Source organism: Gorilla gorilla, chromosome 21 (genome assembly GCF_029281585.2).
Source record: "Gorilla gorilla gorilla isolate KB3781 chromosome 21, NHGRI_mGorGor1-v2.1_pri, whole genome shotgun sequence".
NCBI lineage: Eukaryota > Metazoa > Chordata > Mammalia > Primates > Hominidae > Gorilla > Gorilla gorilla.
Genome location: NC_073245.2, coordinates 62,994,409 through 63,257,349, shown reverse-complemented (window position 1 = coordinate 63,257,349; position 262,941 = coordinate 62,994,409). Strand labels below are relative to the sequence as shown.

At 46.3% G+C, this 262,941-nt stretch overlaps 7 protein-coding genes and 1 pseudogene across 11 annotated transcripts; 3 read left to right on the top strand and 5 right to left on the bottom strand.

Moving 5' to 3' along the window:
- Positions 1-29,812: 29,812 nt before the first annotated feature.
- On the bottom strand, positions 29,813-32,925 carry MOCS3 (molybdenum cofactor synthesis 3). Its single transcript, XM_004062367.5, has one exon. The coding sequence runs from the start codon at positions 32,826-32,828 to the stop codon at positions 31,446-31,448; it is 1,383 nt and encodes a 460-aa protein (XP_004062415.1). The 5' UTR covers positions 32,829-32,925; the 3' UTR covers positions 29,813-31,445.
- A 46-nt stretch (positions 32,926-32,971) lies between these two features.
- DPM1 (dolichyl-phosphate mannosyltransferase subunit 1, catalytic) lies at positions 32,972-56,730 on the top strand. The gene is made up of 9 exons (XM_019017071.4): positions 32,972-33,305; positions 36,375-36,474; positions 42,991-43,024; positions 45,730-45,806; positions 45,891-45,916; positions 49,496-49,591; positions 50,691-50,759; positions 55,334-55,448; positions 56,364-56,730. Exons 1-9 carry the CDS (start codon positions 32,980-32,982, stop codon positions 56,466-56,468), a joined length of 948 nt encoding a protein of 315 aa, XP_018872616.4. The 5' UTR covers positions 32,972-32,979; the 3' UTR covers positions 56,469-56,730.
- LOC109024361 (uncharacterized) lies at positions 46,480-71,760 on the bottom strand. Its single transcript, XM_063702245.1, has 6 exons — positions 71,718-71,760; positions 69,413-69,479; positions 62,322-62,405; positions 60,544-60,920; positions 60,151-60,225; positions 46,480-47,270 (listed from the first exon to the last, which is right to left on the bottom strand). Exons 1-5 carry the CDS (start codon positions 71,758-71,760, stop codon positions 60,152-60,154), a joined length of 645 nt encoding a protein of 214 aa, XP_063558315.1. The 3' UTR covers positions 46,480-47,270; position 60,151.
- On the top strand, positions 60,636-102,540 carry ADNP (activity dependent neuroprotector homeobox). 3 transcript variants are annotated; one of them, XM_031004709.3, is made up of 5 exons: positions 60,636-60,775; positions 62,793-62,967; positions 87,618-87,730; positions 89,522-89,614; positions 97,093-102,540. In XM_031004709.3, exons 3-5 carry the CDS (start codon positions 87,623-87,625, stop codon positions 100,198-100,200), a joined length of 3,309 nt encoding a protein of 1,102 aa, XP_030860569.1. In that variant the 5' UTR covers positions 60,636-60,775; positions 62,793-62,967; positions 87,618-87,622; the 3' UTR covers positions 100,201-102,540. The 3 variants fall into 3 exon arrangements, with proteins under 3 accessions (XP_030860569.1, XP_030860570.1, XP_055229189.1); XM_031004710.3 differs by lacking the exon at positions 62,793-62,967 and having other exon boundaries at positions 60,647-60,775; XM_055373214.2 differs by lacking the exons at positions 60,636-60,775; positions 62,793-62,967 and adding an exon at positions 72,384-72,938.
- LOC109024317 (26S proteasome non-ATPase regulatory subunit 10-like) lies at positions 77,352-86,667 on the bottom strand (annotated as a pseudogene).
- An 11,848-nt stretch (positions 102,541-114,388) lies between the features above and the next one.
- BCAS4 (breast carcinoma amplified sequence 4) lies at positions 114,389-196,454 on the bottom strand. 3 transcript variants are annotated; one of them, XM_055373211.2, is made up of 6 exons: positions 196,175-196,454; positions 173,419-173,490; positions 161,318-161,419; positions 149,756-149,890; positions 115,473-115,569; positions 114,389-115,080 (listed from the first exon to the last, which is right to left on the bottom strand). In XM_055373211.2, exons 1-6 carry the CDS (start codon positions 196,352-196,354, stop codon positions 115,031-115,033), a joined length of 636 nt encoding a protein of 211 aa, XP_055229186.1. In that variant the 5' UTR covers positions 196,355-196,454; the 3' UTR covers positions 114,389-115,030. The 3 variants fall into 3 exon arrangements, with proteins under 3 accessions (XP_055229186.1, XP_030860902.1, XP_030860904.1); XM_031005042.3 differs by lacking the exon at positions 115,473-115,569 and having other exon boundaries at positions 196,175-196,425; XM_031005044.3 differs by lacking the exons at positions 115,473-115,569; positions 149,756-149,890.
- On the top strand, positions 150,827-151,182 carry LOC109024294 (thymosin beta-4-like; the record flags this gene model as incomplete). Its single annotated transcript, XM_055373212.2, has 1 exon — positions 150,827-151,182. A coding segment is annotated over one exon (216 nt), but the record flags the coding sequence as incomplete, so codon positions are not given.
- Positions 196,455-238,134: 41,680 nt separating the features above from the next.
- On the bottom strand, positions 238,135-260,506 carry PARD6B (par-6 family cell polarity regulator beta). The gene is made up of 3 exons (XM_004062361.5): positions 259,807-260,506; positions 253,590-253,812; positions 238,135-242,027 (listed from the first exon to the last, which is right to left on the bottom strand). Exons 1-3 carry the CDS (start codon positions 259,870-259,872, stop codon positions 241,198-241,200), a joined length of 1,119 nt encoding a protein of 372 aa, XP_004062409.1. The 5' UTR covers positions 259,873-260,506; the 3' UTR covers positions 238,135-241,197.
- Between the last annotated feature and the right edge of the window lie 2,435 nt (positions 260,507-262,941).

Genomic DNA, 262,941 nt, shown 5'->3' with positions numbered 1-262,941 from the left:
TTTACTAGGATGACCAACCATTCTGGTTTTCCCAGGACATTCTTAGTTTTAGCACTCAACATCCTGTGCAAACCAGGATGATTGGTCATCCCTGCTACTGCCCCAACCACCTCTGCCAGCTTCTGGGGCCCTGGTGCCTAAAAATCCCAGTGAGAAGACCCTGGCTCCCCGACTGACTAAGGCCTAACAGTTGGCTGGGTGTGGTGGCTCACACCTGTAATCCCAACACTTTGGGAGGCTGAGGTGGGAGGATTGCTTTGTTAGGAAAGTAAGAGCATAGCAGGGCCAGAGTAACACCATTTTAAGTTCCGCTCCATTTGAGACTAGCAAAGCACATTCCTTGCTGGTCACCACCCATAGTCATGGGATGTTTATAGTAGAGGGAACAACTAAAGCTGCCTGCAAGGACATGACCCTACAACAACAGAGAATCCAAATGTCCCAATACCCATAACAATATATGTTTTCTAAATAATAATAGTTATGCTTTGATGTACCCACCCAAAAATGTCAAGGATAGTTTCCTTTAACTCAATAGAATAATAAATTTTGTCATGCTGTCTGCTCACCCGCATGCAGGCATAGCTTAGTTTAGTCTTTGCATAAACAAGACCTCTATATAAGCAAAGCTTAGGCCGGGCATGGTGGCTCATGCCTGTAATCCCAGCACTCTGGGAGGCCGAGGCAGGATGATCACCTGAGGTCAGGAGTTCGAGACCAACATGGTGAAACCCCGTCTCTACTAAAAATACAAAAATTAGCCAGACGTGGTGGCTAATTTTTTTTTTGTGACGGTGATTGGTACACACAGCAACATTTGAAAAGCTAGTATAAATCCACACTGGTGGGACCAGGAGCTGGCTGAGAGTAAGGTAAGGGAAGCTGAGTTTTTGCTAGGATGACCAACCATTCTGGTTTTCCCAGGACATTCTTAGTTTTAGCACTCAACATCCTGTGCAAACCGTCACAAAAAAAAGAAAGAGAGAGAGAGCAAGAAAGAAAGAAAGAAGGAAAGAAAGAAAGAAAGAAAGAAAGGAAGGAAGGAAGAAAAAAGGAAGGAAGGAGAGAGAGAAAGAAAGAAAAAGAAAGAAAGAAAGAAAGAAAGAAAGAAAGAAAGAAAGAAAGAGTAAAGCAAAGATGATGCATTCCTCTGCTTGCTTTCTGAGGACACCCTACTCTGTAACAGAGTAGCTTTCTGTAAACTCTTCCTCTCACTGCACTCTCCCACTCCCCTTGAATTCCTTCCTGTGCAAGATCCAAGAACTCTTCGTTGGGGTCTGGATCAAGACTTCTTTGTCCAGTAACAGCTTGAGCCCAGGAGTTTGAGACCATCCTGGGCAACATAATGAAAACTCCTCTCTACAAATAATAAAAACAATTAGTCAGGCGTGATGACATCTGTGGCCCCAGCTACTCAAGAGGCTGAAGTAGGAGGATGGCTTGATCTCAGGAGGTCGAGGTTGCAGTGAGCCATGGTCACACCCCTGCACCGCAGCCTGACCCTGTCTCAAAAAAATAAAAATAAAAAACATAAAGTCTAAGAGGTGTAGGGAGGCCTTGAGTTCTCTGTGGCTTGGTCCCAGCTCCCCTCCCCAGCCTCCTCCTTCTCTGCCTCTCCCTTCTCTCTTGGAAGCTCCGGGCACACAGTGGGTTTGCAATCAGCACATGAGCATGCTGAGGCAGGGAGGCCTGATCCGGAGAAGCTGCTGCTGATGGTATCGTGGTTCGTGTCTAAACCTTCCAGGGTCTCTTGCTGACAGACTTGTGCACATCCTGAGGTTCCTCTGGAATGCTCTTCCCTGCCTCCTCCTGACTCCCTACTGTGCTGGCAACCCCACTCTGCACTACCACCACTCTCCTGATGCCCACCTTGTGCCCTGCTCAGTACACACTTGCAAAGACCCACAGCCAATCCAGTGAGTGAATAGCATGCAATCAGAGGACTCATCAAACTCAGCTACCCTAAGACTTTCTTAAGCTCCCCAGTGGTTCTCAGCCCTGCTCAGGCTAGAATTTTCTGAGGGCTTTTAAAATTTATGAATGCCTGGGCCCTGATACCAGAGATTCTGGTCAAGAACCACAGAGCAGAACCCTTTGAATCCGCCAGGCGTTTCTCACCCACCCCACATTGACCCCAAAGGTCTCAGGGAACTGGGGTGGTGCAGGGGGAGGGGGATGGTTCAGAAACTCAAATGTAAAGCCACTGGGCCCACGCTGGCAACCCGCATGTGTGAATCGAAGGCTATCAGGAAATAGAGACTGCCGGGGCTGGAGCCCGAAGGCTGTCAACATGGCAGCCCAAGCAATGTATGTTCGAAGGACAGCAATGCAGGTGGCTAAGAAAGAGCTGCATCACCTTTCGGAGCCTCAGTTTCCTCCTCTGTAAAATGGGCATGCAAATGATAATACCCACCTCAGCCAGGTGCGGTGGCTCACACCTGTAATCCCAGCACTTTGGGAGGCCGAGACGGGCGGATCACCTAATGTTGGGAGTTCGAGACCAGCCTGACCAACATGGATAAACCCCATCTCTACTAAAAATACAAAATTAGCCAGGCATGGTGGCGCATGCCTGTAATTCCAGTTACTCAGGAGGCTGAGGCAGGAGAATCACTTGAACCCGGGAGTCAGAAGCTGTGGTGAGCCAAGATCACGCCACTGCACTCCAGCCTGGACAACAAGAGCGAAACTCCATCTCAGAAAAAAAAAAAAAAAAAAGTGAACCCCTAGCAGCACCAGGCCTGTATTCCCACTGGCTCAGCTGATAGGCATGGGCTGTCCCTTGACTCACTGTCCCAGCAGCTAGGGGCAGTCCCCGTCACTGCCTGCTCTCCAGCCAGTGTGTCTTTTGTAGCTGCTTAGGGCTGTGATCCTTCTTACAGTAGAAAAACATTCCTCTATTCTTACAGTTCTAACCCAAAGTGAGAAAATGAAAGTCATTGGAGAGAGCATGTGTTTCTTTACCCCACACCTTCTTAATTCATTTACATTCCCTGTGTGACCCCTGGTTTATATGATAGAAGGAAAGAGGAGTTTCCTTGTAAATGCAAAAAAAAAAAAAAAAAAAAAAAGCCTTAGAGTTCCTTGGGCCACAACACATGCTATATGCATGTTCATTCACTTCCCTGCTTTAGAGCTCATGTGTGCCCAGACTGGTTAATGTGCCAGAAACAGGCATTCCTATACTCCTAACCAGACTGGGGAAGCGGCTGGCTCAACCTGGATTGCAATGGCCTGGATGGCTTGGCAGAGGTAGTGTCTGTTCCTTGTCCTTCACCTCCACCTACTGGTCCTTTCAAGAACTACAACCTTGGGTCAAAACCACGCTCTCCCCTCTGACGCTGCTTGTAAATATCCACGTTTGTACATTTCTGCAAAGGAAAAAGGAAATGTTCTTTTGGACCGTCCGTATCGGCAGGAGAAAATCATTCAGGCCGCCTCTAACAGCTGGTCTATGCCATCCTTAGGCACTTGGTGGGATCTCTTCACAATAGTTTCATGGTTTCAACTTGGAATCAGAAGTCAATCCCAGCCGGACACGGTAGCTCATGCCTGTAATCCCAGCACTTTGGGAGGCCGAGGTGGGCAGATCACATGAGGTCAGGAGTTCGAGACCAGCCTGACCAACATAGTGAAACCACATCTCTACTAAAAATACAAAAATTAGCCAGGCTTCAGGGCACATGCCTGTAATCCCAGCTACTTGGGAGGCTGAGGGAGGAGAATTGCTTGAACCCGGGAGGTGGAGATTTCAGTGAGCCGAGATCACGCCATTGCACTCCAGCCTGAGCGACAGAGCGAGACTCTGCCTCAAAAAAAAAAAAAAAAAAAAAAAAGAAGTCAATCCCAAAACCTGGATCATGCAAGCATGAGAAGAATACAGCCTTTTCTCAGGTCTTCACGTGCCTGCCTGTTTCTCATTCTTCCTCGACTCAAATGTCACCTCCGCGGTAGGTTTTACCCTGGCAACCTTTTTAAAGAAGCCATCACCAGCTACCTACCCAGTCCCTCCTTACCACATCACCAGGACTGACTTCATTTATAGCTAAAATTATTGTTTATGTATTTTCTACCTGTTCATCACCTATTGACCCCAATAGAAAGTAAGCATCCTTCTATTTTTGGTCTAATTACATCCTCACTATCACTCTTCAGGACTAGTATTATCTTTCCAAATACCCACCCCCTTTTCATGTAAACAAAATGCTTTCTTATGGCAGAAAATTGAGAGTATACATGAAAACAGCGGGTTTTTTTTTTCTAAGTGAAAATAACCTGCAATTCCACCAACAAAAGAATAACATTTACTGATGGGAACACTTTTAAACTTATAAAACATCACTCACAAAACAAGAATGCAGTAAAAACCTACAGTGAAAGACAATTTTTCACCTATCAGAATGAGAGAATTCATAAAGCTTTATACTTCACTGTCACCAGGGAGTAGAGAAAGAGGTCTCCTGCACAATTGACACAAACTTTTTGGGACAATTTGGCAAAATTGATCCAAACATAACATGCATATGATTTCTGCCCCAGTAATTACATTTCTAGAAAATTATCCTATAGAAACTAGTGGATATATGTACAGAAATGTTCGTTGCAGCAGTTTGTAGTAGAAAAAAGCCTAGAAACTGGTTGGGATTCTTTATCTCAGGGCCACAGACTCTCAGAGGATTCATGGATAGGATTGTATTTCCACACAGTGGTTGGTTTCCCTTGCATTGTTACGTATTTTACTTTATGGATTTAAAAACATCTTCCTGCCAGTCACAGTGGCTCACAGCACTTTGGGAGGCTGAGGCGTGAGGATCACTTGAGCCCAGGAGTTTGAGACCAGCCTGGGCAACATAGCGAGATGCTCATCTCTACAAAAAAATTTAAAAATTAGCCAGGTGTGGTGGTGTACACCTGTGGTCCCAGCTACATGGGAGGCTGAAGTGGGAGGAACAATTGAGCCCAGGAGTTCAAGGCTGCGGTGAGCTATGATCTGGCCATTTCACTCCAGACTGAGGAACAGAGTGAAACCCTGTTTTTAAAAGAAAAAAGAGGCGGGCACGGTGGCTCACGCCTGTAATCCCAGCACTTTGGGAGGCCGAGGCGGGTGGATCACGAGGTCAAGAGATCAAGACCATCCTGGCCAACATGGTGAAACCCCGTCTCTACTAAAAATACCAAAAAAATTAGCTGGACATGGTGGCATGTGCCTTTAGTCCCAGTTACTTGGGAGGCTGAGGCAGGAGAATCGCTTGAACCCAGGAGGTGGAAGTTGCAGGGAGCTGAGATCGCACCACTGCACTCCAGCCTGGCAATAAAAAATAAATAAATAAATAAATAGTTTTAATACAATAAAAAATAAAAATATTTTTGGCTAGGCACAGTGGCTCACACCTGTAATCCCAGCACTTTGGGAGGCTGAGGCAGGCAGATCACCTGTGGTCAGGAGTTCAAGACCAGCCTGGCCAATATGGTGGAACCCCATCTCTACTAAAAAATACAATTCAAGAGAATTGTTGAACGCGGGAGGCGGAGGTTGCAGTGAGCCGAGATCGCGCTCCTGCACTCCAGCCTGGGCGACAGAGCAAGATTCCATCTCAAAAAACAAACAAACAAACAAAAACCTTTTCTGAGCAAAGGTCCATAGGTTTCACCAGACTGCCAAAAAGGAACTAGGGCACAAAAACAGACGAAGGGCCCATTTATTAAAAGGCACTGGTTAATCTGGTTACAGTGCATGCAGACAGTGGGAGGTTAACTGAGCTGTTAAAAATGAATTCAGTTTATCTACATGTTACTGATCTGGACAATCTCAAAAGTACATTGTTAGCTGGGTGCAGTGGCTCACGCCTGTAATCCCAACACTTTGGGAGGCTGAGGTGGGCAGATCACTTGAGGCCAGGAGTTCGAGACCAGCCTGGCCAACATGATGAAACCTTGTCTCTACTAAAAATACAAAAAAAATGAGCTGAGCGTGGTGGCACACGCCTGTAATCCCAGCTACTTGGGAGGCTGAGGCACGAGAATCGCTTGAACCGGGGAGGCGGAGGTTGCAGTGAGCAGTGATTGCACCACTGCACTCCTGCCTGGGTGACAGAGCGAGACCCTGTCTCAAAAAAAAAAAAAAAAAGTACACTGTTAAGTGAAAAAAGCAAGGTGTAGAATGGTGTGTGGAACAGTGTGCAATGTATGCTCACATTCGTATTGAAGAGAGGGATATCTGCATATCTCTGCTTGTGTAGGCACACACCATCTCAGAAAGGAGACACAGGACTCTAGTAACCATGGCTGCTCTGGGGAAGCAAGCTGGGGGTCTAGGAGTTGGGATAGAAGGGATACTTAGTTTTTGTTTGTTTGTTTCTCACCTTATCTTATGGTATTGAGATACTTACTTTTTACTTCTTATCTTTTTATATTGTTTGGATTTTTTTTTAACATGTACCAACATTTCTTTAAAGTTCAACTTGGTATATCTTAAAAAACTAAAAAATAGAAACAGAAAAAATAAAGTTCAACTTGGAAAGTTTAAATAAATCTGAAGTGTAATCCTTGAAGCCACAACATTTAGTAGACTCTCGTTACATTTGTTGAAGAAAAAAGAAATACATGACAAATCAAGTGACTACATAATTGCTTTCTAAAAAAAAGTTATACTAGGTCAAGTTCAGAGTCCTCCCTGCTCAGAATTCCCTCCCAGGTAGACAGAGCACTGCCAGTCTCTGCGCTGTCCTGTGGACACCCACTGTGGATTCCACAACACACGCCTTCTTCCTGTCGGCCTTGAACTTTTGTGTTGCACTGTCTAAATAGCTGGACCTCTAATAAGAAAAAATGTGATCCTGTCTACTTTTTTAAAAAAGTTAGCCTGATGTGGTGCACACCTATAATCCCAGCTACTGGAGCCTGGCATAGGAAGATCACTTAAGCCCAGGAGTTTGAGGCTGCAGTGAGCTATGATCAGACCACTGCACTCCAGCCTGGGCAACAGGCTGTCTCTTTAAAAAAAAAAAACATGGCGGGGAGTATTTGCCAGGCACGGTGGCTCACACCTGTAATCCCAGCACTCTAAGAGGCCAAGAGTGGATCACCTGAGGTCAGGAGTTCAAGACCAGCCTGGCCAACATAGTGAAACCCCATCTCTACTACAAATACAAAAATTAGCCAGGCGTCGGCCGCCACGCTGTCTGGGAAGTGAGGAGCGCCTCTGCCCTGCCCCCACCGCCAACCATCTGGGAAGTGCCGGGCTGTGCAACCCTCCAAGTGTGAACTGACAGCCGTGTGTGTGATCTTTCTGCCCTCAAGTTTGCATTTTTCACATTAAAGTTTACTTTTTAATTAAAAAAAAAAAATAGCTGGGCGTGGTGGTGGGCGCCTGTAATCCCAGCTACTTGGGAGGCTGACGCAGGAGAATCAGTTGAACCCGGAAGGCAGAGGTTGCAGTGAGCCAAGATTGCACCACTGCATTCCCAGCCTAGGCAACAAGAGTGAAACTCCGTCAAAAAAAAAAAAGTTTTTATCTGTGGTTTAAAAAAATGACCAAAAAATTTACCGTCTTAACCATTTTTAAGTGTGCAGTTCAGTAGTGTTCATACACTCACATTGTTGTGCCACCCATCTCCAGGACTCTTCATCTTGTGTAACTGAAACTCTGTATCCATTAAACGCTAATTCTCCCCACTTCCCCTAATCCCTGCAACCACCACTGAACTTTCTATCTCTGTGAATTTGACTACTCTAGGTGCCTTATGTAAGTGGAATCATTCAGTGTTTGTCCTTCTGTGACTGGATTATTTCACTTAGCATAATGTCCTCCAGGTTCATCCATGTTGTAGCTTGTGTCAGAATTTCCTTTATTTTTAAGGCTGAACAATATTCCATTATGCATATGTTATACACTTTGTTTATCTATTCATCTGTCAATGGATACCAAAAAGTTGCTTCCACTTTTTGGAAACTGCAAATAATACTTCTATAAACATGAGTGTGCAAATATCTCTCCATAATCCTATTTTCAGTCATTTTGATATATACCCAGAAGTGGACTTGCTGGAACATACGGCAATTTTACTTTGAATTTGCTGGGGAACCGCCATGCTGTTTTCCATAGCAGCCACGCATTTTACATTCCCACCCGCTATGCGGCCACGCATTTTACATTCCCACCAGCGATGCAGCCACGCATTTTACATTCCCACCAGCGATGCACATGGGTTCCAATTCCTCCACATCCTCACCTGTTATTTTCTGTTGCTTTGAGTATCTATCCTCATGAGTGTATAATCCTGTCTACTTTTGATAGATGGGGGCATCTGAAATCTCCAAGCCTGAGGCAGCCAAATTTCAAGAAAGCATCAATAATTCAGGTTCCTCTCTGAGAAAAAGAGAAGTGAATCCCTTGTGAGGATAACTCAAAAAATAATAATATCAAAGCTGGGAGAGAACTTACAGGTCTTCCAATTCAAGCCCTTCATTTTACAGATGGGAAAACTGAGGCCAGAGAGGAGGGGTGTTTAGCTCTGAGCACAATTTGAGCTGGGAACAAAGTGACAGCTTTCATTCCACGTCACAACACTGTGGCCCGGGTCCAAGATAAATTTGCCTCAGTATTTGACAAGAAGGTTGTTCTTTCTGTCTGAAGGCAGAGTGCCCATGTGACTAAAGACAGTATTTACAGTTGTCAGGGCAGCGGCAATGATGCAGCTGACGCCTCCAGGGCTGGGTGGGGCTCCATGGTTACAGTCAGGGTGGGGCTCTTGCTCATCCTGGTCACTGGCTGGGGCAACACTGGGGTGGGGATGGGTGGGGGGTCTCTGTCTGAAAGTTGCTGGCACATTCAGAGCCCTGAGCAAGGACTGGTTCCAATTCCCACCTCCCTGCTGTCTGTACACTGCTGGGTAGAGATCCACCTTCTTCCCCCAGATCCGATGCCCCTCGGCAGAGAGAGGGCTACCAGGTCTTACTTATCTAAGAATCCCTGGCCCCTTGCCCCAATCCCAGCCCCAGCTCCAGGCTCTAGACATGACAGCACCTAAGAGATGCCAGGTGCATACAGCTGAGCTTAGAAAAGGCTGGCTGCACACACCTGGGAACCACAAACCCCTCTGCTCCTCAATCCTTAGAGAGGCAACAGAGCTGAACCCTGATTCTAGAGCCTGGGTTCCAATCCCACCTCTGACACCTGCCACAGCAGGGACCGAGGCCAAGCCCAGTAACCTCTGCCTCAGTTTCTTCATCTGTAAAGCAGGGATAATAATAGTACTCACCTCATAAGCTGGTCTTGTGAATTAAATGAGTTAATATTTATGCAGCTGTTAGAACTGGCTTGCAGTTCACAACAATTGCTATGGTTGCGGTGGTTGGGATGTATTTATTTTAATGTCCATTAAGGGAAAAACTAAACCAGTACAGAAAATCTAAGACTTCATAGCCATTATGCTATAAAACAAAACAGACTAAAGTTGTTTAACAACAACAAAAAATGGATCTAAAGAATGTGCCTTTTTAAAGCACAAGTGTACAGAATGACAAATGTTTTAAAGTGATCTGGCGCCCCCTCCTGGTAATGGACAGTAGCTGTCCTGCCAATCCCCCCATTCTGAAACTGCGGAGGTCAGCGCTGTCACTCACTTCCCTCCGGGGACTGACTTAGGTGAAGAGTTGGTCCCATGGGAAGATGGGATGCTCCACATGGCCCGACCTGAGAAACGCATCCCTGCCGTGCTGAAGGAGCTCACCGGTGAGCCCACCCACCTCGCTGCCACTGTTCAATAGTTAAGGAAGCGCTCAAAGCTGGAAGGCGACCCAAACTTGGCCAGCCCCGCACTGTGCCCACCCTGAAATCCCTCTCCGGTTTCCCAGCCCTGCACAGCCCTGCCACAAGCTGGTTTTCTCCCAGGAACGTCTGCAGGATTGAGGAAGCCACAGGGCCCACCGAGGAGGCCCTCCTGCTCTGGCAGGGGTGTCCTGTTGAGCCCTGCTGGCCCAGTCCCAACAGAAGGAAGGAGTGTCCTTGGCTGGACCCCTGGGCTTTGCACACCGCACCGCCCAGTCCTCAGGAAGTCCGCAGAACACAGCCCACACTTCTCACAGTGGCCTGGCCCTGCGTCCTCTAACCCTGACTTTAGCCTGTCCCCTCTCTCTCCTTTCCAGACTCCAGCCACACCGGCCCTGCCTCTTCCTCAAACGCACAGAGCTCTGTCCCACTTCGGAGCGTTTGCCTTTGCCGGTGCCTCCACCTGCCTGGGCTGCCTCCACCCAGACCCCAGAGGGCTCGCTCCCACCCGCACGTCTGCGCCAGCTCCCGTCTCCCTCGAGGGTCCTGTTGGTGCCAGCCCCCACCTCCCTGTGCCACTGTCCTTTCTCATTTCCTTCAAGCCAGTCCCAACAGTGCAATTGTCTGTCTTTCCCAAAGTCTCGTCTATTTCTCCCACAAGCTGTGAGCTCCAAGGAAACAGGTGCCACACCTGCCCGGCTCACTCCACATCTCCAGCCCACATTGTTCCACAAATGTGAGTCGAAGAGATGAACACTAGCCTCACTTTGCACACAAGGGAACTCAGAGAAGTGAAGTGACTTGCTTAAGGACAGACAGAAGTGTCTCCGAAGGTCACACCCTTGACCTGTGCCACACAGCCCAATTTCAGCATGGCCTCTGAGTAGGGTAGGTCATCTCCCAATGAAGGAACTTTTCCCATTTGAGGGGGTCACCACTGGCCTACGAACCCTCCCACATCACTGACTCTGGTGACATCACACAGGCGAGATTCAGTCATTGGGTCAGCTGCATATGGTGCAATCCCTCAGCCCATGATTCATTCATTCCAACTGACATTTGCAAAGAATGTGTAGACACAATATAAGTGGAACGTTTCACTCACAGGGAAGAGGAACGAGTTACTCATTCCTTTAGCCACTAAATTGGCAAATGAATTTTTACTGCCTCCGAGAGCTGGAGACAAAGGAGAGGCCTATTCTAGATGTGCTTCTAGGCATACTCGAAAACTCAGACACATCACACAGGGGTTTTTTTTAAAGAGTCATCGAATATTCCAAACCTTATTCAGACTATAAGATGGTTGCCAGAGTGATTCAATCAATCATTCCACAAATAAACAAGGAAAGCATGTACTATGTCAGATGGTGACGGAGCCATGGAGAGAAACAAAGTGGGGAAGCCCAAGAGGAGATGCGATTGTAATTGGCATGTTTTAATTTTCAATTATTTAAGTTGACCTGGCACAGTGGCTCGTGCCTGTAATCCTAGCACTTTGGGAGGCCGAGGCCAGAGGACTGCTTGAGGCCAGGAGTTCAAGACCAACTTGGCCAACACAGTGAGCCCCATCTCAAATTTAATAATAATAAAAAATAAAATAAATGAATACATGATTTAAGTTAAGTAATGAAGGAAGGCCTCCCTGAGAAAGCGACATTTGGGCAAAGTGGAAGGAATAGCCCATGCAAAGGCCCGGAGGACCATGCCTGATGTGTCGGGGGCACAGACATAAGGTGGTGGGGGCAGGGCAAGCAGGGTGGTGAGGCTGGAGAGGAAGAGGGCAGATCGGAGTCCTCTGGGCAATGTGACTTTTACCCTGAGTGAGATGACAGCCAGCATAGGGTGGTTTTCTGTTTGATTTTTTTCTAGAGACAAGGTCTTGCTCTGTTTTCAGGCAGAGTGCAGTGACATTCTCAGAGATCACTGCAGCCTCCAACTCCCAGGCTCAAGCAATCCTCTGGCATCAGCCCCCTGAGCAGCTGAGGCCACAGGCAGGCACCACCACGCCTAGGTAATCATGTGTGTGTGTCTGTGTGTGTGTGTGTGTGTGTGTGTGTGTAGAGATGGGGTCTCGCTATGTTGCACAGGCTGGTCTCAAACTCCTGGCCTCAAGCGGGAGTCACAGGCATGAGCCATTGCAGCAGGCCAGAAGGGGGACATTTTGAGCACAGGCGTAAAAAGACACCCCTGAGGTGTTAACACGTTCCCTCTGGGAACAAGAGACCAGAGAGGAGGTGACTTTAACAGTTCAGCTGAGAGGTGATGGTATGTGGACCAGGTGAGTGATGAGAAGCAGGAAGATTCTGCATGTTTTGAAGGTACAGCCCATAGGGTGTTGATGGCAAATGGAATGTGGGAATAAGAAAAAGAGAGGGGCCAGGAGCAGTGGCTCATGCCTGTAATCCCAGCACTTTGGGAGGCCAAGGCAGGTGGATCACCTGAGGTCAGGAGTTCAAGACCAGCCTGGCCAACATGGTGAAACCCTGTCTCTACCAAAAATATAAAAAATTAGCCGGGCATGGTGGTGGGTGCCTGTAATCCCAGCTACTCGGGAGACTGAGGCAGGAGAATTGCTTGAACCTGTGAGACAGAGGTTGCAGCAAGCCAAGATCATGTTACTGTACACCAGCCTGGGCAACAGAGTAAGAGTGAAGAGGAAGAAGAAGAAGAGGAAGAGGAAGAGGAAGAGGAAGAAGAGGAAGAGGAAGAATAAGAAGAGGAGGAGGAAGAAAGGAAGGAAGGAAAAGAAAAGAAAAAAGAAAAAGAGAGGGGTCAAGAACAATTCCAAGATTTGTGGCCTCGGCACCTGAGAGGATGGAGGCTCCACTTTTGGAGCAGGGGATGGCCGTAGGAAGAGCGGGTTTGGCAAGGTGGGCTCAGGGGAAGTTTAGTGTATCAAACCAAAATTCTGTGGACTTAAAAAGATCAAGATGATCCCAAAATTATTATTCACAGAAACCCAGACATCGGCCCAGCACCAGGGGAAACTGCTCAAGCAGTCTGAGAGCAGAAAGGGAAAAATGTTAAATGGGTGTGCAGAAACTCATGCTGGAATGAAAGAAGAGATAAAAACAAGCTGCTAGAGAAGAGAAAAGAATGTGCCCCAAGGACCAGAGCATTGCTGGAGGAAGGTAGCACAGGGAGCCCTCCCTCCCTGCACACAGTCCGGGACCAAGCACAAAACCTCCTTGATTAATCAGTTCCCACTTCTGGTGCCATTAAACCACAAAACCAGAAAGGAGGCATCTTCTATTCTGCAGCTTCTAATGAATGCCCAGCTCCCTTGGGAAGGATCCCAATCAATAAGGAGTTGAGAACAAAAAGGGCAAAGTCCCTTAAACAGCCCAGAGTGTCTCAAAGCCTGACAGTCTCCTCTCAGCAGAAACGGTCTAAATGGCAGCTGCCTTGAATGGACGTCTCTCACATCGTACAGCGCCCGGCCCTCTAAGGTGACTAACGGTCCTGTTAACGCCTGAAGACAAACATCTCACATTGTTCAGATTAGCCCCCGCTCCTGGCGACAGCAGGCACAGTTTCTGGACGGTTTTAAATAAAAACAAGAGGGCCTGGTGCCAGGAGAAGTGAGAACTGCAATCCCTGTCAACTGTCACTTTTCCCGACAGTGATGAGGAATGAATGGGTGGCAGCAGATGCGGCTCCTCAGACCCAGTGACCTGGGGCAGAGAAGCCCAGAGGGGACCTGGACATATCGTCAGAAGTTCCAAGATGGGACTAATCAGGAGGTGTGTGGGTGCCGTAAATCCCAAGGACAAAGAAAGATGGTCCTTCTGGGAGCGTGAAGATAAGTACGGGCAAAGTTAGCAGAGTCCTCCCTTGGGGCCAGAAGCCTCTAGAATTGCATTTCTGTAGGGGATATCTTTTGTTTCTAGCTGCGCAGAGTCTGCCTTGACTTCTGCACGTAAAGCCTGGATTTTAATGTGGAGAACTATGTTAATCATGTCTTTTTATTATGTATTTTTGCTGCTTTGACATCTTGGGACCTTGCTGACCCAGAAAGTACATTTCCTCCCAGGGTTAGCCAGTTCCTAGAGACAGTAAACAATTGGACTGTGAACATGTCTTTCAAATACAAACCAACCAATCCAGAGCCAGCACCTGAAGCACCTCCTCTACTGGGCTGTCACACTCCTAGCCACTGTGTGCCTGCCCGAAGGCCACTAACACCCCGAGCCACCGGACAACGAGGGACCAACCCCACCCCCCACCCAGAGCTCACTGAAATTATTCAGATGAGCCGATCCTAAGCCTGCCTACCTGGGTCGCCTATTCCTTCCCACAGCCACAGCGGGAAGCTTTCTGCCCCTGTTTTTCCCTGGAAACCTCTGCCTCCCGACCAACCATGGTACTTCCAGGTGTGGCTTCTCCATGGTGTGTCATGCCCCTTCCTCTTGGGATCTGTGTATACAACACTCTTTTCTTTTTTTTTTGAAGACAGGGTCTAACTTTGTTGCCCAGGCTGGAGTGCAGTGCAGTGGTGCAATCACAGCTCACTGCAGCCTCAACTTCCCAGGCTTAAGTGATCCTCCTACCTCAGCCTCCCAAGTATCTGGGACTCCAGGTGTGCACCACCACACCTGGCTGATTTTTTTTAAGAGGCAGGGTCTTGCTATATTGTCCAGGCTGCTCTCAAACTCTTGGTCTCAAGCAATCTTCCCACCTTGGCCACAATCTTTTCCTTTTTTTGAGACGAAGTCTTGCTCTTGTCCCCCAGTCTGGAGTGCAATGGTGCAATCTTGGCCCACTGCAACCTCTGCCTCCCAGGTTCAAGTGATTCTAATGCCTCAGCCTCCCGAGTAGCTGGGATTACAGGTGTGTACCACAACACCCAGCTAATTTTTTGTGTTTTAAGTAGAGATGGGGGTTTCACCATGTTGGCCAGGATGGTCTCGAACTCCTGACCTCAGGTGATCCGCCCGCCTCGGCCCCCCAAAGTGCTGGGATTATAGGCGTGAGCCACCATGCCCGGCAGCAACAATCTTTTCAATAACAGGGCGTCTCCTGATCTGTTGGTCTCCTCATTTCTAAATAATAATAAAACCTACATTTTAAAACAAGAACCCCCTCTCCCCAACTTGCAGGCCATGGGACTGGATGGTGCTGACCCCATTTACCCAACCCCCAGTCCAGATCCAGGGATGGGCCTATGGCTGAGGCCTGGCCAATCAGAATACCCCAGCCCTGCTCGCTACAGTGTGCCCAGTGAGAACCTATCCTGGGCCCATAGTTAGACTAGCTGGGAAAGGGTGGCTGCCAGGATGGGCTCCACTCTGCTCTGCTCTCGGCTTCATTCTCAAGCAGGCGCTCCCGGGGGGCAACCCACAGGCCCGCTTGACTGAACAGCAACACAGTCAACTGATGTTGTTTCTCCTGCTGTGCTGAGCTGCACATTTGCAGGAATAGACTGGGAAGTTGAGTTTCATCAAGTCTGGGGTTTTGCCGAGAAACAAGGACACAGAGTGAGCAAGGAAGGGATTCTAGCAGTGGGTGATGAAATCTCAGCTGGAATAGAGGAAAGTGAAAACATGGGCAGGGTGCAGTGTGCAGGTGGTGGGATGGGGGATTGTAAAGGGCAGGGTGTAGTGTGCAGGCGGTGGGATCGGGGATTGTAATGGGAATGGGCAGGGTGCAGTGAGCAGGCGGTGGGATCGGGGATTGTAATGGGAATGGGCAGGGTGCAGTGAGCAGGCGGTGGGATCGGGGATTGTAATGGGAATGGGCAGGGTGCAGTGTGCAGGCGGTGGGATCGGGGATTGTAATGGGAATGGGCAGGGTGCAGTGAGCAGGCGGTGGGATCGGGGATTGTAATGGGAATGGGCAGGGTGCAGTGAGCAGGTGGTGGGATCGGGGATTGTAATGGGCAGGGTGCAGGGTGCAGTGTGCAGGTGGTGGGATGGGGGATTGTAATGGGCAGGGTGCAGGGTGCAGGCGGTGGGATGGGGGATTGTAGCGGGCAGGGTGCAGTGTGCAGGCAGTGGGATTGGGGATTGTATGGCCCCGTGGGTCAAGACGTTGCTGGAATTAAAGCTATGGAGGGAATTCGTTGAAAGGCTAGGGGCTGGGCACAGTGGCTCACACCTGTAATCCCAGCATTTTGGGAAACCAAGGTGGGTGGATCACCCGAAACCAGAAGTTCGAGACCAGCCTGGCCACCACGGTGAAACCCTGTCTCTACTAAAAATACAAAAATTAGCCACACACGGCGGTGGGCACTTGTAATCCCAGCTACTTGGGAGGCTGAGGCAGGAGAATCACTTGAACCCGGGAGGCAGAGGTTGCAGTGAGCCGAGATTGGGCTATTGCACTCCAGCCTGGAAGATAAGAGTGAAACTCCGGTTCAAATAAAAAGAAAAAAAAAGGCTAGGGACAGGTAGATCCAGACTTGGAGACCCTGAAGCTTAATACTGCAAAGACCCCCTCTGGGAAAAAGGTTACAAAATTATGAATATAAGACTGAGGGAGGCTGAGGCAGGAAGATCATTTCAGCCAGGAGTTAGAGACTCCGGTCTGGATGACAGAGCAAGACCCTGTCTTAAGAAAAAAAACCTCAGTCCTGAATGTGATCCTGCTGCTAGATCTAATTACCGGTTTATAGGAAATACAGAGGACAGAAGAACATGTTAAGCTACACAGTGGAGCTGCAAAATCTGGACTGTGGGAAACGCTACAGGACAGACAGCCCCATTTCTTCAGCAAACATACTGTCAAGGGAAAAGAAAAAGTGGAAGGGAAAGTCTAGAGATTAAAAGATACATAAAAGACAAAAAAAGTTTAAGAAAAAAAGATATACAAAAGACATGTCAATCAATTGGAATGTGTGGACTTTAAATACTCATTCAAACAAACCAGGGTTTTCTTTATCCTAATATGGAGCCTATTGGAAGTTTGAGCACTGATAGGATATTTAATGTCATTCAAGAATTATTGTAGGCCAGGCTTAGTGGCTCACACCTGTAATTCCAGCACTTTGGGAGGCCAAGGTGGGAGGACTACTTTAGCCCAGGAGTTTGAGACCAGCCTGGGGAACATGGCGAGACCCCTTCTCTATAAGAAATACAAAAATTAGCCAGGCATGATGGCATGTACCAGCTACTTAGCAGGCTGAGGCAGGAGGATCTCTTGAGCTGCAGAGGTTGAGGCTGCAGTGACCCATGTTCACACCACTGCACTCCAGAGTGGGCAATAGAGAGAGAAGCTGTCTCAAAAAATAACAAGTATTATTGTTCATTTTTAAAGTGGGTGCAGGAATTGTTTTGTGATATTTGCTTTTTTTTTTTTTTTAAACAGAGTCTTGCTCTGTAGCCCAGTCTAGAGTGCAGTGGTGTGGTCACGGCTCACTGCAGCCTCAGCGTCCTGGACTCAAGCAATTCTCCTGCCTCAGCCTCCCAAGAAACTGGGACCACAGGTGTGCACCACCATGCCCAGCTAATGTTTTAAAAATTTTTTTAGGGGGAGGGTTTTGCTATGTTGCCCAGGCTGGTCCCCAACTCCTGGGCTCAAGCAGTCCTCCCACCTCAGCTTCCTAATATGCTGGGATTGTAGATAAGCCATGGCACCCGTAGACAGTTGCTTTTTTTAAAAAAAATATTGACCAGGTGCGGTGGCTCACGCCTGTAATCCCAGCACTTTGGGAAGCTGAGGCGGGCAGATCACCTGAGGTCAGGAGTTCAAGACCAGCCTGGCCAACATGGTAAAAATCTGTCTCTACTAAAGATACAAAAAATTAGCCAGGCATGGTGCTAGACACCTGTAATCCCAGCTACTCAGGAGGCTGAGGCAGGAGAATCACTTGAACCTGGGAGGCGGACGTTGCAGTGAGCTGAGACTGTGCCACTGTACTCCAGCCTGGGCAAAAAGAGCGAAACTCCATCTCAAAAGAACAAAAAAACCTTATGTTTTAGAAACATTTATGGATAAAATTATGTGGCAGACAGAATTTTAAGATGATTTCCAATTGGCCATGCCCTTGTGTGGGTGAGAATAAATAAATAAATAAAAGAAGGGCAGTAGAAAGGCTGATTAAACCAAAGATGAATTAAGATCTTTCCCTAGGAAAAATATCAACATCTTAGAAGATAGCTGGACCATATGAAGAGGCAAATAAGAGCTAAAAGACCAAAATCTTAAAGGACAACAGACTACACCCAGGTTTCTTGGCTCCTACAGGGTTATCTGAAAAAGGGAGAACACCTGACTGCTACTAGGACCCAAACAAATCCTCCAGAGAAGAAAAGGTCAGATCTTGGCAGACTGGAGCAGCCTCTGAAGATGGAGGCAAGATAAGGAAAACTCTAAAAGCTGCAGAGAGAGAGAGCCCAAATAAAGAGCCAGAAGAGAACTGTCCCCTGAAGCTAGCTTGGTACTGACTGGAGAGGAGAATATCACAGTAAAATATCAAAATTACTATTGGATGATTTCCAGGTGATGATTTTTCGGGTGAGGACACAGGACTTGCCTGTGTCCAAAAGAATAGGCCTGAAAACCTTATGCAACCCCAGCTCTAATGACAGGTTCAGTAAAGATAAGACAAATCAAAGAGGAACCACAGACTGAGTCCAAGCCTGGTTCAGAAGTGGGTCTGATGGGCCAGGCGCAGTGGCTCATGCCTGTACGCCCAGCACTTTAGGAGGCCAAGGTGAGCAGATCACTTGAGCTCAAGAGTTCAAGACAAGCCTGAGCAACGTGGCAAAAGCCCATCTCTACAAAAAAATACAAAAATTAGTCGAGTGTGGTGACACAAGCCTGTGGTTCCAGCTACTCAGGAGGCTGAGGCAGGAGGATCCCTTGAGCCTAGGAGGTTGAGGCTGCAGCAAGCTGATTATGCCATTGCACTCCAGACGGCAAGACAGAATGAGACCCTGTCTCTAAAGAAATTTATTTATTTATTTATTTATTTTTTGAGGCGGAGTCTCGCTCCATCGCCCAGGCTGGAGTGCAGTGGCGCGATCTCGGCTCACTGCAAGCTCCGCCTCCCGGGTTCATGCCATTCTCCTGCCTCAGCCTCCCGAGTAGCTGGGACTACAGGCGCCCGCCACCACGCCCGGCTAATTTTTTTGTATTTTTAATAGAGACGGGGTTTCACCATGTTAGCCAGGATGGTCTCAATCTCCTGACCTCATGATCCACCCACCTCGGCCTCCCAAAGTGCTGGGATTACGGGCGTGAGCTACCGTGCCCAGCCAAGAAATTACAAAAATTTAAAAAGTAACCTTTTCGTGGGAGATTTCTCCCAATTCAGGGGTCAGGCAATTACAGGCCACCACCCATTTTTGAAAATAAAGTTTTATTGGAAATACTGCCATGCCCATTTGTCTAAGTATCGTCTATGGCCGTTTTCACAGTGTAGCAGTTGAGTTGTGTCATTGCAGCAGAGATCGTATGGCTCACAAAGTTGAAAATATTTTTATTCTGGCCCTTTACAGAACAAGCATGCTGACCCCTGTTCCAACTGGATTTACATTCACGGATTGTGGACATGTGGACACAAAACACAGACTGCCTTGCATCCTGATGAAGCTGGAACCAGTATTATTTTCTGCTTTTATCTTTAGCAATAATAACATGGGCCTGGATTATACCAGGAGGTGGGTTGTGGGTGTATCATTTTGCTTGTGTTAGGGGAACAGGGTCTGCTCAGGGCTGAAACTGGTTTCTTCAGAAAAAGTCGTGGGCACAGGGCTAGGGCTGCTATTTCCTTCTTGTGTGATCTCTCTTTCAACCCTTTAAGAAGGCTCCTGGAGACTCATTTAGCCTTTGAGATCCTAAAGGAATCACACCTGTTTAGGGTAAACAGCTCAGGTTGCAGCTACTGAAGGGTCCTCTACCTGACCATCATAATGAGACTCCACATGGCTGAGACTGAACAGATAAGAAATCAGGGAAGATGAATTTGGACTCTAATTGTTTTGGTCTTACAGCTCATAAGGGTAAAGGGGACCAGGTATGGTGGCTCACGCCTGTAATCCCAGCACTTTGGGAGGCCGAGGCGGGTGGATCACATGAGGTCAGGAGTTCAAGACCAACTTGGCCAACATGGTGAAAACCCTGTCTCTACTAAAAATACAAAAAAAATTGGCCAGGCAAGGTAGCGCATGCCTGTAATCCCAATACTTGGGAGGCTGAGGTAGGAGAATCGCTTGAACCCAGGCAGCAGAGGTTGCAGTGAGCTGAGATTGTGCCATTGCACTCCAGCCTGGGCAACAAGAGCAAAACTCCATCTCAAAAAAAATGTGGGGGGTGGGCAAGAGTATTTGAGTTCGGCCTTTAATTCCTTTGGACTTCAATTGTACCTTCGGTTACAAGGAATCTTTGGATATTAATTTGTCCCAGGGAATATAATGAAGACTTTATATTCAAATATGAAATATACTGTTGGCTTTTATTATGAGAGTATATTTAATCTCATTACCAAACCTCTGATGAGCCACACTGGACAACAAAGCTGCACATAATTTGAGATGGGAAAGAAATAGGGAATTAATTGTCAGTGAAGAGTAGCCTTTGGGTTGATTTAATGAGCATGCCTTTCCAAGCCCACTGCTGGGCCACTCTGTCTAGGAGGCTCCACAAGGAGCACTGGCTGGTATTGGAGTTCAAGAAGTCAAAGCTAGGAATGGCTTCAGAGACCACTATCACCCCATGGAGGCAACCCACCCTTGGGTGTCCAAAGGCCTAATAGTTATACCTAATGGGTCAAGAGAACCAACGCTGGAAGGGAGATTGTGGAAGGACACCTATTTCCCATTCTTTCTGTTTCCTTGGAGAGGCACTTCCATTAAAACAGCACTCAACTCCAATGTGGCTGCACACTGGGCTCATCTGGAATCATGGGGTCACCTGATTTAGCAACAATAAATATAAGACACCCAGTAAAATGGGCATTTCAGGTAAACAGCAAATACATTTTTAATGTAAGTATCTCCCATGCAATCTTTGGGAAATACTTGCATCAAGAAAAAAAAAAAGATGTTGTTTATCTGAAATGCACATTTAACTGGGCATTCTGTAGTTTATCTGACAACCTTGGGAGGGGGAACTCTTTAAAAAATAATAATAATACCAATGAGGCTAGCCACAGTGGCTCATACCTGTTACCCCAGCACTTTGGGAGGCCAAGGTGGGAGGATGGTTTGAGCCTAGGAGTTCGAGACCAGCTTGGGCAATATAGTGAGACCTCGTCTCTACAAAAAACAATTTTTTGAAAGTAGCTGAGCGTGGTAGGAGGTGCCTGTAGTCTCAGCTACTCAGGAGGCTGCAGTGGGAGAATTGCTTGAACCCAGGAGGTTGAGGCTGCAGTGAGCTATGATTGTGCCACTGCACTCCAGCATGGGCAACAGAGGGAGACAGTGTCTCAAAGAATAAAAAATAAATAAACTTTTAAATACCAACGTTTGACCCCTGAGATTCTGGCTTCATTGGGCTGGAATGCTGCCTGAGCAACAGGACTATTCAAAGCACCCCAAGCGGTGGGGCGCAGTGGCTCATGCCTGTAATCCCAGCAGGCTGAGGTGGGTGGATCACCAGAGGTCACGAGTTTGAGACCAGCCTGGCCAATATGGTGAAGCCCCGTCTCTAGTAAAAAGACAAAAATTAGCCGAGGATGGTGGCGCAGGCCTGTAGTTTGAGACCAGCCTGGCCAACATGGTGAAGCCCCGTCTCTACTAAAAAGACAAAAATTGGCTGAGGATGGTGGTGCTTGCCTGTAATCCCAGCTACTTGGGAGGCTGAGGCAGGAGAATTGCTTGAACCCGGGAGGTGGAGGTTGCAGTGAGCCAAGATCGTACTACTGCACTCCAGCCTGGGTGACAAAAGTGAAACTCTATCTCAAAAAAAAAAAAGTGCCCCAAGCCATTTTACTCTGCAGCTGAGGTGGAGTGGAGAGCGCTGCCCCAGAGTAAGTCCTGGTGTCTCTCTGCCTTGCTCCACCTTCCCACGCCCATCCAGGAAGGATGACTGATGTGGCCAGCTGGAGAGTTTGAGAGAAGGAACTGGGCATATGTGCTCTGCCTTGCCTCTTGCCTCTTTTTAAGATTGGCATGGGGGTGGGGGGTTGTCTGCTGAGCAGCAGGGCAGCTCTGTCCCTCTGGTGGACCTGCAGGCTGGGACAGTATCTGTGTGGGAAAGGGTGGGACAGCATGTTAGCAAGACTGGCCATACCTAAACATAGTCCCCAAATATTAGGTTGGTGCAAAAGTAATCGTGGTTCTTTCCATTACTTGTTTTTTTGTTCTGTTTTGTTTTGTTTGTGTGGTTTTTTTTTGACACAGAGTCTCACTCTGTCACCTAGGCTACAGTGCAGTGGCGCCATCTCAGCTCACTGCAACCTCCGCCTCCTGGGTTGAAGAGATTCTCCTGCTTCAGCCTCCTGAGAATCTGGGATTGTAGGCACCTACCACCACACCCCAACTAATTTTTGTATTTTTAGTAGAGACAGGGTTTCACAACATTGGCTAGGCTGGTCTTGAACTCCTGGCCTCAAGTGATCCACCCGCCTTCGCCTCCCAAAGTGCTGGGATTACAGGCGTGAGCTATCGCACCTGGCCCTTGTTTTTGCCATTACTTTTAATGATAAAACCACAATTACTCTTGCACCAACCTAATAGCTTTCTTACTCATAAAGGTGGAATTTTCATCATTGTCTTCCTAACTCAAGCATCTCTTTCTCACTTGGTTCTGAACCTCAGTATGAAAGAAAAGGATGCGAAGCATTGGCCCTCTAAAATCCCAACATCTGCTACCTCCTTTTCCTTTTTTTGGCTTGGCTAATTCGCTCACATTCTTCACGTCTCAGCTCAAAGTTCCTTTTCTCCAAGAGGCCTTCCCCAGACAAAGCAAGTCCCCCGGCAGTATGTATGCTCTCATAAAACCCTCAGAATTTCTTTTTTCTTTCTGGCCTACATTGAAACTGTCATTGACAAAAGCAGAATATCTCAACCTCGACACAATTGACGTTGGGGGTCCAGATGATTCTTTGTGATGGGGGCTGTCCTGGACATTGTAGGATGTTTATCAGCATCCCTGGCCTCTCCCTGCTGGATGCCAGTAGCACCTCCCCTCCCCCCGCAGTTGTGACAATCAAAATGTCTCCAGACATGGTGGAGGGCCCTACACTATATTATTGAGTTCAAGGCCAGCTGCATGAGTGCACGGCGTGTGCAGTCACAGGGCCGCATGCTCAGAGGGCCTTGTGCTTGGTTGAATGCTCCGCTGTCATCATGATATTCTTTTTGTTTGGTTGGTTTTGGTGCAAATTTAATTTTATTAAAGCAGCCTTGATGACAGCTTGATTTTAGGACTTCAACTTCCAGAACTGTAAGACAATAAAGGAGTGTTGTGGCATATCATTTTCAACTGTGTGACAATTTATTGGCTGGCAATGAAATTATTAGTAGTTTTTGAGCAGGGAACCTACAAATTATGTTGCTAGTTCTCACTGTGTACCTCGTTTTTTAACGCTACTCTCCTCATTTCAAAGCAACGATGGGGGCTTTGGAGGAGCAAAGAATGTGTCTACCTTATTCACAGTGCTGTCTTCCCGGTGCTGGTGAAGAAAAGGTGCTCAAAAACATTTGAGGAAGGCAGGGAGTGACGGACAAGCTCAATTTAGGCCCTGCAGCTACCCCTGGCTGAGAAACAGAAGGAAAGAATCACCTCGGTCCACTGGCATAAGCTGCTCTATTCATCAGCGAAGCCTTCCTTCCCGAGGCTGCAGGAACATTCTTCCAAACTCTTCAAGCGTGTCAAACGGCAAGTGTCCCCTGTGTGGTCTGTGGGTCTCTCCCTCGGCTCTCCATATGCCATGTCAGCTGGGCCAAGCAGAAATCCCCAGATGTAATAAGATAAGGCCGGGTGAAAGCCTTAACACTGAATTTCTGAGCTCGGCTCATTCAAGGCAGCCTTTCACTTTGCATTAATTCTGGCCAATTTAGCTTGTCCTCCCATCTTAAAATCAGTCTACCAGGATGCAATTCTCATAGCCAGGGGAGCTAAGGTCAGCTAGGCAAGTATCTCTAGCAGCAGGAAAATGCCATTTATAGTAAAGCCGCTTAAAGTGGGGACCCAAATTTCAAACTAAATAATGAAGGGGAAAAAAAATGTTTGATTGGGGCTGCATCTTGAAAACTGATGGTAAAATTTCTAAGAGTAAGCTTATTTCCTTTCATGGCTTTATTTTATAGGTTCACAGTTTGCAGGGCCTCTCGGGGGGTGGGGTGGGGGATGGCAAAGAGCATGACGGAGGCTCTGGGTTCCCCTACCATTATGTTTCTTGGTCTGGGAGGGAGATGGTGACAAGAGTGTGTTCAAGTTATGAAAATTAATCAAGCAGTACACTTAGAATTTGTGCATTTTTCTTTTTTAAAAATAGAGGCAGGGTCTCACTATGTTGCTCAGGCTGGTCTCGAACTCCGGGACTCAAGTGATCCCCTCATCTTGGCCTCCCAAAGTGCTGGGATTACAGGTGTGAGCCAACACACCCAGCCAGGATTTGTGCATTTTTCTATATATAATTTGTTCAATTAAAGATTTTTATAATGGTTCCAAATTTCAGGAATCTCGAATTACTCGCTTAGTAGGATACTAAGGCTACAAAATATAAAGTAATACTTTACTGTATACTTAAGTCTATGGAGTTGCTGTCTCCTATCTGTAGGAGTAGAAGACAATTACTTCTTGGCTTGGGTTGGTTTGCCCCTGGTAAGGAGGTTTCTCGTGGCACCAGGAAGGTTTCATGATTCTCCATAAAGAACAGATTTGGCATGTCTTGGTTGGTGCTTCTTTCATTGTGTGTGTAATGATTCCATAGACATAAAAGAATACTCTATATTGAAGGAGAAAGTATGTTTCTTACTTGCTGTCCTCAGTCCTCCCCCAGTGGCTCTCATCAGTATCCTCATCCCAGTAAATAACACAAACATCCCCCCAGTCCATCCAGGTGCTCAAGCCCAACCCTGACGCATCTTGACTTCCCCCTCTCCCTCCTCTGATCCTTCAAAGATGTCCACCTCCAAGTCACAGCGCCAATCTGTCTACTTCCCTCCTCTCCACCACCCATTCTAGTCCTAGTGTGGCCAGTTGAATAACAGCCCCCAAAGATGTCAAGCCTGAAACCCTGGAGCCTGTAAATATGTTACTTTCATGGTAAAAGGGACTTTGCAGGTGTAATTTAAGTTAGGAAGTCTGATCCTTTGAGCTGGAGCTGCAAGGTTAAAAAAAAAAAAAAAAAACCTGTGATGGGGAGTGTAGCTTGGATTAGCCAGGTGGGCCCTATATAATCACAAGCCCTTAGAAGAGGCAGACAAGGCCGGATGCGGTGGCTCACGCCTATGATTCCAGCATTTTGGGAGCCTGAGGCGGATGGATCACCTGAGGTCAGGAGTTCGAGACCAGCCTGGCCAACATGGTGAAATCCTGTCTCTACTAAAAATACAAAAATTAGCCAGGCCTGGTGGCACATGCCTGTAGTCCCAGCTCCTCGGGGGGCTGAGGCAGGAGAATCACTTGAACCTGGGAGGCAGAGGTTGCAGTGAGCGGAGATGGAGCCACTGTACTCCAGCCTGGGTGGCAGAGCCATACTCTGTCTCAAAAAAAAAAAAAAAAAAAGGAGAATGACAGAGTTTGTGAGGGAGAGTTGGACTGAGGGCATCACGACGGAGTTAGGGGTTGAAATTGATATACCACTGGCTTCGATGATGGAGGAAGAGTCGAGAGCCGATGAAGGCAGGCAGCCTCTAGAAGCTGGAAAAGGCCAGGAACGAATCCTCTCCCAGAGCCTCCAGAAAAAAAGCAGCCCTGATCACACCTTGATTTTAGGACTTCTGACTTACAGGATGGTAAGAGAATAAACCTGTGTCAAGCCACTTCGTTTGTGGTAACTTGTCACAGCAGCAATAGGAAACTGACATACTTAGGTGCCATCACTTTTCACCTGTGCCTAACTGATCCCCTGCCTCTGTCCTTGCCCCATAATCTCCCTTTTTCACAGAGGGGCCGGAAGAATCTTGGTAATATAGAAACAGGGTCCCTGCACACCAGCACATCCTCCTTTTTTTTTTTTTTTTTTTTTTGAGATGGAGTTTCAATCTTTTGCTCAGGCTGGAGTGAAGTGGTGCAATCTCGGCTCACTGCAACCTCTGCCCTCCAGGTTCAAGCGATTCTCCCGCCTCAGCCTCCTGAATAGCTGGGATTACAGGCATGCACCACTACTGCCCGGCTAATTTTTGTATTTTTAGTAGAGACGGAGTTTCGCCATGTTGGCCAGGCTGGTCTCAAACTCCTGACCTCAGGTGATCCACCCACCTTGGCCTCCCAAAGTGCTAGGATTACAGGCGTGAGCCACCGCTCCTGGCCACATCCTCCTTCTTAAAACCTCCCATGGGTTTCCATGATCCTTACAATAAGATCCAGCCTCCTCACCATAGCCCACAATGCCTTGCGCCATCTGGCCCTGGCCTCCCTCTTCCCATTCATTGTGCTCTGGCCTTAGCTGGCTTCTATGTGTATCCCAACTCGAGATGCTCTTTCCAGCCTCAGAACCCTTGCACTTGCTGTTCCCCTTGCCTGAATGCTCTTCCCAGCTCACCTCGTGGCTCCTGCCACCTCCTTCAAGCTTCTTGGCTGAAACGGCCCCTTGCCAGGGGTCTTCTCTGGCTACCACCCCAGCCCCCCAGCCATTATTGCTTCTTACAAATCACAATCTATGGCTGTATAACTGGTTATCTGTCCTCTCTCTCTTCTACTAGGATGTAAGGTTGTATGGACAAGACGCCCAGTCTGTCTTGTTCGTGGTTGTGTCCCTCTGTGTCAGGCATCAGTACCTGACCATTTGTAATGAGCATTAAATATTTCTTAAATGAACCCGTTGTGTTTCCTTGGCATGACCTAAATGACTTCCCCATTGCATGTCCTCTACTTATAATAAGCACTTGGGTTCTAGTTCTGATAGAATAGAAGCAAATAAATGGGAAACTCGGGCCTTTGTGCAAGGTCAGGGTTGTCAAGCCTACAGACATGGGCAGACGTTTCTCTACAGAGCAATGCACATGAGGATAAAATACATAGCAGCGTTGATTAATTAAATAGTCCTAAGCTGAGTTGCAGTGAGCCAAGATCATGCCAATGCACTCCAGCCTGGGAGAGAGAGACTCTGTCCCCCCCCACCAAAAAAAGGCAGCAGCAGAAAAAAACACCTAGATAATTCGCAACTGTTGTTTTTTAAATCGTGAATAATTGAACTAAAGATTGGAAACCAGAGTCAGTGTCAATCCACAGTACTTCACAATAAACTATCCTATTTTTCACCCAAATTCTGGGCTTGGTTTTTGTTTGTTTGTTTGAGACAGAATTTCACTCTTGTTGCCCAGGCTGGAGTGCAATGGCATGATCTCAGCTCACTGCAACCTCTGCCTCCCAGGTTCAAGTGATTCTCCTGCCTCAGCCTCCCAAGTAGCTGGGACTACAGGCGCACACCACCACGCTCGGCAAATTTTGTTTTAGTAGAGACGGGGTTTCTCCATGTTGGCCAGGCTGGTCTCAAACTCCTGACCTCAAGTGATCCACCCACCTTGGGACACTGCCTGTGTAATACACCAGTGTTACACAGAGGATTCCCCAAGATTTCACTCTGGAGTTCCACATCTAGAGAGAAGGAGGCATACCAAATGTCTCAGAGTACATTTCTATTGTATCTGGAATACACTTCCGTGATTGTCAGGACATAGATTGCTTTCTATGCCCTGACAGGGCATGAACACATATGAAGCAATGACAAAGTTTTGCTTAGAGTCAGTATAGCATGACACTTAGGGAATGGGCTCTTCAACCAGAGCATCTGGATTCAAATCCCAAATAACACAGTAAGTGCTCAAAATATTAGCTATTATTGTATTTAGAATAAAAACCAAACTACTATGGTCTACAAAGTTTATGATGTTCCCTGCTTCTCAAACCTCACCCTGTCCCACTCTCCCTAATTGTTTGCAACCCAACTTGCCTCTGCAGTTTCTTGAACGGAACATTCCAAGTTTATTTACCGGCTGGGCGCAGTGGCTCACGCCTGTAATCCCAGCACTTTGGGAGGCCGAGGCGGGTGGATCACGAGGTCAGGAGATCGAGACCATCCTGGCTAACATGGTGAAACCCCGTCTCTACTAAAAATACTAAAAATTAGCCGGGCGTGGTGGTGGGCGCCTGTAGTCCCAGCTACTTGGGAGGCTGAGGCAGGAGAATGGCATGAACCCGGGAGGCAGAGCTTGCAGTGAGCCGAGATCGCACCACTGCACTCCAGCCTGGGCAACAGAGCGAGACTCCGTCTCAAAAACAAAAACAAAACCTATTTACCTTGAGGTCTTTACAGTTATTTTTCTCCCAGTATAGAATTTTCCTCAGATCTTCTGTAACTGGCTCTGTCTCCTTTCAGGTTTTGGGTTTAATGTCATCTCTGAGGCCTTCCATAATTAAGCTATTCAAAACAGATCCCCTCCCCCACCCTAATATGTCACAGTTTCATTTCTTTTATGACACTTATCAGTAATTTACTTATCACCATTTAAATATAAACTCCTCTACAACAGGAAACCTCTTGCTCATTTTTATTCCAGGACCTAGAAAAACTAGTACACTGAAGGCATTTGATGTTTGTTATGAAAAGGAAACAAAAAAAAAATCAAGTTCAGGCTGGGCATGGTGCCTCACACCCGTAATCCCAAGCACTTTGGGAGGCTGAGGCAGGAGGGATGCTTGAGCCCAGGAGTTTGACATCAGCCTAGGCCACATATTCAGACCCCATTGCTACAAAAAAAATTTTAAATTAAAAAATGGCTAGGCATGGTGGCACACAACTGTAATTCAAGCTACTTGAGAGGCTGAGGTGGGAGGATCACTTGAACCCAGGAGGTTGAGGCCGCAGTGAGCTGTGATCACAACACTACACTCCACCCTGGGCGACGAAGCAAGACTTCGTCTCAAAAAACAAATTATGTTCAAATCCTATCTCACCATAAAAACCTAGCTACAATCCCCAGAGAAAACCAAATTTCAAATACTAATATATGCCAGGTGCAGTGACTCATGCCTGTAATCCTAGCACTTTGGGAGGCTGAGGTGCACAGATCACCTGAGGTCAGGAGTTCAAGACCAGCCAGGCCAACATGGCGAAACCCCATCGCTACTAAAAATAGAAAAATTAGCCAGGTGTGGTGGCAGGTGCCTGTAATCCCAGCTACTCGGGAGGCTGAGGCATGAGAATCACTTGAACATGGGAGGTGGAGGTTGCAGTGAGCCGAGATTGTGCCGCTGCACTCCAGCCTGGGGGATAGAGCGAGACTCTGTCTCCAAAACAACAACAACAAAAAACAAATACTGAAATAGATCTGGGTTGTGTACTGGGTATCTGTTATATTCTTAACAGCCCATCTTTTGAAAAATACTTCACTATTTGGGAAAATCCCACATCATGAGTTCTGTCTTCCTATTGTAGATACCAAAACACAAATTCCCAGCCTCTCTTGCAGCTAAGATGTAGGCATGTAATTAGACTGCCTACCAGGCACCCTCGTAAGGCTTGACTCAGAAAAGAATAATGTAGTGACTCTGTTTCTCGACACATGGACTGTGGCTGAAGTGTTGGGCTTTCTGGGAGAGTGGGGGGGGCACGTCAAGTGAAACTGGTGAGACTGTAGTGGCGTTTCCTCCGGTACTTGATAGGGCAGCACAACATAGACACTGTTCTAAGGCCAGTTTTGTGCATGATTTCGGGCATCATTCCTAGAAGTATAGCCTTGAATCTGTCCCCAAAATTCTCAAAAGCACCTCCTATCACTTTAGTAAACCCTTTTAACACTTAGCTAGTCAGCTTTTCTTGCCTGTCCCCAGTGACAACCAGGTTTATAGGAACTACAACTGTCTATAACTTTAGGACGTCAGTCTTTAGAATATGAAATTGTTCCTGTGTCTCACTATTTGTTTCCTGCTATGTATCAGAATCAGTTGTCCCTGGAAGAAGGAGATGAAAAACACAGGCCAGCCATCTTTGTTCTCCACTCCAGGTCACAGTCATTTACCTCCATAACTCGTTGGGAGGAACAGTCATAAGAGACCTGCTTCATCTTTATAACAGAAGGGTATACCATACTTTAAGTATACCTGTTCAAAGAATTAGTTACAATGTTTCACAGTTAAAAAGTGATGACTAATTTTGAATTTGTTAAATACAACCCTCTTATAATAAAACAAGATTCTATATCACAAATTGCAAACTGGTAAGTAAATCTGGTCTACAAAGGGTTTTTTCTGGCTTATGATACACTTAAGCTTTTAAAAAAAATGGTTAACAGAGATACAAAGATTTTATAGTTATATCTGTGATTTCTGCCATTCTTAAAAAACAACAGCAGCAATTGATGATTATAAGCCTGCACGCAGCAAGTAGGAGGTCACAGGCCCCCTTTTGACAAGCCATTAGTTCATCTGGCCACTGATAGGCACTCACAGATCAAATTTTTACTTATAATGTTGTTGTATATATTGGAAGTTGGTGAGACTACCTACTATTTTATGAAAATGTTAAGTAAACAAACATAAAAACATTTTACATTAGTATAAAATGCTGGAATAAAAAAACATTAAATCAAAAGAGAAAAGGCAAATTAAAGGGGGAGAGGCAAAGGGTTGGGACTTTGACTTGAAAATTCCAAAGCAAGTCAAACCATAGTATGCAATTTAAACGATGTGATATGTGTGCAACATAAGGTGGACCCTTAAGTTAACTTTAAGAAAACAGTAGCAATTTATAAGAGACACTGACAGACTACAAAGGTGGTTTCCTTTATTTTGGTAAACTTTAAAGATCTCGGGAGGGTGTGGTGGCTCACGCCTGTAATCCCAGCACTTTGGGAAGTCGAGGCAGGTGGATCACGAGGTCAGGAGTTCGAGACCAGCCTGACAAACATGGTGAAACCCCCTCTGTACTAAAAATACAAAAATTAGCCGGGCGTGGTGGCGTGCGCCTGTAATCCCAGCTACTCAGGAGGCTGAGGCAGGAGAATCGCTTGAACCTGGGAGGCGGAGGTTGCAGTGAGCTGAGATCGCACCACTACACTCCAGCCTGGGCAACAGAGCGAGATTCCATCTCAAAAAAAAAAAAATCTCATTTTGATACTAATTCAAAATGCCAAATAGAATGACCCTCTTTCTGAATAATTAAAACAATTTACATTTTAAACATGTATTTCTGTAGGATGTATTCTATCATCTGAAATATTAATAAGATCCAAGAATTTCTTAACTGAACAGTAAACAGATCCTAAGTATATAATCTGTGAAAATGATTTAGAAAGCATTTTGACTGGGGGAGGTGGAAAATAAGGACATGTAAATGATCTGCAGTTTAAAATACAAAATCCTGTCACGTTACATCTCACATGTCCAAGACATCCTCCGTGTGCTGAAAAAAAATGATGGTTCTCAGAAACGGTATAATCCATTAATAAGTCATTCATCCAATACATAATAATTTTTAAAACTCCTTATAAAAAGGAGTCCATGTATTCACAGATACTGTAGAATCCCCAGCTCCTATGCATATTACCGAAAAATGCAAACAAGTGTATCTTTGAGGTATTATGGCAATCCACATCTTTCTCATCAGACTATACCAGTCACCTCAGTACTGTGGAAATGTTCCATCGATTTTGGCAGCCCAGGCCATGAGGCCCCCCACGACATCCCGAACTGTTAAAGGGTCTAACTCTTGAGCTGCTGATAAGGACTGGAGGATCTTCACGGCTTTCTGTGAGTCATTTCCCAGTTTGCAAATCACATAAATGGGGACAGCAGCCCCTTCTTGTGTGCCCTGCTTCTCTTCACAGATTGCTTCTTTTAAGAGTTTCAGGCTCTCCGCATCCCTGCGTTCCAAATGTTTCAGAGGGATGTGTAGGGCATGAGGCAAACGACAAATGTCCACCTCCACCTGAGGCCTGACGTCCAGCAACAGGTGGAATGCCCCAGAATCCAGAAGTCGCTTATAGTCGGTGACAGAAACGCGCTCCTCTGGCCTCAGTAGTTGCAGGGAGCGGCATTTATCAGTGGCTGAGGAGCCACAGAAGGCTTCATAGTCCAGCAGATCAGTCACAGTGGGCCGTTCCCCGCAAGCTGCACAGTCGAGCCTGCGGCTCCGCAGCCGAATAGAGCGGAAATGCCCTCTCAGGGCATCAAAGAGCAACAAGCTGCCACTGTAAGAGGGGCCCAGACCCGCAGCGATTTTCAGCACTTCCAAGGCCTGCAGGCAGCCCAGGACCCCGGTAACGACACCGAGCACCCCGCCGTCCGCGCAGTTGGTCACTGTCTCCGCTGGGGGTGGTTGGGGGAATATGCAGCGATAGCAAGGCCCACCGTCATAATGGTAGACTGTGATTTGGCCCTCGAAGCGCAAGGCACTGGCTGACACGAGGGGCCGACCCGCCAGCACACATGCGTCATTAACCAGGTAGCGAGTGGGCACGTTGTCCGAGCAGTCAGCCACCACATCATATCGGCGGACCAGGTCTAGGGCAGTGGCTGGCGTAAGGGCCTGAGTGTACGGCACGCATTCCACTGCCGAATTGAGGCGGCGCAGCGAGGCGGCGGCCGAAAAGGCCTTGGCCTGGCCAGCCAGTGCCTCGCCATGCAGCACTTGGCGGGCCAGGTTGCTCATCTCTACCACGTCATAGTCCACAAGGCCAAGGCGGCCCACGCCAGCCGCTGCCAAGTACTGCGCTAGTGGACAGCCGAGCCCACCGCAGCCCACGATTAGCACGCACGCGGTCCCCAGGCGCAGCTGTCCGTGCACGCCCAGCTCGGGCAGCACTAGCTGCCGGCTATAGCGCAGAATCTCATCTCGGGACAGAGCGGCCTTCGGCGGCAGCGGCGACACCGGAACCAGCCGTTCTGGCTGCGGTTCCTGCTCAGCCAAAAGAGCCGACGCCAGCTTCTGCTTCAGCGAATTCAATTCCTCCTCACGTTGGGCAACTTCAGCTTGTAAGGCGAGTACCTCCTCCCGGGAAGCCATGGCGACCTCTTCCGGAAGTTGTGAAAGGCATTTCCGCTTCCGGCTTCTGTCTCCTAGCGACTGGGATAAACTAAAAAACTTTATGGAGCTTGGGAAAAGGTGATGAATAGATATTTACTTCCTGAAGAAACCTTCAGATTAAACTTCAAAGATGTATAAATCCAGAATATTTCTAATTGAACCATGCAATGGCCCTAGAAGAACTAGCGATCAATCACAGAGATCATCCCCCGCTTCCGAATTTGGTACGGTCCGACCCGTCCTTTTCCGCGCCACATTACGTAATTCCGCTTCCGGCATCTGGCTCAGTTCCGCCATGGCCTCCTTGGAAGTCAGTCGTAGTCCTCGCAGGTCTCGGCGGGAGCTGGAAGTGCGCAGTCCACGACAGAACAAATATTCGGTGCTTTTACCTACCTACAACGAGCGCGAGAACCTGCCGCTCATCGTGTGGCTGCTGGTGAAAAGCTTCTCCGAGAGGTAGCGCACCAGGTCTCCCTCCCCGAAGAATGAGATGAGCTGGCTTCCCCGGCCCGGGTGTCGGCAGCTGGCTGCGCGAAGCGGCCCTGTCCAGCCTTCTTTGCCTCACACAGGAAGGCCCGGGGAGAGGGCCACCCTGCGAGGGAAGCAGAGGCGGATGCTTGTTGGGTTTTCTTCGTGTCCTGGGTCTCATTCGTGCCCTTGGGTTTTGTGAGACTCTCATTTATCTTTATTATGAAGTACTCCCGTCCCCCGCCTTTCCGTAGAAAGGTTGGCCACTCTTTTACTTGGAAGCGAGGCTGAAAGCGTGATCCCACTCCTCCCTCTAGGCGGTCAGGATCTGCGGCAAGAGCCGGGAGTCCAAGCGAGAGCTCTCACTCCGCTCCGGTGCCGAGTGCTTACATAAGCATGAGGTTTGGTGTGTGTGGGTTAGGGAGCTATTGCTGGTCACGATAACCTTTCTGGAAAGGAGAAAGCGGAAGAGCATCTTCGCTGATCACTGGTGGATGTTTGGTGTGATTGTTAGAACCGGGATGGGGGGTGGGTGGAGTTCGAATTTGGAAGTCTTAATGCAGTGTTTTTAAAAACTGCAAAAAATCCTGGAGTCAGTACGAAGTAACTTGTTTTACGATTGCACAAATGGGATCATGCTGTGAAATCTTTGAAGACTTTTTCTCATATTAACATGTACAAACATAGCAAATTACTTTGGAAGTTAGGTAACATTCCATATGGCTGTGTTATTTATTTAATCAGGTCATGGCAATGAACTGGATTATTTCCAGCGCCTTTTGGTTGTTTCTGTTTTTTGGCTTTTGCTTTGCCGATGAGAACAAGGACTTTGTTCGCACCATATTTTCCAGCTAAATTTAGAAAAGTGCTTGACACATAGCGGTGCTCCTTTATTGCATCAGTGTTGGCAGCAGACACGTTCATACTTTTACTTGTGTACTAGGGATAAATTCTTCGAGGTAGGATTGCTGGGTCGACAGAAATGTGCTTAAAATGGATAGTTACTGCCAAATTGCTCTAAAGAAAAAAAAGGTTGTACAAGTTTGGACTCTCCATTCTTCAGAGTGCCTGTTTTCCTATCAACCAGCCCGCCTGAGCATTAAACTTGACATTGTTGGAAGTACTCATTTGTGAAAACCATTGCTGTTTTGATTGTATTTCCTTGAATAACTGCCTTCATATGCCTTGCCCCTCAGAGTTTTAAAATTTTTATTTTTCCTGTTTAATCTTTTAATTTTGATTTCTATAAGCTCTAAATTAAAGAAATTAACTATCATACAACCGATCTCGTTCAGGGCTTGTATTCTAATTTTGCATTTTTTTTTTTTGCTGTTTTAATTTTTTTATGTAGTACAATTTATGTTTCCTTTTAATGATTTGTGAATCAATCTTTTAAGATCAAAATGAAGTTTGATAAAGGAAACAAAACTTTTCAGATGCAATCAAATTACCTGAAGTCAACCCAGCTTGGTACCTTTAAGCTGCCTCACCCTCAGGTGGTGTAGCTGCTTTGAAGTGGTAGGGGACAGTAATTTGCTTTTAACGACCGCATTTTGTTTATGGAATTTCTCTTTCAGCACGTATATTAAAATCACCTTACATATTTTGGCATGTAAAGGCACCAGTGCCCAAATTTAAGGCACAGTGGGAAGCCAAAGTCATTGTTCTACTCTTGGAGAATAGATAACACAGGGGTTTGCTTTCTTGTCTTCAAAGTTTGCTGGGGCTGACTTGTTAAAGCCTTTAACAGTGAAATATGTTTTCTGGTTGATTTTCTTGTATTTGTTTCTTTTTTCTTTTTTTTTTTTTTTCTTTTGGAGACGGAGTCTTGCTCTGTTGCCCAGGCTGGAGTGCAGTGGCGCCATCTTGGCTCACTGCAGGCTCCGCCTCCCGGGTTCTTTTTAGTAGAGACGGGGTTTCACTGTGTTAGCCAGGATGGTCTCCATATCCTGACCTCGTGATCCACCTGCCTTGGCCTCCCAAAGTGCTGGGATTACAGGTGTGAGCCACCGCGCCCAGCCTCTTGTATTTGTTTCTTAAAGCAGGACCAAGAGAAAAGGGAATGTTATGTCGTAGGTATTATTTATCCACCAAGTATTGTGTTGGTTTGTTTTTAGACTAGAAACTACCACCTGAGATTAATGGGAAGTAACAGATGTTAATTCTGAAGCACAGTGGAATCTTTTGTAATGCTACTCTGCTTTTGTTTTTTTAATTTGATAATGTGAGGTAATAGGCACAACTATTTGAAATTGTGGTTTAAGATAGTGTCACCATTCTAAAATGGGTTTTTTTAAAGGTGAAATTAAATCAGATTTATACTTGATTATTCTATTTGGATCAGATTAACAAGAATAATCACTCAGAGTTACTCAGTTTGGTTTGAGTTACCATGTAAAGTACTTTTGAAATATTTTATGTAACTAAGATTTGCTATTAAGGTTCAGAATATTATTTCCAAATAGGTAATAAAATTTCATATGGCTGGGCACGGAGGCTCATGCCTGTAATCCCAGCATTTTGGGAGGCTGAGGCAGGCAGATCACGAGGTCAGGAGATTGAGACCAGGCTGGCTAACACGGTGAAACCCCGTCTCTACTAAAAATACAAAAAATTAGCCGGGCGTGGTGTGGGCGCCTGTAGTCCCAGCTACTCCAGAGGCTGAGGCAGGAGAATTGCTTGAGGCCAGGAGGCAGAGGTAAGCCGAGACTGCGCCACTGCATTCCAGCCTGGCAACAGAGCAAGACTCCATCTCAAAACAAAAAAAATTCATATGATACATAGGTCATTACGTGATTTTCTTTTGAACTAAAAAGTATGTTCTCTGTGTAGGAATTCTTTAATATCTCAGGACATTAGCATGTTTCAGCAACATACTGGGTTTGGAGGTAAAGTACTGAATGTTTGACATTTATTTCATTTGATAATTGAAGTTTTCCTCAACGATTAATATAACAATACATCTCCATTTATACTTTTAAGGAATTAGTAATTTTTAAATTACTTTTAATTTGAGAACACTGTCATCAGTCATTAATACAAATTTAATTTTTTTAGTGGAATCAACTATGAAATTATAATCATAGATGATGGAAGCCCAGATGGAACAAGGGATGTTGCTGAACAGTTGGAGAAGATCTATGGGTCAGACAGAATTGTAAGTTATAAGAACATTTTTCTGTGATATGAATTGCGATTATGTAGGGGAAAGATGAGACATGAACAATGCTTAAATTCAATCTATTTGTTTAGAAACTGAAAAGATAAAGAGCAACTTACGCATTTGGGATTTAAATGCATTTTTGTTGTCCGTAAAATTTTACATATCTTTGGTATGTTGGGTCAGTGGTCATTTTACAGCAAAGAGTGAGCTTTTGGATGAACTCTGTTTGTAACTAATTCTGCAGATGAATTTTCTTGAAGGGCAAAAATTAAAGCATGATACTGAATTGACAAGGAATATTATATAATTGGGTTATAATTGGTAGTGTGTGTGTGTCTTAATCTTTCTTGCTCCCTTTCGGTAAGTATTCTCATACTTTCATTAGAGAATACTGCCTGAAATTAAGAGCGTGTAGGTAGAAAAAGTTATTGTTTTCTTGTGAAACATTAATGACTTCTTAGAGTACTTGGCATTTTTAGTCTATAGAATAGTCTTGTGAAAGTAGATTGACTGTATTAGTCCTAAACTTTAGATTCACCCACTGCACCTTGAAACTTGTTATTCTAATGTAGAAGTTACTTAGGCAAATATAGAGTTTATTTTATAATGGCTTCATGAATTTTATTTTTGGTTACCGGTTTGTATTTACAAATGTTTATGTATACTCGAGCTCTTTTATAATTTATATTCACAAATTATTGCAGACCACAGTTTTTCAGTCTTGGCACTATTGACGTGTGGACAGATTAATTCTTTACTGTGGGGGTTGTCGTGTTTATTGTAGGATGTTCAGCACCACATCTGGACTCTTCTCACTAGATGCCACTAGAAACCCCCCTCCCCACTTGGCAACTGCAAATGTTTGGATATTGTGAGATATTTCCTTAGGGGAAAAATTACCCTTTGCCTCCAGTAGAGAACCATTGGTATAGAGAAAGAAGTCCCTTTGAGAACCTTTATTGTTATTTACAGTTCAAGAAATGGTAAATTAATCATTTAAAAAAAAGTCACTCAGTCTAAATATTCTTGATAAATCTCAGTAATAGAAATACTTTCTACTTAGAGGTGAGTGTCAGTTGTATGAGGTCTTGGTGGCAAGAGTTTAAAGGAACTGTGTTACTACACGGTAAATGTAGTTCTAGGAATTCTTTCAGTCTGTCTCACAGATGAGTAACTCAGGTCTGTCACACCTCAAGTCTTCTCTGAAAACCTTCTAATGGATGGGAATACAGAAAGAGTTAAAAAGTTGACAAATTTTCAGGCTTCTAGCAGAGGCTTTCAGTAATCCTAGGTTTGAATTTTTGGCCAGTAGTTCCCTGTTTTCTTTTAGAAGCCTAGGGTGAAGGCCACTGATTCACAACACTCTTGAGTTACGTGCTGCCATTTAATCTCGGACCATCAACCAGACAACATTTTGAATACTTTTGTCATAAAACCTCAGCCTTAGGATGTGATTGATTGATTTTAGGGAATGGTTACTAAACCTTTCAAATTTTGGAACAACATTGTCTTCAAAGACATTTTTCCTATCAACCCAATAAAATTCAAAATGAGAAAAAAAGTTGCATTCACTGTTATGATTTCTCTCTACTACCAGATAAAATTCCTTATTCATTCATTATTTTATGACATTTAAATAAGTTAAACTAGAAAATGACTTTTTAAAAAAACAGTATTAATCCATGCTAGGGATGACACTTGCTTTTAGTGACAGATGTATGTTTCGTTGAGAAAATGAAGGATATTGAAACCATGTTAGAATACCTCAGATAAAGTATTCACCACAGATGCTTTGTCAGCCTTTCAGACTGGCTGAAATGAATCTTTCAGAAAAGAAGCCAAAGAAGATATTTTTAAAAATTCTGTAGGTGACACAACTGAAGCAAGAGGTTAGGTCATTTTTAATGACCTAACTAGGTAGGACCATAGAGAAATTGGGGGCACTTACTCTGAACTATTCACAGTGCTTACAAGGCAGGGATCTGAAATTGTGAAGGACTTCAACTGCTCTGTGTTGAATGCTTTTATTATGTTTGGTTTATGTAGTTTGTTTCATCTCCCAACTTGAGATCAGATAAAGTCATTTATATTTTGTCATATTTTCTTCCAGCTTTATTGAGGTATAATTGACAAAGTTATATATATTTAAAGTATGAATACCACATTTGGGGAATGAACCTGTCCATCACCTCACGTAGTTACCCTTGGGGGCAAGTTGACAGTGATGAGGACAGTTAAGATCTGCTCTCTGTAAATTTCAGCTATATAATATGATACTATTAACTATAGTCACTGTGCTGTGTAGTAGATTCTTAGAACTTTGTCTTACATTTTGTCATTATTTTATAGTTTAGTATTTTAAAAACTTACTCTGATAATAAAATGTAACACATGTTTATTATTCTTAAAACATCAAATGTAAGATAAAAAGGTTTGACTACTTGAAAATATTAAACTTCTGTCCATTCCTAAATACCAAAATATTTCTAACAAGATCAGTACCCCAACCAACCAGATAATTCATAAGACCAAAACTAGAAATGGCCAGTAAACAAGAAAAAAATACTGAGCCTCACTGATAAGTGAAGATTTACAAAACAGGAGGAGAGTACATATTAGCCTTATTAGCTGAAGATTTATTTTTATTTTCTCCTTTCTTTTTAACCCAGTGTTTCTGAGAGTATTATAGAACAAGTCCACTCAAATACTGTTGATCCTAGTATAAATTGATACTGTTTTTCTGAAGTATCATCTGGCAGTAATCTCATGACCCTCAAAAATCCTTAATGCCTTTGTAATAAGTATAAAGCAGTTTATAAAACTGTATATGTAGTATAGTCTCAATTCTGTTTTTAAGTTAACTTTTTTCAAGATTGTCTGTGATAAGTTTTACAAAGGTTCTTGTGAAACAAATTATAGTTTCCCATAAAAGTATTTTATAAGCAGCTGTGGCAAACATACTTCAAAAAGTATATGCCTGTCATTCTTGCAAGCACTTTCTGTGAATCCACTTGCTTGTTCCTCATGAAAGCCAAGTGAGAGGGGGCTTTATATAAAGAGTCACGCCTCTATATTCTCAAGATCACATGGCAAATGAGTAGTGGCCAGGATTCAAACCCAGGCATTGTGGTTCCAGGGTTCATCTTCCTGTCTGTAATGCTATCCTGCCTCACATAGAAAGGGGCCATCAGATTCATATGAAGAGGCAAAAAAGGATCAGGGGAGGGTGGAGAGGTGGAATTAAGAGTCTGAAAGTAAAGCATACCAAATAGAAATAGTTTGGATTTCCTACATAAGAAATAAACAAGCACATCCTTGTAAAATATAAATGTTACCAGTAAAACCGAAGTTGCCTTTGATGACCATTTTCTTTCTTTTTTTTTTTTTTGAGATTGGAGTCTCGCTCTGTCGCCCAGGCTGGAGTGCAGTGGCAAGATCTCAGCTCACTGCACACTCTGCCTCCTGGGTTCAAGCAGTTCTCCTGCCCCAGCCTCCCGAGTAGCTGGGATTACAGACCTGCACCACCATGCCGGCTAATTTTAGTATTTTTAGTAGAGACTGGGCTTCACCGTGTTGGTCAGGCTCTTCTTGAACTCCTAACCTCAGGTGATCTGCCCACCTCAGCCCCGCAAAGTGCTGGGATTACAGGCGTGAGCCACCACGCCCGACCTGATGAACATTTTCTATTAGGCATCCCATTCCCTTGCACAGGGGAGACCCAGGTCAACAGTTTGGTGCGTTTTTTTGTGCATATATGTGTGTATGTGCATTTGCAGAACTAGGTAGTGTGGTGGTCTTGTTTTTTAAAACATAACTGCCATCTTCCTGTATCATCATTACTTCTAATTCTGTCTTGGCGATCTTTTGTCACCAGCTCACCTCATTTCTGTTAATGGCTCCATAGTACTCTAATATTTTATATAAACCTTTGAAGATTCTGAAAATTATAAGTATCATAGTCTCCTTGTCCATGATTTTGCTTTCCGTGATTTGTTACCTGCAGTCTGAAAAGAGGTAAGTACAGTACAAGAAGATTTTTTGAGTTAGACCAAGTTCACATAACTTTTATTACAATATATTGTTGTAATTGTTTTATTTTATTATTGGGTATTGTTAATCTCTTACTGTGCTTAATTTATAAATTAAACTGTGATAGGTGTGTATGTATAAGAAAAAGTATATATAAGGTTTGGTACTATTGGAGATTTCAGGCATCTCCTGGGGGTCTTAGAAAGTATCACTTGGGGTTAAGGGGGTGTGCAACTGTAACAGAGTTATCTTTGTTTGTTTGTTTGTTTTTTGAGACAGAGTCTCACTGTGTCACTGAGGCTGGAGTGCTGTGGTGTGATCTCAGCTCATGCAACCTCTCCTTCCCGGGTTCAAGCGATTCTTCTACCTCAGCCTCCTGAGTAGCTGGGATTACAGGCACGTGCCACTACACCTGGCTAATTTTTGTATTTTTAGTAGAGATGAGGTCTCACCACGTTGGCCAAGCTGGTCTCTTAACTCCTGACCTCAAATGATTCACCTGCCTCAGCCTCCCAAAGTGCTGGGATTACAGGTGTGAGCCACTGCATCTGGCCAAAGTTATCTTTTTTTAAAAGAAAGATTTTCCAGCTAAAACAGAGTTGTAGAAAATCTCAGATGAGCTTTAAAAGATTTGCTTTTTCAGGGCAGATACCAGATGGGGATCAGTATTTTGTCAGAAATTATTCACAAAATCAAATAAAATCTAGCTGTGATCTGATATATCCTGCTCCATTTTGTTCAGTGACTTGCAATTATCATAGATGCTTATTTGAATGTCTTTCCTTCCTGTAAGCTCTTACCAGACAGCAGTGTATTTTATCCATCTTTATGCAAGATGTACTTTGCTATAGATACAAATTGTGACTTAAAATTTTTTAAATGTGGGGATAGTGGAGTAAAAGGGTAGAGGATTTCTTTTTAGCAGTTAGAGTTAGATTGTTATCAGCTTAAAATAGCCTGTTATCACCATAAGATGGGTTTTGTAAGTCTCATGGTAATCATAAAGGAAAAGCCTAAAGTAGATTCACAAAAGATAAAAAGTAAGGAATCAAAGCATAATAGTATAGAAGATAATCATAAAGGAAAGGAGAAAGAGAAAGAAGCAAAAGATCTACAAAACAACTGGAAGCAATTAACAAAATGGCAGTAGGAAGTTCTTACATGTCGGTAGTTACCTTGGATATAAAGGGATTAAATTCTCCAAAGACCTGGAGTGACTGAATGGATTTTTTAAAAAAGAGCCAACTATATGCTTCCCACAAAAGACTTGACTTGTAAGGATACACATAGACTCAAAGTGAAGGGATGGAAAAAGACATTCCATGCAAATAGAAACCTCCAGCAGATTGCATATAGTGAAAAAAAAAAATTCATCTGCTTTAATTGAAAATGCTTTGTTGAGAGATTTGCAGTCAGAGGCAACCTGCTTATATACTGGCAAGTGTAGAAGGGGACAAGATAGACAAGACATGCTCACTAATGAGTCTCCCTGAACCCCATACCTCAGAAACGTAGGGCATAGTGAGAACTTTGGCATTTGACTTTTTAAGTGTCCAGCCAAAAGGAAAAACTAAGCAAGTAAAAGTCGGGCTCCAACTATTAAGCAAAAAGATTTAGGAGGACTAAGTGATTGACCAATAGTAAGAAAAGAGAAAGAATTTAATTAGGAATATGACATGTCCTTGGACCAGTAGAGGAGATGAGGTCATCCAAGCATAAGGTCAAGATAAGTTAATAGAGGAAGAGTGATACTAGTATTCAAAACCCAAAGGGAATCGAGAGAACAAACATCGGATTTCCCAAGAAGGTGCAAAATAATGAAGTAAGTCCTACATTTTTCTAGGAAGGAATCAATAGGTTTAAAAGGAAAATCAAATATAGATGTAAAGACATATTATTTAAAATAGAGTGAGTGACACCAGAAAAAAAAAGTTTAAAATTTTGATTGTAGGGTCGGGGTTAAAGAATGTTGCTTTGCTGGACGGGCGCGGTGACTCATTCCTGTAATCCCAGTGCTTTGGGAGGCTGAGGTGGGCGGATCACGAGGTCAGGAGATCGAGACCATCCTGGCTAACACGGTGGAACCCTGTCTCTACTAAAAATACAAAAATTAGCCGGGCATGGTGGTGCATGCCTGTAATCCCAGCTACTCTGGAGGCTGAGGCAGGAGAATCACTTGAACCCAGGAGGCGGAGGTTGCAGTGAGCTGAGATCATGCCACTGTACTCCAGCCTAGGCAACAGAGCGAGACTGCATCTCAAAAAAAAAAAAAAAAAAAGTTAGCTAAGTTAAACTATTTGGTTTGTTACCAAATGCTTTTTTTTTTCTTTTGGCAAAAAAATATTAAGGATACTTTGCTTTAAGTTCTAACAAGTGCAACTATATTTCTGTTAAAGTGAGTATGCACTTTTGAATAAAATAAAATTTAACATGGTAAGATTTCTGTTTCTTTGTGTAAAATGCTATTTCTTATTCCTACAGCTTCTAAGACCACGAGAGAAAAAGTTGGGACTAGGTAAGTCGTGTAATCTCTAACCCCTCACACCTGCTGCTTGCTTGGTGACATGATCCAGTGTGTATTTTCCCAGTTTGGAATAGGGCCAAAATACAGTAACTTCCTATGATGGTTTTTAATGATCTTAATGACATTTAAATGGTATAACTTGGGTCGCCTGTATAAGTCAAGACTCACTCAGGAAAACAGAACCACTGTAAGTCTTTCAGTGTAGGGAATTTAATACTGAGTCTCTGGTTACAACCCTGAAGGAGTTCCTGAGAAACCAAATGGAGCAGTGAGGCTACTAAGATTAGTAACAGCTGGAGGTCACTGCCACCCCTAGGGATGGAGCAACAGCAGGAAGAGATGTTAGAGCCCAAGAACCTGGGCTGCCCAGAGGGAGCTAGAATGATGGGGCAGGGGCTGCCTGGCAGGAGCTAGCACTGTGGGAAATTCCCAGTCAGAGGTAGGAGGGAGAGTCACAGAGGGAGGACCAGTTAGACTTTTCCCTTTTCCCCTCCCTGCAGTCTTCCACCTGTACCTCCCAAAGCTGTTTGGCAGCCAGTTGACAAGAGAATCTGGAATATGTAGTTCACCCAACATAGCACAGAGTAGGGAAGGGCCAGAGAATGGGTCTGAGGGCAAATATCTTGGACCAGCATGCTGCAAACCTTGGAACATTCTTTAAGTTACAAGTTTAAAAAGTTACTCTTCATTTAAAGCTGGGCACGGTGGCTCACAAATGTAATCTTAGCACTTTGGGAGGCCGAGGTGGGCAGATCACGAGGTCAAGAGATCGAGACCATCCTGGCCAACATGGTAAAACCCCATCCCTACTAAAAATACAAAAATTAGCTGGGCGTCGTGACGCGCATCTATAATCCCAGCTACTCGGGAGGCTGAGGCAGGAGAATTGCTTGAACTCAGGAGGCAGAGGTTGCAGTGAGCCGAGATCACACCACTGCACTCCAGCCTAGTGACAAAAACAGTTATTCTTTATTTTTAAAAAAGGAAGCTTTTCCAGCTTTTAAACATACAGCATTATTGAAAAGCTCTTATGAGCTCAGTAATTCTGAGAGGAAACTCTGCCTTTATTTGTGCTAAAACTTAACATGAAGAAAGCACAATGCTTAACTGGAGTCTGCTATCTTGAAGACCATCAATTCCCAAGGATCAAATGTTCTCAGTATCTGAACCCAGAAGATTCTTTGGGATTCAAAAAAATCTGGAAACTGCCATGAAACCAAAAAGTGTAAATATTCACTCCTTTATCTTTCTGAGACAGTCTTACTCTGATCCCCAGGCTGGAGTGCAGTGGCACAATCTCGGCTCACTGCAACCCCTGCCTGCTGGGTTTGAGCCATTCTTGTGCCTCAGCCTCCCGAGTAGCTGGGATTACAAGCATGTACCACCATGCCCGGCTAATTTTTGTTTGTTTGAGACGGAGTTTCGCTCTTGTTGCCCAGGCTGGGGTGCAATGACGCGATCTCGGCTCACCGCGATCTCTGCCTCCCGGGTTCAAGCGATTCTCCTGCCTCAGCCTCCCAGGTAGCTGGAATTGTAGGCATGCACTACCATGCCCAGCTAATTTTGTATTTTTGGTAGAGACGGGGTTTCTCCATGTTGGTCAGGCTGGTCTCGAATTCCCGACCTCAGATGATCCGCCTGCCTCGGCCTCCCAAAGTGCTGGGATTACAAGCGTGAACCACCGCGCCTGGCCAATTTTTTGTATTTTTAGTAGAGATGAGGTTTTGCCATGTTGGTTAGGCTAGTCTCAAACTCCCTGACCTCCAGTGATCCACCCGTCTCAGCCTCCCAAAGTGCTGGGATTACAGGCATGAGCCACCACACCCAGCCGATATTCACTTCTTAACAAAATAAGTTAGAAGAGTTCAGCCTTGCTCATAAGACACTTGTGAGGGGTCTGGACTAGAGAATGCAGGAATCCCCAAGTCCTGCTCCTGACAAGTTACCCTAGCCTGCCAAGTCCCTGTGGGACTTTGAGGCATGGAGCTGGCTGAGTAATTGTCACCTAGGCCTTTGGCCCCAAATACCAGAGCAAGGGTCTAGCGTACCAGGTTTACGGTGTAAAAGACAAGAAAAAGGGAATTGAAATGTTTTGGATGGAGAATCAGTAGGACTTAATTACAGTTTAGAAGTTATGGTTAAAGGCAGGAAATCAAGAATCATCTCTAGACCTGTGGATGGAGCAGTTGGATAGTTGGTGCCTTTCCTGGAGAGGTGGCCTGTAAGAGAGAGGTAGAGAATTGGAAGATGATTTTGCAATGTTATCTTTGAGATTTCTGAAATACCCAAGTGGAGATATTAAGTAGGAAGCTGATTTGTAAATGTGGAGCTCATCAGTGTCTTAGGGGGATGCCAAGGAAACACCAGATGGGTTTTTAAAGCATGAGAATGTGATAATTATGCTACATAATCTCAGACTTTTGAACTTACAAACTATTTCTTTGCTGTACTGAAATAGAGGTATGATCTATTGTATTAAATTGACATCTGAATGGGGGTGTGTGGCCAGCTACCTTCTTGATTATATATGTAATATACATGAACTTATGTACTTAAGGTGAAAAATACCAATTTATTAATCTGACTTGTAGAGAACTAATGTGTGCTCTTCAGGTGCTAAACAATTTCCTTGATGTGCAAATGTATATGTAAAGATTTCTGTTGATTTTCTTGAATGGATATACTTTCATTTGTAGGAACTGCATATATTCATGGAATGAAACATGCCACAGGAAACTACATCATTATTATGGATGCTGATCTCTCACACCATGTAAGTGGTATGTTTCTTTATTAGCTATTTATGGTAGTCTTAGCCTATTTTACTGACTTACTGTTTATTCTTTTCAAATTTCAGCCAAAATTTATTCCTGAATTTATTAGGTAGGTACTATTTCTAATATTTGAAAGAAATATGACTGGAAACATTTATCTTACTGGTTTTGGGCTTATTTTCATTTTTTATTAAAAATACACATACTATTTTTTCTATCAAAAATATAAACAAAGTTTGGGAAGTCAGGGTAGGAGGGTTGCTTGAAGTCAGCAGTTTGAGACCAGCCTGGGCAACAAAACAAGTACTTGTCTCTACAAAAAAAATAACAAAAATTAGCCAGGCACAATGGCATGCGCCTGTAGTCCCAGCTACTCAGGTGGCTCAGGTGGGAGGATGACATGAGCCCAGGACTTCAAGGCTGCAGTGAGCTATGATCATGCCTCTGCATTCTAGTCTTGGTGACCCTGAGACAGAGTGAGACCTTGTCTCTAAAATATTTATCTGTATAGATAGTAGACACACACACACACAACACACATTTTTTGAGACTAAATGATGTATTTTAGGAGTCCTGAGGAGCAAATCAACAGGTAGTTCGTTATCTGAATTCTTTCAGACCACAGAAAAAGGTGGAAGATGGCTTCTCTGATAAATGGAATTAAGCCTTGAGTTATTAGAATAAAACACCGTGAACAAGAGTTTATTCCAGGAATGCCAGAATGGCTCATTATTGGTAATCACTTATAATTCATTCATTATGTTAACAAAGTAGTGTGATTAAGTCTGTAGATGCTAAAGGAGATATTATTTACTACCATTTTCTAGTTAAAACTTTAAGAATAGAAGGAAACCTCTTAAGCATAATAAAAATAACCCAGTCCTAATACAAATATCACACCAAATAGTGAAATGCTGAATCATTTCCAATACATGCATTAATACAGGCATGCTAGCTATCATTAAACATGGAAATGTTAATACAGTAAGATAAGAATTTAGTTAAATGTTAGTAAAATATACACAATTATATTTGTTTGTAGGCAATATAATTAAATTCTTAGCCCAAAAGACCACAAAACCTCTGTGAATAAGATTTTGGAAGCTGTTCTGAGTTTAAGCTAGATACATAAAAACAGAATCAGATTATTGTCCCTCCAGTTCAGGGAGTTCAGGGAGTTCCCACTAACATCTAGGGAAAAATCCAAGTTCCTTCCCTTGTCCCTCAAGCCCCTATGTGTTTGTTGGCCCCTGCCTCCCTTTCTGACCTCTGCCTTGTGCTCCTTCCTTTTTGCTTTCCATGCCATAAGCATGCTTCTGAGTTCACAGAGTTCCATTTTCCTTTGCCTGAAATGCTGTTTCCATGCTCCTTGATGACCATCTGCTGCTCATCCTTCAATCTCTGCGTAAAGTCACCTTAGACCTTTTTTGGTTATATCTCCAGTATACAAAAGCCTCTTTAACCTGTAGAAAATGGGCAAAAAGATACAAACAGACCATCTATAGAAGAAATCCAAATGGCTAATAAAAGAAGACGTTCTTCCTGGGATGTAGTCAAGGAAATAAACACAAAATAACTGTGTGTGACCATTTTATTATCCATTAGTTTAACAAAGTTAAAAACTTTCAGAGCAGTAATATCCAGTACCAATAAGATGGTAAAAAATGGACACACAAATATTGCTGAAGGAAGTATAAGTTGCTATAACCCTTTTGGAAAATATGTGTTCAAATTTGGGAAAATATGTGTTAGAATTAAAAATACTCAGGCTTGGCCGGGCGCGGTGGCTCACGCCTGTAATCCCAGCACTTTGGGGGGCCGAGGCGGGTGGATCACGAGGTCAGGAGATCGAGACCATCCTGGTGAACACAGTGAAACCCTGTCTCTACTAAAAATACAAAAAAATTAGCCAGGCATGGTGGTGTGCACCTGAAGTCCCAGCTACCTGGGAGGCTGAGGCAGGAGAATGGCATGAACCTGGGAGGCGGAGCTTGCAGTGAGCCAAGATCGCGCCACTGCACTCCAGCCTGGGCGACAGAGCGAGACTCCGTCTCAAAAAAAAAAAAAAAAAAAAATACTCGGGCTTCATTTGGGCAATTCCAGTATATTCCATTTTGGGGAGTCTAAGCAGTAATACATTTATAAAAACGTTTATTGTGGCCAGGCACAGTGGCTCATGCCTGTAATCCCACACTTTGGGAGGCTGAGGCAGGCGGATCATGAGGTCAAGAGATTGAGAGCATCCTGGCCAACATGGTGAAACCCCGTCCCTACTAGAAATACAAAAAATTAGCCGGGCACGATGGCACTCGCCTGTAGTCCTAGCTACTTGGGAGGCTGAGGCAGGAGAATCACTTGAACCCGGGAGGTGGAGGTTGCAGTGAGCCGAGATGGCGCCATTGCACTCCACCCTGGCAACAGAGCGAGACTCCATCTCAAAAAAAACAAAACAAAACAAAAAAAGTTTATTGTAGCACTGTTTATTGTGGTTGAGAGGGTAGGGCACCATGGAAACAACCACAGAGGTGTGTGAGTTGAATATTCTATGAAGTAGTTTTGCAATTATTAAAAAGAAGGGAAAGAGCTCTCTTGACCTGTAGGGATGTCTATGATTCCATGATTTGCATTGTTTTTGTTTTGAGATGGAATCTCGCTCTGTCATGCAGGCTGGAGTGCAGTGGCGCAGTCTCAGTCACTGCAACCTCCACGTCCCGGGTTCAAGCAGTTCTCCTGCCTCAGCCTCCAGAGGAGCTGGGAATACAGGCACGTGCCACTACACCTGGCTAATTTTTGTATTTTTAGTAGAGACAGTTTCACTATGTTGGCCAGGCTAGTCACAAACTCCTGACCTCAAGTGATCCACCTGCCTAGGCCTCCCAAAGTGCTGGGATTACAGGCGTGCGCCACCACATCTGACCCCATGATATGTATTGTTAACTGACAAAAACCAGGTCACAAAATGTACTTTTTTTGCATCCCAATTTTGTAAATGCAACCAAAAATCCTAGGGGTGTATGTGTGTCTTTATCTTTCTCTAGGCAAAGAAAAGTGTGGCAGGACATCAGGCTGTTTTTAGTATTATTTGCTTCAAAGAAGGCAAGAACAGAATGGAAGGGTATTGGGAAAATTAATTATTTTAATTTGAGAGACAAGGTCTTCCATTGTCACCCAGGCTGGAGTACAGTGGCACAATCACAGATCACTGCAGCCTGAACCTCCCTGGCTCAAGCCATCCTCCCGTTGCAGCCTCCCAAATAGCTGAGACTAAAGGCATGTGCCACTGTGCCCGACTAATTTTTTTTTTTTTTTTTGAGATGGAGTCTCGCTCTAGTTGCCCAGGCTAGAGTGCAGTGGCGTGATCTCAGCTCACTGTAACCTGCCTCCTGGGTTCAAGTGATTCTCTGCCTCAGCCTCCTGAGTAGCTGGGATTACAGGCACCCGCCACTGCGCAAGGCTAATTTTTATATTTTTAGTAGAGATGGGGTTTCACCATCTTGGCCAGGCTGGTCTTGAACTCCTGGCCTCGTGATCCACCCGCCTTGGCTTCCCAAAGTGCTGGGATTACAGGCGTGAGCCACTGCACCCAGCCTGTGTCGACTTCTCTTAAAAGTTTTGTTTGTGTAGCTCATGAAAATGACTGTTGAAAGCTCAGTGGCTTTTTCTAATTGACAGCTAATTTATTCTACAGGAAGCAAAAGGAGGGTAATTTTGATATTGTCTCTGGAACTCGCTACAAAGGAAATGGAGGTGTATATGGCTGGGATTTGAAAAGAAAAATAATCAGGTAGGTACATGTGTTACAACTTCTTTATTAGTATAACTACTGGAAATGTATTCATAGCAAGTATTTAGATTAGCTATCATGCTGCCCGGGATTTGTGGGATCAGGTTATAACTTCCAGTAAATACTCCCAGATAGTTTCTTACAGTTTTTCCTGTGATTAGAGCCTGGATGTTTTTTATTAAGGAAAAATCAGCATAAACCTTTGGACCTTTGGTAGAAATGGTCTTATTCAGCAAAAGTTACTGTACTGGACCTTCAGTTTTAATTTATGTGACCTGTTCCATACTTTTGGACTAAATATGTAGGGTTTCTCCCCATAATTATAGTGTAATTTTAATTAAGATTGATTTCAGACAGACCTGGGTTAAAGTCTTAACTCACTGCAACCTCTGCCTCCCGGGCTCAAGCAATTCTCCTGTCTCAGCCTCCCGAGTAGCTGGGACTGTGGACCTGCGCCACCATGCCTGGCTAATTTTTGTTTCATAGAGATGGGGTTTCACCATGTGGCCCAGGTTGCCCTCGAACTCCTGAGCTCAGGTGATCTGCCTGCCTCAGCTTCCCAGTAGCTGGGACTGCAGGCACGTACCACCATGCCCAGCTAATGTATATAATATGAATATATATATAATATGAATATATATATGAATATATATATGAATATATATAATATGAATATATATGAATATATATATGAATATAATACGAATATATATGTATATATAATATGAATATATATGAAGATATATAATACGAATATATATATTATATGAATGTGTATATAATATGAATGTATATATATATATATTCCCTTTTTTTTTTGTAGTGATGGGGTTTTGCCATGTTGCCCAGGCTGGTCACTCCTGGGCTCAAGTGATCCACCCATCTTGGCCTCCTGGGATTACAGGTGTGAGCCACCGCGCCTAGCCAGGTCTCCTTTCATTGACTAAAAATTTCTATTTTGTTCTAGATAAACAACATTTTTATGAAATTAATGTTACATTTATGAAATTAGTATAGCATTTTAACACTCTTTTTCGATGTGTTTCTCTTGTTTATAAATTGTATTTTGTAAAGAAAATCTGATTGTTTTATTTGGCAGCCGTGGGGCCAATTTTTTAACTCAGATCTTGCTGAGACCAGGAGCATCTGATTTAACAGGAAGTTTCAGGTACAGTGAAAATTTCCACTACTTTTATGTAACTTCTTGGCTGACTTTCTTTACAATGGATATTTTAAAGAGACACTTTACATTTCCACCTTGTTTTTATTCTGGGATACTAAAAAGGCAGACTAAAATTCCTAGAAGTTGCTAATGAAGCCTAAACATCTCCAGGAGACATATTGCGCTTTTCCTTTAAAAAGCTGAAGGCAGTTAGGTTTGTGTGCTTGTTAACATTAGTATTAAGGCTCAACTGCTCTTTGGAATGTTGCTATTACTGATAATCTGTTCCAAACAATAGCACGTACTTAATTTTCTGCATTTCATATGAATACTTACAGCATTGTCTACAGAAAAGGTTGAACTCTTTAATATTTATATAGAGCTCTCTCAGTTACCTTGTTCTCCATATGTTTGAGGAAATTTTTGTTGTTCAATTTGGACAAAGCTTCGGTCCCTCTGAGTTTTGCGTGTCTGTTTCTGGGTGTGTGGGGTGGTGGTCTAGATTTGCTGTAGTAGATGTGAGCTGCTTTGTGTGACTGACCATGGCAAATGACAAAACTTGCCAGATTTTTTTTTTTTAAATCTCTGAAACTATAAAATGCCCCTGCATCTACTTTAGTGACCCCCAAGCCCCCCAAACATTACTTAATAATTTCTACTAGTTGATACTTTTTTCCACTAAATAATGTTGATTCTTGGGTCCTTTGCTTAATGCAGGAAAATCTAGGTCCTTAAATGTGAGAATTGACACACACACACACACACACACACACACAAATTAGGACCTGGCTGTTGACAGTCAAAAAGAAAAATGAAGCCTCTCTAGAACTAAAAAGCAAATAGACTGGAGAGTTGAACTTGGGGATGAAAGAGAGGGGAGGCTATACCCTAAGGCTAAAGAGTCATTTGTGATATGATTAAGATCTCTGATTGCGGATGGGCATTGGCTGGTGGATGGGCAGTGGCTTGCGCCTATAATCCCAGCACTTTGGGAGGCCGAGGCATGTGGATCACTTGAGGTCAGGAGTTTTAAGACCAGCCTGGGCAACGTGGCGAAATCCTGTCTCTACTAAAAATACAAAAATTAGCCAGGTATGGTGGCGTGCGCTTGTAATCCCAGCTACTCAGGAGGCTGAGGCAGGAGAATCACTTGAGACCCAGAGGCAGAGGTTGCAGTGAGCCGAGATTGCGCCACTGCACTCCAGCCTGGCGACAGAGGAAGACTGTCAAAAAAAAGCCAGGCATTGTGGCTCACACCTGTAATCCCAGCACTTTGGGAGGCCTAGGCAGGTGAATCACAAGGTCAGGAGATCGAGACCATCCTGGCTAACAGTGAAACCCTGTCTCTACTAAAAAATACAAAAAATTAGCCAAGTGTGGTGGTGGGCCTGTAGTCTAAGCTACTTGGAAGGTGGAGGTTGCAGTGAGCTGAGATCGCGCCACTGCACTCCAGCCTGGGCAGTAGAGTGGGACTCCGTCTAAAAAAAAAAAAAAGATCTCTGATTGCCATGTGGCAACAATGCAAAGAATAGTGGCACTCACAAAATCTCTGTACAGCGGGAAGGGCCAGTGTGGATTTCACAGGCCACAGTTTTGATGGTTTTGAATAAAAACCTAGGGTAACTGGTAACTAGTTGTGAAGATAGAGGCTGTGAAGAAAAACACAGCAGGGAGAGGAATGGGGTGAGGGTGCTTTGCTGCAACAGAACCATACAAGGATTAGTGGAGGGGGTGGGGGTTGAAGGATGGCCTGGGAGTTCTGGATTTTCATGTATTGACAGCAATGATTAGCTGTGTTCTGTATAAATGACAGAGCAGCCAAACAGACAAAAGTGAACCTGTTAATTGCACAAATTTTTTTTCTTTTTTCTGAGACAGGGTTTCGCTCTTGTTGCCCAGGCTGGAGTGCAATGGCGCGATCTTGGCTCACCACAACCTCCGCCTCCCAGGTTCAAGAGATTCTCCTGCCTCAGCCTCCCGAGTAGCTGGGATTACAGGCGTGCGCCACCATGCCTGGCTAATTTTGTATTTTTAGTAGAGATGGGGTTTCTCCACGTTGGTCAGGCTGGTCTTGAACTCCCGACCTCAGGTGATCCTCCTGCCTCCGCCTCCCCAAGTGCTGGGATTACAGGCATGAGCCACTGCACCCAGCCCAAAAAATTTTTTAAATAGGCCGGGCGCGGTGGCTTACGCCTGTAATCCCAGCACTTGGGGAGGCCGAGGCAGGTGGATCACAAGGTCAGGAGATCGAGACCATCCTGGCTAACATGGTGATACCCCGTCTACTAAAAATACAAAAAATTAGCCGGGCGTGGTGGCAGGCGCCTGTAGTCCCAGCTACTCAGGAGGGTGAGGCAGGAGAATGGTGTGAACCTGGGAGGCGGAGCTTGCAGTGAGCCGAGATTGCACTGCACTCTAGCCTGGGCGACAGAGTGAGACTCTGTCTCAAAAAAAAAAAAAATTTTTTTTTAATAGTTAAATCTCATTGTCTTCTCATAAGAGTGGTGGTTTCTTAAATACATGCATTAAAGTTCACTTGTCGCTAGACAAAGCCCATTTTTGTCATTAAATCCCTAGATTTAGGAAGCAGGTGCTTTTTACAAAATAAGAAAAGGAATCCTGGAAAGGCTACAGTCAATATAAAGCCATTTAATAGCATAGACCACCTGGATCCTAATCGCATTTATGGGATTATATGGCTTCATGTAACATTTTATTTTACTAGCCACAGTGTTAAAGTTACCATGTGGATGGGGAGGAAGGAGGTGGCAGTGAAAAGAAATATCTTAGAAAATGATTCTTAAGGGGAATAAAGCAACTCTTAAAGAGAGGAAATATTTCATAGCCTAATCCCAATTTTAAAGGTAATGCTGGCTGGATGTGGTGGCTCACACCTATAATCCCAGCACTTTTGGGAGGCCAGTGATGGAGGATATCTTGAGCCCAGGAGTTTAAGACCCCAGCTCTGGCAACATAGTCTCCATCTCTACAAAAACTAAAAAAATAAAAATAATAATAATAATAGTAACTTAAAAAGTTATTCTAAGTTATTTAGCAAATATTTAATGGCCTTTCTTGCTTAGCCTGGCATGGTGGCACATGCCTGTAGTCTCAGCTACTTGGGAGGCTAAGGTAGGAGGATCTTTTGAGCCTGGAAAGTTGAGACTGCAGTGAGCCATGGTTGTGCCACTGTACTCTGGGCAACAGAGTGAGACCTTGTCTCCAAAAATACAAATATATAAATAAAGGTAATGCGGAAACATAGTCCCATCAGTATCATAGTTCTTCCCACCCCACAATCCCAGTGCTCCCTCCCCTAACAGCATCTGACATATTATATATCTTCATTGAGTTTTTAAGTTCACTCCTTAACCCCAAAACATAAAAAAAAAACCTGAAACCCAGTACATTGGTCAATAAATATTTATTATTGAATAAATATTGCTACCATCAGATTCTCCTCTCTCCATATTTATTCCAAATTGATTCCTTTGAATCCTTAAGGAAACTATGTGGATAAAGGAGTGCACACACTAAGCTGTCAGTTTCTTCTAAGGGCTGTGCTGTCCTATACCCACTTCATAGTCAAAAGATAAGGTCGCCTTAGAAGTCTGAGGGGAAAAAATGTGGATTCAGGGTGAAACCCTGAGGCACAGTAGGTCCAGATGGCCTTAACTTTGAAGAGAACAAAGTTACACCAAACTGCCTCTTCTTGCTTTCTCCCCTCTCCCCACAAAAAAAAGGTAGAAATTGCTGCCTCCCTATGAACTGAGACACTGATCTTTAAAAAAAAAAAAAAAAAGTGTGACTCTGAAAATACGGAGCTCCCTGCTATTTAGTTACTGAAGAAAGTGCTTGGGTTTACCCACTGGACTGCCCAACTCCGCTGTCTTTGTAAATCTGGTGTTTGGCCTGCAGTCCATCTAAAGTTAGGCTGCACATTCATCCACTGTTAAGTGTCTAACTGTGACCTCAACTGGTGATAGGTGAATCCCACCAGGATTGTTTCTATCCTGTGATGCCTCGTTCCTGTTTTAACCTAGCTTCCCAAGCTCATCCTAGAGCAACTTAGTTTATCCTGGGGAATTTATAAAGGAAATCATGAGAAATCAAAACTCATCATAAACATTTATTGGAAAATGACTGTGAATTATGAGGTTCTTTCTTGTCATCTAATATATAGTTGCTTCATAATCATCTGTCCACCCTGTTGTTTCAATATTTGGAACAGTTTCTTTCAACTTTAAATTTTAGGGAAATCTTAAATAATGGATGGTTCTGCATCAAATGATTCATTTTACTGTATTTCACTAATTTCTGATAGTATGCTGGGAAAATAATTCTATAAAAGATACTGAGAATTCATTTTCACAATTATTCTAAGTTATTTAGCAAATATTTAATGGCCTTTCTTGCTTAGGACAAATGTATCATAATCATCAAGTGTGCGAGCTTTTCTGTTTACCAATGGCCAGTGAAAGTTTTAGGCTTTATACATACCAGTGAACTCTTTGAAAGGTCAGGATACATAGGCATGTGTATTTATCCAGAAGTTGATATATATTTTTAATTTCTTACAGATTATACCGAAAAGAAGTTCTAGAGAAATTAATAGAAAAATGTGTTTCTAAAGGCTACGTCTTCCAGATGGAGATGATTGTTCGGGCAAGACAGTTGAATTATACTATTGGCGAGGTATGCAACTGATGCTAAATAGTGTGTCATGTTCCTGGTAAAGGAGCAGTAAGGTTTAGAATTTTTATAATAAAAAGTTTAACTTTCATAACTGCTAAATTGTGGAGGTGTTCTAGTTGTTTAGAATATTCATGCACAAAGGGTAAAAATTCATATTAGTACATTTGAACAGTAAGATTTAAAACATTAACAGTCAGCATTCTCTTTTAAATAATTAAAAGTTCCTGGTACTTTTTCAATCCTAGCCCTTTCTTCTAACTAATCAGCATTATGGACTGAGTCTCTTTGCTTCTTTTCCTTTTGTCACCGCCAGTGACCACCATACTTTAAAATGAATGATGAGTTCCATATGTCCATTTCCTGTTAGTAAGTGAAGACCAGGAATTACAGAGCAAGGAGGTGGTGATCTGTAATATTTAGGGCTAGTTAGTGAGCTCTTAGGGTAGGGAAGACTCTCCTCATTTAATAGTAAAACTCTTATTCAGAGCAAGAAAATAGCTATGGAATGTCACTTCTCTTGTGGAAGTTACAAGCTATTTTACTTAATGCTAAACCATTGTAGCTAAATTTGACAAGTGAAAAATCTACGCAAAAGGCCATTTTACTTTTGGAGTATAATTTTTCCTTGAAATGCAAACTGAAACTTGAGTAAACCAAGGTAATACCTAGAATCAGTGCTTTTTAAACAGTTGCAGATTTGGTTCATGTGACCTATCTTTAGATAATGCATGTTTAATTTTAAAGACTTGGAGATACACACAGTTGCTTTCATAATCCCCTAATTTTATACTTACTTTAAGGACCTCTGTTGTAGGACTAATCCTATTTCTGTTGTGTTGGTAATGTGGTATACCGGCTAAGCTGCCTAATTGTTTTTAAAGACTAATGTTAATTTTTTTTTTTTTTTTAAACTAGGTTCCAATATCATTTGTGGATCGTGTTTATGGTGAATCCAAGTTGGGAGGAAATGAAATAGTATCTTTCTTGAAAGGATTATTGACTCTTTTTGCTACTACATAAAAGAAAGATACTCATTTATAGTTACGTTCATTTCAGTTTAAACATGAAAGAAGCCTGGTTACTGATTTGTATAAAATGTACTCTTAAAGTATAAAATATAAGGTAAGGTAAATTTCATGCATCTTTTTATGAAGACCACCTATTTTATATTTCAAATTAAATAATTTTAAAGTTGCTGGCCTAATGAGCAATGTTCTCAATTTTCGTTTACATTTTGCTGTATTGAGACCTATAAATAAATGTATATTTTTTTTTGCATAAAGTATTGCTGCCTTCATTAGAGTATGTGAATGTAGAATTTTTTACATGGGGAATAATTTGAAATAGTCTTTTTAAAAACTGGAATCATAGATCTTTATACCTAATAGATCTCAGAAGTAAGATAATGTTAACTGATGAAATGTTTATGGCTGTGTCTGTATGAATTGAAAAAGAAATACACACCTCTGCCCTTTCCTTAAAAATGTATCTCAAATTTCTTAAACTAGAAAATACATTTAGAGCAGGCATTTACAGTTCGGTTCTTTTCAGCTGTTGAATTGATGAAACATTTCATCTATCAAAGCAGGTCTATTTAAAATGCATATTGTGAATTGGGAAACAATTTGACAGCAGTTGATTAGATAGCCGTTTTTTTCTCTTTTGAGCAATAACCTCTATCAGTAAGGAAAAATATTAATGACACTGAGGCAGAAACTTAGCTGCTACAGTAATTTTTAAACATCTTACTGAATTGTATAACATTTTTTTCTCAAAAGACTTGTTTTCATATTATTTAAAGACCCTCAGCAAAGCTCACATCCCTACTAATTTGAAGAATCTCTGCCTTAAGCTCTTCTCTCCATTTAGAAAAGTGTTCTGCCAGTTAAAATTTGGGCTAAGCTATCCAATAAAGCCAGGGCAAATATTATGTTTACCCACTTTCTCTAAAGTAGGTATTTCAGAAGAGATCAGTTAATTTCTAACTGTAGCATAGGTTATGGTCATGTAGTATCTTTTAAAATTTGAGTAAGGGCATGCTTTGAGCAATTAAGTTTAAGTTGACTTTCTTCTGGAAATAAAAGTAAGAGGTGTCTCTAAATTATTTATTGAACAGTATTCCTAATTACTACATTTTCCTGGCTTAATTTGGCTGCTGAAGAAATTGAGGCCAGGCACAATGGCCCATGTCTATAATCCCAGCACTTTGGGAGGCCAAGGCAAGAGGATGGCTAGAGCACAGGCATTTGAGACCAGCCTAGGGAACGTAGGGAGATCCTGTCTCTACAAAAATATAAAAAAATAAGCTGGGTGTGGTGGCACTCACCTGTGGTCCCAGCTACTTGGGAGGCTGAGGTGGGAGGTTCACTTGAGTCTGGGAGGTCGAGGCTGCAGTGAGCTGTGATCATGCCTGGACAACAGAGTGAGACCCTGTCTTTTTTAAAAGAAAAAAAAAATGAAAATCTGATTTTTCATTTGCATTTCTGACAGATTCTACCAGAAATGAATCCCAGACTATAAAACCTGTGGTGTCATTTCGAACATTAAAACCACCCCCTCCCACACTTCTATAGTTGAACCCATAGTACACATTCCAATAAGGGCCACTCTTGTTCTGTTTCCCTTATGTCCAGAACTGTCCAGCTGGCCAGTGAGGGAACTGCTTTCCTTGGGGAAGAAACTTCTCTCATTCATAACAACAAGAAATTTCATCAGTGCTTGATGTGAAATTAGTTTTAAGCTAAGATAATAGAAATGTAATATTCTCAGGTTTTTTGGAGTGGTTAGAATTTATTTTTTCTTAACCTAAACTCAAAGTTGAGTTCTCAGTGTCAAGTATGTGGAGCAGAAATTAAGTAACAACCTTAGAGAACCTAATATAGATAGTACTGCCTTCTCAGATACTCACTAGAGTAGATAATGTTTGCCCTTTAAATCTTTTTAGTTATTCACACAATCATTATCACAACACTGTCACTCTTGGAATTTACCATAGAGTATTTGAGCAGTGAAGACTCATAGCATTTGGAAGTCATTTAGAAAAGAATCTGGAATATTTAGATGCATGTTTGTAGTAAATCTGGTGCTTAAACACTGTAAAATTAAATATTTACATCTGAATCTAGCATCCCATTTTGCTTTGTAAATGAGGCCAAAGATGAAATCCAGATGTTTTCCCTTTGTATTTGTATTATCACTATATGGAATCTAAGTATATCTAAGGAAAACTAAACTTAAACTTACTTTGCTTATTTCATATTAGTTTTTATCTGTCTTCTGCAGTGTGTAATTAGATTCTTTAGTTTTCTGAATCAAATGCTTTGCCCCAACCCCTTTTTCCACGACTTTTTTCAGCTGTTTTCCCTTGAAATACTGACTTGGCTTTTAAAGATACATTTTATCACAATTGCAGAAATGTGTTGTATAAAAGTTTGTTAAACAGGGCTAACTGAAGTCTTAGATGTTGAACAGCTATGTGTAACCACAATTTATACTACTTGCAGCGAACTCAGATTATTTTCGGATGTTAAGTATGGCTTGAAACTATGTTAACTTGAAATGTAAAGAAACAGGAAAAGACAGGTGTATTTACCTAAAGATCACATATTAAGGAAACAGGCTTGGTTAATTCCTCACTATTGACATCTATTACTTGTCAATACATTTAATCAACCAATGATACTTTAAATCATAATGTTACTTTAAACAACCTACTTTAAAAGGTTGGTTCAAAAATGTTGAGGAGATAATGTATTGGTTGGGATTGACCTAAATTTACAAAGCAACCATGTGCTGTCTTATGCTACCCAGATTGTGGGAGCACCAAAAGCTATGTCCCTAGGACTACAAAGTGTGTTGTTTAAGGATCTTGCAGAGAGCCAGTGCCCCTATTGGCAACATCACTTCTCATCCTTAAGTTTCACCAGTTGGGTGGCCTCAAGGCACTAGGATTCCCATTTTTTTTTTTATTCAGGTCAAAGAGAAGAGTCCATCACTGTGACTGGGAAGAATGTCAAGTCACAGGGTAACGGCGGACCTTAATAAAATCTCGGCCCCTCTGCACCGAATACCCCACCAGGAAAGGCTAAGGCATCCATGGGGTTGTGTCTCATCTCAAGTCGCTGTGTGAAGCACGAGGCCCTCACACCTCATTTAAGGCAGGAGGCATCAGGGGCGACCGGCCAGGTGTCCCGGCGCCTTCCCGTCGCTTCTCAGCCGTGGAAGCGCGGGCATCTGAGCACGTGGAGCCGCCCCAGGCCGCCCCGCACACCCCTCCCGCCAGATGTAGTCCAGGCCCAGCTGGGCCCGCGCAGGGATCCCCAGCACGGCCACCTGACTGAGTGCTGGGCGTGCTGCGGCCCGCTGCTTCTGCCTCCGCCGCCGGCGCTGCGGCCAGAGGAAGGCGCCCGCCGAGCACACGGGCCCCGGGAGCGCACTGCGGCCATTATCCGCGGCGCCTCCTAGTGGGTCAATGGCAAATCCGCCTGGTTCTCGCGAGAGCTCCCCCCTCAGTGGGGATTATATAATTTCCCTCAAGCGGGGGTGGGGGTGCTGAGAGCACCCTCCCTCAGGAAAAGTTAGGTGCAAGCAGGGGTGGGAGTAAGAGGAACCCCCCTGGGGAAAAGGGGGTTAGGGGTGCTGTCCCCACTGCCCCCCCTATTTAGCTGGACAATGAGTCCTCTTATGCTAATGAGGCACTTACGTCACTTCCGCTCTTTCTCGGCCGCCATTTTGGCTAGGGCAGGTTCGGGGACTCGGTCCGAGGCGCTTGTATTGTCTGCTGAGGGGAGACGCGGGATCAGCCCCCTCCCCCGCCCGTTGCCGCCGCCGCCTCCGCCGGTCCGGTCTCCCCTCCGCCGCCCGCCGGGATCCATGAGCTGAACTCCCGCCCCCCCCCCCGGCCGCCGCCATCTTGTGCCCCCTCCCCCTCCCGCAGGCAGCGCTAAGGGGGATTTTGGCGTCTTCTCAGACACAGCTCCCTCTCTCGGTCCCCGCTGCTGAGGAGCGAGAGGAGCGCGGCCGCCGCCGCCCGCGCCGGTGAAGCCGCCTCTCCCACACCCTCCGTCTCCTCCCTCCGCCCCTCCTTTGTCTGCACCGCTCGACGACGACGCCGCCGCCGCCCGCCGCTCTGCTGCGCCCGCCGCGCCCCCCGGCAGCACCCGCGGCCGCGGCGCGAGCCGGAGTCCGCCGAGCCGAAGCGCGACGAGGCCCCGGGCGCGCCCTCCCCGCTGCCGCCACCGCCGTGCCGCCGCCATCCGCCCGCCGCCGCCGCCGCTGTCCGGCCCCCGAGCACGCCGGCCCCGCGCGCGCCTTGAGGCCGAGTCAAGGTAAGCCCGGCGCCGCCGCGCGCGGACCCGCGGCCCTGCCCTGCCTCGCCTCCCAACCCCGGCCAGCGCGGCCGCCAGTGCAGCCTGGCCCCGGGCGCGGGCGCATTGTTGTTCGCATCGCCGCCCTCCAGCCGCACACACGCTCCTTTGCACACCCCGGCGCCGACGGGTCCCCCGTCCCGGCACGGACCGCTACCCGACTCTGCCCTGGAGGTCCAGGCGCTTCCTCCTGCAGCCCGACCCCCTTCGCCCCGTGAGCCCACCGAGGCCAGCAGCCTGCCTGGCCGCCCGGAGCTTTTGCAGCTAAGGGCATCTCCCCCACCCCGCCCCCAGCCAGAACCGAGCTTCTCCCATCCCTGGAACTAATCCCGTCCGCCCCCCACCCCCAAAAGGAGACCCCCCACGCACACCCCCATGCCTTGAACCAGCCTTCTGCCAGGTCTGCCCACCCTTACCTGGGGGAGGGGGGACGGGGTTGGGGGGGGCGGGGAGCATGCATGGCATGGAGTGAAAGTCTTTGCCTCCCCTGTGCAATCCTTCTTCCCCAACCTGCCAGCTTCCCTCCTATCCTGACCACAGTTCACCACCATCCCTTTTCCCCAATCTCAGCTGCCTGGTCAGCACCTCTTTCGAACATTCTGAGCCCCAACTTTGCAGTAAGGTGGTAGAAAATGGAAATCCAGAGAGCTGCGAAAAGATTTTCTTTTAATGTAATGAATGGGGAGTAGTTTTGTGAACACCCTCGTATTCACCTCTTCTTTCCTCTGGGAGGCCTGCCTGCCTTCCCCTCCCCCCCAACCTTGATCCCTGTCTGCTGGAAAAGGCGCGATTGCTTCTCTTCCTCTTCTGCCCAAGACCAAGACTCTAGGTCTGATATCCTTTTTAGCCACACACACACACACCCCCCACACACGAAGTCTTCTTAATCTTCTTGAATTTACCAGTTACTCTGGACACTTCTTGCCATAACCCCATTTCACAGACAAAGGCTTAGGAGGGAGAAAGAGCCAAACTGTTTCTGTGTTTGTCATGTTAATGATGTCCATCCCCACACACCCAGTTCCCATCCCTGATGCTTCTTGTGCCTGTATCTTGAACCTTCAGAATGAAAAAAAAAAAAAATCTCTTGGATAGCTTGATACAGTTTCTTTAGAAATCTGCATTGTTGCTTCTGGTTTATGGCCATGGAGAAAATACCAGCCCCCACCCAAAATGCACCGCAGCCAAGTCGGCTAAAGGCGATGAGTGTTGGAGTCAGTAGGGGGCGCATTCTCTGCACTGGGTAAGGCTGCAGAGGGGGGAAGGGCCCCCGAGCTAGAACAGGATGTGCTTCACAGCGCCTTCTACAGACCATGGGAAAATGGGCCCAGCAAGACACACTCGCACTCTTAGTTGGTGAGCTGACAGCAACATGGCGAAGGATTAAGTGAGTCAAGAGCAGTGATTTTACTTCTTTTAAAGAGCCCACCCTGCATTTTAGAAGTTTTCTCCTTTTACTTTTTCAAAACTGTTGGCCCCCAGTCCACATTTGTTCTTGACGAATCACCTTGGCACATCCTTGGTTCGGATTCCCTTCCTCTGGAGTTCTTCCACCTCAAGTTTTGAATGTGTCACCATATCTTTCCTAAGTCTGGTGGTAAAGGAGAAGGTTTGAAACCTGAAAGTAACAGGTTTGGGGGCATAGCTGGTTAACTCCCTTCTTCATATGCCAAATCTTTCCAATTCTTTGAGAGTTAAAAATCATTCTTGAGAGATGTTGGATTAAGTGTGTAGATGGGTGTCATGATTTGCAAAGCCTTGTTGGTAAACATCAAGCCCATGTTGGGTTCTTCATTGTCGAACTCAAGTGTTGACTGTAAAAATTTCGTTTCCCTCCAAATTTGGACTTGTAATTGCCATTCATTATCCCAGCAGCCAACCACCTTTACAAAAATGTTGATACCAGTCTTCTGTGAGCACCCACCTTCTTAGGGTGTGTTGATTTCTATAGATTTTACTCCTCTTGTTATTTCCATAGGTGTGAGATGCACAATGCGAAACCTAGGCCCCAGCTTTTACACCATGATGCGCAGGGTTGTACTTTTTGTACTGAACTGATAGGTGGCCTAGTGGTTATGCCCTGTACTACCATTTTGAGGATCTGGACTCCGTTTCCTGCCTTGCTCTTTGGACCACATTGTCAATTCACACCGGTGGGTATATTCATTTTGGAGGGTGGGAACTGCAGCAACAGGGAAGCCAGAGACTTCCTTCTCCTTGGTCACCACCAAAACCAACACTTCCAAAATTTCAGCCTAGCCACATTCCTCAAGGAACCGGTTAGAGCTGGTTGCAGTAGTGGGTTCTGAACACTTATTAACATAAGAAATTACTTACAGCTTTTTTAAGAGAAATTTTGACAGATGCTAATATTGTAATCATTTGCATTCTACACCCCTTTGTATAAAGTATAAGTATTCAGTTACTATTACTTTGATAACCCAATCTCTAGAGTTGCTAAGCTTCTAAAAGCCTTAAATGTCTGATGAAAACATGGTTTTCCATGAACTTGTTCTTGCTACCAAAGATTGACAGTGGTTGATGTTTGTGGGTACCTTTAAGACTTTGTTACAAGTGTGTTACATAAATACACCAAGAGAAGTTTATGGAGAACTGAATGGGTGTATTCTTTGATACCTAGTTAACCAGTTGGTGCTTAACAGGAGAATTTTTCTTTGGAGAATTGCTACCAAGTAACATTTTGGTGAGTGAAAAGGAGGCCCTTTGGTACAGGTATTTGACTAGAGACATTGCTTCTACAATTTCTTAGTCATTGTGAAAAATCACATATTTAAATGGGATTATTTAAAGTTTTAAATACTGTATAGTATTTGTAGGCAGGTATAGTTTTTATCTTTATTTGGTGTTTTATATGCAGTTATTTAAGTTCTGAAAATGAGCATATAATTTGAAGACAACTTATTTGACGGAATGTTTGAAATGAAGTTTGTTGAGGGGCTTTTGTTTGATTTAGCAAATGAGATACGGTGTTGAATGATGTCCTAAGTGGTAACAGCCATTTTCCCTTGAAGGAAAACTTGCTGTGAGCTCTTAGAAAGCATGTATTCTACAGTTTCAAAGGTTTCTTGGTTTTAACACTCAAAAAATAAGGTGAGGCCAGGTGAGGTGGCTTACGCCTGTAATCCCAAAACTTTGGGAGGCTGAGGCAGGAGGAACACTTGAGGCCAGGAGTTCAAGACCAGCTTGGGCAACATAATGAGACCCTGTCTCTACCAAAAAAAAAAAAAAAAAAAGTGAAACAATTGGGCTTGAAGACTGGAATTTATAGTAGGTAAACTATATACTTCATTAAAGTATAGTAAAAGGTTCAATTAACTAGAGTGTGGGGAATGGGTATTCTGTTTAACTGAACTTTAAGTAGAAATTCCTTTTTTTATCTTGGCCTTTGTTGAAAGATTTCCTGAGACTAGCTTATTAGGAGCTATATATTGAAACTAACCTCTTTGATTTTGGTTCTTATAGTCCCTGTATAGAAAATATAGGAGATTGGGCTGAAAATCTCTTAATGACCCTTGGCCCTTCCAGCCTTGGAAGTCATTGATTTTATACATGCCCACTGTGAATTTGCTTTGCTTTGCTTAAGTTTATCTTTTTCTCCTTATACCAGAGTGCAGGAAGAGTTTTAATACTATTTATATTAAAATAAGAACTTCACAACCTTGAACAGATTGTTTTGGTACCACTTGCAAGTAACCAACCAGTAGGCTTTTATCAGGCAAAAATGGCTTATTATTTATATTTGATTATTAAAAGTATAGGTATATAAGGCAAACTATGTGAAGTTGTTGCTTTCCTTGTAACTACTTACACGTTTTGAAAGTATTAAAAAGTTAGTATTTTGAAAACTAAAATACTCAGCAGTTTATTGATTAAATAAGATGATGCTGGCTACAAATTTTATTTTGAAAATTGCAACTTAATAAGGAAGATAGAGCTGTTTTGTAAAGGAGAAAGTAGAGATTGATACTTCATAGGGTAAAAAAAAAAAAACTTCAGCATTTGTGTTTCTTCTTTTGAGGATCATATATAAGTAACAAAATTGCATAAATTGCAATAGACCTAGGTCAGTTGATTTCATAATTGGGGTGTGTGTATGTATGTACACATACATATAAAATATATGTAGGTTTTCTAGAGCTGGAAATGATTGTCATATTATTAAATACAGATGAAAAGTTCAAGTATCACGTGTAGTTTGGGGAAAGTACATTTAGTTTTGAGATGTAGTTTGGGGACAATACATCTAAGTGTAGTAAAAAAAATACCAGAATTAAACTTTATATATGTATTTTTTTCCAAGTAACCTATTTAAATCTTAGTGAAATAAAGATTTTTAAAGTGATATGAAAGAAAAAAATTGGAAGTTTTTATTTTACAACATTAGAAACATTATTGTGGTTTACACCAAAGTACCCATGACTGTTGTGTAAATGAGCTACTTGTTCAACCTGGAGTTCCAAAGGACTTTTTAAAAGAGCATCATAAAGTCAGTTATGTCTTACATAAGGTAAAATAACTTTCGGTGGGAGTTTAACCTTCATTCTCTTGACTGAGAGGCATGTACATTAAGAGAAACATTGCTCCCCTGTGTGTAAATAATTTAATTATAGTTGGATTCACAGAGCTTGACTTGTTATTAGCATCGTATAAACTTAAAGTTTTTCCTCCCCTAGTTTTTGTGTGTTGTTTGTTTGTTTGTTTGAGACAGTCTTGCTCTGTCTCCCAGGCTGGGGTGCGGTGGCCCAATGTCGGCTCACTGCAACCTCTGCTTCCAGGGTTCGAGTGATTTTCCTGCCTCAGCCTCTGAGTGGTTGGGATTACAGGTGCCTGCCACAACGCTTGGTTAATTTTTGTATTTTTAGTAGAGATGGGATTTCGCCATGTTGGCCAAGCTGGTCTTGAACTCCTGACCTCAGGTGATCCACCTGCCTTGGCCTCCCCAAGTGCTGGGATTATAGGCGTGAGCCACCGCTCCCAGCCCCTCTCCTAGTTTTGTAAGAGCTTGTGATAGTAACTGGAGTAAATGCCATATTTTGCTGATGTACCTTACTGCCAGTTAATACCTTCTATGTTGTTAGTTTGGAAACTCGGTGTTTGAAACTAGTATAAACCAAAGCCCCATGCTAATTAACTGAATTGATACTTTGAACGTAAAAGCTGTTTCTTGTTTTTACTTTGGCACTTTCCACCTTGATTGTTGAGATACTTTATTTGATAAACCATCCATGCTTTGCCCATTGTGGGTGGCCATTGTGACTTCATGGTTTTTTGTTGTTTGTCTGATCCTGTTTATTAGAAAGTGAGGAGAGGATGATTATGTTCCTTCGTCCTCTCAGTGTCTTAGTACTCCCTACACCTGCGTTACGTTATGACCTACCTTTGCGATCTGCCAGTTTTGGGGTCAGCTTAAGTGAGAATTCATATTCTGCTTCACTGGAATGAGAAGGCTGTCCTCACATATTATCATGCTTCTCAAGTTGGTATATATGAGCCAACTTGATTATGTAGTGTGTGTGTGTGTGTGTGTGTGTGTGTGTAGGAAGTCACAGATAAAAATTGAGCCAACTGTGGAAAGTGACAGTTTTGATTGCAGGGCACACGTTTTTATTCTAATCAATGAAAAATGCAAAATTCATATTACTGTTTTAGTCGTGGGTCCTGTCATCTCTGTGTATTAATTCAGTCCTCTGCCTTAAGGAGTTCCTTGAGATTTCACTCACAAGCTTTGGTATTATTGATCCCTACCTTGGTTCCAAGACAGCAGCTAGAGAAAGCCTGGAACCTTTCAAGAATTTCAGCAGTGTTCTAGAAATAAAGATTTAGAAAATAAGAGGAAAGCATAGACAACGTTGGATGGAGTTTACAAAGGGAAGGCTGCTCTGAATATATGCCAGTTTTAGATTTAAGTTAAAGATTTAATTTAAAAGCATACACGTAATCTAAAAGAGTCATGCATTATTTGACCAGCTGTTAGAATTAAAAATGAATCTGCATATCCTAATACCCTCTTCAGTAAGGGTATAGATTTGTAATTGAGTCACTTAGCTGTGGGTTGTGTTTATATGTCACTTCTCATGTGACTGTGATGACTTTAATAAGGATGCGCTGTTTAAGTGTAAAGACCCCCTTGCCGGCCTTTATGGTATTATAGTATTGGTGGCTTGTCTGTTTTATTTTCCAAGCACTTTATAAACTATTCCCAATTTTCTCAGGACTATCCTTGTTTCGCAAGTAGGGAAATCAAGGCACTACCACATACAATGATGAAATGAGCCACAGAGTATGTCTGGGCTGGTTCCCAGGCCTGTGCTTGCAACACAGGCCTTTATGGTGCTCTTGTAAGCTGTTTGGCTAATGGGGGCTCACATGAATTCTTCCCATTTCACAGTGAGGTTTTATGCTTCCATGTGAGCTTAAACCCAAGGATTCCAATGGTGTCTACATGTAAAGAAGCTAGCCACACCCCCAGCAGGGAGAGTATGGGTGTAAATTGTGCAGGTGGCAGTTAATTGGAGTAGCATATTTCTGCTGGGAAGTTAACTGTATAAGAATCTAAAAAGAAACTTTATGTTCCCTTTTCTTTTCCCAGTTTTTTAGTTTAAGAGTCAGTCTCTCCTGAGCAGTTACTTTTTTCTTAGATAATTGCTGGCTTTTACCCTTTTTCTGAATCCTTCATGCTCCATTTAAGAGCTTGTGGAAACCTGTGCTTCAGTTGACAATCTGTAAAGCTCTGCTCTTCTGGTGGAAGCTCATGACCTGAGAATCTTTTGAGTGGTCTCTTTTGAGAAACTCCTGTCTAGTGGAAATATGGTGGAATTTATTAAAATTTTAAATTTGAATTATAAGTTTAGGTTGACAGAATCCTTGCTCTTGTGAAAGAAGTGAGCTGAGACTGGGAGTATCCAAATGCAAGAAGTGCTCAGAATCCTGCTTCAAGATCAGTTACACTTAAAAACAGCAACAAGAGGATGGGTGTGGTGGCTTACACCTGTAATCCCAGCACTTTGGGAAGCCAAGGCTGGCGGGTCACCTGAGGTCAGGAGTTCAAGACCAGCCTGGCCAACATGGTGAAACCCCATCTCTACTAAAAATACAAAAGTTTTCCTGGTGTGGTGGCACTCACGTGTAGTCTCAGCTACTTGGGAGGCTGAGGCAGGAGAATCACTTGAACCTGGGAGGCGGAGGTTGCAGTGAGCCAAGATGGCACCACTGCACTCCAGCCTGGGTGATAGAGTGAGACTCCGTCTCAAAAAAAAATAAAAATAAAAAACAGCAACCAAAAAAAATGCAAATAAAACTTCTCTGAGGAAAGTGTAAAAACTTGAGCCATCAAGTGGCAAAACCTGGTACAAGAATGCTTTTGAAAAGCTACCTTTGGGGAAGCCTTGATCCTGGGAAATGGTTTAGAAAAACTTGAGAACATAGTTTAAATAAATTATTCGGTTACTCAAGAATAGTGAAAGAAATATATTTCCTATTGTGGGAAATTATTTCTGAGTAGTTTTGGTAGAGCATAAAAATGTATTATTAGGGGATCAAAATAACGTTTTATGTCATTTAGATACAAAGACTTGGCATGCTTCTGAAATAATTTATAAATGGACATATCTGCGTGTCCTCTTGTGGTGTTGTGATACATACTGGTTTTCATCCACCACGGTTCCTGGCTCATAATACCCATAACCCCATTACCATTGTTATAATATAGGGTACGTTAGGTCTCAGAAAATAATCTCTGATCTTCTCCTGCTCTCCTTACACGTGTCCCAAGGCAAGATTCTGATCTTTACCCAGCTTTCTGATTGTAGGTCTTGAGATCCTCCCTAGAGAGAGGGTGTTGGCCCTATACCCCGGGGAAGGGAAGTAAGGTTTCCTATATGAAGCTTTTATAAAAACCCAGGAGGGCCAGGCGCGGTGGCTCACGCCTGTAATCCCAGCATTTTGGGAGGCTGGGGGTGAGCAAATCACAAGTTTAGGAGTTTGAGACCAGCCTGGCCATCGTGGTGAAACCCCATCTCTACTAAAAATACAAAAAAAAATAGCTGGGTTTAGTGGTGGGAGCCTATAATCCCAGCTACTCAGGAGGCTGAGGCCGGAGAATTGCTCGAACCCGGGAGGCAGAGGTTGCAGTGAGGCGAGATTGCACCACTGCACTCCAGCCGGGGGACAGAGTGAGACTCTGTCTTAAAAACAAAAAAAACAAAAAAAACAAAAAAAAAAACGCAGGAGGACTGGGTTCAGAGAGCTTCCAGATAGTTGAACACACCTGGAGGGTGGCACCCCCAGAGAGGGTATGGAAGCCCAGTGCCCTTACGCATTTCTTTATCTGTACTTTTTATAATAAACCGGTAAACATAAGTGTTTCCCCAAGTTTTGTGAGATGCTCCAGCAAATTAATAGAACTCAAGGAGGGGGTCTTGGGAACCCCAGCTTGAAGCGTCAGTCAGAAGTTCTGGAGGCCCAGACTTAAAGTTGGAGTCTGAAGAAGGAGAGAGCAGTCTTGGGGACCGAGCCCGCATCTTGTGGAATATGACACTATATCCAGGTAGACAGTGTCAGAACCAAATTAGAGGATACTCAGCTGGTGTCCGCTGCTTGGGAAAAAACCCCACACGTTTGGTCACAGAAGACAACTTCACGATTTCTGCGTGGTGTGAGGGCAGAGGAAAAACACAGTTTGAGAGTTTTCCCCTAAAGCACCCCTTAAGGGCTACTTGTGAATTATTTCCCTTTTTCACATTGATCTTAAGCCAGATTGTCCACTTACAGTGACAGCAAGTGGCTGTATGCCTGTGGAGTTCTTATGTAGGCAGTGGAGTGCTAGAATCACTCTTTATGCTGTGTCCCTGCCTTGCTGCCATACCTGTTTAGAGTGAAGTAAACTGGGAAGTGCTCCTCACCTCACACTCTCCCTAAATCTAAATTGGTATATTGTAAAGTATCCTCAGTCTGTTTTTCTTGTTTAAGTACCGAGGCATCTTCCCCCGCTTTCAAATACAATTTTAGGTGAACTCTTAAATTGATGAAGGGTCGGGGCCAGACCTCTGGCTGCCCAGCTTTCACCTTGTCCCTCAGGCATCATCTTCCCTCTATTTGTATACATATCTTAAACTGTTAGAGGAGTTCAGCCTGAAAACAACTGGTTCTACTGGTGTACTGGAAATTCTGGTGGTCACTGCTAGAATTCTTGCCTGAAATCTGAATACGGAAAGTATCAGGATAAGCAGCAACACAGTAGCAGTTTTCCAGTTGTGGGCACCAGTCTTGTAGTCTGAAAATCTTCCTAAAAGACCAGTGACTCCACATATTTTTTAAAACATCCAAGATATGCAAAATCTAGATGACACCTTTATGTTTCTACATAACTGTAAGTCACCTGGGTTTATTTAAGATAGTTGCAGATGTTCAGCTGCCTAAATATTTTAAGTGTCACTGAGCTTGTAAAGTTAAGAATATGCAAACCTGAATATGAATGGCTCACACAGTTGTAAAATATTGTATAAAAACACTACTGTGCATGATGCATTGTAATGTGTACAGGAACAGATGTTGTTATGGCAACTACATCTGATTCTCAGTCATAATAGTTTGAGCTTTTTGGAGAGGTTATGCCCTGGTGTGAACTCAGAATTTTCAAAGTGATTATTTTAGTATCTCATCTGGTTTAAGGTGATAATGGTAACTGACTTAAGCATTAACTTGCATCATCTCATTTAATCCTTCTGCCATTAAAACAATGAGATAGTGTCCTTCTGCTTATGCCATAAGAAAACAGACCTCTGGAGGTTAAATAACATATTTAGGATCACAAAGCTTGTAAGTGGCAGAGCAAGGATTTAAATACAGATCTGTCCAACTGTAGGGTGGACCACTGCATCTTTATTTTCTAGAGAAGAAAAGCTTTACTGTGCTATGTCACCCTACCTCTTGCTAAGGAGGTTTGAAGTTATAAGGTACAAATTTTTTACATATGGCTGATAGGTAAGTTTTTGTCCAGGAAAATAGTATTATTAGCACAAATTTTGACTTAGGCTATAAGCTTCACCTGTGAACCTTTTCTTTTCCCCTCGTTTTACTCTCACCCCGGTATCCTGTTATCTCATACCTAAGGCAGTGATGGTTTCTCAGACCTCTTAGATTGAGAAGATGTGGCATGGGTGTAAGGTCTCTCAGGTAATTCTGAAGGTTGGGTAGGTCTGGTATCTACTCTTTTACTCAATTGACTTCCTCCAGGCCTTTTTTTTTTTTTAATGGAGTCCAGGCTGGAGTGCAGTGGCGTGATCTCAACCTCTGCCTCCTGGGCTCAAGAAATTCTCCTGCCTCAGCCTCCCAAGTAGCTCGGATTACAGGCGCTGGCCACCACACCCAGCTAATGTTTGTATTTTTAGTAGAGATGGGTTTCACCATGTTGGTCAGGCTTGTCTCAAACTCCTGACCTTAAGTGATCTGCCTGCCTTGGCCTCCCAAAGTGCTGGGATTACAGGCATGAGCCACCGCTTTCTTTTTCTTTCTTTCTTTTTTTTTTTTTTTTTTTTTTGGAGGTGGAATCTCGCTCTGTTGCCCAGGCTGGAGTGCAGTGACTGCAACCTCCGCCTCCCGGATTCAAGCAATTTTTCTGCCTCAGCGTCCTGAGTAGCTGGGATTACAGGCACACGCCACCACGCCCGGCTAATTTTTGTATTTTTAGTAGAGACGGGGTTTCACCATATTCGCCAGGCTGGTCTCGAGCTCCTGACTTCGTGATCTGCCCATCTTGGCCTCCCAAAGTGCTGGGATTTCAGGCATGAGCCACCACGCCCGGCCTGGATTAATCCTCTTAAAGTGCCATTAGAATCATGTCCCTTCTGTACTTCGTTACCTGCAGCATCTCCTCAGTGCCTACCAGACATGGTAGCAGACTCCAGCTTCACATTCAAGATCCCCATCCTATCCTCACCCTGCCTTTCCAATCATGTCATTTCTTGTTACTCAGAAGCTTGACATAGCAACCATTCTGACTCAGTAGAGTTGAGCAAGGAGTTCCTAGAACAACCTTGCTTTCCGGCCTCTGGAACTGCGCCAGAAGTCTTTTGCAGTAAATGCAGATTCTCCACCTAAGTTAATGGCCCCAACTCAGCAGCTGTTGCCACCCTCCCTGCTGAGAATGAACTAAACGTGAAGCCTCCTAGGATTTAGTTTGTGACACATCTGATACATCGCCTCTTTTACTGCAAATATTTATTGGATGTCATATCTGTAAGCCTTTTCTAGGCAGAGATTCATTCATTCAGTCTGCATTTATTGAGTGCCTGCTTTGTTCTAGCCATTGACATAGATGTTAGAGATACAGCAGGGAAAAAAACCAAAGTTCCAGGGTCTCCCTTTGTAACGCAGGCTGGAGTATAGTGGCACCATCATAGCTCACTGCAACTCAAGCCATTCTCCCACCTCAGCCTCCCAAGTAGCTGGGACTATAGGCATGCACCATCACACCTGGCTTTTTACATGTATATATATATATATATATATATATATATATACACACACATATATATATGTATATACACATATACGTATATATATGTATTTTTTTCAGGCTGGTCTTGAACTCTTGGGCTCAAGCAATCCTCCCACCTCAGCCTTCCAAAGTGCTGGGAGCTGTGAGCCACACCTGTGAGATGGCACCCTTGTCCTGCTGCATATTTTAAGAGTTCTGTTTAGTCCATCAATTGAGGTCAGGAAAATGAACGTGCTGAAAGATAATATGTAATGATGATAATTTGTAGACATAAATGCCAGCCGTGTCTGTTAACTATTTCAGGTGATATTGTACTAAATCTCTGAGATCACCTGTGATGAACTTTTAAAATAAATAAAACTTTTAAGTCACAGTGTGATTATAATTTTTGTATAATTGGTAGGTAATGTGATGAACCAGGCTGTTTATTTACCATTAGATTGTTGGTTTGCTATTAATGAACTACACCAGCATGAGAGAAAACAAAACTTCCTTAAAGTGCTAAAATTAAATTTTTCATCATTCTGTTACCTTTCAAAAGCTTTCCATTTCATTTTTCCCAGGACCTCTCCTCTTGTTCTTCTACTTTTGTAGCGGAAACTTAAGGTAATTTGAAATTTTAACATATGGGAATTCTCTGAAGATCTTTTCTCTACTGCCACATGCTCAAGTTTGCAAAACAAGGTAGTTGAACGTCTCACTGAAGTAACCCAGCTGTATTAAATCTATTAGTTAAGGCAGAGTGAATCAGGGCCTTCATTGCCAAAAGTAATATAATATCCTGTTTCTGGCCTCTTGGAGTGGAGCAGATTTGCCAGTAACGTGAACTCTCTACCATTTTTTTTTTTCTTTAAGTACTTAAAGGTTTTGGGGCCACCTAGGTTCCATTAATGTATTACCACTCATATTAAATGATTATAGTGTTAAAAATGGTCTGGAAATTTGTATAGACCTTCAAAATGCTGTGTTACATCCACGGTTTGTTCTAGAGGTTCTGTCCTTTTCTGGGTAATATTAACAAATGCTTAATATTCACTTTTTGGTAAAGAGATCCATCAGTGATAAATGCCCCTGATTTTGAACCCAGACCACCCTGCTGTTGAAATTATAAGCAGACTTTGTCTGCTTCCCTAATCAATACTGCTGCCTTAAATTTCCCAGTAGCCACTTTAAAAAAAAAAGAATGTGTTTATTTTTAATTGTTGTAAAGTATACATAAACTTTACCATTTTAGCCTTTTTTAATCTTGCAGAACTGAAACTCTATACCTGTTAAACAATAACTCCTCTTTTCTTCCTTTACCCAGCCCCTGGCAACCACCATTTTACTTTTCTGTTGCTATGAATTTGTTTATTCTAAGTACCTCATGAGTGGAATCATACAATATTTGGCCTTTTGTGATTGATTTTATTCATTTAGTATAATGTTTTCAAGGTTCATGTTGGAACATGTGTCGGTACTTTATTCCTTTTCATGGCTCAATCATATCCCATTATGTGGATATGACCACATTTCATTTATCATCAGTTGATTTCAGTTGTTCCTATTTTGGGGGTATTATGAATAATACTGCTGAGAATATTGATACACAAGTTTATGTGTGGTCCTGTGTTCCCGCTTCCCAATTGCTTATGTAACTTTTTGGACTTTTACTGTTCTCCCAGTTTGACTGGAGCCTGGAGGTAGCTGAGAATAGACCAGGCTCCTACCAACTCCCTCCTTTGAAAAAAAGGAAGCCTCTAGTTTCCCAAGGGACTTTCAGAAGAACATGCTTAGAGTATTCACAATGGGAAGATAATAAAGGGGAGACATAGGATACATCTGTTTTTTGAAAAGCTGGCCTGTTATTTAAGAATACCAAGGTTGTGGTTTTCATTTTACAAGATATTACCATTATGGTTTGCATAGAAAGAGATTCTTCAAATGTGACTATCTAGTGACTCTTGGCCTCCATGGTGATGGTAAGAGTGATTTAAGACAAGTGTCCTTAGAGCTGAATTCTTCTCTGGATGTGATGGAATCATCTGACTGACTTGAGATACGTACAGATTCTTAATTTCTGTGTTGCTGCTTCAGCTGGTTTGGCTGAGCCTTTTAATTTTTGAAGACCATTTCAACCTTGGGTATTGAAGTTCTGGCACTTTCAGATGTACGTAGGGAACGTGCTGCTGTTTGTTTTTAGTGAATGCCAAAGATAGAGTTTGGTCTGCATGGGTAGTGAGAGGAGTGCTGCATCTCAGGTCTGGAGGGTGGCCTCGAGACCCAGCTCGCTCATGGGCAAGCAGTTGCTTCACCTCAGCTGCTAATTTGTAAGATGAGAAGAGTTTAGATTAGGCAGCTCCTAGGTTCTTTCAGTGATTCAGAGTGCTGCTTTTTCATAACAGATTTCTGTTGATGGTGTGATTTGGAAGATGAATCTCAATCTTTTGACTTTCCTAAGGCCTGCACTGGACATTTGTGTTTTAGTTTTTGGTTTTGTTTTGTTTTTCCCCCTCATTTCAGAAACAGAATGCTTGTGTTCCTGCAGTTGAGGAGACCCTGAAGACCGGTGATTGTTACTTAGATTCCATCCAAACTATCTTTTTCCTCATCAGCTGAACAAGCTAATTCTGAAAAGGCACTGCATATTTTAAAAAATATTTTTTATGTCATATGTATGAACTGGATGCCACTGACACAAATGTATTTTTCAGGAGCATTAATTGAAAAATAATGTCCAGAATTAGAGTAGTGTTGTCTCACTCGACCATCTCCTGAATATGTCACATCCGAATAACAGTTTATCCAGGGAACTAGGGAGACTGACAAGCTGGAGCTTATCCTTTGGAGAGTGGCCTATGAGATCATGGAAGGAATGGTGAGAAGAACTGATCCTGGTTAACTGGGAGAAGAGGGGCGTGTCTTAAAGTTTTGAAAGGCTGTCATGTGACTAGGGAATTTATAGCCTAACCGAGAGCTATGGGCAGGTTACACAGCGTTGTAAAGCATAAACTTGTGAACAGAAGCTGTCCAGTGTGGAATGAGCTGCCTGATGGGATTTTGTGCCCCCTCTTACTTGAGGTGATCAGGCAACAATCTTTTAGAGCATCTTTTTTTTGTAGAAAGGATTCACACATGTTGATGGAAGGTGACAAAAAATATTACTTTGACTAAACGTTTTTGTAAAGAATGCTATATTTAGATAAATACCATCTTTCGCCTTGCATAAATTTACACTCCCAACTAAAGAAATAGTTATAAAAAAATATAAAGAATAATTGATAACAGTTAAAAACTTGAAGAAAATCAGTGTTTATTTTTGGAGGCAGTTTTGTATTTGGTTATCTTTTATTATCAAACTGGGAGAATAGTAAAAGTCCAATGAAGTTAGTAAGAATAGAAGAATACAGAAACTGGTTACATTTCCTGCCTGCTTCTTATCTTTATTAAGAGTGTTATAATATGATTATCCTAGGTAATATAATTGATGTTCATTATTCAGATTTAGCTTTAGTACATACGTGTCATCATTTGCAAAGTAGTTTTCTTTCTAATCTTCCTGGTTCTCTAACTCCCTCACCCCCCTTTTTAGCCTCAGTACTACTGTACATTTTCCAGTAAACTTAAGGAAAGGGGATACTAAACTTTATTTTCTTACCTCTGTCTTGCTGCACAGTTTTATCTGCGAATCCAGAAGAACATTCTGCCCCTGGATAGTCAGAATTACGTGTTTTGTGGATTGGGGAGGGAGGGGAGGAAAAGGAGGAGGCATCAGAGCTGCCTTTCTATGAAGAGTTTCCGGCATCTGGAAGCTCTTTTGCCCAAGCTTATAGGAGAATGGAAATCAGCTACCTCTGTTCAGGGCGGTGTATTTTAGAAAAAGATTGAGTGGGGTGATTGTTTCCAGACTGGCTGTAGGCTCTCAATCTTAAAGCTGTGTAAGATTAATTTTTTAAAATGCAAATATATAAACCTTTTTGCAACTGGTTTGATTTAAATGTAGGGCTTAATGGCACATATAAAGCAAATAAAGTATGTTCACTACTTCAGATGCAAATCCTAAAATAGGAACAATAAGGGCTTATTGGCTATAAGAAGAAATAGGGTTTTACCGTGACCACAGTTTTTGACTCGAGTGATATAGACAGGTATTAAATATGTTGCTGAGGTAAAGGCAGGAAGGAAAGAAAATGCATAAATACAAGAAATGATGTTTTTTTCTTTCAACATTTTTTAGTTTCTGAAATACAAATCAGAATACATTTTGTTACATAATCATTTTAACAAGCTTGACATTTTTTCAATATAAGCTGACTCGATATAGGTACTTTAAAACTTCTTTTTAAAAAACCATACGTTTTATCTTGGCAAATAGCTCATCAAAAAAAAAATACACGTGTACATGGGAAGTTGTTTTTCATTATTTTCGAGCACAACCCCCAACTTAAAATTTGGTCCACTGAAATACGTAAATATTCCTCCTATCACAAAAATAAAATCTCATGGTTGGGAAGAAAAACAACTGTTTGGCATAGGCCTCAGTGAGCTTGAAAAACAAGTTAGGATGTTTAACTGTATGGAGGAACATCACGGAGTCCACCTAGAACCATCTAGCAGAACGACTAGCCTGTTGCTATTGGAGCTTCTATTTCAGAGACTGATACAAGGTGCATGCTCGGAGGTTGCTGAAGATTAACAACAGCCACGGAATCACTTACTCAGAATTAGCCGAAATTCAGTATACAAGAATATGTGACAACAGTAGAACAGTCAGCAGTTACTCAGTGCCCGGAAAGCAAGCTGTGAGTTTAGAGCAAGAACCTCAGCAGGAACAATAGTCAACATGTTTATTATAAGACTTTGAAGGTGAGAAAACATTTGTAGATGATGTCCTGTGCCCAAGTATGTTAGTTTCCAGGACACTGGAGACAGCATCACAACATAGAAAGTAAGAAGAAATCCAAGCTGTTTAACCTTCTACCATTCTCTTGAATACTAAACCCAGGGCACCTTTGGCCACTTGTGGGGTTTCTTTTCTTCTTTATTCTCTATGTAAATATTGCTCCTTGGGACACCAGCAGTTTTGCTTCTTCCACTCTTATCACAGACTAAGTGTGGAGGAGTGTTACCCTCAGTGTCTTGGATGATTGTGGATGCTTTGTAGTACAGAAGGATATGAATCATCTTGAAGTTACCCTTGGCTGTGGCCTGGTGCTTTGCTGTAGCCTCATAATGATCCTTACCATCTGGATTAGCCCCACCTTCTAGTAACATGAGAGCAATCTCATGCCTGTTTTTGGAAGCTGCATGATGTAGGGGAGTAGAGCCATTTTGATTGACAGCATTCACTTGAGCACCTTTTCCCAGAAGGGCTTTTACAGTCTCATTCTGGCCAGCACAAACAGCAGTCTGAAGAGGAGACCAATCTCGCATAGTCTTTATCATTCACTGGCACTCCAAGTTGAAACAAAAATTCAACAATTTATGTATGTATGGCTGAGCATGCCCAATGCAATGCACTTCTGTCCCGGTCAGTTCTCATAGCCAGGGGTTTATTGGCCAGAATCCTCTCCTTCACCTCCTCCAGCTTCCCTCTGTAGGCCAAGTTGCAGACCATAAGTTTAGACACACACCCCTCTGTTTTGCTTTCCCAGGATTGATGTTTTCTTTCTGATTAGTTTATCTTAACAGGTACTAAATGTTTCCACAGAGACATAACAAAATCTGTTCTTTAAATAAATAAAATTATCGTCACAGGTAGCAGTTAACTGATGCTTTGATTCTGTTCATGAGAATCAAATGCTTGTCCCTCTTAGAAAATTGCCAGCATAACTTAACATTTTTTAGTTAGGTCATTGGTTTAAGGAAACTTCAAAAATCTTACTCTTAAACCCCAGTGGGGGTTATAAGAGATATATAAAAATTCTTGCATCAGCATCAATTGGAATAATTTAAATATCAAGGATCTGAAATTCTTACATAGTAACTTGGGTTGATGTTATCAAAAAATGAAATTGTTTATATTGTAGTAGCCTGATTGTCTTCCTCATTTTTATTAACTTAGAAAATACAGATACCCCTTTTTTTTTTTTTTTTTTTTTGAGACAGAGTCTCACTCTTGCCCAGGCTGGAGTGCAGTGGCGTGATCTCTGCTCACTGCAATCCCCACCTCCTAGGTTCAAACGATTCTCAGGCCTCAGCCTCCAAAATAGCTGGGATTACAGGTATGTGCCACCATGCCCAGCTAATTTTATTGTATTTTTAGTAGAGATGGGGTTTCGCCATGTTGGCCAGGCTGGTCGTGAATTCCTGGCCTCAAGTGATCACCCTCCTTGGCCTCACAAACTGCTGGGATTACAGACATGGGCCATGGCACCCATCCTGACAGCTGCCGTTTTTTTTCACTAGTAATAGCATCATTCCTAGCCCTTGATTCCACACTCTTCTCTTCTCCCAACCCCAGGTAAAAGATAATCCCAGAGAGACTGTTTTTCTTTACAACTTTAGGGTAGAAATGTTTTTTAAAAAATCACAGTGTGAACTTTATTTTCTGATCCTTTAGGTTTACTGTGGATTCCCTATCACTTCATACTTTGATCAGACTAATAATAATTGGTGAAGATTTTCAGTAAACTATCAGAATTCTGCTATAGCCATCAAACTTCATGCTTTGGTTTGATTGCCCACTAGGCCCAGATTCTACATTTCAGTAACCTGCCGCTTTTGCATAAATTTGTGTCATGGGCTTAGTTTAGATGAGTGACTATTTCGTGGGGGTACTTGGGGGCAGGGAACCTTTTTTTCTTTCAACCTGAACACCTCTAGTTTTTATCTTTTTTATATTTCACCTAAGATTCCTTTGGAAACGGGTTTCACAGCTTTTAAAAAATAAAAAGTTTGAAGCTAGGCGCAGTGGCTCACACCTGTAATCCCAGCACTTTGGGAGGCCAAGACAGGCAGATCACTTGAGGTCAGGAGTTCGAGACCAGCCTGGCCAACATGCTGAAACCCCATCTCTGCTAAAAATATTTAAAAAATTAGCCCAGCCTGGTGGCGCGTGCCTGTAATCCCAGCTACTCGAGAGGCTGAGGTGGGAGAATCGCTGGAACCTGGGAGGCAGAGGTTGCAGTGAGCTGAGATTATGCCACTGCGCTGCAGCGTGGGTAACAGAGGGAGACTCCGTCTCAAAAAAATAAGGTTTGAAAATCACTAGTTTAGGCTAAGTGCAGCTTATGTTTAGGTGTTAACCAGGAAGAAGTAAGGATCCTTGTGTAGCTCTCAGTGCAATATTAGATATGCTTTTCTTAGTGGAAATGAAAGTTTTGCATTCACTAGTGTAACTGATACATCAGTCATCACTTTGGGTTATGTTCAGGTTTTGGTTCCCGAACATTATAAAGTAGCAAAGTTTACACCTGCAGTTGAAGGAAAGTAGGACACACTATGACACACTAGATCCTCACTTGGAGTAGTTTAAAATGTAATCTGGACAAGTTGGACTTAGAGGCTAGCTTTTTCTTCTGGCTTATCTGTGCCTGTTCAGAGGTAGCTGGGTTGTCTTTTGCTTATCTAAAACAGGCTTATCTTTTTGTTTGTTTTGTCTTTCTTTCAGATGATACTAGTAAATGCTTTTCTGCTTTTTTTTTGCCCCTAAAAATACAGACTATATGGTGCCATCCTTGATGTGGTAGCTCTGCAGAACTACCATAGACAAGCTCCACTAATTCTTGGTGTGCCAGATCCTGCAGACTTTACCTTGAGCCTGCTAAACTGGGACTGTCATCTGTTGGGTGATGCCACTGCACTCCAGCCTGGGCAACAAGAGTGAAACTGTCTCAAAAAAAAAAAATAGAAAAGAAAAGAAAAGAAAAATCTGGGTTTTAGTGTATCCATCACCCAAATAATGTACAAGGACACCTTTTTCAGTTAGTTTTGCTAGGAAAATTGGATTGCCATAGTGCAGAAGAATGAAACTAGACCCCTATCTCTCACCGTATACGGAAATCAACTCAAGATAGAAAAAAGACTCAAAGTGAGACCTGAAACTAGGGAAACCTGGGGGAAACTCTCATGGACATTGGTCTAGGCAAAGAATTCATGACTAAGACCTCAAAAGCACAAGCAACAAAACCAAAAATAGATGGGATTTAAACTGAAAAAGTTTCTGCACAGATGCAAATATCATGCATATGGTTTTAATTTATCTGTAGCCTAGGGCCTAGATGAATCTTAGATTTTCATTCCAGCTGTCTGACTCTTGCTTTGTAAGCACATGAATAGGATATGGGCCTGGATTAGTAAAACGTTAATGTTTGGGCCCTCATCAGTAGATGTGGGTATAATTTGCAAAGACTAATAGGAATGAGTATGGCTAGTTCACTCAACAGTGTTAGTCTCCAGAATTGAATGTTGGCTGGGCACAGTGGCCCATACCTGTAATCCCAACACTTTGCGGGGCCGAGGTGGGAAGATCACTTGAGCTCAAGAGTTGGAGACCAGCCTGGGCAGCATAGGGAGGACCCCTATTAAATTTTTTTTAAATATTAGCTGAATGTGGTGGCGCATACCTCTAGTCTCATCTACTTGCGAGGCTGAGGCAGAAGGATTGCTTGAGCCTGGAGAATTGAGGCTGCAGTGAGCTGTGATCATACCACTGCACTCCAGCCTGGGTAACACAGAGTGAGACCCTTTCTCAAAAATAATAATAATTGAATGTTTACATGTAGTTCATCAGATGGCATGTGCTTATCAAAAAGCTAGTTACTCTCTATTTATTTAGAGGCAGGGCCTTACTCTGTCACCCAGGCTGGAGTGCAGTGGCACGATCATTGCCCACTGCAGTCTTGAACTCCTGGGCTCAAGTGATCCTCCCACCTCAGCCCCCTGTATATCTAGGACCACAGGTCCACACCCATGCTTTCTTATAGAAACATAGGTCTTGCTGTGTTGCTCAGTCTGGTCTTGAACTCGGCCCTCTAACATGCTGGGATTATGGGTGTGAGACATTGCACCCACACCTAGTTACTTTCAGTCGTAAATAAAATACTTGCAAATGTTAATTCTGTTATTAATAGGTCATTGAGCTTTCTCTGAATTCTTCTAGAATTTAGGGTGTTTAACTCTTTTCATATAGTGTTTTTTTGTTTTTTTACTTCAATGAAATCAGAGTCAAAGCATTTTTTAGAGTAACTTTCATCTTACAAACTCCTGTTCTTTCTACTAGACTCAGTTCACAAGTGTAATTATTTTGCATAAATACCCTATCTTCCCTCTTATTTATTCACTTTCTCTTCTGTGTCCGCCTGCCCAGTGGGTCTGTCAAGACTTTTGGTTGTGAGTGACATGAACTTAGCTTAGGCAGAAACGATAATGTGTGTGTTTATATATTGGAAAAGGCTGGCATAGGGAAGTGCTGTTCTTCGGGCACAGCTGGATTGAGGACCTTAAACAATATCAATAGGAATTGTTCCCTTTGCTTCCTTCATGTGATGGCAGGTCTCAACTCTGCTTTTCAGCGTCACTGTCATCCCTGTTTGGGGGACATGTCCAACTCTACTGGTCATTATCTTACATAGATGAAATATTCTTAACTAGTCAAACTGAGTCATGTATACTCTGCTCTGCTGGAAAAGTGACTTTCTGTCTTCCATCAATCGTGGCAGAGGCATTTCCAAGAGGAGGCTGGGCAGGCAAAAACAAGTGTCTAAACCCTACTGATTGAGGGCTGGCTATGTGTATTCTAGGCTGGAAGAAATGGACTGTTGAAGGGGAAGAAGAACCATGTCTTACTCATCTCTCTATTCCTAGCACAGTTGAGTGGCTAAGTGCAAGTGCTCTGAAAATGATTGTCTAACAGATGAACAATATGTAGGTTTGTTAAATTGGATATTTTTCTTTTTTTATGTCATGAGCTGAAAGGTTTGGCTGAAGGGAGCTAGTTCTCCTTGGTGTTGGAATAATGATGCTCATCTGATTTTTTTTTTTTTTTTTTTTTTTGAGACAGAGTTTTACTCTTGTCGCCCACAGGCTGGAGTGCAATGGTGCAATTTCGGCTCACCGCAACCTCCGCCTCTGGAGTTCAAGCGATTCTCCTGCCTCAGCCTTCCTAGTAGCTAGGATTACAGACATGTGCCACCATGCCCAGCTAATTTTGTATTTTTAGCAGAGACGGGGTTTCTCCTTGTTGGTCAGGCTACTCTCCTGACCTCAGGTGTTCCACCCGCCTCGGCCTCCCAAAGTGCTGGGATTATAGGCGTGAGCCACCATGCCTGGCAAATTTTTTTTTTTTTAATGGCCATCCTAATGAGGCAAAAGAGAAGGGATTAGCTATCCTTCTGCATGTCAAAACCCATCTCTGGGACAATTTTTGGCATTAGTGTTAAGGTTTCTTTCTCCCTAAGAGTAATAATTAACTATATTTTAGTTTTTAGCTCTCTTTGCATTCGAAAGTGAGGAAAGGGCCCTGAATTTCAGGCAGAGACAATTTCTTATCTATTCTGTTCCCACCCCTCAGTTACTTAAGTATGGATCCCTTGTCCACATTTATAAAGGAGAATCAAATAGATAACTTTTTTTTTCTTTTTTTGCAGACAGAGTCTCACTCTGTCGCCCAGGCTGGAGTGCAGTGGCTCGATCTCGGCTCACTGCGAGCTCTGCCTCCTGGGTTCACGCCATTCTCCTGCCTCAGCCTCCTGAGTAGCTGGGACTACAGGTGCCCACCACCATGCCCAGCTAATTTTTTGTATTTTTAGTAGAGACGGGGTTTCACCATGTTAGCCAGGATGGTCTCGATCTCCTGACCTCGTGATTCGCCCGCCTTGGCCTCCCAAAGTGCTGGGATTACAGGCGTGAGCCACCACGCCCAGCCTAGATAACATTAATGAACCCTGGAGCCAGCTATTGATTTGAACTTATGTTTCTTAACAGCAAGCAGTAGCTGCAAAGAAACATAGGGTCCTTCTCTTCTTTTTCTTATCACCTATAATGACTGACTGATAGAGTTTGGTTGAAACTTTTTTCCAAAGAATTGTTTGGCTTGTTATAGTTCAAAACACTCACAAGAAAGGGTAACAGTGGCCCCTTCTGGGATGGGGAGCTGCGTGGCTGGAGGGATAAGAGTGAGAAGGAAGCCTTCTTTGCTTATATTTCTGAATTGTGTGCTTGTTTTATCTACTGAGAAAAGTATTTAAAGCAAAAAAAAAAAAAACAGAAAAATCTTTGCAAATGCTTTTGAAGGTGCCAATGCATATGACTGTTACTTCAGCTGCAAATGGAGAAAATCTTAGAGAAATGATCTCCATGAACAAATGCATGGAGGGCACACTTTGTTCTGGAGAAAGGGAGATTATGGAATTTCCAAGGTTATTAGCAATGTCAGAAATATGCATATGAAGAGCATTATAATCTTTACACTGAAAGTTGTAGAATGTTCTGAGTTAACGTGAACATACATTCCTGGCCAGGCATGGTGGTGCACACCTGTAATCCCAGCACTTTGGGAGGCCAGATCGCTTGAGCTCAGGAGTTCAGGACCAGCTTGGGCAACATGGCAACACCCCATCTCTACAAAAAAAAAACACACACACACACACACACACACACAAAATATAGCCAGGCGTCTAGGTAGTGTGCACCTGTAGTCCCAGCTGTCTGGTGGGGCTGAGGTGGGAGGATCACTTGTGCCCAGGAAGTCAAGGCTGCAGTGAGCTATGATTACACCACTACACTCCAGCCTGGTTGAAAAGTGGAACCCTGGCCAGGCGCAGTGGCTCATGCCTGTAATCCCAGCACTTTGGGAGGCTGAGGCAGGTGGATCACCTGAGGTCAGGAGTTTGAGACCAGCCTGGCCAACATGGTGAAGCCCTGTCTCTATTAAAAATACAAAAATTAGCATGATGTGGTGGTACGCGCCTGTAGTCCCAGCTACTCAGGAGGTTGAGGAAGGAGAATTGCTTGAGCCTGGGAGGCAGAGGTTGCAGTGAGCCAAGATTGTGCCATTGCACTCCAGCCTGGGCAACAAGAGCAAAACTCCGTCTCAAAAAAAAAAAAAATGCCGGGCGCGGTGGCTGTAATCCCAGCACTTTGGGAGGCTGAGATGGGCGGATCACGAGGTCAGGAGATCAAGACCATCCTGGCTAAACGGTGAAACCCCATCTCTACTAAAAATACAAAAAATTAGCTGGGCATGGTGGTGGCGCCTGTAGTCCCAGCTACTCGGGAGGCTGAGGCAGGAGTATGGTGTGAACCTGGGAGGCGGAGCTTGCAGTGAGCCAAGATCGTGACACTGCACTCCAGCCTGGGTGACAGAGTGAGACTGTCTCAAAAAAAAAAAAAAAAAAGTGGAACCGTGTCTCAAAAAAAAAATACAGATTTCTCCTAGTTGCCAAGCCTACAGCAAAATAACATTTTTTGGTACAGCATTTCCCAGTAAGCAGTGTCACTGCTTTATTTATAAGCCTTTTAAATTCAAAATAGATAAGTAAACCCAACACCAACTCTGTGGCTGAAATACCGCTTTTTATAAATTACAAGTTTCTTACAACTAAGTTCCCTTATGGGCATACTCACTTTTTCAGAAAAAAATACCTACCAGGCAGTGAGATGCTTCATCTTAATGTCTTAAACCAACTTTTTAAGCTGTGGGTAGGCACTTAGAAGAATGGGTTTTTCTTTCCCCCAAGCTGCCGCTTGATTCTTTTTTATGTTTTCTATAGACTAATGACCCCAGTGGTGGCTGCATTTCCAAATCTTGATGTCTTTGTTTTTCTGAGATTGTTGAGCCACTCATCCAGGAGGCAGGGAAACCATTAATGGCTGGCTTCTGGACACATCTGTTATGAAGTGTGAAGCAGAGTTAACTCAGGAAGTTCCCAAAGAACTAAATTTTGGCCCATAGAGAGTTTATGAAATGAACAGAGAAACAAGATGTCTCTTCCCAGTCTTAGGTATCTGTGGGTATCCATTTTTATACCTGGTTCTTCAGAATTAGCCTGTGACACTTTTCTGTATTTCTGAAATATTTTTCTAGCATGTGCTTCTCTCTAAAAGACCTGGTTTGTAGTAACTGTATGTGTTTTTTGTTTGTCTGTTTTTGAGATGGAATCTCGCTCTGTCGCCATGCTAGAGTGCAGTGGTGCGATCTTGGCTCACTGCAACCTCTGCCTCCCGGGTTCAAGCGATTCTCCTGCCTCAGCCTCCCGAGTAGCTGGGATTACAGGCACGTGCCACTACGTCCAGCTAATTTTTTGTATTTTTAGTAGAGTCGGGGTTTCACCATGTTGGCCAGGTTGGTCTCGATCTCTTGACCTCGTGATCTGCCCTCCTCGGCCTCCTAAAGAGTTGGGATTACAGGCGTGAGGCACCATGCCCAGTGTGTAGTAACTGTTTTAAATTAAGCAAGTGATAAAGAATTTGCTGGTTTTAAGCCACCACAAAAGATGGTTTAAAACAATTTAGCAATAAAATTTGGACAAAAAATAATTGATTTGGTCTTAATTTATATCAGAAGTGACTTCTAAGTCTGTAGTTGGCTTCACAATATGCAGATTATTAGCATAGCAGAGAGAGCAGGGGACACCATAGTCATTGCTTCATAGTGAGCAGCAATTCTGTCTTGAGTACGATAAGGCCTAGAAGGTTTTTTTGAAATACTTTGCATTTTTGGCCCCAATTAGACTTTAGTACTTCATATAGAATATTTTGAGACTTCTAAGTTAGAGTAACATACCCAGTTTCAAAATTTCTAGGGGTTACTCTTTGATTTTGGTAGATTTCACTCTTTCTCCTTTTATTTTCCATTTTTTTATAGTTAACGTTGATTTTGGATTAGAATAATAAATGAGGCAGCATTTTATTACATTTGGATTAGTTGACTTGCCATTTACAGATGATATTGGTATTATAGAGTAACAGCCTTTGTTAATTAGAAAACTGGATTTGCATATATTAAATTTTAATTCCTGGTGCTTTGTCTTTTGTTTTTGCTGTTTTGGGTTTTAGAACTACTTTATATCCTGAGAAATTGTGTTAGATTTGGATTATTAAATTGATAAATTTTTACCATATTATGGGAAGCATTTCTGATCTCATTAGAAACCATACATATTCTCAGCTGCCCAGGTTTTACTGATTTTATTTTCTCATTAAAGACAAACTTTTGTTTTAAGGAACTTCGGAAAGTTGATATGAATTTCTAATTTAATGTGTTAGGTCATTAAAATAATTTTTGAGTTCCCTTAGACACATACAGGCTTTTCATTTTTTTCAAAAGTATCCTCCTTAAAGTCTGTAACAGTTAACATTTTTGAGTACCTTTGCCCAGGTATGTTGCAGGCAGGGGTGGAGTGGGGGCATGCATTGGTCGAGTCACATATCATTACTGTATTTAGTTTGGGGAGTATACAGAAACTTAAGGTTTTTGGTTTTTGGTTTTTTTTTGTTTTGTTTTGTTTTTAAAGAATACTGTAGCAGTAGGCAGGACAGTTCCAATTCAACAAAAACCTCTACCCTGGCACTCAAAACTGTACTGATGATGAACTGGTAAGCATTTTTCTGTTTTCAGATGTTCAACATCAAAATGAGAAAAGCACTAACACTTGATTTAAAAATAATTGATTGCTAGTATTTCTCTAATTTTCATCTTGAAGTTCATTACTGAACTGTTTTTTTTTTTAAGTCTTATCAGAATTATGCCAGATTAGACTCATAGTCAAAATGTCCTGTTAAAAACTGGGAAAATCAGAGAGTACTTATTTTGCCTGCCTGCTTTAAGTATTCACAATATAGTAGATATGTGCTCGGCTCAGTGGCTCACGCCTATAATCCCAGCACTTTGGGATGCCAAGGCAGGAGGATGGCTTGAGTCCAGGAGTTTGTGACCAGCCTTGGCAACATTGTGAAACCTAGTCTCTACAAAAAAATTTTAAAAATCAGTTAGGCATAGTGGCGCACTCCTGGAGTCCCTTCCTCTTGGGAAGCTGGGGTGAGAGGATCACTTAAGCCCAGAAGGTTGAGGCTATGGTGAGTCGTGAGTGCACTGCAGTCAATGAACCATGAGTGCACTGCACTTCAGCCTGCGCGACAGAGCAAGACTGTCTTAAGAAAAGGAAGGAAGGATGGATGGATGGATATATCAAGCCATATGCACATGAAAGCAGGTGTGTGTCTGTGTGTGTACACACTAGATGAGGATATCTATGCACCTTTTTTGTCAGATGGGTAGGTTTTATGATCCTATCATCAGTGGAATTAGTAAATATTACAAGTTGTACGTGTTTTGACTTTGACTTAAATTTTTTTTTCCAATAGAAACTATGTTCCAACTTCCTGTCAACAATCTTGGCAGTTTAAGAAAAGCCCGGAAAACTGTGAAAAAAATACTTAGTGACATTGGGTTGGAATACTGTAAAGAACATATAGAAGTAAGTAGCATGTCATTTTTAAATTTTAACATGACTCAGCTTCTGATCCATTACTTTGTGTCAGTGGCCAAGATGGCTAAATCTTAGATGTGATTCTGAATTTCAGCCACAGCAGTAGCTTCACGAAAACATTCTCAATAGCATTAACTTGTGCCTTTCTCCCTAAAATGGGCTTTTTCATTTTTGCATCCTGAAGCAGAAGGCTACCATTGAGGACTTAAGCATGTCAGGCATTGAACTAGGTGCCGTAAAGTTGTCTATACATTTAATCCTTAGAACAACCATGGAGGCGGGAGGCAGTGTAGCAATTCTTATCTCCACTTCACAGATGAAGAACAAATAAATAGGCCCAGCCTTGCAGCTGAGAAAGTGGCAGTGTCTGTGGGACTCAAAGCCTGTTCTCATTCTGATACGCCTGAATGTTCCGGTTGACCTTCTTCTAATTGTTGAGGCATGCTTGTGTGGGTGCTTGTTGTCTCTTTCCTTAGGATTTGAGCATTTGTTGCCCCTTTTGACCCATCATAGACTATTACTTTCCCCCTTGTATAACAGTTTGGGCTTTATGAACTGTTTTTCAAGCTGTTTTATTCTATGAGCTTTATAACAGCTCTGTGGGATAGCCATGCAGTGGTCTCCTTTTCAACATCTCACTGTTCCAGGTCTTATGGTTTGTTGGTCAGAGTCCCTGATTGAAAAGAAATGTTTGAAGCTGTTTCCCCCACTAACCTTTAAGTTCTAGGTGGCTAGGGAACATAGCTACCTTGTTGATCCATTTAGCCCCAGCACCTAGCACAGTGTTTTGCACATAATAGGTGATCAGTAAGTGTTTGAATGGAATTGGAAGTAAAAAAGCAAATTCATTCATACAACAGGTTTTCTTATTTTGAGTTCCACTAATAATACTTGAAGAGTATGGCATGGAAACAGAAGCTGCTCAAAAGTTGACTTCTCTAGTCATGTTGTTCCAAGTGTGGAAGTAGCCCTTCTCCAACCCCAGAGTTCAGGTAGATCTGCCCAAATGAAACAGTCCATTCACTTTGCACTCTCTGGGGTCATCTTCATAGAAATAATTAATGCCAACATCACAGTACATTTTCTGTCATGCATTTGATTTGTTCCTCCTATGATTATTTATGTATAGACTTCATTTTCCACCTTGAACTGTGAACTTTTTAGGAACAAGTGGGATTTTACCCTAAGACTTTTAATCTTCCTAGTCTGGAGGGAAGTGGACCATTAAATTTTTATATGAGAGTATAAATTTAACATCATATTGCTTAACTTTCTTTGAATAGCTTTCTTTCTGCCTTTTTGGGTTTGAAATTTGAGTTTTCTTCCTGATCTGATCTCCTGCCCCCTCCCCTTGAAAAAAATCTTTTTTTTTTTTTTTTTTTGCACAGAACCAGAAATCATATTTGCAGTGCTATAAGCAAACATTGCTATTTTAGACACCATTCCAGTACTGTAACTGACGAGTTAGAGTACAGTACTCTAATGAAAAGTGCTTTGATATTAGTGTGTGGCTGAATTTTTTACTTAATTAGAACTTCCAGCAATTTCCTTGGAAACCCGACTGACCATCAGGAAAGTGGTTGGTTGATATAAAATGTAGACTGCAACTTCCATATGCCTTTTTATATTTAAGAGCCTTATCACTCCTAGTTTAAGTCCTTGTTGACGTTGGTTTTCCTGTGCCTCTCCCCATCTTAGTTAAGAGGTGAGATTTACGTGTAAGATTGGGTTAGCGTTTATACCACTATGTTTTTGTAAACTTATTTCACTGTTTTCTAGGATTTTAAACAATTTGAACCTAATGACTTTTATTTGAAAAACACTACATGGGAGGATGTAGGACTGTGGGACCCATCACTTACGAAAAACCAGGTAAGTGGCACCGGAGACTTCCTCAGATGGCAGCATGCTTGGTATACTCCCTTTTCAGCTCTAGGCCTTTTATAGCGGTGCAGTGATTGCGGGCAAGTGCCACACATCGAAAGTGTCAAAATTGCATTTCATATTTTCCTGACCAGTGGGAAGACTAAGAAAAACTTTTTGTCCTTTTTTGTCATTGGACTAAAACTTGAGGTGTAAGAAGAAACAAAATTTTGTTACTTAAAAGTTACGAAGCCTGCTGTATCCCACCATTTCCCCTAAAAGTGCTCTGGCTCTATTTTTCTGCATCTGTGTTGCCATTCTTGTTTTTTCTGCACAGAAAAGGACAAGACCCTTCCTTACATTTAAGCTTTTCTTATTTCCCTATGTTGATGGCACCCAACTTCTATGGGAGGCCTGGGGAAGTGACTCTGTAGGATGTCAGTGACAGAGAGATAAAACTTTTTACAAATTGGCATTAAAAACAATATTAGCACTGCCAGCAAGTATCAATAGATGATGATGATGTCATATAGGTGATATTTCCTTCTGCATAGAGAGAGGTAATTGTCAATTTAATTTTTACCATTACCTATTTTAGGAGTGATTCTCATTCTGCATTAATGATCTGTTCATCTATTGGAACATACTTTTCAGGAAATTAGTACTCAGATATTTGCCCTTTTTTTTTTTTTTTTTAAATACCCCAGGCAAAGTTACTAACCAGCAGTCTTAGAATGAGAATGCTTTCCAGTGGGACACGTCATTTATTTAATTCAGTTTTATCAATCTGAAAGCCTCATAGCTGAATACTAAAGAAGAGTTGAGCTTTGAGGAGAAGCAGAGTATTTCATCATGGTTCAAACCAGTATCTGAAACAAGTAGGTTTCTAGGGAGAAAAGATAATCTCTTGCCAAGCATGTCAGTTCACCTGCCTTCATCAAAGGACTGACTGCATAGGTGTTAACAATCATAATTCTGAAAGTTGCTCTTTGATATCAGTATATTCTATAATGTATTATTGGCTTTTAAATACCACACCCTCCTCACAGTCTGTAGGACATTTTTATTTAACTTCTTGATTTGAATCAAAGCAACTATTACTTCATTAGCTCTTTTGAAGTGTTCTTGGTTGAGAAGGAACTGCAAGGCTTATAGAAGAAAGCCAACTTTTCAAATCAGTCTTTCTTTTGATCAGCGCTGAATCTGATACTACACTGTACTTTAATCAGAGGAAAAAATGGAGATTTGCCTTTTTTCTATGAAAATTTATCCATAATGGGGAAAGGAATAAAAGATACAGCTTTATCTCTTGTAATTGTCTAATTGCACTAAAACATCGTGGGCCCTGAATTTTACCGCAGTCATTCACCACATAACGACATTTTGGTCAGTGACGAACTACATCTACAACAGTGGTCCCATAAGAATATAATTGAGCTGAAAAACTTGCTACCTTATGACATCATAGTGCAACATATGACTCATGTTTGTAGTGATACTAATGTAAACACACCTGTGCTGCCAGTCATAGAAGTATAGCACATACAGTTATTTACAGCATATAATACCGTCGTGCATTGCTTAATGATGGGATGCATTCTGAGAAATGCCCTGTTAGGTGATGTCATTGTTGTACAAACATCATAAAGGGTACAGACCTAGGTGGTATAGCCTCCTATTACCCCTACGCTATATGGTATGGCCTGTTGCTCCTAGGCTACAAACTTGTATGGCATGTTACTATAAGAGAATACTATATACTGAATAAGAGTGATTAACACAATGGTAAGTATTTGTGTTTCTAAACATAGTGAAGCATAGAAAAGGTACAGTAAAAATACAATATAAAAGAAAAATTGGTGGCCGGGCGTGGTGGCTCACGCCTGTAATCCCAGCACTTTGGGAGGCCGAGGCGGGCGGATCACGAGGTCAGGAGATCGAGACCATCCTGGCTAACACAGTGAAACCCCGTCTCTACTAAAAAATACAAAAAATTAGCCGGGCGTGGTGGCGGGCGCCTGTAGTCCCAGCTACGCGGGAGGCTGAGTCAGGAGAATGGCGTGAACCCGGGAGGCGGAGCTTGCAGTGAGCCGAGATCGCGCCACTGCACTCCAGCCTGGGCGACAGAGCGAGACTCCGTCTCAAAAAAAAAAAAAAAAAGAAAAATTGGTACACCTATATTGGGCACTTGCGGGACTGGAAGTTGCTCTGAGTGGTGTCTGAATATGAAGGGACATTATTGTACATCACTGTAGACTTTATAAACACACTTAGGCTACATAAAAAATAAAACTTTAAAATTCTTAACTTTTGAATCTTTTGTAATAACACTTAGCTTAAAACACAAACACGGCAACCTGCTCGGGTCCCCTTCCACACTGCGGAAGCTTTGTCCTTTCACTCTTCATAATGAATCTTGCTACCGCTCCAAAAAAAAAAAAAATTGTACAGCTGTATAAAAATATTTTGTCTTCATATACTTACGGACTTTTTCCTAGTCTTAAACTTTTTTTTTTTTAACTTTTTAAACTGTTAAAAACTAAGACACAGACATAATTAGCCTAGGCCTACACAGGGTCAAGATCAATGGTATTACCATTGCCACCTTCACAGCTTGTCTCACTGGAAGGTTTTCAGGAGCAGTAACACACATGGAGCCATCATTTCCTGTGATGGCAGTGTCGTCTTCTAGATACCTCCTGAAGGATCTGGCTGAGGCTGTTTTAGAGTTAACTTTTTTTAAAAAAAATATAGAAGTAAGTGGTACACTCAAATAATGATTAAAAATTCATTACCGGCCGGGCGCGGGGCTCATGCCTATAATCCCAGCACTTTGGGAGGCCGAGGCAGGTGGATCGCCTGAGGTCAGGAGTTCGAGACCAGCCATGGTGAAACCCTCTCTACTAAAAATACAGAAATTCGCCAGGTGTGGTGGCAGATGCCTGTAATCCCAGCTACTCGAGGTTGGAAGTGGGAGTGGGGGAGGCAGGAGAATCGCTTGAACCTGGGAGGTGGAGGTTGCAGTGAGCTGAGATCGTGCCATCGCACTCCAGCCTGGGGGACAAAAGCAAGACTTCATCTCAAAAAAAAAAAAAAAAAAAAAAAAAAACCTCATTACCAAAATCCTTGCATACTTAAGTCCCACAGTTGGCCCTGGAGAACCTGCATATAGCAAAAGCTAGCCCTCTGTATAAGAGGTTTGAGCATCCCAAGAATACTGTATCTTTGATCTACATTTGTTTGGAAAAAATCCACATATAAGCAGTTCAAACCTATGTTGTTGAAGGGTCAACTATATAGTGAATACTAGGTGACAGAAATTTTTCAGCCCCGTTATAATCTTGGGGGAACATAGTCGCATATGCAGTCTGTACTAGACAGAAAACATCAGCACATGACTTCCTGATAATGACAGTTAAAAACCGTATTGCCAGTTTATGTATTTACTATATATACTTTTTATTTTAGAGTGTACTCCTACTTTTTAAAACAGCTTTTCATGGTAACTGGTAGCAGCCTCATACAGCTTGTGTTCACTGTGTCTCTTGATTGCATCATTCTTGTGCATGGTTTAATCTCATGGTATTTTGTTCATCATGGCCCCTAAGCATACAAAATCCATAATGTTGCCAGTAAGGGGCCATGTTGAGTGATTGACCTGGAAACAGAAGTGATTAAGGACTACGAAGGTGGAGAATCAGTGATGGTTATTTCTTGCCAGTCAGGCTTGTCCCATTTTACCATAGCTATGATCTTGAAGAACAAGAACAAAGTGACATAAGCTGTTAAAGCATCTGCTTCATTGAAGGCAATGAGACTAACAAAAATTCAAGAAGGGCCTTTATCAGACACACAGAAGCTTCTGATGACCTGGATTGAAGAGCAGACACCAGGTGCACACGGTGCTGTGTACCTCTCAGCACCATGACGATCCCAAAGCAAAAAGTGTGTTTGAGGTGTTGAAAGAAAAGGCTGGACCTGGCTGTGATGTTGAATTTACTGCTAGTTCTGGGTGGTGTAAACAATGCAAGAATCGTTATTCATTACATAATGGGAAAGTGGTGAGTTTGTGAGTGCTGATGTAAAGGCAGCTGAAGAATTTTGGGAAACTCTAGATAAGCTGAGTCTGGAGGAAAATCACTTGCCAGAACAAATTTTCAATATGGATGAAACCTTTCTATCCTGGAAACAGATGCCTGAAAGGACTTTGATCCATGAGGAGACCAAAGCAATGCCAGGCTTCAAGTCTTTTAAGGACTGGATGACAGTCTTGCTTGGGGGCAATGTTGCAGGCCACAAATTGAAACCCTTTGTGATTTGGCACGGTGAGAACCCTAGGGGCTTCAAGCATATCAATACACACACACTTGGCCAGTGCACTCACTGCAGGAGACATAAGAAGTCGTGGGTGACCCTGCTCCTCTTTCAAGATGCCCTCCTGAATAGATATGCCTGCAAAGTGGAGAAGTAGTATTGAGAGAATAACATACCCTTCAAGCTTTTGCTTATTGTTGGTGATAAGCAAATGCCTCCTTTAAGTGGTGTTTTTCATCCCAGTATCAAACACCACCTCTTTGATCCAACTGATGGAGTTACAGCAGCTTTTAAGGCGTACTATCTGAGAAAGGCCTTTGTCCTGTCGTCGCAGCTTAGGGAGACACTGAGAAGATTCTGATACAATTCTGGAAGGATTGCAATATCTGTGACTGCATTAAGAATCTTGCTTGGGCTTGGGTTGATGTCATCAAGGAGTGTATGAATGGCATCTGGAAGAATACACTCAAGAGGTTTGTTCATGACTTAAAAGGATTTGCATAAATCACAAAGTCTGTGGTTGAGATGGCAAACACCTTTAACCTGGGTGTGGGTGAGGACAACAGAGGAGCTCCTAGAGGTGATTCCTGAGGAATTGACTGGTGAGGAGCTGTGGGAACTAGAACAAGTTCCTGCATAGGTGAAGAGGAAAGAGAAAAGGAAACTGCAGGAAAAGCAAAAGAAGAACCCTCAAGAAAATTCAGTGAAGGATTTAGCAGTGCAGACCTCAGCAAGCTCCTTAAGTTTGAAAACACGTGGCCGGGCTTGGTGGCTCACGCCTGTAATCCCAGCATTTTGGGAGGCCGAGGCTGGTGGATCATCTGAGGTCAGGAGTTCAAGACCAGCCTGGCCGACATGGTGAAACCCTGTCTCTACTAAAAATACAAAAAAATTAGCCGGGCGTGGTGGTGGGCGCCTGTAATCCCAGCCACGAGGCTGAGGGAGGAGAATCGCTTGAACCCGGGAAGTGCAGGTTGCAGTGAGCCGAGATTGTGCCGTTGCACTCCAGCTTGGGTGACAAGAGCAAAAAAACTCCATCTCAAACAACAACAAAAAAGTTTGAAAACATGGATCTCAATACCAAAAGGTTTTTATTAATAGAGAAGAATATTCATGGTTCATTATCTGCTTACAATCAAATCTATGATGAAAAAAGGAAACAAAGCACCGTGGACTTATTCTTGATAAGTGTGACACCTCCTCAAGAAGAGCCTAAGGCGGGTCCTTCTGCAGTTATCCGGAAGAAGGCATTGTTACCATGGGAGATGGCAGTTCCATGTGTGTTACTGTTCCTGAAGACCCTCCAGTGGGACAAGATGTAAAGGTGGAAGATAGTGATACTGTTGATTCTGACTCTCTGTAGGCCTAGACTAATGCATGCGTTTGTGTCTTAGCTTTTAAGAAAAAAAATGTTTTTAAAGTTTTTGGGTTTTTTTTGAGACGGGGTCTTGCTCTTGTCGCCCAGGCTGGAGTGCAATGGCACGATCTCAGCTCACTGCAACCTCTGCCTCCTGGATTCAAGTGATTCTCCTGCCTCAGCCTCCCGAGTAGCTGGGATTACAGGTGCCTGCCACCATGCGCAGCTATTTTTTTTGTTTTCAGTAAAGGTAGGGTTTCACCATGTTGGTCAGGCTGATCTCAAGCTCTTGACCTCAGGTGATCCACCTGCCTGGGCCTCCCAAAGTGCTGAGATTACAGGTGTGAGCCACTGTGCCTGGCCAATCTGTTTGTGTTTTAAGCTAAGTATTACTACAAAAGAGTCAAAAAGTTAAAAATTTAAAAGTGTATAAACCACAGCAAGCTGAGGTTATTATTGAAGAAAAAATATTTTTTAGGGCTGGGCACAGCGGCTTGCAATCCCAGCACTTTGGGAAGCCAAAGCAGGAGGATTGCTCAAGGCCAGCCTGGGCAACAGAGGGAGACCCTGTCTCTACAAAATTTACCCTAGTGTGGTGGCACACACCTGTAGTCCCCAGGACTGAGGCGGAGGTGGGAGGATCGCATGAGCCCAAGAGGTTGAGGCTGCAGTGAGCCGATTGTGCCACTGCACCCCAGCCTGAGCAATAGAGTGAGACTTTGTCTCAAAAAAAAAAAAAAAAAAAAAAAAAAAAAAAATTTTTTTTTTTTTTTTTTAGTAAAATTTGTGTAGCCTAAGTGTTCATAGAGTCTACAGTAGTGTACAGTAATGTCCCAGCCTTTCATATTGACTCACCCAGAGTAACTTCTAGTCCTGTAAGCTTTGTTCATGGTATCATTTATCTTTTACATTGTATTTTTACTGTACCTTTTCTGTGCTCAGCTATGTTTAAACATACAAATATTTACCATTGTGTTAATCATTGCCTATGGTAATCAGTACAGAAACATGCTGTACAGGTTTGTAGCCTAAGAGCAATAAGCTATGCCATGTAGCCTGGGCGTGTAGTAGGTTCTGCCATCTAGGTCTGTGTGAATACACTCGAGGATTTCACACCATGATACATTTTTCAGAATGCATCCCTGTGGTTTAGCAACACATGACTGTATAGTAAACCTGAAGTCTTTAGCGACTTCCTTCATTTAGGTTATTCTTGTTATTTCGAGCTGCAAAATGTTTATCTTGAAGTCATTTGTCTTTGGTTTAGCTAAAATGTGACTTTTTTTCCCTAAACATTGAGAAAGAACTTAGCATTGACTTTTTAATTTACACTGACAAAAATATTTGGTTTAAGATAGCTTTTTTTTTGAGTTTCTATTTTATAAAGTTAATATACAAAAGGAAAAAACATACTAAAATCAGTGCTTTTTTTTGAGACAGTTTTGCTCTTTTCACCCAGGCTGGAGTGCAATGGCCGATCTCGGCTCGTTGCAACCTCCACCTCCCAGCTTCAAGCGATTCTCCTGCCTCACCCTCCTGAAGTAGCTGGGATTACAGGCGCCCACCACCACGCTCAGCTTATTTTTTTGTATTTTTAGTTGAGATGGGGTTTCACCGTGTTGGCCAGGCTGCTCTTGAACTCCTGACCTTAGGTGATCCACCCACCTCGGCCTCCCAAAGTGCTGGGATTACAGGCGTGAGCCACCACGCCCGGCCTAAAATCAATGCATTATTAAGAATATCCGGGGGGGATCTGGAATCTGTTAACTGCCTATCTGAAGTGGCATTCTAATTCTAGTTTTTGTGTTTACTTTAGGACTATCGGACAAAACCTTTCTGCTGCAGCGCTTGTCCATTTTCCTCAAAATTCTTCTCTGCCTACAAAAGTCATTTCCGCAATGTCCATAGTGAAGACTTTGAAAATAGGATTCTCCTTAATTGCCCCTACTGTACTTTCAATGCAGACAAAAAGACTTTGGAAACACACATTAAAATATTTCATGCTCCGAACGCCAGCGCACCAAGTAGCAGCCTCAGCACTTTCAAAGATAAAAACAAAAATGATGGCCTTAAACCTAAGCAGGCTGACAGTGTAGAGCAAGCTGTTTATTACTGTAAGAAGTGCACTTACCGAGATCCTCTTTATGAAATAGTTAGGAAGCACATTTACAGGGAACATTTTCAGCATGTGGCAGCACCTTACATAGCAAAGGCAGGAGAAAAATCACTCAATGGGGCAGTCCCCTTAGGCTCAAATGCCCGAGAAGAGAGTAGTATTCACTGCAAGCGATGCCTTTTCATGCCAAAGTCCTATGAAGCTTTGGTACAGCATGTCATCGAAGACCATGAACGTATAGGCTATCAGGTCACTGCCATGATTGGGCACACAAATGTAGTGGTTCCCCGATCCAAACCCTTGATGCTAATTGCTCCCAAACCTCAAGACAAGAAGAGCATGGGACTCCCACCAAGAATCGGTTCCCTTGCTTCTGGAAATGTCCGGTCTTTACCATCACAGCAGATGGTGAATCGACTCTCAATACCAAAGCCTAACTTAAATTCTACAGGAGTCAACATGATGTCCAGTGTTCATCTGCAGCAGAACAACTATGGAGTCAAATCTGTAGGCCAGGGTTACAGTGTTGGTCAGTCAATGAGACTGGGTCTAGGTGGCAATGCACCAGTTTCCATTCCTCAACAATCTCAGTCTGTGAAGCAGTTACTTCCAAGTGGAAATGGAAGGTCTTATGGGCTTGGGTCAGAGCAGAGGTCCCAGGCACCAGCAAGATACTCCCTGCAGTCTGCTAATGCCTCTTCTCTCTCATCGGGCCAGTTAAAGTCTCCTTCCCTCTCTCAGTCACAGGCATCCAGAGTGTTAGGTCAGTCCAGTTCCAAACCTGCTGCAGCTGCCACAGGCCCTCCCCCAGGTAACACTTCCTCAACTCAAAAGTGGAAAATATGTACAATCTGTAATGAGCTTTTTCCTGAAAATGTCTATAGTGTGCACTTCGAAAAAGAACATAAAGCTGAGAAAGTCCCAGCAGTAGCCAACTACATTATGAAAATACACAATTTTACTAGCAAATGCCTCTACTGTAATCGCTATTTACCCACAGATACCCTGCTCAACCATATGTTAATTCATGGTCTGTCTTGTCCATATTGCCGTTCAACTTTCAATGATGTGGAAAAGATGGCCGCACACATGCGGATGGTTCACATTGATGAAGAGATGGGACCTAAAACAGATTCTACTTTGAGTTTTGATTTGACATTGCAGCAGGGTAGTCACACTAACATCCATCTCCTGGTAACTACATACAATCTGAGGGATGCCCCAGCTGAATCTGTTGCTTACCATGCCCAAAATAATCCTCCAGTTCCTCCAAAGCCACAGCCAAAAGTTCAGGAAAAGGCAGATATCCCTGTAAAAAGTTCACCTCAAGCTGCAGTGCCCTATAAAAAAGATGTTGGGAAAACCCTTTGTCCTCTTTGCTTTTCGATCCTAAAAGGACCCATATCTGATGCACTTGCACATCACTTACGAGAGAGGCACCAAGTTATTCAGACGGTTCATCCAGTTGAGAAAAAGCTCACCTACAAATGTATCCATTGCCTTGGTGTGTATACCAGCAACATGACCGCCTCAACTATCACTCTGCATCTAGTTCACTGCAGGGGTGTTGGAAAGACCCAAAATGGCCAGGATAAGACGAATGCACCCTCTCGGCTTAATCAGTCTCCAAGTCTGGCACCTGTGAAGCGCACTTACGAGCAAATGGAATTTCCCTTACTGAAAAAACGAAAGTTAGATGATGATAGTGATTCACCCAGCTTCTTTGAAGAGAAGCCTGAAGAGCCTGTTGTTTTAGCTTTAGACCCCAAGGGTCATGAAGATGATTCCTATGAAGCCAGGAAAAGCTTTCTAACAAAGTATTTCAACAAACAGCCCTATCCCACCAGGAGAGAAATTGAGAAGCTAGCAGCCAGTTTATGGTTATGGAAGAGTGACATCGCTTCCCATTTTAGTAACAAAAGGAAGAAGTGTGTCCGTGATTGTGAAAAGTACAAGCCTGGCGTGTTGCTGGGGTTTAACATGAAAGAATTAAATAAAGTCAAGCATGAGATGGATTTTGATGCTGAGTGGCTATTTGAAAATCATGATGAGAAGGATTCCAGAGTCAATGCTAGTAAGACTGCTGACAAAAAGCTCAACCTTGGGAAGGAAGACGACAGTTCCTCAGACAGTTTTGAAAATTTGGAAGAAGAATCCAATGAAAGTGGTAGCCCTTTTGACCCTGTTTTTGAAGTTGAACCTAAAATCTCTAACGATAACCCAGAGGAACATGTACTGAAGGTAATTCCTGAGGATGCTTTAGAATCTGAGGAGAAGCTAGACCAAAAAGAGGATGGTTCAAAATACGAAACTATTCATTTGACTGAGGAACCAACCAAACTAATGCACAATGCATCTGATAGTGAGGTTGACCAAGACGATGTTGTTGAGTGGAAAGACGGTGCTTCTCCATCTGAGAGTGGGCCTGGATCCCAACAAGTGTCAGACTTTGAGGACAATACCTGCGAAATGAAACCAGGAACCTGGTCTGACGAGTCTTCCCAAAGCGAAGATGCAAGGAGCAGTAAGCCAGCTGCCAAAAAAAAGGCTCCCATGCAAGGTGACAGAGAGCAGTTGAAATGGAAGAATAGTTCCTATGGAAAAGTTGAAGGGTTTTGGTCTAAGGACCAGTCACAGTGGAAGAACGCATCTGAGAACGATGAGCGCTTATCTAACCCCCAGATTGAGTGGCAGAATAGCACAATTGACAGTGAGGATGGGGAACAGTTTGACAACATGACTGATGGAGTAGCTGAGCCCATGCATGGCAGCTTAGCCGGAGTTAAACTGAGCAGCCAACAGGCCTAAGTGCCAGTTCCCTGGCGTTGGTGACATGCTGCAGCCTGGAACTCTGATCTCCAGTGTGACTGCAAAGCTGTCTTCTCACTGGTACTGCCTTGTGAGTACTGGTTGGACTGTGGGGCATGTGGCCGCTGCAGTTCCAGTGGTTATTTCTAAGTCTATGACAGGACAGGCTGATCTTGCTTCAGAACCTTCTCTGACAGACACGGTAACTAAATGTGAAAAACCAATAAGCTGGTGACTCATGAATACACACGAGGAAAAGCAGAGGTTTATTTTATCTGCCTTTTCAACATTTCTTTCCCTCTGTGAAATGATTGGTCAGATGTCTTTCAGAAGTGTTAAACTAATTCACATGGTAGTGTAGGGCCAACATACAAGCTACCAGTCTAATGTGTATAGTAGACTTTGGGAAAAGCGATTTTTTTTCATGTATTCATTCTGAATAGTTGAAATGTATATTTGTACAGTCTTTTAGACCTATTCAAGTGATGCTCATGATCCTGTTACTGTGTGCCCATCATAGATTTCTTTTTTTAGTGTTGCCCTTGCTGTGTAATAAACGCTCTATCTAGTTTACCTAGCAAAAGCTCAAAACTGCGCTAGTATGGACTTTTTGGACAGACTTAGTTTTTGCACATAACCTTGTACAATCTTGCAACAGAGGCCAGCCACGTAAGATATATATCTGGACTCTCTTGTATTATAGGATTTTTCTTGTTCTGAATATCCTTGACATTACAGCTGTCAAAAACAAAAACTGGTATTTCAGATCTGTTTTCTGAAATCTTTTAAGCTAAAATCACATGCAAGAATTGACTTTGCAGCTACTAATTTTGACACCTTTTAGATCTGTATAAAAGTGTGTTGTGTTGAAGCAGCAAACCAATGAGTGCTGCATTTTGGATATTTAGTTTTATCTTTAGTTCAACACCATCATGGTGGATTCATTTATACCATCTAATATATGACACACTGTTGTAGTATGTATAATTTTGTGATCTTTATTTTCCCTTTGTATTCATTTTAAGCATCTAAATAAATTGCTGTATTGTGCTTAATGTAAATATTTGCTTTATTACACACGACAGTCCTGTGTGCCCATTATATCTTTTGCCATTTAATGCCATAACTCTTTCATCAGAGATGGCAGCCACAGTCACAGAGGAAACTCGTGGAAAACCCAAGATCTGTCATCTGCAAATAGAATGCTTTCTCTTGAGGCACCTGGTACAAAATCTGTTTTTCGTTTTTGTTTTTTTTTAACTGAAAAATAAACACCCTTGAGTTTTTCAGTTCACCTTTTGTTAAGGAGCAGAGCCTGCATATATATGTAAATGTCTCAGTGATAAAAAAAAAAAATGTAAACAGGGATTGGCATTAATTTGCAAGCAGAATCTTAATAGCCTGATGGGTTTTTTGTTTGTTTTTTTCTTCTAGATGAAGTTAAGCGTTCGTTTTCACCTTACGATGGGAACAACTGTAGTGCAGGCAGCTCTGCCTCTATTGCCACTCTTGGCCCTCTTGCTATTAAGGGAAAGGCTTTGAAGAGCACAGCATTGACAGGGCTGTAAAGATGGAAGGAGCTGGTATTTTTACCATGCGTAGATTCCCAAGAGAACTTGTACTAAAAAGCAGAAAGTTACAAGGAAGCAGAATTAGGCCAACATTTCCAGCAATTAAAACAATGATGGGAAACTCCAATCCATGAGGAGGCTGGTCAGTCACCTCAAGGATACTGGCCTAAAGAAGTCTGAAGTGGCTGATGTCCATAACTTCTGAGTCCGTTTCCAAAAGACTCTTGTTAATGCTGTTACCAGAGAGTAGAGATTTGACCAGCCTCTCCCTAAAATGTTACGCTTCTCAACAATAGTACAGGAAGAAGTGCAAGAGTAGACTAGAACCTTTAAGGAATTTGGGGTTGGAACGGAGCTATGTTGCATCTGTTGTTATACAGGTAGATTATAAATTCTACATGCACCAGCCAAAACTTAGGACAGGATGTCCCCAAATTAAGATACTACAGATTACCAAATCAGAAATAACCAGCTGGATTTAGGCCAGCCCACATTTATTTGGAAATTAACCTCCCTGATTAACAGGCTTCTGAGTTGTACGTGGAGGACTAATGAGACTTGTACAAGACACCACGGGGCTTGGGATCCAGGTCCCAGTTGGATATCGGAACAGACACAGATAAGTGTGTTTCCTCATTAAGGTGGTGGCAGTGTGCCTTTTGGCATTCGGAAAAGGGTTTAGCCACCCTAAGAGTTGGAAATAAAGATTCCCAACTGGAAATGTTGCAGAATCCCTACAAGTGTCTCAATAAAAGCCATTTTAAAAGAATATTGTTGCTACTGTTTGCTTTTCAAATAATCTGGAGATCGTTGGCTATGGCAACGTGCTGCCACCTAATTAGAGAATGCCTGTAAATGTAGGCTGAACAATTCTAACATGAGAAAACCTAAGTATCCTACAGAGGTTTGGTGTGTTTTGTTTTGTTTTGTTTTGTTTTTTTGGGGGGGTGGGGAGGCGTGTTTTTGGCCCTGCAGCTTTTCTTGTGGGAATGAGTTCAGTCAGACAAGCTAGGACTGTGGCTTCTCTCCCTGTTCATCACATAGAGCATTTTCTCATCCTATCTTTGGTTCCTTGTCATTGTATAGGGAGAGAAGAATCTTTATCAAACAGCTTCATTCCCTCTTGAAATTCAAGCAGAAAGGGTATCTATGCCTCATATCGCTCTAGAGTTGTATGTCAGTTTGATCCCAATGCCTGCCCCTTTGTAACGACATCCATTTCTGGCATGAACAAAATGAGTGCCAAATTTGAAAACTGGGATGTATTAAAGATGGGAGTTTCCCATCTGAGATGCTTCACGCTAGAAACAAACCTGCTTATTGCCAAATAAGTACTACCATACAGAAGTGTAGTTCCTTTACTACTTAGATCTCAGACTACTAGTACTGAGTCCTCGAGATGAGGCTCAAGAATTATCACTAGGTGGTTCGTTTTTTGTTTGTTTTTGAGATGGAGTCTTGCTCTGCTGCCCAGGCTGGAGTGCAGTGGCGCCATCTCAGCTCACTGCGACCTCCGCCTCCTGGGTTCAAGCGATTCTCCTGCCTCACCTTCGCAAGTACTGCTGGGACTACAGGCACGTGCCCCCATGCCTGGATAATTTTTTTTTGTATTTTTAGTAGAGACAGGGTTTCACCGTGTTAGCCAGAATGGTCTCCATCTCCTGACCTTGTGATCCGCCCGCCTCAGCCTTTCAAAGTGCTGGGATTACAGGCGTGAACCACCACACCCATCCATCTCTACGTGGTTCTATGCCACTAACATTTGAGAACCATTTAGCTTGATGGAAATTTTCTTTCCCTAATGAAATTAAGTAGAACATGTTGAACACATGGATTTTGCAGAGTATCAGGCAGTGTTTTGTTTTTCTGCCTGTTGTGACCCTTACTTCCAGCGCCCCTGCTGAGCAATAATTAGGTGCCAGTTGAGGCATGTTTCACCAAAATGTCATGGAGGAACATCTCAAAAGCTTCCAGAAGACTAGAAATGAAGAGGCTGCTCCCACCATTAGGAAATGGCATTCCAACATTACCAATTATCAGTGGGTCACCCTGAGGTAATCTAGAAGAAAAACATCTTAGCTGATACAAACTTGACAGGTTTGAAAATAAAAGGCATTTCTCCCAGCTGCTGGAAAGTTGGCTTGAAAGCTTGACCAAAGCAAGGTCCCCATTTGCTAATTCTTTGCATCCTGCTTCCCACCAACTTGTACCACTTCAGTAACGGACTACTCGCTGTAACTTGAATGTAGTGGAGCTACAGTATAGGTGGGGTTGTGTTTTAAAGTCAGCATATAAGAGTTGCATATAGTCAAAATCACCCCCGAAAGTTCTTGTCATTATTTCAAAGTGTCCAACCAAGAGGAGGGGACGTGGGAAGGAAGGTCCCTATTCATTTCCAGAACAAATCTTCCACGCTATTTAATGAGTTTGGCTGCATGTGTGTGTTTTCAGCATACAGCGTTAATGGATCTGTGATGCAAACCCCTTCCCCATCCAGGACACCACCTAACCTTAAGGTGTAAGACCATTTAAACCTGAACTGGTTTTTGCAATTAAAAATCCTTATTTTGGCCGGGCGTGGTGGCTCACGCCTGTAATCCCAGAACTTTGGGAGGCTGAGGCAGGTGGATCACCTGAGGTCAGGAGCTTGAGACCAGCCTGGCCTACATGGTGAAACCCTGTCTCTACTAAAAATACAAAAATTAGCCGGGCATGGTGGTGGGCGCCTGTAACCCCAGCTACTCAGGAGGCTAAGCCAGGAGAATCACTTGAACCGAGGAAGCGGAGGTTGCAGTGAGCCAAGATCACGCCATTGCACTCCAGCCTGGGTGACGAGTGAAACTCCGTCTTAAAAAAAAAAGAAAAAAAATCCTTATTTTATTTATGTACCTTTAATAATGTCTTATTACTATAAGTGAAGCAAAATGGATACTTTAATAAGCAGAGCAGGCACCTTTTAGGAACCATAAAGCAGCAGTAAAAGGGCTTTTCCAATATACTTGATGTGAGTGCTGTACTGGCTGCCATCCTAGACTGCAGTGGGACGTGACAGCTGTGTACATGAAGTAGCCAGTCTAGGAATCAAAAGTAGAGATCCCGCCTTGGAGAGATGGAGGAAGAGACAGTGGCATGACTTAGCCATTGCCACTCCGTCTGCCAGCAAAGCTGGATCAGCATCCCCTGGGGAAGCTCAACTAGAACCCTCTCCCCCAAGGACAGGACTCCGGACAAGGGGCTCCGCTACACCCTACAAGGACAATGTTGTTCCTAAAAACACCTGAATCTTAGGCATTGTGAATACACAGCTACCCAACGGGTATTTTCAGAACGGATGTGTAGTTCTGGGACTAATTGTAAAGCACTGGAATCCAAGGTATTTGAGTCCTCAAAACAGTCCAACCCCAATCCTCCGCACTCTCCTCCAAAAACCCCCAAACCTTGTATTGGGAGTAGGAACTCCAGGTTTCAGGTGCTGACATGGAGGTGCAGAGAAGCTAACTTGTCCTGACATCTCAGCTAGCAAAGGGGAAGCTGCTGACTAGGACATGGGATATCTGAGTCCACAGCCACCGGTATTTCCGGCCACACCATGCACCTGGGCCTAGGATAGAGACTGGCCTTGGAAGAAAGTTGGCTGCTGCTATGAATGAAAAGATGTGTGAGCCCCACTCTCACAGTGTTCAGTCCCTGGCTCAGCGTTCCCCAAACTGACTCACACTCCACCACCATTGTCAGTTGTGCCACATCTGCCTCCCAACTGCTTTATGTTCTTAGTATGTCTCAACTCCCGCCACCACTTTTTTGGGGGGACAGGGTCTCCTTTGTCACACAGGCTGGAGTGCAGTGGCACGATTACAGCTCTGCAGCCTCAACCTCCTGGTCTCAGGCAATCCTCCTGCCTCAGCCTCCCGACTACTGGGATTACAGGTGTGAGCCACCATGCCTCACCCTCACTCCCCCTTTTAAAGGAAAACGATGTCACCAAAAAGCAAAATCAGCATAATTTGCTACAAATTCAGATGACCATAAAAGTGACTATGAAAGTAAATACAAGACAAACATTAGATTTTTGCTCCCTGTTATCGCATGCTGAGGCTGCAAGCCTGAGACTTGCGCTATTAAAAAGGAAAATCAGGCCGGGTGCGGTAGCTCATGCCTGTAATGCCAGCACTTTGGGAGGCTGAGGCAGGTGGCTCACCTGAGGTCAAGAGTTCGAGACCAGCCTGACCAACATGGAGAAACCCATCTCTACTAAAAATACAAAAAAATTTAGCCGGGCATGGTGGCACATGTCTGTAATCCCAGCTACTCAGGAGGCTAAGGCAGGAGAATCGCTTGAACCGGGGAGGCAGAGGTTGTGGTGAGCCAAGATCGCGTCATTGCACTCTAGCCTGGGCAACAAGAGCGAAATTCCGTCTCAAAAAAAAAGAAAATCAGAGCAGGGTCCCAGGTCCATAAGCACCAAAATGAGCCTCAGCCCAGACCCACCTTATCCCAGGATGACTCTGCTACCTCTAGCATGCCGGATAGTGCTGAGCTAGGGGTTGACAGATGGGCTTCAAGCCCAGCCTGGGCTCTGGCTCCAAGAGCTGCTCAGGGAACTCTGCTTCCTTTAGCAGTGACTACTCACTTTGCTTTACCCAACCTCAGACCCTTTTATATTAATTAGGACTCTCACTGGCAGGTAACGGGAAATCCAGCTCAGACGGTGCTTAATAAAGGTGACAAGGGGGCAACTGGGCTGTGTCTGGGGAGGGCAAACTGCTCAGGGACATCACCAAGGATTCAGGTTTTCTGTCTCCATCCTGCCACCCACAGGGACACTTCATCCTAGGCAGGCACCCCGGTATTCATAGGGTGCCTTCCACTTACCTAACCTGAGAGGTTTCCCCTTCATTCAGTATTAAGAATCCTGAATTCTGAGCCAACTGGACCATTCCAGAACATCCGACTAAGCTGATGGGCTTAGTCCAAAGCTACCTGGTCAGTCACTGAGCTAGCATTACCCTGGTTGGCTTAGACTAGTCAGGACCCATCTCTGAAGCTCAGGTGAAAGCAATTCAACCCAAAACTGGAAACCAATTCAAACCCAATTCCATGCTACACTCAGAAGGTGCAGAGGGATGCTGAGAACCCAGCACTTCAAAGCAAGCCTTGTGCCACAGGAAAACCAGATAAAAGGTGCAACTGCTCCAACTCAGAAGACGAAGTAAATCCTGAAAAATCTCTTGACTGGTATTCTTTGGAAGCAAGTGATTCCCAGCCCTGGCTACATACTGAAATCACCTGGGGAGGTTTAAAGACAGGGGATGCTAAGTTTCCCCCTCCCCTGCTTGGAGATTCTGATGTAATTGGTTTGAGGTGTGGCCCAGCTGATTCCCAGACAGAACTGGTTTAAAGGGATGCGCAGTGAACGTGGGCTACAAGCTCGAGCCTTCCCCTGAATAGTATGTCTGCTCCAGGCAGTTTCCTTTGAGACCACTTATTCTTTTTCCCCGCCACTCAACAAACACCTGCTAGCAGCCTAAGAAGAACCTGTACACTCAGAGATGCAACCTGCATGTAGAAAACCATTTCAAGAGTGTAGACTTGCCCCAACATCTCCTCAGTTCATCCCGGCAACAAGGAGACCGTGGCCTAAGCTGGAATCCTTACCTTCTGGGTAGAGTCCCCACTGCAGCAGCACCAGGCTTGGGGATGCCAACAGAAGACCCACTCCTCCAGGTCTCCTCCCTTTCATTCACCTCGGCCTGGCTCCTCCAGATGAAACTGCTCATTACGTCTAAAACGGAGCATCTCCATGGAAGGCCCAGTGAGAAACCCCTCCTGGTTGAAGAGGCTGGCCTCAGGTGCTCAGGCCTCACTGGTTTGGTTTTTAAGGGGAACCGTATGTTCATTCTGACCAAATATAATGCTTGTGTCCCCTGCAGTCCTCCCCTTAACTGCTTCTCCAAACCCAGCATCATGAGCAGTCCTTAAAGCACACTCTGCCAGAAGGCCCAGCAAAGACTGCAGAGGCCAGCCTCAGACCTGCTGCCCTCCACTCCCTCCTACTGCTGCAAGCCTGAAATGCATCAAGCTGATGATCACCTGTAAGAATTTCCAGGCTTTTGAGCCCATAGCAAGCCCAGGGAACTCGGAGAGGAGATTCTGTGACAGCTGCTTGAAATCAGAACTACTTGGAACTCCTTCCAAAGATGTTTGCACTCTTCACCATAATGCAAAGTGGGATTTAGTGGGATTTTGCTTTAAGATGGAGAGGAAGGTTCCTGGAAACCTGTAGCTGCCTGGGTCAACTAAACATCTCCAAGGAGTTGGTAAACCCTGTAAGCAGACATTGTGGGGTACCTGTCTAGCTTCTAACCTTCCCAAGAACTCCCCTTTTTACCCCAAGAAGGAGAGTTTTTATCATAAGTAGGTGTTGGATTTTGTCAAATGCTTATTTTCTGCATCTATTGAGATGATCATGTGGTTTTTGTCCCTTATTAATATGGTGTGGTACACCGATCTTCAGATGTTAAACCAACCTTGCACTCCTGGAAGAAATCCTGCTTGGTTATGGCATATAATCCTTTTTTATATGTTGCTGGATTCTGTTTCCTGATATTTTCTTGATTTTGCATTTTGTATTCTTGTGGAATATTGGTGTAGCTTTCTTACAATGTCTGACCTGGTATCAGTCACCTCCCAAAGGAGAGCCCTGGACAGCACACACTTCTCTAGTGGGACCCCATGCCTCATCCTCAGGGAGTTTGGAATTGGGGTACAGAGGTGCTAGCTAGACTGCCAGTTGCTTGAACTGCAGTGACCATCTAGCTGCCATCCTCCACCACATTAAGCTGAGACCGAGATGCATTTCTTCACACACTCCATATCCTTGGAATAAATTTCCCATTGTCTGAGTCTCTGGTTCTACGGATCTCAAATGCAAATGCCCACAGGGGCTAGTCAAGTGAAATAAATTAGTGAAATAATTTGAGTATAAGAAAAGCCTGGAGACCAGGACCCCACCTCCAAAGCAACTTGACTTTATGTAGCTCATTGTTTAAAATTAGAATATCTGGCACTAAAAACAGTGGGCTCACATTCTTAAGGCAACAAGCAAACAAACAGGAAATTCAGTTCTTTATATGCATTCTCCTAATTTTTAATTGGTGGCAACTGATTTTAACCATTTTTTGAATAGGCAAACACCAAAATATCAAAACTTTTAAAGAACAGTGAAAAGGATACCTCTCACCCCAGATATCCACCATTCTCAAATTTGTGTTTATCCTTCCAGAGAATAGTAATGTCTTTTTCACATAGATAATAGCATACCACATACATTTTTCTGCATTTGGCTTTCATATCTTGGCGATGTTTCCACACCAATTCATAAAGAACTCTTAACCCATTTTTACAACATTATAGTATTCCATCATATGGTTGGGCTATAAAGGAATAAAACCCAGATCAATAATCACTTGGGTTCTTTCTAATCTTTTGCTATCTCACTGTGCAGTGACTAACCTTGTACATTTATCTTTTCTTTCTTGTGCGTGTAAGCTGGATTCCTAGGGGTGGAATTACTGGGTCCGAGGACATTTCCCCCCCAACCCCCCTTTTTTTTTTAAGAGATGGGGTTTTGCTTTGTCATCCAGGCTGGAGTGCAGTGGCATGATCACGGCTTACTGCAGCCTCAACCTCCTGGGCTCACTCAAGCGATCCTGCTGCCTCAGCCTACTGAGTAGCTAGGACCATTTCTAATTTTGTTAGGTATGCCAATTGCCCCCCATGAGAATGGTGTCCCACCATCAATGTACAAGAATATGTTTCTTCAAAATACCACCAGCAAGACCAGGCACAGTGGCTCATGCCTGTAATCCCAGCACTTTAGGAGGCTGAGGCAGGTGGATCACTTGAGGCCAGGAGTTTGAGACCAGCCTGGCCAACATGGCAAAACCCCATCTTTACTAAAAACACAAAAATTAGCTTGGCATGGTGGTGCACACCTGTAATCCCAGCTACTTGGGTGCCTGAGGTGGGAGGATCATTTGAGCCCAGGAGGCAGGGGTTGCAGTGAGCTGAGATCACACCACTGCACTCCAGCCTGGGCAACAGAGCAGACTCTGTCTCAAAAAAAAAAAAAAATTCAATAGTGTCATCAAAAATTTTAACCCTTGCCAGCCTGAAATGTGAAAAATCTCGGGTATTTTTCCATACTTATTGGCATACATTAAGGTTGAGTATCTTTTCATGTGTTGCATTTTCTGTGAAACTCCTGTTCATAGCCTTTGCCTGTTTTGCTACTGTTTCCCTTTTTTGTAGGTGACATTTATTAGGGAGATTATCCCTTTGTAGCATGAGATGCAAATTTATTTTCCCAATTGTCATCTATCTTCTGAATTTGCTTAGGATTTTGTTGTTTTGGGATTTTTTGGTTGAGTTTTCCGTTGGTTTTGCCATGCAGAAGTTTAAAAATTTTATATATATATAATCAAATTGACCTCTTTTATGGCTTCTCGATTTTGTACACTTCGCCAATGTTTTTAACCTATTTCTTCAATAGATTCATTTTATTTTACTTTCTAAGACAGGGTAACACTTTGTCACCCAGGCTGGAGTGCAGTGGCACAATCTCAGCTCACTGCAGCCTCAAGTTCCCTGGCTCGAGCAATCTTCCCACCTCCCACCAAGTAGCTGGGTCTATAGGCAAGCACCACCATGCCTGGCTAATTTTTCTATTTTTTACAGAGAAGGGGTTTTGCTATGTTGCCCATGCTGGTCTTGAACTCCTGAGCTCAAGCGATCCACCCACCTTGGCCTCCCAAAGTGGTAGGATTCAGGTGTGAGCCACTGCACCTGGCCAATAGATTCATTTTATACATTAAGCTCCTAATTGATTTGCAATCCAGGTGTGCTGAGTGAGGTATGGAGCTCTATTTTTTCCAGAAGTTTACCCAATTGTCACAACATGAAAACATCTTAAAACAATTCAGGGCAAACCACACATTTCTGCCAATCAGATACAACCCCATGGGCTGCTACCTTGAAACCTCTTGCTTTGGTGAGCACGAAGTTCACATCCGCTGGGAAAGCGGGAAAGGGGGTTGACCGAAGAGCCTTGCTCTTGGGAAGAAATCTGCAGTGACCTTTCTACTGGTGTCCATGTCCAACATCAGCCACAAAAGAAAAAGACTGGCAGGTCTCGGTGGCTCACGACTGTAATCCCAGTACTTTGGGTGGCCAAGGTAGGAGGATCGCTTGAGCCCAGGAGGTTGAGACTAGCCTGGACAACATAGCAAAATCCCATCTCTGTTTAAAAAAGAAAAAGATCAGATCACCCTTTCCTAGGCTGCAGTTACCCTTACCAAGGGGTTAGAGGCCATCAATAGTCAGCAATTGAGGACATCATTGACTGGACAATGGAAATGTCAGGCACTTTGCTTTAATGAGGACGCACATGAAGTCACCTGGCACAAGGACAGTGGAGCCGCTCAGAGGACTGAGGTTAGGGGTTGGTGGCAGGGCGCAGTGTCCCGGCCTTCCTTCTCCCCAGATGTTTCCAAGTGTCCCTTAAAGCTCATTGTTTGGCAGTGCAAATCCTAGGAACTTTGGAACGGCTACTTCCAGTTCACTTGTCACCTTTTCCCCATAGATTTCCTGTGCAACCTCACCCCTCCTAACAGGACAGGGAAACCCAGAGAGAGCAGCCTCCATTCTCCCATGACTTCTAACTCTGACATGTAAGGGCAGTCCCTGAGTCACTCGCTGTTCAGGCCCTCGGATGCCGCTGGTCAACTGAGAAACGCAGGACAATCAACCCTTTCCCCATCACAGCCCGGGCCCTGCAACAGCAGCCTCCCATTACTGAGAGCCCCTCACCAGTGTGCCCAGCATGCACACAGCTCACCTCATGTCACCCTCACCACAACCCATCAGGCCAGAGCCATCCTCATGTCTTACCACAGGGGCAGCTGGACTCAGAGAGAGCAAGTGAAAAGCCCAGCTCACACAGCTAAGAGGCATGGGAGCGGACAGTGCTGCCAGGCAGGCTCACCTCAGGGCCATGCTCTAGCGTGGGGCCTGTGGGTCCCTGCTTTAGGACACTCAACATTGCTGTGGCTTAATCACGTGGGATTTCCTTCCAACTCTCCCTGGCCCGTTTCAGGCGCTGGGAGGAGAAAGAAGCCTGGGAGTGCCCAACACTCAGCAGATACTCACCCTTCTGGAAATGAGTGTCCTCAACTGCTTGTCTAAAAAATTAACATTAGCTTTCTCCTTTTTCTTCTTTTTTGAGATAGGGTCTCGCTCTGTTGCCCAGGCTGGAGTGCAGTGGCACGATCTTGGCTTGCTGCAACCTCCACCTCCCAGATTCCAGCGATTCTCCTGCCTCAGCCTCCCGAGTAGGTGGGATTACAGGGGTGCACCACAGCACCTGGCTAATTTTTGTATTTTTAGTAGAGATGAGGTTTCACTATGTTGGCCAGGCTGGTCTCGAATTCCTGACCTCAAGTGATCTGCCCACCTTGGCCTCCCAAAGTGCTGGGATTACAGGCGTGAGCCACCGCACCCGGCCAACTTTCCATCCAACGCGTGCTCTCCCTGAGCACACTGGGGCATGCAGAGTGTCCAAGCTCCCTTCGATAAAAACAGTCCCAGCCAATACAACACAGCCATGAGAATGATCTACAGTGACACAGCAACAGTGACACCTCCCAAGGTAACATCAAGCCAGTGAGGCCAGAGACAAGAGATGACACACCGTAGGTACACATCCCGTGTGTCCTCTCTTTATACAGAGCACAGAAACAAGAAACTCCAGTCCATATGGTTAGATGTCAGTATGCTGTCAGCCTGGGGTGGGGGTGGGTATGGGCATGGACCAGAAGGGGGAATGAGGGGCTGCTCAGTGCTGATAATGTTGGTTGCTCAGTCTGGTGAGGCTTAAATAGATACATTCAGTTTGTGAAAAATTTAGTGAACCACTTAGGCACCCCTTTCTGTACTGTAAATTATACTTCAATAAAAGTTTGTGCCAACACTACATTTTGGGAGGCCGAAACAGGAGGGTCCCCTGAGCCCAGAAGTTCAAGACCAGCCTGAACAACATAGGGAGACCCTGTCTCTACAAAAAATAAAACAAATTTGAAAAGTTGCCAGGCATGGTGGTGCACATTTGTGGTCCCAGCTACTTGGGAGGCTGAGGCAGGAGGATCACTTGAGCCCAGGAGTTTGAGGTTTCAGGGAGCCATGATCACACCACTGCACTCCAGGCTGGGTGACAGGTGTCTCATTTAAAGAAAAAAAAATTGTAAAAGTCACCTCAATAAAAAATTGCTGGCCGGGCATGGTGGCTCACACCTGTAATCCCAGCACCTTGGGAGGCCAAAGTAGGAGGATCACCTGAGGTCAGGAGTTCGAGACCAGCCTGGCCAACATGGCGAAACCCCGTCTCTACTAAAAATACAAAAATTAGCTGGACGTGGTGGTGTGCTCCCATAATCCCAGCTCCCTGGGAGGCTGAGGCAGGAAATAGCTTGAACTCGGGAGGCGGAGGTTGCAGTGAGCTGAGATCACGCCACTGCACTACAGCTTGGGTGACAGAGTGAGACTCCATCTCAAAAAAAAAAGAAAAGAGAAGAAAAATGCTGACTTTTCCAGAAACAAGGGGTCTACCTATATCTCTGAATTCCAAAAATTGTCCTAAACTATTTCCCTGCTTTTCTGTTTTTAATTTTTAAAAACATTTTTAGCCAAGATCTCACTTGGTTACCCAGGCTAGAGTGCAGTGGCACAATCATGGCTCACTGCAGCCTCAACCTCCCAGGCTCAAGCAATCCTCCCACCTCAGCCTCCCAAGTAGCTGGGACCACAGATGTGCACCAGCACGCCAAGCTAATTTTTGTATTTTTGGTAGAGATATGGTCTCATTATGTTGCCCAGGCTGGTCTCAAACTCCTGGGCGATCTGCCTGCCTCGGCCTCCCAAAGTGCTGGGATCACAGGCATGAGCCGCTGCACCTGGCCTCTACTCTATCTTGCCAGATTCATTATTTTAGGCTTCCTTGAAAAACTTTTTCGGGGTGTGGGGGACAGGGTCTTGCTCTGTTGCACATGCTAGGGTGCAGTAGAACAATCATGGCTCACTGCAGTCTTGACCCTGTGCATAAGTGACCCTCCTGCCTCAGCCTCCCAAGATGCTGGGATTACAGGCATGAGTCACCTTGCCCAGGCAGATTATCTTGAAATTCTAATGCAGATTTACAGTTCAGTCCTGTATGTGCATAGGGGAATTATGTGTGTGTTCTTGGCTCTTCGAGGAATTCCAGAAATACCCATTGCAGGTTGAAGCCACAGTGAGAAATCTGGAGTGTTAGGACAATAGCAGGAAACTCATCTGCATGGGAAGAAATGTGGGTAAACAAGCCTTTGAAGACCCTGGAGGTCCTAATGACCTCTGCACTCTTGCTGGAAATCCAAAGGCCAGGACTACCCCTCCCTCAGCTGGAGCCTCATCAGCAGGTGCCCAGGATCAGGCCCTCGCAGGTGAGGCACAGGAGGAACCTTCTAGAAAACACTGCACAGGTGAAAAGGAAACTATCACTCCCCGTCATTCTCACACCAGACCAGGGCTGAGCTCTTGACACCTTTATTGGAAGTATCCTCAAGGCTGTGGGCACCGAGGTCTGGAGGCAACAGAAGCAGCATCCACCCACCCACCACAGTGGCAGAGCGCACCCCGTGCAAAAACCCATCACAGAGAGAAGGACCATGGAGCCCCTGCAAAGCCATCATGGAGAGAAGGAAAGTCCCCACTGTCCATCAGCCCCGGCCGGGCCTGGTCCCTCAACCCCTGTAGAACCCCAGGCAGGCCGATGTGGGAGGCATCACCACACGTGGGTTCCAACTGCTTCTCCAAACCCTGTGGTCTCACATGAGGCAGGGAGGAAATTTGAAAATGGCAGCAGCCTGGGCACGGAGGCTCCTGCCCATAATCCCACCACTTTGGAAGGCCAAGGTGGGTGGATCACTTGAGCCCAGGAGTTTGAGATCAGTCTGGACAACATAGTGAGACCCCATCTCGACATTTTTTAAAATATTTTTAAAATATAAAATAAACAGCAATACAAAGAAAAAACCCCCAAGCTGCAGCATGTACACAATGTCACTTTCCAGTGTTCCTGATGGGAAGACCGCAAAGCTCACAAAGGCCGAGGGCAGGTGCAGGGGTGGTGCTGTGCTTCCCCAGCGTCCACAGGAAAATAGTCCTCCGTCCTATACAGTGTGGGCAGCTTGTACGTCACGGGCACCGGTGCAGATGACTTCTGCAATGACAAGAAATGGTGCTCTATCAGCGATTTGGATCCACTTGTTCCATGACCCAGGAATTCCCGGTCTACAAGTTCATCCTGCAGGACTCACACATATGACCAAAGACTCTGAGCTCCTCTGACAGCACTGCCTGTGACAGCCAAAGCCGGCCACCCAAAGGGACCAAGGCATCCATGTCAGGCCCTCTCCACAATGGAATACTCTGTAGGCATCAAGAAGAGCCAGGCAGCCCAGGCGCAGTAGCTCATGACTGTAATCCCAGCACTTTGGGAGGCCAAGGCAGGCGGATCACTTGAGGTCAGGAGTTTGAGGCCAGCCTGGCCAACACAGTCAAAGCCCGTCTCTACTAAAAATACAGAAATTAGCCGGGCATGGTAGCGCGCACCTGTAATCCCAGCTACTTGGGAGGCGGAGGCAGGAGAATCACTTGAACCCGGGAGACGGAGGTTGCAGTGAGCTGGGATTGTGCCACTGCACTCCACCTAGAAAACAGAATGAGACAATGTCTCGGGGAAGAAAAAAGAAAAAGCCAGGCAGATCAATATGTTCTGGCAGAGAAGGACTGAGAAAGCAAGGTGAGAAGAGTAGACATGTGACAAAGGGACCTATACCGACACGTGACAGCTCTGCAGGGCCATCTCAGAGCCTGGGTACAGTGGCTGTGGTTGGTGGCATGACTGATTTTTTTTTTCTTTTGAGACGGAGTCTCGCTGTCACCCAGCCTGGAGTACAGTGGTGCCATCTTGGCTCACTGCAACATTCACCTCCTGGGTTCAAGCAATTCTCCTGCCTCAGTCTCCTGAGTTAACCGGGATTATAGGCATGCGCCACCACGCCCGGCTAATTTTTTTTCTTTTTTTTTTTTTAGTAGAGATGAGGTTTTGCCATGTTGGTCAGGCTAGTCTCAAATTCCTGGCCTCCGGTGACTCGCCCGCCTCGGCCTCCCAAAGTGCTAGGATGACAGGCGTGAGCCACCGCGCCCCGGCCAGGACTGATTTTTCTTCCACTGTGTACCCATCTGTGCTGCCTGGAGTTCCCGCCATATGCATGTGCTACTCTTTCAAAAAACAAAACCATTTTAAGAAGTGCTTCCTCGTTTCTGGTGAGGATTTTTGTGGAGGGAGGCAGAGAAGGGGAGATTTCCCATCGAGCCGCTCACTGTGCGCTGGCTGGCGGGCTCCTGCAGGCTGCTGAGCATCTCCAGGAAAAACCAGGTCACCAAGAACCACCTGGAATGACGGCTGTCAAACCTGGCCATGCGCTGGAATCTCCTGGGAGTTTTATGAAATACTGATGCCCGGGGCCCACGCCAGGGGGTCAGATGTCTCTAGTCGGGGGCGTGGCCTGGGTGTGGGACATTTCACAGCTCCCAGGTGATGCTCATGCAGAGTCCAGGTTGCAAGGACCACGGCCTGCACCAGAAGAAGGAGAGGGCTCCTGGGCTACTGCTCCTGGTTGGAGCCGGTGGAGATGAGCAAGGATGCATGGTCAAGGAGGACAGAGGGAGGGGACATTCTCGCCACCCTCTAACCCTGTCCCCCAGCTCCCTGCACTGTCTCGTCTCCTGGCCACCTCTGCCCACCCTGGCTGAGACCCAGTTCTGGCTACAGCTGAAAGCTGGGTGTCAGTACAGGGATGTGGGCTCCAGACTATGGCCAATGACAGCTTCCCCACTGCCAGACACCTCTGCAGGCCCCTCCCCATGCTGCCTGCTCCCCTTCCCTCCCCTCCCCCTGCACTTGACACCATGACCCCAGTGCAGAGGGGGAGATCAAGACTCAGGAGGTGCCCTGCCCCAAGTCACACATCCTCCAAGCATCTGTCTACCAGCCGCCAACTCACAATGCACCAGGCCAGCCCTGTCCTGTGCACTGAGGACACAGCTGTGAACAAGACAACCATCCCAGCTTTCATGGGGCATGGCACTTAGTGGGGACACAAATGAACCAGGAGAAACAATGCCACCCTATGATGCGGGCTGATGGCAGGACGGGCACAAAGGCCTGGGGAACCCAGATGGGGCCTCAGCTCATCCTAGAGGGTTGGGGGAGTTTCCGGGTGCTGAGCCGTCTAGGACCTTCACAGCCTCAGCAGCAACTGGCCAGGAGTCAGGAGAATGGGGGTATAGAGGTACCAAGGGACGGTGTTCCAGGCCGAGGGAACAGCCTGTGCTGAGTGGGTGGAGTGTGGGGGCTGCGGGGATCAGTGCGTAGACAGGGAGGAAGCCAGACAAAGGGCTGGGGTCCACTTGGGATCTTGCAAGCCAAGCTATGACCTTGATCCCATGAGCACTGAGGGCCTTTGCAGCTCGTAAGCAGGAGGCTGTGTGTGTGATGAGGTCTGCGCTTCAGGAAGAGCAGGAGAGAGAATACACTCTAGGGGCGACAGTGGAGACAGCAGGAGGCTGTTTCATGTGTCCCCCAAAAGTGAGAGTGGCCAGGTAATCACGTCTGGGCTCCAGGGCCTTGACTTACCACCACACCACACCGAGCCTGTTGCAGAAGGGAACCATCAAAGGATCTTAAATAAGCTAAAACATGCTCTGACATCTAGGGACCTCATACCAGCCTGCGTCACCACCTCCACATCTGGAAAACCAGGACAAGTGACGCACCTGGCCAAGGGTGAACCTCAAACACGGCGAATGGAACGTTGTGCCCAGCCAATCCTCAGTCAGCCACTCTTGGCTCAGCCTGCTCAGGGGATGACTCGGGAGACGAGGTCTATTCCTGCCTGCCCCTCCTCTCCTAGCACGTTCCCCAGCTTCCCCTGCCTCTGTGGGTCAGTGGACACACGTCCCCCTGATGGCACTGCAATCAGAACACAAACAGGAGCTGAGCCACAAGATACATCTCCAGCCAGAGGGCTGCGGCTGGTGGGTAACCCACAGGTGTGGAATTTCACCTTCTTTCTTTTTAATGATGGCCTGAGAACTGGCTGTCATGATATCTAGAAAATGCAACATTCAAGTGAATCATGGGAGTTCAAAGCCAGCCCCTCTCATCCTGACACATGACTAGGGGCCAAAGAGTGTTCTGTGATCTGAAAAGACACGGCCCTTCTTCTCCTGGTCCTGAGGACCCAGGCAAGGGTCAGTGACCAGGCCAGGCCAGAGCCAGTGTCCGGCCCAGCCAGGTGGCCTCTCCTAGGCCAGCTGGGCCTCATCACAACCCCCTGTTCCTTTTTGAAATGGTTCTGTGAAGAGGGATGGAGTTTCTATCTCCTCCCTCAAGGAGATGGATTCTAAAAATGGAGGAAAAATCAATATCATTATGAAGAAGCCAAGGGGAGGGAGTGGCGAGAGGCCGCCGGCAGCTCTAGATGTGATGGTGTCTTTAGGCCTGGAGAGAACTAATGTAAGAAACTCCTAACAATCGCATCCTTCCTGGTCACAGAGGGGAAAGGTCATCCCTGCATTTGGACAAGGGGGTCGCAGGGAGACAAGCTCTGTCGGTGTCTGGCCAAATGTCACAATGGATTATTGAACAGCTGCTTCCCGTGCACTCAGAAAGGAAGTCAATCACTAGGAGCCCCCAGGGGCTCCACGGAGAACAAGCATGCTTTCCTTTTTCAGGAGGGCCACTGGCCTGGAAGACCAGACAGAAGGCTGCAGAGGCTGGTGCCACTCCACATCCACTCAGGCCCAAGCCTGACACCTTGGAGGACATGCTGGAGACACGTGGGTGAGTAACCCATAGCTCTTTGGAGAACTGGGCTGAAGTCAGCCAGGCAGGGGCAGAGGGGCATGAGCCAGGAAGCTCAGGTGTTTCCTCTTCAGACCAAAACACAGTCTTGGAGAGTGGTGGGCATGGGTGGGCGCTGTTTCAGCCTGTCTGTCCACTTCCCCTTGGGGTGCTAGCATCTTGATTATTTTCTTTTTCTTTTTTTTTTGAGATGGAGTCTCGCTCTGTTGCCCAGGCTGGAGTGCAGTGGCGTGATCTTGGCTAACTGCAAACTCTGCCTCCTGGGTTCACGCCATTCTCCTGCCTCAGCCTCCAGAGTAGCTGAGACTACAGGCACCCGCCACCACGTCCAGCTAATATTTTTGTATTTTTAGTAGAGATGGGGTTTCACTGTGTTAGCCAGGATTGTCTCAATCTCCTGACCTCGTGATCCGCCCACCTCAGCCTCCCAAAGTGCTGGGATTACAGGCGTGAGCCACCATGCCCGGCCCCTCTTTTTTTTTTTTTTTTTTTTTTTTTTGAGACAGAGTCTCACTCTGTTGCCCAGGCTGGAATGCAATGGTGCAATCTTGGCTCACCGAAGCCTCCGCCTTCCAGGTTCAAGCAAGTCTCCTGCCTCAGCCTCCTGAGTAGCTGGGATTACTAAAGGTGCCCACCACCACACCCGGCTAATTTTTTTGTATTTTTGTAGAGACAGGGTTTCACCATGTTGGCCAGGCTGGTCTTGAACTCCTGACCTCAAGTGATCTGTCCACCTCGGCCTCCCAAAGTGTTGGGATTACAGGCGTGAGCCACCATGCCCGGCTGCATCTTGATTTTTCTAAGGGATCCCCTTGTGCCCAACTCCCCATCCGAGCAGCTCCCCACCTCCTCCACAGCTCAGGCTGGGGCCAAGAGCAGGCCTAGCCCATGTGAGCAGCTCACTCTCCACCCACAGAGATCAGTCCAGGAGTAAGCATGTGACAGGGCCACTGCGATTCTTGCTACTGGGACAGGGATGCTCTCCCCAGAGGTTCCTGGGAGTTCAGGCGACAGGCCACTCCTGCCACCCCACCAGGGGCCCGCCTGAGAATGAACCCCGCACAGAAGGATGCAGAGTTAGAAGACGCGGCAAGACAAGAGTCCTGCCAATATCACTTGGAGCACCTGAACCCTATTTTGCTGAAGGCTGGAGTTACCCTGGGGCTTTTCCTGTTCATGAGCCTCAAAATTCTTTCTTTAAGCCACACTGACCAGGGTTGCTTGTAACTAAGAGTCCTGCCTGAAATAGATAATAAACCCCCAGGGGTGGCAGCAAGTGCTTTGAAACCAGCCGCCTGAATCAGCAGGTAAGGGCTGGTGTGTGAGGCTGAAGAAAACAACCAGATGCCCGCAGGGCTGTCCGGCTGCAGACGCCCTGGCGGGTGGACAGGACCACGCCCCAGAGGCAGACCCCCTCACCGGCACACCCGCATGCCACGGAAACCACTTTCACACCCGTTCTCTCTTGGACTCTCATGGCAGCCTGCAAGGGAGGAGTCACTATGTCTCAGAGGTCCCGGGAGGGAGGGAGCACTGGAGCTGGGGTCCACTCGGGCCTGTCCAGCTCCAAGACCAGCCCTTGCCCATCGCCCTCTAGGGCTCCTTGAGGATGGAGCAGCAAACTCAAACCCTGGGGTTTTCACCCTTGAAAATCTCAGAGAAGACTTCAGAGCTCTCCACCTCCCACCTCTCGCCCTCCGGCTGGGAATGAGTCCCCGCTGGGGTCCAGGAGGTGCGTCCAACCCTTTGGAATCCGGCTCCCCACCCCCTCCTCTGGGGCCGAAGGCAGGAATGTTCTCTGCTCTGGGATAGGATAGGTCAAGACACAGAAACCTGACACGGCTGTGAGCTCCTCCGCAGCCCACCCCCAGCCCAAGGCCCGCCTCTGCCACAGGGAGTGCTGGGGCGCAGGGCCTGGCTGCTTTCAGAGTCTCCCCACACCCCCGCAGCTCCCTGCGTCCACCTGCACACCTGAGTTCCCAGACCTGCAGGGCACAGGCCAAATGCATGTGTGCTGGGTCGGCTTTGTGATTTTGTGAAAATGGAATTAACTGCAAACATGTAAAAATCAGATTTCCCGTGAAAAGCAGACTGCCGGTTTCTCTTGGAAAATCAGACCACTGGGCAACTCCGGGCCCACAGTCCCTCATGGCTGAAGGTGGCTGAGCTGAGGAGCCCCAGCCTGAGATCCCCACGGTTCCTGTAACCTGCTGCATCTGGCCGAAGCCTCAGAGTTGGCCCCGGCAATCCGTAACACCCAGCAGCTCTGTTTCTCACAAAGACCCCAAATGGCTGTCACAGCACGTGACAGGGTGAAGCCTCAGGCCCCGGCTGGGTTCACAGCCTCTCTTCTGAAGCCCCCCAGTCAGAACAAGCTCTGCTCTAAAGCCAAGCCCACCACCTCAGGGCCTCCGTTTGCCCTGTGCTGCCCTGTTTCTACAAACCCTCCGCAGCCCCTCGCCAGTCTGGGCCCACCCGCATCTCCCTCTCGGGAAGCCCTAATCGCACATCCCTGACCCTGCATGGTTTTTGGGTCAGGGTCAGCAAAATGTTTTCTGTAAAGAGCTAGATAGTAAATATTTTAGGCTTTGCAAACCACACAGTCTCTGTCACAACCACTCAACTCTGCCCAGGTAGTATAAATGCAGCCATAGATATGTAAACAGAAGGCATGGCTGTGTGCCAATAAAACTTTATTAGAAAAGCAATGGCAGGCTGGGTGTGATGGCTCATGCCCGTAATCCCAGCACTTTGGGAAGCTGAGGCAGGCAGATCACCTGAGGTCAGGAGTTCGAGACCAGCTTGGCCAACATGGTGAAATTGCATCTCTACTAAAAATACAAAAATTAGCTGGGTGTGGTGGCGGGTGCCTGTAATCCCAGCTACTTGGGAGGCTGAGGCAGGAGAATTGCTTGAACCTAGGAGGCAGAAGTTGCAGTGAGCTGAGATCACGCCACTGCACTCCAGCCTGGGCAACAGAGCGAGGCTCCATCTCAAAAAAAAAAAAAAAAAAAAAAAAAAGGCAGTGGCAGGCCATATTTGATCCCTAGACCATAGTTTGCCTCTGAATTCAATCTGTTCTCCCAAATAGAACAGCAACAACAAACCCTTCCCTATATCTCCCTTCCAAGTGAGCACTGAATAGTAGGTCATCAGACATGGCTACCCAGTTGCAAGGCGGGCCCACCTCAGTGACTGTCCTTGGGCTTGACTTTTATGTGGTTGGCTGTTCTTGGGTGACCACTGCAGCCCCAGCCAGTCCTGGCTTGCCCAGAACAGGCAAGAGGCACAGGTCAACAGGGCTGCTGGGCCCAGCATCCTCCACCCCAAAAGGAGGGGTGGACACACTGTACCCGTACTCGCAGGCTGGGATCCGAGGTTGTCCAGGGTCTGCCCCAGCCCCCCACAGCCCCACCAGAGCCCGGGCCAGCCCCTGTGAGCCTGAAGCCTCAGGCCGGCCAAGTGGAGGAGCTCAGGTGCCTGCTGCTAGAGGCCCACCCTTCATCCCCCAGGGCACTGGGCACCCCCAGTGCCAGGGAGCTTGAGAGAGGCCCATCCTACTGTGAAAACAACCATGCCTACTACACACCAGGTGACGCTACTTCTAACCTCACAGCAGTCTTTAAGGCAGGGTTTCTCATCCTCCTCTGCCTCACTTTCTTCCTCTACAAAACGGGGATAACGCCATCAGCTTCGCTGAGTCCTGCCTGGAGCATGGCAGTGAGGCCAGAGGTGCTGCAGCTGCCTTGAGACCAGGAAGACAAAATCCACATGCTACGGATGGCAGAACAGCAGCCAGGAGAAGCCTGGATCCCTGACTACTTCCTTGAGACGCCCTGTCAGCTCAACGGGCCACCTTAGTACTTCTTGTCACAAGTAGGAAAAAACAGCAACCTATTTGCTCAAAGCACCAGGTGCAGCCTGATGTACACATCCTCTTGTTCTCATGATCCCTCTGTTAATAGTGAGTCACCCAGGTCACACAGAGAGTAAATGCGCTGAGCTAGGACTCAAGCCCGGGTTATTTAGATAATGAAATGAAAGGATCAGGCTGAGCATGGCAGCCTGTAATCCTAGCCTTTGGGAGGCCAAGGTGGGAGGATTGCTTGAGTCCAAGAGTTCAAGGTCAGCCTAGGCAATAGAACGAGACCCCCATCTCTATAAAAACAAAAACATTAGCTGGTCATGGTGGCACACACCTGTAGTCCCAGCTACGCAGGAGGCCGAGGTGAGAGGATCACTTGAGCCCTGGAGGTCAAGGCTGCAGTGAGCGGTGATTGTGCCACTGCACTATAGGCTGGGCAATAGAGCAAGACTCTGACTCAAAAAAAGAAAGAAAGAAAGGATCACCCAAGAAGTGACAACTGCTAGACGCAAAAGCAAGCAGACAAGGAGAAGATACAAATCTCAAAATCGTTCCAAAACAATTCCAAATTGTTTGTCTGCATCTGCCCCTCCTCTCTTGAGTAGGGCTGCACTTAGTGACCTGCTTTCAAAGAGCAGGGTATGGAAAGTGGGGAAAGAAACTGCACAGTGGAGAAACCTGGCAAATGTCACTTCGGCCAGGTGACCCACGTCCAGCAGCATCAGTGCTGAGCCATGTTGAGTATCCTTGCTATGATGTGAAGGGCGCCTTACCTCTGCGGTCTTCCTCCCCCAAACCCACAGCCCTGGTCTAAGCATGAGAAAAACATCAGATAGGCCCTAATTAAAGGGTATTGTTCAAAATACCTACCCGATATTCTCAAAACTGTCAAGGTCATCAAAAACAAGGAAAGTCTGAGGCTGGGCGTGGTGGCTCATGCCTGTAATCCCATCACTTTGTGTGGGTGTTTTTATTTGTTTGTTTTTGAGATGGAGTCTCTCTCTGTCATCCAGGCTGGGGTGCAGTGGCATGATCTTGGCTTGCTGCAACCTCTGCCTCCCGGGTTCAAATGATTCTCATGCCTCAGTTTCCCCAGTAGCTGGGATTATACGTGTGCGCCACCACACCTGGCTAATTTTTGTATTTTTAGTAGAGACAGGGTTTCACCATGTTGGCCAGGCTGATCTCAAACTCCTGACCTCAAGTGATCTGCCCACCTTGGCCTCCCAAAGTGCTGGGGTTACAGGAGTGAGCCACCATGCCTGGCCAATCCCAGCACCTTGGGAGGCCAAGGCAGGAGGATCCCTTGAGTGCAGGGTTTCAAGACCAGCCTGGGCAACACAGGGAGACCCCATCTCTACAGACAAAACCCAAAAACCAAAAAAATTAGCTGGGCATGGTGGCATGCACCTGTAGTCCTAGGTACTTGAGAGGCTGAGGTGGGAGGATCGCTTGAGCTCTGGAGGTCAAGGCTGCAGTGAGCCATGATCTTGCCACTGCACTCCAGCCTGGGCAACACAACGAGACCCCCTCTCAAACAGAACAACAACAACAAAAACCCAAGACCAAAAACACCAAACCAAACCAAAACAAAACAGGCAGGTCTGAGAAACTGTCACAGGCCAGAGGAGGCTGGGGAGACATGATGACTGAATGTAGTATGGGATCCCGGAACAGAAAAAGACTTTAGGGAAACAGAAGCAACTGTGGACTTGAGTTCATAATGTGTCAGTGTTGGTTCCTTAGCTGTGACAATGCACACAGTAAAATGTTAACAACAGAAGAAGCTGGCCAAGGAGTACAAAGAGAGTCTCTATACTATCATAGCAACTTCGCTCTAATTCTATAATTTTTTTTTTTAAAGCCAACAGAAGAAACAGATCAGTCTCACTCCATAAACCAAGCCCCAGCCTCTCTTAATTCAACCTCAGTGACCGAGAACGGCGCATTTACAGAGTGCCCGGCCCGCGATGGGACCTGTAAGGTCACAGAGCATTCATCCTCACAGCGGCTGAGAGGGGCAGGGAACCTCCATCTCACTTTGCAAAAGGGGAAACTGAGGCTCAGCGAGTCACTTGGCCATAACCACTCAGCTGGGAATTGACAGAGCTGGGGTCAGCTCCAGCATCTGCACTGTCCCAGCACACAGGCACCCCTGGAGCTGTGTGGGGCTGGGGGTAAGCTCTCAGTCAGGAACCAGGATGTCCCTTCAGCATCTGCCCTCCAACCTCAGGACCCTCAGGGGTTGCCTGATCTGGCCCACTCAGAGAGCACAAACGGGTCACCTTTGGTCAGCATCCGGCTTGCAGACAAATTTAAAAATGAGTTCATTGCCAACAGTGAAGAACTGGGATGTTCAAATAAACATTGAGTGCCTATTTCTCTAGAAAAACTGAGCTATCTGGCCACCGCAGGCCCACATTCCTGCAGGGTGCAGTGAGCTGTCCCATCAGCCACGACATGCGCTGTCTGGTTTGCCACTGTCCCCGCCTGGCCTGCAGGACCTGTGAAGCCCTATGGGCATCCAAGCTGGCAGTGGCTCCAGGCTCACAACACCAGGCCAAGGCTCCGTAAGGCTGAAGAGGATGCCGGTGGAGAGGCCTCTGCTTACCCTGAGCCCTACAAGTAAGGGACTACTGACCTGGGGCCTCCACCACGGCCAGTGGCTGCTGTCCCCTGCTACTGTCTCCTCCAGTGCTTACAAGAGCCGTGAGTGAGGACCTGTGATGATGCCCACTGTACAGATGAGAAAGCGGGCTTGGAGAGAACAGGGCTAGGCCACGTGCCCAGGGTCCCAGCTGGTCAAAGGCTGAGGAGAGACTCAACTGGGCTCTTCTGAGCTCTTGGTGGCAGCCCCCACTACCACTGGCCCCCAGGGCCTGTCCCCTAGGTCCTGGGTGCCCTGCTATGTCCTGGTTCCGGGCTTTCTGTACCTCAGCCTGTCCTGCCTGCAATGTTTGTGTCTGCTCCAGGGCCCTGAGTCTTCCAGAACACTCTGACAGCTGTGAGCAGAACCCCTCCCATTTCTCTGTGGGCAGCCCCTGCGTGTCCAGTCCTGCCCTCAGGGTTGGGCTGGACAGCCTTGCAGAGCTTGTGCGGGCACCGGCCCCTTCCCATCTGAATCCTCCTGCCCAGTCCAGCCCAGCCCTGACCCCAGCCTCTGCCGGCCCAGTGACCACAGCAGCTGGTGGACATGGGAGGCTGCCGAGGCCCTAGTGACAGAAGCACAGGGTTTGGGGCTGCTAGAGCTGGCAGCCGGTGTCCAGGGCGAGCCAGCAGCAGGGACAAGCCGGTGCAATCTTGTTAAGGTGATGCTGACCCTAGGGGGCAGCTCTGGAAGGTTCCTGGATTCCCACAGATTCTGCTTTTAGCTGGAGGAAAAGCATTAACATGGAAACCAGCAGAGGAGTGGCCCCAGAAGTCTTGCCAAGCTGCTGGCTACTAAATCCAAGCTCACACACAGGGACAGCAGGTGGGGGGAGTCGGTGTCACGGCACCCTCCAAAACCAGGGCTCCATGGGGCACCAGCTCCTGATCGAGTCTGGTCCCTCCAAACTTGGCCAACAAACTCTGCTGTCCATGGGCCAAGTCCCCTCTTTCCTCCTGCCCCTCCCCATCCCTCTGTCCTAGAGTCCTGACTCCCTCCTTCAACTGATGGTTTGTGCCGGAGTCATCCTACTTGAGCACCAAGGCGCCTGGGCTTTGCTCCTGTCACATGGCCACTGACTGTAAGTGTCTCATCACCATAGACACACAAGTATATCTTTATTTTTATTTATTTATTTATTTTGAGATAGAGTCTTGCTCTGTCGCCCAGGCTGGAGTGCAGTGGTGCGATCTCGGCTCACTGCAACCTCGGCTCACTGCAACCTCCGCCTCTAGGGTTCAAGTAATTCTGCTGCCTCAGCCTCCAGAGTAGCTGGGATTACAGGCATGCGCCACCATGCCTGGCTAGTTTTATATTTTTAGTAGAGACGAGGTTTCACCATGTTGGCTAGGCTGGTCTCAAACTCCTGACCTCAAGTAATCTGCTTGCCTCGGCCTCCCAAAGTGCTGGAATTACAGGCATGAGCCACTGCACCCAGCCAAAAGGTCATTTAAATATAAATAAAGCACACAGAAGGCGGCAGATGCAAAGTGCCGGGGGAATAACACAGATAACAATTGCTGTTAAATGGTATCAACAATGCTACTTTGAGAGGCCGAGGCGGGCAGATCACCTGAGGTCAGGAGTTAGAGATCAGCCTGGCCAACATGGTGAAACCCTGTCTCTACTAAAAATACAAAAAAAATTAGCCAGGTATGGTGGCATGCACCTGTAGTCCCAGCTACCCAGGAGGCTGAGGCAGGAGAATCTCTTGGACCTGGGAGGTGGAGGTTGCAGTGAGCTGAGATCACACCACTGCACTCCGGCCTGGGTGACAAAGCGAGACTCTGTCAAAAAAAAAAAAAAAAAAAAATCAATCATGATCAATAGTAAGGACAATAGCAGCTCCCCCTTACTCTATCTCGATGATCACACACAACAATCCTCTGCAGGGATATGAATGGTGATCCCATTTTATAGCCACGGAAACTAAGACTCAGTGGGGTTTAGGAACTCACTCCCCGGAGTGATGCTTGTACAACAGACCAGGCCAGCCTCTGGAGTGTGCAAACCCATGCAATCAGGCCCCGGGCGTGGGCTACCGCTCTGCTATCCCTGTCTTGAAGTTCTTAGTAAGTTTGACAAAGGGGCCCTGCCTTGGCATTTCAAACTGTCACCTGAGATCTGTGTGCCCTCAGGATGGTGTTCTTCATCCTGTGCTATCAGTCAAAAGGATGACTCGAGGAAGGCGCCACAGATGAGCCCTGAGCACGGAACAAGGGACAGCATGGTGCTGGCGCTCCTGGCTGAGAAAACACCATGGGCAAAGGCCGGGGGTGGCAACGGTGGTAGAATTTGGGGGGGCACATGAGCAGATGGATTTGGCTGGAGCTGGGATTGACCCACTTGCAGGACAGAGCAGCAAATGGAAGAGTCCTTCGTAGCCCAGGGCAACAAACCAACAGCTGTGCCCAGTGGCCTCGCTGGGTTCAGGGGTCCCCCATCACACTGAGATCCACCTCCCCAAGGGAGGCAGCTTTAGGCCCAGATGCCTGCAGTCAGTGTCCAACCTCCAGATCCGTCCCCTTATCCCATACCGACAGCTGGCTACAGTCCGGCCACCAACTGCTGTCACATCAGAGTCATACATTTCTCACTTTGATGCTGAATTATCAATAGAATCCTTGAAGGTTTTGTTGGCTGGCCTGGAAGGTGGTTGGCTCCACAAAAAAGTATTGAAAATAGCACCAACTAGGCCGGGTGTGATGGCTCATGAATATAATTCCAGCACTTTAGGAGGCCGAGGCAGGCGTATCGCTTGAGGTCAGGAGTTCAAGACCAGCCTGGCCAACATGGCGAAACCCCATCTCTATTAAAAATACAAAACATAGCCAGGCATAGTGGCACGCACCTGTAATCCCAGCTACTGGGGAGGCTGAGGCAGGAGAATTGCTTGAACCCTGGAGGCAGAGGTTGTAGTGAGCCAAGACTGCACCACTGTACTCCAGCCTGGGTGACAGAGTGAGACTCCGTCTCAAAAAAAAAAAAAGCACCAATTTAGCTCTGGGAAGAAAACCTGACCTACCATGTTGTCAGGTTGCACAAATACTACTCTGAGGAGCCCAGTTCCTGATGCAGGCAGCTGTTATCCATTCAAAAAACAAGCCCTCGCCAGGCATGGTGGCTCATGCCTGTAATCCCAGCACTTTGGGAGGCGAGGCGGGCGGATCACTTGAGCTCAGGAGTTCGAGACCAGCCTGGCCAACATGGTAAAACTCCATCTCTACTAAAAATACAAAAATTAGCCTGGAATGGTGGCATGCGCCTATAATTCTAGCTACTCAGGAGGCTGAGGCACAAGAACCCGGGAGGTAGAAGTTGCAGTGAGCTGAGATTGTGCCACTGCATTCTAGCCTGGGTGACAGAGTGAGACTCTGCCTCAAAAACAAACAAACAAACAAAAAAAGCCCTGAGTGCAAAACGAGAGGCAGCCTGGAACCAGCAGGTGCTCAGATGCCTCCTCCAGGCCCCTGCCAGGCCTGGAGAAATTCCTTCCCTAGAGCTATGCCCCCTCCCTACAGAGAAGCACAGCCCGAGTGCAGCTGAAGGACCTGCTTCAGAGACAAGGCCTGGACTGTCCCCTGTGCCCCTTCTCCCCCATTCCAGGCCTCCAGGGAGCCCTGGCAGCCTCTTCTCAATCTCCCCCTTTCCTCAGACATGAGGTGTCCTTGGAGGTCTGGCTGTGCCCATGCATCTCAGCCCAGGCCCGCCCTTCTCCCCGGCAGCACTGCCGGGCCTGCACATGCACCTGCGACCCCTCTCCTGCACTGTCCTTGCCTGATGAAGACATTTTCTTCCATCCAGGCCCCTGAGAGTGAAAAGGGTTGGATGGTTTTCAAGGTCTGGGGAATAATTTTTAAGAGGGAGAGAAAGGAAAAGAGGGAGACATGGAGACAGCACAGTGGAAACAGAGATGAACATCATGAGACAGGAGGAGACACAAAGGGAAACAAAAGGCGGCTTGAGAAAAACGTAAAAGAGAGCAAGCGCCAAAAACAAGAGGGCAGAATCCAGAGAGCGGAAACAGATGGAAAGGAGGGGAAAATGGGGGGAAGTGGGGAAGAGAGAAGGAAAACTAGAGGGATAAGGAGGAAAGAATGAGGCAAAAAGAGAGAGAGAGGCCGAGGCGGGAGGATAGCTTAAGCTCAGGAATTCAAGAATGCAGCCGGGCAACATAGCAAGACTCCCGTGTCTAGTAAAAATAAAAAATAAAATAAATTAGCCAAGCATGGTGGCATGTGCCTGTGGTCCCAGCTATTTGGGAGGCTGAGGCAGGAGGATCGTTTGAGTCTAGGAGGTGGAGGCTGCAGTGAGCCATGATTATGTCACTCCACTCCAGTCTGGGCAACAGAGCAAGAACCTGTATCAAAAAAAAAAAAAAAAGGAGAAGAAGAAGAAAGAAAAGAAAGAAAAAGAAAAGAAAATACGAAGGAACAGCCTAGTGGCCCTGATGCAAACATGAAGCAGCCACATAGGGGGAGGGAAGCAGGGATGAGGGGCCAGGCTGGGGAAAGGGGCTGGAGCGGGGGGAGATGGGAAAGGGAGCTGGGGTAGTCGCTCCAAGGGTTCCAGGACTCTCTGCACCCAAGCCAAGGGGCGGGCAGGTCACCTGCCCCTGGCATGGACACACAAAACAACTGCACCCCCCTCACCTGCCAACCCCATCCCTCTGTCAAAGCTATGATATTCTAAATGTATGAAGGACATCTCAGAAGACAGGCCGTCCGTGCTGGACGGAGGCCATCTTGCCTTCAGGGAAACACCGCACCCTTGTCATTTCACTCACAGCTCCTGCAAAGCTCTGGTCCAGCCCCTCCACCCCAGGGCCACACTGTGGGCTCCACACGGCGCAGGCCCTGGAGCCCTCCACAGCTGCAAAGAGAGAAACGATAAGGGAATGAGATCCCGAGCCTGCTTCCTAGTCCATACCCACACCGATGCTGCAGCTGGTCAGCCCCTCACCCCGCAGGGAACTCGTCTGCCCCATTTGCTGCTGAACTCTTGGCCCAGGACAGCATCTGCCGCACAGGAGACGCCTAATCCATGTGAACTCAGACCTCCCACCTCTGGGCCTCCCGCTCCCAGGTGACTTCATTTGGCCTCATGGAGACACAATACTGGATGCCTCCAGCGCTGAACTCCACGCTCAAATCTCTAACTGCTGCTTGACCACCCCAGCAAATCCTGTTGGCTCTGCCTGCAAACGTATCCAGACTTTTTTTTTTTTTTTTTTTTTTTTTCAGAGACCGGGTCTTGATCTGTCACCCAGGCTGAAGTGCAGTGGCACGATCACAGCTCACTGCAGCCTCAACCTCCTGGGCTCAAGTGACACACTCTTTGTCTTTTTCTTTATTTTTTTGAGATGGAGTCTCGCTGTGTCACCAGGCTCGAGGACAGTGGCATGATCTTGGCTCACTGCAACCTCCGCCACAGGTTCAAGCAATTCTCCTGCCTCAGCCTCCTGAGTAGCTGGGATTGCAGGCATGTGCCTTCACACCTGGCTAATTTTTGTATTTTTAGTAGAGACGGGGTTTCGCCATGCTGGCCAGGCTGGTCTTGAACTCCTGACCTCAGGTGACCCACCCTCCTGGGCCTCCCAAAGTGCTGGGATTATAGGCATGAGCCACCACGCCCGGCCCAGACTCTTAATTCATGTAGCAACTTGGACAAATCTCCAGGGAAGTATGTGAGTGAAAACAGCCAATCCCAAAGGGTCACAGACTGCACCGTTCCATTTATAGAACATTTTTGAAATGGCAAAATCTTAAAAATGGAGGGCAGATGAGTGGTAGCCAGGGGTTTGGCAGGGAGTTGGGGGACAGGAAGGGTTAGGGTGGTTATAAAGGACAGCACAGGGGACCTGGCGGGACCCTGCTCAGTGTCTTGGCTGATACAAGTAAATCGTATGGAATGGGTACAAACCTATAGGACTTATGCCATATACAAATGAGTCCAAGTCGGACTGGGGAGCTCTGCATGGGATCAGCAGGTCAGATTCATGTTGCTATCCTGGTTGGGATACTGTGCTATGGTTTTGAAGCATGTTACCACTGGGGACAACTGGGCACAGAAAGGGATCTCTCTGTGTTCTTTTTCGAGGCAGGATCTCACTCTGTCGCCCAGGCTATAGTGCAGTGGTGCAATCACAGCTCACTGCAGCCTCAACCTCCCAGGCCCAAGCAATCGTCCTACCTCAGCTTCCCAAGTACCTGGAACCTCAGACATATGCTACTATGCCCAACTAATGCTTTTTTTTTTTGAGATGGGGGTCTCCCTATGTTGCCCAGGCTGGTCTTGAAATCCTGGGTTCAAGCGATCCTCCCGCCTCAGCCTCCCAAAGTGTTGGGATTACAGGCGTGAGCCACTGCATCCGGCCTCTCCATGTTATTTCTTGTAACCGAATGTGAATCTACAACGTTCTCAAAAGAAAATTTCAATTAACACGCACACACATCCAGAGTTGGCTATACCTCCCCACCTCCGCCTGCCCCCCTCAACCTGCGCCAGGCCACCAGCACGTCTCCTGGACCATTCCACCGGCTCTAAGCTCCCTAAGCTCCACACCGCACACCTGGCATCTTCCCTCCACATGCAGCAGAGCGGTCCCAGTAAAACAAGGGCTGAGCAGGTCTCAGAGCCTCCAGGCTGAACCTCCCACTGGCCCCAGAGCCTACTCCCTCCACTGCCTGAACTCCTTGTCCCCAGGCCTTCTTCTTCCCTCCCCCAGGGCGCCAGCCACCTGGCTCTCAAGTCACCTCCCCAGAGGCTCTCCCTGGCCCCGTCTCCTCCTCCTCAGACACCTCTCCTTTCCCTTCCTTACAGGGCTCTCCCTGGGGCATATCACACACTAGGCCATCACCAGGGCCAGGAGCAGGCGGCCTCTGCTCCTTCCACGCCAAGGGTCTGAACAGTGCCTGGCTCACACAGGTGGTTCAAAGATAAGTGCAGTCGGCCCTCCACATCCGTGGGTTCCACATCCATGCGTTCAACCAACATGAATCAAAAATATTCAAAACCGAGGCTAGGCGTGGTCGCTCAAGCCTGTAATCCCAGCCCTTTGGGAGGCCAAGGCGGAAGGATCACTTGAGCCCAGGAGTTCAGACCAGCCTGGGCAACACAGCAAGACACTGTCTCTACATTAATAATAATAATAATAAATTAGCCGGGCATGGTGGCACACCTGTACTCACTCTCTCAGCTACTTGTGGGGGGCTGAGGTGGGAGGATTGCTTGAGCCCAGGAGGTCAAGGCTGCAGTGAGCTGAGATCTCACCACTGCACTCCAGCCTGGGTGACAGGGCAAGATTCTGTGTCACACAATAATAATAATAATAATAATAATAATAATAATAATAATAATAATAATAATAAGAGCAAGAGCCTGTCCCTACAAAAAATACAAAAGTTAGCCAGGCGTGGTGGCACATCACTGTAGTCCCAGCTACTCAGGAGGCTGAGGTGGTAGGATTGCTCGAGCCCAGAAGTTTGAGGCTGCAGTGAGCTATGATCTGTGTCACTGCACTCCAGCCTGGGCGAAAGAGTGACTGTCTCACCAAAAAAAAAAAAAAAAAAATTCAAGAAAAAAAAAAGGATGGTTGTATCTGTACTGAACATGTTCTGATTTTTGGTCATTATTCCCCAAACAATACAGTGTAACAGCTATCTATATAGCATTTACTTTGTTTTTTTGTTTTTGAGACAGAGTCTCACTCAGTCACCCAGGCTGGAGCACAATGGCACGATCTTGGCTCACTGCAACCTCTGGCTCTTGGTTTCAAGTGATTCTCCTGCCTCACCCTCCTGAGTAGCTGAGATTACAGGCGCTTGCCACCATGCCTGGCTAATTTTTCTATTTTTAGTACAGACAGGGTTTCACCATGTTGGCCAGGCTGGTCTCAAACTCTTGACCTCAGATGCTCCACCCACCTCGGCCTCCCAAAGTGCTGGGATTACAGGTGTGAGCCACCATGCCCGTCCAGCATTTACTTTGTATTAGGTATTATAAGTAATCTAGAGATGATTTAGAGTATATGGAAGGATGTATGTAAGTTATATGCAAATTCTCTCTATATAGTCTCTGTATTAGAGACTCAAGCACCCATGGATTTTTGATAACTGAAAGGGGTTCCTGGAGCCAAGCCCCATGGATACCAGGGATTACTGTATTAACTTGAATGAATGAATGAATGAATGAATGAAGATGGGGTGGAGGTTTGGCAGCAGAGTTAAACCTGGCCCAGGGGCTGGAGTCGCTAGTTCTTGGCAGCTCCCGGAGCAGACAAGCAGGCTAAGAGGGGACTGTGCGGGGACGGGACGGGCATGGAGGTGGATGGAAGGAAGCTCCAGGCAGCAACACTGTGGGGTGGTCTTCAGGCACAAGAGCCCTAGAGACAGAGGGAAAGAGGAGAATATCCTGCTGGCTGAGCCGCCCACCCTCACCCCACCATGGGCATTCTCAACAGAACCAGAAATGGGGGACTTCTGATGGGAAATAACTCACTTCTCGGGGCACAAAGCCTTAGGGGCTTCCCACTACCTGCCCATTCCCTCAGTGAGACTCATGTTGCTTATGGGAATAAGGGTGGGAGTGGAGGTGGGGGTCACAGAGGACCTCGAATTTGCACTTTGACATCCCCCACCAAAGCCCCAGAGCTGCTAGCATTGAGAGCAGGGTCCCTTCATCCAGCGCAGTAAACTGTCCCATTTCCAAATCCCTCAGATGGCAGCGGTCCCCCTTTCTAGCTGTGTGACCTTGGCCAAGTTACTAACCTCTCTGTGCCTCTGTTTTCTCATCTAAAAATGGGGGCTAATAATTGCTCCTACCTCATAGGGCATTATGCTCATATAATGGAAAGTGCTTAGAAAATAGCGTTCAGCTGGGTGAGGTGGCTCAAGCCTGTAATCCCAGCACTTTGGGAGGCTGAGGCAGGCGGATCACCTGAGGTCCGGAGTTCAAGACCAGTCTGACCAGCATGGAGAAACCCCGTCTCCACTAAAAATACAAAATTAGCCAGGCGTGGTGACGCATGCCTGTAATCCCAGCTACTCGGGAGGCTGGGGCAGGAGAATTGCTTGAACCCGGGAGGCCCAGGTTGTGGTGAGCTGAGATCGCGCCATTGCACTCCAGCCTGGGCAACAAGAGCGAAACTCTGTCTCAAAAAAAGGAAGAAAATACTGCTCAATGAGTGAAGGCTCATTTCATTCTGAACAGGGCTCCCTGAATTCATACGCTTCTAAAATGCCGTCATTAGCCTGTGAACAGCACAAACGTACAATGTTATAATGTTGCATTTTAAGTAATTAAATGCATTCAGTTTCAAAATATGAACATTTAAACTAAATCACAGTTATGGGAGCCAGTTCTGATACTGCTTCAATGTTTAACTTACAAGGAGGCTTGAAAATTACAAGTGCCAGAACATCTCTCAGCCACTAAGTGATGTGACTCATCAATCAATCAATCAGAGGGCCTGGCACACAGTAGGTGCTCAATAAATGACTGCTGGCCAGAGAGTGAGAGCTTATAGGAGGCCACATGTCAGGCACAAAGATGCTGGCAGGCAGCCCTGCAAGCAGCGCCCCCATGTCTCTCCAGGCACTGACTGCTGTCATCTGAGCCCCTCCTGCCCTGTACCAATGCACACACTTCCAGGGGCACTGCCCAAGGCCTCTGGAGCCAGGTCCAGGCCAGCAAAGAGCTACCAGACACAAAAGGGACAAGGAGGCTGGAAGACTGTGATCACCAATCCTGGTCAGGGTGGCACCTCGAAATTGGCACTTGGGGATGCCCAGCCCCGAAACAGCCACCTCCCTGCTCCAGCTTCTCACTCCATTTAAAAACCAGCATCTCCTTCTCCAGCTGAGGTTCCCAGGTTAATTATTAGGATTCCCTAAGTAACAGGAACTTTGACCTTGACTTTGGGCCTGGCAGCATGACAAGGTGTGATGTTATCAGCCAGAACAGGCATCGGGATGAACTCACTGCCTAATGAGACACGGTTTATTTTCCCAGCAGAAAGTTGACCAGGAACAGAGCCAAGTACTTCCCAGGCTCCGTGGGCATCAAAGGGATTGCACCTTTTCCAGACCCAATCCACAGCTGCAGGCAGCAGGCAGGAGTCTGCACTGACAAACGACTCACCTCTGCACACTGCTTGATTCCAGAACCTGCGTTCCGACACTGACCACACCTGCCATCCCCTGCCGGGCCCAACCTCGCTCAGGAATGCCTGCGACCCAGCAGCCTGTCGTGGGCTGTGCTGCGAATGCCACACATAGGCCAGGCTCTTCCCTCCCGCAGGCCTTTCCTAGCCTGTCCTCTGCAGCTTCCCTTGAGCTCGTTCCTCTTTTTCTCTGTGAGGCATGGAAGTGAGATGCATGCAGCCCACCTTGTTATTATCCGCTGATAGTTTCTGCCTGTGAGTTTTATTCTCCACAGAGACCCTAAGCCCAGGCGGGGACCCAGGTCCTCCATTTATTCATCCTCAGGTTCATGGCTGTTGTTACTAACAGTTCCTGCGTACCAAGTGTTGCTCTCTAGTGACGCAGTCAAAAGTGTCCCTGGGGGGGCCCTCCTGTGGGCGCACTTATGCCCTGATGTGGACATCAGGGCTCAGAGAAGGGCAATGGGTGCCCACGGCCCAGCCTGGGCCGGCCAGGCTGGTGGACGGCAGACAGACTCAGACCTATCCTGTCCCCGCCAGCCCACACCCTTCCCCTTCCCCTTCCAGTCTGAGGAGGAAGGGGTCCCAGGAAGGTCTCTTGGAGGAGCCAGAGATGCAGTTGGGGGTGGGGCGTGAAGGGGGATGAAAGGATTGTGGCCTGGGGGACAGGGGGCACAGTGAAGGTTTGTGATTGTGTAGGTGACACACAGAGAGACATGGGACAGAGACAGGCAGGAGAGACAAGGAGACGGAGTGGCACAGATAGGGATGCAGAGACACATGGAGAGAGGCAGAGACAAGCAAGATGAACGCAAGAGACATGGATCCAGGCAGTGACACAAAGATGGAGACAGACCAGAATACCAACAGAGATGGAGATGGGAAGAGAGACAGCAGAAAACAGAACTGTTGGGGATGCAGAGCTAGAGGCCGAAATCTCCACCAAGCAGGGCTGGGGGTGAGGGTGGGGCCTTGCCTGGGCCCCTCCCCCAGTGGTCAAGATGGAATGGAGGGCTGAAGATGGGAGGAAGTGGGAGAGGTGGGACCCAAAGGGGGACCCAAGACACCCCCGGCGGGTGTGCCCAGGTGGGCGTGGCTAGCCCAACCCCTCATGACCCAGCATCGCTTGAGACACACCACGAACCCGGCCACCCCTGAGCACCAGCGTGCTCCTGGCATGAGCAGTGTGGAGGGGCTGACCCAGATGGGCAGCAGCTCAGAGGCGAGTGAGCCACTCCATTCAATTCCTGCAGGCAAGATCCGTGGTGGCCGACATCAGCGCATGGCAGGAAGCAGGCGACAGGTTATTCTGTAAACAGCAGCTTCAGGACTTGGCTTTGGCAGCCTTGAAGACGTCAGAGACACACCTAGGGTGCCGCATGGTGGGGGGGTTTGAAACAATCAGCCCCTCCAGAGAGAGCTGTCTACAAAAGCAATCCTCGCAGCCCACCCTAACTGAGCACCTACTATGTGCTAGCACTGTGCCAAGTGCATAAGTGAATCCCTTCGGGCAGCCTGGAGCTCAGGACTGCAGGCTCTGGAGCCAGGCAGCCTGGGGACACCTCTTCTACCTCCTCCCGCTGACTGTGGGGAGAAGCTCCACCTCCTGCTGCCTCAGTTGCTCTTTATAAAATGGGGCCAATGATAGCAACTTGCCTCACTACACAGCAGCTGAGCAGGTGAGTAATGAGGTCAGCGCAGAGCGTCCGGGTGCCTGCCTCACGTGAATACTCAACAAAGCACGCCACTCTCCATAACTTATGCGCCTCAGCTGCTAGAACAGCGCCCACATCAGAATACTGCTACATAGAAGCTGCCAAATGGAAAGCAAATCATGCACGTTCAAATCCTCGACCTGAGGCCTTGAGGCTGGAGAACTGCCACCCATTTCACAGAGTGGGAGGTTGAGACTCTCCCAAGGCCATGGAGCCGGCCAGCAGCACCACCAAGATACAAAACCCGGGACTGTTTGGCTCCAGAATTCCTGCTTTCATGTATTTTTTAACTTTGTATTCTTTTCCATATTTATAAGGAAACTTTTTCATATTTATAGGAAACATATAAAAGCAATGAGGGGACTGTGATGAGTCCCCATGTACCATCACCCAGTCTTGACAGCTGTCATTCTTCTAGGCCAGTGGTCCTTAACTCGGGGCAATTTTGCCCCCAGGGGACAGCTGGCAATTTATGGACTCCTTTTTGGTTGTTACACTGCGGGGAGGGTGCATCTAGCGAGTGAGGCTAGAGATGCGGCAAAACACCCACCACTGCACAAAACATCCCGCAATTCACAAAACACCCCCCAGTGCACAAAACATCCCCGAGTATACAAAACATCCACAGTGCACAAAACACCCCCCAGTACACAAAACACCCCCAGTACACAAAACATCCCCAGTACACAAAACACCCTCCAGTACACAAAACACCCCCCAGTACGCAAAACAGCCCCAGTACACAAAACACCCCCCAGTACACAAAACACCCCCAGTACACAAAACATCCTCAGTACACAAAACACCCCCAGTATACAAAACATCCCCTAGTACACAAAACACCCCCCAGTGCACAAAACATCCCCCAGTACACAAAATGGTCCCCACAGCAAAGAAGGACCTGGCCCCAAATGTCCACAGTGCTGAGGTTGCGAGGCCTGGTCTGCCTCCTTGCTCTTGATTATCCCCCTCCAAATGCTACAGGAACTGGATCCGCAATCTTAAGGGCGAATGGGGTTTGCATTATGATATGAGGAGCTGCGAGGGACAGAGTTTCTCTATGATGAGTGACCTGAAGGTGACATTCCGATTAGAAAGGGGGGTGTTGGCTGGGTGAGGTGGCTTACACCTGTAATCCTTTTGGGAGGCTGAGGCAGGCAGATAACTTGAGGTCAAGAGTTCGAGACCAGCCTGGCTAACATGGCGAAACCCTGTCTCTACTAAAAATACAAAAATTAGCTGGGCATGGTGGTATGTGCCTGTAGTCCCAGCTACTCGGGAGGCTGAGGCAGAATTGGGTGAACCCGGGAGGCAGAGGTTGTAGTGAGCTGAGATCACACCACTACACTCCAGCCAGGGTGACAGAGCAAGACTACAACTCAAAAAAAAAAAAAAAAAAAAAGAAAGGGGATGTTGTTAGCCGCATTCATTGACACTTCATGTAAGACTAAGAAAACATCATCTGTTTGGCTCAAAAAGTAGGAGTGCCAGGTGGAAAGAATGTGGGGGGTGTAGAGGGATCCCACCAACTGCCTCCCTTGGCACTCACCCAGAACCCCTTTTGCGAAGTGAACCCAGACCAGCCGTGGGCCCTGGCACCCCTCATATCCTTGATGATGTCCCCCACTGAGGAGACTCAAATGCCAGGCTGGGCAGGGAGAGGTGGGTACCCACCCACGGGTTCATGTCCTGGGTCCTCTGGGTGCTGCCCGGTCACTGCAGATCATTGCCAAGGCCCAGATGCAGGCCCCTGAACCAAGGGCCCTGAGGAGATTTATTTAAGCCTCTCAGACCTGTTTTCAAAATCAGTTGATTTCACAGAAAATCTGCATCCGCTCTTTTAAAATGTGCAAGGCCTTGGCCGGGTGCGGTGGCTCACACCTGTAATCCCACACTTTGGGAAACCAAGGTGGGCAGATCACTTGGGGTCAGGAGTTCAAGACCGGCCTGGCTAACATGGTGAAACCTCATCTCTACTAAAAATACAAAAATTAGCCAGTCATGGTGGCGGGCGCCTGTAGTCTCAGCTACTTGGGAGGCTGAGGCAGAAGAACTGCTTGAGCGTGGGAGGAAGAGGTTGCAGTGAGCTAAGATCAGGCCACCGCACTCCAGCCTGGGCAACAGAGTGTAACTATAAAAAAGAAAAAAGAAAACACACACACACACACAAAGCCACAAAAAGCGCAAGGCCTGGCCACTCTGGTCTCTGTTCCAGGCTGCAGCTGAGGGCCCCGCCTCCCCTGCCAGTCACAGCCCCAACCTGGCCTCTCTGCATCACTCAGGGCCTTGCCTGGTCTCAGTGAGTGTTTGAATTTCAATTCCTGGGGTGTGAAGAATGTGGGACTCTGGAATCAAATGGGCCAGGCCCTGGCTTTGTTAAAATGTTCTAACTCCTCTGATCCTCGGTTTCCTCACCTGAAGAGTCAGAATGGAGACAGTTACTCCGTACCGGGTGGCCTGGGGATGAACCAAGTAGGGCAGGTAAGTGCTGCTTGTGGCGGCCCAAAGACAGCCCAGAACACTCCAGCAGCATCAGAACTCTCATCACCATGGCAAAGACAAGACACAGGCCCCACCCTTGAGCAGCTCTCAGGCTAGGGGAACAACAGGAGAAAATGCAGACGAGGCCATGTGCCCGCCAGGGAATGAACAAGGGTTTGGGTTAGGGGACCCCAGAGGAAGGCTGGCTGGGGGAACCCAGGCGGCTTCCCAGGGGTGGGACCGTGTGACTGGGGCTTTGAACAATAACGAACATTGCCAGGTGGGGAGCGGGAAGGGTTTTCCAGGGAGGGGAACCGGCATGTGCAAAGGCCGCAAACAATGTCCAACAACCCCAGGATGGCAGGGCTGGGCCCAGGGCACTGCTGCCACAGGGGATGCCCCTGACAGTGGTGCTGCTTGAGAGAAGGGCATGTTGAGGGTCCCACCAACCAGGGCAAAGTTGGGGTGCTTCCACATAGGGCCCAACAAACAGCACCCCCCACAAATGAAAACTTCTTGTTGTCAGAAGGAACTTTCTCCCCTCTCATCCTCAAAAATCTCAGCAAGAATGAAATGCCTGAAAAACACAATTTGATTCCCAAACCAGCCTGCCAGGAACCCTCCGTCCCCCTATAGCACTCCACCAAAGACCTTGAAGGAAACAAACCCGGGAGGTCCCTGGGAGCCGTGGGGAGGGGGCTGGTAGGTGGGGGCTGGGACCCGGCACCCCTCGGCCCTCCACAGTCGTGGTCCTCATATTTGCTATCTGCTCCTGCTGCATTTTTACCGCAAGGGCTGATGGGGGCAGCAGGAGAAGCAGCGGCTGGTTCAGGGCCGGGAGAAGGCGCCTCACAATTTCCTCTCCCTTCTTGTTTGCGTCTTACCCAGCCTCCACCACCAGATAAAGCTGAGCTGTCAGCCTCCTCCCCGAGTCACCTCCTGCAGGGGGATTCTGCAGGGGAGAGACCCAGCACCCCCACCACTTGCAGGGCTGGGCAGGAAGGGGAGAGGAGGCAAGGGGCAGGAGCTGGGGGGTCGCTGGGGGAGGGGAGCACGCTGAGCCTGGCACTGACGACTCCTACAGGCAGCCCGGGCAGGGCAGCCCCGCCCATGGCCTCATTACCTCCCTTACAGCCTTGAAAATCCTCTCCAGCCTTCCAGTGCCTGGACACGCCCCTTAAGAAATCTGGGAGGCAGGCAAGAAGCCTTCAGAACATCCGCTGATGACTATTTATTGAACACCTACTATGTGCTCTACTGGGGGGGAAACTCAAACACACCAGCAGGCACCAAGAGTGAGCACGGTAGGCCAGATGCTGGCTGGGCAGGGACGCCGCTCAGGGGCCCACTCAAACCTCCGCTTCTTCATGAGAAGCCACAAGGGCAAAGTTGGGGTGCTTCCAGATAGGCCTCAACAAACAGCAACCCCCCCAAGATAAAAACTACTTGCTGTCAGAAGGAACTTCCTCCCCTCTCATCCTCAAAATCTCACATGAAATTTGCTTTTTGGCAACTAACTCAAGTTAAATATATCCATATACCACGCTGGCCGAAGAGCAAGTGTGGTTGAGGCAGAACTAGCCCAAAGATCTCGAGTTTGCAGCCTTGGCAGTTGAAGTTTCAGTCCCTGCCCTTGGGAAGCTCACAGAGGGAGGTAGAGACACACCTGACCAGCTGACCAAGGTCAAAGCTGGATCAAATCCCAGCTCTGCCAGTTACACTGTGTGACTCTGAGCAAGTGAACAGCCCTCTCTGAGCCTCAGGTCCTTTCTTTATAAACTAGAGTAATAGCATCTGCCTCTGGTGTTGTTACAGGAAATTGAGATGAGGCACAGAAAGCCCTTCATATACAGTAGGGGCTCAATATAACTATTGGCTGTTAGTCATGTTGCTGTTTAGAGTTGAAGAGTTCCAATCAGGGCTGGTACATAAAAGTGGAGAAGATGCCGCTCTACTCCTCCCTGGTCTCAAATCCTCCACAGTGGAGGGGACAAAGAGGTACAGGTCATCAGCCTAAAGTCCAGAGCTAGTGCTATGCTGGGTGCAGCCCATGGTACAACACAGTTTTATTATTTTTAATTTTTTAGAATAGAGACAGGGTCTCACTGTGTTGCCCAGGCTGGTCTCGAACTCCTGGGCTCAAGTGATCCTCCTGCCTTGGCCTTCCAAAGTGCTGGGATTACAGGTGTGAGCCACTGCTCCAGCCACAACATGTTTTTCCACACAGTATTCAACAGTTAGAAAAATACTGACTTTTTGACATGGGAAGATTCATAAAACAAAAAACAACAAAAAAAAAACCCTCCAAATGTCCAGCTTTCTCCCCCATATAGGAAAACCTGGTGACCACTGGCCGCCATTTATGCAAGGCTGGTGCCAGGCAAAGTTCCACTCCTGTACGTGAGGCATGGGGTCTGCAATTCGCCACAGTCCCCACCACTCCCTCCTGTCTCATGCCCAGAAGACTCACTCACTCATTGCTGTTACCAGATCACCCTGGGAGCGCTGCAACTGTGGGACCAGGTGACATCTCACACCCTGCCTGTCCTGGCTCTGCTTTGCTCCAAAGCCACCCTGGCTCCCCTCCAGCCCCTCTGCCCATCTTTCTTTCTGGGAAGGTCTCAGCAAGCACGGTCTCCCCAGGCCTCTGATGCCCTGGTGGGGGTAGGGGTGAACAGGTGGGCCAGGCAGCCCCAAGTCCCAGCCAAGCTTCCCTCCCCCAGGGCAGCACCGCTCTGTGCAGGAGTCAGGAGTTGGCCCAGTCAGCTTTGCTGTCAGCCAAAGAGCTTCCCTGGGAAGCACCGCATTCTTCTCCATCAGAAAAATTAATCAAAATGACACCTCGTGAACAAGATGTTTTGGCGGCAGAAAACAAACAGTGGTTTACAACAAATTAGTGAGGCTGCTCTGTGCCTCTGGGCACGTGAGCCAGGAGGAGGGCCGGCCTGGCACGGTCAGCAGGAAGCTGGCCCGGGCCAAGGGGACACCTGCTGTGGCCTCTGTGCACTTCCGAGGTCCGCAGCCCGCAGGGCTCCAGCCCCATTTCACACTTTCACTTCCGCACATGCCTGAAACCATCTCCAGATGTGAGGGGCCCTCCGCAAGCAGGCGCTGGGCTGATGGCTGCCCCCTCCAGCGGGGTCTCAGGGACATTTGTCTGGAAGACCTGGGCCCCTTTCTGGAGCCTCTTTTCTTTCCTCTGACCGGACAAGGGCCCTGAGACCTGGCAAGGGGAGGATTCCAGAGAGCTCAGGGCACAGCATTAGATATTTCCAGGGGAGGAAACATTCCAAACAACCAAACCTGCAGCCTGGAGGGCACCCACGTGCCCTGCTCAGCTCTGGTGTTCAAGTCCTAAGATGTCACAGACCCTGAATGCCAGCCTGAGCTCAGAGCAGAGAACGAGCCCGGTTTCTTGCCAAGTGCAGCAAATTTGGCCAAGTCACTCCCCTGCTACAAGAATCGCCCTTAGAATAGTGTTAAATTCCTCTGTGTGGCCTTGAGACCCTGCACAATCTGGTCCCTGCTACCTCCCAGACCTTCTCTCTCTCCACTCTGCCCTGGCTCATGCAGGCAGCCCACGCTGGACTAGCGATTTCTCAAGCACCAAGCTCAGGTGCGTTGCAGAGATTTTGCAATGGCAGTTCCCTTGGCCGGGAGCACTCTTTCTTCTGACTCCACACCGACACTTACTCATCATCTAGCTCTCAGCTTCCACGGCCCCTCCTCAGAGGCCACTCCTGACCCCTCAGACCTGGGATCCCTTTTAATTTTTTGTACATTTTATTTTGCAGAGACAGGGTCTCACTCTGTCACCCAGGCTGGAGTGCAGTGGTGCAATCTCGACTCACTGCAGCCTTGAACTCCTGGGCTCAAGCAATCTTCCCACCCCAGCCTCCCAAGTAGCTGAGACCACAGGCACGCACTACCATGCCCAGCTAAAGGGCCCCCTTTAGAAACAGCCATCTAACTGAATTTTCTGTTTTTTGTTGTTGTTGCTGTTGTTTGAGACAGAGTCTTGCTCTGTTTCCCAGGAGGGGGTGCAGTGGTACGATTATGGCTCACTGCAGCCTTGACCTCCTGTGCTCAAGTGATCCTTCCACCTCCTGAGTAGCTGGGAATACAGGCATGCACCACCACCCCTGGCAAAGTTTTGTATTTTTTTTGGTAGAGATGGGGTTTCGCATATTGCCCAGGCTGGTCTGGAACTCCTGGGCTCAAGTGACCCACCCACCTAGGCCTCCCAAAGTGCTGGGATTACAGGCGTGTGCCACCGTGTCCCACCTGTAACTGAATTTTCTTTGAATTTGGTCACTGTATTCTTGCACCAGACACAAGCTCCCTGAAGAGATCACAGCTCTCTACCAAGGCAATATGTGATGGAAAGAACGTGGATTCATATCCTCATGTCCAACTGTGTGATCCTGGGTAAGTTACTTACCCTCTCTATGCCTCAGTTTCCTCACCTGTAAGATGGAGATAGAAATAGCACCTCCCTCGTGGGATGTTACGAGGATTGACAAGCTGAAAACAGTGCCTGGCACAGCAGGGCTGGCTCTGTCAGCTGCCCCGTGATTCCCGCTCACCGCTGAGCACTAAGTGTTGAGTCTGTCCTGGACCACTCCATTCCTCACAAGCAAAGCTGGCTTTTCAACCGGGTGCAGTGGCTCACACCTATAATCCCGACACTTTGGGAGGCCGAGGTGGGTGGATCACTTGAGGTCAGGAGTTCCAGACCAACTTGGCCAATGTGTCGAAACTCCGTCTCTACTAAAAATACAAAAATTAGCCAGGCATGGTGGTGCGCGCCTGTAATCCCAGCTACTCAGGAGGCTGAGGCAGGAGAATCGCTTGAGCCCAGGAAGCGGAGGTTGCAGTGAGCTGAGATCACTCTACCGGCTGGCTTTTCAGGTGGCCGACGCTCTTCCGCTCCATGCTCGGAATCCCTCCTGAGAGTTCCGGAGCTTTCCTCCTCTGCTTTAGCGTGGGCCCTCATCATTTTCCATCAAATCCAAACAGTTTTCTAGCAAGCAAAGCCTCTCATGAACCTGCCCGTGCCGGCTCACTGACTCAGTCAGACTCTCTGAGGTTTAATTTTTTTTTGAACTTTAAAGATATTATTTTAAGCCGGGCGTGGTGGGTCACGCCTGTAATCCCAGCACTTTGGGAGGCTGAGGTGGGCAGATCACCTGAAGTCAGGAGTTCGAGACCAGCCTGGCCAACATGGCAAAACCCTGTCTCTACTAAAAATACAAAAATTAGCCTGGCGTGGTGGTGGGCGCATGTAATCCCAGCTACTCAGGAGGCTGAGGCAGGAGAATTGCTTGAACCCGAGAGGCGGAGGTTGCAGTGAGCCGAGATTGCACCACTGCATTCCAGCCTGTGCGACAGAGTGAGACTGTCTCAAAAAAAAAAAGAGGGAGAGAGACTGAATGTGACCAGATCATGCAGCCTCTTGCAGGCCATGACAAGGAGTTTGGATTTTATTCTGAGGTCACTGAGAAGCCATCTTGGAACAATTCAAAATAACGTTAAGATCTCAAAAAGGTATTATTTTAATAATATCTAGTAAATTAGAGACGTGGTCTCCCTGTGTAGTTCCCAGCTCAAGTGATCCTCCCACCCTGGCCTCCCAAAGTGCTGGGATTATGGGTGGAAGCCACTGTGCCTGGCTGTCTCTGAGGCTTACAAAGGCTAAGAGACTTGCCCATGGTCACACAGCTAAGACATGTCACAGAAGGGGCTTAGCTACAATAAAAGAGAGGTGCAATTCTTATTAAAACCTCACAATGTTATAACGATCAATATAAAAGCATAACTGAAAACTTCGTTTATATAGCGCAGCATGAAAAATGTGGGCTTTTGTGCCATGAAACACATGTGTTGTAGCATGGTCATGCGTACATTTTTGTGGCTGGGCACCAAGGGCCTGGGGCACAGGCTGGCTCCGTCTGTGGAGCAAATGCCTCTTTCTCAGGCGGCTCAAAGGTAGGGCTGAGAGGCCAGGATCCAGTCGGAAAGCTGGCTGAGGGGGATCGCTGGTATCCCCAGGTCACTTCCTGCACCGGACCCCTCGGGCCAGCCCAGGCCACAGGCAATGTCCACACCAGCACCAAGTCACCTGGGCAGCAGGCAGCCTGCCCTCTCTGGGGGCTGGGCCTCTGGCGAGTGGTGTGGCTCCTCCCACAGGGGCAGAACCCCATGCCAGCATTCCCGTGGGGCCACCCAATATCCTTGTCCCACCTCAGCCCTCTCCACTCCATGGACCCTTTGGAGGCAGCGCGGGTGGGTGAGGAACAGACAGCCCAGGGGCGCCACATGGCCAGGTCACCCTGACTGGCTGCTGCGTCTGGATGGTCACTGTTCAGGCCAGCCTGGGGTCGGGGGAGGCCTCAAACACCTGCCTCAGGGGAGCAGTGGGGTCCTGGGGGAGAGACCAGGAGAGAAACCAAAGCTCTCCGAGCCCCCGGCTGCCTGGGCCCCTCAGACCTACGCCGGGCATTGGAACAGGCCCCGGGAGAAGGGCTTGGTGGAGATCCAAGCCCTTGGTGGAGACTGGAATGTCAGCCTCTGAGGGTGATGGCCCTTCAGGGTCAAGGAAAGGAGGTGTCCACCCTGGAGGAGGAGGCGCTGAGGGGAACTGACTACAGACGGCACAAAATCCCAGCTTTGAAATAATCAAGACGGAAGACACTGAGAATGCCTGGGCACCCTACAAGGACTCTCACCTCCCAGAGAGCAGGTCCGGGGGTCAGGGAGGGCATAGAATGGACCAATGGGGTGCAGGGCACCAGCTCTGGGCCCAGACATCACAAGTTCAAATCCCAGCTCCACCATTTTCTGGGTGGGCAAGCAACTTAACCCCTCAGTGACTCGGTTTCCTCATCTGTAAAACAGGAACAATGACCACACCCTCTTCACAGGGTGGGGTGTGAGGCGACTACAGAGTCGGCCCCAACACCAGCGGTGATGATCATCATTCTGCAAGGGCCCCTCCAGCTCACACCCTGGAGCAGCCACAGCCCTGGAGCCTTCAGGTCTGCACACACATACGCACACACTAGGCTGCACCACCTCCCCCAGACAAAGCCCTTGTGGGGCCAAGAACAACACACTGGGGTTGCTGAATGACTCACCCACCCCTGGCCAGGATGCACTTCCTGGAACAAGTCACTGCAGGTAGGTCTAGGGGGCTCTCCAAGGCTTAGCAAGGCCCAGTGTGGCGGAGAGGAGAGGGTGCAGGTCCCAGCATGCCCCAGCTACACCCTGGGGGGGATGCCACATCCCTGCAGCAGGAGTGCTGGGGGGACCTCAGTTTCACACCCCACAGGCCTGGATTCCAAACCCAGTAGTGACTCTGGATAGGTGATTCTCCATCTCCAAGCCTCAGTCTCTGCCTCTGTAAATGGGAACGCTAGCACCAACCTCATCGTGATGACTGTGCAGACTGCAAGAAGTGTATTAAATGACAGGCAGGACCCACTGTTAGGATACTTGGGTTCTAACAGGACATGGGCAGCCAAGGTCCTGTGTCCTTCCTGCCCCCCATGTGTCTTAAATTTGTTTTTTGTTTTTTTTAATTTTCAGAGATAGGGTCTTGTTCTGTTGTCCAGGCTAGAGTGTAGTGGCATGACCATGGTTCATTGCAGTCTCAAACTCCTAGGCTCAAGTGATCCTCCTGCCTCAGCCTCCTGAGTAGCTAGGGCCACAGGTGCATGCCATCACACTTGGATACTTTTTTGTAGAGACAAGGTCTTGCTTTGTTGCCAAGGCTGGTCTTGAACTCAAGCAATCCTCCCACCTTGGCCCCCCAAAGTGGTGGGATTATAGCCATGAGCTACCACATCTGGCCCCTAATGAGCTTTTTTTTGTGAGACAGGGTCTCACTCTGTTACCTAGGCTGAGTGCAGTCATGCGATCTCGGCTCACCGAAACCTCCACCTCCCAGGCTAGGCTCAAGTGATCCACCCACCTCAGCCTCCCGAGTAACTGAGACCACAGGGATGCGCCACCATGCCCAGCTAACTTTTCTATTTTTTGTAGAAATGGGGTTTTGCCATGTCGCCCAGGCTGGTCTCGAACTCCTGGGCTCAAGTGATCCACATGCCTTGGCCTCCCAAAGTGCTGGTATTACAAGCATAAGCCACCGTGCCCGGCCCCAAATGTGCTTTTAAAGCCATCAGTGGGAAATGTCACTCGGGAACGGTCACCATAAGTTGAGGGAGAGGACAAAGGATGCAGCTCATGACTTCATGGTCTTTGGAAAGCAAAGAAATGGAGTTTGTCTGAAGAGGGGCAATCCCAGAGGGCTTCTCACAGGAGATGTCTTTAACTTGGTCTCTGAAGGATCAAGAGGAGTTCCTAGACCATGAGATCTGGGAGGCCACTGTCCAGCTGTTACAAGCTTGGGCAAAACACTCACCTGGAAGCAGGCAGGTGAACAGCACATGCCTCAGGCAGGTACAATGAGGCCAGGAGCCTGTGACTGGAAAGCACATGCCCTATCAGGCATTTCAAGTCACAGTGTTTAAATACATTGCCTGGCCAAATAGAATGAGTTGACATGGGCCAAATTCTGCCCACGGGCAGAACCCCTGACACTTTCTGAAGTTTCATTTCCTCACCTGTTAAATGGAGATACTGTTAGTACCCAGCACACAAGATGGCAGGGAAAGATAAATGAATTACTGCATATAAAATGCCTAACGCAGAGCCTGGAACCTTGTAAGCACTCAATAAGGCCAGGCATGGTAGCTCATGCCTGTAATCTCAGCACTTTGGGAAGTCAAGGCAGGAGGATCGCTGAAGTCCAAGAGATGGAGACCAGCCTGGGCAGCAAAGCGAGCCTCTGTCTCTACAAAAAGGAAAATTAGCCAGGTGTGATGGTGCGTGCCTGCAGTCCCAACTACTTGGGAGGCTAAGGTGGGAGGATCACTTGAGCCCAGGAGTTCCAGGCTGCGATGAGCTAGGATCACACCTGCATTCCAGTCTGGGTGACAGAATAAGATCCTATCTCAAAAACAAAAAGCACTCACTAAATGGGCTGCTGTGATAAAGTGGAGATAAGGTGTGGACAGGTAGGAACAGTGGAGACAGGGCAGTAGAGGGGATACCTGCAGGCAGAGCCCAAGGAGCCACAAGAGGCCCTGCTAGGTGACACCTTTCCTGTGAAGGGGACAAGTCACCAGAAACAGGGGCTCCAGGCCCGTGGCCTCAGACAAGTCCCCTTATCTCCTTCCCTGAGCCTCCGTCTTCTCACCTATAAATTGAGGGTGATTGGCCAGGCACGGTGGCTCATGCCTGTAATCCCAGCACTTTGGGAGGCCAAGGCAGGTGGATCACTTGAGGTCAGGACTTCGAGACCAGCCTGGCCAACATGGTGAAACCCCATCTCTACTAAAAATACAAAAATTAGCTGGGCATGGTGACGTGCACCTGTAATCCCAGCTACCTGGGAGGCTGAGGTAGGAGAATCACTTGAACCCAGGAGGCAAAGGTTGCAGTGAGCTGAGATCACGCCACTGCACTCCAGCCTGGGTGACAGAGTGAGACTCCATTTCAAAACAAGACAAAAAGGATACATGATCCTTCCTTCCTTGCGGGGCCATGGAGAGGATCCCAGGAAGACAGAGGAGAGATGAGGAAGAGAACAGCCTTTGCAGGCCACAAAGAGCCATATGCAGGAGGGACGCCCGTCCCCCTTCCCCGGCTTGTCGGGCCAGCTCGAGGCTGACTCCTGCCTCAGGAAGGGCAACCTGGCCGGAAGTCTAGATGTCATCCTGGGCACTGTCCCTAAGTGTGCAAGGATGGGCAGGAGGGCGGGAGCTGCTTCTGCTCACCACAGTAACCTCAGATGGCACTCAGCAAACAGTAGGCGCCCAATAAATGGTACATGAGCACACGAGCCGTCACAGCCCAGGGCTCACGGGGGACAGAGAAAGGCTGACGTGCCTGGCCGCCCGTACCCGTTTCCTGTCTGCAGAAGTGAAATGTGCCCCCCTGAACTCTGCTTCCTGCGCGCTCCTCCCCACGCTGGGGTCTGCGGAGGGAAGGCAGAGAGGCCCTCCCCTCACTTCTCGGGGCAGGATACTCACGTTCCTGAAGGAGGGGAGCCCTGCGGATCCCAGCCACCTCCGCAGGGCCTGCGGGAAGGCCCCATGGTCCCGCTCAGCCTGAAGCACGTCTGCTTCCAGGAAGGCGACATGGTGTCCAACCATCTTGACGAAGGCCTGAGGGACACGGAGAAGCCATGATGCCGCATCTGTGCAGGCTGGAGCCCATTCCTGGCCACACTCCCTGGGCTGGTGGGGACTCCAGGCCTTTCATCACTGCAACCAGCCTCCCTCCAACGGGGCTCCCTGCAAGGCAGCAGGGCCTGCTTAGCTGGAGGGGCACCTGCAGAAACCCTGACAACGGTCACAGCTCCCGCTGGTGGCCTCTTGCTTTTTCCCCATAGGGACCCTGTTCTTAGCCTCCATTTTAGAGGGGAGGAAAATCAAGGCTCAGAGAGGCTGGGTCACCTGCTCAAAGTCACAAAGCCAGGAAGTGGCAGGGGCAGGGGCGGGGGGTCTCAGGGCACATTCATCAGATTTCAAAGCCTTTTTTGTTAAAAGTTGATTTTATAGAAATAGCCCAAATGCTTATTTATTTATTTGTACTTTTCATCTACGTTAAGGACACACAATTGCTCATTTTAATAGTGGATGTGCTGTATATTTGAACTCAGAAGCCACCAAGGGCCTGGCAGGAAACAAGCAGATAAAGGGGGCCTAATGGGAAGCAGGGTCAACCAGAAAGCTGAGTCCAGGCCCACAGGGACCACTCAGCTCCAGGCCTCAAGTGCACAGCTGCCAGTTTCAAGAAGAAAAAGCGGTGCGGTGGCTCACGCCTGTAATCCCAGCACTTTGGGAGGCTGAGACGGGTAGATCATCTGAGGTCAGGAGTTCAAGACCAGCCTGGCCAACATGGTGAAACTGCATCTCTGCTAAAAATACAAAAAGTAGCCGGACATGGTGGCACATGCCTGTAATCCCAGCTACTCGGGAGGCTGAGACAGGAAAATTACTTGAACCCGGGAGGCGGAGGTTGCAGTGAGCTGAGATCGCGCCATTGCAGTCTAGCCTGCGTGACAAGAGTGAAACTCCATCTCAAAAAAATAAATAAAATTGGACAACTCAGTGGTGGCCACTACGCAGACCAGACTTCGCTCGTTCTCGCGTGCCTCGCTCCGCTTTTCCTTCGTAACCATGTCTGACAAATCCGACATGCCTGAGATCAAGAAATTCGATAAGTCGAAACTGAAGAAGACAGAGACGCAAGAGAAAAATCCACTGCCTTCCAAAGAAACGATTGAACAGGAGAAGCAAGCAGGCGAATCATAATGAGGCGCGCGCCGCCAATATGCACTGTACATTCCACAAGCATTGCCTTCTTATTTTACTTCTTTTAGCTGTTTAACTTTGTAAGATGCAAAGAGGTTGGATCAAGTTTAAATGACTGTGCTGCCCCTTTCACATCAAAGAACTACTGACAACGAAGGCCGCGCCTGCCTCTCCCATCTGTCTATCTGGCTGGCAGGGAAGGAAAGAACTTGCATGTTGGTGAAGGAAGAAGTGGGGTGGGACGACAGTGAAATCTAAAGTAAAACCAAGCTGGCCCAAGGTGTCCTGCAGGCTGTAATGCAGTTTAATCAGAGTGCCATTTTTTTTTGTTGTTTAAATGATTTTAATTATTGGAATGCACAATTTTTTTAATATGCAAATAAAAAGTTTAAAAACTTAAAAATAAATAAAATTAAAATAAATTTTAAAATAATTCTGGCTGGGCATGGTACCTCATGACTGTAATCTCAATACTTTGGGAGGCTGAAACCAGGGAGGGTCACTTGAGGCCAGGAATTTAAGACCAGCCTGGGCAACATGGTAAAACCCCATCTCTACAAAAAATTGAAAAATTAGCCAGGCATGGTGGCATGCGCCTGTAGTTCCAGCTACTCAGGATGCTGGGGCAGGAGGATCACTTGAGCCCAGGAGTTCAAGGCTGCAGTGAGCTATGATCAGACTCTCTGGATTCTACCTCTCAACAGTTACTTGTGTGCCTTTTGGCAAGTTACTTAACTTCTATTAGCCTCCATTTTATTATCTGAAAAATGGGTATTAAAAACAATATCAACCTTGGCCAGGTGTAATAGCTCTCATGCCTATAATCCCAGCACTTTGGGAGGCCAAGGCAGGCTGATCACTTGAGGCCAGGAGTTTGAGACCAGCCTGGCCAGCATGGCGAAACCCCATCTCTATTAAAAATACAAAAAAAAATTAGCCGAGTGTGGTGGTGCATGCCTGTATTCCCAGCTACTCGGGAGACTAAGGTACGAGAATTACTTGAACCCGGGAGGCAGAGGTTGCAGTGAACTGAGATCATGACACTGCATTCCAGCCTGGGGGACAGGGCAAGCTCCATTTCAAAAAACAAAAACACTAACCTTATCAACAAGTAGAGTGCTTAGTACATATTAAGAGCCCATCAAATCTCAGACACTATCATTTTAAAAAGGACATTCAGATTTTATGAAAAATCTTGTTTTATTCAATGTTAGCAATAAATCTACACTTAAAAAAAAATACTGTTCAGGCCCAGTAAAATGTAACTCACCCATTTGTGACCTCTGATGTCTGTCTTTTCATACTGTCTCTGTGCTCAGTACATGTATGGGCATGTGTTAGTGTGTGTATGCATGTGTATACATGGCTAAAGGCAGCAGAGGTGGGGACTACAGTGCCATCTCAGACAAGGCAGCACCTCTGTGGCCTGCTTTGTTCCATTAATAAAATAGAAAAGATTTTTCTCATACCAGGAACAGGAATGAGGACACCTCAGTGCTGGCTGCTTCTGGGAATGCCTCTCCTTCAATAATACCATGAAATGCAGTCCTCCCAAGACCTGTCAGGCCTCCTGCCATCTAGCCCTACCTTCCCTCCTCCCTCCACGTGCTTCCCTTTGGTTCCTTTAAAGTGCCCAGCCTCACCCCACAGGGCCTCTGCACCTCCACTCCCTGCCTATAGCGCCCTGCTCTCCTTTCTCCATGGGGTGTGGCCCTGTTTGTGTGTGTGGGTGTTTTTTTGTTTGTTTTGTTTTTTTTAAGATGGAGTCTCACTCTGTCGCCCAGGCTGGAGTGCAATAGCGTGATCTTGGCCCACTGCAACCTCTGCCTCCCGAGTTCAAGCAATTCTCCTGCCTTAGCCTCCTGAGTAGCTGGGATTACAGGCAAGCACCACCACGTCCAGCTAATTTTGTATTTTTAGTAGAGACGGAGTTTCTCCGTGTCGGTCAGGCTGGTCTTGAACTCCCGATCTCAGGTGACCCGCCCACCTCAGCCTCCCAAACTGCTGGAATTACAGGTGTGAGGCACTACACCCGTTCTAACTTTGTATTTTTAATAAAGACGCTGTTTCACCATGTTGGCCAGGCTGGCCTCGAACTCCCGATCCCAGGTGTTCCACCTGACTCAGCCTCCCAAAGTGCTGGGATTACAGGCGTGAGCCACTGCGCCGAGTCTGTCTTTCAGGCTTCCATCTAACTGTCCCTGAGCACCTGATCTCATATAGCCCCGGCAGGCACTCTGGAGCCACCCAGATTCCTGGTCTTCACAGCCCTCATTGCCCTCTGAAATTCTTATCTGTTCATGGTCCATGCCCTTTAGAATGTGGATTCTAAAACAGAAGCTGCTGAGTCAGCACTGCTCACAGGCCAAGACCAGAGCCTGGTCCAGGAGACAGGGCCCATATGGGTGGCGGATGCATAGATGCACACGTGCATGAATGAATGAATGAGTGAATGAGTGAGTGAGTGTATCCTTAGCAAAACGACATTGGGTGAACCCAAGATGGAGGCTTCTCTCGTGCTGCTGCCACCCTGGGGTTCTGGCTGTAGCAGGGCTGAAACGCTGAATCAGCCACGTCATGTGTGTGTGTGTGTGTGTGTGTATGTGCAGATGCGTGCATGTGTGTGTGTGTAGAGGTGGGTGGGTGGGAAATGGGCCAGGAAGCATATGCCAAGGGCTCTAGCCTCAGAGGCCTGGCTCAGCCAGCACATATGCTTGTAAAACTCAGACGAAAGTGCCGACTCCCCTTCCTCCAGCCGATTCCAATTTTACGCTCCCAGCGTTAATACCAATCTGGTGGAGAGTGTGAGGCGAAGCTGAGGAATGTGTACTCGCGATGTCTGAACTGTCTCCAAAATGCCTGCCAGTGAGGCCAGCCCAGCCAAGCCGCAGCCAGAGAGGCTGAAACCTGGGCCAGGGCAGCTCCGACTCCGGGGAGAGGAGATGCACATGTCCACCCACACAGCCAGGATGTGGTGGCTGCAGGTGAGCGAGAGGGCCCACCGCTAATCTTAGCCACCCTGAGGGCTGAGTGCAGGGAGCATGACTGATTTCTGCATATTTTCCTCTTCAATAAAGATATACTACTTCTATAATCAGCTGAGAGGGAGGGAAGGAAAGCCTCATTGTTTAAAAATATATTGGCAAGTACCGAGGAATTTGAACACTTTTTCCCCCCTGGACACAGGGGTCTTGCCATGTTGCCCAGGCTGATCTTGAACTCCTGGGCTCAAGTGATCTTCCCACTTCGGCCTCCCAAAATGCTGGGATTACAGGCCGAGCCACTATGCCTGGAGAATTTGAACACTTCCAGCAAAGAATTCCCAGCTTCAGAGCATGGGTCCTGTCCAGAAAGGTGTGTTGACATCCAGGAGGGGGGAACATAAACTTTGAAACCCCAGTTCTACCACTGCCCACCTGTGTGAACTCAGGAGAGTCACTTCTCATCTCTGTGCCTCGGCGGCTTTTTCTGTAAAATGAGACTAATAGCAGGACCTTGCTCCTGGGGTTGCTGTGGAGTTGAAGTGAGTTCTTATGTGTAAAGCACTCATAGTCCCTGGCTTGTAGTAGGCATTCAAAAATACTAGTTTTTGTTGGCTGGGCATGGTGGCTCATGCCTGTAATCTTGGCACTTTGAGAGGCCAAAGTGGGCAGATTGCTTGACCCAGGAGTTCAAGATGAGCCTGAGCAACACGGCAAAACTCCATCTCTACAGAAAATACAAAAAATTAGCTGGGCGTGGTGGCACACACCTGTAGTCCCAGCTATTCGAGAGGCTGAGGTGGGAGGATTGGTTGAGGCCACGAAGTGTGATTGCACCACTGCACTCCAGCCTGGATGACAGAGCGAGAACTTGTCTCAAAAAAGTTAGTTTTTATTAATACAACTGATAAAGGGTCAAGTTCTGGCCTGAGAGGTCACCTCATGGTTTCGGGTCAAGTTCTGGCCTGAGAGGTCACCTCATGGTTTCCAAGCTCTCACCTGGCAGGTCACACTGATTCTGAGGGCAGGGTGGACTTACACTCTGTGGAAGCCACTGACACTCTAGTCACCCCAGGACCCCCGGCTGGCAGGGCAGAACAGTGACTGTCCATCCTGGACAAATTATCCCTCTCTCAGCCTTGTGGACAACTACAACCACCATAATAGTTTGTCCTTGCTGAGCATCTGCAAGATGGCAGGTGCCGGTCTCATTTAATCCTCACAATGACTCTGAGGGGTGGATGGCACATTCCCTTCCTGGAGATGGGGGTCTTCCTTGACACTGACTCTAAGGGGGTTGGTGAATTACCAAAGGGGCAGATCAGAGCCCCAGCTCTCTGGCTCTGGAGTCCACCTGCCCCATACAATGTCAGGTTCTCAGCAGGTCCCTCAGTTTTATTGTTTGATGTCACACACTTGAGCTAATAGGAAATACATCACCAGCCAGGCGCAGTGGCTCACGCCGGTAATCCCACCACTTTGGGAGGCTGAAGCGGACGGATCACGAGGTCAGGAGTTTGGGACCAGCCTGACTAACATGGTGAAACTCCGTCTCTACTAAAACTACAAAAGTTAGCCATGTGTGGTGGCACGCGCCTGTAATCCCAGCTACTCAGGAGGCTGAGGCAGGAGAATCACTTGAACGTGGGAGGCAGAGGTTGCAGTGAGCCGAGATCACGCCATTGCACTCCAGCCTGGGCGACAGAGCGATACTCTGTCTCCGAAAAAAGAAAAGAAAAGAAAAGAAATACATCATCTCCCACTTGATCTTAAAATCCATGGCCCTCTTGGAACCTCACTTAGGACTCCCCCCTTTTAATGGAGCATCTGTTACAGAGAAATCTCTCTCTACTCTAAGGAAAGCAGACGTGCAGGGGTGTTGACAGGAGGAGAGTGCCACTCAGCCTCAATGTTGGTGAGACTCTAGGGCAGAGTAAGGTCTGTGACAGCCAGGAGATTCACGCCCCACGGTGGTGACAGTTGCTTCTGAGCTCCAGCTGTTCCCAGAAAGGAATGGGGAGAGCTTGGGGTTGGCCTTCTACCACCTGGTCCCTCAGCAGTCCTGGCTCCTGTTGGCATCTGAGTTTGCAATCTCTATCTAAAACTTATAGTAGGCCAGGCATGGTGGCTCACGCCTGTAATCCCAGCACTTTAGGAGGCCGAGGCGGGTGGATCACAAGGTCAAGAGATCAAGACCATCCTGGCCAACATGGTGAAACCCCGTCTCTAATAAAAATACAAAAAATTAGCCGGGTGTGGTGGCAGGTGCCTATAGTCCCAGCTACTTCGGAGGCTGAGGCAGGAGAATCGCTTGAACCTGGGAGGCAGAGGTTGCAGTTAGCCGAGATTGCACCACTGCACTCCAGCCTGGAGACACAGCGAGACTCCGTCTCAAAAAAAAAAAAAAAAAAAATTATAGTAGTTGCGGGTGGGAGTTCAAAATAGTGTAGTCACTTTGGAAAACTGAAACGTCCTAAAACGAGTTGAGTTCAAAATGGTGTAGTCACTTTGGAAAATTGTTAGAAACTTCCTAAAACGAGTTTCCATAGCTCTCCTAAAAAGATCTGCCAATAATTCCACTCCTAGGTATCTACCCAAAAGAAATGAAAACATATGTTACACAAAAACTTGTACGCAAACGTTCATAGCAGCACTGTTTACGACAGCCGTAAAGTGGAAAGCACCCAACTGTGCACCAGCTAATGCATGGACAAATGAAGTATGGTCCAGCCATATACCAAAAGATGACTCAACCACAGAAGGAATGAGGTCCTGGCACATGCTACAACATAGATGAACCTTGAAACCATTATGGCAAGTGAAAGAAGCCAAACACAGAAGGCCATATATGGTATGATTCCATTAGCATGAAATGTCCAGCACAGGCAAATCCAGAGACAGAAAGTAGATGAATGGTTGCCAGAGCCGGGGGCTGGGGAATGGTTGCTAATAGACATGCGGTATCTTTTGGGAAAATGTTCAGGAATGAGATAGTGCTTATTGTTGTATCACCTAGTAAATATACCCCACACCTCCAAATGGTATACTTTAAGAATAATCTGCTGGACGTGGTGGCTCATGCCTGTAATCCCAGCACTTTGGGAGGCCAAGGCAGGTAGATCACTTGAGGTCAGGAGTTCGAGACCAGCCTGGCCAACACGGTGAAACCACGTCTCTATTAAAAATACAAAAATCAGCCAGGTGTGGTGGGCCTTCCTGTAATCCCAGCTACTCAGGAGGCTGAGGCAGAAGAATCGCTCGAATCTGGGAGGCAGAGGTTGCAGTGAGCCAAGATTCCGCCACTGCACTCCAGCCTGGGCAACAGAGTGAGACTCAGTCTCAAAAAAAAAAAAAAAAAAAGAGTTCGAGACCAGCCTGGGCAGCAACTTAGTGAGCCCCGGTCTCTACAATGAATGAATGAATGAATGAATGAATGAGTGAATCAAAAAAAGAATAATCAGTGTAGACTTTCTTGTTTGTGGGGAGCAGGGGTTACAGCAGCTGCAATCCCTCTGATGGGTCCTGTCATTCTAAGAACAGGGTCCACACTCCAGGCCTCGGCCCTACGCTATGGGCTACACCCCTCACTCCGTCTCATTCCTAACCTTGAGCTCCTCCTGGGCCCCAGGTGCCTGAGAAGCTGCCTTTTCCCACCTCTGGACCTTTCTTTGCACAAGCTGCTCCCTCCCCAGGATTCCTGCACCAGATCTCAGGCCTTAGGGTCCAGGTCACACACTTGGGAAGCCCCCTCTGTTCCAGCTCTGGCCAGGACCCCTTGGTGTGTGCTCTTGCGGCTGACCCACCCCACCCGGCCTGCTTCCCTGTCTAATGCTCCTCCAGGACCACCTGCAGGAAAGCTGACATCTCCCCTCGGCCATATGCCCAGCACCCATCTCAGGGCAGCCTACAGTGCAGCAAACGTTTGTTGAATATGACAAGGATTTGGGTGCAAGAACCTCACCACCGTAACTCCCATTTTACAGGGAAATGAGGCTCAGAATTTTCTGGAGGTCACACACTAGGAGGCAGCAGCACTAGGACTTGAACCCAGGCTATGCAGCTCTAGATCAGCGCTTCGAAACGCGGCAATCTTGCCCCCCAGGGGACATTTGGCAACGTGTTTGGTTGTCACGCTGGGGAGTGGGGTTGGAGGGATGCTAATAGTTTCTTGTGAGTGGAGGCCAGAGAGGCTGCTAAGCAACTTACAATGCCCAGAACAGCCCCACAACAGAGAATTTTCCAGGTCAGCAGCACTGGGGCTGAGAAGCCCGGCTCTGGGGGTGTGTGCCCCTAACCACTAGGCTGTCCTGACTCTTCCGCAGCTTCCTCCTCCTCAGCATAAAGGCCAAAGTCCTGACCTTGGATGGCAAGGGTTGGACAACCTGGCTGCTGCTGCCAGTTTCTTCGGCCCCAATGGGGTCCGAGTCCCCTTTGCCCCCAATACCTGGCCTCCCAGGATCCTTCCAACATCCCAATCTCCTCCTTGCTCAGAGCCAAGATCCTGCCTGGAGCCCCTGCCTGAGCTGCACCCACCCAACACAGTTCCCACAGTTCCCCCACCCACCTAACACAGTTCCTTCCACTCATTCTCCAAGGTCCTGTAGATCCCATACCTCCGTCGCTACTTCCCTTCACAGCACTTGCCTAATGAAAGCAAATCCTGGAGAAGTGTGGGCAGCAGAACAACGGCTCCCAAAGATGTTCATGTCCTAGTCCCAGAACCTGCAAATATGTCACCTTCCTTCGCAAAAGGGATCCTGCAGGTGTGATTAAGTTAAGGATCTTGGAATGGGAGGTCACTGTGAATCATCCAGGTAGGCCCAACGTAATCTCAAGGGTCCTTACAAGAGGGAGGCAGGAGGGCCAGCAACAGAGAGACAGGAGGATGTCACTCCATGGGCTTTGAAGGAGGAGGCAGGGGCCACGAGCTGAGGAATGCAGGCAGTGCTAGAATCTGGAAAAGGCAAGAAAAAAGGCAAAGAAAGGCAAAGATTCTCCCCAGAGCCTCCAGAACGGGCCAACCTGCCACCACCTTGACTTTAGCCCTATAAGGCACATTTTGAGCTTCTGACTTCCAGAACTATAAGATAATAAATGTGTGCTGTGGATGAGTGTGGTGGCTCATGCCTGTAATCCCAGCACTTTGGGAGGCTGAGGCGGGCAGATCTCTTGAGGTCGGGAGTTCGAGAGCAGCCTAGAAAATATGGTAAAACCCTGCCTCTACGAAAAATACAAAAATTAGCTGGACGTGGTGGAAAGCACCTATAATCCCAGCTACTTGGGAGGCTAAGGCAGGAGAATCACTTGAACCCGGGAGGCGGAGGTTGCAGAGAGCCGAGATCATGCCACTGCACTCTAGCCTGGGCGACAGAGCGAGACTCCATCTAAAAAAAAAAAAAAGTGTGTTGTTTTCTTTTCTTCTTTTTTTTAAATTGGGCAGCGTCCTGAGCCAGGGTAGGCTCAGAGAGGCTCGTGTGTTGTTTTAAGCCACTGAATTCGTGGTAATTTCTCCCAGCAGCGATAGGAGGCTGATATGGTAATACCCTGCTGAGGGTCTCTCCTGGCCCTCAGTCAACATCAGTGGACTGAATGCTCAGAAAGGAACCGGGCCTGACAGCTGGGCCAGCCCAGGCCAGGCGAGAACCGGGCTGCAAGTCTTCACATTTTCTTTCCTCTTTCAAACGTGTGGAATAAAATTCAAATGAATCAGCTATTCCAAGGGCAAAGTTTTAATTATATTCCTGCTTCATTCTCTGCTGACAAGAATGTTAATTCTCTGCTACCTCGGTGCTGACAGCCACGCCTGCTCCCTCCCTCTGCAGCTTGGGAGGGGCTCACGTTCCCTCCGGCCAGGTGACTATGACACAACCGCAAGCTCCTCTCAGCCTCCGGGTCCTCTGCTGTGCAAGGAGCCAGGGTCCCAAGCCCAGGGCCCCAGGTGGATGAAGAGTGTCTGCACCGGCACATATGAGCTGGAGTCCTGTCTTGATGTAACTAGTAGTGTGACCCCAGAGAAGTGGCTGACCTTGCAAAGCTTATGCTCCTCTTCCAGGAGATGGGGGCAGTGAGGGGACTGACTCTGCAGTGCAGCAAGGAGGAAATGAGATGCCATGCATCTTAGCCAGGCGAGTAAAAGATGGGTGAGCTACGTCAGCGGTAAGGCAACAGGGCTTGGTGGGGACTGTGGAAAACTAGAGAGCCCACGCCCTTCTGAGGAGCAGCAGCCACCAGCTCCACCCTTTTTTTTTTTTTTTTTTTTTTTGAGACAGAGTCTTGCTCTGTTGCCCAGGCTGGAGTGCAGTGTGCAATCTTGGCTCACTGCAACCTCTGCCTCCCAGGTTCAAGTGATTCTTGTGCCTCAGCCTCCTCAGTCGTGTGTCACCACGCCCGGTTGATTTTCGTATTTTTAGTAGGGACGGGGTTTCACCAGGTTGGCCAGGGTGGTTTTGAACTCTTGGCCTCCATTGATCCACCCGCCTCAGCCTCCCAAAGTGCTGGGATTACAGGTGTGAGCCACCGTGCCCAGCCTCCATGCATTCTTGCAAGAACACTGCAAGAATGCAACCCAGGGGCTGGAAATGTTCTCTCTCTCAATTTGGGTCATCATCACATGATGTCGATATATGTAAAAATTCACTAAATTACATACTTAGGCGTGTATACATTATATATTTATGCCTTGAAACATAAACAGATTAAAGTATTTAAGGAAATGTGGGCCCAGGGTTATCAAAGCTTCTGAATTTTCAAAAGCTTAAAATGCAGATTTTTATATAAAGTACCCTGATTTTTAAATGTTGGAAACAAATTCTTTTTTTTCTTTTTGAGACAGGATCTTGCTCTGTCGCCCAGGCTGGAATACAGTGGCACAATCAATGCTCACGGTAGCCATGACCTCCTGGACTCAAGCCATCCTCCTACCTCAGCCTCCCAAGTAGCTGGGACTAGAGGCATGCACCACAACACCTGACTAGTTTTTGTATTTTTTGTAGAGATGGGGTTTCGCCATGTTGCCCAGGCTGGTCTCAAACTCCTGGGCTCAAGTGATCCTCCCACACTGGCTTCCCAAAATGCTGGGATTACAGGCATGAGCCACTGCACCTGGCCTGGAAACAAATTCTTACTTGTGATTTTTTCGAAATATCACTTGAGTGCAGACTCCCCAACTCCCACCACCAACCCCCTGCATTGGTCATAATGCCTGACATGCTCAAGGCCAGATCGGCGTCTTTGCGGAAAAGGCAAAAGCAAGATCAAGTCCACAGCCTCAGAACCTTCGTTTGCCTAGACGTACCTCTAGCCGGTCCACTTTGGCATAGATGCCACGCATTTCTGTCAGTTTGGCCTTAAGGACTGGGATGTTTTCCTCCAGGATCTGTGAAGTATCACTCCTGATCTGCAAGGAACAAAACAGCTCATCAGGCCTTCTGCCCCATCACTGTGTCCTCCTACCTGCCTCAGAGGTTGGCCAGGGTCTACACAGACCCCAATGATGGCTGAGGTGCCAGGTGGCATCCTGCGCAATACAGGCCCAAGAACAACTCAGAGCCCCAGGGGAGGACCAACATCGTCGCCTCTGTGGACCCAGACCTACCCAGGTATTATGTACTGAACCACAAATTAATCACTTCCCGCCAACCACCCAGCAACAGCAGTCCCAAACTAAATATCTTCATTTTCTAAACCACTGAACTGGAGCGAATGGAAAGAATCAGAATCTCTTCTCTAAACCAAAGTCAAAGTCAGTCCAGTTTTCATTGCATTGGAATTAACAAGTTGATCATTACGATTAATATTCATTAATAATGTTAATGAAAGCCAAACTCTTATGTATCAGATGCTTCCGACACGCAGGCACTGTCCTAAGTACTTCCTTGCACCATCTCCTTTAGATTTCATTTTCTTCTGCTTGGCAAGGGCCCCAAAAGTGAACTGTATGAAGCCACATATTTTTCCCTTGATCACTGATATCAGACGCTGATGGTTCCTTTTTCCTTCAGAACCCAAGGACCAAGCCTAACTCTTCTGTGTGTGTGAGAGAGAACGAGAGATTCCATTTTCATGTTATCATATCCTCGCTGTGCAAAAAAGGCCACATATTCATGGCTCTCAAATTCTGGGGAGCGGCTGGGCGTGGTGGCTCACGCCTGTAATCCCAGCACTTTGGGAGGCCGAGGTAGGTGGATCACCTGAGGTCAGGAGTTCGAGACCAGCCTGGCCAACATGGTGAAACCCCGTCTCTACTAAAAATACAAACATTAGCTGGGTGTGGTAGCACACACCTCTAATCTCAGCTACTCGGGAGGCTGAGGCAGCAGAATCGCTTGAACCCGGGAGGCGGAGGTTGCAGTGAGCCAAGATCAAGCCATTGCACTCCAGCCTGGGTGACAGAGTGAAACTCCATCTCAAAAAAGAAAAAAAATAAAATTCTGGGGAGCAACTGAATCTCCTGGGGGAAGCCTTTCACATGCTGATTCCCAGCCTCTCCTAGTTTGAGAATCCGCACTTGCAGCCAACAGTCTGAGGCAACGTTGGAATAGGAATCTGGGGACCACTGTCAGAGAAACACCAGTGGGCACAGCAGGAGCTGGACTAAGGAGTCAGGCTAGTGTTTAAATTTAGCTCTACCCACCATGAGCTCTGTGACCTTGGGCAACTCACTGCACCTCTCTGAGCCCTCCTTTGCTCACTGGGACAGTGGTGCAAGACGATGGTCCTTCTTTCGCGGGGATACTGAGGATGAGCTATTTAGCACAATGCTGGCGTGGAGTGTGGAGGCGGCTTCTGATGTGCTCCCCGTGGTCTTACCCTCCTGGTATCCTCACCCTCATGTAATCCCCTCCCCAAGATTTTGGGTTGGGCCTAGTGACTCACTTTTGTTTGTTTTTTGAGACTGAGTCTGGCTCTGTTGCCCAGGCTGGAGTGCAGTGGCACAATCTCAGCTCACTGTAACCTCCGCCTCCCAGGTCCAGGCGATTCTCCTGCCTCAGCCTCCCGAGTAGCTGGGACCACAGGCTCGTACCACCATGCCCGCGTAGTTTTTGTATTTTAGTAGAGACGGGGTTTCACCACGTTGGCCAGGTTGGTCTTGAACTCCTGACCTCAAGTGATCCACCTGCCTTGGCCTCCCAAAGATCTGGGATTACAGGCATGAATCAGCACTCCTGGCCCCAGATTTTTATTTAAAATTTTTGTTTGAAAACTATACCTGTTTTTCCTCCTCTTTCTGCCTATGTACATCAGACTTCTTGTGGTTATCGTGAAAATCTGCTCCCACCACTGTTCAGGATAACATTTCCCCCTTGCCCTCGGTTTCCCGAGACCTTCGCCCCATTGCCCTGTACGTCTAAAACCAAACTCCTCCATGCCTCTCCCCACACCTAGCCCTCCTCTGGTCACAGCACTGCCATCTCTCTGGGCACCTAGCTCTAGGTGTCCAGTGTCCTCAGGGATACTCGCTTTTCACGCCCTGATCCCACAAGGTCAAAAATCGGCCCTGAGAGGGTGGCATGTGGTGTCAGGCTGCCCAGTCTAAGCCCCTGCCCCACTGTTCTCCACTATGACACCAGGCTGGTCCCCTAGCCTCCCTGGGCCTCGGTTTCCTCATCTCATATTTTGAAAAAAAAAAAAATTTTTTTTGAAGGCCGGGCACAGTGGCTTACACCTGTAATCCCAGCAGTTCGGGAGGCCAAGGCGGGCAGATCACCTGAGGTGAGGAGTTCAAGACTAGCCACAGCCAAAATGGAGAAACCCTGTCTCTACTAAAAATACAAAAGTTAGCTGGGCATGGTGGCACGTGCCTGTAGTCCCAGCGACTCGGGAGGCTGAAGCAGGAGAATCGCTTAAGCCCGGGAAACAGAGGTTGCAGTGAGCCAAGATGGCACCACTGCACTCCAGCCCAGGCGACAGTGCAAGACCCTGTCTCTAAAACAAATAAAAATTCAAGTGGGGCTCCCATGAGAAATGGCTGGTTCTAGGACTGAGCTGAGTCTGGAGTATCTTGTAGCACCAGAAAGCAAGAAAGTGTTCCACAAAATAAAGGATGAGACGGGGCTTACCCAAGGGACACAGAAGCCAACCTGCAAGAGTGAAATGGCCAAAGCTGAGACAAGCTGAGCAACAAAAAATTAACATAGTATTAGATCAAAGCTCTAAGTACAAAGTAAATGTGCACAAGCCTAATATGTGCAGAGGATTGAATGGGTCTGGAAAGGGGGAAATGGCAAATTCCACTGGAGAAAGCCCCAGGAACCACCTTATGCAGGCTCACATCCGTGATGCCATGTGGGCATTGGGGACCCTCTGATGGGATGTGATAAGAAGGCTCCTCCTCTGTGGTGATCGTTCCATAAATTCCTATCTCCAGTCTAACCACATGAAAAACATCACAAAAATCGAGGGACCTTCTACGAAACACCTGACCAGCATGTCTCAAAACTGCACAAGTGATGAAAAGCAAGGTAAGACTGAAAGTGTCATAGACCGGAAGAGACTAAGGAGATGTGACAACCTCGCGCCATGTGGCACCTTAGACTGGATCCTGGAACAGAAAGAGGACACTCATGAGAAACTGGTGACATCAAAACAAAGTGTGGAGTTCAGTGAATAGCAACATACCGATGCTGGTTTCTTCGTTTTTTTGTTGTTGTTTTTTTTTTTGGTGGGGGGGCGTGGGTTGTTTTTTGTTGTTTGTTTTTTTACAGGGTCTTGCTTTGTCACCCAGGCTGGAGTGCAGTGGTGTGATCATGACTTGTTGCAGCCTCGACCTCCTGGGCTCAAACAATTCTCCAGCCTCAGCCTCTTGAATAGCTGGGACTACAGCTGTCCACCACCATGCCCAGCTAATTGTTTATCTTTTGTAGAGACAGGGTTTCACTGTGATGTCCAGGCTGGTCTTGGACTCCTGGCCTCAAGCTATCCTCCTGCCTCAATCCAAAGTGCTGGGTTTACAGGCATCAGCCATTGTGCCTGGCCCCTTAGTACTGACAAATGTACCATGGTGACGTGAGATGTTAACAATGGAGGCCAGGAGCTCAAGACCAGCCTGGGCAACATAGCGAGGCACCATCTCTATTAAAAAATTAAAAATGTATTTAAAAAAACTTTAGGATTAATATGGCAACTCTCTGAACAATCTTTGCCATTTTCCTGTAAATCTAAACTATTCCAAAATAAAAAATACATAAATATGGTTTTAAAAATTCAAGTAATTAGGTCTGGATCTACAGCTTCTCTTAAGTCAGCAGCTTTGGCAATGACGGGCCTGAGTCTCCCCGGGCAGCAAAGGCTGGGACTGCTCCCTCCAGATGGGCCTGATCACTGGGGTTTCCACAGTCATCACCCCTCCCCATTGTCTCACCCCAGCTCCACGCTCTGCCTGGCTCCAGCATTTGTTACCAGTGACAGGGGAAGGTCCTCAGTCTCCTTCCTTTCTTCCCCAAGGCCGGATTTCTAGAGAGAAGCTCATTCCTCAACAAGGCTAAACTTGGAGAAAATCACCCTGATGTAGCAAAGAGCAGATAATTAATTCCAGGGCAAGGTCAGAACACCGGGGAACAAACTTGAATCGTATCCTTCTGTTAATTTCTAAAGAAACAAATCGGGGGAGGAGTGAGAATGAGCTTGGGGGTATGGGCTGGGATTGGCAACCTACAGCAGACAGAGAAAGTGGTAGAAAGAAGACTCAAGGACCACCCTCGCCCCCTAAATCCCGAAGAATTGGGAACAAAGAAGTCTCTTCTCTTTTTTTTTCCCTTATTTCTGTTTATTTAGTTTTGTTTTTGTTTTTGTTTTTTTGAGACAAGTCTCACTGTCTCTCCCAGGCTGGAGTACAGTGGCACCATCTCTGCTCACTGCAACCTCTGCCTTCTAGGTTCAAGTGATTCTCCTGCCTCAGCCTCCCGAGTAGCTGGAATTACAAGCACCTGCCACCACGCCTGGCTAATTTTTGTATTTTTAGTAGAGATGGGGTTTCACCATGTTGGCCAGGCTGGTCTTGAACTCCTGACCTCAAGTGATCCACCCACCTTGGCTTCCCAAAGTGCTGGAATTACAGGCATGAGCCACTGCTCCTAGCCTGTTTCTTATTTTATTTTTAGAGAAATCCCTTCTCTGATGCAGCTTCTCCAATGGCTGAAACTGAAGGCAACAGGGAACTGTTTATATCTGCCCAGAGGTTTACCGTAGTTACTCAGAATGAGGGGCCAGGGAAGGCAATCCTAGGGGCTGAAAGGCCGCAAACCCTACCTCTTGGTTCCACCCTGGGCTGGGAACCATAAAAGAAACTTTAGGGCCAGGTGCGGTGGCTCACACCTGTAATCCCAATTCTTTGGGAGGCCGAGGTGAGAGGATCACTTGAGGCCAGGAGTTCAAGACCAGTCTGGGCAACATAGTGAGGCACCATCTCTATTTTAAAAATTAAAAATTTATTAAAGGAAAAAACAGAACTGTAGGGTTAATGTAGGTCCAGTGTAGAGGGGCACGATACCAACAGAGCACACTCCACGAACTCTCACCGTGTGCTGGGAACAGGCCCTGTGAGGCAAGAACTATTTCCTCTTCAACCTTATTTTATGGGAGATAAAACCGAGGCTCAGAGAAACTAAATGAGCTGGCCCAAGGTCACAAAGCTAAAAAGTGGGAGAGGGAGGGGTCTAATCCAGATGGGCCTGAGGCTACCCTTCCTAACACCAGGGGTCTACAGATGTCGTTCATCGGGCAAAGGCAGTGTCAGCCCAATCATGCCTAAAAAAAAACAAAAAAAGTAAAACCAAACCAGATGCCAAGATATCAAAGTCAGGATATTTCCCTTAGAAACCCAGATCTCTGACTTCTTGTGAAAAATCAGAAGACATGGACACACTGAGCCAAGACCTGGCCACACTGAGCCCATGTTCCACATGGCAACAATCAGCTGGAGCCGAGTGGCAGCTGCCACTTTTGTTAACCCCAGTCCCCATCACTCCCTACAGTCTCCCCAACATGGAATCCATGGCTACCCAGAGGAGCACTTTCTTCTTATGGAGGAGTCAAAAGGAAAGTGACACATTTTTCATCTCCAACTCACTTCTCATTACATTACAGGTGTTTACATTTGCGCGCCTTGGGCTACGCTCTGAGAAGAGCAAAGAGATTTCAGTGAAAAAGCCTCCATGCTCTAGAGCCTCTGCCAGGACAAACACCCAACCAGGTGTGCTAGCCTGGAGGCCCCAGACCCTTCCCCCAACTATCCTCCCACCTCTCCAGAGCTGGTCTCCAGAACCCAGAAGTCTGGGCAGCAGGTGCTGAGGTCACCACAGAGGAAAGTCATCTGTCCAGAATGATTCAGGCCCCTAGGAAGGAGAGCCAAAGGCATTTGACCCAAGAACATGCACCCACGCCAAATGCAACTGCTGGGCCAAGGCCAACAGGAAATGTTCTCCATTTATGTGAGTGAAGTAAGACTCTGCTCCTTGGCAGAAGGTGGGCCGAAGGCCACTGGAGTTTCAGAGGGACTGGACAAGCTACCCAAACCCCAGAGGGCACTGAGCTGAAAGGCTTTACAAATCCAGCCTTACTGTGGATAACTTCATCAGTGTCATGCCCCTCTGGTGCTTTGGTAACAATGATGATGGCATTAGTAGCTGCCATTTGTTAGTCATTTAATAAATAGCACTGTGCTATTTATTATAATATTATAATAAAAATTATTAATAAATAGCACTGTGCTCAGCAATGATCTTTAACTGGGTGTAAGTGACACAAAGGAAAGTGCACAGCTCGTAAGTGGACAGCTTGATGAATCCGCACATATGTTTACATCTGTGTAACCACCACCCAGACTAAGATATAGAATATTTCAACACCCCATAAGGCCTCCTGTAGGCCATGACTACCCTCCCCAAACCAACCACTACCTGACTTATACCACCCATAGATTAGTTCTGCCTATTCCTGAACTTCAGACTAGTGGAATCGCACAGAATGTATTCTTGTGTCAAGCTTTTCTTTTTAAATGTATTATTATTATTTAAAAATAAAGATGGGGTCTCCCTATGTTGCCCAGGCTGGTCTCAAACTCCTGAGCTCAAGCAACCCTCCCACTTTGTCCTCTCAGAGAGCTGGAATTACAGGTGTGAGCCATCATGCCTGGCCATGACTTCTTTCGTTCAATATCACATATGTGAGATCATCTATGTTGCTGTGTATAGCAGTCAATTCTTTTTCACTGCTGTGTAGTAGTCCAATATATGCATAAATCAACAATTGCTTTACTCATTCTACTGCTGATGGACATTTGGGTTGTTTCCAGTTTGGAGTATCATGAATAAGCCTTTTTTTTTTGGGCCGGGGGGACGGAGTCTCACTCTGTCACCGAGGCTGGAGTGCAGTGATGCAATCTCAGCTCACTGCAACTTCCTCCTCCCAGGTTCAAGTGATTCTCCTGCCTCAGCTTCCCAAGTAGCTGGTACTACAGGTGCATGCCACCGCGCCCAACTAATTTTTGTATTTTTAGTAGAGACAGGGTTTCGCCATGTTGGCCAGGCTGGTCTCAAACTCCTGACCTCAGGTGATCCACCCGCCTCGGCCTCCCAAAGTGCTGGGATTACAGGCGTGAGCTACCATGCCCAGCGAATAAGGCTTCTATGAACATTTGTGTGTGAATTTTTGTGTGTTTGGGGCACTTGTTTTCATTCCTTATCGGTAATGACAAGGACTAGAATTGCTGGGATGTGGGTTAAGCACATGTTCAACTTTGTAAGAGGCTGGGTGCAGTGGCTCACGCCTGTAATCCCCAGCACTTTGGATGGCTGAGGCGGGTGGATCACTTGAGGTCAGGAGTTCGAGATCAGCCTGGCCAACATGGTGAAACCCCATCTCTACTAAAAATACAAAAATTAGCCAGGTGTGGTGGTGGGCACCTGTAATCCCAGCTACTGGGGCACGAGAATCGCTTGAACCCAGGAGGCGGAGGTTGCAATGAGCTGAGATAGCGCCACTGCACTACAGCCTGGGCAACAGAGTGAGACTGTGTCTCCAAAAAAAAAAAAAAAAAAACCTGTAAGAAACTGCCAAGCTGTTTTCCAAAGTGGCTGTAGTTTTTTTTGCATTTCTACCAGCAATGTATGAGAGCTTCGTTGCTCTACATCCTTGCCAACACTTGGTATTTTGGTGGTTTTTAAGATCTAGCCATTCTAGTGGGTGTAAAGCATACATCTCTGCCTCATCTATTCCTTACAGTAACTCTTTGGAGATGGAAACTATTTGTAGTGGATTAAGGACGGCCACAGACTCCTTAATTCCTTCCATGAAGGGGTAGAATACAGTTTCTCTCCCCTGATTCTGGCTGGGCTGTGTAACTGCTTTGACCAATAAACTACAACAGAAGTGACACTGTGTCAGTTTCCATACTTAGGCCTCAAGACATGTGGCAGCTTCCCTCCTGCCCATTGGACTGCTTGCTCTGGGGAGGTCAAACAGCCATGCTACGAGGAAGCCCACGCCAGCCACGTGGAGAGCATGCACGGGGCAAGTTACACCATCCAGCCCCAGCCAGCCCAGCCCAGGTACCAGACAAGTGATGAAGGAGCCAGCTTTGACTCAAATGAGCTGAGTCCTCTGTGCCCTGCTCTAGCCCACAAAATAAATGGGTGGTTGTTTTACATCACTAAATTTTCGGGTAGTTTGACACAGCAATAGATAATCAGAACCATTATTTTCATTTTACGGAGGAAAAAATAAATGTTCTGAGAGGTAACGTGACATGTCCATGGCCCCACAGTAGAAGGAATCAGAAAGTGAAGTGCCAATAATTGGCATTATATCAAATGTTAAAAGAGGTCCCAGAACACAGGGGTGAATTTCAGTGACAGAGAGTGATCAAGACAGGCTAATGGAAGAACTAATAGAGCAGATGGGAAGCTGGACTTTGATTTCTAACAGCCTAATTTTATCTGAAAGGAAGTGGCTTCTCTCTAAACCGTGCAGCCCAGGGCCTGCCTTCTCTCGGACCTGTAAATTGATCAAACAGTGTTTCTGAAGACCGAGGCAGGGACCTGGGGGGACAGTGGTCCATGGTGTGACATCACCTGCCCCTAGAGGACCCTACTCATCCCTAACTTGGATTTCAAAGCAGCTCTTAAAGAGAAAAAAGAGGCCCCAAGCTAGGGCTGATCACCGGACACCTCTCTCTGTAGTCATGTAGCCCCACAGCACACAGCAGACATACCAGGTAAGCCAAGCATGAACCTCTAGGGGCCAAGAGGATTTCTAGAATATAAATGGCATTGGCACAGCATGCCCATGCAGGGGCTGTAAGCTCAAACACCCCCAGGGGTCCCACAAGCGTCACATATTTGCAGAACTGGCTGGGCACATTCTGTCAACACAGACACATGGGAAGAGTCTTTGCTTCCAAAAGGATGCATGTTCTCTTCCATTTCTTGGAACATGGGATCCTCTTGGTCTGGCTTTACTTTCCCACTTTCAGTAGGGTCAAAAGAACAGAGAAACATCATCTATCAAAAATACACAAGCACGTGGCGGCTGTGGAGTCAGGAAGGCTCCCCGGGAGCAGGCGGCACTGTATCAAGCTGGAAAGCACGCTTGCTGCCCACAGCAGGCGGTCGCTTGCTTGCCACGTGACATGGTGGCCGATGCTTGCAAGGTAGGAATGAGTACCCCAGGAGGGCCAGATCTTTGCTTTTCTGAGAGAAGCCGGAACTCTAGATTTTTCACATGAAATTCTAAAAATGTCACAAGCTAATGCCTGCTTTTTTTCCCCCCAGAAACATCAAATTATCTGCAGGCAGGATTGGACCTGTGGGTCATCTGTGTGTGGCCTCAGGATTAAATCTTTCCATGAAGCATCTCCAGGCTTTGAGTTAGGAGGACCTGCCTGATGCTGCCTGCAATCTTGAGTCTCCTGGCAACACAGACACACACTTCCCACCACAGGAAGCTGCGATGGTTTTTCAGGGCTGGGCCACATGGGTCTCTCTCCGCCTGTCCACATGGACTCCTGCCCCCAGCCCTCTTCAGGCTGAGGCTGGGTCTCCTTGCGCAGAATGCCCATGTGGATGACGGGATGGGATTTGAAAACAAAGGTGTCCCTGGAGCATCCATCCACACCATCCTCCCGACCTGCCTTCCCTGCCCGCAACCACTATCCTTCACCCAGTGCCCAGCCATACCACATCCCTGGCCTCCCCACCTTTGCACAGGCTGGTCCCTCTGCCTGAATGCACTCCTTCCCCATCTGTTGAATTCTCTATTTCTCCTTACAGCCCCAGATTCATCACCACCTGTTATACGAAGCCTTCCCAATTTCCTAGGCAGGACTTAGCACCCCTGGCTCTGGAATCCCTTCACACCTTGACCTTACCTTCACAACAGCACTGTAGCATGGGATGGCACCAACTGGTACCCAAATCAGTCTCCCCACATACACTGGGGCTTGATGGGAATGGAGATGGACTGAACTCTCTTTGCATACTCAAGCTTATCACGGGGCCCATTCATGAGAAAGTGCCCAATGCAGCTGGGCATGGTGGCTCACGCCTATAATCAATCCCAGCACTTTGGGAGGCCGAGGCGGGAGGATCACTTAAGGCCAGCAGTTCAAGACCAGCCTGGTCAACATCCTGTCTCTACTAAAAATACAAAAATTGGCCAGGCATGGTGGTGCATGCTTGTAATCCCAGCTACTCAGGAGGCTGAGGCAGGAGAATCACTTGAACCCGGGAGGCAGAGGTTGCAGTGAGCCGAGATTGCATCACTGCACTCCAGCCTGGGGGTCAGAGTGAGACTCTATCTCGAAAGGAAGGAAGAAAGGAAGGAAGGAAGGGAGGGACGGAGGGAAAGACGGAAAGACAGAAAGACGGAAAGACGGAAAGACAGAAAGACAGAAAGACAAAGACAGAAAGAGAAAGAAAGAGTCCAACGCATGGTGGTAAAGAAAGGACAATCCAGGCTGTTAAAAGCCTGTCTTGTTACCTAGCTCCCACCTGGACCCACATCTGAACGTAAAAATTGACTCAAGAGAAGAAACCACATAGGTCCTCTTGGGATTTCTGCTGTGACCCTAGAGGCTGGGCCGAGGTCCGCTGAATAGGTAGGGATGACTCAGTGCCTGCTGTCTAGGGTGGCTTTGTGCCGGGCACAAAGAAAGGCGTTCAATGAACATCTGGGGCTGCTGTTACTGTTACTCCCTTGGGTTCTCACAAACACTCTCAGGGTCCGGACATGGTGCTTCTCAGGGACATAAACGCACACCACTGGGCCCAGGTGGCCAGGCTTCCTCCACTCTGGGGAGACACAGGGTCTGGTCACAATATGGAGCTCTACCCTTTGGGCCTCCAGGCAGACACCTCAAGCCCAGGTTACTGGTTTGCCTCTAATAAGCTTGGGAGCTTCTAGAAAATTCTATCAGCACTCCTGGGGGCTCCACACCTGGCTGGCAGCAATCCTAGGAACACTGGGATCTAGAAGCAATTTCTTTTTCTTTTCTTTTTTTTTCTGAGACACAATCTTGATCTATCACCCAGGCTGGAGTGCAGTGGCGCAATCTCAGCTCACTGCAACCTCCACCTTCCGGGTTCAAGCAATTCTCCTGCCTCAGCCTCCTGAGTAGCTAAGATTACAGGCGCCTGCCACCACACCCGGCTAATTTTTGTATTTTTGGTAGAGGCAGGGTTTCACCATGTTGGTCAGGCTGGTCTTGAACTCCTGACCTCAGGTGATCTGCCCGCCTCGGCCTCCCAGAGTGCTGGGATTACAGGTGTGAGCCACTGCACCCAGCCTCTAGAGGCGATTTCTAGAGACTCTGGCGTGGGAGGCTTTGTCTTCTGGGCCATTGTCTTCCATCTTCCTCCTCAGCCAGGCTAGTAGATTTGGGCCAACCAGACAGAGTAGGAGGTAAAAGCAGAGAGAACAGAAGGATTCAGGAAGGAACTCGATGCCCAACTCCACCACGGGCTGTGGCCTGGGCAAGAGGCTCCTCCTAGGCCTCGCAGGCCTGAAGCCATTTCCTGGCTGTCTCCATGTTTGCACAGGGGACGGTGCAGAGCTGAGGAAAGTTAAATATAGTCTAGCGTCCCCGCTGAACGGCTCCCTGCATCGGTGCCCGAGAGTGCCACCTTGTGGTCCACTCCTGGCTCCTCTGCGGAATAAAAACCATCTCGAGGGAAGGACGAGATCAAGATGGCCGCCTCAGGAAGCACTTGGGGTTGAGTGAGAGAGAGAGAGCGAGAGAGAGAGAGGAGGGAGTGTTTGCACGTGGCTTTCCTCTCAGCGCTGGCCGCTGCCCCATTCCTCCTGGTTGCTAACTCACCACCAAAATGGCTTCCGCAGAAAACTCCAGCAAGGGCCTGAAGTCTGGCCTGGGCCTAAACCCACGCCTCCCAGGCAGCCACTCACCAGGTCAGCCAGGCTGCAAAACTCTTCCAGCCTGAGGAGCATGCCCTCGATGGTCTCCTCCACCTCCTTCGCCTGAAAAAGAGACGATATCCTGGAGATTAGCAAGTGGTTTCCAGGGAGACAAACACCCTTCATTTTTTTTTTTTTTTTTAAAGCAAACTAAGTCTTAGGATTATGTGCCCGGTTCCTGCTCGACCCCCTTCCACTGCCTCCTTTGAAAGAGCAATAAACAGGCAGCAGTCCTGGCGCCCATCACGGAGGACTGGTTAAAGCCACCACGGCCTCTCCATTCTACGCAGCTTTCAAAAGAGACAAGATCAACAAATACAGGAAATAACAAAGCTACCCGTATCCTCCACGTTGTACAGATGAGGACACGGAGGCTCAGAGAGGTGGGGTAACCTGCTCAAGATCACACAGTTAACAAACAGCGGGGCAAGGATCCTAATCCAGATGGAGTCCACAACCTCACAGCCTGCTCTAATAAACCCAGTGGCCCCGGTGATACCCCGGAGATACCCCGGAGAGGAAAAGCAAGCTGCAGACGGTGTCAGATACAAACCATACCAAAAAAAATGTGTGACGCGGGCGGATCACCTGAGGTCGGGAGTTTGAGACCAGCCTGACCAACATGGCAGAACCCCGTCTCTACTAAAAATACAAAAATTAGCTGGGCATGGGGGCGTGTGCCCATAGTCACAGCTACTCCGAGGCTGAGGCAGGAGAATCGCTTGAACCTAGGAGGCGGAGGCTGCAGTGAGCCAAGATCGCACCACTGCACTCTAGCCTGGGCAACAGAGCGAGACTCCGTCTCAAAAAAAAAAAAAAAAAAAAAAGTACATGTCTTCACAGAGAAAGGCCTGGAATGATATGTGCCAAACTGCTAATAGTTAAGAGATGTGCTTATACTTAAAAAATTTGTTGTTTATCTGAAATTCAAATTCAACCGGGCGTCCCATAGTTTCTTTGGAAACCCTATTAACAGGGCTTACTTAGCCCTGGGCAGGAGGAGTTGGGAAAGGGACTCTGACAAGGGAAACTTGAATTTTTTATGTTATGTAAAGGGTCCATGGCCGGGAGCAGTGGCTTATGCCTGTAATCCCAACATTTTGGGAGGCCGAGGCAGGAAGATCACTTAAGTCCAGGAATTCGAGACCAGTCTGGGCAACATGGTGAGACTCCATCCCTTAAAAAAAAAAAAAAAAAAAAAAAAAATTAGCCCGGGTGCAGTGGCTCACGCCTGTAATCCCAGCACTTTGGGAGGCTGAGGTGGGCAGATCACGAGTTCAGGAGATCGAGACCATCCTGGACAATGTGGTGACCCCATCTCTACTAAAAATACAAAAATTAGCCGGGTGTGGTGGCACACACCTGTAGTCCCAGCTACTCAGCAGGCTGAGGCAAGAGAATCGCTTGAACCCGGGAGGTGGAGGCTGCAGTGAGCCAAGGTCACACCACTGCACTCCAGCCTGGACGACAGAGCAAGATTCCGTCTCAAAAAAAAAAAAAAATTAGCCAGGCATGGTGGTGTATGTCTGTAGTCCCAGCTACCCAGGAGGCTGAGGCTGCAGTAAGCAGTGATCGCACCACTGCACTCCAGGCTGGGCGACAGAGTGAGAACTTGTCTTTAAAAAAAGAAGAAGAAATAAAACCCAGTCATCAGGCTGGACATTAACATAAATGAGTGAAACAGGCCATCAGGCTTGTGATCTGAGAGGTGCTCATCCAGTCCTCCAGCTGCTGGCCACTAGCTGCCATCAGGAAATGCAGGCCTGGAGCTGCCAGATCTTTCCATTTTCCAAGAGAAGCCAGAAATCCTAATTTGATAGGAAATGCCCCAATGTTTAAACATTGGAACACATTTAAAAAACCCTTTAATGCTTCACAAATTAAGCCAATAATGAACGTGCAGAGGGCCTGCTAGTGTACAACGGCTTCATGCACTTGTGTAAAAATTAGGGAAATAATTAGCAGTTTGGCCAGGCATAGTGGCTCACGCCTGTAATCCCAACACTTTGGGAGGCCAAGGTGGGCAGATCACCTGAGGTCAGGAGTTCAAGACCAGCCTGACCAACATGGCGAAACCCTGTCTCTACTAAAAATAGAAAATTTAACCAGACGTGGTGGCACGCGTCTGTAGTCCCAGCTACTCAGGAGGCTGAGGCAGGAGGACTGCTTGAACCCAGAAGGAGGAGGTTGCGGTGAGCCAAGATTGTGCCACTGTACTCCAGCCTGGGAGACAGAGCAAGATCTGTCTTAAAAAAAAAATAATAATAATAATTAGGTTTTTTTTCCCCCTCAAGTATCTACTACTTTTATGACTTCTAAAATACCAGTTTCTGTTGTTATTTTTGTAATGGCCAGCATTCAGGAAGAAAGTTCACCAAGCACATGATCTGCTTTCCCTACCAGGCCACACCGTCCTGCTCCAGGGAGGCGTGCTCAGGGTTTCTGGGCAGGCCTAGTCCCTGCCCCCTGCACCTGAAGGCTCCCTCACCACCCACTTGTCCCCAGAGAACTGTTTATACAGCACCAGTTCCTGCTGCTTCCAGCATGAGCCATCTCCACCACAACAAAATAAACGACTGCGCAAAAAAACATCTTTCAGGCTGGAGTATAAATAGTACCAAGTTGCAATTTTAAACTCTGCAACCTTCATCTCACAGCTGGGACTATTTCTGTGCCTCAGTCGGGGAGAGGGGAGAGAAGACGGGGAAAAAGAAAGATCATCCCCCCACCCAACCCCAAAATTAAATTACAATGAGAAAATGTCATTATCGCACTAAGGGAGAAAGGATGGAGCCAAGAGGTCACTGTGGTTAGAGGAGAAGATTGGTTGTTCTTTCTGGTCCAGGGGAAAGAAAGAGAAAGAGAGGAATGGGGCACAGCGGGTGATGGAGAGATCGTGGGAGTGCAGGTGCACACAACGCAGACACGGGTCCAGACATGCTTAAGAACACACAACCTGCATGGGAGGCCACGGAAGCCCATGCCCCAGCGGGGTGGGATGCCTCCTTCCCAAGATGTTTCTGCAGCACTGTGCTTGTAGGAAGTGCATTGCAACCCATCCTGGCCGGCTCAGGAAGGGCATGGTGTGGTCACGGCACTTCTGGTTCACCTTACCCTCTGCCAGCCATGCAGCTGGAACCCAATGGCTTAACCTCTGCATTTCACTGCCACTGGATCCCCTGTGACAGGAACCATCAGGCCCGTTTGGCAGAATAGTCAGGAGGTTAACCTGACATCATAGATGTGGCTAACTGATTTAACAGAGTGCTGACACACAATAGGTGCGTGATAAGGGGTTGCATTCCATAGCTCGCTTTCTCTCTTTTTTTGTATTTTAATTTTTGCAGAGACAGGGGTCTCACTATGTTGCCCAGGCTGGTCTCAAGCTCCTGGCCTCATGCAATCCTCCTGCCTCAGCCTCCCAAAGTGCTGATATTATAGGCATGAGCCACTGCACCCACCCAATCTCTTTCGCCATAGAATAAAAACAAGGGCTAGTCACTGTATTTGAATTACTTCATTTACTTCTCACAAGAACCCTATGCAGTACGTGCTACTATTTCCCTCTTTTTATGGATTGAGACACAGAGGATCAGAGAGGTTAAGTCCCTTGCCCAAGCTCACACAGCTAATAAATATTGAAGCCAGAATTCGACCCTGAGCACTCTAACTCCAGAGCTAGAATGTGTAACAAGATGTTCTTTGGGGCTGGGTACAGTGGCTCATGCCTGTAATCCCAACACTGGGAGGCTGAGGCCAGAGGATCGCTTGAGCCCAGGAGTTCCAGTTTAGCCTGGGCAACAGGGGGAAAGTTTGTCTCTATAAAAAGAAAACTAACTGGGCATGGTGGTGCACACCTGTGTGGTCTTGGCTACTTGAGAGGCTGAGGTTGGGAGGGTCACTTGGGCCCGGGAGGTTGAGGCTACAGTGAGCTGTGATGTACCACTGCCCTCCTGGGTGACAGAGTGAGATTGTCTCAAAACAAAAACAAGATGCTCTTGGGGGAAGTTAGAAATGTGTCCCCTTTGTTGCTGCTTGTCAGCTATGGTCAGTCCCCCACCCCACCCCCTGGTACCTAGGGAGGTTCCCAAAAGCAGGAAGGATCAAAGCGAGAGTTTGCTGACTGTCTGGTCAGCAAAGGGAGAAACAAGCCCAAGACATTCCCGACCAACAGGAAGGCGCTCAGGATAAGCCAGCCCACCATGCCCACAAATCATCCATGGGCAAGTTTCTCTCAAGATCATCCCCTAAGTGGCCTCAGAAATGAGAGTCCCGCAGGCTGCAGCCCACGTGCCTTTTTAACCAGCCTGTGAGCAGATGAATGCCCTCGCTGTTCTTCACAACCCCCTGGGCATAAACTGCTCCACTCAGAGGGGAAGGAGGCGAGAGGCTCACTTTAAGTGACATTCAAGGAAGGACCAGTGGAGACGGTGAGTGGGGTTTTTTTTTTTTTTAAACAAACACCTGCGAATCATGGTTTTCACTTTTTTTTCCCACATCCCCGCTTCTCACAAAGTGGCAGTGCAAGCTTCCCAGCTGGGAATGCCCAAACATTGAAGAGGGGCTGGCCCTGCTCACCAAGGGGCTGGCACAAAAAAAAAAAAAAAAAAAGGTCCTCCACCCATGATCTTCTCTAATTCAACAAATGGAAACTCCATCGTCCTCTCGTTCAGGCCAAATACTTCGGAGCACCCTCGACTCTTCTCTCCTACCTCCCACCCCATCCAATGTGCCAGCAAATCCTCTCATTTCTACCTTCAAAATGTCTCTACCCAAATCCAACTACTTCACTCTCTCTCCCATACAACCAAGCACCATGGCGCATTCACCGTCGTCTCTTGCCAGGACTGTTGCAGTAGCCTGCTCGCTGGTCCCAGCTTCCTGTTCTTACTGCCCTTCAATCTACTCTGTGCAGTCCTGTTAAAACAAAAGCTCTCCCCACCCCAAATCCTCCACTGTACCACTTTGCACTCACAGGCATGGCTGCAATCACAAAAATGGAAAATGATGAGGGCTGGCGAGGATGTGGAGGAATTGGAAGCCTCACGCACTGCTGGTGGGAAGGGTACAATTGTGCAGCTGCTCTGAAAACCAGTCCAGCATCTCCTCAAAAGGAACACAGAGTCAACTTATGGCCAAGCAATATACCCGAAAGAAATGAAAACAGACCAGCGCAGTGGCGCACACATGTAGTCCCAGCACTTTGGGAGGCTGAGGCAGGCAGATCACTTAAGCCCAGGAGTTCAAGGCCATCCTGGGCAACATAGTGAGACACCGTCTCTATAAAAAAAATACAAAAATTAGCCGGACATGGTGGCATGTGCCTGTATTCCCAGCTACTTAGGAGGCTGGGGTGGGAAAAGCACTTGAGCCCAGAAGATCAAGGCTGCTGTGAGCCATGATGGCGCCACTGCACTCCAGCCTGGATGACAAAGCAAGACCCTGTCTCAAAAAAATAAAAATAAATAAAAAAGAAATGAAAACATATGCTCTCACAAAAACTTGGACAATATTCATTACAGTCAAAAAGTTGAAAAGGCTGGGTGTGGTGGCTCACGCCTGTAATCCCAACACTTTGGGAGGCTGAGGCAGGCAGGTCACTTGAGGTCAGGAGTTTGAGACCAGCCTGGCCAACATGGTGAAACCCCCTCTCTACTAAAACTACAAAAATGAGCTGGACGTAGTGGCACAAGCCTGTAGTCCCAGCTACTTGGGTGGCTGAGGCACGAGAATTGCTTGGGGAATCTAGGAGGTGGAGTTTGCAGTGAGCTAAGATCGCTCCACTGCACTCCAGCCTGGGCGAGAGAGCAAGACTCTATCTCAATTTAAAAAAAAAAAAAAAGGCCAGGCGCAGTAGCTCACGCCTGTAATCCCAGTACTTTGGGAGGCCGAGGGGGGCGGATCACAACGTCAGGAGATCGAGACCATCCTGGCTAACACGGTGAAACCCCGTCTCTACTAAAAAATACAAAAAATTAGCCGGGTGTGGTAGTGGGCGCCTGTAGTCCCAGCTACTCGGGAGGCTGAGGCAGGAGAATGGCGTGAACCCAGGAAGCAGAGCTTGCAGCGAGCCAAGATTGTGCCACTGCACTCCAGCCTGGGCAACAGAGTGAGATTCCGTCTCAAAAAAAAAAAAAAAAAAAAGTAGAAACGACCCAATATCCATTAAGTGATGAACGAACAAATAAAATGTGATGTATCCCTACAATAGAGTATCATTTGTCCATAAAAAGTAATGGAGCACCAGCACACACTACAACATGGATGATCCTTGAAAACATGATGCTGAGTGAGAGAAGCCAAGCACAAAAGGTCACGCATGACATGAGTCCACTTACAAGAAATGTCCAGGCTGGGCACAGTGGCTCATGCCTGTAATCCCAACATTTTAGGAGGCTGAGGCAGGCAGATCACTTGAGGTCAGAAGTTTGAGATCAGCCTGGCCAACATGGCAAAACCCCATCTTTACTAAAACTACAAAAGTTAGCCAGGCCTGGTGGCATGAGCCTGTAGTCCCAACTACTCGGGAGGCTGAGGCACGAGAATCGCTTGAACCCTGGAGCTGGAGGTTGCAGTAAGCCAAGATCGTGCCACTGCACTCCAGCCTCGGCGAGAGAACGAGACTCCATCTCAAAAGAAAAGGAAGGGAGGGAGGAAACATCCAGAGATAGGCAAATCCACAGAGACAGAAAGAAATAGATTCGTGATTGCCCCTCTGCATGGAGTGGCAGGGAGAGGAGGGAATAACTGCTAATGATGGGGTTTCTTTTTTGGGTCATAGAAATGTTCTGGAATTAGGTCACGGTGATGTCTGCACAACACAGTAAATATACTAAAAGCCAACAAACTATATACTTTAAAGTCATACATTTATACATGAATTATATACCAATTTATTTTTCTTAGAGACAGGGTCTCACTCTGTCATCCAGGCTAGAGTGCAGTGGTGGGACCATAGCTCACTGCAGCCTCCAACTCCTGGGCCTCAGGGATCCTCCCGCCTCAGCCTCTTGAGTAGCTGGGACTACAGATGGGCACCACCACGCCTGGCTTCAATTTTCTGAGTCCTCCCTCATCTTCTACCTGCTCAGAAAACACCTAATGGGGGCCTCCCCAGCCCTACTCCATCTGGAGCCTCCACCTCCCCCTGATCTCACTGCCTGTTGCTCGTCCCCACCCACAGCCTCACCGCAGGGCCTTTGCACGTGCTGTTCCCTTTACTGGTGAAAGTTGTCTCTCACTTCCTTCTAGCTTTTGCTCAAATATTTCTTCCAGGTGAGGCTTTCCCTGACCCTATAGCTCCCCTACTCCTGGTCCTCCTGCCCCAATTTACTTTTCCCTTTAGCATTTATCACCATCTAACATACTATTTTTCTCAACTTGTTTCCTGTCATCTTCCCCACCAGAATGAAACCTCTGGAGGACACAGGTTTTTGTCTCTTTTATTTGTCTTTGAATTCCCAGAGCCTAGAACAAAGTCTGGCAAATAATAGGTACTTGTGTTTCAAAGGTGGCCTTCCAACTCCCTCTCATCCCACAAATGCTTTTGGAAAAGGACCTTGCAGCAACTCCAGTGAAGAGGTGGGATCCAATTCTTCCCACTCCCGAATCTAGGCTGGCCTGTGACTTACTTAGACCAATAGGATGTGATGGGAGCAAGGCTCTGTGACTCCCAGGTCTAGGCCTCGAGAGACCTCAAAGCTTCTGATTCACCCTCCGGGAAGCCAGAAGCCACATAAGGAAGTTCAGGCAGTATCACAGGGCAACTAGATTCAATAATAACTTAATTGTTCATTTTAAAATAACTTAGAGGCCCTAGCCAGAGCAATCAGACAAGAGAAAGAAATAAAGGGCATCCAAACCAGTAAAGGGGAAGTCAAATTTGCTGTTTGCTGATGACATGATCGTATACCTAGAAAACCCTACAGACTCCTCCAAAAAGCTCCTACAACTGGTAAATGAATTCAGCAAAGTTTCAGGATATAAAACCCAATGTACACAAATCAGTAGACTGCTATACACCAACTGCAACCAAGCTGAGAATCAAATCAAGAACTCAACTTCTTTTGCAACAGCTGCAAAAAATAAAATATTTAGGAATATACCTAACCCAGGAGGTGGAAGACTTCTACAAAGAAAACTACAAAACACTGATGAAAGAAACCACTGACGACACAAACAAATGGAAACACATCCCATGATCATGGATGGGTAGAATCAATATTGTGAAAATGACCATACTGCCAAAAGCAATCTACAAATTCAGTGTAATTCCCATCAAAATACCACCATCGTTCTTCATGGAACTAGAAAAAAAATCCTAAAATTCATATGGAACCAAAAAAGAGCCCTCACAGCCAAAGCAAAACTAAGCAAAAAGAACAAATCTGGAGGCATCACATTACCTGATTTCAAAATATACTATAAAGGCTGGGTGCGGTGGCTCACACCTGTAATCCCAGCACTTTGGGAGGCCGAGGCGGGTGGATCGCTTGAGATCAGGAGTTCAAGACTAGCCTGGCCAACATGGTGAAACCACGTCTCTACTAAAATACAAAAATCAGCCAGCCGTGGTAGTGCATGCCTGTAATCCCAGCTATCGGGGACGCTGAGGCAGGAGAATTGCTTGAACCCAGGAGGTTGATGTTGCAGTGAGCTGAGATTGCGCCATTGCACTCCAGCCTGAGCAACAAGAGTGAAACTCTGTCTCAAAAAATAAAAAAAAAAAATTAAAAAAATAGGCACATAGACCAATGGAACAGAACAGAGACCCAGAAATAAACCCAAATACTTACAGCCAACTGATCTTTGACAAAGTAAACAAAAACAAGAAGTGGAGAAAGGACACCCTATTCGACAAATGGTGCTGGGATAATTGGCTAGCCACATGTAGAAGAATGAAACTGGATCCTCATCTCTCACCTTATACAAAAATCAACTCAAGATGCATCAAACACTTAAATCTAAGACCTGAAACCATAAAAATTCTAGAAGATAACATTGGAAAAATGCTTCTAGAGATTGGCTTAGGCAAAGACTTCATGACCAAGAACCCAAAAGCAAATGCAATAAAAACAAAGATAAATAGGTGGGACTTAAACTAAAAAGCTTCTGCACAGCAAAAGAAATAATCAGCAGAGTAAACAGACAACCCACAGAGTGGGAGAAAATCTTCACAATCTATGCATCTGACATGGGATTAATATCCAGAATACTAAGCAAGAAAAAAAAATCCCATCAAAAAGTGAGCAAAGGACATGAATAGACAGTTCTCAAAACAAGATATACAAGCGGCCAACAAACATATGAAAAAATGATCAACATCACTAATGATCAAGGAAATGCAAATCCAAACCACAATGCGATACCACCTTACTCCTGCAAGAATGGCTATAATCAAAAAATCAAAAAATAATAGATGTTGGCATGGATGTGATGAAAAGGAACACTTTTACACTGTTAGTGGGAATGTAAACACTTTTAGGCTGTTAGTGGGGATGTAAACTAGTACAATCACTACGGAAAACAGTGTGGAGATTCCTTAAAGAACTAAAAGTAGATCTACCATTTGATCCAGCAATCCCACTCCTGGGTATCTTGAAGTCATTATATGAAGAAGATAATTGCACATGCATGTTTACTGCAGCACAATTAGCAATTGCAAAAATATGGAACCAGCCCAAATGCCTATCAGTCAACAAGTGGATAAAGAATATGTGGCACGGCCGGGCGCGGTGGCTCACGCCTGTAATCCCAGCACTTTGGGAGGCCAAGGCGGGCAGATCACGAGGTCAGGAGATCAAGACCATCCTGGCTAACATGGTGAAACCCCATCTCTATTAAAAAATACAAAAAAAAAATTAGCCGGGCATGGTGGCGGGCGCCTGTAATCCCAGCTACTCGGGAGGCTGAGGCAGGAGAATCGCGTGAACCCAGGAGGCGGAGCCTGCAGTGAGCCGAGATCACGCCACTGCACTCCAGCCTGGGTAAGAGAGTGAGACTCCCGTCTGAAGAAAAAAAAAAAAAAAAAAAAAGAATATGTGGCATATATACATATAGATACCATGGAATACAACTCAGCCATAAAAAGAAACGAAATAATGGCATTTGCAGCAGCCTGGATGGAAATGGAGACCATTACTCTAAGCGAAGTAACTCAGAAATGGAAAACCAAACATCGTATGTTCTCACTCGTAAGTGAGAGCTAAGCTATGAGGACGCAAAGGCATAAAAATGATACAATGGACTTTGGGGACTTAGGGGAAAGGGTGGGAGGTAGGTGAGGGGTAAAAGACTGCACATTGGGTGCCATGTACTCTATTTAGGTGATGAGTGCTGTGGCAAAATCTCAGAAATCACCACTCACTAAAGAACTTATTCATGTAACCAAACACCACCTGTTCCCCAAAAACCTATTAAAATTAAAAAATAAAATAACGTAAAGTCCAGGTGCAGTGGCCCATGCCTGTAATCCCAGCACTTTGGAAGGCTGAGGCAGGCAGATCACTTGAGGTCAGGAGTTCAAGACCAGCCTGGGCAACATGGTGAAACCCCATCTCTACAAAAAAGTACAAAAATTAGCTGGGCATGGTGGCACATGCCTGTAGTCCCAGCTACTTGGGAGGCTGGGGTGGGAGGATCGCTTGAGCCAGGAAGCGGAGGGTGCAGTGAGCAAAGATTCTGCCACTGCACTCCAGCCTAGGTGACAGAGTGAGGTCCTGTTTCAAAAAAAATAGAAAATAACGTAACTTAAAGAGTGTAATTGGGCTGGGCGTGGTGGCTCACGCCTGTAATCCCAGCACTTTTGGAGGCCGAGGCAGGCAGATCACCTGAGGCCAGGAGTTCAAGACCAGTCTGGCCAACATAGTGAAACCCCATCTCTACTAAAAATACAAAAATTAGCCGTGTGTGGTGGTGCACACCTGTAATCCCAGCTATTTGGGAGGCTGAGACACAAGAATTATTTGAACCCAGGAGGTGGAGGTTGCAGTGACCCAAGATCTTGCCACTGCACTCCAGCCTGGGCAACAGAGTGAGACTTGGTCTCAAAAAAAAAAAAAAAAAAAGTATAAATGGACTGTTTGTAACTCAAAGGATAAATGCTTGAGGGGATGGACAGCCCATTCTCCATGATGTGCTCATTTCACCTTGCATGCCTGTATCAAAACATCTCATGTACCCCCTGAATATATATACCTACTATATACCCCCCAAAATTAAAAAATAATAATAAAATTTAAGAAAAAAAGAAGTCCAGGCAACTCTTCTGTAGAGGCCAGTGAGCGAGGCTCTAGAGGTTGAGAGGCCACATGGAGGAGAACTGAGATGTCCCAGCCAATAGCCAGCACCAACTGCTAGACACATGGGCAAGGCCATGCCGGACTGCCAGGGTGGCCAATCCTCCAGCTGAATGCAGATCATGCATGAACCCTATGAAATGGCAGATGCTTGAAGTTGCTAAGGTTTGGGATAGTTTGCTATCCAGTGATTGGTAATCAATACAGTGCTCATGAATATTCACTGCAGAAAAGAAAGGAAGATGAAAGGGAGAAAGAGAGAGAAGGGAAGGGGAGGACGTGTACTGCCTGGAAGAGCTGTGGCCTAAGAACAGCAGCCTGGGTGGCGCCTTAGTCCCAGCCTTGCATTTTATGCTGTGTGGTCTCAACTGCACCTCTGACCATCTCTGTGCTTCTGACTCCCCATTTGAAAATTGTGAGAAAAACAATCCACAGACTCTGTCTCATGACAGAAGCTAAGGAAGTCTAGTAAGTCGCTTCTCTGGGTCACTCCCAGTGAGATGCCACCTCCATTTAAAAGGACCCTACTAGGGTCTCCAAACTCAAATGACACCGAAGCCATGCAGGTAATAAATACAAGAGAAGTGGGCTGTGCTGAATACTGCTTTCTGCAAACTGTTTATGTTCAGTTTCCCACTTTTTTTTTTTTTTTTTTGAGATGGAGTCTCGCTCTGTCGCCCAGGCTGGAGTGCAATGGCGCAATCTCAACTCACTGCAATCACTGCCTCCCGGGTTCAAGCGATTTTCCTACCTCAGAGCCTCCTAAGTAGCTGGGACTACAAGAGCACACCACCACGCCTGGCTAAGTTTTGTATTTTTAGAAGAGACGAGGTTTTGCCATGTTGTCCAGGCTGGTCTTGAACTGCTGACCTCAGGTGATCCACCCACCTCGGCCTCCCAAAGTGCTGGGATTACAGGCGTGAGCCACCGCTTTGGCCAGTTTCCCACTTTTGACAGAGAGATTTTACTTCTAAGAAAAACAGCAGTGCAGGTGGGGTCATAAAGAGCAGCTGATGTTCAGCCTCCAGGTCAGGGAGACAACAGGGAGGGGTGGAGACTGTAGCAAACAGGAGACCCCAGGCCCTATTTAAAGGGGCTGGCTGCTACTGGGCCCCAGCTTGTGCCAGGTAGGGATGTGCCAACCCTGCTTTGTTCAAGACAAATGGCAATCCAGATGTTTATGCAAATTCTCTCGATTTGAAAATGTTCAAAACTAGCCTGATAAGTTAAAAAACACTATGACGGCCAAATAAAACTGTCTGTGGGCTGAATGTGGCCTTCAAGTCTCTGGCCAATCTGTGTTTTTAAAACACAAACACACATGAAATACCAGAACAGGCAAATCTACAAAGATGGGAAGGAGATTCGTGGTGGGGGTTGGGGAATGACAGGTAACGGGTGCAGTGTTTCCTTTTGGGGTCATAAAAATGTTCTAAAATTGGTTGTGGTTGATGGTTGTACAACTCTGTGAATATGCGAAAAGCCATTAAATTATACACTTTAAACAGGTGAATTATATGTATGCAAATCACATCTCAATAATGCTGCTTAAACACATACACACACACACACACAAATACTGAAGAATCTTAGCATAGCAAGGTCCATTCAGCCCAGGCAGAAAATCATCCTCATCTCTATGCACAAGATGAAAGTGATGAAATGAAGGTTGAAAGATCCCGGAAGCCAGGGAGCAAATGAGGTGATTCTCTGAGTAGCGTTAGGTTTGAACTGCAAACCAGGAAGGAGTTGGCAGGTTAAACAACGACCCACCGCCCAGAGAAGAAACGCGGGAACTCTTTCCTCTCAGGTCCCCAAAGCAACACAGAGTTCCCATCCTGGTCCCAAAAGGATGCTTGATCTTGAAGTTTGAGTGTCCAGAAGGGGCTGACTGCTCTGCTCTAAAATCATGCAGACCCTGACTTCCAGGAAGGTTAACTTGGCAACAGTAACGGACATTTAAAATGCATGTGCCGTCTATGGCCATACTGCCCTAAACGCACTCAATCTTGTCTAAAATGCATGTGTCCTCAGACACAGTAATACACCTTCTAGGTATTTATCCTACATATTTGCATAAATGCAAAATGATGTATGTGCAGAGATATTTATTGCAGGACACTTTGTGACAGCAAAAAATTCCACATAACTTAAATATCTGTCAACAGAGGAATGGTTACCTAAAGTGTCATTCAGACAAACAATGAAATTCTGTCTAACTGCTGAAAATAATCAGGTAGCTCCTGTGCATTCATATAAAAAGGTCTCCAAAACATGAGTGAAAAAAGCATGAGGCCGGGTGCAGTGGCTCATACCTATAATCCCAGCACTCTGGGAGGCCCAGGCGGGCAGATCACTGGAGGTTAGGAGTTCGAGATCAGCCTGGCCAACATGGTGAAACCCTGCCTCTACTGAAAATACAAAAATTAGCCAGGTGTGGTGGCAGGCACCTGTAATCCCAGCTATTTGGGAGGCTGAAGCAGGCTTGAACCCGGGAGGCAGAGGTTGCAGTGAGCTGAGATCGCGCCATTATACTCCAGCCTGGACAACAAGAGCGAAACTCCATCTCAAAAAAAAGAAATCCAGATCCCCAGGCCCACACGCCCTGCTTCATGGGATCCTCCCTATAATTCTTTTTCCACCAGCCCCCAGAGTGATTTTCCAACAGACCAATCAGACCAGGTCACTTCCAGGCTTAAAATCCTCCTGGAGAGCTTTTATAATTCCAATGACCAGGCTGCACCCACATGAATTAAATCAGAATACTCAGGGATGGGGGCAGGCAATCAGCATTTTCTCTCTCTCTTTTTCTTTTTTTTTGGGGGGGAGTCTAGTCTGTCTCGTTCTGTCCCCAAGGCTGAAGTACAGTGGTGCGATCACAGCTCACAAGCTGTGTGCCACCACACCCGGCTAATTTATTATTTTATTTTGTAGAGACATGGTCTTGCTATGTTGCCCAAGCTGGTCTTGATCTCCTGAGCTTAAGCAATCCTCTCGCTTCAGCCTCCCAAAGTGCTGGGATTGAAGGCATGAGATACTGCATCTGACCCCAGCTAGTATTTTTTAAAGATCCTCAAATTATGCCAAAGTTTGTAAAGTTTGAGAACTATAATCTATATTAGTGCTCCCAACCATGCCTATACCCCACCCCACCCAAGAAACTGATTTAATTGAATCTCCTGTTTATAGATGCATGAAAATACATATTTTTGCCTTCTGTTTTTATTTACAGAAAACGGCAGCACACACACATGCCCCTTGCACCTCTCACTCAGCACTCTGTGCTGAACGCTGCTGTGCACGGGCAAAAGCAGCGCTGACTCCCGCTGCAGCCGCTACTGCTCCACTCATCAGAAGCATCGCTATGGCACTGGCCCGCACTGATGGGCACTGGGCTATTTCCAATCTTTGGGAACGTGTTTTGTTTTTGAGACAGAATCTTGCTCTGTGGCCCAGGCTGGAGTGCAGTGGTGCGATCTTGGCTCACTGCAACCTCCACATTCCGGGTTCGAGCGATTCTCATGCCCCAGCCTCCCGAGTAGCTGGGACTGTAGGTGCACACCGCCACAGTTGGCTAATTTTTGTATTTTTTGTAGAGACTGGGTTTTGCCATGTTGGCCAGGCTGGTTTCAAACTCCTGGCCTCAAGTGATTGCCCGCCTCAGCCTCCCAAAGTGTTGGGATTACAGGCATGAGCCACCATGGCCAGCCAACGTGTTTTGTTTTGTTTGTTTTTTGAGATGGAGTCTGGCTCTGTCACCCAGGCTGGAGTGTAGTGGCACAATCTCGGCTCACCACAAACTCTGCCTCCCGGGTTCAGATGATTCTCCTGCCTCAGCCTCCCAAGTAGCTGGGATTACAGGTGCCCACCACCATGCCCAGCTAATTTTTGTATTTTTTAGTAGACATGGGGTTTCACCATGTTGGCCAGGCTGGTCTGGAACTCCTAACCTCAAGTGATCCACCTGCCTCGGCTTCCCAAAGTGCTGGGATTACAGGCGTGGGCCAACATGCCTGACCTAACGTGTTTGTTTTAAGGCCTCTGTGTGACACTGAAGCTCGGCCGGATGGGAGACCTTCATCCAAGGCTCTAGGCAGACCATCACCCAAAGCAAGGCCATGTCCTGTGAGGAGAGGCTGCCAGAGCCCTGAGGAAGGCTCCCTCCACTCCTGGGCAGGTTTTGTGGGTAGAAAGTCAGGCACATCTGAGAAAAGCTGCCTCTCCCAGCACCTGCCTTGGCCCTGGCTCCTCATGCCCCGGAAGGTTCTGATGCAGGGAGGCGGCCAGCTCAGTCCTTGTCCACCTGGATGGCGCAGCATCCATCTCTGGTCTCCCTGCTGCCACTGCGGTCCCCCCAGTACATTCTAACACCGCAGCCACATGGCCATGAATCTTTTCATTTATTATTTTTGAGACAGGGTCTTGCTCTGTCACCCAGGCTAGAGTGTAGTGGCACTCATAGCTCACTGCAACCTCAAACTTCTGCACTCAAGCGATCCTCTTACCTCAGCCTCCCAAACTGCTGGGACTACAGGCATGAGCTACCACACCTAGTACAAGTCGATAAATCAGAACCTGTCCTTCATGCATGACCCTAGAACAGAATTCAGACTCCCCCCCTGGGGACCCAGGCCCTGGTGTGGCCCTGTCTACCTCCCCCCACACCCCTGTGGTCACTGAGGTCCCTCCACTCAGGCACCTCCCGGTCCCTCATCTTTCCCCTGTGGCTGGGCATCTGCTGTCAGATCTTTGCCCTCCGGTCCTTCCCATCCTCCTTCCCCTCAGTCCCTATCACCCCTCAGGTGTCTCCTGTGTGGCATTTATCAGCATTTAGTCACTCTGTTTGTCACTAGTCTGCTTAGCTTCCTCCCCACCTGCAACACCAGGTACCATGCCTGTCTTGCTGGTCTCGCCCAGTGCCTACAGCAGAAGGGCACAATGCAGGTTTGCCATACAATTTAAGGAAGAGGCCAGGTGCGGTGGCTCATGCCTGTAATTCCAACACTTTGGGAGGCTGAGGTGGGCAGATTGCTTGAGCCCAGGAATTCGAGACCAGCCTGGGCAACACAGCAAGACCCCATCTCAAAACAAAATTTAAGGAATAAATATTGGAACTACACCTTTGAGACAGTAGACCATACCCTGGAGTCCCCCTAACAGACTTTTTTGTTTGTTTTTTGTTTTTGAGACAGAGTCTCACTCTTGTCACCCAGGCTGGAGTGCAGTGGCACAATCTCGGCCTCACTGCAACTTCCACCTCCCGGGTTCAAGCAATTCTCCTGCCTCAGCCACACAAGTACCTGGGATTACAGGCACCTGCCACTACGCACAACTAATTTTGTATTTTTAGTAGAGACAGGGTTTCACCATGTTGGCCACCCTGGTCTCGAACTCCTGCCCTCAAGTGATCCACCCGCCTCGGCCTCCCAAAGTGTTGGGATTACAGGCGTGAGCCACGGCGCCCGGCCCCCCATCACAGACTTCTAATCCAGCATCCCAAACTTGAATGCCCAAAGGGGACCAGCAGGTCACAAAAGGATGCGACATGTTAGGAAATTTCCCACAGGTGTGCCGTGTTTGCAAGTTGGATGTAACATTCTTAGCTTCTGCAAAGAAAACTCCTCTCCCACATTTTTCTTGAAACTCAAGGCCATCTTTGGCTAATTTACATTTTTCTACTTTTGTCCAGGTACAGAGTTTGGAGAAATATTTCTCTTTTCTCTCATCCTGACTATAGAAAAATCAAAAGTTCGCCAGGCGCGGTGGCTCATGCCTATAATCCTAACACTTTGGGAGGCCGAGGCAGGTGGATCACCTGAGGTCACAGGTTCGAGAGCAGCCTGGCCAACATGGCGAAACTCTGTCTCTACTAAAACTACAAAAATTAGCCGGGCGTGGTAGTGCATACCTGTAATCCTAGCTACTTGGGAGGCTGAGGCAGGAGAATCGCTTGAACCCAGGAGGCGGAGGTTGCAGTGAGCTGAGTTTGCGCCACTGCACTCCAGCCTGGGTGACAAGAACAAGACTGTCTCAAAAAAAAAAAAAAAAAAAAAAGGGATGTTCAAACCAGAAAGAAGGGTGGCAGGGAACTGGTTGAACAGAAAACCCGAGGCCCTGGAAACAGTAACTCACCTGCCAACCCAGCTCAAGGCACTGCCCCTCAGCAGCTCCTCCATCTGGGGAAAGCAGTGTGAAGTCCAGGCAGAGCTTGTGCCCCTTCACTTGCCCCATCTCCTGCTGCTCCCCCTCCCACCAGCTGCTCTTCTCTCCATCCCCCAAAAACCCCCTGCTTCATCCCATCCCAGGGCTTTTGCAAGAACTGTTCTCTCTGCCTGGGATATTTTTCTCCTCAGCCAGCCAACTCCTACTCAGGCTCAGGGCTCATCCTAAGACAATGCTGCCTCAGGGAAGACCTCCATGACTGCACCCAGACAATAACTTTCTATTCACCCTCCTGAGTCTCTGTGCACACACAGGTGCCCTATCTCACATCCGCCCATGTCTGTGCTTTGTAACATTCATTACAGTTTAGAGGTTTTGTTACGGTTTCATTTTGTTTTGTTTTTTGAGATAGGTCTCACTCTGTCGCCCAGGCTGGAGTGCAGTGATGCGATCTCAGCTCACTGCAACCTCCACCTCCCAGAGCCCAGGTGATCTTCCCATCTCAGCCTCTCTAGTAGCTGGGACCAGGGGCACATACCACCACGCCCAGCTAATTTTTGTAGAGACGGGATTTTGCCATGTTGCCCAGGCTGGTCTCGAACTCCCGGGTACAAAGGATCCGCCCACCTCAGCCTCCCAGAGTGCTAGGATTACAGGCGTGAGCCACTGTGTCTGGCCTTGTTATGTGTTTATCGTCTGGCAGTGCCACAGGGGAAGGGCCTCGTGTGTCTCACTGCCTGTGGCGTCCCCAGCTCCAGGAAAGACTTGGCACATACCGAGGCTGAAGGTGCTGAATGAAGCAGGCCCCACTTCACAGGGAGGCCCAGGCCCCCTAAGGCTGGGGTTGGCTGGACTGAGATTTCTGCTGCTCCATGGAAGCGGCAAAAGTGCCCCCGGGAGACAGGCTGGTTGGGAGGAGGCTGCTGTCCAGGTCTGTTCGCAAACCAGGTTTTCCTTTTCCTGCTCATGTGCCCACCTGGAAACTGTTCCAGCTTGGGGATCTGGTAATGAATTACGCTTTAAAAGTGGAGGCTGCACGTGACTCTGCTCTGGCGCAGTTTCTGTTTCTTTTGGTAAATAAACTTCAACAAGCGCTTTCAGTGGGTTATGGCTGCATGGAGCTACAGGGAGTTGGGGCTCTTTATTACAAATCCCTTACAAATGAGCATAAGCAAACCCGTGACTGAGTTAAAGACAGCCCTGAGTGAGAAAATGAAATGAATACACGCAGTTTCTCTTAAAGACTATTCCTAATAGAGACAAAATGAAGCTGGGGCTTAGCCACTGGGCACAATGACATGTCGCTGCTGAGAGTAAGGGAGAGAAGGAACAAGAAATGCACTCAGGATGCTAAAGGCAGTGAAAAGTCGCAGACAACCTAAATGTCTGTGCCTGAGTCCCTGGGACACTAGACCAAAGTATGCTTGGGGAGCGTGGAGCCTCCCCCAGGACCCTGCCTGGCAAAACGCACCAGCCCTGAACCATTTATGAATGATTCATAAATTATGGTCCATCCACACAAAGTCATTTATGCCGTGAGAGCCTGTTTGCTGAGCTATAAAATCAACATAACACCATCCCAGTCACCAGGTCACTGCCGTGACACAATGACATAAGCCATGAACACAGTTTAGCAAACTGGTGCCACACAGTATGTGCTCAGGAATGGGAGCAATTACTATTTCATCATGGGACACTAGGAAGCCAGAGGGTGACGGAGACCTAGGCTCTCCAACATGGCAGCCACGCGTCTCATGGGACTACTGAACACTTCAAATGTGCCCAGTCCAAGCTGAGATGGACTGAAAGTTCAGTATCAAAAGCCTGATTTTGAAAACTCAGGACAAAGAACAGAATGTAAAATTTCATTAACTTTGTACTAGTGATCATATGTTGAAATATTTTGGATATACTTTTTATTTTTTTTTTTTATTAACTAGAGACGGGGGCCTCACTATGTTGCCCAGGCTGGTCTTGAACTCCTTGGGCTCAAGTGATCCTCCAGTCTTGGCCTCCCAAAGTACTGGGACCACAGGCGTGAGCCATTGCTCCTGGCCCAGATATACTGTTATTTTAAATATATTGAAATTAATTTCACCTGTTTCTTTTCTTTTTTAATTCTTTTGGGTTCTTTTTGTTTGTTTGTTTGTTTTGAGACAGAGTCTCACTCTATTGCCCAGGCTGGAGTGCAGTGGCGTGATCTCGGCTCACTGCAACCTCCACCTCCCAGGTTCAAGCAGTTCTTGTGCCTCAGCCTCCCAAGTAGCTAGGATTACAGGCTTATGCCACCACATCTGGCTAATTTTTGTATGTTTAATAGAGACAGGGTTCCACCATGTTGGCCAGGCTGGTCTCAAACTCCTGGCCTCAAGTGATCCGCCTGCCCTGGCCTCCCAAAATGCTGGAATTACAGGCATGAGCCATGGTGCCTGGCCACCTGTTTCTTTTTCATGTGGCTCATAGAACACTAAAAATTGCGTAGGTGGCCAGGCACAGTGGCTCACACCTGTAATCCCAGCACTTTGGGAGGCCGAGGTGGGCAGATCACCTGAGGCTAGGAGTTCGAGACCAGCCTGACCAACATGGAGGAACCCTGTCTCTACTAAAAATACAAAATTCGCTGGGCGTGGTGGTGCATGCCTGTAATCCCAGCTACTCGGGAGGCTGAGGCAGGAGAATCATTTGAACCCAGGAGGTGGAGGTTGCGGTGAGCCGAGATCACACCATTGCACTCCAGCCTGGGCAACAAGAGTGAAACTCTGTCTCAAAAACAAAAAAAATTGCATAGGTAGCTCACATTTGTAGCTCCAATTATATTTCTATTGGACAGTGTTTATGGATACATGCTCATGTTATTTTTAATTTTTAAATTTTTGTTCGTGTTATTTTTAATTTTTTATATTTTAACATTTTTTTGTAGAGACAGGGGTTTCCCTGCGTTGCCCAGACTAGTCTTGAACTCCTGGTCTCAAGTGATCCTCCCACCTCAGCTTCCCAAGTCGCTGGAATTACAGGCATAAGCCACTGTACCCTGCCTCCATGCTATTTTTTAAATTGAGATATAATTCACAAACCACAAAATTCACCCTTTCAAAGTGTACGATTCAGCAGTTTTCAGTATAGTCACAAATTTGTGCAACCAACACAACTATCTAACATCCAGAACATGTTCATTACACCAAAACGAAGCCCCATACCTTCCCATTAGTAGTCCCCACACATTTTTCCATGCTATTTTGAGTAAAGAAAAGCAAGTTGCAGGACAGTATTACAGCAGCAAGTGAGGTTTCATTTAAAACTAATATAGATGGGCCAGGCATGGTGGCACATGCCTATAATCCCAGCACTTTGGGAGGCTGAGGCCAGAGGATCTCTTGGGCCCAGGAATTCAAGACCCACCTGGGCAACATAGTGCGATCTCGTCTCCACAAAATAACTTTATTTTAAAAGTTAACCTGACGTGGTTGTGTGAACCTGTGGTCCTAGCTATGCGGGAGGCTGAGGTGGGAGGATCACTTGAGCCCAGGAGGTTGAGGCTACATTGAGCTATGATTGTGTCACTGCACTCCAGCCTGGGTGACAAAGTGAAACCCTGTCAAAAAAAAAAAAAAATTAAACACTTCTGCTCAAAAATTATTTTAAAAATATATGGAGATGGCTTGGCGCTGTGGCTCACGCCTGTAATCCCAACACTTTGGGAGGCCGAGGCGGGTGGATCACGAGGTCAAGAGATAGAGATCATCCTGGCCAACATGGCGAAACCCCGTCTCTACTGAAAAATACAAAAATTAGCTGAGCATGGTGGCACATGCCTGTAGTCCCAGCTACTTGGGAGGCTGAGGCAGGAGAATTGCTTGAACCTGGGAGGCAGAGGTTGCAGTGAGCTGAGATCATGCCAATGCACTCCAGCCTGGTGACAGAGCAAGACTCCACCTCAAAAAAAAAAAAAAAAAAAAAAAAATATATATATATATATATATATATATGGAGAAAAATAAAAAGAAAAAAGAGAAAACTCATATATATGTATATATATATATGGAAAGATATTTTATGGGTTTTTTTTTTGAGAGGGAGTTTTGCTCTTGTTGCCCAGGCTGGAATGCAATGGCTGATCTCAGCTCACTACAACCTCCGCCTCCCAGGTTCAAGCGATCCTCCTGCCTCAGCCTCCCAAGTAGCTGGGATTACACGCCCGGCTAATTTTTGTATTTTTAGTAGAGACGGGGTTTCGCCATGTTGGTCAGGCTGGTCTGGAGTTCCTGACCTCAGGTGATCCACCCGTCTCGGCCTCCCAGTAGTGCTGGGATTACAAGCGTGAGCCACCACGCCTGGCGAGATAGATTTTTTTTTAAATGTCTCACTCTGTCGCCCAGGCTGGAGTGCAGTGGCATGATCAAGCCTCACTGCAGCCTCACTCTTCCCCGTCCCCTATCCCCATCCCAAGCAATCCTCCTGCTTCAGCCTCCCAGAATGCTGGGACCACTGGCACGAGCCAATACTCTGCCTAGGCAGATACAGATATACAGATATCTACATTTGTAAATGCATTTTAAATGTCCGGGATGATTTATACCAAACAGTTAATGCTGGTTTTCTAAGAAAACTAGAATTGGGGTGGGAGAGAAAAGAGAAAGGGGTGCATAGCCTTTATTTTAAATACTCCTGTACTGCTTTTGTGGTTTAAAAAGAGAATGGGTTTAATTTCTGACCGTAAATAACTCCTAGTGAACTCAGACAAATAACTTTTTCACAACAGCGTCGACAGATGCCTCCAGCCGGAAGGTAGAGGGTCTCGTTTTAGATCTGCTTTTCACTTGGTGCTTTTAAAATAGAAAGCGCAGACAGAGGCGTGGTGTTTTCGCTCCGAGCTGCAGCAGCGCAGCGCGGCCTCGGGGCTCCCCGCACAGCCGCAGCCTGAGGCGCCGCTCGGCCCGGGCACCGCTCGGAGGTAGCCGGGGCAGCAGCGGTCCCGGGGTCCGCCTCTCCCAGGGCCGGCCTGGCAAAGGGCGGCACCTGAGGACCCGGCGGATGCTGGGGGACCCGGGTGGGGAGGGAAAGCGAGCCTGGGCCTCCGGGGCCCGGTGTCGCCCGGAGGAGCGAGCAGGGACGACCCGCTGCGCATCTCTGGGTGGCGCCCCGCAGCCACCCTTCAGGAAGGGGGGAATCCCCGGGCCCCCCACTCCGGGAGCGAGAGGATGCCCCGGGGAGCCGAGGGTCCGGAGCCCGGACCCCGGACCCCTAACCGCGAGAACCCTCTCCTCCAACTCCACAGCCCCGTCCCCTACCTCGGCCCCAGGCTCGGGGGTCAGGAAGAGCGCGAGCTCGCGCGCCCCGCTGCGCACGGGCTCCGGCTGATCGGCGTCCACCAGCAGCATCTGGAGGGCGACCGGGTCCGGCTGGCGGAGGCTGCCTGGGAGCCCGTGGTTGCGCCCGGGCCTCGGAGCCCCGCCCCCGGTCCGAAGCATGCCCCGCGGCCCGCCTGGCGGAGGCGGGGCAGGTGCGCTCCCGGCGGTCGCGGCTCGCAGCTCCAGGAGCGCCGGGCCGAGCGGGCAGCGCCACCCAGTGGCGAGCGGCGCGCGCTGCGCCCGCCCCCGCAGCACCTGGGCATCAGTGCTTTGCAAACTCGCTTGCAGATGGCAGTCACCTGGAGCTCTTTTAGAATTTCCCAAGCCTGGACCACACCGTCTCTGGGTTAAGACCTGGGCATCAGGATCTTTTGATGTTTGCTAGGTGGTTCCAACCAGATTGTTGACCCAAAGCTAAATTTGAGAACTACTGGGGCAAGCCACCCCTCCCCATCGGAATCCCGGTAGTGTACAGGCTCCCGGCCCCGGACCCGGCCGTAAAATAGAATCCCCGGGGAGCTTTTAAAAGCCCGGAAGCTAGGCCTCGCACCAGGCCGATTAAGTCGGAATCCTTCGAAGTGTGGCTTGGGCATCGGTAGTTTCTAAAACTCCCCGGGTGATTCTAACGGGCGTCCAGGTTAGAGAGGCGCTAGCTTAGAGGAAGCCCAAAGCCGCCCGCCCCCCGCCCGTTCCCATCCTACTAAAGCATCTAGTTTGCATCGGGCGGAGGGTCCTGGAATTTAGGGAAGGCCGAGTGTAACGGTCCTCGTCTTCCTCTTCGGTGCGGATTTTAAAATAAACTTCACCAGGAAACTATTGAGCGCACTACATTTCACAACCGCACCCACTCCCTCCATGCCCTCGGAGGCCGGCCTAGATAGACCCTTTACAAGCCTTGGGGCTGAAGAGAGCGAGGTGCGCCTCATCTCCCACCCCAACAGTGCTAATGAGGAAAGTACTAAAAGGCAAATAGGTATAAGAAAAGTCTGAAGTTTTGATTTTTCGTTTGATGACTTATTTTTATTTTTAATTAATTAAAAAAAATTTTTTTTTTGGAGACGGAGTCTCGCTCTGTCGCCCAGGCTGGAGTGCAGTGGTGCGATTTCGGCTCACTGTAACTTCCACATTCCAGGTTCAAACAATTCTCCCCCTCCCTCAGCTTCCCGAGTAGCTGGGATTACAGGCGCCTGTCACCACGCCCGACTAATTCTAATTTTTGTATTTTTTAGTAGAGACGGGGTTTTGCCATGTTGGCCAGGCTGCTCTCGAACTCCTGACCTCAGGTGAGCCACCTGCCTCGGCCTCCCAAAGTGCTAGGATTACAGGCGTGGGCCACCGCCCCCTGCCTGCTGACTTTTCTTTAAATGTTAAATCGCCTTACAAAAAAAAAAAAAAAAGGCTAAGCTGCTTGGGCAAACATAAGGAGACTCCATCTCTCTAAAAGAAAAAAATTAAAATTGCAGGGTGTGGTGGGGCACAACTGTAGTCCTAGCTACTGGAGAGGCAGATGCAGGAGGATTGTTTGAGGCCAGGAGTTCAAGGCTACAGCGAGTTATGATCGTACCACTGCACTCCAGCCTGTGTGACACAGTGAAACTCTGTCTTTTGTTGTTGTTGTTGTTTTAAAAAAGGAGGGGCTGGTATCAAGGGTGCAAATAAATATACAGGACGTCCCACACCTTCCTCTCCATTAAATCTGAATTTATATTGTAGTTGGCCACCCTAGGTAGGGGCCTAAACAACGCGTTTGACCTGCCTTTTGTGTAGTCCATCACTGCACAATTCCCACTTCCAAATCTGTCCACTGCTAATTTCTCCCTATCCAAATATCCAGGCCTTCAGGCCAGTCATTTTCTGGAAAATTCTTGGCAAAGACTTGGGCCTTAAGTGCTTAAGGGTTTTATAGGAACTCACTGAGCCCACACTTGGCCATTCGTCATTGTCATGATTTCCCTGATGCTCTGAGCCCTCCTCGCCATCTCCTGGGAGCCAGTCTCAGACCCTCGCCCTTGCCTGCTGGCTAGGCATCTCCCACAAAGAGCCCAGGACTGGCCTCAGATCGCCAAATTGACCTGAGCACAGCAAACTTCTCCTGGTGGATAAATCTCAGAAACATAAAGCTAAGGAAGAAAAGTCGTGTTGCAGAAGGCTCTGTAGGGCACTGTGCCATTAGCACAGTTTTTAAAACACGCAAAACCACACTATATATTGTTTATGGACACCGACAGATGGAGCAAAAGTACAAAGCTGTGCATGGGAACGATGTACCCCATGTTCCAAAAGTGGTTACTTTAGGGCGGGGGAGAAGAAACTGGAGAGGGGTATGGGAGGGAGGGATTTCTTTTTCTTTTCTTTCTTTCTTTCTTTTTTTGTTTTTTGACAGAGTCTTGTTTTGTTGCCCAGACTGGAGTGCAGTGGCACAATCTCGGCTCACTGCAAGCTCTGCCTCCCGGGTTCAAGCGATTCTCCTGCCTCAGCCTCCCCAGTAGCTGGGATTACAGGAACAAGCACCACCAAGCCTGGCAAATTTTTGTATTTTTAGTAGAGACAGGGTTTCAACATGTTGGCCAGGCCAGTCTCGAACTCCTGGTTTCAAGTGACCCACCAGTCTCGGCCTCCCAAAGTGCTGGGATTACAGGAGTGAGGCACTGTGCCCAGCCCAAGAGGGATTTAATATATATATATTTTTTGAGACAGAGTCTCGCTCTGTCGCCCAGGCTGGTGTGCAGTGGCACGATCTCAGCTCACTGCAACCTCTACCTTCCAGGTTCAAGTGATCCTCCTGCCTCAGCCTCCTAAGTAGCTGGGATTACAAGCACATGCCACTACGCCTAATTTTTTATTTTTTTTTTTTGAGACGGAGTCTCTGTAGCCCAGGCTGGAGTGCAGTGGCGCAATCTCGGCTCACTGCAACCTCCTTCTCCAGGGTTCAAGTGATTCTCCTGCCTCAGCCTCCCAAGTAGCTGGAATTACAGGTGCCCACCACCACACCTGGCTAATTTTTGCATTTTTAGTAGAGACAGGGTTTCACCATGTTGGCCAGGCTGGTCTCGAACTCCCGACCTCAGGTGATCTGCCCGCCTCAGCCTCCCAAAGTGCTGGGATTACAGGCGTGAGCCACCACACCCAGCTACGCCTGACTAATTTTTGTGTTTTTAGGAGAGACGGGGTTTTGCCATGTTGGCCAGGCTGGTCTTGAACTCCTGACGTCAGGTGTTCGGCTGAGAGGGATTTCAATATTCGGAATGTTTTATTTCTTCGGCTGATGTTTGTAGCAATACCAAAACTGTATGAATGTCTAAAATGACTCATTAAAAAAAAAAAAAAAAAAAGCCAGGCTGGCATGGTGGCTCACGCCTGTAATCCCAGCACTTTGGGAGTGGGAGGCCGAGGCGGTCAGATCACATGAGGCCAGGAGTTTGAGGCCAGCCTGGCCAACATGGCGAAACTCCTGTATCTACAAAATATACAAAACTTAGACAGGAGTGGTGGCACGTGCCTGTGGTCCCAGCTACTCAGGAGGCTAAGGTGAGAGGACCACTTGAGCCTAGAGGTCAAGGCTGCAGTAAGCCGAGATCACTCCACTGCACTGTAGCCTCAGTGACAGAGCCAGGCCCTGTCTCAAAAAAATAAAATAAAAAAATAAAAAGGAAATTGCCCTTATGAAAAAAAAAAAAAAAAAGCCTGGGATATTATCTAAAAGTGCTAATTACCCAAATCCTCTTCCCTGGGGAGAGAGGAGGTCTGGGGAAGGGGTCTCTGTGTCCTTCACAAGTGTCCCAGCGATTCATACCCTGGGCCAGGTTGGCTGGTTGACAATCATTTTGTTTCTAGCCTTTTTTTCTGAATATGTGATTGTACCTTAGAAATATTTTGCTAAAAATATGGATGCCCAGAAGCCCACCCCAGACGTTCTGAATCAGGATCTCTGGTGAGAGGGGGCACTGGGCCTCCGCATTTAACAAGCTCTGCTTCGATTCTAATGCACACTGATGTCTGGGAATAACCCTATCCAGGGGCTCCGCCGCGCTGCCAGCCTTAGTCAGGGACCCCCATGGGAGGCCAAGTAAATGATTTTACACAAAGAGGACTGAGTTTTTAAACATCTCCCCAGCCTCTCAGGGTGCTGGGCTCCTGCCCGGGGGCCCTGCCCCTGCTGCTCCCTGCCCTAGGTCCGCAGCCCTTGGGGAGGCCCCGGACAGCCGCGAGCCTGAGGCCTGGAATGCAGCCCGCCCGGGCCGCACCCTGCCCAAACCAGTTTGAACCAGCTGCAGGGATGGAGCCGTGGCGCGTCCCCACGAGCTCCCTCTGGTGCCCAAGCCGGGCTCAGAGCTGCTGCTCCCGCCTCCTGCTCTGGAGGCCTCCTCGGGTGCAGACAGTGGCTCCATCCCAGCCTGGGGGGAGTGGGGGTGCCAGTGGTTGCCAGGCTCGAAGGCCCCTGGGAGCCGTAGCCCCCGCTGGGTCCCAGGTCCCACACCCTTCTGCCCCCACGCCATCTGCTTCACCTCTAGCTACAAAATGACTGCCTGTCTGTGTCTTTTCAAAGTCAGTTCTCCCAGCGCAGGCCTCAGGCACACAAAGTTCTAGACCAGACAGTTCCCAAACGTGGCTGCATATTGAAAACTCCTGGGAAACTTCCAGAAAATACTGATGCTCAGACCCCACCCCCAGAGGCTGTGACTTAATTTATGGTGTGGGGTGTGGCCTTGGCTTTGAGAGTTTTAAAAGGTGCTCCTAGGTGGTTCCGATCGACATTGTTTCAGCACTGGCATAGCTTTGTCTGAGACCCGGATCTCTAAAACCATATTCGTTGCTAATGTGTCCTGAGCCCTTACTATGTGCCAGGCACTGTTCTAAGCTCTTTGCATAGATGCCCTCACTGGATCCCCACCACACTCTGTGAGGCAAGTAGGTCCTGGGACAATCCCCACGGTCTAAAGAACACGTGACAGGCGGTGGCTCACACCTGTAATCCCAACACTGTGGGAGGCTGAGGGGGGAGAATCGCTTGGGACCAGGAGTTTGAGACCAGCCTGGGCACCTCTCTCTGAAAAAATAAATAAAATGTGAAGTCACTCTCCTACTTAGTGTGTTTCCCCACTAGTGAAACTATGCTTCTTCATAGAAGCATAGTTTAAAAACAGGTATTGGCTGGGTGCGGTGGCTCACGCCTGTAATCACAACACTTTGGGAGACTGAGGCGGGTGGATTGCTTGAGGTCAAGAATTCGAGACCAGCCTGGCCAACATGGTGAAACCCCGTCTCCAGTAAAAATACAAAAATTAGCTGGGCTTGGTGGTGCTTGCTCCTGTAATCCCAGCTACTCGGGAGGCTGAGGCAGGAGAATCTCTTGAACCTCGGAGGCAGAGGTTGCGGTAAGCCGAAATCGTGCCACTGCACTCCAGTCTGGCCAAGAGAGTAAGATGCTGTCTCAAACAAACAAACAAACACCCCAACACCACCACCAACAATAAAAACCCAGATATTAAAAAACATTTTTGGGCCAGGCACAGTGGCTCACACCTGTAATCCCAGCACTTCGGGAGGCTGAGGCGGGCGGATCACCTGAGGTCAAGAGTTCCAGACCAGCCTGGCCAAGATGGTGAAACCCCATCTGTACTAAAAATACAAAAATTAGCCAGGCATGGTGGCAGGCCCCTGTAATCCCAGCTACTGGGGAGGCTGAGGCAGGAGAATCGCTTGAACCAGGGAGGTGGAGGTTGCAGTGAACCGAGATCGCGCCATTGCACTCCAGCCTGGGGGACAAGAGCGAGACTTCGTCTCAAAAATAAATAAATACATAAACGAACATTTTTGGCCACCCAAGGTGGGTGGGTCACTTGAGCTCAAGAGTTCAAGACCAGCCTGGCCAACATGGTGAAACCCCATCTCCACAAAAATTACAAAAATTAGCCAGGTATGGTGTCATGCACCTGTAGTTCCAGCTACTCAGGAGGCTGAGGCAGGAGGATCACTTAAGCCTGGGACATTGAGGCTGCAGTGAGCCGTGATCACACCACTGCATTCCATCCTGGGTGAGAGAGCAAGACCGCCATCTCAAAAAAACAAACAAAAACCATTTTTATGTCATAATTTTGAAATGTTCACTACAGTAACAGGAAACAGCAATCGCAGCTTCCCACTCTCTCCCTGATAAGGAAAGCTTCTACATCTCTGCAGTCATTTGAGCAGTTTTCCTCTACTCCTTTCCCTTCCACAGCAGAGCCACATAAAGGGTCTTGCAGCTTTAGAGGCAAGAGACCACAGGGCAAGATTCCAAATGCTCCCTGAGTGTCGCGTTTAGCCTTACGGCAGAGCTTCCTCGGACTTGAGAAGTGAGAGGACAGTCACTTAGTTGGAGGGGGAAGGAATGTTCTCCCTTCCAGCTACTGAAATTCTGTCCCTGCTTGTTTTCTCTGCGTCTCTCTAAACAGTAAGTGGCAGAAACTACTGGCCAGATACAGGGACATCAGAGGTTCCCCAAGGTGTGAATTTCAGTGCTGTCCATGGATTCTCATTCACTGCTCTCAGCCACCTCTGGGTGTTACAGGTGTTACCCCTCATCCAAAACCGCTGGGGCCAGATGTGTTTCAGAATCTGAGCTCTATGGATTGTAGAAGGCTAATACAAAGCACATACAAGTCCCATGGGAGCTGGGGCAGCATCCTCTTATCTAATCGTATTTCTCAGCAAAATGTGTGGATATTCACCTTAAATGAGCTAAATAGAGGCCTTAAATAACCTCCCATCTCTTCACCTCAGTGAATTTCTGCCAAACTGATGGGAAAGAAAGCTAATGGTTTTGGCGTTTCCTGGATTTCAAAATTATAAAAAGGAATCGACTTGCTTCCCAATCCCACAGCTGGAGAAAATGAGGCCCCCACACATAACCGTTGAGTGGAGCAGTTGAGCTTTGCACCTATCATATCACATAGAGATAGATCAGAATCTGCAAGAAAATTGCTAAACACCCTAGTAAAAACCGTATTCTTTAGACTATTTGAGACATTTGTTTTCTTGTTTCAGAAACTTGAGTTTTTGTTCATTAAGATTCTAAGAACTTCTTTCTCTCTTCTTTCATTAAGATTCTTTTCTTTTTTTTTTTTTCTTAAGTCGGGGTTTCACCATGTTGGCCAGACTGGTCTCAAACTCCTGACTTCAGGCGATCCACCCGCCTAGGCCTCCAAAAGTGCTGGAATTATAGGCATGAGCCACCGCAACCGGCCTTTCATTAAAATTCTAAGGACTTATTTCTTTCTCTCTTTTCTTTCTCCCTTTCTCTCTCCTCCCTTCCTTCCTTCCCTCCCTCCCTCCCTTCCTTCCTTCTTTCCTTTCTCTCTGCCTTGCCTTTCTTGCCTTGACAGGGTCTCACTCTGCGGCGCAGGCTGGAGGGCAATGGCCCTGATCTCGGCTCACTGCCACCTCGACTTCCTGGGCTCAACCAATCCTCCCATCTCAGCATCCCAGGTAGCTGGGACTACAGGTACGCACCACCATGCCCAGGTAATTTTTGTAGAAACGGGGTTTCACCATGTTGCCCAGGCTGGTCTCGAACTCCTAAGCTCAAGCCATCCTCCCACCACAGCCTCCCAAAGTGCTGGGATTACAGGCATGAGCCATCACACCCGGCCTCTCATTAAAATTCTAAAGACTTCTTTCTTTCTCTCTTTTCTTCCTTTCTCTTTCTTTCTCTCTCTCTTTCCTTCTTTCTCTTTCTCCTCTTTCTTTCTCCTCTTTCTCCTCTTCTCTCTCTCTCTCTCCACCCACACCTTTCCTCTCTCCCTTTTTTTTTTTTTTTCTTTTTTGTGGGATGGAGTCACTCTTTCACCCAGGTTGGAGTGCAATGGCACAATCTCAGCTCACTGCAACCTCTGCCTCCCACATTCGAGTGATTCTCCTGCCTCAGCCTCCCGAATAGCTGGGACTACAGGTGCACGCCACCACACCCGGCTAATTTTTTTTGTATTTTAGTAGAGACAGGGTTTCACCGTGTTGCCCAGGCTAGTCTAGAACTCCTGAACTCAGGCAATCCACCCACCTCGGCCCCCCAAAGTGCTGGGATTATAGGCGTGAGCCACTGTGCCCGACCTTTTCTTTTCTTGCCTTGACATGGTCTCACTCTCTGTGGCCCAGACTAGAGTGCAGTGGCACTGATTTTGGCTCACTGCAGCCTAGGCATCCCAGGCTCAACCAATCCTTCCACCTCAGCCTCCCAGGTAGCTGGGACTACAGGCGCACACCACCACACCCAGGTAATTTTTGTTAGAAACAGGGTTTCACCATGTTGCCCAGGCCGGTCTCAAACTCCTGAGCTCAAGCCATTCTCCCACTGCAGCCTCCCAAAGTGTTGGGATTACAGGCATGACCCACCATGCCCAGCCTCAAAGGACTTTTCCATCTTTGGAGTCCATGGCATGGCATGGCATTCTGTGTTCTTTGTAAATGAGATGCTGCTCTATATGAAATCTGCTGCCATATCAATAACATAAAAAGCTGAGCTGGGCCTCTGGTTGTAACAATGGCCAAAAGCAACCACATTAAAAAATTTAGCCAAAAAGAAAATTTTTTTTTTATTGCATTTACCTTAATGAGGATGTGGGAAGCCTTGTTTTCAGTAGTTCACGTGACAAACACAGATCTTTTAAAGGGACTCTGAGTTCAATTTAAGGCAATGAAATAATATAGCTGCTAAAAAGCAAATGGGAATGAGGATGTTTACTAAGAAGAATACAGAATGCAAAGCAGAGGAGCCAAGAAAGAATGACCCCTGGTTCTAGGACAGCCCCTTCTGGGTACAGAGAGTGGCTTCGGGAGGGAGCATTGCATAGGGGCTAACTGCACAGGTCCTAGACTCAAACTGCCTGGGCTCAAATTTTGGCTCCCCACCTATGAGCTGTGTGATCTTGGTGGAGTTACTTAACTTCTTTGTGCCTGACTTTCCTCTCCAGTAAAATGGCATGATACAACTCACAAGGTTGCTAAAAAGATTTAATGAGGCCAGGCATGGTGGCTCACACCTGTAATCCTAGCACTTTGGGAGGCTGAGGCAGGTGGATCACTTGAGGCCCGGAGTTTGAGACCAGCATGGCCAACATGGAGAAACCCTGTCTCTTCTAAAAATACAAAAATTAGCCAAGCATGGTGGCAGGTGCCTGTAATCTCAGCTACTCGAGAGACTGAGGCTTGAGAACTGCTTGAACCCGGGAGGCAGAGGTTGCAGTGAGCGGAGATCATGCCACTACACTCCAGCACTCCAGCCCGGGTGACAGAGCGAGACCCTGTCTCAAAAAAAAAAAAAAAAAAAAAAAGAAATTCAATAAGAACAATCTCATTATGTATGCTGCTTCAAACAGTGTCTGGCAAAGAGTAAGCACTCAATAAATACTATATTTTAAGTGAAATGCTGACAAACTAGAATGTTTTCAAGGAAGGGCAAAGAGGATGGATAGATAAATAAGAAAACAGGTGACACTGCCAAAGTATTTGTCACTGTTAAATCAAGATTAGCCTAAAACTGCCTCCTTATATATTTTAAGTTCGGCTTAAAGGTTTGTCTGTACACGGTAAACTATAACAAACGGAGGTGTTGCCTGGGCATGGTGGCTCATGTCTGTAATCCCAGCACTTTAGGAGGCCAAGGCGGGAGGATCACTTGAGGTCAGGAGTTCGAGACCAGCCTGGCCAACATGGTGAAACCCCATTTCTACTAAAAATACAAAAATTAGCTGGGCGTGGTGGCGGATGCCTGTAGTGCCAACTACTCGGGAGGCCAAGGCACGAGAATCACTTGAATCTGGGAGGAGGAGTTTGCCGTGAGCTGAGATCAAGGCACTGCACTCCAGCCTGGTGATAGAGTGATACTCCATCTCAAAAAACCAAAACAAAACAAAACAAGTGGAGGTGTAAACAGAACGTAGTCTACACTTGTGCCAAACACCGAATTTTGGCCAATCAAATGTAGCCAACTGTTTGAACCATGTTCAAATAAAGCAAACGCTGAGCTGTAACCAATCTGGTTGTTTCTGTACCTCACTTCCATTTTCTTTTTTTTTTTTTTGAGACAGGGTCTTGCTCTGTCACTGAAGCTGGAGTGCAGAGGTGAAATCTCGGCTCACCGCAACCTCCGCCTCCCGGGTTCAAGTGATTCTCATACCTCAGCCTCCTGAATAGCTGAGATTACAGGCGTGCACCACCACGCCTGGCTAATTTTTGTATTTTTAGTAGAGACAGGGGTTTCACCATGTTGGCCAGGCTGGTCTCAAACTTCTGGCCTCAAGCAATCCATCCGCCTCGGCCTCCCAAAGTGCTGGGATTACAGGAGTGAACCACCACTCCTGGCCGTCACTTCTGTTTTCTGTAAGTCACTTCCCTTTTCCTGTCCATAAATCTTCCACCATGTGGTTGTGCTGGAGTCTCTGAGCCTACTCCGGCTTGAGAGGCTCCCGATTCACAAATTGTTCATTGCTCAATTAAACTCTCTTAAATTTAATTCAGCTGAAGTTTTTATTTTATCATCACCAACTGTGCATCTGGGTCTGTTGAGAAACTGAATATAAAGTCATCTCATGTTGGCTGGGTGCAGTGGCTCATGCCTGTACTCCTAGCCCTTTGGGCAGCTAAGGCAGGAGGATCACTTGAGCTCAGGAGTTCAAGACCAGCCTGCTCAATATAGTGGCACCTTGTCTCTATTATTTTTTAAAACTTTAAAAAGAGAAAAATTAAAACTAAAGTCATGTCACATGGTGCCAGTTTGAAGAAGCTGGAGCTGTTTTGCCTGGAGAAAGCTTGAATGATCTGAAGGAAGGTCACGAGGAAGAAAGATTCAGTGAATTCTATGAGGCTTCTCAAAGTGCAACTGATCCAGAGAGACGAAAGCCACAGAAGCACCACCGGCTTGGCTGTGCAGGCTGCTCGCCGCACCACTCACATAGATGACCATCTGAGTGGCATCCCTTGGTGCTGTGCTACACAGGGGCTGAGGGAAGTGGGATTCCAAAATGACCCCCAAGATTCCTGCCCCTTGGTGGACATGCCCTGTATAACTCCCTCCCCTCCGGGGTGGGCTGGATCAGTGGATACGTGGGATATCACTCCTGAGATTAGACTCCTGATGAGCTTATTCTGAGTTACTCAAAAGGGAGATTATGGCTGGGTGTTGTGGCTCATGCCTGTAATCCCAGCACTTTGAGAGGCAGAGACAGGAGGATCGCTTGAGGTCAGGAGTTCAAGACCAGCCTGGGAAACATGGTGAAACCGTGTCTCTACAAAAATGACAAAAATTAGCCAGATGTGGTGGTGCATGCCTGTAGTCCCAGCTACTTGAGAGGCTGAGGTGGGCGGATTGCTTAAGCCCAGGAGGTTGAGGCTGCAGTGAACCATGATTGCGCTATTGCACTCCAGCCTGGGTGACATGGTGAGACTGTCTCAAAAAAACAAACACAAAAACAAAACAAAAAAAACAGATGATCCTGGGTGGGTCTGACCTAATCAGACAAGCCCTTAAAGGAGGGTTTAGAGGTGGAGGAAGGCAGAGAAACAGGCCTTTGCTGGCCTGGAAGAAAGTGAGCATTCATGCTGTGGCCTGCCCTTGGGGTCCATGTGGCAGGGAGCTGCAGGTGCCTCCAGGAGCTGAGGTCCCTAGACCTACAGCTGCAGGAACTAAGTTCTGTCAACTACCTGAATGCACTTGGAAGAGGCCTGGAGCCTCAGACAGCCCCAGCCAACACCCTGATAGCAGCCTTGTGAGACCCTGAGCCAAGGACCCAGGTAACCCGTTCCAAGACCCCTGACCCAGGGAAACCGAGATAACATGTGTGTCGTTTTTTGTTTGTTTGCTTGTTTTTTTTTTTTTTGAGATGGAGTTTCACTCTTGTTGCCCAGGCTGGAGTGCAATGGCGTGATCTTGGCTCACTGCAACCTCCGCCTCCTGGGTTCAAGCAATTCTCCTGCCTCAACCTCCTGAGTAACTGGGATTACAGGTGCCCACCACCATGCCTGGCTAATTTTTTTTTGTATTTTTAGTAGAGATGGGGTTTCACCATGTTGGCCAGGCTGGTCTCAAACTCCTGACCTCAGGTGATCCACTTGTCTCGGCCTCCTAAAGTACTGGGATTACAGGCATGAACCACCACACCCGGCCAATGTGTGTTGTTTTAAGCTGTTAAGTCTGTGGTGATTTGTCAGGCAGCAGTAGAAAACAAATACAGAGGCACTGCCAAAGGGAAGCTGACTTTACCTGGAAATAAGGAAAAGGGTGTCTAGAGGTGAAATGGCAAGGTGCAGTGGCTCACGTTTGCAATCCCAAAGGAGGCCGAGGTGGGAGGATTCCTTGAGCTCAGAAGTTCCACACTCTCGAGCTCAAGAGTCCTTATCTCTACTAAAAATTAAAAAAAAAAAAAGTAGCCAGGCATGGCAGTGTGCACCCGTAGTTCCAGCTACTTGGGAGGCTGAAATGGGAGGATTGTTTCAGCCAGGGAGATGGAGGCTGCAGTGAGCTACGTTCATGGCCGCCATGGCACTGCGCTGCAGCCTGGGTGACAGAGCAAGGCCCTGTCTCAAAAATAAAAATAAAATAGGCTTGGTGTGGTGGCTCACACCTGTAATCCCAGCACTTTGAGGGGCTGAGGTGAATGGAGGTCAGGAGTTCAAGACCAGCCTGGCCAACGTGGTGAAATCATGTCTCCACTAAAAATACAAAAAGTAGCCTGGCAAGGTGGCGAGCGCCTGTAATCCCAGCTACTTGGGAGGCTGAGGCATGACAATAGCTTGAACTCAGGAGGCAGAGGTTGCAGTGAGCTGAAATTTCGCCACTGCACTCTAGCCTGGGTGACAGAGTAAGATCCCATCTCAAAAATAAAAATTAAAAATAAAGTAAAGGTGAGACACACGCAAGTGGACAGGTGGGATCTCCACACAGTGAGTCCCGACAGGTGGGACAATTCTAGCAGAGTTCAATTGTCACTTCCCAGCCTGTTCCTGATACATAGGGATGGTACAGATGGGGTTTGTGCTTTGCATAGAGAGTTGACATAAAGTTTGACAATTGAAATCACATAGGGTTTCTGCTTTGGATAAAAGGTTGACCTCTAGATCTGTGCTTCCCAAATTTCAATGAGCCAGGCATGATGGTGCACACCTGCTACTCTGGAGGCTGAGTGGGGAAGATCTCTTGAGCCCAGAGGTTCAAGGCCAGCGTGGGCAACATAATGAGTCCTGTCTCTAAAAACAACAACAAGAAAAAAGCTTTTAAAAAAGGAATGTACCAGGTGAATGACATCACCTGGGGATCTTGTTAAAATGCAGATTCTGAATAGGCAGGTTTGTTCAATCACCTGAAGACTGCTATTCTTCAAGAAATGTCAATTAGGCCGGGTGCAGTGGCTCACGCCTGTAATCCCAGCACTTTGGGAGGCCGAGGCAGATGGATCACTTGAGCTCAGGCGTTCTAGACCAGCCTGGCTAACATGGCAAAAACCCATCTCTACTAACATTACAAAAATTAGCTAGGCATGGTAGCCTGTGCCTATAATTCTAGCTACATCGGCAGGCTGAGGCATGAGAATCACTTGAAGCCAGGAGGCGGAGGTTGCAGTGAGCTGAGATTGTGCCACTGCACTCCAGCCTGGGCAACAGAGCGAGGCTCTGTCTCTAAGTAAATAAACAAATAAGTAATGGCTGGGCATGGTGGCTCACGCCTGTAATCCCAGCACTTTGGGAGACCGAGGCAGGCGGATTACTTGAGCTCAGAAGTTCAAGACAAGTATTTTCTTTGTAAGGATATAGAATAGAGTTCCAGAGGAAGTTCACCAGAATAGCATCCTGTGAAGACAAGAACGGCATTGGTCTTGTTCAGGGCCGTGTTCTCACCATCTGGCAGAGTAGAGTTGACATATTTTGAATGAGTAGAGTTTGTGAATCATTCTTAACAGCTTTATTGAGATATAATTCACATACTATACAATTCACCTACTTAAAGTATATATTTCAATGGTATATTTAGTAAATTTGTGGAGCTGTGCAGCCACCATTTTCATGCTCCCAAAAAGAAACCCCACTTATCATCACTCTGCAACCCTCCCATCCCCCTACACCTCCAGGGCAACCACTAATCTACTTTATGTCTCTATGGATTTGGCTCTTCTGGATACTTTGATGTAAATGAAATCATATACTATACGGCCTTTGTGTTTGACTGCTTTCACGTACTATCATGTTCTCAAGGTTCATCCATGTTGTGGCATGTATCAGTACTTCATTCCTTTTTTTTTTTTTTTTTGAGACAGAGTCTCACTCTGTCACCTAGGCTAGAGTGCAGTGTCACAATCTTGGCTCACTGCAACCTCTGCCTCCTGGGTTCAAGCGATTCTCCTGCCTCAGCCTCCTGAGTAGCTGTGATTACAGGTGCACGCCACCATGTCTGGCTAATTTTGTTTTGTTTTGTTTTCAGACAGAGTTCCACTCTTGTCCCCCAGGCTGGAGTGCAATGGTGCAATCTCAGTTCACTGCAACCTCTGCCTCCTGGGTTCAAGCGATTCTCCAGCCTCAGCCTCCCGAGTAGCTGGGACTACAGGCACAGGCCATCATGCCCGGCTAATTTTTGTATTTTTAGTAGAGGTGGGGTTTCGCCATGTTGACCAGGCTGGTCTCAAACTCCTCACCTCAAGTGATCCACCTGCCTTGGCCTCCCAAAGCACATTACAGGCGTGAGCCACCGCACCCGGCATCCCTCTATATTTTATAAATCTGTGTAGTGAATATATATTACTTTTGCAAGGACAAAAATTAATCTGTTATTTAAAAAGTTATTCTTCGTTATGAAATACGGGTGGCATTTTTGTAAAAAGGAAGCATCCTCTATTGTCTTATCCCTCTGGAAGTGTTAACCAATTGGAAATAGTGAGGGAGCTGTTTACTAAATAACTTTACACAAAAAAGAAGCAGGAGGGGAAGTTACTATAAACCAACAACAACCAGTTAGGGGACATAGTGGTAAAAATACCCCCTTCATAGGAGAACAAAGACCAATCCCTAGAAATATTCCTAACAGGAAATGTATAGGAGCCTGAAGAAGAAAACCGTAAAACTATGAAGGAACATAAAAGAAGAAGGAAAGAAATGGGGAAACACCATATTTGCTGAAGAGAAGGCTCCACTTCATAAAGCTACCAGCTCTTCCCCAAAAGAATCTACAAATTTAGCCTGGGGCAGTGGTTCACGCCTGTAATCCCAGCACTTTGGGAGGCTGAGGTGGGAGGATTACTTGAGGTCGAGAGTTCGAGACCAGCCTGGCCAACATGGTGAAACCCCATCTCTACTAAAAATACAAAAATTAGCCGGGCATGGTGGTGGGCACCTGTAATCCCAGTTACTCGGGAGGTTGAAGCAGGAGAATCGCTTGAACTCAGGAGGTGGAGGTTGCAGTGAGCTGAGATCACACCACTGCACTCCAGGCTTCTCCTGCCTTGGCCTCCCCAAAATGCTGGGATTACAGGTGTGAGCCACCATAGGCGACAGAGTGAGACTGTCTCAAAAAAAAAAAAAAGAAAAAAAATCTACAAATTTAACAAAATCACAAACTAGACCTGCAGTGGGATTTTTCTTGTAAAATGTAAAAACATCCCACAGTTGATTTGCTGAAACAAGCGTGCATTATCCTATTGATTCTAAGACACTTTCCTTCCCCTACATTTTAACATTTTTGAGCTCAACTTGCATCTTATGTTTAGTGAACTTAGCTGTCAAGATTAGCCAGCAAAGTTTTGAATAATAGTAATTGAAATCACAAAATTATAATAATTACCCCTCTCATATCATGACAGATGAAGTGGACAGAAATAAGTAAGAATGCAAAAGATCAGAATTCTACAAATATTTTAAGCTGAGAACCCTGAAAATATACAACATACTCTGCCTCTCTAGTACCAATGGAACAGTCACAAATACTGACCCCACAGTGAGCTATTTGGAGGAAAATTCCACAGAATGAAAATAGCACAGACAGCACTCTGTAATCACAAAGCAATGACACAGGGCAGTTTTTAAAATACCGTAATAATGGACTTTCTTCTTTTCTTGCTTTTTAAGACAGGGTCTCCCTCTGTCGCCTAGGTTGAGTGCAGTGGTGCGATCATGGCTCAGTGCAGCTTCGTCCTCCGGGACTTAAGTGATCCTCCCACCTCAGCCTCCCAGGTAGCTGGGACTACAGGCATGCGCCACCATGCCCAGCTAATTTTAAAGTTTTTCTTTTGCAGAGACAGGGTTTTGCTATGTTGACCAGGCTGGTTTCGAACTCCTGGCCTCAAGCAATCCTCCCACCTCGGCCTCCCAAAGTGCTGGGATTACACGCATGAGCCACCCCTCCTGACCAAGACTTTCTTAAACAGCTCTTATGGCAAAGAGCAAGCACAAAGCAAAGTTGCAGCACATTAAATAAAAATAATAAAAACAACATATAGAACCTGCAGGGTTCAAATAAAAATGTCCTCAGATGAAAATTTATATCCTTAAAAACCTACATGAGTGGCTGGGTGTGGTGGCTCATGCCTGTAATCCCAGCACTTTGGAAGGCCGAGGTGGGCGGATCACGAGGTCAGGAGATCGAGACAATCCTGGCTAACACTGCGAAACCCCGTCTCTACTAAAAATACAAAAATTAGCCGGGCGTGGTGGTGGGTGCCTGTAGTCCCAGCTACTTGGGAGGCTGAGGCAGGAGAATGGCGTGAACCCGGGGAGGCGGAGCTTGCAGTGAGCCAAGAACGTGCCACTGCACTCCAACCTGGGTGACAGAGCAAGACTCCATCTCATAAAAAAAACAAAAACAAACAAACAAAAAAACCCTACATGAGTAAATAAAATATAAAGAAATAAGAAAAGAATAAAATAAATCAAGGGAGATTGGAGGAATTAATAAAGATAAAGCCAGACAGTATTAAAATAGAAAATAGCGGCCATGCACAGTGGCTCACGCCTGTAATCCCAGCACTTTGGGAGGCTGAGGCAAGTGGATCATGAGGTCAAGACATGGAGACCATCCTGCCTAACATGGTGAAACCCCGTCTCTACTAAAAAATATACAAAAATTAGCTGGGCATGGTGGCATGCACCTGTAGTCCCAGCTACTCAGGAGGCTGAGGCAGGAGAATCACTTGAACCCAGGAGGTGGAGGTTGCAGTGAGCCGAGATTGCACCATTGCACTCCAGCCTGGTGACAGGGCAAGATTCCGTCAAGAAAGAAAGGAAGGAAGGGAGGGAGGGAGGGAAGGAGGAAGGAAGGAAGGAAGGGAGGGAGGGAGGGAGGGAGGGAGAGAGAGAAAATAGAGCAGAATAAATAACTAAATCCAAAAGTTGCTTATTTGGAGGGGGGAAAAAATGAAACAAAAAGCAAGCTAACCTAATCAAGAAAAGAAGGCAAAAGGCTCAAATGCACAAAATAAGAAATGATTAGGGGGAAATAACTATAGAAATAGAAGAAATGTAAATAATCATAGGAGACTGTTCTGCTTACATTTGAAATTTACAACTTGGATACGATGGCTAATTTCCTGGGAAAATATAATTTGGAAAGGCAGAAAATTTAAATAGACTGATTTCTTTAGGAGAATAACAACCCAAGAGAACACAGAATGAAAAAAAAGACACAAATTATAAGATAAAATACTAGGCATATGCCTCGTCAGAGATTTACAAGACTTACATAAGGTAAATTGTAAATAGTCCTGAGGAGAGGAGTCCGTCCAAATGAAAATGCTTATCATGTCCTTCCTAAAGTAATAGATAGATTTAATGTCACCCAAATAAAACAGGCCAGGCATGGTGGCTCATGCTTGTGATCTCAGCACTTTGGGAAGCTGAGGCAGATGAATCCCTTGAGACCAGGAATTCGAGACCAGCCTGGCCAGCTTGGTGAAACCCCGTCTCTACTAAAAATACAAAAATTAGCCGGACTTGGTGGTGCATGCCTGTAATCCCAGCTACGGGAAGCTGAGGCAGGAGAATCACTTGAACTCGGGAGGCGGAGGTTGCAGTGAGCCGGGATCGTGCCACTGCATCCAGCCTGGGTGACAGATCTAGACTCCGTCTCAAAAATAATAATAATAATAATAATAAATAAAATAAAATAATTTTTAAAAAATGGCTGGATACGGTGGCGTGCACCTGTGGTCCCAGCTACCCTGGATGCTGAGGTAGGAGGATCACTTGAGCCCAGGAGATGAGGCTGTAGTAAGCTATGATGGCGCCACTGCACTCCAGCCTGGGTGACAATGAGAGACCGAGACCCTGTCTCAAAACAAAGAGGAAAAACAATGACGGGGACATGGTTGGGTGAATAATGGTCCTCCAGAGTTGTCCACTTCCTGATGCCCGGAACCTGTGAATATGCTCTTACCTGGCAAGAGGGAATGAAGGTTGCAGGTGGAACTTAGGTTGCTGGTCAGTTACCGCTGAGATGGGCAGATTATCCAGGTGAGCCCAGCATAACCACAGGGATTCTTGGAAGCGGAAGAGGGAGGCAGCGTGAGAAAGACTCAGCCAGCCACTGAGGGCTCTGAAGGAAGGAAAGCAAGAGCCAGGGAACACCCGGCTGCCTGCAGAGGCTGGAAAGGGCAGGGAGCAGAGCCTCCCTGACAGTCTCCAGCGAGGAGACTTCACAATCCTGTGGACACCTTCATTCTAGTCCATGAGAACCCTTTTGGACTTCTGCCCTCCAGAACTGTAAGATATTAAATCTATGTTGTTTTAAGCTATTAAGTTACAGAAACAATAGTAAACTAAGATAGGGGGTTAGACCTACCCAATATTAAAACTCGCTATAAATCCTCAATAATTAAAATGGTATGGAAATGGGTGGGGGTGGTGGTTCATGCCTGTAATCTCAGCACTTTGGGAGGCCAGGACAGGTGGATCACTGGAGGCCAGGAGTTTGACACCAGCCTGGCCAACATAGCAAAACCCCGTCTCTACTAAAAATACAAAAAAATTAGTTGGATGTGGTGGCCTGCACTTGTAATTCCAGCTACTATGGAGGCTGAGGCACGAGAATCGCTTGAACCTGGGAGGTGGAGGTTGCAATGAGCTGAGATCGTACCACTGCACTCCAGCTGGGGTGACAGAGCCAGACTCTGTCTCAAAAAATATATATGGAATATATTTATATATATAAATATGTGGAATATATTCATATATATAAACATATGGAATATATTCTATATATAAATATATGGAATATATTCCATATATATATGAATATATGGAATATATTTATATATGGAATATATTTATATATATTTATATATACAAATATATGGAATATATTTATATATATTTATGTATACAAATATATGGAATATATTTATATATATTTATATATACAAATATATGGAATATATTTATATATATTTATATATACAAATATATGGAATATATTTATATATATTTATGTATACAAATATATGGAATATATTTATATATATTTATATATACAAATATATGGAATATATTTATATATATTTATATATACAAATATATGGAATATATTTATATATATTTATATATACAAATATATGGAATATATTTATATATATTTATATATACAAATATATGGAATATATTTATATATATTTATATATACAAATATATGGAATATATTTATATATATTTATATATACAAATATATGGAATATACAAATATATGGAATATATTTATATATATTTATATATACAAATATATGGAATATATTTATATATTTATATATGGAATATATATGGAATATATTTATATATATATATATGGAAATCTTTGGAGAGACAGAATGAGAGAGCAGAATACCAAGTCTAGAGATAGATTCAAAGAGACAAACCTTTGGTATGTGACATTATAAACCAGTAGATTTCGTGAACTACTATTATTTCACTTTGTTCAAGCAAGGCAGAAACAACTGGATACACCCCTAGAAAAAAAATTATTAGACTCAAACCTTACACCAACCTCAGGCTATACTGCAAATAGATGGAAGAGCAAAGTGTATAAAAAAAAAAAAGGAGGCAGAAATAGACTAGAAGTAAACAATGAATTATTTAAAAACCTCAGAATGTAAAAGCATCTCTTACTACAACACAAAATGCAGAAGCCATAAGTCACACTTGTAATCCCATAACTTTGGCAGTGCAAGAGATGGCTTGTGCCGGGCGTGGTGGCTCACACCTGTAATCCCAGCACTTTGGGAGACCGAGGCGGGTGGATCACCTGAGGTCAGAAGTTCAAGACCAGCCTGTTCAACATGGTGAAACCTGGTCTCTACTAAATATACAAAAAATTAGCTGGGTGTGGTGGTGGATGCCTGTAATCCCAGCTACTCGGGAGGCTGAGGCAGGAGAATCGCTTGAACCCAGGAGGCGGAGGTTGCAGGGAGCCGAGATCGCGCTATTGCGCTCCAGCCTGGGCAATAAGAGCAAAACTTTGTCTCAAAAAAAAAAAAAAAAAAAAAGAAAGAGATGGTTTGAGCCCAGGAATTTAAGACCAGCCTGGGTAACATGGAGAAATCCATCTCTACAAAAAAACATTTTTAATTAGTCAGGTTTAGTGGCTCGTGCCTTTAGTCCAGCTACTTGGGAAGCTGAGGAGAGAGATATTGCTTGACCCCAGGAGTTGGAGGTTGCAGCGAGCTGTGGTCACACCACTGCACTCCAGCCTGCGCCACAGAGGGAGACAAAAACAAAAGTTTTTCCATGGCCAAAACAACTATACTCATATTCTAAAATAACATTAGAGTCACAGAAATGTTCTGTGTCTTGTGTTGGTGGTTACATGGGTGTATTGCATTTGTCAACATTCATCAAACTGTACTTTCAAAGCACATTTTATTATTAACATAAATCATACCTCAGTAAAGTTGATTGTTAGGAAAGTAATATGATAAGATGGGGGAAAAAGAAAATAAAAAAGTAATATGATAAGATGGGGGAAAAAGAAAATAAAAAAGTAATATGATAAGATGGGGGAAAAAGAAAATAGAGAAGTAATATGATAAGATGGGAAAAATATTTGCAAACACATATCATAGTCAAAGTAACATCACAAGCTGGGAAAAAAATATTTCCCAACACATATCATAGTTAAAAGTTAATCTCTTTCGGGCTGGGCGCAGTGGCTCATGCCTGTAATCCCAGCACTTTGGGAGGCCAAGGCGAGTGGATCACGAGGTCAAGAGATTAAGACCATCCTGGCCAACATGGTGAAACGCCATCTCTACTAAAAATACAAAAATTAGCTGGGTGTGGTGGTACGCACCTGTAGTCCCAGCTACTCAGAGGCTGAGGCAGGAGAATCGCTTGAACCCAGGAGGCAGAGGTTGCAATGAGCCAAGATTGCGCCACTGCACTCCAGCCTGGGTGACAGAGCGAGACTCTGACTCAAAAAAAAAAAAGTTAATCTTTTTCATATTTAAAAGGCTCCTAGAGCCAGGGCGCGGTGGCTCATGCTTGCAATCCCAGCACTTTGGGAGGGCGAGATGGGCGAATCATGAGGTCAGGAGTTTGAGACCAGCCTGGCCAACATGGTGAAACACCATCTCTACTAAAAATATAAAAATTAGCTGGGAGTGGTGGCAGGCGCCTGTAATCCCATCTACTTGGAAGGCTGAGGAAGGAGAATCGCTTGAACCCAGGAGGCGGAGGTTGCAGTGAGCCGGGATCGTGCCACTGAACTCCAGCTTGGGCGACAGAGCGAGACTCTGTCTCAAAAAAAAAAAAAAAAGGCTTCTAGAAATTTATAAGGAAAACATCAAATGAGTAAAGGATACCAACATTTGGTTGGGAGAAAAGATAATTCAAGTAGAAAGATAATTGAAGGCCAGGTGCGGTGGCTCATGCCTATAATCCCAGCACTTTGGGAGGCTGAGGTGGGAGGATCACCTGAGGTCAGGAGCTTGAGGCCAGCCTGGCCAACATGGTGAAACCCCGTCTGTATTTAAAATACAAAAAATTAGCCAGGCGTGGTGGCAAGTGCCTGTCATCCCAGCTACTAGGGAGGCTGAGCCAGGAGAGTCACTTGTACCCGGGATGCGGAGGTTGCAGTGAGCCGAGATTGCGCCATTGCACTCCAGTGGGGGCAACAGAGCAAAACTCCATCTCAAAAAAAAAAAAAAAAAGAAAGAAACAAAGAAAGAAAAGATAATTCAAGTAGCTCATAATCATATAAAGAGATGTTCAATCTCATTCTTAATAAGATACATTTTTTTTTGGAGATGAAGTCTTGTTCTGTTGCCCAGGCTGGAGTACAGTGGCACAATCTCAGCTCAGTGCAGCCTCTGCCTCCTAGCTCAAGTGATCCTCCTGCCTCAGCCTCCCGAGTAGCTGAGACTACAGGTGTGTACCACCATGCCTGGCTAATTTTTGTGTTTTTAGTACAGATGAGGTTTCACCATGTTGGCCAGGCTGGTCTCGAACTTGTGACCTGAAGCAATCTGCCTGCCTTGGCCTCCTAAAGTGCTGGGATTACAGGCATGAGCCACCCCAGACGGGCATAAGATACATTCTTCAACCTTCAGATTAGTGCCAATCCACAGGATTGGCAAAGCTGTGGGGAAACAGGCACTCTTGTCTTTGGTAGATGGGAGTGTCTTTGGTGGTTCACCCCAAAGAGGACAAGTTGGCAGTATCTATCAGAATTAGAAAGTCATATGCTTTTTGACTCAGTAATCCCTCTTCTAGGAATTTACTTCAGAAATATATTTCCACATGTGCAAAATGACTTCTCAATACAACCAGTGATTGCCATGTAGCCCCTCCCTTCCCCCAGGTCTTCTGTATCACTCTCTCCCAGCCTGCAGCCCTCACAACCAAGGCCACTTCCTCACAGACGTCCTCCCTGACCCCCTTGGCTAACGTGGCCTTGTGCCTCACCCATATCCTTCAAAGAGCTCATCACTGTTCTGAGTGTCTTATTCATCAGTTAATCAAGTATCCTTCTCAAGAATCTTAACTCCAGGGGGCAGGGAGTTTTTCTGTCTTTTAAAAAAAAATTGTTTAGGGCTGGGCACATGCCTGTAATTACGGGCTCGCATCTGTAATCCCAGCACTTTGGGAGGCTGAGGCAGGTGGAACACCTGAGGTCAGGAGTTCGAGATCAGCCTGGCCAACATGGTGAAACCCCGTCTCTATTAAAAATACAAAAATTAGCGGGGTGTGGTGGTGCACACCTATAATCCCAGCTTGAACCCAGGAGGTGGAGGTTGCAGGGATCTAAGATCACACCATTGCACTCCAGACTGGCCGACAAAGCAAGACTTTATCTCAAAAAAAAAAAATTTTTTTTTATAGAGATGGGTCTTGCTATGTGGCCCAGGCTGGTCTCAAACTCCTGGCCTCAAGCGATCCACATGGTGTGAACCACCATGCCCAGCCTGCTGGTTTTTAAAGAGCATATTTAAATGAAAAGAGAGACAAATTTAAAGGACGCTTGGTTTAAATAGAGCAGGTTGGAACCACCTTCAGGGCAGCCCATGGTCCTGGCTCTGCCATCCTCCAGAACCACCTGGAGCCAGGAGGGAACACCCAAGGTGTCTCTACAGAGGACAGCGGCCTGATGGATAGACAGACAATGAGTGCACTGATTTCTGATTTAAGAGAAGAACAAGCAACTCCTTGGGAAGCCCCAGTGTCCCCTGCGCTCCACTGTCCCAGGACTGCAGGCAAAGGGACACCTCCTGACTGCAGATTGGTCAACAGCAGGCACGGGAGTGAGGACCGGGATCCAGGGAGGTCGCTTCCCTCTGTCTATCAGTCTGCAGCCCTGGGTCCCAGCTCACTCCACTGGGGTTTTCCCAGATAAAGATGACCCATGAATTTCTGTGAATTATCCAGAGGGCATTTTAATTCAAATGGCCCCATCGCTGCCCCGTCACCACTCCCACCAACCATGCTAGGGGTCACCTTGAAGACAAAGTCTCTCTTTGGGAAAGAAGCCTCTTTTATTTTTTATTTATTTATTTTTTTTGAGACAGAGTTTTGCTCTTGTTGCCCCGGCTGGAGTGCAATGGCACAATCTCGGCTCACTGCAACCTCCACCTCACAGGTTCAAGCGATTCTCTTGCCTTAGCCTCCCGAGTAGCTGGGATTACAGGCATCAGCCACCACGCCTGGCTAATTTTGTATTTTTAGTAGAGACAGGGTTTCTCCATGTTGGTCAGGCTGGTCTCAAACTCCTGACCTCAGGTGATCCGCTCACCTTGGCCTCCTAAAGTGCTAGGATTACAGGTGTAAGCCACCACACCCGGCCAGGAAAGAAGCCTCTTGAGGCCACTGTGGGGGTGGCTGTGTATCGGGGCACCAGGTGGGAAGGCAGCTGGGGCCTGCCCAGGCTAGGGAAGAGAGCATGGGGGAGTGGAGGGTGATGGGGTAGCACGAGGGAGCGAGGGAAGCTGGGTCTCCAAGAAGCACAGGCTGACTTGGGAATCCCATCTCAAACGTGCCCCACCCTGGTCTCCAGCTGTAGGAGCAGTGATAAGGATGAGGACAGGTAGGAGGGACTGAGATGAGATGAGAGCAATTGGAGCCTGGAGAGAGACCCCTGACACTGAGGGAGTGAGGTGACCTGGTGGTCACTGTTCCAGGCCAAGCACCTTTGTTCAACTGTCAAAAACTAGAAACAGGCCGGGTGCGGTGGCTCATGCCTGTAATCCCAGCACTTTGGGAGGCCAAGGTGGGTGGATAACTTGAGGTCAGGAGTTCAAGACCAGCCTGGTCAGTATGGTGAAACCCCATCTCTACTAAAAACACAGAAATTAGCCAGGTGTCGTGGTGCATGCCTGTAATCCCAGCTACTTGGGAGGTTGAGGCAGGAGAATTGTTTGAACCCAGGAGGCGGAGGTTGCGGTGAGCCAAGATGGCGCCACTGCACTCCATCCTGGGTGACAGAGCAAGACTCCAACTCAAAAAAAAAAAAACAAACAAACCTGAAAACAGCAATAATGCCAGTGGTACCCAACACGGCCACAGGACTTGTGCAGTGCCAAGCATTGCTCAAAGAATTCACTCATTGAATTGCTGGTACCCAGGAAGTCTGGCCTCAAGCCTGTGCTCTGCCCCTGGTGAGAAGACCCCACTCTTTCTGAGTGACCCCGGACACTGGGCTGGACACAGAGCCTCTCACTCACCCCCACAGCTCCCCGGGGGCAGGGCACTGTTACCATTGTACAGACCAGGAGGCTGAGGCTCATCAGGATGGAGCCACCTGAAGTGGCAAGTTGGTAGCATTGTACCTCCAATGACTCACCTAAAATACCTGCATAAAAATCCAGGTGCAGTGGCACTCACTTATAGTCCCAGCTACCTGGGAGGCTGAGGCAGGAGGAGCACTTGAGCCCAGGAATTTGAGGCCAGCTTGGGCAACACAATGAGCCAAAAATAAATAAATACAATACAGGTAAAGTGCTTGTATATAGGCAGTGTGGTGCAGGTGTGTGTACGCCTGACCTAGATCCCAGGAGTGACTAAGGGACACGCAGAGTGGGGCTCTCCAATCAGAAGCCCTCACTCTGGAATTGTTTATGGGAGGGTCCCTGGACCTCAGCATGTAATGCTTTGCTGTGGAGGCTGTCCTGTGTGTTCAGCAGTGTCCCCACACCAGGAGCACAGCCTGTGACAGCCTGGCACATCTCCAGACACTGCCACACGTCCCTGTGCTAAAGGCATCTCTTCGGACCTGGGCTGGAGCGTTCATTAACCCATATGGTGGCTTAGGCATAATTTTCCATGGGCGAAATGAGTAGTATTGAAGACACTATGGTATTTGGTTGGCTACAGTATTGCTCAGGCACCTTCCCCTCACACGAACAGGTGTGGGACTCTGGCAGACCACACAGCCTGACACCTACGGAGCGGCCCTGGGTCTGCGGCTCCCACAGGGCCTCTGCCACTCCAGCCGTGACACACACACATGCTGTCACCAGCCTAGGATGTGCACAAAGCCTGTAGGTCTGAGACCGAGGACATGAGCTTGGAGGAGCTGGCTGGATTCCTCAGACCTCTGGGGCCCGTTTGCCAGAGCAGAGCCGAGACCTGCCTGAGACCTGCCTTCATTGCAACCCTGGCCTTGTGGCACGGCTGCAAGGGAGGAGAGACCGGGTGAAGGGCTACTTCCCCTTTCCATCCAAAAACACACAAACAAAAAACGCCTGAGCTTGATGAACACACGCACTGGTCAGGCTTAGCTCCATGAGGGGAGGATGTAAATTCAAACCCAGGTGGGCTGAACTCCAAAGCACTCTTCGGCCAACCACTGGTCACTGGAGTGAACTGCCCCCGACCCTCTGTCATCTCAGGGACATAGACCCTGCCCCCCTCCGCAGGGCTGGACAGCAGAGCAGCTTCCCTCTACAAAATGGTCAGAAAGGCAAAGAAAGACTTCCACACCCTGCTGCTGCCTGGGAGAACGCTGAGGTTCCTTTCTGCAGTGACCTCTCCACTAGACGCACAGGCCCACGCATGCGCCCACGAACACGTGTGAATTACTTCTAGGATCAGAAGGCAAAAAAATGTTCTTTAGGTCAAATAAAATGTGTTATTATATAATAGTAATTATTCATTATTATACCAAGTTGTAATCTGCACTTCTCCTTTTTTTTCTGAGAGAGAGACAGGGTCTCGCTCTATCACCCAGGCTGGAGTGCAGTTGTGGGATCACAGCTCACTGCAGCCTTGACTTCCTGGGTTCAAGCAATCCTCCCATCTCAGCCTCCTGAGTAGCTGGAACTACTCTGGCACTGCACCCGGCTAATTTTTTTTTTTTTTAAGACGGAGTTTCGCTCTTGTTGCTCAGGCTGGAGTGCAATGGCGAGATCTCGGCTCACAGCAACCTCCGCCTCCCGGGTTCAAGCCATTCTCCTGCCTCAGCCTCCCAAGTAGCTGGGATTACAGGCATGCGCCACCATGCCCGGCTAATTTTGTATTTTTAGAAGAGACGGGGTTTCTGCATGTTGGTCAGGCTGGTCTCAAACTCCTGACCTCAGGTGATCCACCCGCCTCGGCCTCCCAAAGTGCTGGGATTACAGGCGTGAGCCACCGCACCCGGCCGCACCCAGGTAATTTTTAAAAAATTTCTTTAGAGACAGGGTCTCTCTATGTGGCCCAGGCCAGGGTGCAGTGGTGTGATCATAGCTCACTGCAGCCTCCAACTCCTGGACTGAAGCAGTCCTCCCACCTCAGCCTTGTGAATAGCTGGGACTACAGGTGTGAGCCACCACACCAGGTCCTATTTCTTATTGGAAGGGCCCCTGCAGGCCAAGATGCTCGGTGCCCAGGGAAGTCATAGCACGGCCCTGCCCTTGACCCCTTCCAGCCCTCCTGGGAATCTGTCCCCAGCCACCTCCAGGCCACAGGCTCCTTCCCCATCTCTTCCCCACCCAGGAGCTGTGTTACACAGATCACTTTAGCGTTTCCCACGCTAAACCACTGAAACTGAGGGTTTTATCTCCCACTCTCCTTGCTCCCAGTTCCTCACGGCCACTGGGCTGGCTGAGACAGAGCCGCTGGAAGTGCCCGGCAGGACCTCGCACTTGACCTTCAGCCTCTTACTTAACCCTCGCAATGCAGGACGGTAGCCTCCACTGGGTCCTGTTCAGCCCCTACTCCTAGAAATGGTCTGGGGGGTGAGGGTGGGGCCCCCTGCAGAGCCCTTGGATGTGTGTTTGCGCCATGGCAGTAGTACACGCACCCCCTTCTGCTTCCGCGGAACCTGGCCGGCTCCTCCCCATCCCAGGGGGAGAGGCTCCTCCTGCTCCCACTTCCCTCCTTTACATTCGGCTACTACTCTTAGGAGTGGGCCTTTGTTTACTTTGCATTTTCCTGATTCCTAATGAGATTAAGCATATTGCCTTAGGTTTACCGGTTTCCCAGTTTCCTCTTCTGGGAATTATCAGTTCCTATTCCTTTGTGCAGTTATCTGCCTTCTTCTTCTTGATTGCTGGGAGCGGCTGATAAATCCTAGATGACCATCCTTTCTCAGTTTTCTCCCAGCCCCTCACCTTTTAATCTTACATTGTTCTGTGTGTGTGTGTGTGTGTGTGTGTGTGTGTGTGAGAGAGAGAGAGAGAGAGAGAGAGAGAGAGAGATACAAGCTTTAAATACTTATGTGGCCCAATCTGTCACGGGTTTTCCTTCTGTGTTTTAGAGTTTGGAAACTGCTTTCTCGTCTCTAAGTTGCTAATCTGTTAACCACTGGTGTTTAATTCCCTGGGGAAGAAGCTTGTCTTCCCAGCCAGGCTGCAAAGTCCCTCAGGACAGGGCTCCATCTCCCTGCTGAAGAAGGCCTTGGTCAAGAGATTCCACTGCTCCTCAGAAACACCCTGAATTTGTCCACTCCTTCCCGCCTCCACCCCTGCTCGCCAGGACTAATCCCTGCCTCCCCCTCACCCTCTGCCCCACATGAATACCACAGTGATTTTTTAAAAAATATCCATCAGAGACCAGGCGCTGTGGCTCACGCCTGTTCCCAACACTTTGGGAGGCTGAGGCCGGTGGATCACTTGAGGTCAGGAGTTGGAAACCAGCCTGACCAACATGGAGAAACCCCGTCTCTACTAAAAATAAAAAATTAGCAGGGTGTGGTGGCACATGCCTGTAATCCCAGCTACTCGGGAGGCTGAGGCAGGAGAATCACTTGAACCCTGGAGGCAGAGGTTGCGGTTAGCTGAGATGTTGCCACTGCACTCCAGCCTGGGCGACAAGAGTGAAACTCCATCTCAAAACAAAAAACCAAACAGAAAAAACCTGATATAACCCAAAGGTCCAACAATAGGGGGTTGTTAAATAAATTAAATTGGTTACATATTATGAAGCTGTAACAAAGAATGGGTATGAAATGCGATGCAGTATTCTGGATTAGGTCTTGGGCCAGAAGAAGGACATTAGTGGAAAACTGGTGCTATCTAAATAAAAGTCTAAAATGTAATCAATGGTGCGCTGGGCACAGTGGTTCACGCTTGTGATCCCAGCACTTTGGGAGGCTGAAGGGGAGGATCACTTGAAACCCAGAGTTAGAGACCACCCAGGGCAAAATGGCAAAACCCTGTCTCTACAAAAAAAATTAGCTGGGTGTGTTGCTGCATGCCTGTAGTCTCAGCTGCTTGGGAGGCTGAGGTGGGAGGATCGCTTGAGCCAGAGAGGTCGAGGCTACAGTGAACTGTGATTGTACTACTGCACTCCAGCCTGGGTGATGGAGCTGGATTATTTTGATGTCTCAAAATAATAATAATAATAATAATAATAATAATAATAATAATAATAATAAAATCTGGTGTTTTCAAGGAGAAAAAGACACACATATCCCTGTAAGTGTGTACATTAGAGCAACGTTTCTGGAAGGAAATTGGATATATTCATAAACCACCCCCTCCCTTTCCAAAAAAATGTGTACGCCTTGACCAAAGATTCCTTTTATCCTAAGGAAATAATTGGACAAGGAACAAAAGGATGTATTTACAAAGTTGTTCACCACAGCACTGTTCATAATGGTGAATGAATGAAAACAGCTCAGAATAAGGAATTGGTTTTACAAAATGATGGTGCATCTATACAGTGAAATACGATGAAGCCATTATAAATGATGCAGAGCCGTATTGACAGAGAAAGGATATGTGCAATATATTGTCCTCTAAAAAAAGCAAACTACAGAATAATTTTATAGGTCTAATATGAATATACATTTGATGTGCACATATGCTGAAAAACTTGAGTGGTTATCTCTGAATAGTAATTTATTTTTTCTAAAATTTCTCCTAAAATCACATATTACTTCTGTGGGCACACAGCTTCCTTAACTGGTTTACTTTTCTTACACAATATTTATATGTACAAATATACATTTTTCCTTCCCAGTTATGTCTCTGAAGCTCTGAGTTAAACCTTAAGGCCCAGACATGAATACAAAAAGCCCTGGCCGGGCGCGGTGACTCACAGCTGTAATCCCAGCACTTTGGGAGGCTGAGGCGGGTGGATCACGAGGTCAGGAGTTCAAGACCAGCCTGGCCAAGATGGTGAAACACCATCTCTACTAAAAATACAAAAAATTGGCCAGGTGCAGTGGCTCACGCTTGTAATCTCAGCACTTTGGGAGGCCGGGGCGGGCAGATAATGAGGTCAGGAGTTCGAGACCAGCCTGACCAACATTGTGAAACCTCGTCTCTATTAAAAAATACAAAAATTAGCCAGGCATGGTAGTGGATGCCTGTAATCCGAGCTACTCGGGAGGCTGAGGCAAGAGAATCACTTGAACCTGGGAGGTGGAGGTTGCAGTGAGCCAAGATTGTGCCATTGCACTCCAGCCTGGGCAATAAGAGTGAAACTCCATCTAAAAAGAAAAAAAAAAAATTAGCCGGGCATGGTGGTGGGCACCTGTAGTAGTCCCAGCTACTTGGGAGGCTGAGGCAGAGAACTGTTTGAACCCGGGAGGTGGAGGTTGCAGTGAGCCGAGATGGCGCCACTGCACTCCAGCCTGGGAGACAGAGCTAGACTTCGTCTCAAAAAACGTACAAACAAAAAAAGTCCTGCCTATAATTTTTATTTTTGTTGCCTTTGATAAAAACATCTAGGAATGAGTACTCAACAAGGAAAAGGTAAAAACAATTAGCCTTAGGAAGAAAAGAGTAAAAATAAGCACAATGTCAGCCTACCAAGGAGACACGGTGGTTCCGTGTTCTGAGAACCCCTAATTGAGAGGGAACTGCTGGCCTGGAAATGGGTGTCGACTCAGGAATGAATTATGTATGGCCGCTGTTAAATATTTTATCCATCCTTTTTTTTGAGACTGAGTCTCGCTCTGTCACCCAGGCTGGAGTGCAATGGCACGATCTCGGCTCACTGCAACCTCCGCCTCCCAGGTTCTAGCGATTCTCCTGCCTCAGCCTCTTGAGTCGCTGGGATTACAGGCGTGCACCACCACACCCGGCTAATTTTATCTATCCTTAACCATTATTTGTCTTCACAAAGCAAATAGGAAAGAAAAAGAAAATACCCACACCATAAGCATTATCAGCTTTGTCATCTCTCCTCCACTGCAAAACAGCCACACAAACTCTCCTGAAGAGGACAAACTCTAACCAGGTTTGAAATACGAGACCACTGTGGCACTACGACTGAGGAATGTCAAGGTGGCGTTGCCTCATCTGTCAGGTTTGTCATACTTCAAAATCATAAATGTTTTGCTCTACAGAACCTGCTGGGTCTAAAAACCACATGGGCAGGCACAGTGGCTTAAGCCTGTAATCCTAGCCTTTTGGGAGGCTTGAGCCCAGGAGTTCAAGACCAGCATAGGCAACATGGTGAGACCTTGTCTCTACAAAAAATGTAAAAATTAACCAGGCGGCCGGGCACGGTGACTCATACCTGTAATCCCAGCACTTTGGGAGGCCAAGGCTGGTGGATCACCTGAGGTCAGGAGTTCAAAACCAGCCTGACCAACATGACGAAACCCCGTCTCTACTAAAAATACAAAAATTAGTTGGGCGTGGTGGCATGCGCCTGTAATCCCAGTTACTCGGGAGGCTGAGACAGAGAATTGCTTGAACCTAAGAGGCGGAGGTTGCAGTGATCTGAGATCATGCCACTGCATTCCAGCCTGGGCAACAGAGTAAGACTCCATCTCAAAAAAAAAAAAAAAATTAGCCAGGCATGGTGGCACATGCCTGTGGCACACGGCTACTCAGTAGGCTGAGGAGGAAAGATCGCTTGAGCACAGGAGGTCGAGGCTGCAATGAGCTGTGTTATTTGTGCTGCACCCAGCCTGGGTGACAAAGCAAGACTATTTCAAAAAATAAAAATAGGCCAGGCACAGTGGCTCACGCCTCTAATTCCAGCACTTTGGGAGGCTGAGGTGAGTGGATTGCTTGAGCACAGGAGTTTGAGACCAGCCTGGCCAACATGGTGAAACCCCATCTCTACTAAAAATACAAAAATTAGCCGGGTGTGGTGGCAGGTGCCTGTAATACCAGTTACTTGGGAGACTGAGGCGCGAGAATCACTTGAGCCCAGGAGGTGGACGCTGCAATGAGCCAAGGTCACGCCAGTGCACTCCAGCCTGGGCGACAGAGTGAGACTATCTAAAAAAAATAAAATTAAATAAAAATAAAAATAAACTGCATGGTTTATGGATTCTTGGTGACGCCCAGGCAAAGGGGGCTTGTATCCTCCTGGTATCCACACAGTGAGTGGTGAAGGACAGCTGGGATAGCTGAGGCCTGGTCAAGGGCTGATGTCACCCATTCAGCCTCTCCCGTTTGGCCAGCTTCCTGGCCACTCTGCCTGCTCTCCTGGCGCGTCTCCCTTTACCATTTATTTTCTCCCTCTCTGCTGGCCCTGTCTGCTCGGCTGTTGGAAACACATGCCAGCCCTACTGGGCATGGGCCCTGTGAACACGAGCCAAGGCACCCTGGGGGTGGAGGAAGGACACTGAGGCCAGCTCACCAGAAGAACACTGATGTGTTGCAATTGAATTGCAGAGGTTTATAAACCTCTCGCCTTCAAAAGGGGACTGAAAAATTATTACAGTTTGTCATTTTCTAGTGGGATTTGTTTGTAATCACTTTTCCCATATTGTCTGGCGTTGTGTATATGCGTGTGCTCTAGAAGTTTAATTTCACATCTAGGCAGATCAGATGTGTGTGTGTGTGTGTGTGTGTGTGTGTGTATAAATGCATATGCCCAGTTTAAAATCAACTAGTAGAAAGTCATGTGGAGGCCAGGCACAGTGACTCACGCCTGTAATCCCAGCACTTTTGGGAGGCTGAGCCAGGCAGATTGCTTGAGCCCAGGAGTTTGAGACCAGACTGGGCAACATAGTGAAACCTCATCTTTACAAAAAATACAAAAATTAGCCAGGCATGGTGACACATACCTGTAGTCCCAGCTACTCAGGAGGCTAAGGTGTGAGGTCACTTGGACTCGGGAGTTTGAGGCTGCAGTGAGCCATAATCACACCACTGCACTCCAGCCTGGGCGACAGAGCAGGACCTTATCTCAAAAAAAAAAAAAAAAAAAAAAAAAAATTTGGGTGAGGGGAAGAAAAGAAAAAAAGAAAATTAGCCGGGTGTGATGGCTCATGCCTGTAGTCCCAGCTACTTGGGAAGCTGAGGTGGGAGGATTGCCAGAATCCTTGAGTTCGAGGTTGCAGTGAGCCATGATCGCACCACCGCACACCAGCCTGTGTGGGAGACGGCAAGCCCTTGTCCCTTAAAAAAAAAAAGTGTGTGGGTGTGTATTTTTAAAGTCAAGGAGCTTTTTCCACATTTTCTTGTTTCACCAGGTAAGGATTCAAACAATTGAAATCAGCATTCTTTGTAAATTACCCTATGTGGATTGTTGCTCCTGAGAATGACTGATTTGAGATTCTTGGTGATTCTAGGGTTCGTCACTGGTCCACCTGAGAAGTGACACCGTTCAGCATTGCTGTACTCAGGCAGTCATCATCAGTGGCATTACTGGAAGGCCTATGTTCTAAGTCTCTCCTTGAATTCCTCCTTACCCGTGCATGTATTTACCAAGTTAATGATTTAGTTTCTGAGTCACTAAGCATACATATTTTTGCCTGAGTCATTTTGGGTTCATACCTGAGACAGCAGCTGAAGCCCTCTGGGAATGCAGAAGAAAACCTGATATGCAACTTACCTACCATTTATTGAAGGGTATCACATGCTGGCAGAGAAGCAGCCTGGGAACAAAACTCTTATGTTCTATAAGAACAGTGCTGGGTTTGAATGTAACCTGCTTCAGGTCTTAGAAACAATGGTATGAATGCTGTTTCCTTGTAGTTGCAAGCATTGCTAAGAGACTGAGTGAAAGAGGAATGCTGTGCTGACACAATCTGTGGGGTGGAACCATTAGTCAAATTCTAGCCTTTCTTGTCCTTTCTTCTGGTAGATAACCTAGCACAAAAACTCCGCCTGGAGTTTTCAGAGGCTCACTTTCTGCACACATAGAAGGATTTGTGTGAGGAGTTACTGGCTTTGATCAAAATTGCAATTCTGATGAATCAGATTTTACCAATTTAGGAAGGGGGATTCTCGGCCAGGCGCGGTGGCTCATGCCTGTAATCCCAGCACTTTGGGAGGCCGAGGTGGACGGATCACGAGATCAAGAGATTGAGACCATCCTGGCCAACATGGTGAAACCCCGTCTCTACTAAAAATATAAAAATTAGCTGGGCATGGTGGCACGTGCCTGTAGTCCCAGCTACTCGGGAGGCTGAGGCAGGAGAAGTGCTTGAACCCAGGAGGCAGAGGTTGCAGTGAGCCCAAGATCGTGCCACTGCACTCCAGCCAGGGCAGAAGAACGAGACTCCGTCTCAAAAAAAAAAAAAAAAAAAAAAAAAAGGGACATTTCTTATGAAAATCTGGATTTCTACCATCTTCTGAAAAGTTAGACAAGCAGGGCTGGGCGTGGTGGCTCACGCCTGTAATCCCAGCACTTTGGTAGGCAGAGGCAGGTGGATCACCTGAGGTCAGGAGTTCAAGACCAGCCTGGCCAACATGGTGAAATTCCATCTCTACTAAAAATACAAAAAATTAGCCGGGCATGGTTGCAGATGCCTGTAATCCCAGCTACTTGGGAGGCTGAGGCAGGAGAATCGCTTGAAGCTGGGAGGCAGAGGTTGCGGTGAGCCAAGATTGTGCCATTGCACTCCAGCCTGGGCAACAAGAGCAAAACCCAGTCTCACACACAAAAAAAAAAAGTTATAAGAGCTGACAACACTGGGCCCACACATACCCAAATGACAACCATCGAATGTGGTGGCCCCTGCCTTGTTGGGGGCGGGCATCTCCTGTTTACCAGCCCCACCTGCCCTGCCCCACTCTGGCCCTTTGGGCATTTGAATTTGCAACCTCCTCTCTGCGACCCATGGTCCTATCATTTCTATACTTTGAAAGTGATAGAATTTGAAACTGCCATTTCAGATTGAAGTTTATATTGCATTTATATATTCTTTATATATTCAATTTATGTCAGATTTATTTCATATATATATATTTTTTTCTTTTCTTTTCTTTTCTGTTTTTTAGAGACAAATCTTGCTCTGGCCCAGGCTGGAGTGCAGTGGCATGATCATAGCTCACTGCAGCCTCAAACTCCAAGGCTCAAGCAATCCTCCTGCCTCAGTCAGCCTCCTGAGTAGCTGGGACTACAGGTGTGCACCACCATGCCTGGCTAATTTAAGAAATTTTTTGTAGAGATGAGGTCTTGCTATGTTGCTCAAACTCCTGGGCTCAAGTGATCTGCCCACCTCAGCAGATGTATTTAAAATAGAATCAAAATAAGCAATAACACTTGAAAACCGAAGTCCTAGTATAGTCGCTGTCAGGAGTTTTAAGTTTTTCCTTTAAATGTAGAACACTGCCACTGGTCTCTGTATTTAATTTCCACCATTTTCCTTTGATAGAGCACTGCTGTCTGTCCCCAATTTACTTTGTGCAGGACATTTTATAAAAAATGTATTCCCAAATACTCTAAATCTACAAGGCAGCAGGAGCATTGCTTGAGGCCAGGAGTTCGAGACTAGCCCAGGCAACATAGTGAGACCCTGTCTCTCCAAAAAATATTAGCTGAGTGTGGTGGCACGCATCCATAGTCCCAGCTACTCAGGAGGCTGAGGTGGGAGGATTGCTTGAGCCCAGGAGTTTGAGGCTGCAGTGAGTTATGATTGCACCACTATACTTCAGCCTGGTAACAGAGCAAAGAAAAAAAAGAAAAAAAGCTGCAAGTGATACCCACTGTGTTCCCTCCCCGGTAGTTCTTCCTCTTTCTTGTGGTAACAGAACCCTGATCCCTGATTTTTTTTTTTTTTTTTTTTTTTTTTGAGATGGAGTTTTGCTCTTGTTGCCCAGGCTGTAGTGCAACGGTGCAATCTCAGCTCACTGCAACCTCTGCCTCCCGGGTTCAAACGATTCTCCTCCCTCAGCATCCCAAGTAGCTGGGATTACAGGCGGCCGCCACCATGCCCGACTAATTTTTGTATTTTTAGTAGAGACAGGATTTCACCATATTGGCCAGGCTGGTCTCAAACCCCTGACCTCAGGTGATCCATCTGCCTCAGCCTCCCAAAGTGCCGGGATTATAAGCGTGAGCCACTGCACCTGGCCAATCCCTGATTTTTCTTTAGGGGACCATCCCTCCCTCAATAGGTCCAGAATTGGGCCTAGGACAATTAGGAGTTATAGGGATTGGGTTAGGGATGGGCACATGACTGAGACAGGGTCAATGAGGGTGGTCTCTGGGCTTTGGCTGTCACCATGGGGGAAGACAGGCTCCCTGCCAGGTGGTTGGTAATGTGACGGAATGTTGCCAGGGTTGCTGGAGGCCATCTTTGCCACCATAAGGAAGGACATGGCCTAAGGGAAAAAAGGTAACAGGGGAAAACAAAAGCAAGAAATGGAGAGGGATTCCAGTTTGTGCTGTAAAATAATACAGTAGCCACTGTCTACATGTGGCTATTAACATTTAAATTAATTAAAATGACATGTGATTTGAAATCCAGTTTCTCAGTTGCACTAGCCACACCTCAAGTATGCAGTAGCCACATGGGGGCTAGTGACTCCCCTCTGGACAAAGCAGAAAATTCTATCAGATGGCACTGTGTCCGATCTGTGCTGAAATCTTAGCCCTGATTTTTCAGTTACACGAGCCAATCCATTCCTTTGAATCTAAGTTAGATGTCAATTGGAGTTAGGTGTATTCACAAGCCAAAGAATCCCAAGGCAACATCCTCCCACTCTGAACACTCTGACTACTGACCAGCCCCATTAGTCACAGATTTAGGTATCATTTGGGTGCTTTCTTTTTATTCAGACCAATGCCAGAGAAAGTCATTACTGAGTTCAGAAATGTGGTTAAGCAAATGACATTCGAGAATACTGGTGCCAGGTCACCATTTTCTATTGTTTCTTCAAAAGGAAAACAATCAAAGATGCGGAACACGTGGATACAGAAAACACATGTCTTTCATCTGGATCCATTCAGGTTTTCTTTTTCTTTTTCTTTTTTTTTTTTTTTGAGACAGAATCTAGCTCTGTCATCCAGGCTGGAGTGCAGTGGCACGATCTTGGCTCACTGCAACCTCCACATCCTGGGTTCAAGCAATTCTCCTGCCTCAGCCTCCTGAGTAGCTGGGATTACAGAGGGCTGCCACCACAACCCAGCTAATTTTTGTATTTTAAGTAGAGACAGGGTTTCACCGTGTTGGCCAGGCTGGTCTGGAACTCCTGACCTCAAGTGATCTGCCCCCCTCAGCCTCCCAAAGTGCTAGGATTACAGGTGTGAGTCACTGCACCTGGCCCCATTCACGTTTTTAATGAGCACAAGAATAATTAGAACATCTCATTTATTTTTTGAGACAGGGCTTTCTCTGTCACCCAGGCTGGAGTGCAGTGGCACTCATAGCTCACAGCTCACTGTAGCCTCGACCTCCTGGGCCCAAGCAATCCTCCCACCTCAGCCTCCTCAGTAGCTGGGACCACACAGGTGCATGCCACCATGCCCAGCTAGTTTTTGTATTTTTTGTAGAGACGGGGTCTCCCTATGTTGCCCAGGCTGCTCTCAAACTTCTAGCCTCAAATGATCCTTCCACCTCAGCCTCCCGAAGTGCTGGGGTTACAAGCATGAGCCACCAGACCTGGCAATATATTTTATTTTATTTTTTCCAAATCACTTCTCACTTGATAAACCAATATTGAATCAAACTGATATGATGTACCTGTTGACATGGTGAAATGAAGATATAACATCACCTATGTAATATTCCTGATAAAAACGCATAACTTAAATCTATTTTTTTTTTTCTTTGAGATGGAGTCTTGCTCTGTCATCCAGGCTGGAGTGCAGTGGTGCGATCCTGGCTCACTGCAACCTCCGCCTCCCAGGTTCAAGTGATTCTCCTGCCCCAGCCTCCCGAGTAGCTGGGATTACAGATGTCCACCACCAAGCCCAACTAAATTTTTTTGTATTTTTAGTAGAGATGGGGTTTCACCATGTTGGGCAGGCTTTTCAACTCCCGACCTCAAGTGATCCACCCGCCCCGGCCTCCCAAAGTGCTGGGATTACAGGTGTGAACCACCATGCCCAGCCACTTGAATCTAATTATGAGGAAACAGATAAACCCCAACTGAGGGACAGTCTATGAAACAATTTATCTTTACTGTTCAGAAATGTCAATATTATGAAAGGCAAAGAAAAGCTGAAGAACTACTCCAGATTAAAGGGGCCAAAAGAGATGAGACAACTCAATGTCTTATTCTGGGTTGGATCCTGGATAAAAGGAAAAAATTTCTGTAAAGGACATCACTAGGTCAATTGATGAGATTCTAGTATTGCTTATATATTAGATAATATTGTAGCAATGTTAACTTTTTTGAATTTGATAATTGGGGTTGTATAAGAAAAAATATAAGAGAATGTCCTTGTTCTTAGAAAATATATGCCTAAGTCTAAAGGGGATAAAAGGGGAGAATCTCTTTAACTAATTCTGAAGTGGTTCAGGAAAAAATACACAGATAGCAAATGAGGATATAACCTGGACAAAGGTTATGCTTTTCATGCAGCTCTTTTCTACGTTGGAAATTATTTCAAAACAAACAAACAAACAAAAAAGCTAGCAAGCAGATAATACAGTACCTTTATTCTCCTTTAGGGAAAAATACGCTAGTCTTTCCCATGGCAAATATCTCAAGTGAAAAGTAAAGCACTTCACAGTGTTTTCAAACAGGGCATCCTGACATTGTTTTTGGAATGTTCCAATATACATCCTACAAAAGTGAAACAGAAAATCAGAGCATTTTTCATTACTATATGAAAACATAGTGTGTGTGTCCTGGATTATAGTGTTCAATGCATTTCTTACTGTGTATTGCAGTTTTTTAAAAAAAATTTTGAGAGACCCTATAACAGGGTGACCCATATTGCAGTCTACCTGAGACAGATCTGGTCCGAGCCTGTTCTACTGGCATAGTTCGTGGCAAACCCATTCGTTCTCAAAAGTGTCCCAATTTGGAATATAGTCACTCTTATTTTAAGCCACAATTCCTTTTTGTAACAGAATATGGTATGGATAAATGTGCATGGTACTGCCAAAAGACTTTAGCTTTTTCTGTACTTTTTTTTAATATGGAGAACGAATTTGCACATTATTTATATGACTGAAAATTATTTTTAAAAAGTTATCTTTACTTACTCATGCTGTATTATCTTGTTATCCATCCCTTGGGATTATAATGAACTAGATAATAAGGGTATTAAATTTTCTTTATTTTCTATTACACAGAGAATATTGCTTTCAGAGTAAACTTAATTCCCAAAAGAGAGCTTTTATAAGTGGAAAAACACCTATAGTTTGTAAATAAAATACAAACTCCATTGAATTTTAATATTAACTTATAAAATACAATTGTGTTGTAAAGCAACTGGATAAACACATTAGCTTTTAAAATATTATCTAAGTCTTGTTTTTAGGGAAGAATTTGGTAGACATATTAAGGATCTTTTTTTTTTTTTTCTGAGATGGAGTCTCACTTTGTCACCCAGGCTGGAGTGCAGTGGCGCGATCTCGGCTCACTGCAAGCTCCGCCTCCCAGGTTCACGCCATTCTCCTGCCTCAGCCTCCCGAGTAGCTGGGACTACAGGTGCCCGCCACCATGCCCGGCTAATATTTTTGTGTGTGTGTTTTTAGTAGAGACGGGGTTTCACCGTGTTAGCCAGGATGGTCTTGATCTCCTGACCTCGTGATCCGCCCGCCTCGGCCTCCCAAAGTGCTGGGATTATAGGCGTGAGCCACCACGCCCGGCATTAAGGATCTTTTAACCAATTAATTTCCTTTATATTTACCTTCTAATGCCCAGACATCCACCCAATGACAGTCATTTGACTGCACATATACTTTGTTTGGGCAATGAAGACTTATTTTGGTTTCCAAAATATCTTTTCTGACAGTACTTAAGTATTTAGCATGTTATGTGATCATAGCTAGGAGGCACTGGGTTTTGCTTTACCCTACAGATAACAGCCATCATCATCACGTGATATGCCATCACAAGATAAAAACAAAGGCTTTCCATGTTTAACAGCAAAACACTCCCAAAACTGTGCTTAGAACTCAGCTGCCAAGTCGCTGGTATACATACTTCCAAGTTAAACCCCACATCAAACTAAAAGAAGGGAAACACAATCAGAAGTGGTTCTGTCAGTTGCTGTTACACTTGAGCACCTAAAGGCAGAACAGAGAGGTCTGGTTTTTGGTAAATTTTTGTAACTTTAGTTTTTCTTCAAAATCAAATTTAATCAAGCTCTTACTCAGCACTGGAAACTAGGAAGCAACAGTGATTTAAGATGCAAATTGCAAGGCTGGGCGCGGTGGCTCACGCCTGTAATCACAGCACTTTGGGAGGCCAAGACGGGCGGATCACGAGGTCAGGAGATCGAGACCATCCTGGCTATCCTGGCTAACACGGTGAAACCCCGTCTCTACTAAAAATACAAACAAAGTTAGCAGGGCGTGGTGGCGGGCGCCTGTAGTCCCAGCTTCTCGGGAGGCTGAGGCAGGAGAATGGCGAGAACCTGGGAGGCGGAGCTTGCAGTAAGCCGAGATTGTGCCACTGCACTCCAGCCTGGGCAACAGAGTGAGACTCCATCTCAAAAAAAAAACAAAAACAAAAAAACAAAGATGCAAACTGCATTGGGCTCATTTTTTGGGAATGAAAGGGATGTTTTAATTCTGCACCATTGTTTCACGGACTCAAAACCCAGAGATGAATATCGGGTACTGAATGCAACCCAATCAAAGGTGTGAAGAGTTCTGTGTGCACGATGTTCCATTTATACTCAGGGGATTTTTAGTGTTTTTAACTTGGAGGGAAGGAGTTAGGATTGTCCTATTGTCCTCTAAACTTGTTGGCAGAAGAGTTAGTGCAATGACCAACTAAGCCAATGACAGGGTGGCTAATCTGGAATTATAAATGGCTCAGGAAAGGTTGTTCTTTCTCTCAGACCTTTTTTTTTCTTTTTTTGAGATGGAGTCTCACCCTGTTGCCCAGGCTGGAGTGCAGTGGCGTGATCTTAGCTCACCAAAACCCTCGCTTCCCCGGTTCAAGCGATTCTCCCGCCTCAGCCTCCCAAGTAGCTGGGACTACAGGTGTGCGCCACCAAGCTCAGCTAATTTTTTTTTTTTATTTTTAGTAGAGACAGGGTTTCACTATGTTGGCCAGGCTGGTCTCCAACTCCTGACCTCATGATCCGCCTGCCTCAGACTCCCAAAGTGCTGGGATTACAGGCATGAGCCACCATGCCTGGCCTTTTTCTCAGACATTTTAAGTTTTTCAGTATAAATTGAACTCAATCAACATAGGCCATACTAGATAGACGGTAATATTAAGTATAACTAAGTGAATGTGAATTTCAGAAGATAAGCTGTCACATTACAAACTAGTTTCAAATAATCTTAAAGATAACTTTGGGTGAATAGCTTGCATAACCTTTCACACTATCAGAATTAACCACATTTTAAAAGTTACCATCCAGCCCATAGCCATATGGTCATACACAGTTGCAAAAAGTGCACATACAATTTGGGGTCCATCTTTTAACAATTAAAAGTTAAGGAAGCAAGGATCTTGTTAAAACTCAAGGGTTTTCTCCCTACCTATTTTATATAATGGGCACCTGGCATTTGTGGGCAACTTTTCATACAATTTCAAACAAGAAAGTAGCCTTTATACAAGTCTATCTTTATTTGTAAAAAATAATATACAACTAAAGCTAATTTGATTTTTAAAATCGAAGTTCATTTAGTGATAATGTACACTTTATAATAAAATTGTAGTAAAATACTGACATTTGATAGTTATAAACAAAGTATCATTCATGTAAAAATCATGTTATAGCATGTAAAATTTAATTAGAAAATTCATAGCTCACAAAAGTACATATATTTTGTTGATAGCTCAAGAACATTATCATAAATTTACTTAAGATACAGAACAAAATTCACAGTTAGGCTTGACATTTAGTACTATAAAATTTTATGTTGGATCCACTGATACGTTTGTTAATAAGGTGCACTTGAAATAATTGATTCAGCCTACCAATGAGCTGATATTTTATCGTATAACCAGGATCTATTGGTTTTACAATATATCTAGTAATCAATTATTTCACCAATAATTCAAGAAACAGAGATCTACTTGAAAATACCATTGATAGATACCCTTAACAGGATAATTAAAATAAAAAGCACTAGCAGCTTTGATTTCCATTTCCATGAATGCGTACAAGATAAACCTGTATTTTACAGTTAAAATTTGTACAAAACGTCAAGCCCTGAAGTAGTTTTTCCCCCAAAAGTTCTGATGTTAAAACTTTAAAAAAAAAGAGAGAGAGGTAGTGTGTAAGAATATTTTTACTTAAATGTTGAACCCCTGCACCACTTATATTATAAATGAAAGTTAACCTTCTACATACTAACATTATTTTGCCATTCAAGAGTCAAATTTATAAGACTCACAGAATGTTAAAGCCGGAATGCCATTAAAAATAGTATATAAATGGAAGAACTTCGGTGAATTCAACAAAAAGTACAACGTATTACATAATGTGCAGTCAGTTAATAGTTTACTGATAATATGCTTAGTGGTAATGTGAACAAAATACATTGAAGTATTCTGAGTCAAGTGATCTTCACGTAATCAAGACTTCTTCATATATACTTTACCATATAGAGAAAACATCCTTCAAAACGGAGTCATTTGAATCTTCATTGTTGTAATAGCACACAATTGTTAAAAAGGTATTCATACTAGCCCTACCATAAAGTTAATTAATAAATAACTCTCCATAAGCCATAGGGAACTTATGTACTTCATAGTATTTTTAGTTTCTATATACAAGCATACCATTGTGCTTGTGCACATTGTACAATAAAATCAGGCAAGGAATTAAAGTTAGCAGCCTTACTCTTAGCTTGTTCTAAGTGGATGCACTGGAAAGTAATAAATAGCCTCATAAAATTAATAGTGATAAACTCTACCTGTCACAGGTGAATACTATGTAGTTTTCATAAAGTGTAGGCAGTGTTTCTAGAAATCCCATGAAGGAAAACCCAATTTTTTTTTTTGGCATAAAAAGTGCACAAGTTTGTCCTATGTGTTAAAACATCTTAATTTGGATGTATTTTTTATCCAAAATGATGCATACTTGGATGCATTAAAAGCACACCAACAAAAATACACACACTAACAATAAAAGGAATGATTTCAAATGAGACTGGGAATGGGAACAAGAATAGGTTAAAGGAGAGACTTCCATATTTCCAAAGTCAAGAGAATTGCCTTTAAAACATAAATTATATAGCCATACAGAATTAATTTGCAAATATGAAAGCTATAGGAAGGACAAACACCAATTTGAACAACTGTTGCAAAGTTTCATAACTCAAGAAAAGATAGCTTCCTGGCTGGGCGCTCATGCCTGCAATCCAGCACTTTGGGAGGAGATGGGCGGATCACTTGAGGTCAGGAGTTTGAGACCCACCTGACCAACATGGTGAAACTCCATCTCTACTAAAAATACAAAAAAATAAGCCAGATGTGTTGGCGCACGCCTGTAATCTTAGCTACTCAGGACGCTGAGGCAGGAGAATTGCTTGAACCCGGGAGCTGAGATTGCACCACTGCACTCCAGCCTGGGTGACAGACTCTGTCTCAAAAAAAAAAAAGCTTCCTGAGCTTTATAACATGGGAAGCAACTCCTAAAACCAACCAAGTGGTTTGATTCTTAGAAACCAGAATTGCACAACTGGGCACGGTGGCTCATGCCTGTAATCCCAGCACTCTGGGAGGCCGAGGTGGGCGGATCAGGAGGTCAGGAGATCGAGACCTTCCTGGCTAACACTGCGAAACCCCGTCTCTACTAAAAATACTAAAAATTAGCCAGGCATGGTGGCGGGCGCCTGTAGTCCCAGCTACTTGGGAGGCTGAGGTGGAAGAATGGTGTGAACCCAGGAGGTGGAGCTTGCAGTGAGCCAAGATCGCGCCACTGCACTCCAGCCTGGGCGATAGAGCGAGACTCTATCTCAAAAAAAAAAAAAAAAGAAAGAAAAGAAAAGAAACTGGAAATGCACTTGAGAACATCATTTGTTACAACTTATTAGAAAGGAACATTAAAAAAACAAAAATCAAAAATAGGCTGGGCATAGTGGCTCTAATCCTAGCATTTCGGGAAGCCGAGGCAGGACTGCTTAAGCCCAGGAGTTCAAGACCAACTTGGGCAACATGGTGAAACCTTGTCTCGACAAAAAATACAAAAAGTAGACAGATATGGTGGTATGTGCCTATGGTCCCAGCTACTCAGGAGGCTGAGGTGGGAGGACTGCTGCGAGCCCAGGGGATTGAGGCTGCAGAGAGCCGTGATCATGCCACTGCATTCCAGTGTGGGCAACAGAGTGAGACCCAGTCACTAAAGAAAAAAAAAAAAAAAATCAAAATACAATTTTGGGAACATGAGACCTTTAAGAGCTGAGGTCCCCAATGTACCACAAGAGAGAATCAGACTTCACATTAGAATTTTAAAAATACAGTTAAAGGAAAAATTAACTGGGCTCTGCACAGCAGGTTAAATATGCAACCACTTCCAACAGAAATGATCTAGTCTTCTCACATAGTTCCAAGAATGTGCTTTAACATCTGATTCTCCACAGACAAAATAGCAAAAGCACGTAACTTCATCAGCAAAGGCCCCTTTGTTTTGGACTTAAATTCACCTCTGATCCACCGAAGTTTATATTAACAATTATCAAACTACTACTTTAATAATATTGTAAGCTTGCAACGTTACTCGTCTCATGCCTATTCCACATCACTGGTCAGAGGTATATATGCTTTTAAACTAGCCAAATGTACAAGTCCTCATGGCATCCTCACTCTGAAAACATTCAAACCACGGTTTCATAATGTTATGATTGTTCCATCTTCTTCTAAGAGTTTTTGATCTGGAGCATGTGTTTCAAATTCCGTGTTTGAGCTGCTTGCTATGGCTGCTAAGCTCACTTCATTAGAGGGAATAAAGCCATTCTGTCCAGACTCAAAGCTTAGCTCTATCTGTGTTAATGACTCCAGGCTCTCAGTATTAGGAACAGCTTTTGGAATCTGCTGTGGCACTCCATTGTCTTCAATGATAATGTCATCTTCTTCGCTGTCTTCATCCTCTGGCTCAAAGCTTGGTTCAATCTGCTGTGGGTAGCCAAGAAGGCTGTTATCAGTAGACTGACCGGAACTGCCAGAAGTCCGACTGTTCCTCACAACATTATTCCTCTGGTTTGCCGGTCTCACTGTTATGATGAGGTTACGGCTATTTGCAATCATCATGTCTGTTACTTGATCAAGGCTCTTCCCTGAAACTTCTATGCCATTAACTTCTAAAACTTCATCATTAACAGCTAATAGTCCTGTACTTTGAGCCAGACCTCCTGGGACAAGCCTGGATATAAAGATCCCTGGAACCTTTTCTAAGCCATGTGGTGTTACCCTGACACTGGAGCCGTCCCGGATGTAGAATCCTAGGGGTTTCTCCGTGCCGTATTTGTAAAGACGTACCCTACGATGCGTTTCTGGGAGAATATCCACGTCTATAATAGAAGACACAGGTCTAAAGTCTTGGGGCATACTAATGACTATATGTGGCTTTTTTCTATGGTTGTCAGGACGCAATACGTTGGTTAAAACATTCTTCTTCTTTATTAGCGTGTCTGTACCAAAGGCACTGTAGTCTGCTTCTTCTGTTTAAAAATAAAACAAAATAATTATAGAAATGCTGTAAAAATATCTATTCACTTGCAGCTGAATCTGTACAGAAAGGATAACTCAAAATATATTTGGTATATAAACAAACTAGCTAATAAGCTTATTCTAATCAGATCATAATCTAGTACAGTAGTAAAATGCCATACCAGAAAAAACCACTAGGTGGCCATCTCAAATACACATCACAAAATAAACCAATGTTGAAGTTAAATTTGATAGAGCTCATTCACTTTTAAACATTAAATATGGCAAATGAAACTATGATAGATCTTACATATTTTTTTTTTTTTTTGAGATGGAGTCTCGCTCTGTCGACCAGGCTGGAGTGCAGTGGCGTGACCTCGGCTCACTGCAACCTCCGCCTCCTGGGTTCAAGCAATTCTCCTGCTTCACCCTCCCGAGTAGCTGGGACTACAGGTGTGTGCCACCAGGCCTGGCTAACATTTTTTTTGTATTTTTAGTACAGATGGGGTTTCACCGTGTTAGCCAGGATGGTCTCGATTTCCTGACCTCATGATCCACCCGCCTCGGCCTCCCAAAGTGCTGGAATTATAGGCGTGAGCCACCGCACCTGGCCAGATCTTACATATTCTTAAACATCATTAAATATATATGTATTTTTACTTTTTTTTGAATAGGGTCTTGCTATGTTGCCCAGGCTGGTTTTGAACTCCTGGCCTCAGGAGATCCTCCCGCCTCAGCCTCTCAATGTGCTAGGAGTACAGGTGAGAGCTACTGTGTCCGGCCTTAAAACATCATTTTAAACCAGCTACTTAAAATACATTTTTCCTTCACTTGTTTAAAAAACTTGTAATGTGGTTGGGCGTGGTGCCTCACGTCTATAATCCCAGTGCTTTTTTGGGAGGCCATGGTGAGTGGATCACTTGAGCCCAGCCTGGGCAACAGCGTGAGACCCTGTCTTTATGAAAAGTAAAAAAAAAAAATTAGCCAGGTGTGGTAGGTAGCGTCTGCCTGGAGTCCCAGCTACTTGGGAGGCTGAGATGGGAGGATGGCTTCACTCCAGGATTCAGGTCTGCAGCGCACTATGATCACTGCACTCCAGCCTCAGTAACAAAACAAAAACACGCCTGCAATTTGCATGTTTATCATATTCAACTCAAAGACTTGAAGTGGGATATTTGATTCTCAAGGTAAATCAGAGAGTAAAATCATATACCAATATCAGAGGCTGAGTGGGCAGATAATGTAATTGATGCTGATGCATATCAAACAAACACTTAGGAATTTTGGTATTCTGCAAATAAACACTCTCCCTCAGTTTTCTGTTGCTATTGTTTGAGACGGAGTCTCGCTCTGTCGTCCTGGCTGGAGTGCAGAGGCATGATCTCAGCTCACTGCAACCCCCGCCTCCCAGGTTCAAGCGATTCTCCTGCCTTAGCCTCCCAAGTGGCTTGGGATTACAGGCATGCGCCACCATGCCCAGCTAATTTTTGTATTTTCAGTAGAGATGCGGTTTCACTATGTTGGCCAGGCTGGTCTTGATCGAACTCTTGACCTCAGGTGATCCACCTGCCTCAGCTTCCCAAAGTGCTGGGATTACAGGTGTGAGCCACCTCGCCCAGCAGGAATTCTTGATCTCTCATTTTCATTTTGAAAGAGGCAAAGGTAGAGTTTTAACTTTTTTCTTTACTGTGTGAAAAACTATGCATAAAGTGCAATGGTATTTTGTCCTCAGTGGTGGTGACACAGACAATAGGAAGTAGTAGGACTCTGGCAAACGGGAGAGCTCCTGCCTCATTTAGATGGCATAGCTGCTTCTCAGTTCCTGGCAGATTTTCTTCATGCCAGAAAGTCTTGTTTTTAGGCAAAATCTTCCGATCTTTAAATACGGCCACCTAATTAAATAATAAACTAAAAGGGAAAACAGAACACCTAACACCAGATATGGTTACATTATATGACTGAAGGAAGACAGTCTATAAACAAAACATTTCATCAGAGAATGAGAGGTAAAACAGAAAATGAAACTAACAGCAGAAACAAAAGTTAAAATAGTATTTTCAAAAATAACTACAATGAGGATAAACTAAAAAGTGAAATTTACATGAATTAAAAAAAAAAAAACAACAACTTCAATAATGCCTCTCCCTGGTTTTCCAGTGGCTAGGCAAAAAAAAGAAAAAAAGAAAAAGAAAAGACAACAACAAAAAATAAATGGCTTCCCTCCTCCTCCACAAAAGAAATAGTTGAAAATCCTAGTCTCAGCTGCTGCCACAGAAAACACCAATCTCACCATCTTGCGTTTGTATAGCGCTTCAACTCATATTCTCTTGTTTAATCCTAAACCCCCTCATTGCTAAACTATTATCATCTTCACTTTATAACCAATAAATTAAGGGTACAATGTAAGTTACACAGAAATAACTAGAGCCCAGGTTTTCTTACTAGGCTAGTATCTTCCAAGTCACAATAATGAATGCCAAGTATCAATTATGTCAGAGTACGGGGAGCTTTAGTATTCTTTTCTGATGCTGCGTGAACACTCTTCAAAACCTAGTTTCAGATAAATATATAAGGTTAGGGGTACCTTATTTTTTTGGCATTTTTTTCCCCTTGGGGACACTTGTAATCATTTATAAGTATTTGCATTGGGCTCTTACAGAGACAGAAATGTATTTATAATATGGCTTTGGATATAAATCCATTGGTACAACAATCTTTTTGGCAAAAAAACCTATCAAGAATAGTCTTCTGGTAATGTGTTTTCTCAAAATCATACATATTTCTGTTTTAAAACAATCAATAAGGAAAGCCTATATAACATTTATAAGGGAAATTCCAGACCATATAAACTGAGAACAATATTACGTTGCCTACATACCTACTCATGGGAAACCTAACCAAAATAAACTCCAAATCTGCATAATTTGGCATCACATCCAGACTCCATTTGAATGCTCTCTGCTAAATTCTCAAAAGCAATATGCCCCAGTACAAAGCCACCTTTGTTCTCCCATCTAGCTAATCAGTTTCCAGCCACTGGGAAAGAAAATATTTTGGCAGAAAGCCAGGGTTCAGGGTGTTAAAGTGTAAAGGTGAATGTCCACAAGGAATTGGAGTTGACTTTCTACCTGAACACTATCAGAGCATTAAACTCAGAATGAGACGGAAAGTTTGAAAACTTGATCATAGCAACTGTCCACTTGTATAAATTCACTTATGCAACAGTGCATGATATGGGCTGATACAGCAGCACCACATTTAACCCAAGCCTTTTCTTCAGCCAATGATCTCGGCTAACTGAACAGACAAGGATCCACCTAGAAGGCCTCCAAATAGTCAAACTGGATGTCTTACTTTCTTACACACAAATAGTGGCTGTTCTTCACTTATCCTGCAGGGCTTCCCTCTGAACCTCTTACTCTTTAAACATTAATTCTGAAAAGCCTAGTAATCTCATTCCTTTGCTCATAGAGGGTCATAAACCACACATTCAGAGCAAAGGGTAAGGATCCATTTGTGGGTGGCAGGCAGATGTAAGACATAAAAGTTTTACAGTGAGTAAAAAGCAAATCTAGAAAAAAAAAAAAAACTTCTACATAAGCTCCATCAGTATCCCCATACAGTAACAAAACAGCAACCATTATAGTACAGTCATCAACAAAGTCCAAGATTATGCCCCATTTGAAGTTCAGAGGAAGAAATCAAATAATGAAATAATGTTTTAAAATGTTCTAATCCAGGGGTTGACAACCGTTTTCTGTCAAGAGTCAGACAGTAAATGTCTAGGTATTACAGGCTATATAATCACTCTTGTAAAAGCAGCCACAGACAATCCATAAAATATTATGTGGCCAGGCATGATGGCTCATGCCTGTAATCCCAGCACTTTGGAAGGGCGAGGTGAGAGGACTGCTTGAGCTTAGTAGTTCAAGACCAGCCTGGGTAACATAGCAGGACCCTGTCTCTACAAAAATAATTTTAAAAATTAGCTGGGCATGGTGGTTTGTTTGTGCCTGTAGTCCAAGCTACTTGGGAGGCTGAAGTGGGAGGATCACTTGAGCCTGAGAGGTCGAAGCTGAAGTAAGCTAAGATGGCACCACTGCACTCCAATCTGGGCAATGGTGAGACCCTGTTCCAAGAAAATTTTATATGCAAAAGCAGCCAGCAGGCCTTAGTTTGCCAACTCTTGCTCTAATATAAAATGGTTAAATGAGATAGACCTGGCAACTTTTTTTTTTTTTTTGAGACAGAGTTTTGCTCTAGAGTGCAATGACACGATCTCGGCTCACTGCAACCTCCACCTCCTGGGTTCAAGCGATTCTCCTTCCTCAGCCTCCCGAGTAGCTGGGATTACAAGCATGCACCACCATGCCCGGCTAATTTTTGTATTAGAGACAGGGTTTCACCATGTTGGTCAGGCTAGTGGCGAACTCCTGACGTTGGGCGATCCGCCCACCTTGGCCTCCCAAAGTGCTGGGATTACAGGCGTGAGCCACTGCCCCTGGCCAGATCTGGCAACTTTAAAAAGATTAAATATCACTTAAAGCAAATTAAATATTCAAATTTTGCAGACCCCTTCATTCCTAATACAGAAAAATTAATCACCAAATATTTAACGAACACTGACTATGTGCCAGGAATTGTGCTCTGTGGTACAGATTTGGTGAATAAAATAGGGATGGTGTCTACTTTCATGGTGCTTACAATCTAAAAGAGGAGATGGCAACTAACAAATAATTTCAAATACTCTAACTAAATTATAACAAAGGTGCTGAGAGCTATAAGCACACCATGCTGGGGAAGTATGTAAAGGGGACCTGGCCTGGCTTGTAGGAGTAAGGCAAGGCTTCTCCAGGGAAGTGATTCTGTGAGGAAAACCAGCCAGGGGCTAATAGTAGAAGGCAAGAAGAATGTTCCAGGCACAGGACTCGACAATATCCAGAAGAGGGAGGGCCAGACAAAGAAATCCAATACAGCTAGAACAGAGGGTGAAAAGCAGGAGGGAGGGAGAGAGGGAGTCAGGAGCTGAGTCAGAGGCAGCCAGGGGCCAAACAGACAAACAGGGCCTCCTGGGAAGTACCAAAGTTTACAGACTTTAGCCTAAGGGCAAAGGGAAGAAAATCAAGGATTTTAAGGGAAGACAGTGATAGTGAACTCATTTGGTTTTTCTACAAAGCTCACTCTGGCTGCAGGCTGGAGAAGGATGTGGAGGGGGAGGACAAGAAGCTACTGCAGCCAGCGCAGTGCAGTGGGTCACACTTGTAACCCCAGCACTTTGGCAGGCCAAGGTGGGCGGATTACCAGAGGTCGGGAGTTCGCGAGCAGCCTGACCAACATGGAGAAACCCCATCTCTACTAAAAATACACAATTAGCCAGGCATGGTGGCGCATGCCTGTAATCCCACCTACTCGGGAGGATGAGGCAGGAGACTCACTTGAACCCAGGAGGCGGAGGTTGCGGTGAGACGAGATAACGCCATTGCACTCCAGCCTGGGCAACAAGAGCGAGACCGCTTCTCAGAAAAAAAAAAAAAAAAAAAAAAGAAGCTACTTCAGTAAATTTGGATGGCACCTGGCCTGGAGCAGAGGACATGGAAATGGGGAGACAAATCTGAAAAATAACTAGAACACAGTTTTAATAGGCTTGGTGACTGACTAAAAAATAGGTATGTGTCAAAGGTGACACCCACGTTTCTGTTGTGAATAACTGGTGTCACATACTGAGATGTTACTCCACAATTTCTTTTTTTTTTTTTTTGAGACGGAGTCTCGCTCTGTCGCCCAGGCTGGAGTGCAGTGGCGCGATCTAGGCTCACTGCAAGCTCCGCCTCCTGGGTTCATGCCATTCTCCTACCTCAGCCTTCCGAGTAGCTGGGACTACAGGCGCCCACCACCAAGCCCGGCTAATTTTTTTGTATTTTTAGTAGAGACACGGTTTCACCATGCTAGCCAGGATGGTCTCGATCTCCTGATCTCGTGATTCGCCCGCCTCGGCCTCCAAAAATGCTGGGATTACAGGCTGTAATTTATTTTTTTCATTTCTGGGCCATATCTTTTGTTAAAACTATAGTTTACAATTTACTACTAAAATGTATATTCCTTAGACAACTTTAAACTAAACCCTGATTCGTAAAAATGTAACCTTAAAAGACATCTACAAAATAATGTCCAATGCACAAAGTCTAAGAGATGATTTAGATGCCCAGTTACCAGCATCTGGGCCACAAAGTCACATCTGTGTGAGGGCATGCCCTATGAGAGACAAAGTTTAAAGCAAAGCCTTCCTAGTGTTCCTAATAAAACTAGAATAAATCGAAGAGGTAAACATATGTGTCTGGTGTCAATCAAAAACAGACGGTGTTATAGCAAGAAGTCGGGATGTAGAGATTCTGACTAGATCTGGAGAGGGGTCTGTTCTGTAGCACATCAACAGATCCTCCACCTGGCTGATTATCAGGACTGGCTGGGAAGCTTTTAAAAATACACATTTCCCTGGCTGAATTCCAAACTGACAGGAATGACCTGAGTATTTTTAAAAGGCGCAAGCTTTAAATATTTTTTAAAAAATTTTTAGTGCACAGCAATAACCTCAACAATGAGAGCGGAAAAGTCTATTCTGTACCTTCTCTTCCCCATCTCCCGAGTCAATTAGGATAAACTCTAATACTCTTAACAGGGAATGGGGGATTGGGATCCTCTGCATGAAAATAACTTTTAAGATACCAGGTTTCTTGTGTTTTGTTTTTGCTCCCATGATAACTGCTCTAGGAATAGAGTATGGGGTTTTTCTTCTAACAATAAATTGTTATAAAAATTTTTCAAGATATCCAACAACACTATCTTAAACTTCAGACTATAAAGTAGTTTACACATTGAATTGTAAGCTTTCACTTTAAAGAAATTTTAGTAGAGTATCAGATGTTAAAAGATCACATAGTTTTAAATTTTAAAATGGTTTTGCAATTTGCTTTTCAAAAATCACTTGGGGGCCAGGCGCAGTGGCTCACACCTGTAATCCCAGCACTATGAGAGGCTGAGGAGGGTAGATCACCTGAGGTCAGGAGTTTGAGACCAGCCTGGCTAATGTGGTGAAACCCTGTCTCTACCAAAAACACAAAAATTAGCCGGGCATGGTAGCACACGCTTGTAGTCCCAGCTACTTGGGAGACTGAGGCAGGAGAATCGCTTGAGCCCAGGAGGTAGAGGCTGCAGTGAGCCGAGATCACACCACTGCACTCCAGCCTGGGCAACAGAGTAACACTCTGTCTCAAAAAAAAATAAATAAAATAAAATAAATCACTTGGGGCCAGGCACGGCGGCTCCCACCTGTAATCCCAGCACTTTGGGAGGCCGAGGTGGGCAGATCACTTGAGGTCAGGAGTTTGAGAACAGTCTGGCCAACATGGCAAAACCCTGTCTCTACTAAAAATACAAAAATTAGCTGGGCGTGGTGGCACGCATCTGTAGTCCCAGCCACTCTGGAAGCTGAGGCACGAGAACCCGGGAGGCGGAGGTTGCAGTGAGTGGAGGTCACGCCCCTGCATTCCAGCCTGGGTGACAGCGCAAGACTTAAAAAAAAAAAAAAAAACACTCAGTACATATTAAGTGTAACTTCTGCCTTACTGATGCCTAACTGAAATCAAAAAGCAAAGAAAACAGAAAATGTGCTGTAATCAAGCAGTAAAATGTAACTATACTTAATGTCATACTTTATATTAGTTTCTTGAATTAAATGTTCATTGAGGTTTACATAAAATCAGATTTCTAATTAAGCATCTGCTCAACTTTGCTTAAAAGAAAGAGTGTGGCCGGGCGCGGTGGCTCACGCCTGTAATCCCAGCACTTTGGGAGGCCGAGACGGGCGGATCACAAAGTCAGGAGATCGAGACCATCCTGGCTAACACAGTGAAATCCCGTCTCTACTAACAATACAAAAAAAAAATTAGCCGGGTGTGTTGGCGGGCTCCTGTAGTCCCAGCTACTCAGAGGCTGAGGCAGGAGAATGGTGTGGAGCTTGCAGTGAGCCGAGATCGCGCCACTGCACTCCAGCCTGGGGGACAGAGCTAGACTCCGTCCCCCCCCCACAAAAAAAAGAGTGCATGCATTATAGTACACTAAGTAAGTCTGCCAGATTTAGATGCTGGGACCTGATGGTAAACAAGACAGACAGGAAACAAGTTAACATATTCTTAAATAAGATATTTCCAGGTCTTCAGAGGATGATGTGGTAAAGGTGGGAAGGTGGAGGGCTTTAGTTAGGGTAGTCAGAAGAGACTCCTCTGACAAACTTATCTGAGCTAAGCAGGAGGAGGCAGACGTGGGAAGAACTGAGGGTGAAGTGTCCTTAAGAATAACCAAGCATAAGAGCACAGAAACAGAAACAAGCTCATAGCTGGGTGCAGTGGCTCACACCTGTAATCCCAGAACACTTCGAGGCCAAGACGGGTGGATCACCTGAGGTCAGGAGTTCGAGACCAGCCTGGCCAACATGGTGAAACCCCATCTCTACTAAAAATACAAAAATTAGCCAGGCATGGTGACGCGCACCTGTAGTCTCAGCTACTCAGGAGGCTGAGGCAGGACAATCACTTGAACCTGGGAAGCAGAGGTTGCAGTGAGCCGAGATTGCACCACTACACTCCAGCCTGGGTGACAGAGCAAGACTCCATCTCAGAAAAAAAAAAAAAAAAAAGAAACAAGCTCATCAAGTCTGAGGAACAGGAAGGAAGCCAGTGTGGCTGACTGTGATGAGGGAGTGAGAGAATGAGGGAAGATGAGGTTGGGAAGTCCAAATCAGAAGGGATTTTATTCTGGTTGCAATGGGAAATCATCAGAGGGTTTTAAGCAGGAATGAACTGACTACCTACTTTCATTTTTGCTAAAGTCATATTTGTATTAAATTTATATTTTTAAAATCTAAAATATTTCTGTTGAATTGCCTATTTCTAAATCAAATTCTAAGGGCTATCAATTATATTGGACATTTTACCATTAATACATAGAAAACATTTGCACACAGAAACATATTTCTAAGTTGTAATTCCTATGACAACAATAAAAACCATCAAAGGTCTCGATAAAAATTATACCACCAATAAATAAAAATTTAAAAAGGAAATAAAAGATAACTACCCTTAAAAGATGTTAGGATTAATTCCATAATCATGCAAGAGTATAATACCATTAACAAAACATGTGGTGGTATAACTCAACTGTCATAATCTTTCTAACAAAGGGGATAATCCAACAAAATTCTGCAGATGGCAATACTTTAAAAACCCACTCAATATTTGAATGCACATCCAAACAGCAACTAACTTTTTAAAGAAAATTACAATTGCTAACAAGAAAGGCCTATTATTCAACCATAATTATTTAAATTCTTCCTCCTTTTCCAGCACTCTATATATAGCTTTCCAAGGTTCTATCCATGGTCTTCATCTCAGATAGCCTTTATGTCTACTCCCAAAATTTTAACTATCACTTTTCAAAAAGCTTGCAAATCTAACTAGTTTTTGGATTTCTACCCTGAACTTTTGTCTACCATTTCCAATCTCCTGAATGATTGGTTAAGATTATTTGTCCTAAGACAAAATTCATAATTTTCTTTTCCAAATCAATCTACTCTGCTTGTTCATGACACTGTCCCAGCTGTCAGACTCAAACCATCAAGGTATGCTCTGCTGGACTCTCCTTCACTGCAAAGCAGCCACAGTGAGTGCAGTGACTCCCAAGTATTTCCCCTCCTACCTTCCCGCCACTGCCTCCTCCCCTCCCCCCACCCTTCCCCTCTACTTCTAGGCCAGTCTCCTCACTTCTTTACCGCCTGCTCCTGGCTCTCTACTGTAAGACTGCTGCCCACTCCAATTCATCCTGAACAGCCAACTGAATCTTCCTAAGGTCATACTCTCATTATATCGCATTCCTGTTAATTACCTTTGAGATCCATCTCAGGAAACTTTGGGAACATTAATTTGTGTGTGAAAGTATTTTGTAAAATAGTCAAGTGATATAGGCAGAGGTTATCCTTGGAGGTTTACTTTGTTGGTGGACGTTAGTTCCTCCAAACCCAGGAAAGCAAAGATACATAATCAGTGGAATTCCAGAGCCCTGGGAGTGGTCTAATGCTTATCAACTGATTAGAAATAGTTTTCACCTTCAAAGATAATCCCTACCCATTCTCTCAAGCTACTTTCTTTTCAAAAAAATTTTTTTGAGGAGTCTTGCTCTGTTGCCCAGGCTGGAGTGCAGTGGTGCGATCTCGGCTCACTGCAACCTCCACCTCCTGGCTGATTCTCCTGCCTCAGCCTCCTGAATAGCTGGGATTACAGACATGTGCCACCATGCCCAGCTAATTTTTGTATTTTTAGTAGAGGTGGGGTTTCACCATGTTAGCCATGCTAGTCATGAACTCCTGACCTCAGATGATCCGCCCACCTCCACCTCCCAAAGTGCTGGGATTACACACGTGAGCCACCAAGCCTGGCCGCTGTCAAGCTACTTTCTGGGTTGGCTTATAAATACCACAAGTCTTTAATTTATCCCAATACCAGGCTCAATGCTCTCATGCTGGCTTCCCAAACCACTTCATTTACAATTGAGAAAGGAATAAATGGTACATACCATAATAAGCCCTACCCTGCCTATCTGCAGACACACATACATACACACACAGAGGCTACGAGATTAAAAAAAAAAGTTTTAGGACTCAAAATACATTTGAAAATTCTTGGCTGAGCATGGTGGCTCATGCCTATAATCCCAGCACTTTGAGAGGCAGGGACTGGAGGATCACCGGAGACCAGGCAACATAGTAAGACCCAGTCTTTACAAAAAAAAGAAAGAAAGAAAGTTATTGCCAAATAGTGATTTCAGTTTTTTTGGAAGACTAATTAATATCAGTGTTTACATCCCTCCATAATAGTAACTTCCCACCTCATTTTCCAGATAATTAACTAGTTTTATACAATTTCTTTAAAAAGTATCCTAAAAGTAAAAGAAAGAAAGTATTTACTGGGTGCTTACGATAAGCCAGGGCACTGCACTTAGCTCATTTAATCCTCACAGTAATTCTACAATATATTGTAATCTTTCTATAGGTGCAGACATTGAGACTCAGGAAGATTAAATGGCTTTGTTTCTGGTATTTATTAACTGGTAAATACAGCCTTTGAAAGTTGGTTGCCACCAAAAAACAGGAATGCTTTGGATTCCAAAGTCACACTTTTTTCACATTTTTCTGAGTGGAGAATAATCCATTTGATAAAGTGAAGATTCAATAAATTCCCAATATTCAATAAATTCCCAATTTCTACTTAAGGAAAAATAAAACCAAAGAGGTTAACACAAAAGTAACTAGAAATATAAATTTTCTAAAGTACACTTAGTGAAGCATAAAGATATTAATTAAACCAACAATATCACAAATGTTTTAACCCACATGTTAGTTAACATAAGAAGATTCACACAAAATGTTTATTCACTAAGTTTGTGGCAAAGTCTGGGTATCCTTTCAGTGGGGAAAATACACTATTTCTATTTCTAACACAATTTTTCTAAACAGTGATACTTACCCTTCTTTTGTATAAATATCCTAAGCAGTGGATTGGCCGTTGAAACAGCTTTGTGGTAATTATCATCATTATTTATAGGTAGTAAGTCTCCATGGATGTCTGCATAGCCTACCAAAACGTCAACATTGGGGATCTTATGAACATGTTGTAGTAATCCATAAAACTCCTCAAATTTTCCAGGTTTTGATCTTTCCAGCGAAAACCGACGAAATTCAGCTCCAAACTATAAACGTTAACAAACATATTACTTAAAAAAAAAAAAAAAGTAAAAGGACCCAATTTGAAAATGCATGCCATAGAAAAATTAACGAGCAGAGCAAGTATTTTTAATTAAGGAAAGATTGTCTATTGTGAAGAACCTTACTATCAGGGATTTTAAAAAGCCTAAGAAAGGCACAAGAATGTGCCTCCTGACTGCTGTGTCTCTGAAGAGCATTCCTTTCAAGAGAGGCAGGCTCAACTCTATCCCTGGGGTACCTAGGCCTTACTGCGGACTGTTCTGCATGGTGACTCAGCTCAAACCCTGTCTGGAGCCCAGACTCTGACAGCAATGCTCTCCTCAGGTGCATCATGGGGTACCAAAGACTTGTCCAAGTCGTTATTTTGACCAAAGGAAAGCATTTAAGCGTCCTCCCCCATAAATGGAACTAGGATTTCATGGTATGTGGTAAGAATCAACAGCAAAATATACAAAAAGAACTGTGAGCTACGTGGCGTTAAGGTATGATCTTCCCTATGTTAATGCAGAAAAAAATAAGCTTCAGTAATACATCAAATGTATGTCCTATAACTATCCAATTAACGCACAAAGTGTTTATGTGTTTGGCACAGTGCTAGGCCCTAGAGATTGAAAGCCTCGAGCCTGCTCCAGAAGCTCACCAATTAGTGGGTAAAGAGAATAATTACTTCAGGGAGGTATTAAGAGATCACACAAATGGGGTGGAATGGGGAGGAAGACAGCCTCCATCACGCCCAATACTTACCTTCACAGTTCTGATTCTGAAGTCTGTTTCCCTACACCTCTGTTTTCCCAATGTCAAATAATTAAAAGTGACTCTTATTCAACACTAAGAACTGAGGCCAGGCGCGATGGCTCACATCCGTAATCCCAGCACTTTGGGAGGCTGAGGCGGGAGGATCACAAGGTCAGGAGTTCGAAACCAGCCTAGCCAACATGGCAAAACCCGTCTCTACTAAAAATACAAAAATTAGCCAGGTGTGGTGGCACATGCCTGTAGTCCCAACTACTCAGGAGGCTGAGGCAGGAGACTCTCTTGAATCTGGGAGGCAGAGGTTGCAGTGAGCCGAGATCACGCCACTGTACTCCAGCCTGGGCAACAGAGCAAGACTCCGTCTCAAAAAAGAAAAAAAAAAAAAAAACCAAAACACTGAGGACTGGCTTCATCTAGTCCATGATAAACAGGATTTATAACACTGTGGGAATAACGTGGCATTTCCTCAAACGTGGAAACCTAAGAAAAGTTAATCTGCCTTCCTCAAAAAGTGTCCCAGTCATGTAAGTTTGAGAAATGCTACATAATTATGCTCTTGGGAATCACTGCGGAGACCAGCACTTTAAAGGCTCATTTAAGCCCTATGTTGATTTTTAAAAATATTTAAACGAACGTTTGCCTAATGTGTTTAACCACTGAACTCATATTTCTTCCACCTATCTATTACTAGCAAGAAATACTAATGTAAAAATATTATGTCCCAGAGAAAAAAGGAAAAGAGAAATACTGTTGGGACAGCCTTAAGCATCATGTAGAGAAAGCCCCTACCATAATAATTTGAGTTTACAAATATGTCACTTCATTTTCCCAAAGGTCCCATGGGACATCTGAATTCACTGGTTTTGCTCTATCTAAAGTTCATCTGCTCTGCTTACACCCATACTCCTCAGTGGTTTTAACATCAAAACTCACTAAAAACACCTCTTACCTCTAACAAAAAATTAAAATAGTTCCCAAAACACATTCCTGAAACATAAACACTAACATCTGTCAAGAAAATAAGGTGACTCATACCTAAGGCTCTCAAAAAGTTTAGTCACACCTTCACATTTCAAAGTAAATAAAAACTCAGGGAACACCCTTCATATCAGTTAGTCTCATGATGTTATCAAAAGTCACAGTTTCTCCTCCATTTTCTTTATTCTGGTATCACAACATGAAGTTGCTAGCGCTTGCTGATTCATCCACAGGGTTTATCACTTCCCCTGATGTATGAATGGGAATAACATCTGATCATTTAACATTTTAGGGCTTCAATGTTTTTGTTAAAGCTTTTGGATGAAATTTCTTCGCTCAAGATTTTTCTCTTGCTTAACTGCTATGATAAAAACAATAAAAAACTGTATGGCTTCATGGTATATTTGCACTTTTGCCAATATTGGCATGGGAAAAAAAACCCCAAGAGAATTGTTATGCTTCTTGCAACACAACAATAGGATTAAGGGAACTTTTTACATGAACAAAAGCACTAAGAGACAAAATTAAGATTCAATCAGCAATTATTCACTTGTGAACCATTTACAACTGTTTCATAGCCTAGTTTGCCCTAGCCATCCAGAATGTGTATGGACCTCCCTTCCCCCAGTGTCTGTTGGTACATTCTAGAAATGCAAACTTAATTTTCATAGTCTATTTGCCTATGAATAACAATTAGGAAATTTTATGACTCAAAGACTGTTCCAGGGTTATTAAAGGACATCATCAAGATTATTGATTAAGAATCTTCCCAACACTAGAGATACAATTAGGAAGATAAATCAGTTACCAAAGAAAAGTCACATACTAGCTGGTACCACAAACTGAACTATAGGTATATTTACGTTCTCCATTCTTTTATCATTACTATTTTTCCCTTCCACGTGTGAAGATAATAATGTTGACACTACTGCTTTATTACATTTTTTTATTTTTTTGAGACAGAGTCTCCCTCTGTCACCCAGGCTGGAGTGCAGTGGCGCAATCTCGGCTCACTGCAACCTCCGCCTCCCAGGTTCAAGCAATTCTCCTGCATCAGCCTCTGGAGTAGCTGGGATTACAGGCATACGACATCACGCCCCGCTAATTTTTATATTTTTAGTAGATACAGGGTTTCACCGTGTTGGCCAGGCTGGTCTTGAACTCCTGACCTCAGGTGATCCGCCCGCCTTGCCCTCCCAAAGTGCTAGGATTACAGGTGTGAGCCACCATGGCTGGCCAACATTACTGTTTATATGAAGAAAAAGAGATCCTAAAAATGGACCGGAACCCAGTGTTGTGGCTAATGCCTGTAATCCAAACACTTTGGGAGGCCTAGGTGGGAATATCACTTGAGCTCAGGAGTTAGAGACCAGCATGACCAACATGGCAAAACCCTGTCTCTAAAAAGATAAAACAAAATTGAAAATAGTAAGAGAAAAATGGACCAGCTAGGTGCAGTGGCTCACGCCTGTAGTCCCAGTACTTTGAGAGGTAGAGACGGGCGGATCACTAGAGCTCAGGTGTTCAAGATCAGACTGGGCAACATGGAGAGACCCCATCTCTAGAAAATAAATAAATAAATAAATAAATAAATAAGCTGGGTGTAGTGGTGCACGCCTGTAGTCTTGCTACTCAGGAGGCTGAAATCGGAGAATCGCTTGAGCTCAGGAGGTTGAGGCTGCAGTGAGCCGTGATCGTGCCATTGTACTCCAGCCCCGGTGACAGAGCAAGATCCTGTCTCAAAAAAAAAAAAGGACCGGCACACTACCTAGTTTTGGTTATAAAATCTTAGCAATCAGTTTTGTAAAAAGCTGTGATATCACTAAAGCAATGTCAAAGAAAATACTGTTTCAAAAACCCTTCCAAATATTTTTTAAATGGTTAAGGTGACAAATGTTTCAATCTGCTGAAAATAAATGTATCAGCAATATATATTTGAAACATATAAGGTGCCACAGACATACTAGAAACACTCACTACCTATATCTTGCCTATTTGTCAACAGCTAGAATAGTGGGACAGACTTCATTCAGCACATGTTCCTAGAATCAGTGTATGATTCTATTTAAAAGAGACAGTTCGCTGAAAGTGCAGTATGGCAGTTCAAATATACAACATGTAGTTTAGACAGAAGTAAGTGAAAGATTCACAAATCAGTTGACAAGAGAAAGGCAAAAAGCCTGAAATTCCAGTTTTAAAGCACTCAAGGTTTCTTAGTACTAGAGATAAATTACTATTTGATTGTATTTATCAGTATACTTAGAATTCCTACTCATTTTCTTCTGTGGAAAAAAATTAAAGACTTGCTACCAAGATTAGGGCTATAAACTTAAAATTTTAAGATTATGCAATATCACAAGTGTTTTTCTTTCCATAACCTCAACGCCCACAAATCCAAACTAGACCTATAACAAAAATGCCATAAGAAGGTTCAACCACTGGGCATGGAACCTCTACTGCCACCATACCGCTAAAGGAAAAGTTCTGCTATGTATTTTGGGTCATCTTAACGCTATAGCTCAAGCAAGTCACTTCAATTTGCTATGCTGTGCACAGAGGACACATGGACATGCACATTCCTTAAATTGCTGTAACTACACGTCTTTTCTTACTAATTCTGAAACTAGTGCCAATCCTCATGTAAGTGCCAAACCGTTTTTTTTTTTGTTTTTGTTTTTGTTTTTGAGATGGAGTTTTGCTCTTGTTGCCCAGGCTGGAGTGCAGTGGTGCAAACTTGGCTCACTGCAACCTCCACCTCCCGGATTCAAGCGATTCTCCTGCCTCAGCCTCTCAAGTAGCTGGGATTACAGGCATGTGCCACCACGGCCGGCTAAAAATTTTTTGTATTTTTAGTAGAGATGGGGTTTCACCATGTTGGCCAGGCTGGTCTGGCACTCCTGACCTCAGGTGATCCACCCGCCTCGGCCTCCCAAAGTGCTGGGGTTACAGGCGTGAGCCACCGCGCCCATACTCAAATCACATTTTTTAATGATGTTACAAACGAATGTCGATTTTCTCGATGTGATTCTCAGTTACAGAAACTTACAGAACTTTGCTTATCAACCCTAGACAATAAAACTATTCTACCCAGAGGCTCTAGGAAGCTTTCCTTACTCCACTGTACCTCACTCAAATCACTCCTTGATTTTACATACTCCTTAGTAGTCTTACAATCTATGACGCTCCATTACTTTTTTTTTTGAAATTGATATACTTTCAATTTTCTCCTTTTCTGTGTTTTGGCCTTCTCAATTCTATTTTAAATGTTCTCAGGGCCCAGCCAGTGTCCTGTTTTGTATTCTGTAATGCCTAGAAGTTATTAAAAAGGCATGAAGGCTTTGCAAAAAAACAGCTTGAGGAAGTCATAACCTTTCTAAGCCTCAGTCTTCTCAGAGAATTGGGCTAGATTATCTAAGCTCCTTTTAACTCAAGAAACGCTTGCTGAAAGTGTTCCCTTGGCTGCCGATCACCTTCAAATTCCAGCTCAAAACCCCCTTTGGAAGGCATTCCCTAACTAATCCCTCCCTACAGACTACCCTGCTCACCGAGCCTTGAGATTTAGAAATTCAGTGAATACCGAAGTAATTATCAGCAGATTGGCATACCGTTGGTCAAGGGGAAAAGCACTTGATGTGAGTAGGTAGCAGGATGGAATGAAAAGAGCATCTAGAGTCAAACTGTAAAGTGCTACTCCAACGTAAGGTGATAGTACTAATTTTACAGATTAAATGCATACCAAAGTTAGTGCTAGAAAGAGCGCCAGCAGGAAGCAAAGCGAACTTTTAAAGGGCTGTTTAGTTCACTGGGCTCTCTCCTTCGCCACTCGATGCGCCCCTTAACCACAGAAAGTGGGAACAACGGGGTGGTCCAGGACCCTTTACTCACAGCCCAGCAGGCAGGATTCTCCTACACCTTTTGAGCAGCCTCGCACTCCACTCAGTGTGTGCCATCCTTGGATATACCTTGGCCCCTACTCCCGTCCGTGAACACGGGAATGAGATTTACGGAATGAGATTAAATGCTGGACTAGGTCTTCTTCCTGCCGGGGCCAGGGGCGGACACTAGCGCCCCCTGACCCCCGCCACCCCCTCCTCGACAAGTTTATTACCCACAGTCTCCCGACCGCACCGTCCAGACCCCGGGGCAGCTCAGCCCGTCGCCTCCCCCGGCGCTCCGAGCCTGGCCCGGCCTCTCCCAGGCCCCGGCCCCCCAGGCCCGCCGCTCCGCCCAGCCCGGGCCCCGCGCACCTTGCTCTTCACCTCCATGGTGCCCAGGCAGCCGCTGCCCGCCCCGTGCCGGTGGCTGCGGTTCATGCTGAACGCCGAGCCCCGCGACGGCCTCCTCCGGCCGGGCGGCCCCTCAGGAGCGCGGGGAGCGAGTGCGCCACTGGGGATCTCGGAAAGCGGTTGCGGCCCGGGCGCCTCCTCACAGGCACCTGCAGAGGGGGCGGCCGCAGCTCCGGCGTCCGCGCTGAGCTCCACTCCACCAGCTGCTCACACGGCAGGACCGAGGGTCGGACTGGTGGCGCGGCAGGCGGGGAAGCAGCTCCCTCCCTCCGGGCCCCGGCGGCGACGGCGACAGCGCTGGAGGAGAAGAGGGGGCGGAGCAGAGGCCACAAGCGCCGCAACCTCTCCCTCTGCCGCCTCCCCCGCGAGCCCGCGCGCGCGCGCACCCGAGCGGGCCACAGCCGCGGCGCGCGCACCCGAGCGGGCCACAGCCGCGGCGCGCGCTCACCTGCAGCCCCCGAAGATGCTGCAATCCCTCGCGTTCCGCCCACACCCAATAGAAAGCGCGCACCTGCGCCCGCGGCGCCAACCAATCGATACACGCCTCGCGCGGTGCGTGGGCGGGCTGCCTCCTCAAAACCCCGCCTACCACCGCACGATTGGTCCTGCGCTACGAGGGAGGGGCGGGATCACCTGAAGCCATGGCCCTCCGCCCCACTTCAGGCCGGAGAGCCAGAAGGCGCATGCGCGGGTTCTGGAGTTTCCGCCCCGGGAAGGCACGCGGGGAGGCCGGCCGGAAGCGCGAGCGCACCTGAAGAAGGGCTCGGCTGGGTGGGTCTTTTGCGCACGCGCGAGCGCGCGCCTGGTTGCCCGGCTCCGCCGGGGCTCGCGCCGCTTGGCGCGCGCCAGTCATACGCACGGTCCAGGGGATTGGATGCGCCGCCCGGCCGGTTGCCGAGGCGCCGCGGGGCTATTCGGTTCCAGCCGGTCCCCCTTCCCGCTTCCACTTTGGGATGCTGCAGCCCCCAACGACGCCCCTCCACCGCCCCTTATCGTCGCTTAGGCGTCCCGCTGCAACTCTTGGTTGCAAAATTCAAGTTTTCCCGCCTCTGCAGCAGTTGCTGGGGGAGAAGCTTAGGGCTCTCTTGGCTTGATTTTGTCCGAAGAGACTCTGCACGCCCTAAGTCCGTCAGGTCGAGAGGGAAGGAAAGTGGGCTGAGGCGCGGGAAGGCTCCTTGCAGGCCCAGCCTCCCTGAGGATTTCTAGTCCAGTCTTTCAGGGCTTTTTTTTTTTTTTCTTTAAAAGTCTTCCTTTTCCCTCCTCCCGCCATTCCTTGGCCATTCGCTGTTTCTACAAATGACAGCCTCTAGGTTGTGTTCGTTTCCCGGAGTGACCAAGCTGTGTCCCAGAGCAACAAAACGCTGAATCCTCCTCTCTCAACGTCCCAGAGCCCGGCCTCTCTTCACACAGACCCTGTTGGTCATGGGGAGGAGAGGAGAAGACTGAAGCTTTTGGCTGGAGAAGATTCCCAGGTCCCAAGGTCTCCCTGTGGAACCTGGGAATCCAAGAGCTGTTGAAACCTGCAAGCCAGGAAGGGGGCAGGGGAATGGAGGTGGAGGGGAAGGTCCAACCTGAGATTTGGCAAGAAGAGTGGTTAGGGTACCTTCCTCCCCTCATCTCCCTGCCCACCTCGGAGGCCTCCTAACACTTGTACCCCTGTTGCCCAGCACTTGTGACAAATTCCAGGTTTTCCATTTTTGTGTGCATGTGAGTTTTGTGAGTAATCTGCCACCAGCCTAGAATGAAAGCTCCCGAAGGCGCAGGGACGGCTTGTGCTTTGCTGACATTGAGTGGCACAGAACCCGACTCCCAGCGGGTACTCAGATGGGTCTTTGCTGGGTGCTGCCACTGAGGGTGTCCCTTCTGCAGGCTCTTTGCCCCACTTAGGTTCAAAGGCGAGAAGCTCATTTTTTTTCCCTCTGGAGGATTCAGGTAACCAGACGTTTTGTGGGAGGATTTAAGGTTTTTCTGGCCACCTGTGGCAGCACAGGTGGAAAGGACACCAATCCAAGCTGTATAATAAATAAGCAAGCTGCCTCCACCCCCTGTTTGAAAGCACATAGGAGGTGACTCAAGTTCAGCCGGAAATAAAGTGCATGTCAGGGCCTGTAACTCCCCTGTTTGGACTAGCACAGCAGTTCCCAACCTTTTTGTTTTCAAGACCCCTTTACACTATTAAAAATCATGGTGGACCCCAAAGTACTTTGTTTATGTGTAATGTCTTTCAATATTTATCTTAGAATTAAAACGGATGTGTCCAAAACATGGGAGTACACAAGCATGCATTCCAACAGTCATCAGAGTGATGATGTCATCACATGTCTTGTCCCTTCTGGAAAACTCCATTGTATACTCGTGAGACAATGGGAATGATGAGAACAAATGACGTCTTAGTTTTGTGAAAGCAGTTTTGGCCTTGCAGAGACCCCCGTAAAGGGGTCTCAGGGACTCCCAGAGACCACACTCTGATCATGGCTGGACTAGAAACCATGTCACCACCTTTAGAGAGCTCCGTTCTTAGGTCTCCTCCTCCTCTCCCTGATTGGCAAGGCCACACCCTGGGAGCAGCACCCCAGCTCTGTGTGAGTGAGTGTTGGGTGGTTGAGTTTTACTCCTGTTATCGGTACTGATTTATCAGGAAGTTCGTGGGTGCCAGTGCACCTGCGTGGGCCCTGCATTCCTGGAGGCGTCGTCACATCCTCTCTCCCTTCCCCAGGTGTGGCATCCCTCTTTACTTGGACTTTCCTTTCTAGAGGGAGGGCCAGGCCAGAGCTTCCTGGATTTCTTAAGGAAAATTATTTCAACCCGTGCGCCTGGGTTGTATAAGGAAGAAATGTAGAAAATAGTTGGAATTTGATAAAGGTATTGTGAAGGAAGAAAATCCTTTCATTCTGAGAGATGTTAAGGCCACAAGTGTGTTCACTGGGCCTGAATTTCAGCCTTTCTTGAGAAGCATGATCAGCACAGACGAGGATTTTATATTCCCGTTTCTTCCATTTGAAGGCTAACCCTAAACTTATTTCTGTCCATCATCCTTCCCCACCCCCAAATCCTCAAGCTAAAGCTGATCAAGACTTACAAGTGGCCTAAAAAGCT

Coding starts and splice junctions, on each gene's coding strand:
- MOCS3 (XM_004062367.5), bottom strand. CDS start 32,828: ATGGCTTCCCGGGAGGAGGTACTCGCCTTACAAGCTGAAGTTGCCCAA.
- ADNP (XM_031004709.3), top strand. CDS start 87,623: ATGTTCCAACTTCCTGTCAACAATCTTGGCAGTTTAAGAAAAGCCCGG. Junction 87,731..89,521: donor ACTGTAAAGAACATATAGAA/GTAAGTAGCATG, acceptor ACTGTTTTCTAG/GATTTTAAACAATTTGAACC. Junction 89,615..97,092: donor CATCACTTACGAAAAACCAG/GTAAGTGGCACC, acceptor TGTTTACTTTAG/GACTATCGGACAAAACCTTT.
- BCAS4 (XM_055373211.2), bottom strand. CDS start 196,354: ATGCTTCGGACCGGGGGCGGGGCTCCGAGGCCCGGGCGCAACCACGGG. Junction 173,491..196,174: donor CCCCCGAGCCTGGGGCCGAG/GTAGGGGACGGG, acceptor TCTCTTTTTCAG/GCGAAGGAGGTGGAGGAGAC. Junction 115,081..115,472: donor CCAAGTAGCTGGGATTACAG/GTGCGCGCTACC, acceptor TTGTCATTGCAG/AAGTCATCTGCACCGGTGCC.
- PARD6B (XM_004062361.5), bottom strand. CDS start 259,872: ATGAACCGCAGCCACCGGCACGGGGCGGGCAGCGGCTGCCTGGGCACC. Junction 253,813..259,806: donor CCATGGAGGTGAAGAGCAAG/GTGCGCGGGGCC, acceptor TAACGTTTATAG/TTTGGAGCTGAATTTCGTCG. Junction 242,028..253,589: donor GATATTTATACAAAAGAAGG/GTAAGTATCACT, acceptor ATTTTTAAACAG/AAGAAGCAGACTACAGTGCC.
- LOC109024361 (XM_063702245.1), bottom strand. CDS start 71,760: ATGGGGATCTTGAATGTGAAGCTGGAGTCTGCTACCATGTCTG. Junction 62,406..69,412: donor AAGCAGCGGACACCAGCTGA/GTATCCTCTAAT, acceptor CTTTACCACCAG/ACTTAGGAAAGATATGGTGA. Junction 60,226..60,543: donor GGCGGCGTCGTCGTCGAGCG/GTGCAGACAAAG, acceptor TCCCCTCAGCAG/ACAATACAAGCGCCTCGGAC.
- DPM1 (XM_019017071.4), top strand. CDS start 32,980: ATGTATAAATCCAGAATATTTCTAATTGAACCATGCAATGGCCCTAGA. Junction 33,306..36,374: donor GTGAAAAGCTTCTCCGAGAG/GTAGCGCACCAG, acceptor TAATTTTTTTAG/TGGAATCAACTATGAAATTA. Junction 49,592..50,690: donor TTGAAAAGAAAAATAATCAG/GTAGGTACATGT, acceptor TTTATTTGGCAG/CCGTGGGGCCAATTTTTTAA.